We start from the raw sequence: 263593 nt of genomic DNA, 5'->3' as shown, positions 1-263593 counted from the left end.
ATTCTTGTCCGCAAAACGGACAAGAATAGGACATGTTATATTTTTTTTTGCAGGGCTACGGAACGGAGCAACGGATGCGGACAACACAGGGAGTGCTGTCCGCATCTTTTGTGGCCCCATTGAAGTGAATGGGTCCGCATCCGAGCCGCCAAAACTGCGGCTCAGATGCGGACCAAAACAACGGTCGTGTGCATGAGGCCTAATTCTTATTTTCCTGCGGGTTGAGATGGGAGCAGGCGGTGCAGAGCAGCGGGGACCCAGGCAGCATCAGGGTGAATATGGGTTCTTTAATGTTTTTAAACCACTGCCACCAGTTTTTCATGCTGGAATACCCCTTTAAGCTCATATACATTAGATAGCTGTCAGCCGAACACTCAGCCTACAGCATCTGACCCACGCCTACTTATACACATGCATGCTTGGCTGAGTGTGCATGTGTCCTGAAAGATGAGAGGAGAAAACCACTGCAAGACACCCCTATGAGCATCCAATGTGTATGGCCAGCTTTAGTTATATCTGTTTCTGGGAAAGTCATGTGACCGCCAACATCCAACATGGCCGTTATTACATGGGTGGCCACACGCTCCCATAGATTGCCAAGTTACGCAATCATCCATTCTCCCATATCCCCTCCAGGAAAGCTGGGTGACCACAATGGTGAGGTTTGCATTCAGCCATTTCTGAGTTGTGTCTGGGAAAGCTGATACATTGTTACTGCTCGTATCGCTGCAAATGTATCAGATCTGCCTTGGATACTGCTGAATATAACTGGTGCACTGCGCGAGCCTCCGCCTGCGCAGAAATAAGGTGCCGCAGTACAGGAGCCGGAATTTACAGCTGTCTTTAGTCTTCCATTGCGCTAATTCTCATTCAGACAGAAAATCAATAGAAACAGATTTCAGAAATTAATGGATGGCAGAAGGAAAATAGAAAGCTTGACGTCACATCGGTGCCATAACCGGGGGAGGACTACAAGCCTCAGCATGTTAAAGAGAACTCGAAACATCGTCTTGTGCTTTAAAGGGGTTTTGTGGGATTTACATATTGATGATCTATCCTCAGGGGAGGCCATCAATATGAGATTGGCGGGGGCCGATCAGCTGTACAAAGAGGCTGCGGCGCGCTGCGAACACTTAGGTCATGTGACATCACGTTCATCGGTCACATGGCCTAGGCGCAACTCAGTCCCATTGAAGTGAATGGGGCTGAACTGCAATACCAAGCACAGCCACTGTACGCTTTGTACAGCTCCTGGGAGTCGGGCCCCCACCAAGAGAACCCCTTTAAGCCACCTGAAAAGGCATCTATCAGCAGATGACACCGGCTGACCTGTTCCATGTGCGCTTGGAAGCTGAAGGCATCTGTGTTGGTCCCGTGTTCCTATGTGCCCGCATTGCTGGGAAAAATTATGCTTTAATATATGCAAATGAGCTTCTAGGAGCAACGGGGGCGTTACCATTACACCTACAGGCTATGCCCTCTCTGCAACTTCCGCCCCCTCTGCACTTTGATTGACAGGACCAGCAGTGAAAACGTCATCACACCTGATCCTTTCAAAGTGCAGAGGGCGCGGCAGTTGCAGAGAGAGCAGAGCCTCTAGGTGTAATGGTAACGCCCCCGTTGCTCCTGGAGGCTCATTTGCATATATTAAAACATAATTTTCCTCAGCAATGCGGGCACATAGGAACATGGGACCGACTTGGATGCCTTCAGCTGCCATGGGCACATGGAACAAGTCAGCCGGTGTCATAGGTGCAAAACTGCTGACAGATGCCCTTTATAGGCTGGAGGGCCCTTTACCAAAATTAAAAAGGGACCATCGTTCATTAACCCCTCGTCCCCTGTGAGCCCCATCAGCTCCCTGCCCCCCACACTTGAGCAGGTGCAGAGGTAGCAGTCGCACCCTGGTGTCTCTGTTCTATCTCTTTGCTATTCCCGATGGAGGCCCAAAGGACACTGCGTCAGGTGCCTATGGATCCGTCTGATGTGTGCACCCGGCCCATACACCAAACGGATGCTGGCTGCAAATAAAGGGCGCGTTCTTTTGGAAATGACCTGCAATCTACACAACCTTGTGTGATTATACGTTGCGACTTGTACCACGTGCTGCACAATTAACCCCTCGTTTCCCCTTGCTTACTTGAAGTGATGCTGCTCCCGGGCGCTGCGGACCTTGGAGGAGAACCTCTCGGCCAGTTTCTCCAAGCTGCGGGAATATTCCAGTTCTATCTCTGCTTTCCTGCGGAAAAAACTCTTGCAGGTCCTGGAGAAGGGCCAAGCGGGACTCGGACTGTTGCTCCAGGCACTTAAACTGTTCCACCAGCTGGCTGCGGATCTCTGCAGAGAAGGAGACATGGAGAGGGGACGGTGAAACGCGCTAGCCTCAGGGCAGGTCATTAATCTCCTGGCTGGCAGGAGAGGACGCCTCGAGAAAGAGGTCAAGTAATTGCAGTGCTCGGGAGGCTTCACGTGTCCTGCAGAACAATGACCGTCAGTGTCATCCCGTGTTCTTCCAGGACAATTATAAAGGTGAACACAGAGGAAGGAGGGAAAAGGCGCCGTCACATGGGAGCCCAGACTGCTGACTGTTTCCATATACAACACGACTACTGCCAAGCTGTATTGGAAAGGTGCCATACTGGGACTTATAGTGCCACAAGGTCAGCCATGTAGAGAGGCCTTGGAGCGGACAGGAAGTGTGCTGCGCACTGGAAAATATCTTCCCCACAATGAAAACATTGTATATCTTCAGTCCCTAAACCTTCCATATATATATATATATATCAGCGTCATGAGCCTATATGAACTTTGGAGTCCTTTAATTCTCCTCTCTCGCCTCAGTCTATCCTGTATACGTACGGTGACGAGTTAACGGTGATCTCCGGAATCATCTACGTATCGGCCATAGTTACAGTCATCGTGTTCATCTTTAGGAACGGCTGCGCTAAACATCTGGTTCTGGCCTTGGGTTCTTGTCAGGAACCTGGACAGCTGCCCTAGAATTTCCTCAGGGCCGACCCCACCTAGTCCATACTATGTCCTCATAGCTGGAGCTAATGACCCCCCAATAACCTCCCGAAGATTTCCGCACTGCGTTCTCCAAGCTGCGACATCAACCTGTTCTTGTGGAGAGTCTGCTCCGGATAAGAGGGTCGATGCGCCTTCTGATTCTCAATCACTAGTAAAAAATACACTATAGATAGAAGACTACAACCCCCAACATCAACAGACCAATGAACATGACCATAATACAACTCTATTATACCCTAATCATAGAACACTACAACCCCCAAAATGACCCTATGTATAGAGTATAATAAAAGTGTTATGGTAGTGTTCAGTGGTAGGGTCATGTTGGGGGTTGTAGTGTTCAATGTATAGGGTATAATAGAGTTGTATTATGGTTATGTTCAGCGATAGAACACTACAACCCCCAAAATGACCCTATCGCTAAACATGACCATAATACAACTCTATTATACCCTATACATAGAACACTACAGCCCCCAACATGACCCTACCAATGAATATAACCATAATATATCTTAGGTAGGGTGCTGGCTCTCCTTGAAGGGACCGGTCCTGTATGGGGACAATGCTCCATGGAAAAACTATGTGCTGAAGGTTGCTGATCCCTGCGATAGTGAGATCTCTCTCTTCCCTTGCATACTATATACTGTGACACAGTGAGAGTTTTCGTCTGGGAAAACAGGTATTTTCCTCCCAGAATGTGCTGCTGGGCTGATTTACAGCCAGGTGAGGTCAAATACCGGATCGGATTTTGAATGCTGGTCTGGGTTTTGGTAGCACCTGGCTGTCCTTAAATAGGCAGCTGGGCTTAGAAGCCAGGTCTCTGTTTTGGGATCTGGGAGTCTTGATGAAGGTTTGCTACCCGTTTGGTGTAAAAACAGGTCGGTGCTGCTATCAGCAAGGACTTTTTGAGACAGAATTGCCGCATGGTGTGAATTACCACCAACACCGCAAGGTGACTTTTTGTTTGAACATGGCTGCTTGTTTTATCACTTGCCTAAAGTGTGAATAGAACACTGAACTGTTTGATCCAAAGAACTTGTTGTTGCCTCTATTCTGCGTCCGCTAATCCTATCTACCAGAATGAGCCCCCACAATTGGTGGAGGATGCGGGTAGGTGCAGGGAGGCTGGCGTGAAGGCCGAAATATTTTAGTTTTTCCGGACACGGTTGTATGTCTTACATCAAACCAGCGAGATTACAACCCGTGTCTCTCGACAAAATGGAAGCGATTGTGAAAGCCCTCGTGGAGGCTAACCTGCAACAGCGAGAGGCTAATAAGCAGCTGCTGTTACATGTGATGGCTTTACAAGCAACAGGAGCATCCCAGAGCGTCCACGATGCCCGAAAAGCAGTCTATGTGGCGATCCCTAAGATGACCCCCTGGGATGACATCAGGACCTATCTGGCAGTGTTCGAGACGGTGGCCGTGAGGGATAGACTAGACCGAGATCAGTGGGCTGAGGTCGTCGCTCCGTTTCTGGAATCCGGACCCCAGCAGGCGTTTTTCGACTTACCAGATGATCAAGCGGCCGATTACACGACAGTAAAGGGTGAGATTCTGGCAAGACTGGGAGTGAATGTGTTAGTCCGGGCCCAGCGGGTGCATCAGTGGGAGTTTAACCCGTCTGAACCCGCGAGACCTCAGTATTATGATCTGTTACACCGGTTGCAAAAATGGCTGCAGCCTGACTTGCTGAGTTCCACTGCTATGCTGGACCGTCTGTCGGCTGATGTATTCTGGAGGGCTTTGCCGTACCCTCTCCAGCACTGGATCGGCCAGGTGTCTCCTGGTAATGCCCTTGAGATGGTCGACCTGATGGAGTGCTATGAGGCTACCAGGACTCTACAGGGGGGTTTATTTGGGAGGGGGGCCGTCAAACCCTGGAAATCTCCACCCCACACCCGGCGACTGGTGCCAGCAAAACACGCCCGGGATATACCCCCTACAGACCTAGCTCTGATATTCTGCTGGCGGTGTCAGGAGCCTGGCCACATAAGGGCTGAGTGTCCCCATCGAGGCGAACCCATGGATACTAACTATGGCTACCGCCACTCCTTGCATGCCAGGAAGCTGTGTGCAACAGGTACCCCCGAGACTATAGACAACACCCACCTGTGCCAGGTGGAAGTGGGAGACACTCTGGCGGTAGCTCTGCTGGACTCAGGGAGTCTGGTGTCCCTGGTAAAAGCTTCCCTGGTGCAGCCCGCCGAGTATACTGGCCGAAAAGTCGGGGTCGTGTGCATCCATGGAGACTTAAAGGACTATCCCACCGCCCTGGTGTCTCTGTCCACGGTGGCCGGCGGGTGGACCTATAAGGTGGCCGTCGCCACAAATTTACATTATGAACTCATAATAGGGAGAGACTTCCCGGGCTTCCCGGCACTGTGGCCTGCTATGAGAGTGACTGATACCCATGAGACAAGTAACTCTAGCAGAGTGGCCCGTCTCAGGGGGGAGACCAGAACCCTGGTAACCTGAGACCGAAGGGCCAGTGGTAGGGGTGACCGCCACTTCGATGGAAGAGGGGGAGACAACCCACTAAGTGTGATGGTGGGAGACATGGAGGACTTGCCGCCGGGTCCTGAATTGGCAGACCTCAATGTCTCAGGAGATCATTTTGGTACCGCCCAACGTCGGGACCCAACCCTATCCCGCACCCGGGAAAATGTGTCAATAGTAGATGGTGAACCACAACTACCTGGGGCAGAGTCATTGTCTCCCTATTTTGTGGTTCATCAGGATATGTTGTATCGGGTAAACCAACAACAGGGTGAGCCTATTGTACAGTTGGGGGTCCCCAACGCTTATCGCAAGCTTGTGTTAGATCTAGCCCACCAACATGTTCTCGGAGGTCACCTGGGGCTGCAGAAAACTCAGATCGTATTCTACAGCGGTTTTACTGGCCCAGCATATTCAGAGAGGTGGAAGAGTTTTGTAAGTCTTGCCCGACCTGCCAGGCAACTATCCCCCAGCCACATTTCCGTAGTCCACTAGTACCTCTCCCGATTAGCGAATAGACCGAATAGATATGGACCTCATAGGCCCAGTACCGAAGTCCGCCAGAGGTCCGCCACTAAGTACCCGGAGGCAGTGCCACTGCGACATACCTCGGCCAAACTCATAGCCAAGGAGTTAATGGAGATATTTTCCCGAGTAGGACTACGTAAAGAGGTTCTGACCGACCAAGGGAGCCCTTTTATGTCCAAGGTGATGAGGGAACTCTGTAAGTTGCTGCACATAAAAGAACTACGGACGTCCGTTTACCATCCGCAAACGGACGGTCTGGTAGAACGGTTTAACCAAATATTAAAAAATATGTTGAAAAAAGGTAGTGTCTAAAGATGGGAAGGACTGGGACCTCCTTCTGCCCTATCTCATGTTCGTAGTACGAGAGGTGCCCCAGGCCTCTACTGGGTTCTCGCCCTTCGAACTTCTATATGGCAGACACCCTCGCGGTCTCTTAGACGTGGCCAAAGAGGCGTGGGAACAACAACCCACTCCGCATAAAAGTGTCATTGAGTACGTCACCCAGATGCAAGATCGGATAGAGACAGTGTTGCCTCTTGTTAGGGAGCATATGGAGGCCGCTCAGCGAGCCCAGAGTCGGGTCTATAATCGGCAGGCTCTGGTCCGGATCTTTTACCCAGGCGATCGGGTTTTGGTTCTGTTGCCGACCGTGGACAGTAAGTTCTTGGCTAGGTGGCAGGGGCCCTACGAGGTACTTGAAAAAATTTGAGATGTAAACTACAAGGTACACCAGCCGGGGAGGCGAAAGCCGGAGCAGGTTTACCATGTGAATTTACTCAAACCGTGGAAAGATAGGGAAACCTGTACAGAAGAGGTACCAGCCCCTCTGTCTGATGCAAGAGAAGCGTCTGCCACAGTAAAGATTGCTGACAGCCTCTTCTCTAAACATGCTCTGGACGCACTTCCATAATCCAGCATGACATTGTCACTGAGCCTCAGGCAAAAGTCCGATTAAAGGCTCGGTGACAAGCTATATCGGAGTCAAAAAGTGAGTGGGCCAGTCCTATAGTATTTATACCCAAGCCGGACAGGATGTTGCGGTTTTGTAACGACTTTCGAAAACTTAACGAGGTTTCCAAATTCCATGCGTATCCCATGCCCCGGGTGGATGAGCTCATCGAGAGGTTAGGACAAGCCCGGTATTTTTCTGTTTTGGACCTCAGGAAAGGGTACTGGCAGGAACTGGCAGCCAAAGAGAAAACTGCCTTCATCACGCCTGAGGGGCTGTACCAGTATAAGGTCTTACCCTTTGGTCTGCATGGCGCCCCCACCACTTTTCAGCGACTAATGGACATTGTGCTGCGTCCACATCGTCTGTACGCCTCGGCTTACCTGGACGATATTGTCATCCACAGTACCGACTGGGAAAGTCACCTGCCCAAAGTGCAGGCCGTAGTGGACTCCCTTCAGAAGGCGGGACTAACCGGTAACCCAAAGAAATGTGCGATAGGGTTAGAGGAGACCAAGTACCTGGGGTACGTCATTGGGCGCGGAGTCATCAAACCCCAAGTGAACAAAATAGAGGTGATACGGAATTGGCCCCGACCTGTCACCACTAGGCAAATAAAGTCATTCCTGGGAATGGTGGGCTATTACATGAGGTTTGTCCCCCACTTTGCTACTCTAGCTGCGCCATTGACAGGGCTCTTGAAGCTGGGATGATCGGGCGGAAGAGGCTTTCTCCACTTTGAAGTCGGCCCCATGCGGGTCCCTGGTTTTGGTGACGCCCGACTTCAAGAGGGAGTTTGTGGTACAGACGGATGTCTCCGAAGTAGGCCTCGGTGATGTACTGTCTCAGGAAGTCAACGAGGAGGAGCATCCCATTGTCTTCCTCAGCCGTAAGCTCATCCCAGCCAAGACCCAGTATAGTATAGTGGAGAGAGAGAGTGCCTGGCCATTAAGTGGGCACTCGAGTCTCTCCGCTATTATTATTGGGGAGAATGTTCCGCCTGGTGACCGACCGCTCCCCTCTCAAGTGGATGAGCCAGGCCAAGGAGAGGAATGTCTGGGTCACCCGATGGTTTCTCTCCATACAAAACTTTACGTTTTCGGTGGAACACAAGGCAGACCGGTTACAGGAAAACACTATCTGGGGTGTGTTCACCCCCTCAGGGTTAAACAAAGGGGGGGGGGGGGGGGGGTTATGTGACGCAGTGAGAGGCTTGGTCTGAGAAAACAGGTATTTTCCTCCCAGCATGTGCTGCTGGGCTGATTTACAGCCAGGTGAGGTCAAATACCGAACCAGGTTTTGGCAGCACCTGGCTGTCCTTAAATAGGCAGCTGGGCTTAGAAGCCAGGTCTCTGTGTTGGGATCTGGGAGCCTTGTGTCTGGATGAAGGCTTGCTAACTGTTTGGCGTAAAAACAGGTCGGTGCAGCTATCAGCAAGGACTCTTTGAGGCAGAATTGCCGCATGGTGGGAATTACCACCAAAACCGCAAGGTGACTTTGTTTGAATATGACTGCTTGTTTTATCACTTGCCTAAAGTGTGAATAAAACACTGAACTGTTTGATCCAAAGAACTTGTTGTTGCTTCTATACTGCGTCCGCTAATCCTGTCTACCAGAGCGAGTCCCCACAATACATAGAACACTACAACCCCCAACATGACCCAACCACTGAACATGACCATTATACAATTCTATTATATTCTAAATATAGAACACTACAACCCCCAACATGACCATAATAGAGGATCTTTTAAAGAGCACCTAAGGGGTTAACTTGTGTGGTGCTGCAGCAGTTCCAGGTTCCTATATAATTGCCGTTTTCTCCGCACACATGCGGCTCGGCCTTTAGAGACGGGAGCATCAGGAGGACACGATGAAAGCCGCGCTGCGTGGTGTGTACGGCGCCGCTCTGTGCTGCAGACTGATCCACTGGGGATTCCCTTGGCTTTGTGTCCCAACAGAAAAACCTGACACCTCGCTCTCTGTGCCTGACACCCCGTGCTCAGTGCCTGACAACCCTTTCTCTGTGCCTGACCTCCCGCGCTCAGAGCCTGACACCCCGCGCTCAGAGCCTGACACCCCGCGCTCAGAGCCTGACACCCCATACTCGGTCCCTGACACCCGCCTCTCTGTGCCCGACACCCCGCGCTCAGTGCCTGACAACTCTTTCTCTGTGCCTGACCTCCCACGCTCAGTGCCTGACACCCTGCGCTCAGTGCCCGACAACCCTTTCTCTGTGGCTGACCTCCCACGCTCAGAGCCCGACACCCCGCCGCTCTGTGCCCGACACCCCGCCGCTCTGTGCCCGACACCCCGCCGCTCTGTGCCCGACACCCCGCCGCTCTGTGCCCGACACCCCGCCGCTCTGTGCCCGACACCCCGCCGCTCTGTGCCCGACACCCCGCCGCTCTGTGCCTGTGCCTTTAAAGCCTTTGTTTCCATCTCTTATTTTAGTTCCAAGCAATTTTGTAATCTGTAATTAGCAGCTCTGTGGGGAGCGCTGGGAAGGAGAAGCGGCGGCAGAGCAAAAATGGATGTTAGGGGGAGGCAGAGGAGGTTATCATCACAGAGGAGGCGCCGGTGAGATCACTGCTTGCTTTCATCATAACCACACACAGGAATTAGAAGCTCTGATGAGAAGAGCCCCACTGGGAGCAACCACCCCCTACCGGTCCCTGGGCCGGGACAAGGGTCAGGCAGACGTGGCGGCGACCACAGGTGCAAAAAATGATATTTCTTTCTAATGAATTTAATCTCCTAACTGAAGGTTCGTTACAATGTATCCAGCCTACACAATTCCCTATACGGAAAAAAGCATAGACTCCAGACTTCTACATATTACCTGCTCTGATACATTATACAAACTATCAGGACAGGAGAGGTTTGTGCAGCATTCAGCTCACAGAGCATTATCTAGAATAAATACAATTGTAACAAACCCTCTGCTGTGAGAAGTCTTAAGTCTGTACAGGTTTTCAGCCATTGGGTGTAAAGAAAAATGCACTCATTTGTTCACAGCAAGCAGAGATCTTCAAAATGGAAAGCTGCAAAACCTTTATCACTTCTAAACCCACGGAGTCCCACCATAGTGGAAGTAGACTGGGTGGGGGTCAAGGGTCACGACCGATGCGGGCGACTTCACTGTCAGAACCCCACCGTGCAAGTCCATATAAAATGCTGAGTAATTTCCCCTTACTAATCGTGTACTGATCATAGACTCCAATCACCTCCAGAGCTGCTTTCGAAATTCTGCAGATTGCCCAGATGACAGTTTATCCACACAAACCTGTCTCACTGTGTAACTATGATCTGAGATCCCACAGTGCAGGAAACAGAACTAAGAGAATGCAGCTCTGAATGTGACTAGAGTATAAATCCTACAGGCCACATCCTGCCGCACACACCGCAGGCTGCCTCCTTTCATTACATTCGTGCACTAGGCCTCAGAACAACCAATCCAACAATCTTTTTGTATTAGAAGGCCTGGATTCAGGGGTCCCCCGGGGCCCCTGTAACAACTCTGAGCTCCCAAAGCACAAAAGCAAAAAAAGGGTTGTCATGGGGAAGAAGCTTTTCTAGCAGCAGGTTGCAAATTAAACCACTGACGATGCGACAAAGGAAAGTATGTAACAATAAAATGCAACATATTAGAAAAACCAGCTATGCGGCTGTTCTACAGATATATTAGGGGGCGTTCCCCTCAAGCTGCTTCGCACACTGTGGAGCGCCGGGATTGTATGGAGCGGGCTCAGGAGCGGTGTTATCTACTGCTGACATCCACCTGCAACAGCTGCTTAACCTCCTTAGATGTGACGGTCAATAGCAACCGCGGCATCTAAACAGAGGGCACTCCCTTTATCACCTGTTAGGCCCCCCGCTATGCAGTCACAGGGTGCCGAGCAGACCTCATGGCAGCCAGGGCCCAATTACTGCCACCAGTGCTCCCACAGGCACAATACACTGCAAAACTGAAGAGGTGCAGTGTGTTATACAAACAAGTAAAAAAAAACTAAAACTGTTTAATTAGAAGAAAAATGTAATATAAAAAAAAAAACACTAATTATATATCACATTATTTATTGCACTGTAAAAAAAAAAAAAAAAAAACAATCTTCTAGCCTCCCCAAAAACGTAATAAGAGGTTAAAAAGTCAGGTGTACCTCAAAATGGTATCATGAGTCCACATGACATTTTCCATACCATACCCCTTCCATACCACCAAAAAAAAATGTTCAATACATAATTGGACCATTTAACTAATCCTGCAAAAAAAAATCTTAGGGCTCTTTCACACGATGCCGTGCGGGTAATCTGCGGCGTGAAATAGAGCCAAGCGCCGTTCCGGACAGCAGAGACCCGGAGCAGTAACATGATTGATAACGCTCTCTGCCTCTCTGTGATCTTTTTTTTGTCTCATTCACTATTGAAATTGCGCCCGTTTTGGAGGTTTTTGTGCCTCGTTCACCTACTTGATTTTTAGACTTAGGGCACATGCAAACGTATTTTCTTTCCACTTCCGTTCAGTTTTTTTTTGCGGACCATATGCAGAACATTCACTTCAATGGGGCTGTAAAAAAAATACAGAAGTTACTCCATGTGCATTCCATTTCCGTTTGTCCGCATGGCCGTTCCGCAAAAAAGTAGTGCATGTCCTATTATTGTCCGCAAATCAAGGTGTGAGGCCCTATTCAACACATCCGTATGTCATCCATATTTTGCGGATCCATACTGTAGAAATGCTACGCCCGGCCCATATTGCTAATGTGTTTGGTGATTAATAAGTTACTCTTTCTGTATACGATCTGCAAAAAACTGATCAAATACGGAAACCATACGGATATGTTTTGTGCAATAACGGAACGGAAGAGGACATAAATCAGAGAAAAAAAAACCTCAGATACGGAACAAAGGATCAGTGAAAAACGGACCGCAAAACAACAACGGTCGTGTGCATGAGCCCTTACGCTGAATTTGCACGTCCGTGGAACACGGTCCGTGAGATACCAGACTGGCATCTTCCTGATGGCGTCATTGGTTAATATGATTCCGAGTGTACTGATGTACAGCGGCGGCGGCACAAAGCACACAGCGTCCTAGTAACCAACGACGCCGTGCGTTTCTGTGCTCAGCAGGATGCCAGTCCAGTATCTCACGGACCATGTTCCACGGACGTGTAAATTCAGCCTTCAGGCCTCTTGAACACGACCGTATGGCTTTTTCAGCATTTCAATAAATCTGTATTTTGCGGATCAGTAAAAACTGATCCGCAAAAAATACAGATGACGTTCATGTGCATTACTTTTTTGCGGAACGGAACAGCTGGCCCCTGATAGAACAGTACTATCCTTGTCCGTTAGGTCTCGTGTGCTGCCTGTTGCCATATTGTGGACCGCATTTGCGGATCCGCAATACTCGGGCTCCGTTCCGTGGCTATTCCGCATCACAGATGCAGACCCATTCACTTCAATGGATCTGCAAATCCGGAGATGCGGAACGGAAGCACGGAACGGAACACTACAGAAGCACTACGGAGTGCTTTCTGGGGTTCCGTTCCGTGCCTCCGCACCGCAAAAAGATAGAACATGCTCTATCTTTTTGCGGAACGGAGGGATCGCAGACCCATTCAAGTGAATAGGTCCACGATCCCCATGCGGCTGTCCCACAGTCGGTGCCCGTGCATTGCGGACCGCAATTAGCGGTCCACAGCACAGGCAAGGGCTTCACACGGTCGTGTGAACGAGCCCTTATGCGGACAATAATAAGACATCTTTGAACGGAACAACGGAAATATGGAAACGAGAGGCATACGGAGTACCTTCCGTTTTTTTTTGCGGATCCATTGATATGAATGGTTCCACATACAGTCCGTATATGGAACGCAAAAAAGGGAACGTAAACGGGAAGAAAAAATGTTCGTGTGCAAGAGACCTTAGGGCTCATGCACACAAACTTATTTTCTTTCCGTGTCCGCACCGTTTTTTTTCGAAGACCATATACGGAACCATTTATTTCAATAGGTCCGCAAAAAAAATAAATGGAAGGTACTCCGTATGCATTACGTTTCCGTATGTCCGTTCTGCAAAAAAATATAACATGTCCTATTATTGTCCGCATTATGGACAAGGATAGTACTGTTCTATTAGGGGCCGGATGTTCCGTTCCAAAATACATACGGTCGCGTGAACAAGCCCTTATGCCTCATTCACACGTCAGTGTTCGGTCAGTGATTTTTAAGCCAAAACCAGATGCGGCTCCAAACAAAGAACAGGTGCAGATCTTTCCCTAATACCTTATGGGCTCATGGATCGTGGACCCATTCAATGAATGGGTCTGCGATCCCCATGCGCCTGCCCCACGGACGGTGCCCTTGCATTGCGGTCCACAGCACGGGCATAAGCTTCACACTTTCGTGTCTGTGGAGAATCAGATCCTGGTTTTGTCTCACAATCACTGATGGAAATCACTGACTGAACACTGACGTGTGAACGAGGCATAATTCAGACGTTTTCTAATGTTTGCGCCTATTTTCCGACCGATTTAGTCATAAAAACAGTAATTTCTACTCCTCTCCAAGACTGGCGTACTTTTCTGCCTCTATTGTAGGTGGTGTGTTGCGACATATTTTGGCTCAAAAACACGGAGACGTTCGCCTAATGTCCGCTCACTTGCGCCACATTTTCATGCGGATACTAATTAGACCAGTCCTAGTGAATATGAACCTGTCATACTTATAAAGAACCACTAGAGGTCAGACTAACGCCTAACGCAGAGTCTATGAAGTGCTTGATAAATATTCGGCAAAGGAAGGAAATGCACCTGACTAAGGGGCTCATGCACACGACAGTCTGTGTTTTGCGGTCCGTAAATTGCGGATCCCCAAAACATGGATACCGGCTGTGTTCATGCCGCATTTTGCGTAACGGAATGGCCGGACCCTAATAGAACAGTCCTATCCTTGTCCGTAATGCGGACGATAATGTGATAATGTGACATGGCCATGCGGACATGCGGACATGGAATGCACACTGAGTCATTTCAGTTTTTTGTGTTCCCATTGAATTAAAATGGTTCCGCATATGAACGGACGTGGACAAAAAATAAGTTTGTGTGTGTGAGCCCCAATTGAAAGACTAAAAACAAGCGAACTTGATGAATGTGCCCCGCTGTCTAGTAGGGTGGAAAATCGGGTGCGCTGTTCCCAAAAAATAAGACTTTTATTCTTTATGCAAATGTGGGATTCAGTGCACCGAGGGGCGGGGCCTAGCACCTAAGTGCACCTATGCACCTCACTGCAATGAAGCCCTCATTTGGGAATGGCGCAACCGATTTTCACCAGGCAGGTGTCATAATCAGCAGGCTCAACCCTACCAAGCCATATGTCTGGTTTGATAGGGTCGATCCTGTTCACCGGTGCTGTTTAAGGGGTTAAATAGTGAAGCGCTGCGTGCTCCATGATATGACGCCCCGCGCTGATCTTCCTCATGTTCCACTGCATTATCTTCCAGTCTTTAGAAAAGAGGAAATTGGATCCCCGACCGCCTGGGTGCGGAGTCACCGGAACATTCCTTGTCCTTTCCCGGTGAAACATAAGAGCACAGAATATTCCACGTGAAAGCCGATACAAAGCGACAAATCCTCCTCCGTAAATAACCCTGCGCTCCATTAACCATTTAGCGGTAACAGGAATCAATAGCCCCCCCCAGCGGGAGGGATCGATCGGCAGGATTTACTGACCCAGCAGAACGCTCCAGGTAATGGCCGCTTTGCTGAGCTTGGACTATCGAGTGATCGGAGCACTACATGGTCAAAGCGTTCCAGCCTAATTGACCCCACTAAGTGTAGGCGGGGGAGGGGGGGCACTTTACAATAATCCCGCTGTCCGTTACCACATACTGGAAAATCAAGATAGTCTCAGAATATCCTCCAACCACTTCCCCCGCACAGTTATATTTGTGTAATACTCTCTCTCACCAGTAGAGGTTACTGTTCACACCAGGGGGATAGTGTCCAGTGGCTGCAACAGCGACACCTTCAGGTGAGAACCAGTTACCGCCGTTCCGTAAACTATTGACGGTCCCTATTACTGACAACTTCATCACCAAATCCTCATCACTCGTGGCAGTGGTATTTGTTACACACTATATAGCGGTATTAATTGGACATGGCACTGTTATACTGGCAGTATTAATATAATATTGTGCTGGACGTATATACAATATGTTAGTGTTATGTGTTCACTCTATATGGCTATTATGTCAGCACTGTGTGGCATTATTATGTGGAGACCATATGGCAATAATTCTGACAATGGTACCAATTACACACTATATGGCAGAATTATATGGACTATACGGCACAACAGTATTTACACACTCAAAGTTGTATGTTGACTGTATGGCAATATTATGTAGGCACTGCGTGATTACATTGTATAGCAGTATATTGTGTTCACACTATGGTAATATTATAGAGACACTATATGGCATATTATATGGAGACTACATAGCAATGTACGGTAATTCAGCACTGTGCAGTAATATTATACATGTACTAAACGGTATTATTATGTGCTCACTGTATAGTAATAGGTAGGCACTGTATGGTAGTATTATAAGATGACCATGTGGCAATGTGATTTGGTACACTGCAGTGGTATTATATACATACTGTATAGGACTATAATATGTTCACAGTATGGTCATATTATGTTAGTACTGTATGGCAGTAGAATATGTAGACTATATGGCAATGTTATTTGGTACAGTACACTGGTATTATATATTGTATAGCACTATTACATAGGGGAATAACATGTAGGCACAGTATGGTAGTAGTATATATGGAGACTATATGGTAATGTTGTTTGGTGCTGTACAGTGGTATCATATTGTATGGCATTATTATAGAAGTACTCTATGGCTCTATACAGTTAGTACTATATGGTGTAGTCATGCTCTAGCAGTATTTTATGGGTAGTATTATTTGCAGTCTCGCTCAGCACAGGCCCTGACATTTTCTTCCTCTCTGTTTATAGACAGACACCTTCTCGGCCTATTTTCAGGTTGCACAATCGTCCGCTCCCCTCCTTGCGCTGCCCCCTCCGAACCTCAGGACACATGACTCGTCACCGGCTCCGGCCAAGATGCAGAATCTTCCAGGCAGAGTCAGATATTGTTCTGCAGTCATTTGTGATCCGGCTGGAGCCATTCCCAGAGTTACCATGGGTGACGGGGGGAAAGAGCTGCATATCCAAGCCAGGCCTGTCCAGATATCGGCCGCAGCATCCCACCACCCAAATACATCAGCCGCAGGACCCGCAGCATCCCACCACCCAAATACATCAGCCGCAGGACCCGCAGCATCCCACCACCCAAATACAACGGCCGCAGGACCCGCAGCATCCCACCACCCAAATACATCAGCCGCAGGACCCGCAGCATCCCACCACCCAAATACATCAGCCGCAGGACCCGCAGCATCCCACCACCCAAATACAACGGCCGCAGGACCCGCAGCATCACACCACCAAAATACATCAGCCGCAGGACCCGCAGCATCCCACCACCCAAATACAACGGCCGCAGGACCCGCAGCATCCCACCACCCAAATACATCAGCCGCAGGACCCGCAGCATCCCACCACCCAAATACATCAGCCGCAGGACCCGCAGCATCCCACCACCCAAATACATCAGCCGCAGGACCCGCAGCATCCCACCACCCAAATACATCAGCCGCAGGACCTGCAGCATCCCACCACCCAAATACATCAGCCGCAGGACCCGCAGCATCCCACCACCCAAATACAACGGCCGCAGGACCCGCAGCATCCCACCACCCAAATACATCAGCCGCAGGACCCGCAGCATCCCACCACCCAAATACATCAGCCGCAGGACCCGCAGCATCCCACCACCCAAATACAACGGCCGCAGGACCCGCAGCATCACACCACCAAAATACATCAGCCGCAGGACCCGCAGCATCCCACCACCCAAATACAACGGCCGCAGGACCCGCAGCATCCCACCACCCAAATACATCAGCCGCAGGACCCGCAGCATCCCACCACCCAAATACATCAGCCGCAGGACCCGCAGCATCCCACCACCCAAATACAACGGCCGCAGGACCCGCAGCATCCCACCACCCAAATACAACGGCCGCAGGACCTGCAGCATCCCACCACTTAAATACAACAGCCGCAGCATCCCACCACCCAAATACAACGGCCGCAGGATCCACAGCATCCCACCACCAAAATAACCAAAATACAACAGTCGCAGGACCCGCAGCATCCCACCACCCTAATGCAACGGCCGCAGGATCTGCAGCATCCCACCACCCAAATACAACGGCCGCAGGACCCACAGCATCCCACCACCCAAATACAACGGCCGCAGGACCCGCAGCATCCCACCACCCAAATACAACAGCCGCAGGATCCGCAGCATCCCACCACCCAAATACAACGGCCGCGGGATCCGCAGCATCCCACCACCCAAATACAACGGCCGCAGGATCCGCAGCATCCCACCACCCAAATACAACGGCCGCAGGATCCGCAGCATCCCACCACCCAAATACAACGGCCGCAGGACCCGCAGCATCCCACCACCCAAATACAACGGCCGCAGCATCCCACCACCCAAATACAACGGCCGCAGGATCCGCAGCATCCCACCACCCAAATACAACGGCCGCAGGATCCGCAGCATCCCACCACCCAAATACAACGGTCGCAGGATCCGCAACATCCCACCACCCAAATACAACGGCCGCAGGAACCGCAGCATCCCACCACCCAAATACAACGGCCGCAGGAACCGCAGCATCCCGCCACCCAGATACATCAGCCGCAGGATCCCGCCACCCAGATACATCAGCCGCAGGATCCCGCCACCCAGATACATCAGCCGCAGGATCCCGCCACCCAGATACATCAGCCGCAGGACTCGCAGCATCCCACCACCCAGATACATCAGCCGCAGGACCCGCAGCATCCCACCACCCAGATACCTCAGCCGCAGGACCCGCAGCATCCCACCACCCAGATACCTCAGCCGCAGGACCCGCAGCATCCCACCACCCAGATACATCAACCGCAGGACCCGCAGCATCCCGCCACCCAGATACCTCAGCCGCAGGACCCGCAGCATCCCACCACCCAGATACATCAACCGCAGGACCCGCAGCATCCCGCCACCCAGATACCTCAGCCGCAGGACCCGCAGCATCCCGCCACCCAGATACTGTCACAGGTTAAGAGTAAGGGAAAACACCAAATACACACCACAACGAATAGACAACAATCTAGGCCTCAAAAGCTAAGGAAGAGGGATGGTGACCTCCTAGTAATCCTTAGGCCTTTCCCTAACTCCTGCCAGTATGAGCAGATCCTGATGGTGGAAATGCTCATACACCGGATACCTAAAGCCCTGCTAAAACTGACGAGCCCGAGGATAGGTAGCAGGAGACGAGACAGCTGGTTCCTTCCAGAATGATGGAACCTGCGTCTCCCTGAGGCCCAGAAACAACACACTCCAGATAATAAGGAACAGCGAAGGCAACAAGTACTTAGCTGGGAGATGTTTGGAGAAGCAGGAGATCCAAGACAAACCAGCGCTAGCAACTCCAAGCAGAAACTATCAACCGCATGTCAGCAGTGTGAGGCGGACATAAATAGAGCCTCATCACTGATAACGAGCGGCACCTGAGGAGAGGTGACATCCTGCCAAACCACAACATACATAGAGGAGAACAGAGAGACCTGTCAGATAGCCTCACGTGCAGCAAGTCTATCCGATATTCTCACCTCTGTCACAGGTGGGATCGTCACAGTACCCCCCCCCTCCTTCTACGGGTGGCCCCTGGACACCCCGGACCGACCTTATCAGGATGCGCCCTGTCAAAGGCCCTCACAAGGCGACTGGCATTCACGTTGGTCGCAGGAACCCAGATTCTTTCCTATGGACCGTAACCCTTCCAGTGCACGAGGTACTGAAGAGATTCACAAAGAATACGTGAGTTCACTATCCTGGCAATCTGAAACTCAAGATTACCATCCACCATGACAGGAGGTGGTGGCAGGGAGGACGGCTCAGCAGGTTCGACATATCTCTTTAGCATTGACTTGTGAAACACATTATGAATCTTCAAAGCCTGCGGAAGCTCAGGATAAAAAGCAACCGGATTAATAATGGCAGAGATCTTGTATGGCCCAATAAACCTTGGCCCCAACTTCCAAGAAGGTACCTTCAACTTAATGTTTCTTGTGGACAGCCACACAGAATCACCCACTCTCACGTCCGGACCACTCACACGTCTGAACCACTCACACGTGTCTTGTCAGCCATACTTTTTGGCCATTTTATTTAAATTTTTGAATCTTCCACCAAATAGATGACAACGAAGAGGAGAATCGTTCCTCTTCAGGTATACCAGACGTCTCAGTACCAGAAAATGTGCCAAACTGCGGATGGAACCCATATGCACGAAAAAACGGTGACTTATCAGTGGACTCCTGCCTACAGTTATTTATGGCAAACTCGGCCAACGACAAAGCTGAAGACCGCTCCTCCTTATTCTCTGAGACAAAACATCTCAAATAAGTCAAAACAAACACTTGTGCCAGAGTTTTAGCATTAGGTAGACCTGATAATGCTATAAAGTGCGCCATCTTGCTGAAGCGGTCAACAAACACCAGAATCACAGTTTTACCTGAGGAATTCAGCAAATCTGTGATAAAGTCCGTGGACAAATAAGTCCAGGGTCGGGAAGGGATAGACAACGGAAATAGAGATCCTGAAGGCCGAGTATGAGGCACCTTAGCACGCGCACAAGTCTTACACGCTGCCACATAGCCCTCAACACATATACGCAACCCTAGCCACCAGAATCTTCAAGAAATGAGATCCACAGTGGATCTGCTCCCAGGGTGTCCCGTAAGAACAGTATTGTGATGTTCCTTAAACACCTTGTGTCGTAGTTCCGAAGGGACAAACTTCCCTGGAGGACAGGAATCGGGTGCCTCTCGCTGGGCCTCCAACACCTCTGCCTCAGGTTCAGGATAAAGGGCGGAAACCACCCCTTTAGCCAATATCGGAGCAGGATCCTCCCAAAAAAATTCGGCCCAAGAGTTTTTTAGAGAAAAAAAGCACAAGGGCACCATTTGCTAGAAGAACAACCCTGCGACAAGACTGCTCCAACCCCCACCTCGGATGCGTCAACTTCCACAATGAATGGTTGCGACACATCAGGTTGCACCAGAATAGAAGCAGAAGCAAAACATTCCTTTATAGCTGAAAAAGCATGTAATGCCTCATCAGACCAGACTGAGAAATCCGCGCCTTTCTTAGTCATATCAGTTAATGGTTTAACAGTCGAGTAAGTCAAGATAAATTTACGGTAGTAGTTGGTGAACCCCAAAAATCACATGAGTGCCTTCAGATCTTCGGGTCGATCCCAGTCCAACACAGCACGGACTTTTTCTGGATCCATATGAAAACCCGAAGGTCAGAGTAGGTACCCCAGGAATTGCACTTCAGGGACCGCAAATACACACTTCTCCATTTTGGCATACAATTTATTCTCTCTTAGGATCGGTAAAACCTGTCTCACATGATCCTCATGCGTCTCCATATCAGGGGAATAAATTAAAATATCATCCAGATAAACCACCACAAACCTGCCCACCAGATGATGAAAGATGTCATTGATGAAATGTTGAAAAACCGCAGGAGCATTGGACAAACCAAAAGGCATGACCAGATTCTCAAAAAGACCCTCAAGTATTAAAGGCCGTTTTCCATTCGTCCCCCTTCCTTGACACCTTGGCGCCGACAATCTGATTAAATAAATCTAGGATCAAAGGAAGGGGATCACGGATAGTGATGCGATTAAGCTCACAGAAGTCCAAACATGGCCTAAGAGTTCCGTCCTTTTTTTTTTTTTTTTTAACAAAGAAGAACCCCACCGCCATTGGTGATTTGGATGGTCTAATATGACCTTTAGCCAAACTGTCGGTGATCTACTCTCGCATGGCTACTCTTTCGGGTTCAGAAACATTATACAACCGAGACTTTGGCAATCTAGCTCCGGGAATAAGGTTGACGGGGCAATCATACTCCCGATGAGGAGGCAACTCCTGGTCTCCACCCTTAGAGAAAACATCAGAAAAATCAGAAAAGGAAAGAAGGTAACATTTTAGTAGTGACACCATAAAGCGACATGCTGAGACAGTTGTCAAGGCAGAAATCACTCCAATCGAGAATCTGCCTCTCTTGCCAATCGATGGTAGGGTTATGTTTGGTTAACCATGGTAAACCTAACACCAGAGGAGCAGGCAAACCCTCCAGCACAAAACAGGAAATGGATTCAATATGAGACTCTCCCACCTTTAGGCGAATGTCCTGCACCATTTGAGACAGACACTTTTGAGAGAGAGGGGCAGAATCAATCGCAAACACAAATATTTTTGTCTAATGTGCTTGTTGTCAATCCATGCATATGGACAAACTGGCCATGAGCTAAGTTAGCCCCTGCCCCACTGTCAATAAATACTTCCATTTCCACAGTTTTGGAATCTAGCGCCACCTTGGCAAGCAGGAGAAATCGGGTACTACCGTTAAATGACAAAAGTACATTCTCAGATTCCCCACCCACACTAAGAGTGAGAAGAGGACTAAACACATTAGGACTTTTTTTTTTCCCTTTTCACCTTGATGTTTAACATAAGGACAACTGTTAACTAAATGTCCTCCTCCAGAAAAAGCAAAGTCTTTTCTTAACCCTAAAGTTTTTATCACCTGGTTCAGGTGTGACCTGACCCAATTGCATTGGCTCATCACCAGACACGAGCTCTAGTGTCTCTTTACCCAGAGTGTCAGAAGAGACCGCTTCCCTGTATGATAATACGTCCCGAGCGAGAGGAACTTTAGATCTCTCCCTCAGACGTCTATCAATACGCACCACCAGAGACATAGCCGCCTCCAATGACTCTGGATTTGCGTGAAATGCCAAGGGGTCCTTCAGGTTCTCAGACAGTCCTTGACTAAACTGACTACGGAGAGATGGGTCATTCCACTCCGTATCAGTTGCCCACCAACTAAATTCAGAGCAATAGGACACAACTTAGATTCGAACAGGGAAACCCAATCTGGGTCATCGTAGATAAGTCCCAGAGCTCTGAAAAATTCATCTACGGGCCGGAGGGATTGTGAACCAGTCGGCAAAGAGAAAGCCCAAGACTGAGCATCACCTTTCAGCAACAAAATAATAATCCCCACTCTCTGACTCTCCCTGAGGCCTAGAAACAACACACACCAGATAATATAAAACAGCGAAGGCAACAAGTACTTAGCTGGGAGATGTTTGGAGAAACTATCAACCGCGTGTCAGCAGTGTGAGGCGGACATAAATAGATCCTCATCACTGATAACGAGCGGCACCTGAGGAGAGGAGAGATCCTGACAAACCACAACATAGAGGAAACCAGAGAGACCTGTCAGATAGCCTCACGTGCAGCAAGTCTATCCGATCATCTCACCTCTGTCACAGGAGGGACCGTGACAGATACATCAGCCGCAGGACCCGCAGTATCCCACCATCCAAATACATCAGCCGCAGGACCCGCAGCATCCCACCACCCAGATACATCAGCCACAGGACCCGCAGCATCCCACCACCCAGATACATCAGCCACAGGACCCGCAGCATCCCACCACCCAAATACATCAGCCGCAGGACCTGCAGCATCCCACCACCCAAATACATCAGCCGCAGGACCTGCAGCATCCCACCACCCAGATACATCAACCGCAGGACCCGCAGCATCCCACCACCCAAATACAACAGCCGCAGGACCCGCAGCATCCCACCACCCAAATACAACAGCCGCAAGACCCGCAGCATCCCACCACCCAGATACATCAGCCTCAGGACCCGCAGCATCCCACCACCCAGATAAATCAACCGCAGGACCCGCAGCATCCCACCACCCAAATACATCAGCCGCAGGACCCGCAGCATCCCACCACCCAGATACATCAGCCGCAGGACCCGCAGCATCCCACCACCCAGATACATCACCCGCAGGACCCGCAGCATCCCACCACCCAGATACAACGGCCGCAGGAGCCGCAGCATCCCACCACCCAGATACATCAGCCGCAGGACCCGCAGCATCCCACCACCCAGATACATCAGCCACAGGACCCGCAGCATCCCACCACCCAGATACATCAACCGCAGGACCCGCAGCATCCCACCACCCAAATACATCAGCCGCAGGACCCGCAGCATCCCACCGCCCAGATAGAATCTATATGTACTAACTGCACCGAGACCTGCAGCAAAACCTTGACCCCCCAACTGATCACTGACCAAGCCGTGTGCGGCCATATGTAGGATTTACCTATTATACCCATAGTGGTTTATAGTGAGAGGGTTCTCTGGCTCACACGAATCCCTGCCATGATTTGAACACCTGGCAATGGCGGCCATGTTGGTTGTCACCCAGTTACTACAGTTGTCACTACAGCCATGACTAAATGAAACAACAGCTCAGAGAAGGCAAACTGGATCATGTAGGCTACTCTGCCCCCTTAGAGGCAGTCAGGTATATGTCCACTTTAGGGGTAAGGGTACTTTCACACTTGCGGCAGAGGATTCGGGCAGGAAGTTCTGTCGCCGGCAATTCAGACGCAAACTGATGGCATTTGTCAGACGGATCCGAATGTGTCTGACAAATGCATTGAAATACCGGATCCGTCTCTCCGGTGTCATCCGGAAGAACGGATCCGGTATTATTATTTTTTTACATTTTTAAAGGTCTGCGCATGCGCAGGCGGGAAAGCCGGATCCGTTTTGCCGGAACACTTAATGCCAGATCTGGCACTAATACACTTCAATGTAAATTAATGTCGAATCCGGCATTCTGGCAAGTGATCAGTATTTTTGGCTCCGAATTTTTGGCTGTATTTTCTCCATCCAAAAAATGTAAGAGGGACTGAACTGATGCATCCTGAACGGATCGCTCTCCATTCAGAATGCATTAGGATAAAACTGATCAGTTCTTTTCCGGTAGTGAGCCCCTAGGACGGAACTCAGTGCCGGAAAACAAAAACGCTAGTGTGAAAGTAGCCTAAACAGGCCCGGCCGGCTGCCATGCTGCTCCTTATTACATACGTAGAGGAGTCAGACGCCTGGAGAATTGGGAAACAGGATCCTCAGCTGTTCATGGCGTTCAGTGCAGCCAAAGAGGAGACTGCGGTGGGAGGGAAGCAGAGACGAGACAGAGACGGGAGGCAGAGGTCCTTTATCCAGGCAGTTGGTACTGGTGGAGCAGGGCTGAGTTTGTCAGATGGAGCAATGCTGATGATGTCAGATATACTGCAGTGTCAGTTCTGATCTGAGATTGTCGCGTGGGGCAGAAATCACTCAGCCAGATGTCACGAAATTGGGTTTGTAAGATGCAGCAGAGCTAAGTTTATTAGGAGCAATAAAACTTGGTTCAGCTGATGTAACAATGAAGAGTTGGTTGGATGTAAGAGATGGGTTTGTCCGTTGTAGCAGGACTGTGTTTGTCAGCTAAAGTACAGATTCGTCAAGTATAGCAGAGCTGAGTTCACCAGATGCTGCAGTTGAAGCAACAGGGACCTGAACGTCACAAGGAATACTAATCTGCTGTTTTGTCAGATGCAGCAGAGATGGGTTTGTGAAATATAGCAGAGCTAAGTTTATAAGTTTCTCCAGTGTAGAAATGCGGAGATTGTCATTTGGAACAAAGCTGTATTGGTAAGATATAGTACAGCTGAGTTTGTAGTGGCACTGGGATGTCGAGGGTTAAACGACATCTCAGCTCTGCTCATCCGTCACATCCCTGATATCATCAGCAGCGAGATCGAGTTTATACATATAACATTACCTTGGACTCCGGTTGCTGATTTTTGTCTTCTCATTGCTGATATCACAGGAACAAACTGATCCTACACGAGCCCAAATGCATCCTGACAGTGTGCGCGACAGGAACCGGCTCCGAACATCAACCTCAGCAACAAATGCTGGCTGACAACCACTCAGAGCCACCACGGGGTTGTCAGGAGAGTAGAAACGGAGCTCTCTATTCTACTGCTCTGTCTGTCAGTCTTCACTTAAGTCCTGGCATTCTATTCTATTCACGAACCATGGAGTTCAGGATGGTCAGTGCTATGGACTCGTGGGTTTGGGTGTGTACGTTGCTGCTACCTCCAAATTTTGGAGATGTAATTATATTTTTCTACAGGAAACAACAAAACAAAATTTCTGCTAAATTATATGGTTGGGATGGTCATGTGACCCAATGCACGCAACTCCATCGTATTCAGGGATACAATGTTACTGTATGTATTTATATAAATCTTCATACAGGGTGTCAAATTATCAGAAACCATCAACTACAAATCTACTCATACATGCATCCATAGGGTCAGGTAATATTCCTGCTAGTGCACCTGCATGCCGGGCTTTCTGGATCACAGGGTCTTGGATTAATGGAATTTCACTATATTTACCGCACAGGTCTGACGTGGCCCCAAAAGGCTTATCTGGCCCTAAAATCATTTACTCAGAGATTCATTTTTGTATTTCATATCAGGCATCATCTATGATGTGTAACAAACCTTGTGTTTCAAGTCTTAATAATTTCAAGATGTATCTGGGTCTGAAAACGAATACTTCTCACAGCTGAGGGTTTGTTACTATTGTATCCACTGGGAGATAAACACAGCAGGATCTCTCATGTCCTGACAGGTAAAGGGGGTTCACATCTGCAGCAAGCAGAGCGATTGCTACAGCTGTATCAAATCTAGACTAGACATTTATCTGCACTGAAACATTGTAGCAAACCCCAAACTGATATTCTCTTGATACTGAGCATGGAGTTTGTATGTTCTCCCCATGTCGGCGTGGGTTTTCTCCGGGTTCTCCGCTTTCCTCTCACATCCCAAAGACAGACTGATAGGGAACTTAGATTGTGAGCTCCTGGGGACAGCGTGATGCTGATGCCTGTACTGCGCTGTGGAATGTGTCAGCGCTATGTAAGTGAGTGAAATACAAGGACGAGGAACAGGTAGATGATGGGGGGAGGGGGTGACCCAACACACAGCTGTAGCGGATTACTCCAGACACACAACATGTCAGCCGGGAATGGCGCCAGGTCTCAGGCAGCCGCGAGGATTTTCATATTGTTGGAGAACGAGCCAAGACGTTCACGATTCTTCTTCTCTGGACTGGACCCAAACTAATAACAAAGCCCAGATAGCAAATCCTGTGACCAGAGGAGCGCCAAGTGCACGGTGACAGGACCGCCGCTCAAGGAAACACGTCACACACTGCGCTCGGCTCCAGGTCTTACCTCCATTGCTTCTGAGGCTCATTCCGGCGCCCATAAGGAGACTGCATTTTAGTGTCCATATTAAGCTGCAAAATCAGGAACTCCCACGGCTCAAATGACCCATACCTCACACCCCATACAGCCTTATGGTGAGCTAAATTTCGGCAAATGAACAGCCGGGGTGTAGCCCTCGTGGCACATGCACCTCCGGTGTGTAACCCTTGTGGCACATGCACCGTGGGGGTGTAGCACATAAACTGCGGTGGTGTGGCCCTTGTGGCACATGAACCGCGGGGGTGTAGCACACAAACCGCGGGGGTGTAGCCCTCGTGGCACACAAACCGCGGGGGTGTAGCCCTCGTGGCACACAAACCGCGGGGGTGTAGCCCTCGTGGCACACAAACCGCGGGGGTGTAGCCCTCGTGGCACACAAACCGCGGGGGTGTAGCCCTCGTGGCACACAAACCGCGGGGGTGTAGCCCTCGTGGCACACAAACCGCGGGGGTGTAGCCCTCCAGGCACACAAACCGCGGGGGTGTAGCCCTCGTGGCACACAAACCGCGGGGGTGTAGCCCTCGTGGCACACCAACCGCTTGGGTGTAGCCCTCGTGGCACACCAACCGCGGGGGGTGTAGCCCTCGTGGCACACCAACCGCGGGGGTGTAGGCCTCGTGGCACACCAACCGCGGGGGGTGTAGGCCTCGTGGCACACCAACCGCGGGGGTGAAAGCCCTTGTGGCACACCAACTGCGGGGGTGAAAGCCCTTGTGGCACACCAACTGCGGGGGTGAAAGCCCTTGTGGCACATGAACCATGGGGGGGTCCTGATGTTGCATCTATAATGCAGATAATAAAATGCAACCGCCTTCTGGTCGCCTGGATGAGGCCTTAGTAATTCCCACCATGTCCACACACTGCTATATACTGAGTCACCTGTGTGACCACTAAAGATTGAAGTTGTCACAGCCCCGCCCATGTTTCAGCATCACTATATAGCGATATACTGTTATATGGATGACTGTCAGTCTTTACTACCACTCTTGTATTATAATCATGAACTAGGAGGCTCTGGATGAACACACAAACCTGCATCAGTCATTAGAGTCTGTTCATAAATAGTTAACAGTAATTAATTTGACAGAAAACAAAAATAACTAGCGGCGACACAGCAGATAAGAGATAAAAATAGGGAACAGTAAAAAATGTAAATGAGGACAAAACCCCCATCATCCCTGGACTCACAAAGGACAATGTGACTGCACAGGTAGAGGCTGGGTGTATTCAGTCCTACAGGAGACGGCACCATATCAGGGTCCCGCGGCAGAGCCCAGAGCGCTGGCGTATTCCACTGCGTTCATTAACATGCACTAATTATTCATGGGGATAATTAGCCGGTTCGGCTTTACAGTCATGTGACGACTTTCCATAAGTAATTATAGATATAAAAGAAGATAAAACATCAAAGTAATAAGACGCATTCAAGGTCCTCCTAATTCACCCGAGATCAAACCCCCCCCCTCATAACTCACAGGGGGGGGGGGTTCATCTAAATCACTGGAGACTGCAACTCCCAGCATCCCCCACAGTCTTTGGCATGCTGGAAGCTGTAGCTTCCTAGCTCCTGGACTGCCAACTTCTGACAGTCCGCTGTGTTCAGGATAGACCGCCAAAGACCCACTGTACCTGATAGATCTCGTTTATAGAAGTATGAGGGCGGGATCAGACCACACAGGGCATGTTTGTAGTCTGTAACCAAGGAAACATAACTCTGCAAAGGAGCTGTGTACACAAAACGGTGCAAAAATTGTTTCTTTTTTTGAAAACAGGTGTACAAAGTTACTTCATTTTGCATTGGCGCAATAAATGGTTTTCAAACATGGAGACAGCCTTTAAAGGGTTTCTACCACTTAGGTGTCACATATTTGGCTGTCAGACACTAGCGATCCGCTAGTGTCTGCTCTGCCCAACCATCCTAATATAATTGCTTTTGGGGCGGTGGTTTGGCTAAAAAAACTACTTTTATTAATATGCTAATGAGCCTCTAGGTGCTATGGGGGCGTCATTAGCACCTAGAGGCTCCGTCTACCTTCAGAAACTGCCGCCGCCGAGCGCGTCCCTCCAGCCCGCCCATCTCCTCCTGAATGCGATCCTCGTATGTATTCTGCGCATGCGCAGTAAATGTCTGACAGCTTCCCTGCTCAGACATCTCCACTGCGCCTGTTCCTCGGAGCACTATGGCGTCATCGCGCAGGCGCAGTGGAGATGTCTGAGCAAGGAAGCGGTCAGACATTCACTGCGCATGCGCAGAATACATACGAGGATCGCATTCAGGAGGAGATGTGCGGGCTGGAGGGACGCGCTCGGCGGCGGCAGTTTCTGAAGGTAGACGGAGCCTCTAGGTGCTAATGACGCCCCCATAGCACCTAGAGGCTCATTAGCATATTAATAAAAGTAGTTTTTTTAGCCAAACCACCGCCCCAAAAGCAATTATATTAGGATGGTTGGCCAGAGCAGACACTAGCGGATCGCTAGTGTCTGACAGCCAAATATGTGACACCTAAGTGGTAGAAACCCTGCCTTTAAGGGTTGGAAAACAGGCGGAGCTTACGCATCAGACACGGAGGCAGAGACGCTAAGGCCAACCCTCGCTTACCTAAGCCTCCAGTCTTTTCAGGTCCTGCATAAGGTTTTCCTGCAGTCCGAGGTAAAAAACAAAAACAAACATAATGTAACACACTGTGATGTTACCATACAGTCAGCTCTGCAAGGTGTTCTGCAGAATATTACAAGAGCTGGGAGTTCCTCCCTTTAAAGGGCATCTGTCAGCAGTTTTGTACCTATGACACCGGCTGACCTGTTCCATGTGCGCTAGGCAGCTGAAGGCATCAGTGTTGGTCCCATGTTCACATGTGCCCGCATTCCTGAGAAAATGTATGTTTTATTTTATGTAAATGAGACTAGGAGCAACGAGGGCGTTAACATTGCACCTACAGGCTCTGCTCTTTCTGCAACTGCCGCGCCCTCTGTACTTTGATTGACAGGACCAGACATGATGACATTTAGACTGCCTGCCCTTTCAAAGTGCAGAGGGCGCAGAAGTTGCAGAGAGAGCAGAGCCTCTAGGTGTAATGGTAACACCCCCGTTGCTCCTAGAGACTCATTTGCATATAATAAAACATAATTTTTCTCAGCAACGCGGACACATAGGAACATGGGACCAACACAGATGCCTTCAGCTGCCAAGTGCACATGTAACAGGTCCGCCAGTGTCATAGGGACAAAACTGCTGACAGATGCCCTTTAATACCTTCTCGATTATAAAACCCTGATCCAACTACCCGGCCGCTCATTAGGATAAACCCACATAAATGTATAGGACTTATAGGCTTCCTACACTGAGCTCACATCCGTAAGGTTCCCTGCTTGTTCAGTGTCTCCACTGGCGTGCAGAGTCGGAGCCAAGCAGGCCTCTGACAACCTCACAATCATTTTCATGAATAAGAAGTGGTTGTCAACTTTTTATTCAGTCTGACCAAAATGTCGCAGGATAAAGAACGTGAACGATTTTGGGGGCAATTTATAATTGTATCTTAGGCCAGTGTTCGTTGTAAAAAAGTTGTTAGTCTGTGATATACAGTATGACCCCCAGTGACTTCAGCCCGAAGCTGTAACAGGTCACATGACTGTCCACGTGCTCCTCCTTAAAGGACTCGTCCTTATTTAGGTACTTTCACACAACTGACACAATCGACATCTAAAGGTGGATTTACACCGGCAGATTCTCGGGAACGAATGGTCCTGCAAACGCTCGTTCCCAGAAATCTGACCGTGTAAGAGGTGCCGCCGATCACCGGATAGACGAGCGAAGCGCTCATTCATCAGGTGATCCTGTCGCTCGTGCAGGCCCCGCCGACCATGGCTTCTAGGCAGCAGATCGTGTCGTCTAAACAGCGACCAGAAACTATTTCTGTATGAGGACGAGCGATCGCAATAGAACATGTTCTACTCTGTCCGGGTTCACCGACCGACAGCACCATACAGATGAAGCAAACCGTATTTAACATCCGTTTCTCCAAAGGGTATCGGTGAAAAAACTGCCACTAAAAACTGACAGTCGTGTGAATGTGGCCTCGGCCATCTACAAAGAATCACTAATACAGCTCAAACATCCTCAATATCAGGAGAAGCTCATTATAGAGATCACATGACCAAACATCGACCACAGCGTGTACTAAAGAGGAGAACGAGAAAATCCAAACATCGCTTCATTAGTTGTTTACAAGAACTGATAACGAACCTCCGAGCACAAAGTGACAAAGACACAAAACCAAGGCCGAGCGGGGAGCACTCTCCTTATTCATATTCTTACCCACAGAAGGCAGTATTATAGTAGTTATATTCTTGTACATAGGGAGCAGTATTATAGTAGTTATATTCTTGTACATAGGAGCAGTATTATAGTAGTTATATTCTTGTACATAGGAGGCAGTATTATAGTAGTTATATCCTTGTACATAGTAGCAGTATTATAGTAGTTATATTCTTGTAGATTGGAGCAGTATTATAGTAATTATATTCTTGTACATAGGAGGCAGTATTATAGTAGTTATATTCTTGTACATAGGAGGCAGTATTATAGTAGTTATATTCTTGTACAGAGGAGCAGTATTATAGTAGTTATATTCTTGTACAGAGGAGCAGTATTATAGTAGTTATATTCTTGTACATAGGAGCAGTATTATAGTAGTTATATTCCTGTACATAGGAGCAGTATTATAGTAGTTATATTCTTGTACAGAGGAGCAGTATTATAGTAGTTATATTCTTGTACAGAGGAGCAGTATTATAGTAGTTATATTCTTGTACATAGGAGCAGTATTATAGTAGTTAGATTCTTGTACATAAGAGCAGTATTATAGTAGTTATATTCTTGTACAGAGGAGCAGTATTATAGTAGTTATATTCTTCTACATAGGAGGCAGTATTATAGTAGTTATATTCCTGTACATAGGAGCAGTATTATATTAGTTATATTCTTGTATATAGGAGGCAGTATTATAGCAGTTATATTCTTGTACATAGGAGCAGTATTATAGTAGTTATATTCCTGTACATAGGAGCAGTATTATAGTAGTTATATTCTTGTACATAGGGGCAGTATTATAGTAGTTATATTCTTGTACATAGGAGCAGTATTATAGTAGTTATATTCTTGTACATAGGAGCAGTATTATAGTAGTTATATTCCTGTACATAGGAGCAGTATTATAGTAGTTATATTCTTGTACACAGGAGCGGTATTATAGTAGTTATATTCCTGTACATAGGAGCAGTATTATAGTAGTTATATTCTTGTACATAGGAGCAGTATTATAGTAGTTATATTCTTGTATATAGGAGCAGTATTATAGTAGTTATATTCTTGTACATAGGAGCAGTATTATAGTAGTTATATTCCTGTACATAGGAGCAGTATTATAGTAGTTATATTCTTGTACATAGGAGCAGTATTATAGTAGTTATATTCCTGTACATAGGAGGCAGTATTATAGTAGATATATTCTTGCACCTAGGAGGCAGTATTATAGTAGTTATATTCTTGTACATAGGAGCAGTATTATAGTAGTTATATTCTTATACATAGGAGCAGTATTATAGTAGTTATATTCTTGTATATAATGTAGAGATATTCTCAGAGCAGAATAGATAAACAGATATAAAATATACCACCTTATTGTTCCCGTTGACTGGAGTCATTCTGTAGAGATGAGTGCTCGGCTCGGTGTTGGGGGTCCGGCTCTGTGTGTGATCTGTGTCTCTCGATATATCATGCCTGTGTCACACTGCGGAGAGCTCAGCTGTTCTTATCCAGCTGTAAATCTCACGGCTCAGTGCCGGGACGTTCATCCATCTCCCTGAGCTTCCACTTCCCACATAAACACAATCCCCTAATGTTCTGGGTTCATTACTTTGATATTACTAATGGTCAATGGCCTCATTGCTCGGCGGAATCTATTAAGCCCCCCGTCTCACTCCAGTCATCTGCACCTGCGATAGAAGGAGAAGAGATGTACAGAGCAGCCTTCCATGAGGGGAGACGGAAAATATGGAAGGATCTCTGGTCATGAGGGTTTTTGGGCCCGAAATGTGGAGTAAAAACAGAAAGAAACTGAATCTAAAGCTGAAGTGCTTGTCCCGGCGTCCATTCTGTACCATAAAAATCAATGGAATCTGCTCCCTTATGACCGCCGACATATAGATATTGCCCATAGCAACCAATCAGATCTCAGCTTTTATTTCCTAGCTGCAACCTGATTGGTCAATTTTACCGTTAGCGCAAACTAGTGTCAAAATGGGTGTCGTTTATGTCTATTTTTGCATAAAAAGGCGTTGTTAGACTATTTTGGGGGACTTTCTGGGCGGAGCGGGGGGTCTCGCTTAAAATTTCCTGGAATTTAGGAGGCAAGTAAGATTTGCTGGTACTGGGAGTAATAGCGCGTGGCTGTGACTTATTTATTAAGATCATGCCATTGCTTTTTTCGTACAGCGCTCACTCAAAATAGGAGCACTTCCCCTTTAAATGGAAAATAAAATGAAGGATAACACGTGCTTCTACTTTAAAACCACCATCTCTGTACATTCTGGACAATCCTGTCCCCCTCCCGGTCCGCTTAGCTCTGCCGTCATCAGGCCCGAAGCCTGGAGTGCTCATGGCGGCCATGACGGGGCGAAGCGAACAGACCTTGCAGAGATGCATGGCTTACCCTGCCTCCATGCCAGGCGTTTGCACACAGCCAGATGGGAACTCGCTAATGAGATAAATCAGTTTTGTCAGCCTCTAATTGGTTTTCCTCTATCAGGCTCTGAGCTTATAAACAGTGAGCGAGGCAGGGAAAGGGTCAACAGCGAGAGACGACCACGATGGCGGGAGACAATCCTATAGTCTACACAGATAATGGGCCTTCAGTTACCGCTGCAGCCGGCATGGTAACCCGACCCGTAATCAGCGAGCCTCACTAAAGGCCTCCTCGAGACAAATCTCACAAGCAGCACCCGTGGACCTCCCCGAGACAAGACTCACAAACAGCACCCGTGGACCTCCCCGAGACAAGACTCACAAGCAGCACCCGTGGATCTCCCCGAGACAAGACTCACAAACAGCACCCATGGACCTCTCCGAGACAAGACTCACAAACAGCACCCGTGGACCTCCCCGAGACAAGACTCACAAACAGCACCCGTGGACCTCCCCGAGACAAGACTCACAAACAGCACCCGTGGACCTCCCCGAGACAAGACTCACAAACAGCACCCGTGGACCTACTCAGACAAGACTCACAAGCAGCACCCGTGGACCTACTCAGACAAGACTCACAAGCAGCACCCGTGGACCTACTCAGACAAGACTGACAAGCAGCACCCGTGGACCTCCCCGAGACAAGACTCACAAACAGCACCCATGGACCTCTCCGAGACAAGACTCACAAACAGCACCCGTGGACCTCCCCGAGACAAGACTCACAAACAGCACCTGTGGACCTCCCCGAGACAAGACTCACAAACAGCACCCGTGAACCTCCCCGAGACAAGACTCACAAACAGCACCCGTGGACCTCCCCGAGACAAGACTCACAAACAGCACCCGTGGACCTACTCAGACAAGACTCACAAGCAGCACCCGTGGACCTACTCAGACAAGACTCACAAGCAGCACCCGTGGACCTACTCAGACAAGACTGACAAGCAGTACCCCTGGAGCTACTCAGACAAGACTGACAAGCAGTACCCCTGGAGCTACTCAGACAAGACTCACAAGCAGTACCCCTGGAGCTACTCAGACAAGACTCACAAGCAGTACCCCTGGACCACCCTGAGACAAGACTCACAAGCAGCACTCGTGGACCTCCCTGAGACAAGACTCACAAGCAGCACCCCTGGACCACCCTGAGACAAGACTCACAAGCAGCACTCGTGGACCTCCCCGAGACAAGACTCACAAGCAGACCCGTGGACCTCCCCGAGACAAGACTCACAAGCAGACCCGTGGACCTCCCCGAGACAAGACTCACAAGCAGACCCTAGGACCTCCCCGAGACAAGACTCACAAGCAGACCCTAGGACCTCCCCGAGACAAGACTCACAAGCAGACCCTAGGACCTCCCCGAGACAAGACTCACAAGCAGACCCTAGGACCTCCCTGAGACAAGACTCACAAGCAGCACCCGTGAAACTCCCCGAGACAAGACTCACAAGCAGCACCCGTGGTCCTCCCCGAGACAAGACTTGCAAGCAGCACCCGTGAAACTCCACGAGACAAGACTCACCAGCAGCACCCATGGAAGCACTCCACCAAAAAAACTGCTCTTGGATTACTGCCATCTATTGACATGCTTCACTAAAGGCCACCCAAGAGTGTTACTCCTACTCTATGCAGGCTGCACCAAATGCCACTCCCATCATGAGTAGCTGAGGGCCACCCTTTAGAAAGGCCACTCGTGGACATGCTTCAATGAAAGCCACGCCTTGATATGACTTGCCAAAAGACCACCCATAGACATGCTTCACTAAAGGCCATCCATGGGGGTGACTCGTCAAATACTACCCCTGTATACTCATTACCAAAGGACACCCCTTAAAATTTCTAGTCCTGTAAAGGGCTAAAAATGGTAATCCATGGACATATCTCACTAAAGACCTCCTCGAGACAAGACTCACAAGCAGCGCCCGTGGACGCACTCTACCAAATAACTGCGCCTGGGTTACTAAATGCCATCCATTGACATGCTTTACTAAAGGCCACCCAAGAGTGTGTCTCCTACTCTACTCAAGGTGCACCAAATGCCACCCCCATCATTAGTAGCTTAAGACCACTCATGGACATGCGTCAATGAAAGCCACACCTTGATGTGACTTGCTAAAAGACCACACATAGACATGCTTCACTAAAGGTCACCCATGGGTGACTCGTCAAATACTACCCCTGGACATTCTTTATGGACAGGTCTCACTAAAAGCCACCTCTGAAATGCTTCACCAAAGACCACCCCTTTCATGGCTAGCTTAGGGCCTCCTAATAGGCCACCACTGGATACGCCTCACAGAAAGCCATACCTTGAAGTGACTAAAGGCCACCCCTAGACATGTTGCACTAAAGGTCACTCCTAGATGTGTGTAGTCACAGCCTTGGACCTGCTTGATCAAAGATGCCTGGAGAGATCTCCATAAAGCATGCTCTAAGGCCTCATGCACATGACCGTATCCGTCGTTTTGCATCCTCATTCTTTGCGGACAAGTATTGGACCTGTTCTATATTTTCGCTGTACGGACATACGGATGCGGAAAGCACGCGGACGATAGACTACTTGGCAAAATGCAGACCATGGACCCGTTTTCTTTTTTAACGGATCTGCAATTTGCGGACCACAGAACGGATACACATAAGTCACAAAAAGCAAGCTCTGGACATGCCTCACTAAAGCCCGCCCTTGACACTAATGCGACCAAGTGTCGACGGTGGACTCTCTGAAGACTATCCCTCGAAATGCTTCACTAAAGGCCGCTTCAAGGTGTCGCATGCAACAAGCCACCCGGCAATGCTTCACTAAATGTCACCCCCAGACTTCAGTACTTTTTTTAAGCGTCACATCCGTCAAGGTCAGGTTCGTTGCTGGAAATGAAACGGAAACCTCTGGGAAAATTCCCAGGAATCCAGAACATTCCCGATTTCAATCATCACGTTATATTAGGGAATTGTTAGTTGTGGAATTCTACAATCCCACCCATGTCACGGCGTCCTACATGCCAGAAGCCGCTGGGCATGAAGGAGTTAACAGGCCGCTATTTCAGTATTTGACAGAGCCGCTGACCCCGGTTGGCGCTGGCAGAGATGGAGGGTACGGTGCGCAGAATGATAAACAGGACCGAGATCTCCTGTCTGCTTCTATATTCTTCACCTCGTTCATCCCTGATGTGTGCGACGGCCCCGAACGGTCAGAGCGGCCATTTATAGAAGATGTGTGACAATGACATTCAGTTACACAGAACCAGGCAGATCAGCAGCATTCATCAACCTGCAGTGAGGCACCGCAAGCCCCGCGCCTCACTAATCTTGTTACTCACCTCCTTTAATTATCAGCGCCATAGAGTGACAGTATAGCACCTACCGTAAATAATGCTGCTATACAGTGCTGTCAACATACACTGCAAATATACCGTAATGAATATAGACCACCATACAGTGCTTATATAATACCGCCAGACCATGACCAGCTTTATAATGATATACAAGGTCTAAATAACACTGCCATACAGTGCTGCCACCATACACTGCAAATATACCGTAGTGAATGTAGACCACCATACAGTGCTTATATAATACCGCCAGACAGTGACCAGCTCCATATGTGCAGTGATGTAATAATGCTATACAAGGTCTAAATAACGCTGCAATACAATTAGTACTAGTACTGGCCAGAAGCCTCGAGTACCAGGCTGGCTATGGCGCCCCCTACAGCAGGGCTGCATGCTTGGATGTATGATGCTGCTATTATATGTGAATATATATTTGCTGCAATGGTTGTCACTACGTAGAATACCTGCGCTACTGAAATGCGAACCAGGTGACGAGGCAGGAATTACCACACAGGATGGAATTGCCCTTTAAGCCTTCGCACAGATCGCCTCCTGGCCTGCAGACCACTGCCACATACACCATCTTTCAGCATTGGAAACCATTCAAATCCTCGGATCGGATAGCCCTGAACCGCGCAGATTCTCCGCCCGGGGGGGTTAAAGACTGGGTCACAGCATCGGGTCCAGAAATACCAAAATACAGATCAGACTGTGCAGACAGCGCTGATATTTAAGGAACAGAAGCAGCAAAGAATAAGACTTCATGAATATTTCATCTTCCAGTGCGGAGAAGAGGGGCCGCTCTGTACGGGGCCCGCAGCCATCTGCCTGCCGCTCACTGATATATTTAGACTAGACATCTCAGCACGTCTCGCAGTGACTGTCTGATCCTCGCTCCTCAGTGTGCACGGCCCAGGAACGTGGTGATCCCACCGTCTACTCCCCCGCCACTGCTACGTAGGATATAGCTCACCTGCAGAGGGTCGTGAGCACAGGGCCAGCATGGCGGCACGTAAAGTCACTACTGCCATGGACATCAGTACCAGGCTAGCATAGCAGCTGCTATGGGGCCCGTAACTAAGGGGGCCCAGAAACTAAGGGGGCCCAATACCTAACGGGGCCTAGTAACTAAGGGGGCCCAATACCTAACGGGGCCTAGTAACTATGAGGGCCCAGGAACTAAGGGGGCCCCTTTTATTCCTCTGCTGTGACATCACTGTGTTTATTATCCTGTACTGTGACATCACTGTGTTTATTACCCCTGTACTGTGACATCACTGTGTTTATTATCTCTGTACTGTGACATCACTGTGTTTATTATCCCTGTACTGTGACATCACTGTGTGTATTATCCCTGTACTGTGACATCACTGTGTGTATTATCCCTGTACTGTGACATCACTGTGTGTATTATCCCTGTACTGTGACATCACTGTGTGTATTATCCCTGTACTGTGACATCGCTGTGTGTATTATCTCTGTACTGTGACATCGCTGTGTGTATTATCCCTGTACTGTGACATCACTGTGTGTATTATCCCTGTACTGTGACATCACTGTGTTTATTATCCCTGTACTGTGACATCACTGTGTTTATTATCCCTGTACTGTGACATCACTGTGTGTATTATCCCTGTACTGTGACATCACTGTGTGTATTATCCCTGTACTGTGACATCACTGTGTGTATTATCCTGTACTGTGACATCACTGTGTGTATTATCCCTGTACTGTGACATCAGCTGTGTGTATTATCTCTGTACTGTGACATCGCTGTGTGTATTATCTCTGTACTGTGACATCACTGTGTGTATTATCCCTGTACTGTGACATCACTGTGTGTATTATCTCTGTACTGTGACATCACTGTGTGTATTATCCCTGTACTGTGACATCACTGTGTGTATTATCTCTGTACTGTGACATCACTGTGTTTATTATCCCTGTACTGTGACATCACTGTGATTATTATCCCTGTACTGTGACATCATTGTGTGTATTATCCCTGTACTGTGACATCACCGTGTTTATTATCCCTGTACTGTGACATCACCGTGTGTATTATCTCTGTACTGTGACATCGCTGTGTTTATTATCCCTGTACTGTGACATCACCGTGTTTATTAACTCTGTACTGTGACATCACTGTGTTTATTATCCCTGTACTGTGACATCACTATGTATATTATCTCTGTACTGTGACATCACTGTGTTTATTATCCCTGTACTGTGACATCGCTGTGTTTATTATCCCTGTACTGTGACATCGCTGTGTGTATTATCCCTGTACTGTGACATCGCTGTGTGTATTATCCCTGTACTGTGACATCGCTGTGTGTATTATCCTGTACTGTGACATCACTGTGTTTATTATCCCTGTACTGTGACATCACTGTGTGTATTATCTCTGTACTGTGACATCACTGTGTGTATTATCCCTGTACTGTGACATCACTGTGTGTATTATCCCTGTACTGTGACATCACTGTGTGTATTATCTCTGTACTGTGACATCACTGTGTGTATTATCCCTGTACTGTGACATCACTGTGTTTATTATCTCTGTACTGTGACATCACTGTGTGTATTATCTCTGTACTGTGACATCACTGTGTGTATTATCCTGTACTGTGACATCACTGTGTGTATTATCCCTGTACTGTGACTCACTGTGTGTATTATCCCTGTACTGTGACATCACTGTGTGTATTATCCTGTACTGTGACATCACTGTGTGTATTATCCCTGTACTGTGACATCACTGTGTGTATTATCCTGTACTGTGACATCACTGTGTATATTATCTCTGTACTGTGACATCACTGTGTGTATTATCCTGTACTGTGACATCACTGTGTGTATTATCCTGTACTGTGACATCACTGTGTATATTATCCTGTACTGTGACATCACTGTGTGTATTAGCTCTGTACTGTGACATCACTGTGTGTATTATCCTGTTCTGTGACATCACTGTGTGTATTATCCCTGTACTGTGACATCACTGTGTGTATTATCCTGTACTGTGACATCACTGTGTGTATTATCCTGTACTGTAAAGCTTCTTTATGCTCTTTGCACAGTCATCACCTCTCATTGTCACCATTACTGTGAGTCTAGGCAGAAGAATGTGATATAACCACAATAAGGGCCAGAAGAGTGTAATATGTGAGGTTTCTTGCAAGCTGAGCTCTCTGAAAAGGAATGAATTAAATGTTCGGAATGACGAGGACACCGCCCTGAAGGGCTTGATGGATGTTTCCTAATGAGATGAGATGTTTCAGCATATTCCTTCTAAAATACAGAAGTAAGAAGACCAGAGGCCAGTATAATGTAGAGTGCCCAGACTTAAAGGGGAAGTCCATGTTATAATTATCCTTAATATGATACAAGGTGTAACCAGGGCCCTCTGCTCTATGCAGACGGCGCTCCATACAGCACTCTATGCAGACGGCGCTCCATACAGCACTCTATGCAGACGGCGCTCCATACAGCACTCTATGCAGACGGCGCTCCATACAGCACTCTATGCAGACGGCGCTCCATACAGCACTCTATGCAGACGGCGCTCCATACAGCACTCTATGCAGACGGCGCTCCATACAGCACTCTATGCAGACGGCGCTCCATACAGCACTCTATGCAGACGGCGCTCCATACAGCACTCTATGCAGACGGCGCTCCATACAGCACTCTATGCAGACGGCGCTCCATACAGCACTCTATAGATTGATCCATACAGCACTCTATTCAGCTTATTAGGCAGCAGTCTATACAGTATGTTATGTTCAGCACTCTAGACAGTGCTCAAATTGACCTACAGTGGAAACCCGCTCTTCTGGCGAATAGAAACAAAGCTGCAGTGTAAAGCACAGGAAGGACAGAGCAGCAGTGTAATCCTCAGTTTAATGCCTCATGCACACGACCGCGTTGTGTTTTGCGGTCCGCAAATTGCGGATCTGCAAAACATGGATGGTGTCCGTGTGCGTTCCGCAATTTGCGGAACAGCACGGACAGCCTTTACATATAACTGCCTATTCTTGTCCGCAAAGCGCGGACAAGAATAGGACATGTTATAGTTTTTTTGCGGGGCCACGGAACGAAGCAACGGATGCGGACAGCATTGAAGTGAATGGGTCTGCATCCGAGCCGCCAAAACGGCGGCTCGGATGCGGACCAAAACAACGGTCGTGTGCATGAGGCCTAACCCAGAGACTGCATACATATTCAGATGGTGCCAGGAACCATGCGGCCTGTACCTGTGTAAGAAATAGCCCCCTTTCCCAGTCAGATATACAGAAGGTTTACAGCGCAGTACGGTGTAAAGTTCTATCCGTTATTACTCTTAGGACACCAGATGTCATGTGGATCCTGCTGATTAAAATAACACCTCTCTTGTGAAATGAAGGTCTCATTGCACCAAGGCGCGTGGCCAGCCCTGGAAAGTTGAGAAGCCGAGGTGCACCCCTGGTGCACTGAAGCCCATAACTGCATAAAGAATAAAAGTTTACCAGGAACACTCCAAATTATTTTCACAAGACAGGTATCCTTGTACCCAGCAGGATCAACCTTATCATGTATGTTGTAATAGGGATGATCCTGCTGACATGTGCTCTTTAAAGATAGAACAGCTATTTCTCCTCTCTCCTTTATACGATACACCCAGGGGTGCACCATCATCTCAGTTTGGCATACTCCAATGCAGCAAAATGAGACTTGCCCCTCTGGACTATGGGATAGCTGCCCCGCCGGACTATGGGATAGCTGCCCCGCCGAACTATGGGATAGCTGCCCCGCCGAACTATGGGATAGCTGCCCCGCCGAACTATGGGATAGCTGCCCCGCCGAACTATGGGATAGCTGCCCCGCCGAACTATGGGATAGCTGCCCCGCCGAACTATGGGATAGCTGCCCCGCCGAACTATGGGATAGCTGCCCCGCCGGACTATGGGATAGCTGCCCCGCCGGACTATGGGATAGCTGCCCCTCCGGCCTATGGGATAGCTGCCCCGCCGGACTATGGGATAGCGATAGTGAGTGACAACACTGTGGGAGTTGTAATCTCAGCCATATTGGTTGTCACCCTACTAGGCTAGTTTTCACATCTCCGGAAACCACATCGTGCAGCGGTTTCTGTCCACCCGATTCTATTATAGTTAATGGGGTCGGCAGGCGTTCCATTTGCATCCAGCAGTGCCGGATCCGGAGAATTCCAGCAGGCTGTTCTCTGCCGGAGCATCCAGCCAGGATTGCTGCCGGAGATGTGAAACTAGCCGTAGAAATGGCTAAATAGGTTTTAACAACTTGACCAAAGTTGACGACTCAAGGACTTATATTTACCTCAAAGGAGACACCCTTATTATCGTAGATACCGCCCGTATACGGGGGGGGGGGGGGGGGGGGGGCACTGTGTTCTGGGTCCATTATCCTCCCCCAGCCTAATCATCTGACAGAATAAACTGTATTCAGCTCCTCTGCTTGAGCCCGATATTAGAAATGGCAGAGCTCCAGCCCACGCTATCTAATCTCCATCCACCAGAATCCTGCGCGGTCGCTCATTCTCCTCACCGAAATCTTGAAGGGGAAGGATTTACATATTAAGTGTCAATGTTCAAAGTGTCGCGTCACCGATTCCGATCTGTAGTGCGTTGTGTAGCTGAACCTGAAAACTAGCAAAGACTCGCAGTTACATCCAACCTCGTGACTGCTGCACTACAGACGCTCCATTTTCCCCTCCAGTCCCACCATATTTACAGACCCCAGACCAGACAGCCCCATCTGTACAGACTCCACACCTTATATCTATACAGACCCCAGACCAGAACTTCTCATCTATACAGACTCCGAACCTTATATCTATACAGACCCCAGACCAGGCTCCTCATCTATACAGACCCCAGACCAGGCTCCTCCTCTATACAGACCCCAGACCAGGCTCCCCATCTATACAGACCCCAGACCAGGCTCCCCATCTATATAGACCCCAGACCAGGCTCCCCATCTATACAGACCCCAGACCAGGCTCCCCATCTATACAGACCCCAGACCAGGCTCCCCATCTATACAGACCCCAGACCAGGCTCCCCATCTATACAGACCCCAGACCAGGCTCCCCATCTATACAGACCCCAGACCAGGCTCCCCATCTATACAGACCCCAGACCAGGCTCCTCATCTATACAGACCCCAGACCAGGCTCCTCATCTATACAGACCCCAGACCAGGCTCCTCATCTATACAGACCCCAGACCAGGCTCCCCTTCTATACAGACCCAAGACCAGACAGCCCCATCTATACAGACTCCGAACCTTATATCTATACAGACCCCAGACCAAACTTCTCATCTATACAGACTCCAGACCTTATATCTATACAGACCCCAGACCAGGCTCCTCATCTATACAGACCCCAGACCAGGCTCCCCATCTATACAGACCCCAGACCAGGCTCCCCATCTATACAGACCCCAGACCAGGCTCCTCATCTATACAGACCCCAGACCAGGCTCCTCATCTATACAGACCCCAGACCAGGCTCCCCTTCTATACAGACCCCAGACCAGGCTCCCATTCTATACAGACCCCAGACCAGGCTCCTCATCTATACAGACCCAAGACCAGACTCCTCATCTATACAGACCAGACCAGGCTCCTCATCTATACAGACCCAAGACCAGGCTCCTCATCTATACAGACCCAAGACCAGGCTCCTCATCTATACAGACCCAAGACCAGGCTCCTCATCTATACAGACCCCAGACCAGGCTCCTCATCTATACAGACCCCAGACCAGGCTCCTCATCTATACAGACCCCAGACCAGGCTCCTCATCTATACAGACCCCAGACCAGGCTCCCCTTCTATACAGACTCCAGACCAGGCTCCTCATCTATACAGACCCCAGACCAGACAGCCCTATCTATACAGACCCCAGACCAGACAGCCCTATCTATACAGACTCCAAACCTTATATCTATACAGACCCCAGACCAGGCTCCTCATCTATACAGACCCCAGACCAGGCTCCCCTTCTATACAGACCCCAGACCAGGCTCCTCTTCTATACAGACCCCAGACCAGGCTCCTCTTCTATACAGACCCCAGACCAGGCTCCCCTTCTATACAGACCCCAGACCAGGCTCCTCTTCTATACAGACCCCAGACCAGGCTCCCCTTCTATACAGACCCCAGACCAGGCTCCCCTTCTATACAGACCCCAGACCAGGCTCCTCATCTATACAGACTCCAAACCTTATATCTATACAGACCCCAGACCAGGCTCATCTATACAGACCCAAGACCAGACTCCTCATCTATACAGACCCCAGACCTTATAACTAAACAGCCCTTAGACCAGTCCCTCCGTCTATACAAAGCCTAAACTAGAAATGCCTTTTCAGACTCCAAACCAGACCCCTATCTATACAGACATCAGATCGGACCCCCATTTAGGGCTCATGCACACGAACGTATGTGTTCCGTTCCGTGCATTGGGGCCTCAATTTGTGGTCCCCAATGCACGGAGAACGTCCCTGAGGCCTCTGGGATGGATCCAGACAAATTCAACTAGAATGGGTCCGCATCCCTCCGTTCCGCAAAAAGATAGAACATGTCCTATCTTTTTGTGGAATGGAACCCCACAGAAGTACTCCGTAGTGCTTCCGTTCTGCATCTCTGGATTTGCGGACCTATTTAAGTGAATGGGTCAAGCATCCGTGATGCGGAATGCACACGGAACGGTGTCCGTTTATTGCGAATCTGCATATGCGGTTCACAATACGGAAACGAAACCCATACGTTCGTGTGCATGAGCCCTTAGGCATCTTGCACATAAAACATTTTTTACGTTTTGTTTTTTGCGTTCCGTATTTCAATGGATCCGCAAAAAAAATAGAAGGTATTCCTATGCCTTCCGTTTCTGTATTTCCGTTCCGTTCAAACATAGAACATGTCCTATTATTGTCCGCATAATGGACAAGGATAGCACTGTTCTATTAGGGGCCAGATGTTCCGTTCTGCAAAAAACGGAATGCACACAGATGTCCTCCGTATTTTTGGTGGATCCATTTTTTGCGGACCGCAAAATACTGAAAAAGACATACGGTCGTGTGCAAGAGGCCTTATACAGACCCCAGACCAAACTCACACATCCATACAAACCCCTGACCTAGACAGACCCCTGACCAGACCCCCATCTATACAAACATCAGACCGGACCTCCCTTTATACAGACCCCATACCAAAACCACACATCCATACAGACCCCCCATCTATACAGACATCAGACCAGACCCCACATCTATACAGAAGCCAAATTAGACCCCCATTTATACAGACACCATACTAGACCACCCCAGTGATACAGACCCCAGACCAGACTCTCACCTTTACAGACAGATCCCTGACTAGACGCCCATCTATACAGACATCAGACCAGACCCCCCATTATACAGACAAGAGTCCCCATCTATACAAACCCCATACTTGACCTCGCCATTTATAAAGACCCCAGACCAAACCTTCATCTACACCCCCCCCCCCCCCACGGCCTCCTCAGTCATACATACCCCAGACCAGACCCTCTTTTATACAGATGAACCCAATGAGGCTGATGATGCAGTATCGCACTGGTAAAGCTTTAGGGGGCTGTGAAAGTGGTGACAGCGATGTGGCCCAGTAATGTGGCCCCGTCTGTGGTGGCCCTGTGAGGCCGGAGGATTGACCACGTGTGAGGACATTCATATTTAGATTTCCTAAAGAGTAAGGTTATGTTCACACAGCGCAGTCAGAAGTTTATTGCCACAATTACCACAAAATAATGGCAAAATCCTGTTTTTGGTGTGAAATCCTGACAAAACGGCATTTTGCTGCAGCTTCATGTTAATCACAGCAATAACCTGACTGCGCCATGTGAACAGACTGCAGCCGGCGGGTGACAACTCAAAATACCCAATGGCCGTGCAAAGTAAGATTATTCTGCGTGCTAATATACGTCATGGTTCAATTCCTCACCATTTTCAAGATCTCTGCTTGCTGCCAGTGAGAACATTCTTGTTAACATTCAGACCAGGGATGAGCGAATTGATTTGTTCGTCCCTGTCACTCGACCAATGAGTCTCTGCCCATGCGGTACTGACAATCTTGCGCATGCGCCATTAGTGCAGGTTGCAGCGCATGCACAAAGCCTCTGACTTCACCTATGAATCAGCGACTGTGCAAGCGCCACTTAAATTAATCTAGGGACATATGCAAATTTGTTGATGCGGATTCGTAGCCATGCGCCGCTACCTGCACTAACTGCGCAGGCGCAAGGCGTGCGGTCCTGTCATAAGGAGTGTCTAGACCTGTGGGGACACTCCCTCACAGATGCAAAGTTCATTCAGATGAACGTATCGATTCGTACAAATCAATTCAATCATCTCTAATCTGGGAGCTAACAGATCTCACTTCTCACAGCTGAGGGTTTGTTACAGTTGTATCCAGCCTAGACAATCCTCTGTGATCTAAAGCCTGGACCCCAGACCGATACATTTTATTATCTGCGCTGATACATTGTATCAAACTATCAGGACTGGAGAGATTTGCGTTGCTGATGTGTGTGGCTCACAGAGGATTGTCCAGACCGGATACAATTGTATCAAACCAGGTTTCTATAGAGATAAACAATGGATGTTTCAATTTGCTGACAGCAAGTGGAGATCTTGCAAATGTTGAGGAATTAAAAGTCAAATAACATTTCATTTTACATCAATTCATCTTCATTTACATAAACCCAGAAAACCTCATTAGTGTCCGGGTCCGGCAGATGGACAAGTACCACTCTCCGCCATTGTCTGCGGCTCGGGAGGGGGGAGGGGAGATCTATAGGTGCTCAGTATTCAGCTGAGACGGAATTTCTAATCTCCTATGTAAATGCCGACATAAAGTTCAGCTCCCGGCTGTGAACTCGCTTCATAACTTGGGGGGTTGGCGGGGGAGGGGAGAAATCTAATTGGAAAGTCCAAGCAGGTAATAAAGTCCCTCAAAAAGCTGTGGAGGGTGCAGCGCCGGTCACTGGGAGTCCGGCAGTCAATATAATCTAATGCATGGCGTTGCCAAGCCAACCAAAGAAACTTTGTGTCACCATAGCAACCCCGTCATGAAGGATCGGGAGCTAAAGGTCCATGTAAAGTCTTTATAATCTGCCATGTCTGAGCTCCCCTGGTGGGTGACAACCACCGAAGACCACATTACAATGTTCCATGTTATGTGTCAGTCTTCACTGCAGTTCCGGCGTTATCTTCACAAACCAGGAAGCTCAGGATGAACACAGTTGTAGGTTTTATTGAAGTAAAATGTCGCTCCGGCTGCAATCTCTAGAACAGATCCGGAATCGCGATGTGAATTTTTAAATTTCATGACGTCTTGAAGGAAGTAATGGCGGGCAGTAGTTATACTACCCCATCATTACCACAACCCCCATCCTCCACCATCAGGAAATGGATCTAATGAGTAGAAAAGGTCGAGAGACGAGCGCACCACAACATGATCTGCAAACTGGAATCCACTCACTGCGGACCAATATCCAGCTTTCCCTGGCTCCCAAATTTCCAATATGCCCTCCCAGGAACGGGCGATCCCAACTTCAAGCTGAGCTGCACTGTAAAGCATGGGGGGAAGGAGAATACGTTCCGTATATAGAACAATTTATTTCAATAGATCCGCAAAAAAAAGGAAGGTACTCCGTATGCCTTCCGTTTCTGCATTTCCATTCCGTTCAAAGATAGAACATTTCCTAGGCCTCTTGCGCGCGAATGTGTGCGCCCCGTGGCCGTGCTGCGGCCCGCAAATTGTGGGCTGCAATGCACAAACACCCACTGTGGGGCAGCCACAGCGGATCGTGGACCCATTCGCTTTAATGGTTCCGCAATCCGGCCGTTCCGCATAAAGATAGGACATGTTCTATCTTTTTGCGGAACGGAAGTACGGGACGAAACCCCACGGAAGCACTCCGTGCTTCACTTCCGCATCTCCAGATTTGCGGACCCATTGAAGTGAATGGGTCCAAATCCGTGATGCAGAATGCACACGGAACCGTGCTCGTGTATTGCGGGTCCGCAATACAGCTATGGAGAGCGCACGGTCGTGTGCAATAAGCCTTATTGTCCGCATAACGGACAAGGATAGTACTGTTCTATCAGGGGCCAGCTGTTCCGTTCGGCAAAAAACAGAATGCACACAGACGGCATATGTATATTTTGCGGATCCGTTTATTCCAGACCGCACAATACTGAAAAAGTCATACGGTCTTGTGCAAGAGGCCTTAATCTTGGTTGAACTTATGCTTATAGAAAGCAGCCAATCTGAACAAGCAGTGTTGCAGTGAAAAGCATGGAAGCACAGAGCAGCATGAGTCGCTGATGAGCAAAAGGTGGATTCCAGACTACCGCAGGCTCCGCTAGACAATGCGGCTACGATACGCTGCAGCCAGCCTTGGTGTCGAGGTAATTACATCAGTTCTCAGATCAAATATCTATCTGATAATCCGACACAAAACTGATAATTCAGAATCTCCCAAAAAAAAAAAAAAGACTAAGACTTAAGAGCTCATGCACACGACCGTTAGATGTTTTGCGGTCCGCAAATTGCAGATCTGCAAAACACGGATACAGGCTGGATTCATTCCGCATTCCACGAAATGGAATGGCCGGCCCCTAACAGAACAGTCCTATCCATCCATCTCCGGAATGTGGACAATAATAGGACTTTTTTTTTTGCGGAACACGGAACGGAGTCATTTCCGTTTTTTGCAGCCTCTTTAAAGTGAATGGTTCCGCAAAAAAAACTGAACCGACAAAAACTACGTTTGTGTGCATGAACCCTAACCATTACCAGATCCTGAGGACGTGATGTCACTATGCGCCAGCACTACACCCCGCCATTTATACATACATCTGATAATCCAGCAGCGGTCCGGACCACTGAAGCCGGATTACAGACGTGTCAGCAGCGAGGCACTGACTGGATACACCCGATAAACCTGCAGCTGCCCACCCCCCCCCCCCGGCAGACTCCAGCAACTAAAAGCGGGATTATTTGTCCCCCGGGTGCCAGTCCTAGAGATATACAAATGAATCAGTCCGCATCCGAGCGGCCTGCAGATTGTCTGCGCGCTGCACTAATGCGTCTGCCCGAGCGTCATTAGTATTGATTACACCGCTAAATGGCTGCACCCACCGCGGACCAGCGACCCCTTCACTTTAAATGTTCATCTTCCTCCTGTAAAACAGGGGTCAGCAACCTCCGGCACTCCAGATGTTGTGAAACCACAACTCCCAGCGTGCTCTATGCACTTATGTAGGTGTTGCCGAACAAATGTGCATGCTGGGAGTTGTAGTTTCACAACAGCTGAAGTGTCGGTGGTTGCAGAACCCTGATCCTGATATAGAACATGGGGGGGGGGATATTAAAGGGGTTTTCTACCAATGGGTTTGGTGGTCTGGGGGATGCCCTGTGTCGGAGAAGAGACCCCCTGACACGCCCTATACAGGTGAATGGGACGTCATGGACGCCTCTGGATCAGCATTTTGTGGGTGCCCCCATCCTACAGAATCATGCAGTTTAGGCCTCATGCACATGACCGTATGTGTTTTTCGGTCCGCAAATTGCAATTTTTTGCGGATCCGTTTTTTTTTGGGGATCCATTGTAATAATGCCTACCCTTGTCCGCAAACTAGAAAAAAATAGGACGTACATTTTATTTGTGGAGCAACGGAACGGACATACTGATGCGGACAGCACACGGTGGGCTGTCCGCGTTTTTTGCCGACCCATTGAAATGAATGGGTCCGCATCCTATCCGCAAAAAAAAACGGAACGGACATGGAAACAAAATATGGTTGTGCGCATGAGGCCTTATGATGCAGTTTTTTTAGTCAAAGCCAGAAGTGGAATTCTTTCCCTTATATTTCCCATTCCTGAAACTACAACTCCCAGAATGCTCTATTTACATCTGTGGGAATATCAAGAAAAGCCAAGCAAGTGTGCATGCTGGGAGTTGTAGTTTAACAACAGCTGGAATGCAAAGTTTGCTGACCCAATCACAACTTTTTACATGGGAGGTCACAAGCTGCCCCCTCCTGGGACCCCCAGGGATCTGATGTCTGAGGAAACCGAGCAGCAAGTGTTAAATTTCCCTGCAGCGCCACCGCGGGTGAAATGAAGTACTGCAAAGTGCTCATTCATATCACAGGACAGGACAGGTCCTCCAGAGGGGGAGACGCTCTTTGTAGCAGCTCTCTACTCCGGCTGAGACAGGGGACCCATCTCTAATAACTCAGGACACCCAAAAAGTTTATATGGAAGTGGGTTTTCTGAAATGGACAACCCCTTTAAAAGGTGAGAAATGCCAAGACTTTGCTCAACGCCAGATGAATGAAGCAACGCGTTTCGAGTCTGTTAAAGGGGTTTTCTGGGGTTTTGATACTGATGACCTATCCTCAGGATTAGGGATGAGCGAATTGACTTCGAATGAAACATCCAAAGTCGATTCGCATAAAACTTTGTTTCAATACTGTACAGTTATTACTTCGCGAAGTCTCGAAAAATAACTTCAGAAATTTATTTATAAACAGAAATGTTTTTTTCAGTATAAATCAATTTCTGAAGTTATTATGCGAGACTTCGCGAAGTAATAACTTCGGCTCATCGGAGCCAATACATTTTAATACTGTACAGAGCGCTCGCTCCGTACAGTACTGAAACAAAGTTTTATGCGAATCGACTTCAGATGTTTCATCCGAAGTCGATTCGCTCATCTCTTGTCATCAGTATCTGATCGGTGGGGGTCCGACACCTGGGACTCGCAGTAGCACCGCGGCCTTCTCTAGGCCAGTGACGTCACCTAGGTACAGCACAGTCCCATGGAAGTGAATGGGGCTGAGCTGTGATACCAAGCACAGCCGCTATACAATGTACGGCGCTGTGCTTGGCGAGCTACCTGAAGGCCGCGGCGATCACTGGAGAGCCGGTGCCTTCTCAAACCGCTGATCAGAGGGGGTCCCTGGTGTCAGACCCCCACCGATCAGAAGATAGGTCATCAGTATCAATATCTAGGAAAACCCCTTTAAGCTCCCCCAACAGATGCCAGTAGGAGCACAACTGTCATGGTCGCCTCCAATTTCCACTGACTTCTATGGAGCACGGCTGTCATGTTTGCACGCGATTTCTATTGACTTCTGTAAAGCTCGACCGCTGCACCACAGCTGTGGCCCTGCAAGAGTTAACACCTGTCCAGTGTCGGACTGGAGTTCCTTGGACCCACCAGAGGAAATTCTTCTTGAGGTCCAACCCCCACATCATCAATAAAGTTTAATAAGTTTTGCACTCTCCGATCCTCACTCCTTCTCTCCTCTTATCGCCTCTTCCCACAATCTCCTCCAGGATTTCTCCTGTGCATCCCCCGGACTCTGGAACTCGCTGCCCCAACATATCAAACTCTCACCGACAGTGGAATCCTTCAAAAGAAACCTGAAAACCCCCCTCTTCAGACAAGCCTACAACCAGTGACCCTGCTGCCTCTATACCGCCACGACCAGCTTCACCCGCACCTACTGTGTCCTTCTCCCCATACCATGTAGATTGTAAGCCTCGCGGGCAGGGCCCTCTCTCCTTCTGCACCAGTCTGTCACCCGTCTTGTTCATGATTAGTGCAATTGTCTGTATTGTGTATGTGCACCGCTTATCATATGTACACCGCTTATCATATGTACACCGCTTATCATATGTACAGCGCTATGGAATGAATGGCGCTTTAATAATAAATAATAATAATAATAAATAAATACACCCTAGAGAAAAGTAAATGGCACCAAACGTAGCCAAGTGTTTGGATCTTTGGGGCCCACTACGGTACAAGAGCCGGGGCCCACTGGTACTCTGATGGGCCACTCCGACCCGGCCTGTCTACCTTAAGATGATCCAATACTGCCAAGTCGTCTTAGACTAAGAGATCCAAACACCCAGCACAACAATCCGCCACCGATCTGATGAAACGGCGCGTCCTCTGCGTCCAGTCAGAACGGACATGACATGTTTACCAGATGCCGCCACCGACCTCCAGAACCGTGGCAGTGTGGACTGACACCAGGTTACATTGTACAACCCTGCAGATCACATGACCTAGCACTGCAGGCAGGGAAACAAACAGCAGAGATACATGGAGATGCAGGAGACCTCGGCCGGCGGCGATGAGAGCTTCTCTCCGTATTGTCCGCGGCCACAGACTGGAATAACACGCGCAGGGCATGGGTGTGGCCCCCAAATATTGTGTTACTTCCAGTGCACTGAAGCCTGCACACACTGCACATGCATGGAGACAAGGTTACCAGATACACACAGAAGACATACATTGTATCAGGCAATGCAGGGTGGGGATGGGCACTGGGGGGCACTGCCCAGCTCTGTAACCTGACCTACTCTATATGGGCAGGCAGCATGTGACGGTAATCAAGGTGGGCAGGGGAGGGGGCTGCTGGGGGGGTGCAGGGAAAGTTTGTGGTCTGGAGCTGAGCCAAGTGGAGAGCTGGGGGGTTGAGCAGCCCCCAAACCTCAGACCTGCAGCCAGGGCCCGGACAATGACCATGTGAAGGGGAGACAATGCAGGCTACTGCAGCCTCTCATGGAGCTGATCCTCCTAGGTCGCTGCACAGCTGCATTGCAGCGCCAGTCTCACCCAGCACAAGTGCACTGGCACAGGGATGCCCACACTGCAGGGGGCCCCTGATGACGCCCCCGGGGAGCAGGCACTTACCTTTCACCTGGTTCTCATAGTCAGCGATGATCTCCTTGTCCTTCTTGAACCTGGACATGATGCTGCCCGGCTGGGTGCCCGGAGAATCAGTGCAGTGGATCCCCGGGAGATCACCTGCAGAGCCGCCTGGCGCACATCGCTCTGCACGGGGGCTGCGCACCGATTGTTTTCCTTTTCTCCTTCTTTCTTTTCTCGCTGCTGCAGGGTTGAATTGAGGCTGCACGTCACCGGCTCCTCCCAGCTCCTCCGACGAGATGTGCTGCTGCTGGACACCCTCAGCCAGTGCACTCACTGCAGGACTTACTGCTCCCTCCCTCATGTCACTGCATGCTACTCATCTGATGCATCACTGATTGTAGCCTTCTGCATCCTCATCTCCAGTCACTGCATGTAGCCTTCTGCATCCTCATCTCCAGTCACTGCATGTAGCCTTCTGCATCATGATCTCCAGTCACTGCATGTAGCCTTCTGCATCCTCATCTCCAGGCACTGCATGTAGCCTTCTGCATCCTGATCTCCAGTCACTGCATGTAGCCATCTGCATCCTCATCTCCAGTCACTGCATGTAGCCTTCTGCATCCTCATCTCCAGTCACTGCATGTAGCCTTCTGCATCCTCATCTCCAGTCTCTGCCTGTAGCCTTCTGCATCCTCATCTCCAGTCACTGCATGTAGACTTCTGCATCCTCATCTCCAGTCACTGCATGTAGCCTTCTGCATCCTCATCTCCAGTCACTGCATGTAGCCTTCTGCATCCTCATCTCCAGTCACTGCATGTAGCCTTCTGCATCCTCATCTCCAGTCACTGCATATAGCCTTCTGCATCCTCATCTCCAGGCACTGCATGTAGCCTTCTGCATCCTCATCTCCAGTCACTGCATGTAGCCTTCTGCACCCTGATCTCCAGGCACTGCATGTAGCCTTCTGCACCCTGATCTCCAGTCACGGCAATCTCCAGTCACTGCATGTAGCCTTCTGCATCCTCATCTCCAGTCACTGCATGTAGCCTTCTGCATCATGATCTCCAGTCACTGCATGTAGCCTTCTGCATCCTGATCTCCAGTCACTGCATGTAGCCTTCTGCATCCTGATCTCCAGTCACTGCATGTAGCCTTCTGCATCCTCATCTCCAGTCACTGCATGTAGCCTTCTGCATCCTCATCTCCAGTCACTGCATGTAGCCTTCTGCATCCTCATCTCCAGTCACTGCATGTAGCCTTCTGCATCCTCATCTCCAGTCACTGCATGTAACCTTCTGCATCCTGATCTCCAGTCACTGCATGTAGCCTTCTGCATCCTCATCTCCAGTCACTGCATGTAGCCTTCTGCATCCTCATCTCCAGTCACTGCATGTAGCCTTCTGCATCCTCATCTCCAGGCACTGCATGTAGCCTTCTGCATCCTCATCTCCAGTCACTGCATGTAGCCTTCTGCATCCTCATCTCCAGTCACTGCATGTAGCCTTCTGCATCCTCATCTCCAGTCACTGCATGTAGCCTTCTGCATCCTCATCTCCAGTCACTGCATGTAGCCTTCTGCATCCTCATCTCCAGTCACTGCATGTAGCCTTCTGCATCCTCATCTCCAGTCACTGCATGTAGCCTTCTGCATCCTCATCTCCAGTCACTGCATGTAGCCTTCTGCATCCTCATCTCCAGTCACTGCATGTAGCCTTCTGCATCCTCATCTCCAGTCACTGCATGTAGCCTTCTGCATCCTCATCTCCAGTCACTGTATGTAGCCTATCTCCACTCACTGCATGGACTTACGGCTCCATCCCTTATGTCACTGCATGCTACGTATCTAATGCATCACTGCATGTAGCCTTCTGCATCATCTTTATGCACTGCATGGACTTACTGCTCCCTCCCCTATGTCACTGCATGCAACTCATCTACTGCATCACTGCATGTAGCCTTCTGCATCCTCATCTCCAAACACTGCATGTAGTAGCCGCGTCACCTTCATCTGTAATCAAGGCCTCTTCACTCATCACCAATCACTGCATGCTTCTCATCTACTGCATAAATCCATGTCTAGTCGCTGCATACAGTTAATGCAGCACCCTCTTTATGCACTCATACCTGGTCACTGCATTCTTATATGTAGTCTGTGCTGTCACACTTCCCCTCACTGCATATAAGCCCTGCATGTTTCTCATGCATTGCATCATCTGGTCACTGCTTGAAGACCCTGCATCGCTGCATATCCTTTCTGTATCATCCCTGATCACTGCATCTTTTCTGTGATGACTTCTCCCCTCACCCCCTGTCACTTCATACTTATCATCCACTGCATCCTGATTTTTAGCCACTGCATGTAGTTTATTGCATCCACATTACCCCATGTTTTTCATCCACTGCATTGTCATCTCCTGTCACTGCATCCTTACAGGCAGGTCATGGAGCTCCAAAGATATACACATACATGTGGTGCATGCACGAAAGTCAATAGAAAAAATTGAATATATGTATATATATATATATATATATATATATATATATATACATACTATTTTGCTGTATCCTTCCCATTCATTACACTGCTGTCCTCAGTGGCTGCATTCTCCTCCCGAGACGCCTCTAGTCACTGCATTCATATCTTCATGCACTGCTCTCCTGTCTATAATCAGCTCCTCTCTCATGTGCAGCAATGTTGTTACTGGCAGAACCCACAAAAACAGCCAACTGTGAAGCACGCTGCCATACGTACTAGTATGAATCAGGCCCAAATTGGCAATCTGACCAGTCTCGCATTGACAGCAACCAGAGATCTTGAAAACAGCTAAACAGTGATTAATAAATTGTACTTTTGTTTCCTATTTAAATAGGGCAATAAGCCTGTGCTGATTCATTTATATATGGTTATAAAGCTATGGGCTCTATATTCCTGATACATAGCTCCAAAACCCCTTCCTTTCATACAGCCATTACCTAGTATTTTGTTTTCTGCCAATACCCTCCACTATGGGGGGGTCTTTAAATACTATGAGAACTGTATAAACAGTGTGCAGGGAATGCCCCCTAATGGTGGCTGTATAATCTGTATGTAGTGAGCTCCCCCTAGTGGTGGCTGTATAATCTGTATGTAGTGAGCTCCCTCTAGTGGTGGCTGTATGATCTGCATGTAGTGAGTTCCCTCTAGTGGTGGCTGTATAATCTGTATGTAGTGAGCTCCCTCTAGTGGTGGCTGTATAATCTGTATGTAGTGAGCTCCCTCTAGTGGTGGCTGTATAATCTGTATATAGTGAGCTCCCTCTAGTGGTGGCTGTATAATCTGTATATAGTGAGCTCCCTCTAGGGGTGGCTGTATAATATATATGTAGTGAGCTCCCTCTAGTGGTGGCTGTATAATCTGTATGTAGTGAGCTTTCTCTAGTGGTGGCTGTATAATCTGTATGTAGTGAGCTCCCCCTAGTGGTGGCTGTATAATCTGTATGTAGTGAGCTTCCCCTAGTGGTTGCTGTATAATCTGTATGTAGTGAGCTCCTTCTAGTGGTGGCTATATTATCTACATGTAGTGAGCTCCCTCTAGTGGTGGCTGTATAATCTGTATGTAGGGAGCTCCCTCTAGTGGTGGTTGTATAATCTATATGTAGTGAGCTCCCTCTAGTGGTGGCTGTATAATCTATATGCAGTGAGCTCCCTGTAGTGGTGGCTGTATAATCTGTATGTAGTGAGCTCCCTCTAGTGGTGGCTGTATAATCTGTATGTAGTGAGCTCCCTCTAGTGGTGGCTGTATAATCTGTATGTAGTGAGCTCCCTCTAGTGGTGGCTGTATAATCTGTATGTAGTGAGCTCCCTCTAGTGGTGGCTGTATAATCTGTATGTAGTGAGCTCCCTCTAGTGGTGGCTGTATAATCTGTATGTAGTGAGCTCCCTCTAGTGGTGGCTGTATAATCTGTATGTAGTGAGCTCCCTCTAGTGGTGGCTGTATAATCTGTATGTAGTGAGCTCCCTCTAGTGGTGGCTGTATAATCTATATGTAGGGAGCTCCCTCTAGTGGTGGCTGTATAATCTATATGCAGTGAGCTCCCTCTAGTGGTGGCTGTATAATCTGTATGCAGTGAGCTCCCTCTAGTGGTGGCTGTATAATCTGTATGTAGTGAGCTCCCTCTAGTGGTGGCTGTATAATCTGTATGTAGTGAGCTCCCTCTAGTGGTGGCTGTATAATCTGTATGTAGTGAGCTCCCTCTAGTGGTGGCTGTATAATCTATATGTAGGGAGCTCCCTCTAGTGGTGGCTGTATAATCTATATGCAGTGAGCTCCCTGTAGTGGTGGCTGTATAATCTGTATGTAGTGAGCTCCCTCTAGTGGTGGCTGTATAATCTGTATGTAGTGAGCTCCCTCTAGTGGTGGCTGTATAATCTGTATGTAGTGAGCTCCCTCTAGTGGTGGCTGTATAATCTATATGTAGTGAGCTCCCTCTAGTGGTGGCTGCAGGCAGACAGATTTTTATCATTTAACTCTGTTTTGAAAGTGTAACTTCTAAACAGAAATTATTTTGAAATTAAACGTTTTCCGGGATGTTTACTATTGATGACCTATCCTGAGGATAGATCACCAATATTAAAATCCCCAAAAATTCCTTTAATCAGATGTTCACTGCATTAATTAAAAAGGCATGGACGGTCAAAAAGAATGTTAAATCCCGCCCTCCTGGAGGGGAACGGATCAGTAAATTACAGTACAATATAGTTACATGTTGTCATGTGGCGTGAATATTGCGCAGTTCTGTGTGCACCCTGGTGCCGTGTTTAAAGGGCTACACGGCGCTGGTCCGCTGTTTGGACAGAAGGCTGCGCGTCATCTGTGTGACCCAAGCTGTTTATTTTGGGAGCTCAGCGAGTGCGGGATTTCACTGGCATACACTGAGCCTAAAGCGGAATTTACAGCAGAGCCAGTGAATAAGTTGAGATCCTCCAAAGGCTGCAGATGTTTCCTGGGGTTTCGGAATTTAGGACTGGCCTGGAGATGGATTCAAGTGAAGCAATGTAATTGGCTCCATACTGAGAGAAGCTCTAGAAAACAAGGGGTTAATAAGGACAACTGTGTCACTGGCGACGTGAGGTGATTCTATGGGATCAGTTCTAACAATAGGCACCTGTATACCTAATGAGCCAGTGTATCCAAGTCCATAGTCTGCGATACTGTCTGCTGAGCCAGTGTATCTAAGTCCATAGTCTGCGATACTGTCTGCTGAGCCAGTGTATCTAAGTCCATAGTCTGCGATACTGTCTGCTGAGCCAGTGTATCTAAGTCCATAGTCTGCGATACTGTCTGCTGAGCCAGTGTATCTAAGTCCATAGTCTGCGATACTGTCTGCTAAGCCAGTGTATCTAAGTCCATAGTCCGTGATACTGTCTGCTGAGCCAGTATATCTAAGTCCATAGTCTGCGATACTGTCTGCTAAGCCAGTGTATCTAAGTCCATAGTCTGTGATACTGTCTGCTGAGCCAGTGTATCTAAGTCCATAGTCAGTGATACTGTCTGCTGAGCCAGTGTATCTAAGTCCATAGTCTGTGATACTGTCTGCTGAGCCAGTGTATCTAAGTCCATAGTTTGTGATACTGTCTGCTGAGCCAGTGTATCTAAGTCCATAGTCTTTGATACTGCCTGCTGAGCCAGTGTATCTAAGTCCATAGTTCGTGATACTGTCTGCTGAGCCAGTGTATCTAAGTCCATAGTCTGTGATACTGTCTGCTGAGCCAGTGTATCTAAGTCCATAGTCTGTGATAGGCCTCCTGCACACGAACGTTTTTTTACACGGTCCGCAAAAACGGGGTCCGTGGGTCCGTGATCCGTGACCGTTTTTTCGTCCGTGGGTCTTCCTTGATTTTTGGAGGATCCACGGACATGAAAAAAAAGTCGTTTTGGTGTCCGCCTGGCCGTGCGGAGCCAAACGGATCCGTCCTGAATTACAATGCAAGTCAATGGGGACGGATCCGTTTGACGTTGACACAATATGGTGCCATTTCAAACGGATCCGTCCCCATTGACTTTCAATGTAAAGTCTGGAGTTCTTTTATACCATCGGATTGGAGTTTTCTCCAATCCGATGGTATATTTGAACTTGAAGCGTCCCCATCACCATGGGAACGCCTCTATGTTAGAATATACTGTCGGATATGAGCTACTTCGTGAACCTCAGATCCGACAGTATATTCTAACACAGAGGCGTTCCCATGGTGATGGGGACGCTTCAGGTTAGAATACACAACAAACTTTGTACAAGACTGCCCCCTGCTGCCTGGCAGCACCCGATCTCTTACAGGGGGATATGATAGCACAATTAACCCCTTCAGGTGCGGCACCTAAAGGGGTTAATTGTACTATCATATTCCCCTGTAAGAGATCAGGGCTGCCAGGCAGCAGGGGGCAGCCCCCCCCCCTCCCCAGTTTGAATATCGTTGGTGGCACAGTGTGCGCCCACCATCGCCCCCCCCTCCCTCCCTCTATTGTAATAAATCGTTGGTGGCACAGTGTGCCCCCACCATCGCCCCCCCCCTCCCTCTATAGCAGTAACATTGGTGGCAGTGTGCGGTCTCCCATTCCCCCCCCCCCATCATTGGTGGCAGCGGAGTTCCGATCGGAGTCCCAGTTTAATCGCTGGGGCTCCGATCGGTAACCATGGCAACCAGGACGCTACTGCAGCCCTGGTTGCCCTGGTTACTTAGCAATAGTACAACAGTAGAAGATTCATACTTACTTGCTTGCTGCTGCGATGTCTGTGACCGGCCGGGAGCTCCTCCTACTGGTAAGTGACAGGTCTGTGCGGCGCATTGCTAAAGAACTGTCACTTACCAGTAGGAGGAGCTCCCGGCCGTTCACAGACATCGCAGCAGCAAGCAGGTAAGTATGAATCTTATACTGTTGTACTATTGCTAAGTAACCATGGCAACCAGGGCTGCAGTAGCTTCCTGGTTGCCATGGTTACCGATCGGAGCCCCAGCGATTAAACTGGGACTCCGATCGGAACTCCGCTGCCACCAATGATGGGGGGGGGGGGAATGGGAGACCGCACACTGCCACCAATGTTACTGCTATAGAGGGAGGGGGGGCGATGGTGGTTGGCACACTGTGCCACCAACGATTTAATACAATAGAGGGAGGGAGGGGGGGCGATGGTGGGGGCACACTGTGCCACCAACGATTTAATACAATAGAGGGAGGGAGGGGGGGCGATGGTGGGCGCACACTGTGCCACCAACGATATTCAAACTGGGGAGGGGGGGGGGGGGTCTGCCCCCTGCTGCCTGGCAGCCCTGATCTCTTACAGGGGAATATGATAGTACAATTAACCCCTTTAGGTGCCGCACCTGAAGGGGTTAATTGTGCTATCATATCCCCCTGTAAGAGATCGGGTGCTGCCAGGCAGCAGGGGGCAGTCTTGTACAAAGTTTGCAGTGTATTCTAACTAGAAGCGTCCCCATCACCATGGGAACGCTTCTGTGTTAGAATATACTGTCGGAAATGAGTTTTCACGAAGTGAAAACTTAGATCAGAAAAAGCTTTTATGCAGACGGATCTTCGGATCCGTCTGTATGAAAGCAACCTACGGCCACGGATCACGGACACGGATGCCAATCTTGTGTGCATCCGTGTTCTTTCACGGACCCATTGACTTGAATGGGTCCGTGAACCGTTGTCCGTCAAAAAAATAGGACAGGTCCTATTTTTTTGACGGACAGGATACACGGATCACGGCCTCGGCTGCAAAACGGTGCATTTTCCGATTTTTCCACGGACCCATTGAAAGTCAATGGGTCCGCGAAAAAAAACGGAAAACGGCACAACGGCCACGGGTGCACACAACGGTCGTGTGCAGGAGGCCATACTGTGTGTAAAATGCTGTTTGTGATTCACTGTATCAAATTCTGTCATGTGTGATACTGTCTTCTGAGCGGTGTATCTAAGCCTGTCATGTGTGATATAATCTTCTGAGCTATGTATCTAATCATTTCATATGTAATGCTGCCTGTTGTATCTAATCCTACCATGTGTGATACAGTCTCTGAGAACAATGCAGGACTACATCCCCCATTATGTACTGTTACACATCTTCATTGTGGTAGTTGTGCTATAAATGACTCTTTCCCGGGGGGGCACAGCGTCGGTGGATGAGTCGTGATTGAGTTTTGTTGTCTCCTTGTTTCGATGCGTTTGAAGCAGAATTACGCAGCGTGCGGTGAAAAGGAAATGCTGGGAAACCAAGACAAAGTGCTCATTCTGCTCATGTGCGGAGCCCCTTCCCGCCGCTGCTCAGCCAGGCCCGCAATAATAAGTCATTGAAGCAACAGACGAGGAGCTGGGGATGAATGCTAATGTCAGGAGGAGAGGAGCGCTGCTCCGGAGCGGTCACCTACTGGGCGACTCTACAGAGGGATGCGAGGACCGAGCTATAGGGGCCTATAGCACAGCAGAACGGCCTGAGTCCGGGGGTTATAAGGGGCTCCTAGCTTAGGCTATTTTCACATCTGCGCTTTGGACCAAAACGGTTCCGTCTGATGTAACACGCCAGGAGTCAGGATGCATCCGTTCCATTAGGATGAGGTTGTGTTAAATCGAAATGGAAACAGTCACTAAAAACAATGTATTCAATGGGAGACTGATCCGTTTTTTTAGGATCCGAAAAAAAACGGATCTGGCACCACTCACTGACATTGGATCCAGTTTGTTCTATTTCGATGACCGGACACAAAACCACAGCTTGCAGCGGTCACAGAACGGACTGCATCCTGACCGGATCATACCTTATTCACAATACATGGGCCCTAAACAGAACCATTTGGGCCCAGTTTTGTGATCCTCTGCTGGATCCCAAAGCCGGAATGCCAAAACGCGGATGTAAAAGTAGCCTTAGACCTCATGCACACGACCGCATGTGTTTTGCGGTCCACAAATTGCTGATCAGCCCCAAAAAAACGGATGACGTCCGTATGGCATCCGTTTTTTTGTTTTTTTTTGCGGATCCGTTATTTTTGCAGATCTATTGTAATAATGCACAAAAAAGAACGGACAAGGAAACAAAATACGGTCATGTGCATGAGGCCTTAAAGGGATATTCCCATGTTATATCTCTAGGTTATGTCATCACTTTACGATTGGTGGGCGTCTGACCTCTGTGACCCACAGATCCTGGGAGTGACGGGGCTGCACTACTGATTTTGCGTTGCGCCCCTTCTAAGGTTTCCCTGCACAGGGACGCCCCGACCACCGCTCTGTGCACCTGACCCCACTCACTTGAAGGGGGATATGTTACAGCTCATTGCACAGCAGGGTGGTCGGGACGCATCGCTAACTCAGCACTGCAGCCCCTTTTATTCTCAGAGTCTGTAGGGGCTCAAGACCCCCCATCAATTATAACGTGGTGACATCTAAGATGGGAATAGCTCTTTAATCACTGCATAATGGAAAGGTCTGCAGTCTTCTATTATACTTCACTCCTCTTCCCTACCAGTTTCAATATCTCTGTTTGCCATCAGTGAATGGGAACATGATCATTTACAGTATATCCAGCTGCTGAAACCTGCTTACTTCTCGCAGCTGAGGGTTTGTTACAGTTGCATCCAGTCTACTCATTCCTCTGTGATCTAAACATGTTGGACTCTAGATCGATACAATGTATCAGCGCAGTTAAAATGTATCACAGAGGATTGACCAGACTGGATACAAAGGGCCTGTACTCTAGATCGACACGTCGGATCAAACTATCAGGACCCGGGCAGGATTTGTGTTGCTGACATATTTAGCTCGCAGAGGATTGTCTAGACTGGCTCCAGCTGTACCAAACCCGCAGCTGTGAAAAGTAATAGGTCTGTACAGGTTTTCAGTCTCTGGATGTACACAAGGGAATGATCTAGGCTGAATACAATTATAGCTATAACCAGGTTTCAGCCTTTTGGGGAGGGGGAGAAACAATGAATGCTTCAACATGCTGCCAGCAAGCAGAGATTGGAGGGATGGAGGGATTGAAACACAACATCTATTAGAAACTTGCAGAACTTTTCACTGCACAGTGATTAATCCTCGGATGCTTGGTCTCTATGGGGGACGGGGTGACTTATGATTAAAACGTTGTGCGTTATTTTTGCGGTAACCGAGTCACTTCTCGGCAGAATTTTGCTATTTCCTCAGTCGTCGCCTCCTCCAGGCTTTGTACAAGTCATTCTCCATGCCCAGACCCCAGCTGTGTGCCCGTTACGTAATCTGTTGGAGGGTCAGCGACCCCGATATGGGGCCTGGAGCCAACTCACCCTTTTATCTGGCGGCCCCTGTCACCGCTTCTCTCCGCTCTGAGCCATAAAGGGGGAGAATTCCATCTTCTGTTATAGCATGTGCTAGAAGATTGGTGGCTAAGGTGCTGACAACCAATATGGCCACCTCTGCAGCTCAATAACAGGTTGTCACCCAGCTTTCCTAGAGACTTGAATGGCAGCTCTGATGTGATGACTGCCCTGCTCCTGTATCACTGCATAGACTATCTCTTAGGCCTCATGCACACGGCCGTGGCTGTATTGCGGCCTGCAATATGCGGGCACCGGCCGTGTGCTTCCCGCATTACGGATGCGGACCCATTCACTTTAATGGGTTCACAATCCAGAGCTGCGGTGCGGAACGGAGGCACGGAACCCCACGGAAGCACTACGGAGTGATTCCGCAGCGTTTCTGTCCGCGCCTCTGCACCGCAAAAAAATAGAATATGTTCTATATTTTTGCAGTGTGGACGGATGACGGCCCCATTCAAGTTGAATGGGTCTCGATCCGTCCCGGCCGCTGCATGGACGTTGCAAATTGCGGTCCCCAGTGCACGGAACGGCCGCACAACGGCCATGTGCATAAGGCCTTACTGTATCTGCTCAGCGCCAGGAAAGCTGGATGACAGCCCCCATGTGACCTGTAATGGCAGCGTATGTGGTCACTATCCAGCTTTCCCAGGAACAGATAACATTTTTGTTACAACTGATCAGTAGAGGACGACCTGAGGACTTGGCAGGCACCTGCGCCATGTCCAGTGCCCAGGGTTTGCCCCCCGCCACTGCTTCTCTTGGCCGCCCCCGCCTCACGCTCTCCCCTCATTGATATGCCTCCGGGGCATGACAGGGGGCCTGGGAAGTTGTGGCATTGAGCACATAGTGTCCCTATTGTCTGGCAGCAGCAGTCATTCAGAGCGGCTTCTACACTCCCCCCATTATAACGGAGCATTCAGATGAATTGGGGTCCCACAGGGTGGAGGGGGATAAGCCTTTGCTGCATAGGGATTCATTCAAGTGTTAGAATCCGCTTTACTTCAAGCAGCTGAGATGCCCAGAAGTAACAGGGACTGTGGCGGAGTTTTGCAGGGAAGCTGCGTACACGGCCCCTTAGAAATTAAACAAAGCTCCCTGTGGAACCTTGGTCGCTTTAGATGTGAATGGAGAAGATTTTTTGTAACCGTAGGTTGTAAAATGTGGCGTAAACTAAAAAAAAGTCAGAACAAAGAGCAGATGAGGGATGGAAATGGTTAATAAGCAGCTTGTGCTGTGAGTGGAGAAGTAATTCAGGGCCTGGGGTCTTTTACAAGCAATATGCGGCCGTCTAGGAATTATCCTTAAAATAAAAGGGAAGTCTGGGTGGGGCAGGCTCGCCATGAAGGAGAAGACCGGAAACTATATACATGGTGTCAGTGCACCCCGAAACTGCCGGACCCCAGTGTAAAATAAGTAGCAGGGCCCCCTTACCCTCAGCCATTGACAATACTGGGGTCTGTGACTGGTGGGCTGTAGGCCTCGCGGTTATCAGGGTCTGGGTATGACTGCTACCTCTGCATCCCCTATAGCTACGCCACCCGTCTATGGGAGAAACTGGGTTAATAAGGACCAAATATCAAAGATTTACACAAATTTGGGAAGAGCAGTGAAGGCCCCTTTAGATCCAGCCTAGGTCCCTTACCTTCTGTTCCCCCCCCCCCCCCCCACATTTCTAGAGCAGGCCCCCTATCTCCAGCGCAGACCCCCTATCTCCAGCATACACCACTTACCTCCAGTGCAGACCGCTTACCTGCAGCACACAATACTTACCTCCAGCATAGGCCTCCTACCTCTAGAGCAGGCCCCTTACCTCCAGTACACACCACTTACTGCCAGCGCAGGCCCCTTACCTCCAGCATAGGCTCCCTACCTCTAGCGCAGACCCCTTACCTCCAGCGCAGGCCCCCTACCTCCAGTACAGACCACTTTCCTCCAACGCAGGCCCCTTACCACCAGCGCAGGCCCCTTACCGCCAGCGCAGGCCCCTTACCGCCAGCGCAGGCCCCTTACCGCCAGCGCAGGCCCCTTACCTCCAGCGCAGGCCACTTACTGCCAGCGCAGGCCCCTTACCTCCAGCGCAGGCCCCTTACCTCCAGCGCAGGCCACATTTGTACAGTCTGTACCTGAGCAGATTGTTCCTGTCAGCAGGGGAAACATCTGCTCCGTTTCACAGGCTGCAGAGGTTTATGGCTGCAGGTCTGGACAGCAGGTCACTGCAGGCTGTATACAGTGCACAGCTGCCGGCCCGGGGAGAGATTTGTGCTGCTCACTGAAGATTGTCTATACTGGATCCAACTGTAACAACCCCTCAGCTGGGAGATCATATGTATATAATGTTTTAATTCACTGACAGCAAGTAGAGCATTTATATGTTACTACACAGCCCCATCCATTGTGCAGTGGTTGGAGTCGGTTACTGCAGTGCTGCTCCCATAGAAGTGAGTGGTAACCAGCTCCGTCCTCTACATAATGGGGCGTCCTCCGACAGGGATGTACGAAAGCACGCGACCCCAGAGACTGATATCCCAGTTTCACCCCATATAACGGTCAGTATGGGGGGGGGGATTCACTGCGGGGTCATCACTGGTTCCGGCATTCCTTCCATACTGTGTCCCTCCAGTGTTTCATGACATCTGGAATAATGGCGGCATTGTGACCGGCGCTTATTACCACATTCCAGTCTAGTGGGAGAGCGAAGCGTCGCCACGCAGAGAGGGTCTCCCCTCCTACACAGATGGCCGCCCGTCATATGAGGCCCTATGATTACAGAGAATGACACGGCTTCTGCGTCAGTCAGGTATTGTGACGCCCCCTACTATTGTGATGCCCCCACTAAGTAGGCCTAAAGCGCAACTTCCCATGAAAAAATTTGCCTCATGACCCACAGCAACCAATCAGAGATCAGCTTTCATTTTCTAAATTGTATTGGAAGCCGAACTGTAAACAAGGCAGAGTCTCTGGGGCAACTGTCACAAAGAGGGAGGAGGGGGATAAACACCAGAAGGAAAATGCCCAGGAACTAGGCCTCAAGGCTAAGGAAAGGGAACAGGTGACCACCTGGGAGACCCTGAACCTAGCCCTGACTCCTGTCAGTATGAATAGACCCTGAAGGTGGGGATATTCATACACTGGAAACCTAGGCCCTAGTAGCCCTAAAAATCCCTAAGAGTAGTGACCGGGTCTAAGACTACTGGTTCCTTTCCAGGTCAACGAACCGGCGTCTCCCTGAGGCCTAGTAAACAACAAGAAAATACAAAGCAAAGGGGGGGGGGGGGCAACGAGGCAGAGTCCTGGGGGGGGGCAACAAGGCAGAGTCCTGGGGGGGGGCAACGAGGCAGAGTCCTGGGGGGGGCAACGAGGCAGAGTCCTGGGGGGGGGCAACGAGGCAGAGTCCTGGGGGGGGGCAACGAGGCAGAGTCCTGGGGGGGGGCAACAAGGCAGAGTCCTGGGGGGGGGCAACAAGGCAGAGTCCTGGGGGGGGGCAACGAGGCAGAGTCCTGGGGGGGCAACGAGGCAGAGTCCTGGGGGGGGCAACGAGGCAGAGTCCTGGGGGGGGGGCAACGAGGCAGAGTCCTGGGGGGGGGGGGGGCAACGAGGCAGAGTCCTGGGGGGGGGGCAACGAGGCAGAGTCCTGGGGGGGGGCAACGAGGCAGAGTCCTGGGGGGGGGCAACGAGGCAGAGTCCTGGGGGGGGGCGCAACGAGGCAGAGTCCTGGGGGGGGGGCAACGAGGCAGAGTCCTGGGGGGGGGGGGCAACGAGGCAGAGTCCTGGGGGGGGGGGGCAACGAGGCAGAGTCCTGGGGGGGGGGGGGCAACAAGGCAGAGTCCTGGGGGGGGGGGCAACGAGGCAGAGTCTCCAGGACAGACATCTCTGTAGTCGCTCATGTCCGGGGTCTTCTTATGGGGCCTACGAATATGTGCCCACAGCAAAATAAACATGAGGAGACCCCGGAAGTGCTGCTGATTTCCAGCGTCTTTGATTCCTGCTCCTCCTAGTCGGCAGTGTTCAGGTTCAGGATTATAGCGGCGGCTGACTGACAACCAGCGCGACAGGCGCTGTGGCTATAACCGGGGTCGCAGGGTTGTCACTCAAGGCTGCGTAATGTTTATTTTGCGCACTTTACGACTCTGTCTCCTCCACAATTTTGGCACATTCCACCCAATACGTCTCCCCAATTAATAGTCACATTTTGGGGTTTTGTGGGAAGTGCCCTTTAAATGTGTATGTGATTGCCTCACCCATAGCAACCGCCCAGGGGATACAACATGGCAGCCGGGGTCACTGGTTGCCACGGGCGACGCATCCCTCCGTCTGCTGTGACGGGTTTTTCCGTCTCTTGCCCTCCAGCTGACAATCAATCTGCGTCCTGGAAATATCGACAGATGAGGAGCGCGTGGCTATAGGATTAGATACACGGCTCAGCAGACAGTATCACACAGGATAGGATTAGATACACAGCTCAGCAGACAGTATCACACAGGACAGGATTAGATACACGGCTCAGCAGACTGTATCACACAGGACAGGATTAGATACACGGCTCAGCAGACTGTATCACACAGGATAGGATTAGATACACGGCTCAGCAGACTGTATCACACAGGATAGGATTAGATACACGGCTCAGCAGACAGTATCACACAGGATAGGATTAGATACAAAGCTCAGCAGACAGTATCACACAGGATAGGATTAGATACACAGTCAGCAGACAGTATCACACATGGTAAGATTAGATACACAGCTCAGCAGACAGTATCACACAGGATAGGGTTAGATACACAGCTCAGCAGACAGTATCACACAGGATAGGATTAGATACACAGCTCAGCAGACAGTATCACACAGGATAGGATTAGATACAAAGCTCAGCAGACAGTATCACACAGGATAGGATTAGATACACAGCTCAGCAGACAGTATCACACATGATAGGATTAGATACACAGTCAGCAGACAGTATCACACATGGTAAGATTAGATACACAGCTCAGCAGACAGTATCACACAGGACAGGATTAGATACACACATGAGCAGGTTCCAGGACTGAGGAGTGAGGACAGGCTTCTCCTCCCCTCCGGATATATACAGGCAGGAGCGCAGCGCCACCTGGTGCTCTCCCTTTAGAAGTGCACAGCGAGAATATCCAGTAGAATAGCAAACAGCGCCACCTCGCGTCCCAGTGTCTCCTACATCGACTGTAACCGTCTCCCCCAGTCCTCGGACAGATCGCCGAATCATCGATGTGTGTCATGTCTGCACCCTAGTGCGCACGCTGAGGGATCCGAGGAGTCCGCGTTCGGTAATTATCCGGGTGTTACCGCCATGATAGCACTCTGTGGGTGACGTAAGAGCGGCACAGGTCACCCGGATACCAGAGGCAGTATATGGGGAGTAGCTGTGACCCGACGGCTGTGTGAATGGCGGATGATGCTGCAGTTTTTATTTACAATTAGTCTTATTCGTTTTTGTTAATGACTTTAATTATTACTAGAAATCTATTTGCATCTCCGTGTCAGGCCCATAGCAACCAATCACAGCGCAGCTCTCATTTCTCAAACTTCTGTGGGAATATGAAAGCTGCACTGTGATTGGCTGCTCTAATGGGCACGGTTGATTTCAATAGGTGAAGCCCAGTCATGTGACTTGAGATGTGCTTCAACTAGTGTGGGCTGGGGCCCCTCTGTCAGTGTCCTCGGTACATGTTTTGCGCTGACTACCCCGTACCCAAACTGTACCCCCCCAATTAGCGTCATTCAAAACAGGAAAGATTTGAAGATGGCGGCCGGAGGTGATGCCTGATGAGACGGCTTTAATCCTGTGATTTGTGTCTTCCTCCTCAGAGTGCGCCGTGTACGCTGCCGCCATGTCCGACGTTGAGGTTGTGGCGGACATCTTGACGGAGGTGATGCTGGATGACCCCTCCCCCAGCGATGCAGCGGCCTCCGAAACTTCCCCGGTGACCGTCGGTGCCACAGTGCCCACGGGCTTTGAATTCACAGCGGCTGCAGAGGTAGAAGAGAAGCTGGGGCGCCCCTGTAAAATCAGCAAAGACCGCGGCAAAATCTACTTTGAGATCAGCATGGACTCGCTGGCTCAGGTACTGCGCCGGGAGACGTTCGCCTCCAAGACTCGATTGTTAAAGGGGTATTCCGGAAATAAGTTATACCCTATGCACTGGGTGGGGGATAACAGCTAGATGAGTGGGAGTCTGACCACTGGGAGCGTCCCTGTTCACGAGGGTCTCGAGTACCCGGTTTGAATGGAAAGGTGGTCGAGCATGTGCAGAACCACATCAGTCACTGTCTGTCTATAGGACTGACAGAGGTAGCCGAGTGCTGTACTCTCCTGTCCCCGGCAGTCCTATACATAGTGATTGGAGCGGTGGTCGAGCATGTGCAGTGCCGCTCCAGTCAGTTACAGGTAGCCGAGTGCTGTACTCTCCTGTCCTGGCAGTCCTTTCCATAATGAATGGAGCAGTGGTCGAGCATGTGCAGTGCTGCTCCATTCAGTGATAGGTAGCCGAGTGCTGTACTCTCCTGTCCCCCACAGCCCTATGCATAGTGAATGGAGCAGTGGTGGAGCATGTGCAGAGGCGCCCCAGTCACTGACTGGTAGCCAAGCATTGTACACTGCTGTCCTCGGCAGCCCTATACATAGTGAATGGAGCAGTGGTCGAGCATGTGCAGTGCCGCTCCAGTCAGTGACAGGTAGCCGAGTGCTGTACTCTCCTGTCCCCCACAGCCCTATACATAGTGAATGGAGCAGTGGTGGAGCATGTGCAGAGGCGCCCCAGTCACTGACTGGTAGCCAAGCATTGTACACTGCTGTCCTCGGCAGCCCTATACATAGTGAATGGAGCAGTGGTCGAGCATGTGCAGTGCCGCTCCAGTCATTGACAGGTAGCCGAGTGCTGTACTCTCCTGTCCCCCACAGCCCTATACATAGTGAATGGAGCAGTGGTGGAGCATGTGCAGAGGCGCCCCAGTCACTGACTGGTAGCCAAGCATTGTACACTGCTGTCCTCGGCAGCCCTATACATAGTGAATGGAGCAGTGGTCGAACATGTGCAGTGCCGCCCCAGTCATTGACAGGTAGCCAAGCGTTGTACACTGCTGTCCCCCACAGCCCTATACATAGTGAATGGAGCCGTTGTGGAGCATGTGCAGAGGCGCCCCAGTCACTGACAGGTAGCCAAGCGTTGTACACTGCTGTCCCCGGCAGTCCTATACATAGTAAATGGGGAGGTGGTGGAGCATGTGCAGAGGCGCTCCAGTCACTGACAGGTAGCCGAGCTCTGTACTCTCCTGTCCCGGCAGTCCTATACATAGTGAATGGGGAGGTGGTGGAGCATGTGCAGAGGCGCCCCAGTCACTGACAGGTAGCCAAGCGTTGTACACTGCTGTCCCCGGCAGTCCTCTGTATGCTCAAATGCCACTACTTTGAACCAGGGGACATGGGACCCCCATTGTCATAATCAGCAGTTGGACGCCCACTGAACTAGCTGCTGAATCCATTGGATAGGGGTTGATTTATTTTTGGAATACCTCTTTAATATGAAGCTGCTCTGTTTCTGTCTTAGGTTCATCGTCTGAGGTCGGTCGACAATCTTTTTGTAGTCGTCCAAGAATTTACAGATTTCCCTTTCAAGGAGGCGAAGGTGAGTTCCTCGGGAATAGCTGGAGTCCTGCGTACTGTGTACAGGCAGCGGACACGTAGTTAAAGGGGATCTCTATTATCGAGGCTCCTCTCTTCTGTCTTGTGTCCCTACTGAGCAGTTCCCATCATAATCTTCTCGTTTTTGCTAATGGTTTAGTTGCTTGTACTTTATAATTGCTGTAATTGGATGAACAAGCAGAGCTGCAGTGTAAAACAATGGACATGGGACAAAGAAGCGGCCTAAGCCTCGGATGGTGGATTTCAGAGGAAGTCAGTAGGCAGTAAAGCTAAGCTGGGATCACACTAGTCATAGCTGTACACCCATGAAGCAGAAGTGAAGTGTAAAGTATGAGGGAGAAACCACAGCTGCTTGAGACTACAGTAGACAGAGCAGCTAAGTAGAGTCACTGATAACAACTGTGCTCTAATGGAGTAGAGCTGAAGTGTAAAGTATGAGGGAGAGACCGATCTGTAGCACAAACACCTAATGAGACAGGAGTTGAGAACTATGAAGCAGAGCTGAAAAGCAGCTGTTATAGAATACAAATAGTAGGTAAGTGCGAAACCTAGGTAGTCCAACTGGGCACCAGTGGTAAAGGGGTTTACAGGGTTGGAAAAACGAAATTGCAAATCGGTCCCATTCACGTCATTGGAGCTGAGTTGCAATACCAGACAAGGACAGGTGTGGTGCTGTTTTTGGAAGAAAGCAGCCATGTTTTATAATTGCGGACAACCCCTTTTATATCCCCACTCACCTCTAGGAAGCCGCACTTCAGGATTTCCAGGATCTGGCTGCAAAACTGTCCTGGGAAAAAGCTCTGAAGACGTGGGAGCTGAACAACAACTTGAAGAAGAAAAAGAAGAGAAAGAAAACCGGAGGCTGCTGCAAAGAGAAGAAGCAGGCGGCAGCATCGGAGCTGCCAGCAGGAGACGGCGCAGAGGAGGCGCCACCTGCAGGACAGGAGGAGCGTGAGACGGAGGATAGTCAGGCGGAGGACAGCTCTGCGGTGTCGGCTCAGTGCGCCAATGACTCCCAAGAAAACAAATCAGGCGACAGCACTGAGAGTAACGACGCCTTCCCCGATGTCAGTAATGTCCTGAAATTCCGTGTCACCTGTAACCGGGCCGGAGACAAACACAGCTTCACGTCGAACGAAGCCGCCAGGGACTTTGGTGGAGCGGTGCAGGAACACTTCCAGTGGAAGGCGGACATGACCAACTTTGATGTGGAGGTGAGTTGTGCCCCCCAGCCCCATCCTGGGTACTGTATGGAAGCGTTATGGCCACTATATGTACCTATATACCGCCTCCCGATGTGTCCCCAGGTTCTTCTGAACATCAGTTTTAATGAAATGTTGGTGGGAATCGCACTGACCGAGGAAAGTCTGCACCGCAGGAACATCACCCACTTTGGGCCCACGACTCTTCGCTCCACTCTGGCTTACGGGATGCTCAGGTGACCCCGGTTTTATCACCAATGAGACCTGCTAGTTGCCGGATTATCCGAATTTGTCATTGAAATCTGCACAACCTCAACGCCTTTTACTTCTTTTCTCTTTAGACTCTGTGACCTGGAGCCGTCGGATGTCGTCATCGATCCAATGTCCGGAACTGGGGCCATCCCGATAGAGGTAAACTGGGAACATGACATGGTCACCCAGTCCTATGTTTTCATAGCTAGCATAGTTATTACATATTTCTTTCCTGTCAGTGAATGGAAATGCATATTGTTTGCATCTGTCCTGATTTTGGTCTGTACACCCAGCTCATGGGTTTGGTACAATGCACCGTATCCGTGAGTCAACTACAGCAGCAACAGCTCCGGTCCCTCACCCCATAGGTTAAGATAAGTTGTAGCTTCTGATTTAAAAAAAAATATAATCTATTCACTGACAGCAGGTAGAGATGTTGTAGTGTTGAGAAAACGTCTTTTTGAAGTTCGGCGTACAAGGTTCGGGTTATCTAAGAATTCCGTTATGGATTCTGTTACCACGGACCATAAGTTATGGACCGTGGTAACGGAGTTCTTAGATAACCCGAACCTTGTACGCCGAACTTGAAAACAGACGTTCGCTCATCTCTAGTGAGGGGTTGAAACAAGGTCTACTGGTAAGTTTCAGAACTTTTCATTAGTAATTAAAGGGGTTGGCCCATCTCACAATTTAATTGCATGTCGCTAGGATATGCTACTGATGTCGGATAGATGGAGACCAGTGGTGGGCACTTGCCTTTTATCGGCACTGCCATAGAGGTGGCTGCGCTTTCCATTCATTTCTATGGGAGTTCTGGAAATAGCTGAGCCCATCTCTCGGCTCTTTTTAGAACTCCCATAGAAGTGAATAGAGAGCACTCCACATCTGTGCCGTGCGCTGTCCTTCACTTTGGGGGCCCTGTTCTAGAGAGGTGTGCATCCCAGAGGCCGGACCCTCACCTATCTGACATTGGTGGCATATCCTAGCAATGTGCCACCAACTTTTGAGATGGGCGAGATGCAGAACAGCACCAATCAGCGCTGTCCATTGTATAGTGGTGGTAACTGCTGCGCTGCCCCCATTGAAGGGAATGGTAACCAGCTATGTTCACCCCACAATGGATGGAGTTGTGCAATTCCAGCACCAGAGATGCCGCAGTAGAGCTGATCGGCGGGATGTCTGACCTCTGCCAATCTGATTATTGCCTAGCCTTCGGCAACCCCTTTAAGGCGAAGCCCCACTCTACACATCACACAAAATATTAGGAAATTGCCCTTCAGGCAGTTATCCTATATGCGTCTATTAACAGATCGAGGGAAGTCATACTATGTGAATAGCACCTTAGTGTGGGGACGCAGCAAGGTAGGGAGTGGTGGACGGATGTGGGTGGAGTTTATTAGATACGGAGGGGCTTATTGTTTTTTTCTCACAAGTGATCTGATTCTCTTTTCCTGCAGGGTGTCAGTGAATGGCCCGGTTGCTTCTTTATTGCTGGAGACAATAACCCGAATGCAGTGAACAGAACCGCCGGCAACATCGGCTCCCTACTGAGGAAGCAGCAGAGCGTGGACAGGTGACAGGGGAGGGGGGACAACTGCAGATAATCAGGAGCCATCGGGTGACAACCAACCTGGCCTCCATGACTGCTCCCTGTTTTTCCAGGCTCCTGAACAGCAATTCTTCTTGATCATGGAGCGATAAATCCCCTGTATCACAGTATAACTGCCCAGATTAGCCATTCAGGATGTCGGGAGATTTCAGTGACAACTCTTCCAGGAACTAGGATAATGGTCATAGTAGTTGTCACCCAGCTTTCCCAGCAACAGATATAATTATTAAGTTGATCTCTCCTTTGCTTTATGTCTGCACAGCGCCCCCCAGGGGCTTCCAATAGATACCATTCACTGGGACATTTCTCGTCTGCCTCTGAGGAGCGGGAGCGTGGACGTTATAATCACAGACATGCCGTTTGGGAAGAGGTGAGAGGCAAGAGGCGCGTGTAACCTCAAGAAAGAACCGCCATCTGCGTTTAGCCTCAATATCAACTGTTTTCTGTCGTCCACACAGAATCGGATCAAAGAAGAAGAACTGGGACCTGTACCCGGCCTGTCTGCGAGAGATGAGCCGTGTGTGCCGGGCCGGAACTGGACGGGCCGTTCTACTCACTCATGATAGGAAATGCTTCATCAAGGTGCATAACTTTCCCCTGTCCCCTTTGTCTCTGTATACGGCCTCCCCTATCTTCTGTCTCTATATACGGCCTCCACTGTCCCCTCTTTTTCTATATACGGCCTCCCCTGTCCCCTCTTTTTCTATATATGGCCTCACCTGTCCCCTCTGTCTCTATATACGGCCTCACCTGTCCCCTCTGTCTCTATATGCGGCCTCCTCCCGTCCCCTCTGTCTCTATATGCGGCTTCCTCCCGTCCCCTCTGTCTCTATATGCGGCCTCCTCCCGTCCCCTCTGTCTCTATATGCGGCCTCCTCCCGTCCCCTCTGTCTCTATATGCGGCCTCCTCCCGTCCCCTCTGTCTCTATATGCGGCTTCCTCCCGTCCCCTCTGTCTCTATATGCGGCCTCCTCCCGTCCCCTCTGTCTCTATATGCGGCCTCCTCCCGTCCCCTCTGTCTCTACATGCGGCCTCCTCCCGTCCCCTCTGTCTCTACATGCGGCCTCCTCCCGTCCCCTCTGTCTCTACATGCGGCCTCCTCCCGTCCCCTCTGTCTCTACATGCGGCCTCCTCCCGTCCCCTCTGTCTCTACATGCGGCCTCCTCCCGTCCCCTCTGTCTCTACATGCGGCCTCCTCCCGTCCCCTCTGTCTCTACATGCGGCCTCCTCCCGTCCCCTCTGTCTCTACATGCGGCCTCCTCCCGTCCCCTCCGTCTCTACATGCGGCCTCCTCCCGTCCCCTCCGTCTCTACATGCGGCCTCCTCCCGTCCCCTCCGTCTCTACATGCGGCCTCCTCCCGTCCCCTCCGTCTCTACATGCGGCCTCCTCCCGTCCCCTCCGTCTCTACATGCGGCCTCCTCCCGTCCCCTCCGTCTCTACATGCGGGGCTTCCCCTGTTGGGTCTATATGTATATATACTGTACATTATATTGTATAGTACTGTATAAATCATTGTCTGGGGAGATTGTTTTTAGAACTTTCCACATTTGTCCGTTTCAGGCCTTGGCTAAAGCCGGGCATCTATGGAGGAAGATGCACACGGTGTGGGTGAATATCGGGGGCCTGCACGCTGGCGTATACCTGCTGAAAAGAACCACTCTGGACTTCTCTGACTCCTCCAGTGAGAGACTGGAGGAGAATCAGCCCCTGAGCCCCAACTCGCCTGCCAAAGAAGAGTGAGGAGTGTGGCCTCCGCGGTGCCCCTCCAAGCAGATACCAAAATACCAACAAACCCCATCAGGGTGAATCATTACAAAAAAAAAAGAAATTTCCCACGAAACTGTTCCGTAAATACAAGTCCTTGAGTCGTTTCCTTCTGTCGGGTTGTTCTATATCCTTTTCAGCTTTTAAGCTGTGTTTCCCTTTATAGGAAAGCTGGGTGGCACTATGGCGGCAATCGGAGCTCCTGCGGCACTGGTTTATCCCCAAGTTTCCCAGATTCTTGAACGCCAGACATAAAAAAATGGGAAATGTCACTGGCTGTGCAGGTACAAGTCATAGATTCCACACTTCTATATCACAGCATAAGGCCCCATGCACACTGCCGTGTTTCATAGCCGTGTGCGGGCCGTGGAACCGCAGCCTGGATCCCTCCTGAGAGCAGGAGCGCACGGCGTCACTGGTTGCTATGACGCCGTGCGCTCCCTGCTGCCGGCACAGTACAGTAATACACTGGTATAGATCATACCAGTGTATTACTGTATTGCGGCGGCAGCAGGGAGCGCACGGCATCATAGCAACCAGTGACGCCGTGCGCTCCTGCTCTCAGGAGGGATCCAGGCTGCAGTTCCACGGCCCGCACACGGCTGTGAAACACGGCCGTGTGCATGAGGCCTAACACATATGACTGTCACCCAGCTTTCCCAGAAACAGATATAATTAGGAATATAGAGAATGTAGGATTTTGGAGGCTGCTCCGTTTCCGTTTACAGATATTAGACTTTTATTTTATAACGTTGGGTTTTGCAAAAATAATACTGGGCGCCCGAGTCCAGGAGCTTCCAGGGTTTGAGAACGGTTAAGGCATTGAGGGCCGGAGTCGGTATGTTTTCGTGTTCCTTTGTTCTCTAGTTTTAATAGTTCTGTGGTTTTCCTAAATAATCTGTTGGTTTTTGTTTCGCCTACAAACGGCAGAGGCAACCATATGTATGGGACAAACATTAAAGGGTCTCTCCGAGACTGGGAACCTTTTTTTCTCATATGGGCAGGCAGGGGTTAAAAAAAGATAAAGTAGCCACCTGCACCAAGCTCCTTTCTCCTCTGCTCCCGATCCCTGCTCGATCGGAATTGTGACGAGCCGTCTACGTGCACATCGCCACTGCTGGCAAATCAGTGGCCTCCGAGCAGTGGTCAGAGGCCGGGCCTGCACACCTCACCACTGAGGCCATTGATTGGCTCCGCTCGATCGGAAGTGGAGGTGTAGGAAGCTCGAACAGAGCACTCCTGCACATATTAAAAGGGGTTCTCCGCCTTGGAGAAACCCTTCAAAGGAGTATTTCACCTTTACCTATCTGGACGTGGAGTTGCCTTTTTAAAGGGGATTTCCCACAAACAATTCTTATTCACAGGATAGAGGATAAGTGATCGATGGGGCCACGAGAATGGGGGTCACGTAATACTCCATTTGTGTCCAGCGCTGCTCCATTAACCTCTGCTGCGCTCTGTTATCTCCGGCAGTCCCATAGAGTTGAATGGAGCAGCACAGCACATGTGCACCTGCTGCTCTATTCAAATGGGGAAACGCGAGACCCCGTTTTTGGTGATTGGTCGGGGTTCCTAGCTGTCAGCCCCCCAGTGTTCAGACACTTATCTTGTGTCCTGGTGATAAGTTTTGTTTATGGGAAACCCTTTTAAGTAATTTGGTTTATTTAGTAGGACTAGTGACATCACAGAGGTACCAGGTTTGATGATGTCACTACCAAACGGTGAGGACAGCGATATAGACGCTTGTCATTGTATCTGCACATCATCTGCAAGTATTTTCCTACTTGGATTAAAGTTCTTTATGTTACACCCGTGGCTTCTTTTTGGTCTTTGGGATAAAATACAAGTCCCTGGGGCGTCCTCTGGTCTCCTGTTCAGATAGCACATGCTGGGTATCAATCAGATCCACCATCATATTGGTTGACACTTTTGCTTAAAGGCTATGGACGCCTTTGCATTTTTTTTTTATGATTGCATTTTACTACTTTTGGGCTAAAAATCTTTATTTCAGTTGCTCTTCATTAAAAATGTTCAGCCATTTTTTAAAAAGAAGGGTTAAAAATCAGTCTGTTTGCAGAGCAGAACTTCTAAGTCCCGTCAGCTGACTGCTTATGTAAAGCCTTACCTCTGAGCTCCTGACCTCATAAACACTCATTTAAGCCATATTTTTATTAGCTTGATAAGAGTTTAGCCATAATCAGTGTTCACGAGGGCAGAAGATCAGAGATCAGGCTTCACTTGAGCAGTCAGCTAAGGGGACTGAGCAGCGATACTCTGCAAACAGACTGCTTTTTTAACTTTTAACCCCCTGTGTCTCAAAAATGGCTGGACATTTTTAATAAAGACCATTAGAAAAAATGATTTTTAGCCAAAAATAACTAAAATACAACCATAAAAAAACAATATTACCCCGAAGGTGTTCACAGCCTTTGAGTTATTAATCCTCTGTAATCTAACCAGGGACAGGAAGTTACAACCATTTTGGAGGGGACCGGTTACGGACATTTTGCTGTTATGGAGCGGTCATCTGGTCACCTGCTTCATACCAGTGTGTGCTCCATTGCTGATCCCATCCGAGCCTTTGTCTAATGCTGGGGATACATGGATATCAATCACAGGGCAGGGCACTCCTCCATCGAGCTAGTAATCTCCACATGAACCCTAGTAGCTGACGGTACAAACTATAGGGGTATTCAAAGACCCGGAATAGCACCTATGTGCAGACTGTCGCCCAGCCATTCCTTTCTGTCCTGCTTTTGTTACTGTCAGTCTTCACTGTAGTTCTGATATTCTATTCATGAATCAGGGAGCCCAGGATAGGAGAGCGCTGCTGCAGTGTACGTCAGAACCGATGCTGCTGCCCTCGGCGGCCCGTCGTCACCGGTAGAACCTGCTTCCAGCCGCCTACATCGTTCTATCGTTCAATAGATAAAAAACACATAATTAAAGGATGCGGAATCGTGCACAAATTAATGAAAATCTAGTTCCATCCCTGCAATTAATGTCAAATCTGAATTTTGTAACAAGATAATGAGGCTTGTTCTGCAGCAAAATAATACAAACATTAAAGAGGGCTATAATTAGAATTTACATAAGAATCTGTGTATTATACAGATTATAACGACCAGCAACAGACTGCGGAGCCAATAACTATGTAAGGGCTCTTTCACACTTGCGTTCTTGTCTTCCGGCATAGAGTTCCGTCGTCGGGGCTCTATGCCGGAAGAATCCTGATCAGGATTAATCTAATGCATTCTGAATGGAGAGAAATCCGTTCAGGATGCATCAGGATGTCTTCAGTTCCGGAACGTTTTTTGGCCGGAGAAAATACCGCAGCATGCTGCGCTTTTTGCTCCGGCCAAAAATCCTTAAGACTTGCCGCAAGGCCGGATCCGGAATGAATGCCCATTGAAAGGCATGGATCCGGCCTTAAGCTAAATGTCGTTTCGGCGCATTGCCGGATCCGACGTTTAGCTTTTTTAGAGTGGTTACCATGGCTGCCGGGACGCTAAAGTGTAGCGGGGAGCAGTATACTTACCGTCAGGGCGCCCCACGCGCATGGATGACGTGATCGCATGGCACGTCATCCATGCGCATTGGGCGCTCTGACGTCACTCTGGAGCACCCCGGGAGCCGCGCGGACTGTAAGTACGCCGCTCCCCCGCTCCTACTATGGCAACCAGGACTTTAATAGCGTCCTGGCTGCCATAGTAACACTGAAAGCATTTTGAAGACTGATCCGTCTTCAAATGCTTTCAGTACACTTGCGTTTTTCCGGATCCGGCGTGTAATTCCGGCAAGTGGAGTACACAACGGATCCGGACAACGCAAGTGTGAAAGAGGCCTTATCGAGCAGCGGTCTGTAATATTTTGCTGTGATGGAACTACAAGTCTCAGTGTGTCCGTGAAAGCTACAAACTGCGATATTAGGCAGCCACGTTTTACTTAGTATCGACTCGCTACATCCTTTATACGACTCCGGAGCTGCATTCACTATTCTGCTGGTGGAATCACTGTGTACTGTAGGAAGGCACAGGGGTCCGTCATTGACGGAAGGTACGTGTCACCGAGGTTCCTTTATTTTGTGTGTCAGCCGCAGTTAGTGCTCGCTGACACTGTTTCACTTAGTGTGGCTGTAAAGCCAATCTGGGCCGGTTCTTATTGGGAGCAGCCAAAGAGCAGGGTGGGTGGCTGTTCCCCACGTTCCAGGCCGGGTTTTGGGCTGGGGTTTAAAAGCCCAGCCAGCAGCTCAGCTGGGGGCGGAATGAACCTCCAGGTGATAGTGGAGCGCTGTGGTTTGGGAGCTGAGAGCTGCCATCTGGAAGCCAGGCGCCCTAAAGCCTGCTGTGAACCTCCAGGTGATAGTGGAGCGCTGTGGTTTGGGAGCTGAGGAGTTCTGCCATCTGGAAGCCAGGCGCCCTAAAGCCTGCTGTGAACCGCCAGGTGACGTGTTTCTTTGAGTTCTGTGGACTTTTGCTGTGTGAACTAACACCAGGGCCCGGCCAAGTATTGTGTTTCTTTTCTGCCTCTTTGTGTGAATAAACACTAAACTTTTTGCTTTACTACCGTGTTCTTGCCTCTGTACTGCGTCCGCTTACCCTGCCTACCAGAGCAAATCCCTACAATTTGTGGCTTGGAGCGGGCAAGCGCAGTGAGGCTGATCACCGAAATATTTTTGGTTGGCACACGGTTGTATGTCATTTATCAAACCGGTGTCACGTGACGAAATGGAGGCTGTTATAAAGGCCCTCGTTGAGGCTAACCTGCAGCAACGCGAGGCGAATAAGCAGCAGCAGGAGACCAACCAGTTGCTGCTACAACATGTAATGGCCTTGCAGACAGCAGGAGCAACCTCAATGCCCGGAAAGCAGTACGTGCAGCGATCCCTAAAATGACCCCCGCAGATGATTTCGAGACCTACATGGCGATGTATGAAAAAGTGGCCACAAGGGAAAAGCTGCCCCATGACCAGTGGGTTGAGGTCGTCGCTCATTTTCTGACATCAGAGTCCCAGCGGGTGTTTTTCTACTTGCCGGACAATCAAGCGGCCGACTACCCAAAGGTAAAGGGGGAGATTTTGGCAAGACTAGGGGTGAATGTGCTGGTCCGGGCCCAGCGGGTGCATCAGTGGGGGTTTAACCCGGCAGAGCCCGTGAGACCCCAGTATTATGACCTGTTTAACCTGTTGCAGCCTGACGTGCTGAGCCCCACTGCTATGTTGGACCGGTTGTCAGCAGACAGGTTCTGGAGGGCTCTGCCACCCCCTCTCTAGGTAATGCGCTGGACATGGTCGACCTGGTGGAGCGCTATGAGGCTACCCAGAACTTACAGGGGGGGTTCTGTTGGGAGGGGGGCAGTCAGATCCCGTAACTCTCCACCCCGGACCCAGCAACCGGTGCCCACCAAACCCGCTCGGATGTAACCCCTGTGGACCCCGCTCCAATAATCTGCTGGCAGTACGGGAGCCAGGCCATGTTCGAGCGGACTGTCCACGTCAGGGGGAACCCATGGACACAAACTATGGATTCCGTCAATCGTTATATACCAGGAAACTGTGTGTAGTGGGTGCTCCAGAGTCTCTGAACCACCTGTGTCAGGTTGAAGTGGGAGACACTCCAGCGGAGGCTATGTTGGACTCAGGAAGTCTGGTGACCCCGGTAAGGGCTTCCCTGGTACACTCCACTGAGTACATCAGCCGTAAGGTCAGAGTCACGTGTATCCATGGAGACCTAAAAGACTACCCTACTGCTATGGCGTCTCGATCCACGAGGTGGCTGTGGCAGCCAACCTACACTATGAACTTATGGTAAGGAGAGACTTCCCGGGTTTCGCGGCACTGTGGCCTGTTCCGAGAGTGACTGATACGCGTGAGACAGATGTAACTCTAGCAGAGTGGCCTGGCTCAGGGGGGAGACCAGAACCCTGGGAACCTGAGTCCGAAGGGCCAGCGGTAGGGGTGACCGCCACTTCGGTGGAAGAGGAGGAGACAACCCCGCTGAGTGTAATGGTGGGAGACATGGAGGACTTGCTGCCGGGGCCTGAGCTGGCAGACCTCAATGTCTCCGGGGATAATTTTTGTACCGAGCAACACCGGGATCCAACCTTATCCCGGGCCTGGGAAAATGAACCACAACAACCAGGGGCAGAGTCGGTGTTCCCCCTTTTTTGTGGTCCATCAGGATATCGGTTAAATCAGCTGCGAGGTGAATCCGTTGAACAGTTGGTGGTGCCCCAGGCTTATCGCAAACTCGTGTTAGAGTTAGCCCACCAGCATGTTCTCGGGGTCATCTGGGAATGCAGAAAACACAGGACTGGATACTACAACGGTTTTACTGGCCCAGTGTGTTTCAGGTAGACGAGTTCTGTAAGTCTTGCCCGACCTGCCAGGCAACTAGCCCCCAGCACCTTTTTCGCAGTCCCTTGGTACCCCTCCCGATCATTGAGGTACCGTTTGAGAGAATCGCTATGGACCTGGTAGGTCCTGTACAGAAGTCCGCTAGGGGACACCAACACATTCCCGTTGTCCTTGATTACACTACTCGGTACCCGGAGGCAGTGCCACTGCGACATACATCGGCGAAACATATAGCTAAAGAGCTAATGGAGATGTTATCCCAAGTGGGGCTACCTAAACAGGTCCTGACTGACCAGGGGACCCCTTTTATGTCCAAGGTCATGAGGGAACTCTGTAAGTTGCTGCGTATTAAACAGTTACGGACGTCCGTTTACCATCTGCAAACGCACGGACTGGTTGAAAGGTTTAACAAAACTCTAAAAACTATGTTAAAAAGGGTGGTGTCCAAAAATGGGAAGGATTGGGACCTTCTTCTGCCCTATCTCAAGTTCGCAGTGTGACAGGTGCCCCAGGCCTCTACTGGGTTCTCGCCCTTCGAACTGCTATATGGCAGACACCCTCGTGGCTTGTTGGACGTAGCCAAAGAGACGTGGGAACAACAACCCACTCCGCATAAAAGCGTCCTGGAATATGTTACCAAGATGCAACAGCGGATAGAGACCGTTTTGTCTCTTGTCAGCGAGCCCAGTCGGATCTATAATCAGCAGGCTCGGGTCCTGAACTTTAACCCGGGTGATCGGGTTTTGGTTCTGGTGCCGACAGTGGACAGTAAGTTCTTGGCTAGGTGGCAGGGGGCCTACGAGGTATGTGAAAAAATTGGAGAGGTAAATTACAAGGTACACCAGCCGGGGAGGCGAAAACCGGAGAAGGTTTACCATGTTAATTTGCTAAAACCTTGGAAGGATAGGGACACCTGTACAGAAGACAGTCCGCGGCCGGGCTTTCTAGGGGAAGAGATTCCAGCCCCTCTGTCTGAAGCAAGGGAAGCGGTTGCCACAATAAAAATTGCTGACAGCCTCTCCTCTAAACAGACTCAGGAGACCAGGGAGTTCGTTAGTCGGAACACAGATGTCTTCTCGGACCTCCCTGGACGCACTTCCGTAATCCAACATGACATTGTCACTGCGCCTCAGGCAAAAGTCTGGTTAAAGCCATACCGAGTACCCGAGGCTCGGGGACAAGCCATATCGGAGGAGGTGCAGCTTATGCTGCGGCTGGACGTCACTGAGGTGTCAAAAAGTGAGTGGGCCAGTCCTATAGTCTTAATTCCCAAGCCAGACGGGACGTTACGATTTTGTAATGATTTTCGGAAATTAAACGAAATATCAAAGTTCGATGCATATCCCATGCCTCGGGTGGATGAACTAATTGAGAAATTAGGAGAAGCCCGGTACTTTTCTGTTTTGGACCTCACCAAAGGGTACTGGCAGGTGTCCTTGACGGAGGCTGCCAAAGAGAAAACTGCCTTCATTACACCGGAGGGGCTGTACCAGTATAAGGTCTTACCCTTTGGTCTACATGGCCCCCCCGCCACTTTCCAACGTCTAATGGACATCGTGCTGCGTCCACATCGGCGGTACGCCTCGGCTTACCTGGACAATATTGTCATCTACAGTACCGAGTGGGAAAGTCACCTGCCCAAAGTGCAGGCCGTAGTGGACTCCCTTCAGAAGGTGGGACTAACCGCTAACCAAAAGAAGTGTGCGATAGGGTTAGAGGAGACTAAGTACCTGGGGTATGTGATTGGGCGCGGAGTCATCAAACCCCAAGTGAGCAAAATAGAGGCGATACGGAATTGGCCCCGACCTGTCACCTCTAGACAAGTAAAGTCGTTCCTGGGAATGGTGGGCTATTACATGAGGTTTGTCCCCACTTTGCCACTTTAGCGGCTCCATTGACAGGACTCTTAAAGGGACGGAAGTCCGTGATAGTCCGCTGGAATGACCAGGCGGAAGAGGCTTTCTCCGCTTTGAAGTCGGCCCTGTGCGGGTCCCCAGTTTTGATGACTCCCAACTTCAAGAGAGAATTTGTGGTACAGACGGATGTCTCCGAAGTAGGCCTCGGTGCTGTACTGTCTCAGGAAGTCAACGAGGAGGAGCATCCCATTGTCTTCCTAAGCCGTAAGCTCACCCCAGTGGAGACCCGGTACAGTATAGTGGAGAGAGAGTGCCTGGCCATCAAGTGGGCACTCGAGTCTCTCCGCTATTATTATTGGGGAGAAAACTCCACCTGGTGACCGACCACTCTCCTCTCAAGTGGATGATCCAGGCCAAGGAGAGGAGTGCCCGGGTCACCGGGTGGTTCTTATCGCTGTTCACAGTAAAACACAGAGCAGGCCGGTTACAGGGAAAGGCGAGTACACTGTCTGGCGTGTGTTCATCCCCTCAGGGTTGAACAAAGGGGAGAGGTATGTAGGAAGGCGCAAGGGTCTGTCATTGACGGAAGGTACGTGTCACCGAGGTTCCTGGCCTTGGTGAGATAGGAACCGGTTCTTTTGTGTGTCAGCCGCAGCTAGTGCTCGCTGACACTGTGTTACTTACTGTGGTTGTAAAGCCAATCCGGGCCGGTTCTTATTGGGAGCAGCCAAAGAGCAGGGTGGGTGGCTGTTCCCCAAGTTCCAGGCCGGGTTTTGGGTTGGGGTTTAAAAGCCCAGCCAGCAGCTCAGCTGGGGGCGGAATAAACCTCCAGGTGATAGTGGAGCGCTGTGGTTTGGGAGCGGAGGAGGTCGTCTGCCATACTACAAGGCTGAGAGCAGCCAGCTGGAAGCCAGGTGCCCTAAAGCCTGCTGTGGACCGCCAGGTGACATGTTTCTTTGACTTATGTGGACTTTTGCTGTGTGAATTAGCACCAGGACCCGGCCAAGTTTTGTGTTTTATTTTCCTGCCTTTTTTTGTGTGAATAAACACTGACTTTTGTTTATCAACCGTGGTTTTGCCTCTGTACTGCGTCCGCTTACCCTGCCTACCAGAGCAAATCCCTACAGTACATACATTACTTATCCTGAGTTACATCCTGTATTATACTCCAGAGCTGCACTCACTATTCTGCTGGTGCAGTCACTGTGTACATACATTACTTATCCTGTACTGACCCTGAGTTACATCCTGTATTATACTCCAGAGCTGCACTCACTATTCTGCTGGTGCAGTCACTGTGTACATACATTACTTATCCTGTACTGATCCTGACTTACATCCTGTATTATACTCCGGAGCTGCACTCACTATTCTGCTAGTGCAGTCACTGTGTACATACATTACTTATCCTGTACTGATCCTGAGTTGCATCCTGTATTATACCCCAGAGCTGCACTCCCTATTCTGCTGGTGCCGTCACTGTGTACATACATTACTTATCCTGTACTGATCCTGAGTTACATCCTGTATTATACTCCAGAGCTGCACTCACTATTCTGCTGGTGCCGTCACTGTGTACATACATTACTTATCCTGTACTGATCCTGAGTTACATCCTGTATTATACTCCAGAGCTGCACTCACTATTCTGCTGGTGCAGTCACTGTGTACATACATTACTTATCCTGTACTGATCCTTAGTTACATCCTGTATTATACTCCAGAGCTGCACTCACTATTCTGCTGGTGCAGTCACTGTGTACATACATTACTTATCCTGTACTGATCCTTAGTTACATCCTGTATTATACTCCAGAGCTGCACTCACTATTCTGCTGATGCAGATTTCGGCTCTAGAGATGTGAATGCAGCTCTGGATCAGTTAGATATGTAAGCCAAACCTGTGAATAAACTTTCAAAACGTCCCCGTTGTAGTGAATGGACTATGTTCCCGCTTGTACTGACCTCCTGGAAGGTACTGAAGCTTGAACAGACCGGAACCCTCACCGATCAGACATTGATGTTAACAATGGAAACCCCTTTAAGCAAGCCTCTGATCTGATAAGATATCCACAATGATGGGAGTGATTGTCCGCCCCCACAGTTATTGCTAATAATAGGTTTCTGTGATGGCACAATATCTCTTATAAAACGTCTCCGTCACTCAATCATTTTATATAAATTTGCAACATGAAATCTGTCGAGCTTCTCAGAAATTGCAAATTCCAGAGACATTACTAACGGCTATCTTCCTGGGAAATATGGGGAGCGGCTTTATAGGAACAGGTGTGATGTCCTCATTTACTGTAAGGCCATGTTCACACGGAGGTGGTGACTCATGGAAAAAAACACATGGAATTACACAATGTCACATGACACTGCAGGAGCGCGGCCATAGAAAAAAACTGAATTCGTAAATCAAATCACTACAAGGCCTGTGCAGACACTGAACAAGCAAGGGATGCTGATAGATTTCAGCTCTGAAGCCCGCAGAATAGTGAGTGCAGCTCTGGAGTATAATACAGGATGTAACTCAGGATCAGTACAGGATAAGTAATGTATGTACACAGTGACTGCACCAGCAGAATAGTGAGTGCAGCTCTGGAGTATAATATAGGATGTAACTCAGGATCAGTACAGGATAAATAATGTATGTACACAGTGACCACCAGCAGAATAGTGAGTGCAGCTCTGGAGTATAATACAGGATGTAACTCAGGATCAGTACAGGATAAGTAATGTATGTACACAGTGACTGCTCCAGCAGAATAGTGAGTGCAGCTCTAGAGTATAATACAGGATGTATCTCAGGATCAGTACAGGATAAGTAATGTATGTACACAGTGACTGCACCAGCAGAATAGTGAGTGCAGCTCTGGAGTATAATACAGGATGTAACTCAGGATCAGTACAGGATAAGTAATGTATGTACACAGTGACTGCACCAGCAGAATAGTGAGTGCAGCTCTGGAGTATAATACAGGATGTAACTCAGGATCAGTACAGGATAAGTAATGTATGTACACAGTGACTGCACCAGCAGAATAGTGAGTGCAGCTCTGGAGTATAATACAGGATGTAACTCAGGATCAGTAAAGTAATAGATTGCATGTCAGCTATCAGGTTAATATGTATAATCTGTAGGACTGTATTATATAACAATTGTCCCTCTCAGGGCTGTTCTCCCTCTAACGCTCACCCGCACTAAAACTACAACTCCCACAATGCCATTCTCCTCCCAGTGACGTCTCAGTTTGCGGACGTGACTCTCGAGTAAGACGTCGCTGTCGGTTGCTATGGTGACACGTTAAGGCCTACCTGACTGTATTGAAGCCTCGGAATGCCGGGAGAGTTTCCGTGGCCTGACGGCCTCCCCCGGCTGGAGTCCATTAAGAGCCGGGTGCTCGTTGCGGTTGTGTTCTGTAACCGGAGCTCCCGGACCGTGCAGCCCATCTGGGTGAACTTCCAGGGGGAGCCGCAGCCCTACCCGGCGCTTCCCCCGGGCACCGGCCGCAGGATGAACACCTATCTGGGTACAAGGGCGCTGTGTAGATAGACTGTGTAGTGCGGTCAGTGTGGAAGGGGAAAGCTGTGTAACATTTTATCCTGTGTGCTTCACTTTCTCATCCTTGTCCAGACCTCTGCTTGCTGTCAGTGAGTGGAAACAAAGTGCACTCATATAAGCCCTGTGTTACAGGTAGTTTCACTGACAGCAAGCAGAGTCTCCTCCCTTTTATTTATTTTTTGTAAGATACACGCTCTATAATGTTGCTTACAGTTTGATGCATTTCAGATCGGACCCCCCCCCTGCTCCCCAGCGCTCTGACTTCCTGTTTTTCCTCGGTCACAGGTCACATTTGGCTGTTTCGTGAAGTTGGCACAGACCTGGCGCTGACCGCCAACAAGAGCGAGATCTACACAGCAACCGCGAGCAGGAACGGACAGCCGGCCATTGTCAATATCTGTCTGCCAGGTAACAATACACACATCCTGTATCCTAGAGGTTCCCTGTCGGGCACAGTCACTCCGCGGGAGCGCGTCCTCCGATATTCCGTACAAGCTGTTTGTCTCGTTACAGACTAGTCTTCTAAATTATTTCGGACCCCTTAGTTAAAGGGGTTTTCCAAGTTTTTAATACTGATGACCTATCCTCTGAATAAGTCATCAGTATCTTATCGGTGGGGGTCCGACACCCGGGACCCCGGCGATCAGCTGTTTGAGAAGGCACCGGAGCTTGCAGTAGCGCCGCAGTCTTCTTGCATTGACGACGCGTTCGTTGGTCATGTGGCCTAGAGAGAGCTCAGCCCTATAGAAGGGAATGGGGCTGAGCGTGATACCAAGCACAGCCGCTATACTATGGAGCGCCAGTGCCTTCTCAAACAGCTGATCGGCGGGGGTCTCTGGTGTGGGACGCCCACCAATCAGATACTGATCGAGAGGATAGGTCAAAGGTACTAAAATCTCAGAAAACCCTTTTAAATCAGACACCAGACTGCTGAGGCCCCAAAGAAGACCTTTATTTTAGACCTCCAGACCCCAGACAGAGCACCAGAACAGATGCCTGCATTAATCATACCCTAAATGTATTTATATCCCAGAGCAGACCCCCCTACTTTTAGGCTATTTTCACACTAGCGTTTGGTGCGGATCTGTCATGGATCTGCACAGACTGATCCGTTCAGATAATACAACCGTCTGGATCCATTTGTATTATCTTTAACATAGCCAAGACGGATCCGTCTTGAACACCATTGAAGGTTAATGGAGGAAGGATCCGTTTTCTATTGTGTCATAGAAAACGGATCCGTCCCCATTGACTTACATTGTGTGTCAGAACGGATCCGTTTGGCTCAGTTTCGTCAGACAGACACCAAAATGCTGCAGGCCGCCTCCAGAGCGGAATGGAGACTGACCGGAGGCAAACTGATGCATTCTGAGCGGATCCTTATCCATTCAGAATACATTAGGGCAAAACTGATCCGTTTTAGACCGCGTGTGGGAGCCCTGAACGGATCTCACAAACGGAAAGCCAAAACGCCAGTGTGAAAGTAGCCTTAAATCAGACCCCAGATCAAATTCCTAAGTTATTTCAAACTCAATACCAGACCCTCGAGTGAAATCAGACCCCAGACAAGACACTTACAATAATCGGGCTCCAGATCAGACCCCTAAATTAGTTCAAATCCCAGAGGAGACCCCGAAAGAGTTTCCTAAGCTAAAAAATGTCCAAGATTTAATCACAACCCAGATCCTGGCCCTGCACCCACCCCCTGATGCCAGAACCGACCCACCCCTGTCCAGTCACATGGACGCCTGACTGCGCAGCCGTAGATTATAACTCTTGCGTTGTTGAATCGGCTCTACAAATAATAATCAAAAGTTTTAATTACGTTTCTTGCTTCCCTCCTGACTGCTGCAGTAATCTAAACATTGCGCTCGCTCTCAGGTTACCATAGTAACACAAACAGACCAACTCTGCATGGACCTCCTGTCAGGTGACCTCCCACTATAGTAGAGGCAGTGGTCACATGACATGAGGTCGTGCAGTGTTTGCTTGTTGATGTTACCATGGAAACCCCAGAGCCAGCACAAGGCTTACATAAAGCTGATCATCATATTGTGTCCCCCACTGAGCCCCAGTACTGAAATCTTGGGTTCTGCTTCTCTTACAGTCTACAGCTTGAAAGATTGCTGCCTTCAGGTGATCCGGAGCCTGGTGAAGCCAGAAGATTACAGGAAGCTGGATATTGTAGCCACCCTGTATGACGACCTAGACGACCGGCCAAATGTCCAGAAGGATCTGCGCCGCATGGCCATCCAGTTCTGGAACCAGACGAGGCCACAAGACCCCTAATCTGCTTGTAGATGAAGGGGTTCATGAAGTTGGATGAAGGTGACGAGGGCGACATTTCTTCTACATTCTTCCTTCTCTGCTCCGCTCCTGAGACCCAGAGTGTCGAGCAGACTCGTCAGGAGCAGGGCAGCGCCCGTAATGTACAGCAGCATGCGTCCGCAGCGCGTTCCTTGCGGGTATCCCAGTGAAAAATCCACAGCTTGATACAGTGCCAGCAAAGGTAGATGAGATTGTAACGAATCCGATCCACACGCTGCGGAAAGTGTCACGTGGAGCCGATTTGCCGGTCAGTAGATTTCACTCGCGTGGATTTTGCTGCTGATTTGCCCTGAATTCGGAGCCCAATCGCAGTAAAAGTATCTGTGCAGGAATCTCAAGTCATTTAACCCTTTCAATGTCACCATCAATGGCATTTTCAGGGATTGGCTGAAGGGGAACTCCCCTTTGAATGCGTCACTTATTATGTTATAATAAAAATGGAAAAAAAATAATAAGTAATAAAAAAACACAAACTTTTATTAACGTTATTAAATCTTAGCTCCTGAACATTAAATAATAGAGGTAGATCTCGTATCGTCAGGACCGTGACAACCTGTCCGGTAAATATATAGCGTCCTTCATGATCAGGTTATGGCTTAAAAAAGAAAACCTGCAGTGGATTTACCTTTTATTCAACATTCTTGCCAAAATAGAATTTGATATAAATGAAACGTGTGGCATCTACATAAAGTACGACTCGTCCTGCGAAGTACAAGGCTCTGGTCGCCAGACTGCAAAGAGGAAAAATCCCAAAATGTGTTTCTGGTCTTTGGGGGAGGGTCAGTTACTCAAACCCCGCAGACCATTTTCTACATGTTTATTCTACAGGCTAATATGGACTATTGCTCCCTGTTATTAGCAATTTCAGGCGGCCTGTAGTTTTCTACAGGGAAGCAGGGTCCCCAGCAGCACAGAGGATTTCAGGAGAGGAGTGCGCTGATCTTGTGGGAGGTCACAGGCTGAGAGTTACTTAGTGGATGGAGCAGGGTCCCCAGCAGCAGCACAGAGTATTTCAGGAGAGCAGTGTGCTGATCTTGTAGAGGTCACGGGATGATAGTTAGATAGAGGAAGGAGCTGGGTCCACAGCAGCACAGAATATTTCAGTAGAGAAGTGTGCTGATCTTGTGCAAGATAGTGACCTGTCAGGTTGGTGAGGACAGACCCGCATGTGAGGGTTGCATAATGGAATGAGCTGCACAGCCCCCTCAGGGTCTCACAGCAATAAAAGTGAAAGGTCGGTGTTCCATGCCCCCTCCTCGGGCTGTGCAGCACTTGTCAGCCGTTTCTGGCAGCGTCACACATTGTGTAGATTTCTCTGGTTGGGACCGCGAGGTTAAGTGGCGTCCTCCGATGACACGGCTCGCCCACTTCTGTGCATTCCTCTTGTATCGCCTGTGATATGTGGAGGGGTGTATACCCGTTCTATAGGGCACCTCCCTATTTTCTGTATATTATTTTCAATAAAATCGGTTCTGTATAAAACTGAAGATGGTTATTACCCGTTTTTTATTGTGTCCTGTTTAAAGGGACGGTTCTCTTTAAAGGGGTTCTCTCACTTCAGCGAATCATGGCATTTATCATGTAGAGAAAGTTAATACAAGGCACCTACTAATGTATTGTGACTCTCCATATTGCCTCCTTTGCTGGCTGCATTCATTTTTCCATCACATTATACACGGCTCATGTCCAGGGGTTACGACCACCATGCAATCCAGCAGCAGTGGTCGTGTTTGGACACTAGAGGAAAAAGCACTGGCCTCTCTGGAAACTAACAGTGTATAATGTGATTGAAAAATGAATCCAGCCAGCAAAGGAGGCAACTTGGAGAATCACAATACATTAGGAAGGGCCTTGTCTTTTGCAGTCTGCCGGATGTGAATTCACCCACAGACTTGTAGTCTGACATGTGGCAGATCCGCATGCAGATTTAGCCTCAGTTAACGGGGCCGTTCTGCGTGTGTCCATCCACCAGACAGCAAAATAATCCACCAGACTTGGGAATACCATGTGGATTTCCCGTGGACATCAATGGGACATGGTTTGTGTGCAGAATATGTAGAGGTGTCAAGCACAGTATCTTAAAGGGGTTGTCTCATCATGGACAATGGGGGCATAGCGCTAGGGTATGCTCCCATTGTCTTATAGGTACGGATCCTAACTCTGGGACCCGCACTTATATCGAGAATGGAGCCCCGCAAGGTGGTGGCTGGAGGACTCCGGTCCAGCCACCACTAAGCCGGCTCCCGATAGAAGTGAATGTGAGTGTACCGTGCATGCGTGGCCCCCGCTCCCATTCATTTTTATGGGGCCGACGGAAATAGCTATTTTCGTCGGCCCCATAGAAAATTAATGGAGGGCGGCTGCGCAGTGCGCCCTCCTTCATTTGCGGGGCTCCGTTCTCGATAAACCTATAAGGCAATGGGGGCATATCCTAGCTTTGCCCCCATTGTCCATGATGAGACAACCCCTTTAGTTTCATTAACATTTTCAAGATCTGTGTTTGCTGTGAGGGAATAGGAACACTGTTGTTTACATCCAAAGCCTGAAAACCTACCCAGACCTAGTCAAGCACGCAGCTGAGGGTTTATTACAACTGTATCCACCCTAGACAATGATTTGTGAGCTAAGCAGCAGAAGACCAGACATTTTTCCTGCGCTGATACATTGTAACAAGTTATTGGGACAGAAGAGAGATTTGTGCTGCTGTTGTGTTTGTCTAGACTGCATGCAGTTAAACCAAACCCTCAGTGCTGGGTTGTTAGCCACTAGATTTAAACAAGAATGCTTTCATCCACTGACAGCAAGTAGAGGTCTGGCATTAGGACATTCTGGTGTTGCCTTGCATACAGTGTCCTGGATGCAGCATCATAGGCGGTCATTACAGTCTCCTCTGAACACCCATCCGCCCTGTCCTCACCCCTTGGTAGGTGGCGTGGGACCCATCAACAGAACCGGGCAGTGCAAGGACTGGGAGGATACCCCATAGAGCAGGGGTCAGCAACCTTCAGCACTCCAGCTGCTGAATCTACAATTCCCAGCATGCTCCATTCATTTCTATGTGAGTTCTCAGAAGAGCAGAGCAAGTATGCATGCTGGGAGTTGTAGTTTAACAACAGTGCCGTAGAGAGTGCATGTTGGTCTGATAATGAAGGGTGCAGGGGGGGGACTGGTTAATTTAGGGATCTCCCTGGGTTCTGGATTAATTTTGGAGTTCGGCTTGATTGATTTACAATTTTGGGATCAGAAATAATTTGAATGTCTGACATCTGGGTCAGGATTCATTTTAGGCCTCTTTCACATGGGCGTCATGGATTTGGGCCGGATAAGATGCGGGTGCGTCGCAGGAAAACGCGCGAGTGCATAACATTGTAATGTGTTTTGCACATGCGTGAGAAAAATTGGCATGTTTGGTACACAAACCTGAACTGGTTTGGGTTAGGTGTTGTGTAGATTTTATTATTTTCCCTTATAACATGGTTATAAGGGAAAATAATAGCATTCTTAATACAGAATGCTTACTAAAATAGGGGCTGGAGGGGTTAAAAAATAATTAAAAATAATTGAACTCCCTTTAATCCACTTGTTCGCACAGCCCGGCTTCTCTTCTGTCTTCCTCTTTGCTGTGCAGAAGGAAAAGGACCTGTGGTGACATCACTGCGCTCATCACATGGTTCGTCACATGATCCATAACCATGGTGATGGACCGTGTGATGAGCGCAGTGACATCACCACAGGTCCTTTTCCTCCTGCACAGCAAAGAGGAAGACAGAAGAGAAGCCGGCTGCGCGAACAAGTGGATTAAAGTGAGTTAAATTTTATTTATTTTTTTAACCCCTTTAGCCCCAATGTACTATGCATTCTGTATTAAGAATGCTATTATTTTCCCTTATAACCATGTTATAAGGGAAAATAATAATGATCGGGTCCCCATCCCGATCATCTCCTAGCAACCGTGCGTGAAAATTGCACCGCATCCGCACTTGCTTGCGGATGCTTGCGATTTTCACGCAGCCCCATTCACTTCTATGGGGCCTGCGTTACGTGAAAAACACACAAAATAGAGCTTGCTGCGATTTTGACGCAACGCACAAGTGATCCGTGAAAATCACCGCTCATGTGCACAGCCCCATAGAAATTAATAGGTCTGGATTCAGTGCCTTAGGGTCTAACCTCTGGAGTCAGAAACAATTTTGGGGTCTGAACGCATTTTACCAGTTTTTTGGGGGCATACTAAAAGTGGAATGTCCATAGAGAATAATGGAAATGTAATATTTGAATTAGAGACAAAACCGATTGACATATCTACTAATTATTTAGCAGATTTACTCTCCAAGTTCAGTGGGGTTATTTAATGTTCAGATTAAGTGGAATTATCACCGTTTTCTGCAGAATGACGAGGGTGAATGACACAATGGAATGCCCATAGACTATAATGGGAAGTAAACTATGAGCTCATTTGCAGGTAAATCTGTGTTATATAGGACATTAACCTTTACCGCAAGTGTTCCCCGGGTAGCGTAGCACATTGTAAAATGAAAATTACCTTGGATTATAACCGTTTTCTATAGAATGCAAAGGTGAGTGACAGAATGGAATGCCCATAGACTATAATGGGAAGTAAAACGTGACTTGGTGCCTGAACCATTCAACAGATCAAATAAATCTTTAGCAGACATAATCTCCAAATTCAGTGGGATTATAAAATTGAGATTAAGTGGGATTATCATTGGTTTATATGAATTGACAAGGGGAATGACACAATGGCATGCCCATAGACTATAATGGGAGGGAAAATATGAGCTCATTTGCAGGTAAATCTGTGCTGTGAGTGCAATCATACATGTCTTACCTTTGTGTGTGGCTTATTTCTTGTAAAAATCGTACTTGTAATATGCAAATTTCTTCACTACCAACAAGTACACGCCCAACTTGCCGGTAGTGAAGAAATTTGCATATTATAAGTACGATTTTTACAAGAAATAAGCCACACACAAAGGTAAGACATGTATGATTGCAAATAGCTACTGTCGGCTAATGAAAATTGCACAATGGGGGGTGACAGAAGCCCTTTAACCTTTACCGTCAGTGTTCCCTGGGTAGAGTAGCACATTGTAAAATGAAAATTACCTTGGATTATAACTGTTTTCTATAGAATGACTGAACACAACGTCAAATCTACAGCATCAAATATGTGCAGGATACAGTACGTTTGAATACACCCTTAGGGTCGGGTCTCACTGAGCGCATACGCAGCGTATTTGAGGCTGCGGGAAATACACTGCGTTTGCGCTAGGAGCAGACAGACAGGGCTTTCCCTCCGCAGCCCTATGTGTGCGCAGTAAGGTTCGGAGGCGGGCCGAGCGCACTGACGTAACTGTGACGCGCAGGGCCACCTCCAAACCTCACTGCAGACACAGGGCTGCAGCGGAGAAAAGCCCTGTGTGCTCCTAGCGCATACACAGCATATTTTCTGCTGCCCGTCACATTTCTCGCAGCGTCAGATACGCTGCGTATGCGCTCAGTGTGTCCCTACCCTTAATTTGAAAAAAAAAAAAAGCCTCTGAAAAATTAATGAAGCAATGTTTGGTTGCTATGGGCAGCTGTTCCTCTGTACAGATTTTGATAAATCTCCCCCTATGTTTTTAGGTTTATCAATTTGCTGTAACATTGTTCTTGGTTTGTTCACCCTTTTCTCTGACAATGTACTTTGCTACTCCATTCACTCCCCGATGGCGCTGCCATTGTTTACCACGGCGTTCCTTTTTGTCTCGGAGTCTCATGTTTTTTCTGCTGGGACAGAAATTTTGATGTTTATTTGTATACTTTTTATTTTGACCACTTCCCATCCCTTCTTTGTTTTTGCCTCCCTCCTATTTTTGATTCCTGTTCTACTAAAAAAAAACTTTCAATAAAAGTTCTGTTGAATGAAAAAAAGAATTTAAGAAGGTTACTCAGGAATAAAAAAAACAGCTTATTTCTTCCAAAAACAGCACCACACCTCACCTGTCCTGTGGGCGGTATTCACTTGGCAGAGCTGCAGTACCACACACAACCTGAGGACAGGTGTGGTGCTGTTTTTGGAAGAAAACTGTAGTTTTTCTAATCCTGGATAACCCCTTTAAATAAGAAAAGTTTTAAATAAAATAAATATTTGCACATTTTCTATAAACTTGTCAGTTTTCATTCTCACTAATACCAACATGCTATAGGAGTTCAGTCTCCCCCCCCCCCCCCCCCCCCCTACATTTTACCATTTTCCGAGTAAAATTCTGCTCAGGAATTACGCTTGGAAATTTTGATGCAGCAGAGTCCCATTGCAATCCGTGGGATCCGCTGCACAGTGCACACTACAGAATTTCAGCGGTGAAGCTTTCCACATGTTCATTCTTTCAGCGGAATGCACTGCCAGCTATAGGGAACGGCAATGGCTGCGCTGCCCAAGCACCCACTAAATCAGTCGGGGCGGGACGCATTTGGAATTTCCGAACTGAATTTCTCTGCTTGGAAATTCCATAGTGTGCATGGACCCGAAGTTGCCCCCATGTATCCTCCACCCAAAAATCAGAGCCTATTCCTAGTCCTGGGCCTATAGTTGGTGAGGGGGAGGAAAGCTGTTGTGTCTGTAGTTCAAAAATTCAATTTCCATTATTCTCTAGGGTTATTCCACTTCCCATTATACGCTTTGAATCCCCTTTCATCTCCACTTTATTATTTGCCACTGAACTTGGAGATTATCTGATACTTTGCTTCCTATTCTAGTCTATGGGCATTCTGTTTGGCTTCATTATACTCTATGGGCATTCTGTTTGGCTTCATTATAGTCTATGGGCATTCTGTTTGGCTTCATTATAGTCTATGGGCATTCTGTTTGGCTTCATTATAGTCTATGGGCATTCTGTTTGGCTTCATTATAGTCTATGGGCATTCCATTCTGTCATTCCTTTTAGTATCCCCTGTTATTTTGCCTTTTTTCCCCTCTTTTGCCCAGAATTGGGGGCTCTTGGTTCCCTGACGCTATAAGCCCTGGTCTATGGGCAGGTTTCTCACCCGTCCTCTCCTACCTGCTCCCCTCGCTCTCCTCCCCGGCCCAGGCCGCTCTTCCTGCTCTACTGGTTGTGTAACATTCTAGACCTCCTACCTCACCTTCCCCCACACACCAGCTGCTAAAAGGAAGTTCTGGGCGTCACTAAGGGCTACAATATGTGACATCTACACCGGCAGGTGTCCAAAAACAGGAAGGAACTAGGGGGACGCCTGGCAGGTTGGGGGTGCAGCGCCGGCCTGACCCCTAAAGTGATGAACCTGCCATTACGTCAGGCAGGATTTCTGGACCAGTCTCAAAAATGAATCACTCGGATTTGCCGTGACGGAGTCTTCTGTAACCAGACGGATATTACAAAACCTTCCAGCTTTCGATTTTTAGATCACTTCAGATCATTCAGGACCCTGCAGATTCAGGTAAGTACTGGGATCCTGTGCACAGCAGAGTCCCCAGAGACAGACCTACCAGGAGATGTTAGCGGTGGGGTCAGACAGACCTACCAGGAGATGTTAGCTGTGGGGGTCAGACAGACCTACCAGGAGATGTTAGCGGGTGGGGTCAGACAGACCTACCAGGAGATGTTAGCGGGTGGGGGTCAGACAGACCTACCAGGAGATGTTAGCGGGTGGGGTAAGACAGACCTACCAGGAGATGTTAGCGGTGGGGGCCAGACAGACCTACCAGGAGATGTTAGCTGTGGGGTTCAGACAGACCTACCAGGAGATGTTAGCGGGTGGGGGTCAGACAGACCTACCAGGAGATGTTAGCGGGTGGGGTAAGACAGACCTACCAGGAGATGTTAGCGGTGGGGGCCAGACAGACCTACCAGGAGATGTTAGCTGTGGGGTTCAGACAGACCTACCAGGAGATGTTAGCTGTGGGGGTCAGACAGACCTACCAGGAGATGTAAGCGGTGGGGTCAGACAGACCTACCAGGAGATGTTAGCTGTGGGGGTCAGACAGACCTACCAGGAGTTGGTAGTGGTGGGGTCAGACAGACCTACCAGGAGATGTTAGCGGGTGGGGTAAGACAGACCTACCAGGAGATGTTAGCGGTGGGGGCCAGACAGACCTACCAGGAGTTGGTAGTGGTGGGGTCAGACAGACCTACCAGGAGATGTTAGCGGTGGGGGCCAGACACACCTACCAGGAGATGTTAGCGGTGGGGTTCAGACAGACCTACCAGGAGATGTTAGCGGGTGGGGGTCAGACAGACCTACCAGGAGATGTTAGCGGTGGGGTTCAGACAGACCTACCAGGAGATGTTAGCGGTGGGGTCAGACAGACCGACCAGGAGATGTAAGCGGTGGGGTCAGACAGACCTACCAGGAGATGTTAGCGGTGGGGTTCAGACAGACCTACCAGGAGATGTTAGCGGTGGGGTCAGACAGACCGACCAGGAGATGTAAGCGGTGGGGTCAGACAGACCTACCAGGAGATGTAAGCGGTGGGGTCAGACAGACCTACCAGGAGATGTTAGCTGTGGGGGTCAGACAGACCTACCAGGAGATGTTAGCGGTGGGGGCCAGACAGACCTACCAGATGTTAGCGGTGGGGGTCAGTAAGACCTACCAGGAGATGTTAGCGGTGGGGGTCATGAGGGACATGTTGTACCTTTTTTTGCGGAGCCGCAAGATGGAAATCCGCTGTCCGCATCTTTTGCAGCCCCATAGAAATTAATGGGAACGCATCCGATATCGAAAAAATTCTGACAAAAAAAGCGGTCCTTAAAGGGCTTCTGTCAGCCCACTAAACCGTTTTTTTTTTTTTGGTTAATAATAATCCCTGCACTGCGAGCTCCCTATACATAAGCTAAATATTCATTTTTGTTCAGTAGATTTTGTTAAAAAGCAATTTTTATAATATGTAAATTACTACTTGCTGGTAGCAGCCGCATCCTCCTCTCATAATGACGCCCCCTCCGCTGTGTGAGTGACAGGGCCAGGGAACGGGATCGTTCTCTGCTGGCAAAATATCGCGCCTGCGCCGTACCTGTCTTTAATCGGCGCAGGCGCACTGAGAGGCGGCCGCTCCATCCTTAATGCGCCTGCGCCGGGTGTAGATGTGACGTCATCGGCGCAGGCGCATTGAGGATGGAGCGGCCGACAGAGCGGCCGCCTCTCAGTGCGCCTGCGCCGATTAAAGACAGGTACGGCGCAGGCGCGATATTTTGCCAGCAGAGAACGATCCCGTTCCCTGGCCCTGTCACTCACACAGCGGAGGGGGCGTCATTATGAGAGGAGGATGCGGCTGCTACCAGCAAGTAGTAATTTACATATTATAAAAATTGCTTTTTAACAAAATCTACTGAACAAAAATGAATATTTAGCTTATGTATAGGGAGCTCGCAGTGCAGGGATTATTATTAACAAAAAAAAAAAATAACGGTTTAGTGGGCTGACAGAAGCCCTTTAATCTGAATGATTTTCATCCCGGTCGCTCATCCAAGGAGCTGCGACCAGTAGGTGACGTACTCGAAGCCGCCATTCTCTGTATGGATGCGGCTCTTGTATTGTGACAGCTATGGCCGCCAATTAGTAAAGTTATACGTGACTCATCAACCATTAACTCAGCTCATTATATTGTATCGGCTGGCTGATTGGGGCACAGGTTGAATGCACTATTTTCAAGACTTCTGATAGAGTCAGTGAATGGCAACATCTGGATCCTGAAATCCTGTCTTGACCACTTCCAAATGTCTCAGATACGCTAGAACTACAGCCACATCAGTTTGAGCTAGACATGATCGGGACCGTTTCTGACTTCTAGCTCACCCTTTTCAAGATCTCTTCTGGCTGTCAGTGAATGGGAACATTTTCCTATTATTATTATTTTTGAATCCTGGGTCTCATTATTCTTTCAGCTGAGAGTTTGCTTCATGCGAGAATCCTCTGTGAGCTCTCAACACACAGGCAGCACAATCTCTCTCCTGTCCTGACAGTTTGTTACAATGTGTCAGTGCGGGGCTCACAAGATTGTCTAGAAGGGATACAACTGTAACAAACCCTCAGCTGTAAGACACATGAGGTCTGTTTTTAGGCTTGGGATGTAACATGAATCTTCCTATTTACAGCAAGCAGAGATCTTGAAAATGGGGAGGATTTGAAATGATAAGTATATAAGAAAGTTTTGGAACTTTTCATTCTGCAATGACTAATTGTTATTTACATAAAACTGGAAAGTCCCCTTGAGCCAATAATGCAGAACCTGATGATAATGCGGGCCCCGACCTGCCGCTCCCCGGGCTTTGCATGACGCTTATTATGTTCCCTAAATTTCAGCTTTACAGATTTTAAAAAGTTCCATCTGGGACCCTGATGCAGAGAGAGGCGGACATGGCGCAGTCCCTGAGTCCATCCCCCTTCATTATTGACATCTCGCCCAGAGTCCTGGACGATCTCTGCCGCTGTCTGGACAGCCTGAGTGACTGGGAGTGGATGCGGCTCGGTAAGGATGTCTCCTGGAACAAATGAGGATAAAATAGTTCTTCTTAAAGGGATGATCAATATCTGAACACAATTAATGTACATCTGATATCTCTAGTTACATCCGAAGCTGCATTCAAATGTTTCATGATAACGGAATTATAACCTGCATTAACTAAATAACTGTCACCAAAGCTTCTACAGTACTCTCAGGGATCAGAAAACCAGCAGAATAGTGAGTGCAGCTCTGGAGTATAATACAGGATGTAACTCAGGATCAGTACAGGAGGATAAGTAATGTCATGTATGTACACAGTGACTGCACTAGCAGAATAGTGAGTGCAGCTCTGGAGTAAAATACAGGATGTAACTCAGGATCAGTACAGGATAAGTAATGTATGTACACAGTGACTGCACCAGCAGAATAGTGAGTGCAGCTCTGGAGTCTAATACAGGATGTAACTCAGGATCAGTACAGGATGAGTAATGTAATGTACACAGTGACTCCACCAGCAGAATAGTGAGTGCAGCTCTGGAGTATAATACAGGATGTAACTCAGGATCAGTACAGGATGAGTAATGTAATGTACACAGTGACTCCACCAGCAGAACAGTGAGTGCAGCTCTGGAGTATAATACAGGATGTAACTCAGGATCAGTACAGGATAAGTAATGTATGTACACAGTGACTCCACCAGCAGAATAGTGAGTGCAGCTCTGGAGTATAATACAGGATGTAACTCAGGATCAGTACAGGATGAGTAATGTAATGTATGAACACAGTGACTCCACCAGCAGAATAGTGAGTGCAGCTCTGGAGATAAGTCATGTAATTTTTTTACAGAGTGATTTATAGACAGACTTTATTCTCAAACGCGATTGGCCGCTTTTTCAGCTCCTATAATGCGTCAGTAATAGCATGTTTTTACCATTGTGTACGCTGCTGTTTCCAGCTGTGACTACATAGCCCAGTTTGGGTAAGGCCTGATGGAGCAGCTGGCCACATGTGATGACCAGGCCACGTCCACCCACAGCAGTCAATGGTTTTAGTGAAAAATAATGCAGCTATTGGTGCCTTTGGTGGGGGGAAGGATATCTGGATCTTCTGCTCCTACATTTCCTCTATTCTGAGGCCTGTAGAGATAGCAGAGCTGGGAGGTCGGGTGCGATCTCTATTACAGCAGGCTGACAGTGATCCTATATCCTGATGATGGGGCTAGAACTGGACTGTAGGCTGTGCACCAAACCAAATCTCACCAATACCTGCACATTAATGAAGTAAGACCCACAGGCTAAACACCCGTATACACAGAATATACCTCACAGCTGAAGGTTTGTTACAATTGTATCTAGTCTAGACAATCCTCAGCTAAGCAGCCTGTGCTCCAGACTGATACACTTTGTCTGTAGTGATGCAATGTAGCAAATTCACTCATTAGCAATGATCTGGCAGTATAATACTGCCGCCGAGTGAAATGCATTAGCCTGGTTTTATATAATAATGCTCAGTTATATATCATGCCACTGCATCTTAAGACTTCTGTTTGCTGACAGTGAATGGAAGCAAATACATCTGTACTGGTTTTTAGCCTCTGGATGTTAAAAAAATAAAATTAATAAAAAATCCCCATTCACTGGCAGCAAGCAGAGATCTTTAAAATGTGTCATTGTACTTACATTTTGAAAAAAATGTTTTCCCCGTGATCAGTGTCACATATCATGAACGACCAGACTACCATTCAGCGCTTTTACATGAGGCGGCGATCAGGGGATTACATCACCCGGGAGCTGCTCTGGAGCTGGGGACAGAAGCTGGCCACCGTCCAGGACCTGGAGGTCGTTCTGCAGATGCTGGAGCTCTACCGGGCATTAGAAATTCTCCACCAGAGTAAGTCGGAAACCCCTGAGATGTCTTCTGCTGTGAGATTGAAATGATATTCAGTACCATTCCAGAGGGCTGTCATCCAGTATTCTGTCTTCTACGGGGGATCTGTCAGCAGTTTTGTACCTATGACACCAACTGACCTGTTACATGTGCGCTTGGCAGCTGAAGGCATCTGGTCCTATGTTGATATGTGCCCGCATTGCTGAGAAAAATTATGTTTTAATATATACAAATGAGCCTGTAGGAGCAACGTGGGCGTTGCCATTGCACCAGAGGCTCTGCTCTCTTTGCAGTTTCTGCATCATCTGCACTTTGATTGACAGAACCAGGAGTGTTGACGTTTTCACTGCCTGGCTCTGTCAATAAAATTGCAGAGGGCATGGAAGTTGCGGAGAAAGCAGAGCCTCTAGGTGTAATGGTAACGCCCCCGTTGCTCCTAAAAGCTCATTTGCATACATTAAAACATCATTTTCCTCAGCAGTGCGGGCACATATGAACATGGGACCAGATGCCTTCAGCTGCCAAGCGCACATGTAACAGGTCAGCCAGTGTCATAGGGACAAAACTGCTGACAGATGCCCTTTAACTCTGTCCTGGTTCCCTTTTTATACTGCTGCTTAACTGCAGCTCTGGCATTCTATTCATAAAGCTATGTTCTAGATACTTCCTAATTATGTATTATATAGACCCCTGTGATCTGGTGAAATCCCCTGTGACTGAGGAAAGTCATGCAGCGCCACGAGTTTCTGAAGGAGCGAAAAGAAACGGCGGGAATTGCAACAGTATTACAGGTAATGTGAGATTGTGGGATACAGAGCGAGGCGAGAGACGTCAGTGGTGATCAGCGTCTCCTCCATCCTCATAGATTGTAAGCTCCTGCGAGCAGGGCCCTGACTCCTCCTGTTTCAGTTGCATATTAGCCAGTTATGTTTGTTTTATACATGAACCCTAAGCGCTGCGGAATATGGTGGCGCTATATAAATATTATTATTATTATTATTATTACAGAATTCAATTCACAGACACTTCCTTTACCACCACAACCCCCATCAGAACTGCTGAGCTCCCTATGGACCGACTCATATTCTGACCACGTATCCAGCACAGATCAGGTATGTGTGTCCTCCATGTCACCTAATAGGCTGCTATAACCTGGGCATCTCCTGTGTATAATTATATATGTACAGCTGGTATAAGTTATACATCTTCTTGTATATAGTGATATGGACCATGCTGGTATAACCTGGGCATCTCCTGTATATAATTATATATGTACAGCTGGTATAACCTGGGCATCTCCTGTATATAATTATATATGTACAGCTGGTATAACCTGGGCATCTCCTGTATATAATTATATATGTACAGCTGGTATAACCTGGGCATCTCCTGTATATAATTATATATGTACAGCTGGTATAACCTGGGTATCTCCTGTATATAATTATATATGTACAGCTGGTATAAGTTATACATCTTCCTGTATATAGTGATATGGAGCATGCTGGTATAACCTGGGCATCTCCTGTATATAATTATATATGTACAGCTGGTATAAGTTATACATCTTCCTGTATATAGTGATATGGAGCATGCTGGTATAACCTGGGCATCTCCTGTATATAATTATATATGTACAGCTGGTATAACCTGGGCATCTCCTGTGTATAATTATATATGTACAGCTGGTATAAGTTATACATCTTCTTGTATATAGTGATATGGAGCATGCTGGTATAACCTGGGCATCTCCTGTATATAATTATATATGTACAGCTGGTATAACCTGGGCATCTCCTGTATATAATTATATATGTACAGCTGGTATAACCTGGGCATCTCCTGTATATAATTATATATGTACAGCTGCTATAACCTGGGCATCTCCTGTATATGATTATATATGTACAGCTGGTATAAGTTATGCATCTTCTTGTATATAGTGATATGGAGCATGCTGGTATAACCTGGGTATCTCCTGTATATAATTATATATGTACAGCTGGTATAACCTGGGCATCTCCTGTATATAATTATATATGTACAGCTGGTATAACTTGGGCATCTCCTGTATATAATTATATATGTACAGCTGGTATAACCTGGGCATCTCCTGTATATAATTATATATGTACAGCTGGTATAACTTGGGCATCTCCTGTATATAATTATATATGTACAGCTGGTATAACCTGGGCATCTCCTGTATATAATTATATATATACAGCTGGTATAAGTTATACATCTACTGTATATAGTGATATGGAGCATGCTGGTATAACCTGGGCATCTCCTGTATATGATTATATATGTACAGCTGGCATAACCTGGGCATCTCCTGTATATAATTATATATGTACAGCTGGTATAACCTGGGCATCTCCTGTATATAATTATATATGTACAGCTGGTATAAGTGATACATCTTGTTGTATATAGTGATATGGAGCATGCTGGTATAACCTGGGTATCTCCTGTATATAATTATATATGTACAGCTGGTATAACCTGGGCATCTCCTGTATATAATTATATATGTACAGCTGGCATAACCTGGGTATCTCCTGTATATAATTCTATATGTACAGCTGGTATAACCCGGGTATCTCCTGTATATAATTCTATATGTACAGCTGGTATAAGTTATACATCTTCTTGTATATAGTGATATGGACCATGCTGGTATAACCTGGGCATCTCCTGTATATAATTATATATGTACAGCTGGTATAACCTGGGCATCTCCTGTATATAATTCTATATGTACAGCTGGTATAAGTGATACATCGCCCTGGTCTATGTTGCAGGTGTTTACTGTCCCTCAGCAGGAGATCAGTTTGTCCCTGTCCGCCATGTGCCAGCACTGGACGATGCAGCAGCTGGAGGACGCTACCGACAGATTCAGTATGAACAGGAACATACACAGCGGACGATTTGCTGATGTCTTTTTAGGACGGAAAGGAGACAATGTCTATGCAATAAAGAGGCTGAAGGAGGTGAATTATGATCCCCGGAGTTTCGTCTGCCTGGTGTCAGAGGGCCACATTCTCATCTCTCTGCTTTCTTTAGGGGCACACGGAGCAGTCGGATACGACAGATTCCTTTTATGAGAAAGAAGCACAGATAGGTTTTCGGTAAGAACCATCTTCTCAAATCCATTGTTCTATAATTAAAATGTAATCCTTGTATAATGGAAAGTTCTGCAACTTTCAAATAGACTTTATGCATCAATTTCTCACCATTTGTAAGATTTCTGCTTGCTGTCAGTGAACAGAAACATTCTTGTTGACACGCAGAAGCTAAAAATCTCAGAATCTCCTCTATTCTGGTTACAGTTGTTGTCAGTGCGGACAGTCATCTGGATGCCAGACTGATACATTGTAACAAACTATCAGGACAGGAGATATGTGTCCTACAGTTAGTCTGCCCTGGAGGCTGGTTTTAAAGTCAGTATAAATATAGCACCTACCAGTAGCCATTAGGCTCCAGGAGAAGTATATAGTGGGCTCAGCATGCATGTTGGTACTTGCATCACAATTCACAGTATTGGTTTGAGATAAATATGTTGTAGGAGCAATTTAACTGTATCACTGGTTTGTTATCCTACTAAAACTTAACTTTTATCAGATAATATATATAAAAAATATGTCCCACATTTATAGTAGTAGATGACTGCATATAGAAAAAATCTGACCAGGCATATATATCAGCAATAAGGTACTTGGCACTACGTATACGTATATACAATACAATACTACGCAGGAGTATAAGCAATCCAGTATTATGGATAACAGATGAAAATATGGTTAGACCACTTATTATGATCACCACTCACGGTTTGTTGTATAGAAGATGCGTGATCTTGGTATCCAGACGGCTGGGTGGTCCCATTGGGTCCGTAGTAGTCCCTTTGTCTGCTGAAAAAAGTGGGTCCAAATAATGCTTAGTTTGCTGAATCTCTTAGGTAATAGGTCAGGCAGGTAGGAGAATATCCCTGGTGAACAGTTTTTTTCTTTTCCTGCCTAAAAGCGGAGAGGTCTCTCGCCTATATGCCGGAGAATCACCCCCTAAGGAGCGACCCCACTTCTCGATGGCTGGCCCTATTATTCTCACCCTATTGTTGTCTCCTGATGCTGGCCTAGTCAGATATTTTTTCAGTAGTCGTTCCCGACGCGTTTCCTCTGACAGGCAATGCTGTCAGATTCATCAGGGGTTATAATATGATGTAAATACGGTGTAATAACCGTTAGCTCGATCGCTCTTGCATCCCTGGATCCGATGAAAGCTGTAATGGCACCGGACGGGGTTAAAAGCAGAGTGTGCCTGGCGTGCATGCTGTACCTGCGCTCCCTGGACTTTGTGTGGCTGTCGTGGCCCATAACAGGTAGGAACTAGTGTTAGGGACCACTCATGAAGGCGACCTTGACGTGGTGAGTGGCTTATTACGCTTTGGCCAAAATGTACACCAATGCCTTATTCAACATCCAGCATAAAGGCAGGGCAGAGTGCTGGTTTGCAGAGTGCGATTGCATTTTGTGTTTTTGCGTTTGTATCTGTATTTCGCCACAGCAATCTGCACCTGCTAGGGGTTGTGCGGGCTGAACCCCCCACATTTTTTTCTCAGGAAATATGTGTGCCTGTAATGTGTAGGGTGCAGACAGTCCGTGAGCGGTCTTACTTTGCCTTTCTTCCTTGCCTTGTACAGATGTCATCACCCCAATCTGCTGAAGCTGCTCGGCTTCTGTGTGGAGAGCGGACGCCATTACCTCGTCTACCGCTTCATGAAGGAGGGATCTCTGGATGTTGCTTTACAAGTGAGTCCTAAAGGGTTAAGAAGACCCTATAGAGGGCGTATGCCTCACCTTTCTATGGGTGTCACCTGCAGCACATGGCATACAGACACCGTACATACCGCACATCAACGGTTTACAGTCAGCGCATGATGAGGCAGATTCATGGCGTATATAGAAAACGATGACTTTATCTGTAGCGGGAGGTTATTCCATGAAGTCTGGGCGTCCTGCCCGTCTTCCTGTTAGTGTTCTATGGATTTACTGACTGATTAATAGACTTTCCGTTATATGGTCCTGGAATTTTCCACATCCGAGGACCTGGAAATATCTCAGCTAGAAAGTTTTCCATATAAATGAATGTATCTCCATTGTTCCAATTTATAGATTCTTGTGTTTGTCCACCTCTAATCACCAGTTACAGCTTATAGACACAAATAATCTATATGGAAGTAACACTGTATACATACAATACTCCAGAGCTGCACTCGCTATTCTACTGGTGGAGTCACTGTGTACATTACTTATCCTGTACTGATCCTGAGTTACATCCTGCATTATACTCCAGAGCTGCACTCACTATTCTGCTGGTGGAGTCACTGTACATACATTACTTATCCTGTACTGATCCTGAGTTACATCCTGTATTATACTCCAGAGCTGCACTCACTATTCTGCTGGTGCAGTCACTGTGTACATACATTACTTATCCTGTTCTGATCCTGAGTTACATCCTGTATTATACTCCAGAGCTGCACTCACTATTCTGCTGGTGCAGTCACTGTGTACATACATTACTTATTCTGTACTGATCCTGAGTTACATCCTGTATAAATACTCCAGAGCTGCACTCACTATTCTGCTGGTGCAGTCACTGTGTACATACATTACATTACTTATCCTTTCCTGATCCTGAGTTACATCCCGTATTATACTCCAGAGCTGTGCTCACTATTCTGCTGGTGCAGTCACTGTGTACATACATTACTCATCCTTTACTGATCCTGAGTTACATCCTGTATGTTACTCCAGAGCTGCACTCACTATTCTGCTGGTGCAGTCACTGTGTACATACATTACTTATCCTGTACTGATCCGGAGTTACATGCTGTATTATACTCCAGAGCTGCACTCACTATTCTGCTGGTGCAGTCACTGTGTACATACATTACTTATCCTGTACTGATCCTGAGTTACATCCTGTATTATACTCCAGAGCTGCACTCACTATTCTGCGGTGCAGTCACTGTGTACATACATTACTGATCCTGAGTTACATCCTGTATTATACTCCAGAGCTGCACTCACTATTCTGCTGGTGCAGTCACTGTGTACATACATTACTTATCCTGTACTGATCCGGAGTTACATGCTGTATTATACTCCAGAGCCGCACTCACTATTCTGCTGGTGCAGTCACTGCGTACATACGTTACTTATCTATATATTCACTTTGTGTATTTTTCAGGCTGCACCTTGTGTTCTGGGCTGGGAGCGGAGACTGTCTATCGCTGCGGGTCTGTTACAAGGTGTCGGTCACTTGCACGAGGCGGGGATTTTTCATGGTAACATTAAGAGGTGAGCTCGCTGTGTGGAAACGATGCGTCCGAGCTTCATGTAACCGTCGTCTCACTTCCCTCCATTGGACAGCAGCGCCGAGTTCACATCCTCCTCTGAAGCCGGAGCTTCGCAGATCATTACTTCTTTCATCCTAAGTGTCCAGTCTTAGTTCCTATTTTATGGTTCTTGCATTTTTAACTATTTGATTGCCAAAGCTTTGGGAATTTTTATAAAAATCTGCATCCGGTCGGGAATACATTATGGACATAGATGCAGGCTCCAGAGGTTGCACCTCCCTATCAGACGTCCTTGGGATATGCTATAAATGTCTATGATGGCAATAGCTATTTAAATAAATATTATTGGCCACCACTAGGGGAGCTCTCTGCATACAGATTAACACAGCTGCCATTGTCTGCAGTAAGATCCTTAGCTCCCCCTAGGGGTGATTGCATGCAGCTCATTTTTTTTTTCCATAAAAGCAGTTCTAGGAAATGACACAAATGCATCATAATCTCCGCTGGGAGTTGTAGTCTCACAGCATGTGAAGGGCCAGAGGCCGCTCATACAGGTCTTTGGATTCTTTATTAACCCCTTGCTGTGTTTACTTTTTAGTTCCAATGTCTTTTTGGACGAGCATTTCACTGTAAAGTTGGGCCACGCCGGGGCTCGATTCTGTCCTGATCGATCAGCAAATTACACTAACGTGAAAACGTACGAGCTGCAGAGATTCCAGCCTTACCTGCCGGACAGCTACCTGCGGAGCGGCCAGCTGACCGCCCAGACCGACATCTTCTCCTGCGGCGTAGTAAGTGAAAGTAATCTCGTCAAGTACTGCAGGGGCGGCTCCCGCCATGTCACAGCGGTGCTCAGCCTGGACTAAAGACTTCCAGCAGACCTTGTGTTCCAGCTTTTCATAAAATTTCAAGATCTCTGCTTGCTGTCAATGAATAGGAGCCTACACGCAAGATTTCCTATCCCATACAGATCTAATATTGATACATTGTAGCAGGAAGGAGACCTTTGCTCTGTTACGCTGTCTAGACTGGGTACAATTGTAACAAACTCTCAGCTGTGAGACGTTGGTTGTGTAACATACATCCGCAGCATTATTCTCTCACCTGCCCCAATACTGCCCTACGATGTCCCAGTAAAGGTGACACGGACCTCGCAGAGTATGTTCTATAGAACCAGACCATGCATTTGCTATGGGGCCCTTGAGAAGGGCAGGAGGGGCCCTTTTTAAGGTAGGACACAAGGTGTTAAGAACCTGTAGTGATAGGAAACATGGAAGGGAAAAACTCAAGTCACGAAAATGGGATGAGGGCGACAGGAAGGAGCGCTGCTGGTGTCAAGCAGCTGCCGTAAAGGGTCTTGTTTTTGGTTTTCTTTGCTCAGTGTTTTTCATTGTGATTAAAGGCTTTTTCCATATCATCATCATCATCATCATGATCCTTTATGATCTTTTAGGTTTTAGCAGAACTTCTGACAGGACTGAAGCCCGTTGACAAGGAGCGGGACCCCAGCTACCTGGTAAGAACCTCCAAAGCCGGTTCTGTGTTCACGGCGCTCTCCTCCTTGTGGATCCATTTAATAAGACGCTGTGTGTCCTCTCCAGAAAGATCTGATCCTGACTGAGGTGGAGCAGGTGAGATTAAAATCGGAGTCCGTCGGTGACAGAGCGGGGTCTGTGGATCTTCTGTGCGCAGGAGAAATCGGACAGAACTACGCGGATCCAAGACTGGAGAGACTGGGAAGACGTCCCGCCATACACTGGGCATCTGCCGTCTGCCTGTGCCTGACCAAGAAGAGGACGTCATTATCAGAGGTGACCTTACAAAAGTGTCCCGTACATGATCCTTCTGACAGGAGCTCGGCTAAGGCTACTTTCACACCTGCGTTAGGTGCGGATCCGTCTGGTATCTGCACAGATGGATCCGCACCTATAATGCAAACGCTTGTATCCGTTCAGAACGGATCCGTTTGCATTATTCTTTTAAAAAAAAGTCTAAGTCAAAACTGATCCGTCCTGACTTACATTGAAAGTCAATGGGGGACGGATCCGTTTTCAACTGCACCATATTGTGTCAGTGAAAACGGATCCGTTCCCATTGACTTACATTGTAAGTCAGGACGGATCCGTTTGGCTTCGCATCGCCAGGCGGACACTAAAACGCTGCAAGCAGGAGGCGGAACGGAGCCAAACTGATGCATTCTGAACGGATCCTTATCCATTCAGAATGCATTGGGGCTGAACTGATCCGTTTTGAACCGTTTGTGAGATCCCTGAAACGGATCTCACAAACGGAACTCAAAACGCCAGTGTGAAAGTAGCCTAAGCTGCTACCAGCTTGCTGACGGTTTCCAGTAACATTATCGTGTACAGTTTCATTGGGCCGAGAGCCTCTCGTTCACCTGTTGTTACAGGAGTCTGTGTTAACCCTTTTTTGTTCTTGACAACAGGTAATGACAATGATGGAGAAGGCTCAGGAGTCGTTCACAGCCTGCGCTCCGGAATCCCCGGAGGAGATGTCCAGTGTGAACGTCCCGGAGGAAAGCGATGAATCCTTGTCCATAGGCTACATCCAAGGAGATGCAGCAGAGCCGCCCAGCGGTACCGCCAGGGCTGCCTGGCCCAGGAGCGGAACGTCAGTACCAGAGCGCACATACTGCCCGGCGCAAGGTGAAGTCTCCAAAGGGAGTCCGTGTGAACTGGACGAGTCTGGAAGCTTCGACTTCTGTCCTGCAGACGGATGGTACGAGACCGAGCAAACATCATCTGCTGCAAGGCCGGGCAACTTACGTACCCCAGAAAAGAACTGCCCCCCAAAAGCGTCAAAATCACCAACAGGTAAATCTGTCTGTCTTCTATCAATTATCTATCTAATATCTATGTATTATCTATTATCTAATCTATCATCTATGTATCTGTCTCTCTGTTTAATCTATTATTATCTATATACAGTCCTGATCAGAAGTTTAGACCACTTGAAAAATGGCAAAATTCCTATTCATCATGGCCGGATCTTAACAAGGTTCCAAGTAGAGCTTCAACATGCAACAAGAAGAGATGGGAGGGAGACAAAACATTTTTGAGCATTCAATTTAATGAAAACAACGAATAAACTGAAACAGGCTGTTTTTCAGCTGATCAAAAGTTTAGGACCAGACCTCCAAAAAAAACGAAACCCCCCAAAACAGAAATCCAACTCCCAAACATGACCTCAGTGATGAGTAGCTCCGCCGTTCTTGTTTCGGCATGCTTGATGCAAGCGTTTCCATGAGGTGAGTGGGGACATTTCTCCAAGTGGTGAAGACGGCCGCACGAAGGCCATCTACTGTCTGGAACTGTTGTCCATTGTTGTAAACTTCCCTTGCCATCCATCCCCAAAGGTTCTCAATTGGACTTAGATCAGGGGAACACGCAGGATGGGCCAGAAGAGTGTTGTTATTCTCCTGGAAGAAGTCCCTTGTCCTGCGGGCATTGTGTACTGTAGCGTTGTCCTGTTACCCCACAGACGAGGGCCCTCAGTCATGAGGAATGCTCTCTGCAACATCTGGACATAGCCAGCGGCCGTTTGAAGCCCCTGCACTTCCTGAAGCTCCATTGTTCCACTGAAGGAAAAAGCCCCCCAGACCATTATGGCGCCCCCTCCACTGTGGCGCGTAGAAAACATCTCAGGTGGGATCTGCTTGTCATGCCAGTAACGCTGGAAACCATCAGGACCATCAAGGTTACATTTATTCTCATCAGAGAATAAAACTTTCTTCCACCTTTGAATGTCCCATGTTTCTCTCTTGCAAAGTCCCAACGAGCAGTTCTGTGGCGTTCAAGGAGACGGGGTCTTTGAAGACGTTTTTTGTTTTTGAAGCCCTTCAGTCTCAGATGCCGTCTGATGGTTATGGGGCTGCAGTCAGCACCAGTAAGGGCCTTCATTTGGGTCGAGGATCGTCCAGTGTCTTGACGGACAGCCAATTGGATCCTCCGGCTCAGTGCGGATGAAGTGTTTTGGGGTCTTTTACTTGACTTTTTTGTTCCATAACCCTCAGGATCATATAAGAAATGGACCACGGTATGGAAAGGGTTAAACAGCTGACATCGCAGCACAGATGTCAGCCGTTTATACCAGAGTGTCAGCAATGTTTTAAACTCATGACCTACCGGTATGTCATGGGTCCTTAAGGGGTCAAAGGCATGTGGTCCTAAACTATGGATCAGCTGAAAAACAGCCTGTTTCAGTTTATTCGTTGTTTTCATTAAATTGAAGGCTCAAAAAATGTTCTGTCTCCCTCCCATCTCTTCTTGAATGTTGAAGCTCCACTTGGAACCTTCTTAAGATCCGGCCGTGCTAAATAGGATTTTTGGCCATTTTTCAAGTGGTCTTAAACTTTTGATCAGGACTGTATTATCTATCTATCTAATATCTCATATCTATCAAAAATAAATATTAAGAAACTGATGCGTCTGTAAATTATAATTTTTCTTATTTTTTACACATTTATCAGAGAGTAACGAGACGTCGTGGGGAATTGAAATAAATGAAGCAAAACTGAAGCTGATGGAGGACCTTGAGCTGTACGCTGAGGAGAAGGTGGACAGCTCGGTTCTCTTTGACTCGGCCTGAGTATACGGTCGCCTGCGTACACCGGAGACGGACATTTTCAGGGTTCTATAATATTTCCGGTGATTCCTTCAGTGTTTGCAGGTTTCGGACGCACCACACACTACTACCTCTGCAGAGACTACCTCCACGTCAGCCATGTTCTGGGCATGAGCGCACATACAGGAGCGGTGCTGCCGGGTCACTGGATGAGCACTTGATTGTCCCTCACCCATCATTACAAGGAAAGGAGACGGCAGTGGCCCCCGGGGCAGACCCTCCTGATCCTTGTGTGCTTCTGCTGGGGTCACCGTAGAGAAGAGGGGCTCTATGCAGATTTAAAGAGGTTGCTTGAAATTAGAAAAACATGGCTACTTCCAGGAACAGCGCACTCTTGTCCCCGGGCTATGTCTGGTATTGCAGGTCAGCACCAATCATATAACTGGACGAGTGCGGTGCTTTTTCTCCAATAGAATGGCCATGGTTTAAAATTGAGGTTTGGGTCCAGCCCGATCTTGGACTCCTTCTCTGTGGGCCTCATCCCAGCACAGGAGGTGCAATTTCCCTCTTGGATTTTAGCTTTACAACCAGCAATGAACAGACTTGGCGTTTGGCACAGCATTACGGTTTTTATAAATATAATTGATATAAGGATGTATAGAAGGAGCGGTTTTATAAATTGTGTAAAATAAAAGTATTAGACATAAAAGAAAATTGTGCTTTTCATTCAACGTCCTAATAATAGGAGAGTGGTTAAAGGGGTTGTCCAGTCATCCAGCAGAGCAGACGACCATAACCATGGATAAAAGGAGGATTTTGCCCATTTTGGACCAATCTTCTTGATGACCGAGGGTAGATATCTTTCTGTCTGAAATCTGATCCGTCAGGCTGAAGTACATTAAAGGGAATGTGTCATTAGAAAAGATCTATTGTTTAAATCACGTTTTTATGTCTAACATTTTTAAATCATTTTAATAACTGCTCAGGCAAGATGGCCGCCCCCATAATCATGTTCAGTAAACAGAATAAAAAATCTACAATCAGAAAATAAAAAGAGGTTAGAAATAAAGAATATGGGTTACTATCTGGTTTTAACTAACAGAAAATCTTTTTGGTGACAGATCTTTAGTGTGGTCAGCTGCACAGCGTGATCCGGGCGATTGTTTTGTATTCCGTACATACAGTCCCACGAGATCGGCTAATCTCGTATATGTAGAGCTTTAGGATTTGTTTTGACTGCGTCGAGCCCTGTGCTTGGCGTATACACCAGGAATAGCCCCCAGTATAGACGTCACACGTATCCATATTGCTCCGTTCTCCTGGCCTCCAATGGGCTCCCTGATGTATACCTCCAGCGATGGGCTCAGCGTGCGTACAGCCGCACTCATCCACTCAATTCCACATATATGTGGGGAACGTGTGCAGGCTTAAAAGGGTTCCCTGGAGTAGAGATATTGATAACCTATCCCCCTTATCAGATTGGTGGGGGCCCGACACCCAGCACCCCCACCCATCCTGGTGTGATGGCCGTGCCTGCAGCTCACCTCCTATTCAAACCAATGGAGGCTGAACTTCAGTACGCCAGCACCAGAGACTGAACAGTGGACGGAGCCTTCTGCTTCCACTCCATACACTGGAGCCGGCCCCAAACAGTGGTCATTGAAGAGCTAATGAGCAATCCTCATCAATACCAGACTGCTGGGGGTCCGATACCACTAACCCTAAGGACTGGTTATCAATACCCGACCGCCGGGGTCCGACACCCGGTACCACCAATCCTCAGGAGAGGTCATTAGTGCCAAACTGCTGGGGGTTCAACACCCAATACCACCGCCAATCCTCAGGACTGGTCATTAATACCAGACTGCTGGGGGTCCGATACCACTAACCCTAAGGACTGGTTATCAATACCCGACCGCCGGGGTCCGACACCCGGTACCACCAATCCTCAGGAGAGGTCATTAGTGCCAAACTGCTGGGGGTTCAACACCCAATACCACCGCCAATCCTCAGGACTGGTCATTAATACCAGACTGCTGGGGGTCCGATACCACTAACCCTAAGGACTGGTTATCAATACCAGACTGCTGGGGGTCCAATACCACTAACTCTAAGGACTGGTTATCAATACCAGACTGCTGGGGGTCCGAAAGCCAGTACCACCGCCAATCCTCAGGACAGGTCATCAATACCAGACTGCTGGGGGTCCGATACCACTAACCCTAAGGACTGGTTATCAGTACCCGACCGCCGGGAGTCCGACAGCCAGTACCACCACCAATCTTCAGGACTGGTCATCAATACCCGACCGCTGGTACCACCACCAATCCTCAGGACGTGTCATCAATACCCGACCGCTGGGGGTCCGACAGCCAGTACCACCGCCAATCCTCAGGACAGGTCATCAATACCAGACTGCTGGGGGTCCGACAGCCAGTACCACCGCCAATCCTCAGGACAGGTCATCAATACCAGACTGCTGGGGGTCCTACAGCCAGTACCACCAATCCTCAGGACAGGTCATCAATACCAGACTGCTGGGGGTCCGACAGCCGGTACCACCACCAATCCTCAGGGCTGGTCATCAATACCAGACTGCTGGGGTCCGACAGCCGGTACCACCACCAATCCTCAGGGCTGGTCATCAATACCAGACTGCTGGGGTCCGACATCCAGTACCACCACCAATCCTCAGGGCTGGTCATATATCTGTGGCCCGGAATACCTCTTCAATGTCTCCACAGACCATGTGACCAGAACGGCGTCACTTTGATATACGTTTGGCTGGTTTACATCTGGATCTCTGGATTCTTTACTGATTGTCACCAGTGCAGCTCACCACAAAAAGATCAGAACTTGAAATAAATGTCCTCTCTTTAGACAACCCCTCTAAAATGATACAACTGTCTGCCTGTAGCCGCCACTAGGGGGCGCTCACTGCATACGGGTGACGTTCAGCAGCCTGCAGGGGCCAAGAAGATATCAATGACTTTATTTACTTGCACAATGACAGCCAGAATGAGATGTGGTTGCTATAGTTACGCTTGCTGCTGTCTATAGTGGTGTTGCCCATAGCAACCAATCAGATAATTGCTTTCAGTTTGCAACCTGAGAGCTGTTGTCTGATTGGATGCCCCATTAATGACAGGCAACCAATCAGATCCAAGAAGCGTGACAATGAAAGCAATGATCTGATTGGTTGCTACGGGTGACAGCAGTGACAGCCCGCGCTTTGTAGTTTCCGCTCTGTGCTATTAGGAAACCATCCAAGGCGTTGAATCTTACTTTCGTTTTCCTACCCACCGACACATCTCGTTATCAGCGTGCGCTTCTCAACCAATCATAACCGAGCGTCCCTAATCAGCCAATGGCAGAGTGGAAGGAAAAAAGGACACGTATTATGACCAATCAGCAAGCGGCAGAGGGGAGGGGTCGAGCTGCTATTCAGCCAATCGTATTCGTATCCAGGCGTGCTGCGGGTCAGTGCCAGTGGCGAACGGCAGGACCGAGGAGGACTGAGAGCGCGGGGCCGACGTGAGGGCGGTAAGTGCGCGGGAGGCTGCGGAGGGCGCGGGCTGTTACCCCGGGGGGTGCATAGTGTGTCAGGGGCCCCGGGTCAGACAACCCCCCTATATAACGGTTACAGCTCTATATTTACTGTGCACCTTCCAGAGTCTTCAGTATTTATTGGAGAATTGCATGAATAGCAATCCCCTCCAGCCAGAGGCTCCTGGGAGTCCACATCGCCCATGGCTTCCATGTAGTTGTCGGGGAGTCTGCCCCTAATGAGTGGACATTATGGAATTGCCAGTCATGCAATTGTCTAATGCATAATGATGGGGTTAAATACAAGTGCATTTGACTGGTGAGCGCCAAATGAACAGGTCACAGCTGGGGCTTGTGGTGCCACGTAACCTGCATCTGTATGGCGGTCAGGAACCAGCTCTGTGGCCGCTTACATGGGGCTGCTGCAGCGTACGACAGCTCTGCAATCTCCTGCAGACTGACAGACCCATGTAAACAACCAGGAGGCGATCGGATACCGATGACCTGGCCTAAGGAAGTACGGAGGAGACCTCTGGGGCGAAGGGGCAGCATGGACGCCCCCCTTGTTCAGCTGCTGGATGTGATCTTCGGATTGGTTTATATTGCGGTTCTTTTCGCTTGCAGACGTCATGGCGGACAGGAGTGCGAGTGCTTCACGGAAGCACAAATGGCTGAGTCCCCCCGAGATGTCTCCGAACAAATACCTGAGAAGCAGCGAGTCTCGGAGAGTCAGTCACAGCAGAGACCGCGATGCCGAAAGTCCCAGCCCCTCACAGGAGCGGCGGGTGACGTTCTACCCCCGGGAGAGTACGCCCAGGCGCAGGCTGGATGTCGGCGCCGGTGTCCGCTCCACCGTGAGAGCCAGGAGCAGACAGAAGGACGGACAGCAAACCCACAGCCCGGACCCCCCGGCAGAGACCCCAGGAGAGGCGCGAAGGAAAGAGGTACTGTAATAACACTCGGCGGCAGGTGAGCGGTGACGCGATCGTTCCAGAGCGCAGGTGGAGCGGCTTTTATATTCCAGCCTGGAGGAATGAGACCTGTAATTTAAAGGGGCATTCCGATTAGATTAAGTTATCACCTATCCGCAGGATAGTCTAGTGCAGCGCTCGCCTAGCTCCGGAAATCCCGTAGAAACAAATGGAGCGGCCAGCCGCATGTGCATTCAGCCGATCCACTAATTTCAGGGGGATACAGGGCCCCCTTCCTTCTCATTATTGGTGGGGGTTCTAGCAGTAGGACCACCACCAATCTAAGAGTTATCCTGTGGATAGGTGCTACCTTAATCGAACCAGAATGCCCCTTTAAGTGGTTGCTAAGGGCAACACCACTGATGAATTTGAAGATATACAAACCTGACCCCACCCCCACCATTGACCCTCCAGGGTTAGAAGCCCTCCATATGTGCACCTCCTTCGCCAATCTGTTTTTAGAGGAGGTCACATGACATTCAGGAAGAGCCCTGTCCGTAGGTCAGTCGTTTCTCACTTGCGCCCACCTACGACTTTGTTGCGCCATGTATCCGCATCCTAAGTATTTTCTGTCCAGCTAGATACAGGCGGAGTGCCTCTGCCCCGACAGATCTGCTCAGGACGCTCCGTAGATTACATTTTCTTTTCCAGCGTGATCATCAGGAGGAGAGGACTAACGACCCTGATGCAAGACCTAGCAAGGACGAGAAGAGACCCCCAAGAACCGCTGTGCCGTCGTCCCTCTTATTCAAGAGAGCTTTCAGTGACATCCTGGGGACGCCCTGCAGACCCCGGAGATCGCTGGACAGTGAGACAAGATGTTTCCAGGAAGGAAAGCAAGTGGAGAAAAGAAGTCACTCTGACCCAGAGGAGTCCCCCCTTACAAGCCGAACCCCGAAACCCACTGAGAGGAAAGACCGGAGGAGCGAGGGCGTCAAGAGAACCCCCAGCCCAAAACGAATTGTCGCAAGCGTGATTACCAAACGAGAGGCCGGCGTGCTGCCGGAGACCCCCCGACTTGTGTTTGTAGATTACGATTCCAGTGAAGACGTGGATACGGTAAGTCCTGAAATCCGGCAGCTCTGGGGTCTTTTCTAGGTCTGCAAGGCCGACTGCACAGGGGTCAACGATTGGGTCACCGGGGAACCTAGTAGGACCCGTCGCCTCTCCTGACAATATCTACTTGCATTCCCCATGTAATAGCAGTTATATAAATCTGTTATTCCGTACCTCTATTATTCCCACTAGAAGATGAGTAATTGCCATCTGGGTGTTACCTGACACTATCCAGTCAGTGCTGCCAGTGTCGGGCCCCTTTCACACGAGCGAGTGCCACGTATTGGACTCCAGCGTGAGTATACGGCAGCAGCCGTCCCGACTAGGGATGAGCGAATCGACTTCGATTGAAACATCTGAAGTCGATTTGCATAAAACTTTGTTAAATACTGTACGGAGTGAACGCTCCGTACAGTATTAGAATGTATTGGCTCAGATGAGCCGAAAGTCTCGCGAGACTTCGGGTAATAACTTCAAAAATTTTATTTCTACTGTTGGGGTTCCGTTCCAAGGTACCAACTTCCACAGGTGTCATTGTACTCAGCCCTACCCAGAAGTATGCCTGGTGTAATGGGGTTGATCCTGCTGACACTCTACGCAGTGAACACACAATGACGATTGTATCTCTGCCTTCTACAGACAGATCTTGCAGATAAGGAGCCTTCAGTCGGCAGTGATTTCTCTGACGTAGAAGACATGGGATCGCTGGCCAGGTTTTCTCAGGACGATGTGGTTTCGCCCTGCTGTTCTATTCCAGATGACGACGCAAAACCTTCCACTTACCAATATGAGAGCCCATTCAGCCATCGCGCTAAGCAGTCCCCGAGCAGTCCCATGTACAGACCACTGGCAGAGCACAACACCTGGCGTCAGGCAGTGCAGGACAGCAGCATCATGTCAGAACCCTCCCTGCTGGACAGCGACTGCGAGAGCCCCCGAGACAAGAGCCACAAGAGGACCGCTTTCAGCCCCCCGTGGTCATTCGGTAACAGAACCAAATCCACTAGACGGTCTTTAGAGATTGTTCCTTCTTCGAGCGCGGACTCCAAGTCCCAAGACGAGGGCTTCATAGACACGCACTGCCACCTGGACATGCTGTTCGCCAGACTGTCGCACCGCAGTTCCTTTGCAGATCTCAGGAGTCAGTATGCTTCCACCTTCCCCCAGGAGTTTCGCGGCTGCATTACTGATTACTGTGACCCCCGCACTCTGAAGAGGCTGCCGTGGCAGCAGGTGCTGGACGAGGACTTGGTCTGGGGGGCTTTCGGCTGTCACCCCCACTTTGCTCAGTATTACAATAACCAGCAGCATGAAGACATGATGATGGCGCTACGGCACCCCAAAGCCATCGCCTTCGGAGAGATGGGTCTGGATTATTCACATAAATGTTCCACTAGCATTCCCGACCAGATGACGGTGAGAAAAATAGCTTTTGTGCAGATTCTTATCGAGACTGTGCCGTAACCCGTATTGTCGGCCGCCTTATGGGAAGATCCTAAAATGGGGGAGAGCTGAGTGACATAAGGACACCATCGGCCCCCCTAGGAGTTGTCCTCCAGCCTTCCGGGTAATGCATGGATTATGGGTGACAGTAAACTCTGAGGACATCTCTGCTTGCTGTCATTCACTAGGAACTTTTAAATTTATTTTTTTCCAGAGAGTGAAATTTTCATCCTGGTGAGGCGATGGACACCGAGGTGCACGGCTCGTATTATCCATGACACAACCCCTGATATCTGTGTTGTACGTGCGCTTGTGTGTCCATGACACAGCCCCTGATAACTGTGCTGTACGTGCGCCTGTGTGTCCATGACACAGCCCCTGATAACTGCACTGTACCGAGCCGTGCGCCTGTGTGTCCATGACGCAGCCCCTGATAACTGTGCTGTACGTGCGCCTGTGTGTCCATGACGCAGCCCCTGATAACTGTGCTGTACGTGCGCCTGTGTGTCCATGACACAGCCCCTGATAACTGTGCTGTACGTGCGCCTGTGTGTCCATGACACAGCCCCTGATAACTGTGCTGTACGTGCGCCTGTGTGTCCATGACACAGCCCCTGATAACTGTGCTGTACGTGCACCTGTGTGTCCATGACACAGCCCCTGATAACTGCTGTACGTGCGCCTGTGTGTCCATGACACAGCCCCTGATAACTGCGCTGTACCGAGCCGTGCGCCTGTGTGTCCATGACACAGCCCCTGATAACTGCACTGTACCGAGCCGTGCGCCTGTGTGTCCATGACGCAGCCCCTGATAACTGCACTGTACCGAGCCGTGCGTCTGTGTGTCCATGACGCAGCCCCTGATAACTGCACTGTACCGAGCCGTGCGTCTGTGTGTCCATGACACAGCCCCTGATAACTGCACTGTACCGAGCCGTGCGCCTGTGTGTCCATGACACAGCCTCTGATAACTGTGCTGTACGTGCACCTGTGTGTCCATGACACAGCCCCTGATAACTGTGCTGTACGTGCACCTGTGTGTCCATGACACAGCCTCTGATAACTGTGCTGTACGTGCACCTGTGTGTCCATGACACAGCCCCTGATAACTGTGCTGTACGTGCACCTGTGTGTCCATGACACAGCCCCTGATAACTGCACTGTACCGAGCCGTGCGCCTGTGTGTCCATGACGCAGCCCCTGATAATTGTGCTGTACATGCGCCTGTGTGTCCATGACACAGCCCCTGATAATTGTGCTGTACATGCGCCTGTGTGTCCATGACGCAGCCCCTGATAATTGTGCTGTACATGCGCCTGTGTGTCCATGACGCAGCCCCTGATAATTGTGCTGTACATGCGCCTGTGTGTCCATGACACAGCCCCTGATAATTGTGCTGTACCGAGCCGTGCGCCTGTGTGTCCATGACGCAGCCCCTGATAATTGTGCTGTACATGCGCCTGTGTGTCCATGACACAGCCCCTGATAATTGTGCTGTACCGAGCCGTGCGCCTGTGTGTCCATGACGCAGCCCCTGATAATTGTGCTGTACATGCGCCTGTGTGTCCATGACACAGCCCCTGATAATTGTGCTGTACCGAGCCGTGCGCCTGTGTGTCCATGACGCAGCCCCTGATAGCTGCCCTGTACATAGCCAAGAACCTGTGTGTCCATGACACGACCAAGACCCTTGAAGGTAAACATTAAAGGTTTCTATTAAATGACAGCAAGCAGAGATCTTAACCAGGAGAAATTGATACAGTTCTATTTCAAATTGTAAGGCTTTCCACTATACAATGAAGAACCTTTATTTGCAGAATAGGAATACCCCTTTAACCACCTCCCGTCCGCCCGTTGACTATAAACGTTCGGGAGGTGGTTCTCTATCTCTGAATGGACGTTTCTGAACTTGTATTCAGTGTATTTTCCCTGTAATGGGCTACTATTTCCGCCCCAGTTACAGGGCGGAATACAGAATGCTTAGTACAATAGCGCTGGAGGGGTTAAAAAATAATAATTTAACTCACCTTAATCCACTTGATCGCGCAGCCGGCTGCGCGATCAAGTGGATTAAGGTGAGTTAAATTATTATTTTTTAACCCCTCCAGCGCTATTGTACTGTGCATTCGGTATTCAGAATGCTATTATTTTCGGTTATAAGGGAAAATAATACAATCTACCGAACACCGATCCCAAGCCCGAACTTCTGTGAAGAAGTTTGGGTACCAAACATGCTGATTTTTCTCACGTGCATGCAAAACGCATTACAATGTTTTGCACTCGCACTGAAAAATTGCGCATGTTCCCGCAACGCCCGTCTGAAAGAGGCCTAAGAATTGCTTCTAAAATTCTAAGCCTTCTAACGTCCTGAAAAGATAAAATGACATTTACAAAATGATGCCGACATAAAGTAGACATATGGGGAATGTTAAGTAATAGATATTTATCATTTTCTGTTTTAAAAGCAGAGAAATTTTGAAAATTGCACATTTTCTAACTTTTTGGTAATTCTCCCCCCCCCCCCCCATAAATAAAGGTGAAATATATTGACTGAGATTTATGACTGTCATGAAGTACAATGTGTCACGGGACAGCAATCTCAGAATGGCTGGATAAGTAAAAGCGTTCCAAAGTTATTACCACATAAAGGGACACAAAATTAGGCCTGGTCAGGAAGGGGGCAAGTGGCCTGGATGTGAAGTGGTTAATAAATTAGAATAGAGAACAACTGTATGACTTGTGGAGGATTTTAGGGGCAGACAGGTTGCTATGGGTTACAAAATTTAGTTTGCCATTTTCGGTGCATTTTTCTATCAGGTTTACTAGTGACATTGCTCTAATTTCCACATGGGAAGGTATTCGAGAAGCAACTGAAGCTGGTGGTGCCTTTAGGAAAGCCGCTGGTCATCCATTGCCGGGATGCAGACGAAGACTTGTTTAAAATCATGAAAAAATGGCTTCCCCGGGACTACAAGATCCACCGGTGAGCTACGTGGCCGCGTCCGATCTGACTGTGCACACAGCGCAGCTCCCCGGTAACCTCTCCTCTGCTGCAGGCACTGCTTTACCGGCAAGTACGAGGTCATCGAGCCCTTTCTGAAGGAGTTTCCAAACATGGCTGTGGGCTTTACCGCCGTCTTGACGTATCCTTCCGCTGTGGAAGCGCGCAATGCAGTGACCAAAATCCCCTTGGACAGGCTGATTGTGGAGACGGACGCCCCGTTTTTCCTTCCTAAACAGGTAACTGTAGAGAAGTGCAGGGAGCTGCAAAATAGTGATGAGCGAAGCGCGCTTTAGATCTTCGGATTAATACTGTACGGAGATCCATCTCTGTACAGTATTAGAATGTATGGGCTCCGATGAGCCGAAGTAAGTTATTCGCGAAGTCGCACGTGACTTTAAAAATCAACTACCGAAGTTATTCAACAAAGTGGAAAAAACTTTAAAACGTTAAACCGAACTCGGCTTCGGTTCCAACTAGTACCTCGTTTTCCCCTTTAAAAAAAATGACTACTGGAGTTATTCAACGAGGTCTTGCGCGACTTCGCGAATAACTAACCTTGGCTCAACGGAGCCCATACATTCTAATACTGTACAGTAGTATTCCGAAGTTTTGAACAAAGCGACTTCAGATGTAGCATCCGAAGCCCGGGTCTCCTATTGCTTCTGTGACTACGGGGAGTGAGGTCACTATGGGCGGCACATGATTACATCACATAGGTAAACAATATAAGGCTACTTTCACCCTCGCGTTTGGTGCGGATCCGTCATGGATCTGCACAAACGCTTCTGTTCAGATAATACAATCGTCTGCGTCCGTTCAGAACGGATCCGTTTGTATTATCTGTAACATAGCCAAAATGGATCCGTCTTGAACACCATTGAAAGTCAATGGAGGAGGGATCCGTTTTCTATTGTGCCAGTGAAAACGGATTCGTCCCCATTGACTTGCATTGTGTGTCAGGACGGATCCGTTTTCCTCCATCGTCAGGTGGACACCAAAACGCTGCTTACAGCGTTTTGGTGTCCGCCTTTAAAGCGGAATGGAGACTGATCGGAGGCAAACTGATGCATTCTGAGCGGATCCTTTAACATTCAGAATACATTAGGTCAAAAATTGATCCGTTTTGGACCGCTGAGCCCTGAACGGATCTCACAAACGAAAAGCCAAGACGCCAGTGTGAAAGTAGCTTAAAGGGAACCCGTCACCGGGATTTTGGGTATAGAGCTGAGGACATGGGTTTCTAGATGGCCGCTAGTAGATCCGCAGTACCCAGTCCCCATAGCTCTGTGTGCTTTTATTGTGTAAAAAAAACACAACGATTTGATACATATGCAAATTACGTGACTCATCTCATGTTAATTTGCATATGTATCAAATCGTGTTTGTTTTTTTTTTTTTTTTTTACACAATAAAAGCACACAGAGCTATGGGGATTGGGTATTGCGGATGTGCTAGCGGCCATCTAGAAACCCATGTCCTCAGCTCTATACACAAAATCCCGGTGACAGGTTCCCTTTTAAGTAGTGCAGCTATCGATTATTTTAGTAATCAATTTAATCGAGTACTCCTAATAAGAAAAAACTATTTAAATGCCACCAGCTTCTCCTCCCAGTGCCACCAGCTTCTCCTCCCAGTGCCATCAGCTCTCCCTCCAATGCCACCAGCTGCCCCCATTGCCATCAGTTCCTCCACTCCCCCTCCTAGCCATCAGTGCCCAGCCGCAGGGCTAGTGAACTAATATACTTACCTTTCCTGTAGTGGTGCTGCTGACACTCCAGAGATCTTCCATCCTCTTCTTCACGCGCTGCACTGGGACCTAATGTCACATAGTGCGCGCTTACGTGCATGATCACCTGATGCTATGTCCTGAAGATGTGTGTAGATCAGGATCCAGTGCGGCAGGCGGGTGACCGCGGAGCATGAGTAATAGGAAGCTCTTCACTCGCGCTCCGTGGTCACATGACACAAACGAATCCTTGATGCAAAAAATGTGCATCGAGGATTTTCCTGTGTTGAATTAATCAATTAAGGCCCCTTTCACACGAGCGAGTTTTCCGCGTGGGTGCAATGCATGACATCAACGCATAGCCCCCGCACTGAAGCCTGACCCATTCATTTCAATGGGTCTGTGTACATGCATTTTTTATTTTTTTTCTTTCACGCATCAGTTCTGCGTTGTGTGAAAAACGCAGCATGTTCTATATTCAGCGTTTTTCATGCAGCCCTGGCTCCATAGCATTGCTGCGGTTTTACCTCCGTCTAAAATTCCAGAACACATGCCGGCATTTTTTCCCATTGACATGTATTAATGCTGGATCCGGCCCCAAGTGTTCCGGCAAAACAGATCCAGCATTGCAGTCTGCACATTCTCAGACCGTAAAAAATGTGGGAAAATAAATAAAAGCCGGATCCGTTTTTTTCGGATGACACCGGATCCTGATCCGTCTGACAAATGCCATCAGTTGGTATACGTTTTGATGGATCCAGCAGGTAGTTCCGGCGATGGAACTGCCTGCCGGAATCCTCTGCTGCAAGTGTGAACGTACCCTAATCGTTTCAGCCCTCGGCGCAGTGATGGGGGAGAAGAAGCATCCATTAAAGGGGTTGTTACTTCTGGGACCTGATCTTATCCAAGAATGGGCTCTGTCATAAATGGAGGGCACGCTGCACAGCGTCCTCTCTGGGGGACTTCCGAAAACATCTCATCTAGTGTGCTTGAATGTTTTTATAGAGGTCCCATGGTGGTGAATGGAAGGCGGCTGCGCATGTGCGGCTTGCTATATCCATTCACTTCAGGGTCCTGTTCTTGAGATGGGTGCGGGTCCCATTTCCCACAGAAGGTACAGCAGGTATCTCCCCATTGAAATGGACGTGCACATTCAGATAACAGGTAATCATTTTGCACGGTCGACTGTGCAGGTGTTGTTTGTAGTCTGTTACCATGGAAACATCGGCATGTTTTGCACAGGTGATTTCACGCGACTGTAATACTTGTGTTTTTTTATTATTATTTTTTTTAGGTGCCTAAACGGATTTGTAAATTTGCACACCCCGGTCTGGCCTTACACACAGTTCACGAAATCGCCAGGCTCCGAAACGTACCTGTGAAAACCGTCATGTCGAAGTTACGGGAGAACACTTACCGCATCTACAGCGTATAAGACGCTTCCAGCTGCCGCCTTATTTTAATTAAACGTCTGACTTTTCTCTGGAAACCAGAGAGGGAAATCTCCCGTCGGTATCATTTCTGGTCTCTGTTCTTTTAAGTGTTGGTCTTGTCTGTTGACATGATGAGATGTTTTAATATTTTAGGTTTGGTTTTTTCGTTTTACATTCATGTTATTAAAGACCATTTCGCCATTTATAAACGTGTTAAGATGGATGAATATAATAACCAGATATCAGTGATCTTTCCTTTCACATGTTAGTAAAAGAGGGTGGGGCTGTGACAACCTGCTCTTTAGGCCTCATGCACACGACCGTTGTGTGCATCCGCATCCGTTCCGTCATTTTTCTCAGTTTAGCAGAGGTCCCATTCATTTCTATGGAGCTGTGAAAAAACACTGATAGTCCTCCGTTTTTTTTTCTCCGCGTCTGTGATTCCAGTCTGTCAAAAAAATATAACCTGTCCTATTCTTGTCAGTGGAAAACGGAGGACGGACCCATTCAAGTCAATGGGTCTGTAAAAAAAAAACGGATGCACAACTGGTATGTCATCCCTTTTCTACAAGACCTCGGTGCAAAAAAATTACACTTTTCATTAACCTTCCTTTTTTTCCCTGTCAGACAAAAAAAAAGGAAGACACAAGGAAACACAACTGAAGCAAAATCGGACACGGACCACTGAAGCCAAATCACTGACGGTGAAAAAACACTGTTGTGTGCATGAGGCCTTACAGGCACATTCCATTGCTGTGGTGTCCATTAGGCAGAAGACCGGGAGGAGGGGACGGTGCTGCTTGATTTTGCATGCTGTGAGAATGGAGGAGAGTGATGCAGCTGATTACTGGAGGAAGGGAGGAAGGGATGCAGGTGCAGCGGTTTATGATTCAGTGTCTGATGCTGGATGCAGGGCGCGCCGGCAGTTGGAGTTGTTTTTTTCTTTAGTTCTGCATGCTGGGGGGAGGGATGCAGCTTCATTCTATGTCGACATGCTGTGAGGAGGGGGATGCAGCTGCCCTTTCTTTTTTTATGTGGCACAGAGGACACGGATGCAGCTGTAGCTTCATTCAGTGCCTCAGCATGCATGCAGTGAGAGGGGAGGAAGGGGTTCCAGCTGCTTCTTCAGTGTGTCTCTGTCACGGCTGAGGATGGGGGAAACCCTCAGCCGTGCGATGCCACGTGATGTAAGTCGCTGCTCGGCCAGGACAACAGAATAAGGGAGCAGGTCACCTCCTATAGCATCCCTAATCTGACCCTGACTCCTAGCTGCATGAGCCGACCTTGATGGTAGGAGGACTCCTGCTCAGGAACCTCGGATCCCTACTCACCCTCCGCCAATCCCTGAACTAGGAGCTGGGTAGACCACCTGTTCCTCCTGGATGCGGAGAAACAGGAGTCTAAACTGGCTGAGCTGCAAGGGGATATAAACAGAAACAGACTATGGATATGGCAGGAGAGTGAAAGACTTCCACCCCTACCTGCCACAGACACCCTGACTGGATCCCTGGACAGAAGTGCTGAAGTCCACACACAGACATAAAAGGACACAGCACACACAGGAAGCCAGAACCATAGCTGCAATAATACAGACACCACATAACAACATTTTATGACCACAAGGGTGGCCCTCACTGGCAGATGGTATTAGGGACCAGGAGAGTGCCTCCAGCTTACTACAAGGCTAGAGTACCCCTCAGACATCAGGTCTCAACTGAGGCTTTATAGCCCATGTAGCCACACACTAGGAAGGAAGTTAACCCTTCCAACACCAGGGAAGGGAAGACATCAACTAAAAGGGGGAAGTGCACACAACTCAAACCCTGTGCACACCAAACAGGGAATGTGCACACATATAAAGGCAGGTTGCCAGGTGCAACCGCATGCACATTGCAGCAAGCTGCCCAGCACCAGCTCAGGCTGCAAAACAACCACAAGTGAGGCAACATACTAGCGGCCCTCGCCTGTGGCTGAACAGCAACACCAGACCGCAGGCAACAGCATGCGGACACAGGAGTCATGGCCGTGACAGTCTCATATTGAGTGCTATGAGAGAACAGGAGGGGATGCAGCTTCATTTTGTGTCTGATGTGTGAGAGGGGCTGCATCTGCTGCGTGACATAGTAAATGTAGCTGCAGCTTCTGCATGCTGTGAGAGGGTAGGAGGGAGGTGCAGCTGCAGCTTTTTTTCTCTTTCCAGTGTCTGGTACTCAATGTTCTGAAAGGGAAGGTAAAAGGTGCAGCTTCTTCTTGTGCCTGATCTTGCATACTGTGAGAGGGATGAAGGGAGACACCCGATAACCCGGAGCGCGTCACTTCTCTGATAGACCGCCCATACTCAGCAAGCATGGACAGAGAAAAGGGACATTTAAAGAAACCTCAGACCCACAAGTCTGCATTACACACCTTACAGCGGGGGGGGGGGGGGGGGGGGGGACGGACTGTCCTTTTATTTATAGTTTTCTATAGTTGGGACACGACGGACGAGCAAAAAGAAGCGCAAAGCGATTATTTGCTTGTAAACATTTATTTGAGACAGGTTCATGCAGTGACTGACAGGAGGAGGACTGCGGCTCAGCGTGCGGCAGGGGGACTGCGGCTCAGCGTGCGGCAGGGGGACTGCGGCTCAGCGTGCGGCAGGGGGACTGCGGCTCAGCGTGCGGCGGGGGGACTGCTAGGCTTTCTCCTCTTCTACATCTGGAGGGAGGAGACACAGGATATGTACGTTACATATTATACAATATATTATACATGATGTTACACATTATATTGTACTTTAAAGGGCCTATGACCCCGGCTGACCAGTTACATGTGCGCTCGGCAGCTGAAGGCGTCTGTGTTGGTCCCATGTTCCTATGTGCCCACATTGCTGAGAAAAAGGATGTTTTAATATATGCAAATGAGCCTCTAGGAGCAACGGGGGCGTTACCATTACACCTAGAGGCTCTGCTCTCTCTACAATGATCACAGCAGTGAAAAAGTCATCACACCTGGTCCTGTCAATCAAAGTGCACAGGACGTGGCAGTTGCAGAGAGAGTAGAGCCTCTAGGTGTAATGGTAACGCCCCCATTGCTCCTGGAGGCTAATTTGCATATATTAAAACATCATTTTTCTCAGAAATGCGGGCACATATGAACATGGGACCAACACAGATGCCTTCAGCTGCCAAGCGCACATGGAACAAGTCAGCCGGTGTCATAGGGACAAAACTGCTGACAGATGGGCTTTGATATTAAACATATTACATATCAGACATTCTGTGCAACTTCATACATTTTGTCTTCATTACTGGAATGATTATTATAAGGGCGATTCCCATATTAAGCCTCATTCACAAGTCCGTTATTGTGAGCCAAAACCAGGAGCGGAGCCTCCACCGAGATCAGGTGTAAGGGGGAGATCTGCTCCTGTTCTGTGTTTAGAGCCGCACCTGGTTGTGGCTCAAAATTACTGACCAAACACTGACGTGTGACTGAGGCTTTACAGCGCTTTGGTACAGTGATGAGCGAGTGAGCTTCGGATCCTAGATCTCTAGTCGCTTTGCTCAAAATTTCGTATTAATGCTGTACAGAGATCCGTCTCTGTATAGAATTAAAACGTACGGCCTCCGATGAGGCAAAGTCAGTTATTTGCAAAGTCTCACGAGACTTTGGTATTCGATTTTTTAAAGTGGAAAACTTTGAAACTTGGATCCAAACTCTGCTACGGTTCCGAGGTACCAGTTCGGATCCAAGATTTAAAGTGGTTTTCCAATTTAAAAATCAAATACCGAAGTTATTCACCGAAGTCTCACGTGACTTCGCCTCATCGGAGGTTGTACATTTTAATTCTGCACAGAGACGGAGGCTGTATCTCCGTACAGCATCAATCCGAAATTTTGAGCAAAGTGACTACGGATTTAGGATCCGAAGCTCACTTCACTCATCACTACTATGGTCTGTCGACCGGATGTGCAGTAACATTCTGCTCGGTGGGGCTCTGGCCTTTTGCCCCCCCCCCCAAGCCAGATAATGAGGGGACCTCGGTCACTCTGGCTTATTATTCCCCGCAGCGCAGAGCCATTCAAGTAAATGTGCAGCCGGTGGAATCCTGTGCCATCAACATCTAGGGAAAACTGCACGGTATGGCGGGGCCAGAGTGCCAAGTCGGGAACCTCCCAACTTTACCCATTATGTCCTAGATGACAACTCAGACCAGTACTGAAAGTTCCTTCCCCAGTGGTGTCCCATCTAATCACTGGACCATGTATTGAGTGCATTGCAGTGGATCCCCCACTTTTTGCAGCAGCAGCTTTCCTCTATCTAGTAGGGTGGCCCAAATCAGGGGCGAGCCCTTCTTCCTTTAAGGCCTCTTGCACACGTTCCGTTTTTGCGGGTTCCGTGTGCAGAACCATTCATTTAAACGGTTCCGCAAAAAAAACAAAAACGGAATGTACTCCATATGCATCCCAGTTCCGTGGCTCAATTCAAGTCAATAAATCCGCAAAAAAAACGGAATGCATACAGAATGCATCCGTATGTCTTCCGTATCCGTTCCGTTTTTGGGGAACCATCTATTCAAAATGGTATGCCCAGCCCAGTTTTTTTAATGTACTTACTGTTTATACATTATTGTATGCTTCCGTTTGCCATCCGCAAAAAAATGGATCACAAACGGAGAAACGGAACGGAAACACTGCTGAAACAAAAACTGGAACAACGGATCCGTGAATAACGGACCGCAAAAGACATATGGTCGTGTGCAAGAGGCCTAACCCCCAAGCACTCCAGCTGTAGTAATACTACAACTCCCAAGATGCACACTTGCTTGGCTGTTCTCAGAACTCCATAGAAATGAATAGAGCATGCTGGGGGTTGTAGTTTCACCACTGCTATAACCTCACCATACAGTCTAATGCTCTAATGAGGCACTGTCGGTGCAGGGTCCTGGTGAGTTGGGGGTTACGCTGAAGGCGGCTTATGCTCTAAGCTTTGGACCCTCAGCCCTGCATGTTTCAGCGTCACACGGGAACCAAACAGAATTGTCTGTACCTGGAGCTGAGCCGAGGGAGAACAGTCCGAGCAGGAGGCTTTCTATGGTGGCTTTCTGTCTCTGGAACTGGTCCTGGGTCAGCTTCAGGTTAATGTCCAGAGGGATGGTCACCTGCAAAGGAGAACGTGTTAATGCAAGATGCACAGGGGGCACCCACCAGGACGACCCCTCTTTATGCCCCTCTAGGTCACAGACACTTGGGACCCTCACACATTAGTCAGAGCAGTGGGAACCTGTCCCTGGAGGACTTGACCCTTATAGTGAATGATCCCCTTGTAATAATGCAGCCTCGGCTGCTGAAATCAGCTCATTACTGGGGGTGTTCAGGCAGCTGGACCCCACTAGTGCACTACATACATACCCCAATCTCTTCTGGGTCTTCTGATCGTTCATCCACAAGATCCCCCCAGGGGTCTCCGGCTTCCCTGCGGTTCATGTTGTTGTACGGCAGTTTTTTTGGTATTTTCTTACCCTAGAAATATCATGAAACTGGTTCAGCAAATTATTAAAATCATGCTTTCCTTACAATCTCCTAGCGGGTGTTCACATCTGCATTGGAGGCTCCGTTTGGAATCTCCATCGCAGATTTTGTCAAAATTAGTGAACAGAAAAGTGCAGCGGGCAGGACTTTTTGTTCTCCCAAATGGATCCCATCATAGTCAACAGGATCTGTTTGGCTACTTTCCTATCAGTTATCTGCCGAAACTGGCACGTAAATATTAGCGCTGATGTGAACATGTCCTAAGTTACATCATAGCTACTCCAGTCACATCCTGAGCTGTATTCACCAATGTGCTACCAACGAGCTCCCTTAATGCACTGTGCAGATAGCAGAACTGTGAATGCAGCTCTGGGTGTGATTGGAGTAGGACACATGATTGTAAACCTGTATTATGCATGTTTCAATTGCACTTTTTTTGTGTGCAGTGGTCCCCAACCTGTGCATCTCCAGCTGTTGCAAGCCTACAACACCCAACATAATCTGACAACTACAAAGCTAGGAGTTGTAGTTTGGTCACATTAGGACCTCATCAACAAATCAACGTTCCCTTACCGCATTTTTATGCATATCGGCCGGGCTTAAAAAGCTGGATCCTCCCTCCACATCCTCTGTCCACAGCAGGCAGTACAGGACAAGGCCAAAGAGAGCAACTCTGCCCAACATCATCTCGGATTCGGATTTCAAGCTGGAGATCTGCAAAATGGAAAAAAAAAAAAAAAGTTAAACTGAGCCTGAAACAAAAACTTGAAATTAGGCTTTATTCACATCTGCACTGGAGGCTCCACTGCAGATTCTGGTAAAAAACGTTATACGAAATAGCGCAGCGTGCAGCACTATTGTGGCCGGTAAGACGCTGGGCTGCCTGACAGATCACAATGGGGTCCACTGGGCGCCATCCTTCTGCAGAATGCAACTGATCTGGGGCCTCAGTTATTTAATTCTGTACAAGTGCAGATGTGAACGAAGCCTTACCCGCCTTGTGACTTACATGGAGTCTTACAGGAAAGTCTTCACACCCTCAGGTCCATGGCATATTTATAGGAGGCGCCAAAGGAATGTGGAATATCTCCCAAGGAACCAAATGCGATGGAAACCTACGTGAAGTCTGGTGCTGCTTCTACACAACGGTGGAATCATAAGAGGCGCCATTGTTCTGATCTGATAGGTGGAAGTGACTGTGACTGTGTACTGACCCCCGGGCGCCGTCCTCCATTGTTCACTGTTTGCGCTTGTGTTCTATAGAGCAGATACTACGAGAACAGGAAGAATTTACAAACACCACTGTGAAATTTTCTTTGCATGCGGACATTCCCTCTTGATTATAATGGATCGATCGTTTATCACCGCAGTCCGTGTCCGGGGTGATGTGTTTGCACAGTTGTCACTTCCACAGTAACAGCTGAAACCTTCAGGCATGGACCGATCTGATATCTACAGCAATCAGTAACAATCACTACGCTTTATTTGATTCATTTTGTACTAACATTGAGCTGCATTGTATAATCCAATCACACCCAGAGCAGCAAACACTATTCTGCTGGTTTTCTTGTTTTCTCTTAAGCCTCATACATTACTGTGTACATACATTATTTATCCAGTATTATACTCCAGAGCTGCACTCACTATTCTGCTGGTGCAGTCACTGTGTACATACATTACTTATCCTGTACTGATCCTGAGTTACATCCTGTATTATACTCCAGAGCTGCACTCACTATTCTGCTGGTGCAGTCACTGTGTACATACATTACTTATCCTGTACTGATCCTGAGTTACATCCTGTATTATACTCCAGAGCTGCACTCACTATTCTGCTGGTGCAGTCACTGTGTACATACATTACTTATCCTGTACGGATCCTGAGTTACATCCTGTATTATACTCCAGAGCTGCACTCACTATTCTGCTGGTGCAGTCACTGTGTACAGTCATGGCCAAAAGTTTTGAGAATTACATAAATATTGGAAAAGTTGCTGCTTAAGTTTTTATAATAGCAATTTGCATCTACTCCAGAATGTTATGAAGAGTGATCAGATGAATTGCATAGTCCTTCTTTGCCATGAAAATTAACTTAATCCCAAAAAAAATCTTTCCACTGCATTTCATTGCTGTCATTAAAGGACCTGCTGAGATCATTTCAGTAATCGTCTTGTTAACTCAGGTGAGAATGTTGACGAGCACAAGGCTGGAGATCATTATGTCAGGCTGATTGGGTTAAAATAGCAGACTTGACCTGTTAAAAGGATGGTGATGCTTGAAATCATTGTTCTTCCATTGTTAACCATGGTGACCTGCAAAGAAACGCGTGCAGCCATCATTGCGTTGCATAAAAATGGCTTCACAGGCAAGGATATTGTGGCTACAAGATTGCACCTCAATCAACAATTTATAGGATCATCAAGAACTTCAAGGAAAGAGGTTCAATTCTTGTTAAGAAGGCTTCAGGGCGTCCAGGGGCGTAGCTATAGGGGGTGCAGAGGTAGCAGTCGCTACCGGGCCCAGGAGCCTGAAGGGGCACAAAGACCCTTGTGCCACATAAGAAGAGACTGGTATTATGGAAAGTGCATGCTGGTCAAGTTACACCTCTGGCTGCAGGGAAGGGGTTAGGTCAAGAATTTGGCATTTATTCGCCGTTTCAACTTTAAAAATTTTGCCTCCCTGGTCACAAAGCACTGAGGGAAGGGGGGCCCAAGGTGAAATCTTGCACAAGGGTCCATGAGCCTTTAGCTACGCCCCTGAGGGCGTCCAAGAAAGTCCAGCAAGCGTCAGGATCGTCTCCTAAGCTGCGGGATCGCAGTGCCACCAGTGCAGCGCTTGCTCAGGAATGGCAGCAGGCAGGTGTGAGCGCATCTGCACGCACAGTGAGGCCAAGACTACTGGAAGATGGCCTGGTGTCAAGAAGGGCAGCAAAGAAGCCACTTCTCTAAAAAAAAAAACACCAGGGACAGATTGTTCTTCTGCAGAAAATATGGTGAATGGACTGCTGAGGACTGGGGCAAAGTCATAGTCTCCGATGAAGCCTCTTTCCGATTGTTTGGGGCATCAGGAAAAAGGCCTGTCCGGAGAAGAAAAGGTGAGCGCTACCATCAGTCCTGTGTCATGCCAACAGTAAAGCATCCTGAGACCATTCATGTGTGGGGTTGCTTCTCATCCAAGGGAGTGGGCTCACTCACAACTTTGCCCCAAAACACAGCCATGAATAAAGAATGGCACCAAAACACCCTCCAACAGCAACTTCTTCCAACAATCCAACAGCAGTTTGGTGAAGAACAATGCATTTTCCAGCAGGATGGAGCACCGTGCCATAAGGCAAAAGTGATAACTAAGTGGCTCGGGGACCAAAACGCTGACATTTTGGGTCCATGGCCTGGAAACTCCCCAGATCTTAATCCCATTGAGAACTTGTGGTCAATCCTCAAGAGGCGGGTGGACAAACAAAAACCCACTAATTCTGACAAACTCCAAGAAGTGATGATGAAAGAATGGGCTGCTATCAGTCAGGAATTGGCCCAGAAGCTGATTGAGAGCATGCGCAGTCGGATTGCAGAGGTCCTGAAAAAGAAGGGCCAACACTGCAAATACTGACTCTGCATAAATGTCAGGTAATTGTCGATAAAAGCCCTTGAAACGTATGAAGTGCGTGTAATTATATTTCACTACATCACAGAAACTACTGAAACTAAGATCTAACAGCAGTTTAGCAGCAAACTTTGTGAAAACTAATATTTGTGCCATTCTCAAAACTTTTGGCCACGACTGTACATACATTACTTATCCTGTACTGATCCTGAGTTACATCCTGTATTATACTCCAGAGCTGCACTCACTATTCTGCTGGTGCAGTCACTGTGTACATACATTACTTATCCTGTACTGATCCTCAGTTACATCCTGTATTATACCCCAGAGCTGCACTCACTATTCTGCTGGTGCAGTCACTGTGTACATACATTACATTACTTATCCTGTACTGATTCTGAGTTACATCCTGTATTATACTCCAGAGCTGCACTCACTATTCTGCTGGTGCAGTCACTGTGTACATACATTACTTATCCTGTACTGATCCCGAGTTACATCCTGTATTATACTCCAGAGCTGCACTCACTATTCTGCTGGTGCAGTCACTGTGTACATACATTACTTATCCTGTACTGATCCTCAGTTACATCCTGTATTATACCCCAGAGCTGCACTCACTATTCTGCTGGTGCAGTCACTGTGTACATACATTACATTACTTATCCTGTACTGATTCTGAGTTACATCCTGTATTATACTCCAGAGCTGCACTCACTATTCTGCTGGTGCAGTCACTGTGTACATACATTACTTATCCTGTACTGATCCAGAGTTACATCCTGTATTATACTCCAGAGCTGCACTCACTATTCTGCTGGTGCAGTCACTGTGTACATACATTACATTACTTATCCTGTACTGATTCTGAGTTACATCCTGTATTATACTCCAGAGCTGCACTCACTATTCTGCTGGTGCAGTCACTGTGTACATACATTACTTATCCTGTACTGATCCTGAGTTACATCCTGTATTATACTCCAGAGCTGCACTCACTATTCTGCTGGTACAGTCACTGTGTACATACATTACTTATCCTGTACTGATCCAGAGTTACATCCTGTATTATACTCCAGAGCTGCACTCACTATTCTGCTGGTGGAGTTACTATGTACATAGATTACTTATCCTGTACTGATCCTGAGTTACATCCTGTATTATACTCCAGAGCTGCACTCACTATTCTGCTGGTGCAGTCACTGTGTACATACATTACTTATCCTGTACTGATCCCGAGTTACATCCTGTATTATACTCCAGAGCTGCACTCACTATTCTGCTGGTGCAGTCACTGTGTACATACATTACTTATCCTGTACTGATCCAGAGTTACATCCTGTATTATACTCCAGAGCTGCACTCACTATTCTGCTGGTGGAGTTACTATGTACATACATTACTTATCCTGTACTGATCCAGAGTTACATCCTGTATTATACTCCAGAGCTGCACTCACTATTCTGCTGGTGGAGTCACTGTGTACATTACATTACTTATCCTGTACTGATCCTGAGTTACATCTTGTATTATACTCCAGAGCTGCACTCACTATTCTGCTGGTGCAGTCACTGTGTACATACATTACTTACCCTGTACTGATCCTGAGTTACATCTTGTATTATACTCCAGAGCTGCACTCACTATTCTGCTGGTGCAGTCACTGTGTACATACATTACTTACCCTGTACTGATCCTGAGTTACATCCTGTATTATACTCCAGAGCTGCACTCACTATTCTGCTGGTGCAGTCACTGTGTACATACATTACTTATCCTGTACTGATCCTGAGTTGCATCCTGTATTATACTCCAGAGCTGCACTCACTATTCTGCAAATCTCCTAATGTTCCCGGCTGGCTCAGTGCTTGTGATTTGCACTCTGAGATGTGTTGTCTTTACACCAGACACTGAACATGACCCCCCCCCCCCCCCACCCCTCTGTATTGTAGGGTCTTGGCTAAGCTGTTGGGGGAGATGTTTGCGTGCCCATAAACGTTGCTCTAGCAGCAACCGGACAGACAATATACAATCGGCGATGTACTCATTATTTTGACTGAATTGTGCACGAGTGCAGCACTGGAGTAAAGCACAATATGTAATTCTGCTCACCTTTCACATACACTAACTCTATATAGGATTTAACCCTTAACACTACATGTAGTCAAGCAGTGGTCACTTTTAAAGAAAGTCAGGCGTTGCGAAGCAACCCGGAGGCAGCGCGGCTTCAGAAATGATTAAGCTCCTTGTGAGTTTTAGCACAAAAAGTAATAACTGAATATTTTATTCCAAGGATTTAACAATTTACAAATAAAGAGCAAAATGGATAAAACTTTATAAAAGGAAACATTTCTGGGGAGGATGGGGGTCATGATCGCTGGGATACACCGAGGTCACAGCTCGTTCTGACCAAATATCGAGTGGGAAACAGAAGGGAAAACTGCGCAGCAATGAAGAAATGCCCCAAAAATCTGATCTCGAGGAGAGAGGGCGGAGTCTGCAGTTCCACTTGGCCATGAAGGAGTTAATAAGTATCACTGTCCTTCTGAGATTCGCCCTGACCGAGCAGGAGCTGGGAATTCATGGTCCGGGTGCAGGGAGGTCACTGCTCGTTCTGGTGTCCGTCTGTCACCGCAGACACGACCCCCTGTCCCTTGTTTACATCGCTGATCAGCGCCCACTGGCCGTCCACGGACTCCTTCCACAAGGTCACCTTAAGACAGGACGATAGAAGGGGTTAATATACAGAGCACCGGGACCATCATCCATGTGTGCACCCTTCCCCCATACCTTGTTGTCGCCCCCAGACACGGCCAGGATGTTGGCGGTGATGGACCAGCTCACGTGCCACACCACGTCATTAAATTTGTGCAGCAGTTTGGGGGTCCAGCTGTTACTGGTCGGGTCGTCACAGGTCCATATGTAAACTCTGCCGTCCTGCAAGAACATATCAGCAGCTCAGGACATGACACACACGTCTCTGCTACACCATGGACCGGGTCCCTCCAATGTTACCTGAGAACAACTGGCAATGGTGCTGGTGGGGAGACCGATAGACGGTGCCCAGGCCACATCCCGCACCCAGTCACTGTGCGCCTCCAGCTTCTGATCTTCTTTCCACTGACCGTCCTCCTCCCTGCAGAGACAAGCAGAAGCCACATGATGGCGGCGGTGCGATCAGCTCCCCAGTGGGCGGTAAGGGGCCGAATCTTCACCTGCTAACAGGGACCCCCATACTATGGGTGACCTCACAGAAACACGTGATAAGAAATGCCACGTGGTACGGTGCTCTTAGTATTCCCTGGCTCGTGACCGTGCACCCAGAGGTTGTCACTGACCTCCAGATTTTCACAAGGTTGTCGCATCCACCGGAGACGAATCTCTTGATGTAGTTTGGCCTCTGTCCAGATGGCTGATCCACTAAACTCCCCGGGACGACGGAAGGAGCCCAGCTGACCGCGTTACACCCAATCTAAAGAGGGGACACAGGTCAATATATGCTATGCTGCAGCAACCTTCACTAGTTGTGAAACTACAACTCCCAACATGCTCTCTTTACTTATATGGGAGCTCCAAGAACAGCTTAGCAAGCGTTTATGCTGGGAGATGTAGTTTCACAACAGCTGGACTGCTGAAGGTTGCCGGCCCGTGCTCTAGTGGTGATTATTTTTTTCAAACAGCTCCTCCTACTGGTTCCTCACGGGACTGCCTCAACAGTTTGTCCCATTTACTGGCGCTTACCGTGTGTGCGTTGCTGATCTTTTTGACATCCCAGGGACCGTCCCCCGTGTAGGTGAGGAGAGAAATGGCGCCATCGGAACTGCCACAGGCCAACATCAGGCCAAAGTCGTGAGGAGCCCAGCACACGGAATTCACTGCACCAGAAACAAGAGGGGAGGGTAAGCAAGAAGCCCAAACGGCGGTACTACTACCACCCCCAGACAGTAATCACCTGAGGAGTCGTGGCCGGTGTATTCATACGTCTTGTCCCAGGTCCCGTTTTCTTCTTTCCATATAATGACCTTCCTGTCATAGGAGCAGGAGGCCAGGATGTTGCCGAACATGGGATGAGCCCAGGCTACCTGCCAGACCGGCCCCTCGTGTCTGCAAGACAAAACCAAACCTTAGAAGGGCGCAGTGCTGGCTCCATGTCAGACTACGGTCATCAAGAGCCTCCAGGCCCGACTCACCCCCGCAGATCAGCAATCAGTATCTGGCCGCCATTCTTCACGTCGAAGATCTTAACGGATCTGTCAGAGGAGCAGGTGGCGAGACGCGTGCCGTAGTAATCCATCTGAGCATCGTGCTGGGAAGACAAGCAGAGAACATCCTTATAACGCACCTGGGAGCCACATTAAAGGGGGACACCAGAAATAACAAGGCAGCATTGTCAGATCAGCGGGTTCTGACCACCAATGACCTGTACTGGAGACCCCCGTACCCCTTCTCTGACCACCAATGATGGCCTGTACTGGAGACCCCCTTACACCTTCTCTGACCACCAATGATGGCCTGTACTGGAGACCCCCTTACACCTTCTCTGACCACCAATGATGGCCTGTACTGGAGACCCCCTTACCCCTTCTCTGACCACCAATGATGGCCTGTACTGGAGACCCCCTTACCCCTTCTCTGACCACCAATGATGGCCTGTACTGGAGACCCCTGTACCCCTTCTCTGACCACCAATGATGACCTGTACTGGAGACCCCTGTACCCCTTCTCTGACCACCAATGATGACCTGTACTGGAGACCCCCGTACCCCTTCTCTGACCACCAATGATGGCCTGTACTGGAGACCCCCTTACACCTTCTCTGACCACCAATGATTACCTGTACTGGAGACCCCCCTTACCCCTTCTCTGACCACCAATGATGGCCTGTACTGGAGACCCCCTTACCCCTTCTCTGACCACCAATGATGGCCTGTACTGGAGACCCCCTTACCCCTTCTCTGACCACCAATGATGGCCTGTACTGGAGACCCCCTTACCCCTTCTCTGACCACCAATGATGGCCTGTACTGGAGACCCCCTTACCCCTTCTCTGACCACCAATGATGGCCTGTACTGGAGACCCCCTTACCCCTTCTCTGACCACCAATGATGGCCTGTACTGGAGACCCCCGTACACCTTCTCTGACCACCAATGATGGCAACTACTGGAGAAGTTAGAACTGCAATTCCCTCATATCATTGAGCACCCACCATCAGGATCAACCCTATTAAACCAGGTATACATCCTAGTAGGGTTGATACTGCTGATTATAATGAAGTCTTGTGAAAATCAGTTGTGTAGATCCTGGGAAAAAAAATTACTTAATGATTTATGCAAATGAGGGCTTCATTGCACCAAGGGGCAGGGCCTATTCAGTTAGTGCACTGAAGTCCTCATTTGCATAGAGAATAAAAGTCTTTTCTCTTGCCACAACTGATTTTTACAAGACTGCCATCATTGTATACAGCAGAATCAACCCTACCAGGAAGTGTGCAGGGTTAGATAGCATTGATCCTGCCAACAGGGGCTCTTTAAAGGCTATGGAAACATTTGCTTCTTAAATGCAAAATTAAGCAACTTTCTAAACTGCCTTCTTTAAAACTTCCTACCATGTGGCTGCTGCAGAGTGTGTGTCAGTCCTTCTCCTAGCTGGCGGTGCTGCTGAATCTGACCGCACACTGCTCCGGGTCCTCTGCGCGCTCACGTTCTCGCAGTGTTATAGGCAGCATCACACCAGACGATTCTGCCGGCAATTGTCAGGAGGGAAGCATTTCTTCCTGGCAATCGCCTGCTCGCTAGCAGAGGAGACCACTGCTATTATACATGCAGCGATCTCCTCCACAGCCATCGTCTGGTTGTTTGCCGGCAGCAGATAGTGATTAGACAGCCGCCGTTTGCTCATTCATCAGGTAATTGGCGGCAATATTAGACTGCAAGATCATCGCTAACGAGCGTTACCATGAATGCTTGTTAGCGATCATCTCTGAGAAAATCTGCCAGTGTAATACAGGCTTTAGAGACAGCAGCAGGGAGGGGGAGGAAGTTGTACATGGCAGATAACACAGACTATAGATAGGGAGGAGAACACGCACAAGGCAGTCTGCAGGGGGCGAGTCACATAGGCTGTGTGCAAAGCAGAGCAACAACGGCAGACTCTGCAGGGGAGGCGGGGGGGTCACAGTGTCAGGACAAGTGGGCAGAGAGCTGGAGAAGGAGAAACCAGTCCAATAATGAAGCTGTGTGGAGTCACGAGAATTAGTGAAGGCAGCAGCATCCTGGACACACAGACCTCGTATCACTGGGAGAACGTCAGACATTGAGAGCAGGTTGTAAACTGAATACCAGGGGTCTGAGAATGAAGGAATGACGGCTGCAGCCTGAAACACGCAACCACTAGCGTGTGCGAGATCACTCCTTGGCGTGGCCTTCACATTACACGCTAGTGTTTGATCTGGCAGCCGATCGCTGCTCACGTTTCGTGTACACAGCGCCAAATCTCTGCAGGAAGGTAAATGTCAGATAAGAGGCCGGATCCTGCACTCACAATCATATCCTCGTGGGACGTGTCCACTGTGTTGATGACGGAAACCTGAAAGAGAAAGGGCACAGGTCAGAGCGCGGCAAGAGAAAGGGCACAGGTCAGAGCGCGGCAAGAGAAAGGGCACAGGTCAGAGCGCGGCAAGAGAAAGGGCACAGGTCAGAGCGCGGCAAGAGAAAGGGCACAGGTCAGAGCGCGGCAAGAGAAAGGGCACAGGTCAGAGCGCGGCAAGAGAAAGGGCACAGGTCAGAGCGCGGCAAGAGAAAGGGCACAGGTCAGAGCGCGGCAAGAGAAAGGGCACAGGTCAGAGCGCGGCAAGAGAAAGGGCACAGGTCAGAGCGCGGCAAGAGAAAGGGCACAGGTCAGAGCGCGGCAAGAGAAAGGGCACAGGTCAGAGCGCGGCAAGAGAAAGGGCACAGGTCAGAGCGCGGCAAGAGAAAGGGCACAGGTCAGAGCATGGGTACAGGCTCTATATACAACTGATATGGGAGACTTTGTCTCCCATACTTTTTACTGCAGCTCTACTCCATAGAAACTGCTTTGATCAGGGACTACAGCCTAGCTACATTGGGGAGTATGACAGTCATCTCCGGTCTAATCAAAACCTTACAGTATGGTTCATACCTTGCACCATGCTTTATACTGCAGCTCTGCTTATTTACTGAGCTTGGTTGCTGAACGGAGAGCGGATTTTTATTCTCGCAAAGATAAACACAGAAATATCAGGAATCGAGCAGGATTTGGCTAATTCCCATCCACTTGTATTGTAGTGTAAATTGCTGCAGTCCTATGTAACACCACAGATAACACAGGGATAACTCTGAGTACAGATAATGTAGTAGATGTCACCTGCAGTCCTATGTAACACCGCAGATAACAGGGATAACTCTCTGAGAACAGATAATGTAGTAGATGTCACCTGCAGTCCTATGTAACACCGCAGATAACAGGGATAACTCTCTGAGAACAGATAATGTAGATGTCACCTGCAGTCCTATGTAACACTACAGATAACACAGTGATACCTCTCTTAGTACAGATAATGTAGATGTCACCTGCAGTCCTATGTAACACACTGGTAACTCAGCTACATCTGTATGGACTATACATACGATCCATTCATTTGTTAGCCCCTGAGGGCTGTGGCCCTAACATTAGGTGCAGGGCCCTGTAGCTAACACCCCCTGACCCCCCCCCAGGGCCGGCAGGCGGGTGACCCCCGGGTAACAGGGCGGCTCCGCGGGCGCTCGGCTGCCGTACTGACCATGGTGTCCGCTCCCGGCCTGTGCGCTCTTCCTCGCAGACGTGGCAGCTCCCGGCTGCTCCTCCTGTAGACTCCAAGCAGTCTGTACTTCCGGGAGTGCAGAGCAGACTTCCGGTCCGGGAGGGTAATTTCTACCAGTCACCAGGGTTCCGCGTTAGATCTGTGCACATCTACAATGTCACCTGTCAGTGAATGGAACTTGTCTGCAGCACATATGTGAGTTAGGAGCTGAGGTCACACATTATCCCTTAAAACACTGAGCGATTTATCCAAAATGCCCCCCTGCCCCCCCTTGTGGCTGACATGTAACCCCCGCCTTAGAAAAAGAAGACCTGGAAGCTGGTTGGTTGCTATGGGCAACTGCACTGGTGATGGCGTAGTACTGGAATACAGGGCGCCATGGGTGGGACAGCGGCAGCCCCCGGGGTGTACCACTATATCAGCAGCAAAAGTACCGCAGAGTCTGTACCGCCAACAGCTACGAGGACCGCGGACAATCAGAAGGGACCGCGCGTGACTGGCGCTTCAGGGGTTAATCATAGATAGATACACACAGCAGACTGTATCACACAGGATAGGATTAGATACACGGCTCAGCAGACTGTATCACACAGGATAGGATTAGATACACGGCTCAGCAGACAGTATCACACAGGATAGGATTAGATACACAGCTCAGCAGACAGTATCACACAGGATAGGATTAGATACACAGCTCAGCGGACAGTATCACACAGGATAGGATTAGATACACACAGCAGACTGTATCACACAGGATAGGATTAGATACACAGCTCAGCGGACAGTATCACACAGGATAGGATTAGATACACACAGCAGACTGTATCACACAGGATAGGATTAGATACACAGCTTAGCAGACAGTATCACACAGGATAGGATTAGATACCCAGCTCAGCAGACAGTATCACACAGGATAGGATTAGATACACAGCTCAGCAGACGGTATCACACAGGATAGGATTAGATACACAGCTCAGCAGACAGTATCACACAGGATAGGATTAGATACACAGCTCAGCAGACAGTATCACACGGGATAGGATTAGATACACAGCTCAGCAGACAGTATCACACAGGATAGGATTAGATACACAGCTCAGCAGACAGTATCACACAGGATAGGATTAGATACACAGCTCAGCAGACAGTATCACACAGGATAGGATTAGATACACAGCTCAGCAGACAGTATCACACAGGATAGGATTAGATACACAGCTCAGCGGACAGTATCACACAGGATAGGATTAGATACACACAGCAGACTGTATCACACAGGATAGGATTAGATACCCAGCTCAGCAGACAGTATCACACAGGATAGGATTAGATACACAGCTCAGCAGACGGTATCACACAGGATAGGATTAGATACACAGCTCAGCAGACAGTATAACACAGGATAAGATTAGATACACAGCTCAGCAGACAGTATCACACGGGATAGGATTAGATACACAGCTCAGCAGACAGTATCACACAGGATAGGATTAGATACACAGCTCAGCAGACAGTATCACACAGGATAGGATTAGATACACAGCTCAGCAGACTGTATCACACAGGATAGGATTAGATACCCAGCTCAGCAGGCAGTATCACACAGGATAGGATTAGATACACGGCTCAGCAGACAGTATCACACAGGATAGGATTAGATACACAGCTCAGCAGAGAGTATCACACAGGATAGGATTAGATACACCGCTCAGCAGACAGTATCACACAGGATAGGATTAGATACACAGCTCAGCAGACAGTATCACACAGGATAGGATTAGATACACAGCTCAGCGGACTGTATCACACAGGATAGGATTAGATACACAGCTCAGCGGACAGTATCACACAGGATAGGATTAGATACACAGCTCAGCAGACAGTATCACACAGGATAGGATTAGATACACAGCTCAGCAGACAGTATCACACAGGATAGGATTAGATACCCAGCTCAGCAGACTGTATCACACAGGATAGGATTAGATACACAGCTCAGCGGACAGTATCACACAGGATAGGATTAGATACACAGCTCAGCAGACAGTATCACACAGGATAGGATTAGATACACGGGTCAGCAGGCAGTATCACACAGGATAGGATTAGATACACAGCTCAGCAGACTGTATCACACAGGACAGGATTAGATACACGGCTCAGCAGGCAGTATCACACAGGATAGGATTAGATACACGGCTCAGCAGGCAGTATCACACAGGATAGGATTAGATACACAGCTCAGCAGACAGTATCACACAGGATAGGATTAGATACACGGCTCAGCAGACAGTATCACACAGGATAGGATTAGATACACGGCTCAGCAGACAGTATCACACAGGATAGGATTAGATACACAGCTGAGCAGACAGTATCACACAGGATAGGATTAGATACACAGCTGAGCAGACAGTATCACACAGGATAGGATTAGATACACAGCTCAGCAGACAGTATCACACAGGATAGGATTAGATACACAGCTCAGCAGACAGTATCACACAGGATAGGATTAGATACATAGCTCAGCAGACAGTATCACATAGGATAGGATTAGATACACAGCTCAGCAGACAGTATCACACAGGATAGGATTAGATACACTGTTCACTAGACAGTATCACACAGGATAGGATTAGATACACAGCTCAGCAGACAGTATCACACAGGATAGGATTAGATACACAGCTCAGCAGACAGTATCACACATGATAGGATTAGATACACAGCTCAGCAGACTGTATCACACAGGATAGGATTAGATACACAGCTCAGCAGACGGTATCACACAGGATAGGATTAGATACACAGCTCAGCAGACGGTATCACACAGGATAGGATTAGATACACAGCTCAGCAGACAGTATCACACAGGATAGGATTAGATACCCAGCTCAGCAGACAGTATCACACAGGATAGGATTAGATACACAGCTCAGCAGACAGTATCACACAGGATAGGATTAGATACACAGCTCAGCAGACAGTATCACACAGGATAGGATTAGATACACAGCTCAGCAGACAGTATCACACAGGACAGGATTAGATACACAGCTCAGCAGACAGTATCGCACAGGATAGGATTAGATACACAGCTCAGCAGACAGTATCAGTCACACAATAGGATTAGATACACAGCTCAGCAGACAGCATCGCACAGGATAGGATTAGATACACAGCTCAGCAGACAGTATCACACAGGATAGGATTAGATACACAGCTCAGCAGACAGTATCACACAGGATAGGATTAGATACACAGCTCAGCAGACAGTATCACACAGGATAGGATTAGATACACAGCTCAGCAGACAGTATCGCACAGGATAGGATTAGATACACAGCTCAGCAGACAGTATCGCACAGGATAGGATTAGATACACAGCTCAGCAGACAGTATCGCACAGGATTGGATTAGATACACAGCTCAGCAGACAGTATCGCACAGGATAGGATTAGATACACAGCTCAGCAGACAGTATCGCACAAGATAGGATTAGATACACAGCTCAGCAGACAGTATCGCACAGGATAGGATTAGATACACAGCTCAGCAGACAGTATTGCACAGGATTGGATTAGATACACAGCTCAGCAGACAGTATCGCACAGGATAGGATTAGATACACAGCTCAGCAGACAGTATCGCACAGGATAGGATTAGATACACAGCTCAGCAGACAGTATCGCACAGGATAGGATTAGATACACAGCTCAGCAGGCAGTATCACACACACATGATAGGATTAGATACCCGGCTCAGCAGGCAGTATCACACACACATGATAGGATTAGATACACGGCTCAGCAGGCAGTATCACACACACATGATAGGATTAGATATAGCAGCTGAGCAGACTGTATCACACACACACATGATAGGATTAGATACACGGCTCAGCAGGCAGTATCACACACACATGATAGGATTAGATATAGCAGCTGAGCAGACTGTATCACACACACATGATAGGATTAGATACCCGGCTCAGCAGGCAGTATCACACACACATGATAGGATTAGATACCCGGCTCAGCAGGCAGTATCACACTTGGTAGGATTAGATGCACTGACGTAGACGCACATTGTCTCCAAAGACCATGTTTTCAATGAAATTCAGTAGCATTCCACGATGGGGGTTGTAGTGCTGTATCTGCCCTGTATTTCAGCCTGGCGGCCAGCAGGGGTCTTTCCTCGGACACCCGCTCACCGTCTATTAATAACCAGCGCAGTGTCAGGTTTTCCAGTGACTTCCAAACAGGGGACAGCAAACAAGATCCCCTCACCCGCCTCTCATGATCCTCTGGTCGCCATATTCTCTCTGTCTAGGGGTCAGCAGTTGCCCTCTCCTGTCCCCTCGGGTACCTCTCTGTAGATTGTCTGCAGCGTGGCTGTCACCATGAGCAGTGTCACCTATCACATCTCCAGCCTGCTGGAGAAGATGACATCCAGTGACAAGGACTTCAGGTGAGGAGGGGGCTCCTGCGAGGGGCCGGGGTGCTCGTGCTTCATTACATGTGTTCTGTCCTGTGCTCAGCGATCTGGAGATCATAGGGTTAATGGCCTAAAGCTTTCTAAGTCCTCCTATGTGACTATATTGCACGTCCCTTTTTATTGCAAGTAGATGGAATGTGTACTACATCCCCCATCATGCTGCTCATCACCAGGCCATGTCTGTAGATGCAGCCCCTAAAATGACCTCTATGATTAAAATCCAACCTACAATCAAAAGTCATTAAAAATGAGTATAGAACAAGTGAAGGATCTAAAACAGCCGCCTTATAATAGTGCGGGAGCGTTATACGAGGACCGGCTGGTGATGGTAACGTTCGCCCACATCTTTGTCCATGAGGGTGGCTCCAGTCACTCTGACATGGCTGATCACAGAGAGCAGTAGCTGTAATTCCCGCAGGCATGAAATGTACGGTATATCGGCTGGAGTTCTTGGATCCTCAGATCTGACACTTGCTCTTCTTCCTGTTGAAGGTTCATGGCCACAAATGATTTGATGGTTGAACTGCAGAAGGACTCCATCAAGTTAGACGAGGACAGCGAACGCAGGGTGGTGAAGATGCTCCTAAAGTTGCTGGAGGACAAAAACGGAGAGGTGCAGAACTTAGCAGTGAAGTGGTGAGAGAGGCGTGGGGACCTAGTGGCCTTCAATGTGCACTGTCCGTAAATTAATGACCATCTCAGGGCTTTCAGGAGTCCCCTTGTACAACAGTCCCATCTACCCATAGCTTACAATTGGCAATTCCCTGGTACACCAGCTGAGGTCCATTTATATCTACTTCTCTACCATGCACTCACAATTGATGTTTATCTCCATGTCTTCACCATACATTCACAGTTGATGTCTATCTCCATTTCACCACCATACATTCACAGTTGATGTCCATTTGTCTCTAGTTCTCCACCGTACATTCACAGTTGATGTCTATCTCCATTTCACCACCATACATCCACAGCTGAGGCCCAGCTATCTCCAATTCTCCACCATACATCCACAGTTGATGTCCATCTATCTCCAGTTCTCCACCATACATTCACAGTTGAAATCCATCTATATCCAGTTCTCCACCATACATTCAAAGGTGAGGACCCTCTATATCCAGTTCTCCACCATACATTCACAGGTGAGGACCCTCTATATTCAGTTCTCCACCTCATATTCACAGGTGAGGACCCTCTATATTCAGTTCTCCACCTCACATTCACAGGTGAGGACCCTCTATCTCCAGTTCCTCATCATACATTCACAGGGGAGGTTCATCTATTTCCAGTTCTCTCCCATACATTCACAGTTGATGTCCATCTATCTCCAGTTCTCCACCATATGTTCACTGGAGGTTCCTATAGCTCTGTGATGGCTAATCTCCCGCACTCCAGCTGTGGTAAAACTTCAACTCCCAAGATGCACACTTGCTTGGTTGTTCTTAGAACTCCATAGAAATGAATAGAGCATGCTGGGAGTCATAGTTTCACCACAATTAGAGTGCCGGAGGTTGGCCATCACTGCTCTAGCTCCAGTTTTTCTCCATACATTCACTGTTCAGTTCTATGATTTCAGCTCCATCTTTCAACAGTTCACCATTGTTTATGGTTGACTTCCCACACCATGGTTGAACACCCACCACAGAACTTGTCCATTGATCGCACAAGCAGAAGAGATTTTTCTTGACTCCATGTTTTCTCTGTTGTTGGATGTGAATGTTTTTTTGCCTTGGCTCACTTTTTCCAGCCTGGGGCCTCTGGTGGGAAAAGTAAAAGAGCATCAAGTGGAGACGATTGTGGACACTCTGTGTAGTAACATGCTATCAGAGAAGGAACAGCTGAGAGATATCTGCAGCATCGGGCTGAAGACGGTCATATCAGAGCTTCCTGCAGCAAGCTCAGGTAGATACCAGAGGACCATGGGCAAAGAATGAGGACATCAGAGGGGAGACATGCACTATGGGCAACGATAGCAACATATGAGATGAAATATATAATTTCCCTACGTCTGTTCACATACAATCTTAAGGGGGTATTCCCATCACATACAATGGGGGCATATCGCTCGGATATGCCCCCATTGTCTGATAGGTGCGGGTCCCACCTCTGGGACCCACACCTACAAGGAAAACGGAGCCGGGAGAGCTGTGGCTGGTGGACCCCAAGTTTCCCAGGGTCCATCCACCACCAAGCGCTGCTCCCATACAAGAGAATGGGAGCGCACCCCCGCAAGCGCGACCCCTGCTCTCATTCATTTCTTTGGGGCAGACGGAAATAGCCGAGCCGTTCTTGTTAAAGGTGCGGGTCCCAGACAATGGGAGAATATCTTTCATATCTGTTTGTTTTACTTATCTGGTACTCCACTCACATCTAGTAATGTCCAGCGTAAATAGTGAGTGCAGCTCTGGAGTATAATACAGTATGTAACTCAGGATCAGTGCAGGATAAGTAATGTATGTACACAGTGACTGCACCAGCAGAATAGTGAGTGCAGCTCCGGAGTATAATACAGGATGTAACTCAGGATTAGTACAGGATAAGTAATGTATGTACACAGTGACTGCACCAGCAGAATAGTGAGTGCAGCTCTGGAGTATAATACAGGATGTAACTCAGGATTAGTACAGGATAAGTAATGTATGTACACAGTGACTGCACCAGCAGAATAGTGAGTGCAGCTCTGGAGGATAATACAGGATGTAACTCAGGATCAGTACATGATAAGTAATGTATGTACACAGTGACTGCACCAGCAGAATAGTGAGTGCAGCTCTGGAGTATAATACAGGATGTAACTCAGGATCAGTACAGGATAAGTAATGTATGTACACAGTGACTGCACCAGCAGAATAGTAAGTGCAGCTCTGGAGAACAATACCGGATGTAACTCAGGATCAGTACATGATAAGTAATGTATGCACCAGCAGAATAGTGAGTCCAGCTCTGAAGTATAATACAGGATGTATCTCAGGATCAGTTATATCACATTTAGAAAGTTATTGAATTTCTTATATTCTTTCTATAGGATCCTCCTTAGCCGCCAATGTATGCAGAAAGATCACAGGACAACTGACCGCGGCTATAGGAAAGTGTGATGATGCAGCGGTGCAGTTAGAGGCTCTTGATATATTGTCGGACATGTTGGGAAGGTGAGATGATACTTTGTGTAGATTGATTATTGCCGATTTCTGTTGAGCGGCCGCCATCTCACCTCTTCGGTCTTCCCAGCAGATTAGGAGGGGCTCTCTTCTCTTTCCATGCCTCCATCCTCAGCTGTCTTCTGCCCCAGCTCACCAGCCCTCGCCTTGCTGTGAGGAAGAGAGCCGTCCTGGCACTGGGGCACCTGGTACAATCCTGCAATGGAAACCTGTTCACAGAACTTGTTGAACATCTAGTGGCGGAAATGAAAAAGAACGAATCCACATCCACCACGAGAACGTACATTCAGTGTGTGACCGCCGTAAGCCTGCAGGCAGGACACAGACTGGGTGAGGGAGGCACAAGGATGCCACGGCAGATTGTAAGAACATTATAATCTATTACCTGGTCATTCCCAAGCACATAGCACCAGCTAAAGAAAGCCTGTATAGGAGCTAGTTGTGCAGGGACCTCCTCCTTATCCTGTCTACTGTTTCTGCAGGACCACATCTGGAGAGAATTGTGCCCCTAGTGGTGGGGTTCTGTAAAGTGGAAGATGATGAGATGCAGGAGCAGTGTTTCCAGGCACTGGACTCCTTCATCAGACGCTGCCCCAAAGAGATCTCACCTTATGTCCCCACAGTCCTTGATTTGTGTCTGAAGTATATTGCTTATGACCCTAACTACAACTATGATAGTGAGGAGGAAGAGGAGATGATGGAGACAGAAAGCGAGGAAGAACCAGGTCAGTATTACCTACTAATAATGCCCCCTATAGATAAGTATGTAACTTCTATAATACTGCCTCCTATGTACAAGAATATAACTACTATAATACTGCTCCTATGTACAAGAATATAACTACTATAATACTGCTCCTATGTACAAGAATATAACTACTATAATACTGCTCCTATGTACAAGAATATGACTACTATAATACTGCTCCTATGTACAAGAATATAACTACTATAATACTGCTCCTATGTACAAGAATATAACTACTATAATACTGCTCCTATGTACAAGAATATAACTACAATAATACTGCTCCTATGTACAAGAATATAACTACTATAATACTGCCTCCTATGTACAAGAATATAACTACTATAATACTGCTCCTATGTACAAGAATATAACTACAATAATACTGCTCCTATGTACAAGAATATAACTACTATAATACTGCTTCTATGTACAATAATATAACTACTATAATATTGCTCCTATATACAAGAATATAACTACTATAATACTGCTCCTATGTACAAGAATATAACTGCTTTAATACTGCTCCTATGTACAAGAATATAACTACTATAATACTGCTCCTATGTACAAGAATATAACTACTATAATACTGCTTCTATGTACAATAATATAACTACTATAATACTGCTCCTATGTTCAAGAATATAACTACTATAATACTGCTCCTATGTACAAGAATATAACTACTATAATACTGCTCCTATGTACAAGAATATAACTCCTATAATACTGCCTCCTATGTACAAGAATATAACTGCTATAATACTGCTCCTATGTACAAGAATATAACTGCTATAATACTGCCCCCTATGTACAAGAATATAACTACTATAATACTGCCTCCTATGTACAGGAATATAACTACTATAATACTGCTCCTATGTACAGGAATATAACTACTATAATACTGCCTCCTATGTACAAGAATATAACTACTATAATACTGCTCCTATGTACAAGAATATAACTACTATAATACCGCTCCTATGTACAAGAATATAACTACTATAATACCGCTCCTATGTACAAGAATATAACTACTATAATACCGCTCCTATGTGCAAGAATATAACTGCTATAATACCGCTCCTATGTACAAGAATATAACTACTATAATGATCTTTTTATTTAAAAACAGGCAACAAAATATTACAATACACTTACTATAAAATCATAGAAAAGAATAAATATAAAGTGACATCACAATGCATTATACAATTGCTGACACATGGATGTTCCTCCAGTACATGTTATTGCGGTTATTTTTCAAGTCCTTCTTATATATCATCTTCAGACTTTCCTGGATATTATATAAGATTTTATCACAGGTCAGGAGCTCTCTGTTGATGACCAGGCAGCACCGCGCACACCACAGATGGTACATGGTCACCACATTCACTACATACAGGGAACTTCTGCTGTATTGTCTGAGATCTGGGGGGAAGTCTCCATACAAGAGCTGATTATACGGCTGTCCCACTAGATGTGGTAACTGAAGGGACCGTGACACGGCCTCCCATACCTGGACACTGAACGGACAGTCCAGCAGAAGATGCTCCATGGTCTCCAGTACCTGACGGCATTGCTCTCTAGGGCAGGATCTGTCTGGCACATTTCTACACTTTAGATTGTCCCTGACATACATTTTACCATGAAATGCCAGCCATGACACATCCTTCATGTGAGCGGGGACTCTGGGGTCCTCCAGGATTTTCACAGCCTGTTTTACATCCAGGTTCGGGGCGTTCCTCAGCTGGATATGGGCACTAAACTGAGATATCAGCAGGTTCTTATACATATCTTTCCTACTGAGCTGCTTTACCTCACCATATAAGATTTTCCATTTAATGATCTTGCTAATTGCTTGTACCGCGTACCAGGAAACGTTATTCTTAATGCGCCCCGAGATCCTCTTAATGGGGTCACCTACCGACCACACAGAGACAAAATGCTGTATCTGGTTCTTAAACAGACGACTCCACAGCTTCAACTCTAAACTCTTACAAAATGAGAAATTCCTCATCAGAAACATTAAGTTAAAGAAGAGCTCTGGGCAAGGCATGGACAGGCCACCCTCCTTCTGGGGGAGATAGACAATGTTCCTCCTGACTATATTCACCCTATTACCCCACAAGAAGTGGAAGAAGATATTGGTCAGTCTGGTAAGTAACTTATCGGGCACTGGGAACACCACACTGACATAGAGGAATAGCGGGAGCAGGAAGCTTTTCAGCAGGCGGATCTTCTCCTGATAGGTCAGCTTCCAGTGCCTCCAGCACTGCACCTTCTGCTCACACACCGCCAGCTTCTCCTCCCAGTTCACTTTCCCATCATCTACAGTTCCAAACTGAATCCCCAAAATCTTTATCTTGTCCTGCACTGTTCTAAGGGGCACTGAGAAGACCCCATGGTCACCCCCCAGCCACAACGCCTCGCTCTTATCCATATTCACAGCAGAATTCGACACTCGAGAGAAAGCTGCTATCTCCTGTTGTAGGGCCGCACAGTCCTCACTAGACGAGACCAGAACCGTCACATCGTCCGCATAAGCACAGAACTTTATGTCCACTCTTTTACTCTGTAGGTGACATTCTAACCCCAAGAGATTTCTATTATCCTGCAACTTTCTTAAAAAAGGATCCAGACTGAAGACGTACAATAATGGGCTTAGAGGGCAGCCCTGCCTTACACCAGACATGATCCTAAAGGGTTCTGCCAAGTGACCATTAATCAGAGGCTGGCTTACCGCCTCCATATAGAGAACCTGCAGCCATTGTACGAAGCGTGCAGGAAGGCCATACTCCAACAACACCTGGTACAGGTAGTCATGATGGACTCTGTCAAAGGCCTTGCTCTGGTCTAACCCAACCACATATGCTCCTCCACTGTGCTGCCTGATGTCTGTCACCGCTTCCCTCACCAGCAGCAATGAGTCCTCTATAGTCCGGCCTTTCACACCACACGTCTGGTTGGAGATGATCAGGTCATCTGCCACCGCACTCAGCCTGTGATACAAGATCTTGGCCAAGACTTTATAATCGGTGTTCAGTAAGGACAATGGACGCCAGTTTTTTAAGTCTTTTAGATTTCCTTTCTTTGCCAGGAGAACCAGAACAGATTTATACTGTGACTGCAGAAGTTTCCTGGCAGAGAGGCAATCATTATAGACCTGCGCCAGGTCTGGGGCTAATATATCTCTAAACTCCTTATAGAATTCACTGGTCAGACCGTCCAGGCCCGGGCTCTTCTTGGTTTTTAAGGAGTCAATGCTCCTCTTCACCTCCTCCTCAGTTATGGGCTCGGCCAAGCCATCTGCTTGTGCATGATCTAGTTTAGGGAGTTTGACGCCTTTCAGGTAAGTTCTGATGCTGTCACCACTTATCTGACGGCCTTTAAACAGATTTTTATAATAATCTCCAATAATCTTGTGGAGTTTAGTCTGATCTGACTGCTCCACCCCATGCTCATCTAACAGGCTGGTCATAAGCTTCTTACTAACCCTGTTCTTACAGGCAATATAGGGATCTGGGTTGTGAACCCCCCAATTATCAAACTGCCCCTCTGCTTTGAGAGACTTGAGGCGGTCATACTGCAGCTCCCGCATCTCCTGCTTTATCTGGCTGACGTATTTACCATCTATCTTCTCACCACTATTGATCTTACCATATAACCTGCTCAGCTGCAGCCTCAGTGCAGAATACCTCATATACTCCACATTACTATGCCTCCTCGCAGCACGTATCAGAAACTGCTTGATATCACCCTTCATACACTCCCACCACTCCGCTGTGTCATCACACATACACTGGGTGGTCCTCCGGTCATTATAGAAGGTGGTAAAGGCCTCTCTAAACCCTGGATCTTGCAGCACCGAGCCATTCACCTTCCAGTAGCCCCTACCACAGACCACGGCCCCGGCCAGATCCAACGTGACACTCACCATACAATGGTCAGAGAACTCTATGGGACTCGTCCTGTAGTCAGAGCTCCTCACTTCACGTTTTATATACACCCGGTCTATTCTACTGGCGTTACCGGCCTTATGGTAAGTGTAGGCTCTATTGGAGCCACGCAAACCATAGGGATCCACTAAATGAGCCTGCTGGACTATATTGTTAAGGAAGTTCTCATCATATTTCAATTGCTTATGACTACTGGAACGGTCCACATTACAGGAGACACTATTAAAATCCCCGCACATTATAAACACCCTGGATGTAAAACAATATGGCTTCATCTGCTGGAACAATTCCCTCCTCTCCTTTCTAGTCTGAGGAGCATAGACATTAATGGCTCTATAATACACAGTGTCCAGTATGAAGTCCAGCATCAGACAGCGGCCCGGACAGATCTCCAGCACTCTCTCCACCTCAACTTCCATCTTATTGAAGAGAATTGCCACACCATCATTTCTCTCCAGCCCAAAGGACCAGAACGATGCTCCATGTCTCCAGTCTCTCTTGGCTGCAAACACATGAGCATTGCTCTTCAAATAAGTCTCCTGTAAGAAGAAGATGTCAGATCTCTCCTGAGACAGACGTTGGTAGATCGCCTGCCGCCTGTTCTTGGTCTTCACACTGTTCACATTTATAGAGCTGATTCTCAGCCTCATCCAGGTCCCTTAGTTTTTCTTATTCTTTTTCCTCCTTCCACTGCTGTGACCTTTAGAACCCCATCTTTTGGTGGACACTGAAGGGCCAGGTTCATCTTCCAGAGGGTCACCATCAGGGTTATGTGAAGAAACATAGTCCATTTCAATCTTTTCTTCTGACTCTTCTTCCCCTATCGCCCCGTACTGCCCGGAGGTTATGGCCAGCACTGGCGGATCCGGGGTTTTCTTTGCTGTAGCGCTGTTCTTTCTTTTAACAGTCTGGAACCCCTCTTCATCCACAGAGGACCTCCTGAGCTTCCTGAGCCCTGCAGCTGGACCATCAGGCTTTGTGGACGTAGAGGGCAGTTCTTTAGGTGGTTTGGCAACTGGTTTACTGGTCACTTTACTCTGCAGATGAGAATTCTCTTCAGTGACTGGTACTTGTAGTGCTACAGATGGTACTTTAGTTTCCACAGCAGGATTTCTGGATATCAAAGCCTTTTCAATAGCTGGTATTTGTGGTTCAGCAGATGTTGTTACTTGTAATGGAGTAGTTTGGCTATCAGTCTCCAACTCTGCCGGTACTTGTAGTGCATCAGGAGGGTCACCACTCTCTACAGCAGGGTCACTAGTACTTTGCATTACTTCAGCAGGACGATTACCAGTTTCTGGGGCTGTATCTGCTCTTGCAGTGACATCCTCCTGACTTTCCTCCATGGCCTCTGAGAAGATCTCATCACTGCCTTTATTATGATCTGCATGCGGACAGTCCCGGAACGTATGACCAGATCCTAAACACAGGTTACAGATGACCGGACCTGTACAGTCGTCCTTTGAATGACCAAACTGTCCACAAAATGAGCACTTAATACGGGAGCAGTTGATGGCGAGGTGCCTGCCCCCACATCTGTGACACAGCCGCGGCTGACCGGGGTAGTAGCATATCCCTCTCTCTGAGCCCAGGTAGAAGGAGTGTGGCAGATGTCTGGTCACACCATTACTCTGCGCTAGTTGTATCATAACGGTGTATCCGCCATTCCAGATGTCTTCCTCATCATAGATTTTTACAGGATGACTCTTCAACAGACACTGTCTGCTCAGCCAGTGCTCCAGATCTGCCAGCGCCACCACCTCAGACTGGAACAAGATGGTGGCCTTCACTACCTGAGGCTTGGACAGCTGGATCACCTGTAGATGCTCCCAGATTGACTGTTCTTTTGTGTCATTGTATATATTCCAGAATAAGTCCAGATCATACTGAAGCTTAAAGCTGATGTCAAAGATCCTGCTGGAGGGGATATGGATCAGGGCGTATACCTCAGATGCCTTAAATTTCATGAAGTCCTTCAGAAGAACTTTCCCTATGTACAGTCTGGAGGGGAGGTTTTCTTCTGGACCCGTATACTTAATCCGTACAGCATTCCTCCTCTGAGGTGGAGGGTTAGCCGGCCTTGTAACATTGGAGAACAGTCTCCTGAATTGTGGACGGTCAGCAGGAGGATCAGTGCTGGGCCTCTCCTCTACAGGCTTACTGACTCCAGATTGTCCTGCAGATCCACCTGTGTCTGCTCCAGACTGCTGTGCAGCTGACATTGTGGACGGCTGAGGGTCCTGTATACTGACCTCCATGTCTGCTCCAATCTGTGCAGTTGTCTCCTCTGAGAGCCGATCGAGCGGGGTCTCAATAACAGCACTGAGCGGGGTCTCAATCACAGCACCTAGCGGGGTCTCAATCACAGCACTGAGCGGGGTCTCAATCACAGCACTGAGCGGGGGCTCAATCAAAGCACTGAGCGGGGGCTCAATCAAAGCACTGAGCGGGGTCTCAATAACAGCACTGAGCGGGGTCTCAATAACAGCACTGAGCGGGGTCTCAATAACAGCACTGAGCGGGGTCTCAATAACAGCACTGAGCGGGGTCTCAATAACAGCACTGAGCGGGGTCTCAATAACAGCACTGAGCGGGGTCTCAATCACAGCACTGAGCGGGGTCTCAATCACAGCACTGAGCGGGGTCTCAATCACAGCACTGAGCGGGGTCTCAATAACAGCACTGAGCGGGGTCTCAATCACAGCACTGAGCGGGGTCTCAATCACAGCACTGAGCGGGGTCTCAATCACAGCACTGAGCGGGGGCTCAATCAAAGCACTGAGCGGGGGCTCAATCACAGCACTGAGCGGGGGCTCAATCACAGCACTGAGCGGGGGCTCAAGCACAGCACTGAGCGGGGGCTCAATCACAGCACTGAGCGGGGGCTCAATCACAGCACTGAGCGGGGGCTCAATCACAGCACTGAGCGGGGGCTCAATCACAGCACTGAGCGGGGGCTCAATCACAGCACTGAGCGGGGTCTCAATCACAGCACTGAGCGGGGTCTCAATCGCAGCACTGAACGGGGTCTCAATCGCAGCACTGAGCGGGGTCTCAATCACAGCACTGAGCGGGGTCTCCTCCACAGCACTGAGCGGGGTCTCAATCACAGCACTGAGCGGGGTCTCAATCACAGCACTGAGCGGGGTCTCAATCACAGCACTGAGCGGGGTCTCAATCACAGCACTGAGCGGGGTCTCAATCACAGCACTGAGCGGGGTCTCAATCACAGCACTGAGCGGGGTCTCCTCCACAGTAGAGATGAGCGAACTTCTGTTTTAAGTTCGGCGTCTAAAGTTCGGGTTTGGATTAGCGGAGAATCCCGATCTGGAACCGGATATGGATTCCGACTTCCGTTGTGGTCCGTGGTAGCGGAATCAATAATCGGCCATTATTGATTCCGCTACCACGGACCACAACGGAAGTCGGAATCCATATCCGGTTCCAGATCGGGATTCTCCGCTAATCCAAACCCGAACTTTAGACGCCGAACTTAAAACAGAAGTTCGCTCATCTCTACTCCACAGCACTGAGCGGGGTCTCCTCCACAGCACTGAGCGGGGTCTCCTCCACAGCACTGAGCGGGGTATCCTCCACAGCACTGAGCGGGGTCTCCTCCACAGCACTGAGCGGGGTCTCCTCCACAGCACTGAGCGGGGTCTCCTCCACAGCACTGAGCGGGGTCTCCTCCACAGCACTGAGCGGGGTCTCCTCCACAGCACTGAGCGGGGTCTCCTCCACAGCACTGAGCGGGGTCTCAGTCACAATGTCCATACATGAAGCGCTCTCCTGCTCACACACAGGATTGCTGTTCTCATTCACTTCACCAGAGAAACAAGCTGAGTCCACTGCAATTAACTCCTTGTTGGATGGCTCACTTTGCTCCATAGTATTCCCAGCATTTTCAGAGACTGACTGCTCAGACCCCATACATAGTGACCCTGAAAGCAGTGACCCTCCAGGCGCTGCACCCACACATCTCTGAGCGCTTCCTTGCTTCACCATATTATGCACATCGCCGTAATCTTTACTTTTTATTTCTATGATTTCTTTTATCTTCACATTCTGGGCTCTGGCCTCCCTCTTTTTCTCCATTGCCCAGCTTTCCACTTTAGGTATTGTGTTTTTACCTGTATCTAATTTGTCTTTTAATATATCAAGTTCACGTGTGCAGTCATCCAGGCATTCATACTTCATCAGCTTTTTCTTGGGATCAGCCTCTATCTTTATCTCATCTCTTAGCTTAGAAATGCGCCTTTCCAGTTTAAATAAACTTTTCTTTGTCACAGTTGTACTTAATCCAGAAGCACTACAAGTTTCAGTTGACTCACCAGTCACCATTTCCAGATCATCGCTTCCACCATCTCCATGCTGCAGGCCGCACTCCAAGCTCTGGGCTTTCCCAGGATCATCAGCCCAGCTCCCCTCCCCTCCACCTGGGTCAGAAGCCATGCCCCCTCCCTGCAGGGAGCTCAGCACCACACGTCTATCCTCTCCTATGGACAAGAATAGAACTACTATAATACTGCTCCTATGTACAAGAATATAACTACTATAATACTGCCTCCTATGTATAAGAATATATCTGCTATAATACTGCTCCTATGTACAAGAATATAACTACTATAATACTGCTCCTATGTACAAGAATATAGCTACTATAATACTGCTCCTATGTACAAGAATATAACTGCTATAATACAGCTCCTATGTACAAGAATATAACTACTATAATACTGCCTCCTATGTACAAGAATATAACTACTATAATACTGCTCCTATGTACAAGAATATAACTACTATAATACTGCTCCTATGTACAAGAATATAACTACTATAATACTGCCTCCTATGTACAAGAATATAACTACTATAATACTGCTCCTATGTACAAGAATATAACTACTACAATACTGCTCCTATGTACAAGAATATAACTACTATAATACCGCTCCTATGTACAAGAATATAACTACTATAATACTGATCCTATGTACAAGAATATAACTACTATAATACCGCTCCTATGTACAAGAATATAACTACTACAATACTGCTCCTATGTACAAGAATATAACTACTATAATACCGCTCCTATGTACAAGAATATAACTACTATAATACCGCTTCTATGTACAAGAATATAACTGCTATAATACCGCTCCTATGTGCAAAAATATAACTGCTATAATACTGCTCCTATGTACAAGAATATAACTGCTATAATACCGCTCCTATGTACAAGAATATAACTACTATAATACCGCTCCTATGTACAAGAATATAACTACTATAATACTGCTCCTATGTACAAGAATATAACTACTATAATACTGCTCCTATGTACAAGAATATACCTACTATAATACTGCCTCCTATGTACAAGAATATAACTACTATAATACTGCTCCTATGTACAAGAATATAACTACTATAATACAGCTCCTATGTACAAGAATATAACTACTATAATACTGCTCCTATGTACAAGAATATAACTACTATAATACTGCCTCCTATGTACAAGAATATAACTGCTATAATACTGCTCCTCTGTACAAGAATATAACTACTATAATACTGCCTCCTATGTACAAGAATATAACTGCTATAATACTGCCTCCTATGTACAAGAATATAACTACTATAATACTGCTCCTATGTACAAGAATATAACTACTATAATACTGCCTCCTATGTACAAGAATATAACTACTATAATACTGCTCCTATGTACAAGAATATAACTACTATAATACTGCCCCTATGTACAAGAATATAACTACTATAATACTGCCTCCTATGTACAAGAATATAACTACTATAATACTGCCTCCTATGTACAAGAATATAACTACTATAATACTGCCTCCTATGTACAAGAATATAACTACTATAATACTGCTCCTATGTACAAGAATATAACTACTATAATACTGCCTCCTATGTACAAGAATATAACTACTATAATACTGCCCCTATGTACAAGAATATAACTACTATAATACTGCCTCCTATGTACAAGAATATAACTACTATAATACTGCCTCCTATGTACAAGAATATAACTACTATAATACTGCTCCTATGTACAAGAATATAACTACTATAATACTGCTCCTATGTACATGAATATAACTGCTATAATACTGCTCCTATGTACAAGAATATAACTACTATAATACTGCTCCTATGTACAAGAATATAACTACTATAATACTGCTCCTATGTACAAGAATATAACTACTATAATACTGCTCCTATGTACAAGAATATAACTACTATAATACTGCTCCTATGTACAAGGATATAACTACTATAATACTGCCCCTATGTACAGTAATGTGGAGCAAAAATGTGATGTGTGGAGTTGCTCGCTCTCGGTGATGACTTCTGTGGTTTCTTATGTAGAGAGTGAAGAAGAATACAGCGATGATGATGATATGAGCTGGAAGGTGAGACGCTCTGCAGCCAAGTGCCTGGAGACGCTGATCACTGCTAGGCCCGATCTCCTACCAGAGTTTTATAGATCTGTGGCTCCGGTCATCATTTCACGATTTAAAGAAAGGGAAGAGAACGTGAAGGCGGACATCTTCTCTGCGTTCAATGCTCTGCTCAGACAGACACGGTGCTCTCACAGCTGCAGACAGAACGTGGAGGTCACCGACAAAGGAGAAAGTCCTCTCAGTTCTCTGCAGAAACAGGTGACGAAAGATGGGGACACAAACCAAAGGGCTGTCTCCTAATTCCTGGTAGCCATTGACTGTGCACCATGCTGGTTGGTGACTCCATGCTGTCCTTCCTCCTTAGGTTCCTTTAGTTATGAAGTCCCTCCATAAACTCCTCAGAGATAAGAGCATCAAGTCTCGCCAGGGATGTTTCGCAGTTCTCACAGAGCTGACCAGTGCACTCCCCGGCTGTCTCTCCCAGCATATCCCGGCACTGGTTCCAGGTAGGAATCCATGCATGCAATAATAACAAACGATGGGTGAAGTAGTCTTCTTGTGTAACCAAGTGGCCATATTTTTGTCTCCTACGCATAGGTCTTGTCTTCTCCTTGACGGACAAAGGCAGTAGCTCTAATATGCGGCTGGATACGCTAATGTTCCTTCACGTCATCCTCAGCGGTCATCCCCCCGAATGCTTCCAGCCTCACCTTCCAGCCCTCTTACCTCCAGTGGTCGCCTGTATTTATGACCCCTTCTACAAGATCACCTCAGAGGCCCTGCTGGTGGCTCAACAATTGGTAAAAGTGATCCGACCGCTGGACCAGACCAAGGTATGCCAGCCTTCGCCCTACACAAAAGAGCTGTTCTGCACCACCTTGAAAAGACTGCAGGCAACAGATATTGACCAGGAGGTGAAGGAAAGGGCCTTGTCTTGCATGGGTCATCTCATAAGTCATCTTGGAGACCAGCTGGGGAACGATCTCTTGCCCACTCTCCAGCTCATCCTGGAACGTCTCCGCAATGAGATCACCAGACTCACAGCAGTGAAGGTTCTCACCCTCATTGCAGGATCTCCTCTCAAGATTGACTTGCGGTCACTACTGAAGGACGCTCTGCCCACTCTGGCCTCTTTTCTACGTAAGAACCAGAGAGCCCTCAGGCTAGGAACGGTATCTGCCCTGGAGGTGTTGGTGAGGAATTACAATGACTGTCTGAAGCCCACCATGTTGGAGCCTGTGCTGGGGGAGCTGCCGTCTCTTCTGGCTGAATCAGACATGTATTTGGCCCAAGTGTCGATAGATTTTCTTACCACTTTGGTGTCCGCACATCCGGCCTCCCTTCCCAAACTTAGTGCCCGTATCCTCCCCCAACTCTTTCAGCTGGTGCACTCTCCTCTACTCCAAGGAGGAGCTTTGGCCTCCATTCTTTCCTTCTTACGAGCGCTGGTCGTGAGCCACACACCTCACCTTGGGTATGCCGACCTTCTCAAGCAGCTTACGGGCCCTGTGCAATCCGCCGGACCCACACTTCACAAACAGGCCTTCCATTCCGTGGCTAAGTGCGTGGCCACTTTAGCCAGCGCCTGCCCCAAGGAATCCAACGCTTCCATTACCCAGTTCATACAAGATGCCAAAAATCCCCGCGTGGAAGACGCGGTGAAGGTGCTGGCCTTCTTGACACTGGCAGAAATTGGGCGAGAGAGGAGCCTTGGCAACCAGCAGAAGGAGCTGAAGAATGTCATCCTTGAAGCTCTGGCGTCTCCCAGTGAGGAGGTGAAGTCCGCCGCCTCCTACGCCCTTGGAAACGCCTGTGTGGGCAGCCCTGCCGATTTTCTGCCCTTTTTGCTGCATGAAATCGGGGGTCAGCTCAGAAGGCAGTATCTGCTGCTGCACTCTCTTAAAGAAGCCCTGACGTGTCTGCCCAGCGAGGAGCTGAGACCCTACCAGGAAGACGTGTGGAAACTGCTGCTGCAGCACTGCGAGGCCACGGAGGAAGGCACCAGGAACGTGGTAGCAGAATGCGTGGGGAAGCTGACCCTCGTAAACCCGGCACAGCTCCTGCCACGGCTGTGCAAGCAGCTCAGCTCAGGTGATACACTACCTGGTATCTAAATGGGTTGTCCAGTCCTATGTAAACAAATCTCAGTCATTATACAGCATTCTAACTGCTTGCCAGCAGTGAATGAAAACATTGTTATTTTGATCCAGACACACATATCCTATCGGAACCATGTCACATTGTCACAGGTGGACACCTCGGTTCAATGTATCAGGTCCGTGACCATGTTTTCTGGATGTTATAACAATGCCTCCAATCACTGACAACAAGCAGAGATTTTTTAAAATGGCGAGACCTTGAAAGTGTACGTAAACTCACCTAAATGTTATTATATCAAGATTTAAGGGGTATCCCCACACGATGTGCCATCAATACCTGACAGGCGCAGGTGCCATATTACTTCGAAAAACGGGCCCCATGTCTCGCTGCCATGAATGAGGAGGTGGCCCCGCGTCCACAGCTTTGTCCATTCACTTCTATGGGTCTTCCGAAAATAGTAAACTCGCTCGGCTGTTTTCAGAACTCCTGTAGAAGTGAATGGAGCGAGCCGCGAATGTGCAACTACCCCTCCCCTCCTTTCTGTCAGAGATTTTGTCTGCCTATAGCCACCATCAGAGGGCGCTCACGGCGTACAGATTTATACAGATCCCATTGAACGTAATAATAAAACCTGCTTCAATACCTGCTTTTCAGCACCCCCTAGTGGTGGGGTTTTGGGTCACATGATCTCAACATTCATAGAAGCCTTTGTTGATCTTTTCACCGTTTGTTCTCCTCGCCTCCATTTTCAGGTTCTGCATATACCCGCAGTACGGTGGTCACAGCCATCAAATTCACCATATCTGACCAGCCGGCTCCTATTGACCCCCTCCTGAAGAACTGTATTGGTAAGTGCAGGTGGCAAACACAAGACTGACACCTAGTGGTCACTGCCCTGCATTACAAGAACCGATGGAAATGGTGACTTTCCTTTATCATTCTCATGCAGGAGACTTCTTAAAACCCCTCCAGGACCCGGACCCCAATGTCCGTCGCGTCACTTTGGTCATGTTTAATTCAGCAGCTCATAATAAACCATCTCTGGTCCGGAAGCTTCTGAGCAGGGTCCTTCCACCTGTGTACGAGGAGACAAAAGTGCGGAAAGAACTGATCCGGGAGGTGAGGACATACACAGTAGCCCCTTGCAGATGAGCGTTTGTCACGCAGCGTGTCCGCAGCGCAGCTCCCATCCTGACCTCCCAGCACTGACGGGGTCACTTAGCATTATATTGATTTATGATGCTATGTAACCCTTACAGTTCTGGAATGTATTCGATAACACTGACATAATGCTGCCAGTGTTATCCAATACATAGCATCATAAATCAATATAATGCTATGTGACCCTATCAGTGCTGGGAGGTCAGGACGGGAGCTGCGGACTCACAGCGTGACAGACGCTCGTCTGCAAGGGATGATTCCTACTCATTTAGATTTGATGTGATCTTTGCTCATGTTTCCGTGTAAGGTGGAGATGGGCCCGTTCAAGCACACAGTGGACGATGGCCTGGACGTGCGGAAGGCGGCATTTGAGTGCATGTACACCTTGCTGGAGAACTGCCTGGACCAGCTGGACATCTACGAGTATCTGAACCATGTGGAGGACGGCCTGAAGGATCACTATGACATTAGGGTAACGTCTTCTGGTCCCCCTATGCTCTCGCTGTGGCCGCGCTCAGTCTGGATCAGAGATTCCGCCGATGCCGGACGTTAGAGCGGGAGCTCCGCTGTCAAGACTTCATTGCAAAGCTTATTCTACGTGCAGCGCTGTACAATAAGGCCCCTTAATATCCACCATAAAAAGGCGTTTTGGTGGTCATTAAAGGATCTGGGTACGGCCACAGGTAGCGAGTCTGCTGTGGAGATTCTGCATTGCTGCAGATTATTCAATCCACATTGCAACGTGTGAAATCTGCAGCAGAAACAACATAAATTGACATGCTGGCTGCAGACGGTGCGGACTACACGCGGTTATTACACAAATCTCATGTACGCGCCGCGCCGCGCCCCCCCCCCCCCCCCTCCCCCCTCCCTCCCTCCCTCCCTTGGGTCCAGAAATTGACCTGCTGTGTGTATTTAAAAATCAACAGTATGTCAATCGTTTGTGCGACTTTTAGGGATGAGCAAATCGACTTTGGATGTTTCATCATAAAACTTAGTTAGAATACCGTACGGAGCCCCGTACGGTATTAGAATGTATTGGCTCCAATGAGCTGAAGTTATTACTTAGCAAAGTTTTGCGAGACTTCAGTTGCGTATTATTTTGGTGCATTTTTTGCAGTGAATTGTGTATGTATATTTTTTAATCTGCACAATGTATCATTTTGTGTAAGATGTTCTTGTGGAGCACGCGGTCCGCCCCGGCATCCCCCATTGTACGCATTTTTTGCTGGGGATTGCCGCTGTCTGCGGACCACATGCGGAGGAATTGCTCCCCCGGTTATAGACACGCTACAGTGTCTGGGTTTGGAGCATTTTCACCCGTTTAGGCCACTTTTTTCAGTAAGTTTTGGACCAAGGTACCAAGTAATAACTTTGGCTCATAGGAGCCAATACATTCTAATACTGTACGGAGCGCTCACTCCGTGCAGTATTCTAACAAAGTTTTAAGCGAATTGACTTCGGATGTTTCGCTCATCCCTAGCTGCTTTTACTTTTCTGGTTTAAATTCCGGCAGACTGTTCCAGCAGAGAACAGCCAGAATTCGCCGGATCCAGTGGATGCGAACAGAATGTCCACCGGCTCCATTAAGTATAATTTGGTCCGGCAAAGATCCGTACGCATTCCAGCAGGCGAAGAACCGGCTGGACTCAAAGATGTGGAATCTCTTAGGCCCCTTTCACATGGGCGAATATTCTGCGCGGATGCGATGCGTGAGTTGAACGCATTGCACCCGCACTGAATCCCGACCCATTCATTTCTATGGGGCTGTGCACACGAGCGGTGATTTTCACGCATCACTTGTGCATTGCGTGAAAATTGCAGCATGCTCCTCTTTGTGCGTTTTTCATGTAACGCAGGCCGTATAGAAATGAATGGGGTTGCGTGAAAATCGCAAGCATCCGCAAGCAAGTGCAGATGCGGTGCGATTTTCACGCACGGTTGCTAGGAGACGATCGGGATGGAAACCCGATCATTATTATTTTCCCTTATAACATGGTTATAAGGGAAAAGAATAGCATTCTGAATACAGAAGGCATAGTACAATAGGGCTGGAGGGGTTAAAAAATAAATATATATATATATATTATTAAACTCACCTTAATCCACTTGCTCGCCCAGCCGGCATCTCCTCTGTCTTCTTTTTTGCTGTGTGCAGGAAAAGGACCTGTGGTGATGTCACTCCGGTCAACACATGGTCCGTTACATGATCTTTTACCATGGTGATGGATCATGTGATGACCGAAGTGACGTCACCACAGGTCCTTTTCCTGCACACAGCAAAGAAGATGACAGAAGAGATGCCGGCTGCGCGATCAAGTGGATTAAGGGGAGTTTAATTATTTTTTTTAACCCCTCCAGCGCTATTGTACTATGCATTCTGTATTCAGAATGCTATTATTTTCCCTTGTTCCCATGTTATAAGGGAAAATAATACAATCTACAGAACACCGATCCCAAGCCCGAACTTCTGTAAAGAAGTTCGGGTACCAAACATGCCGATTTTTCTCCCGCGCGTGCAAAACGCATTACAATGTTTTGCACTCGTGCAGAAAAATCGCGCATGTTCCTGCAACGCACCGCACCTTTTCCCGCAACGCCCGTGTGAAAGAGGCCTTACAGAAGATCACTTCCATGTAAATCTCATCCACTTTGCTGCTACTTCATGTAAGTGCTGCGGGTAATCTGAAGCGTTTACGCCTCCTGTGGCCATAATCTTAAAACTGTTTTCCAAGATTTAAAACAAAAAAATAAAAACCTTAAGGGTCCGGCCACACATGGCAGCAAATTGGATGAGAATTTTATCCACGCGCTGCAGAAATATTCCACAATATTGTCCATCAAGGATTGTAGATCTGCAGCCAGGCAATTTATGCTGCAGATTTCACCCTTTGCAGAGTGCGCAACCTGCAGGAATCCAGGTTCTTCTACTGCAGAATACTGACAGATCGGTGCACTTTTCCTGCTGCACTCGTACTATTTTAAACCTGATTGCAGCTGGGGCCCGATACATCCTCCTCCGCAGTCAGTCCTCTATCACAAGGCCATGGCACGGCCTGATGGATCACTCATCACAGTGCTGTGCCAGGCCTTTGACCTTTCAGAGCCGCATGTTTTTCAGATGCTGACCTTCATTATCCTCACCCGTCTGGCTACTCTGTGCCCCAGTGCAGTTATCCAGCGCCTGGACCAGCTCATCGAGCCCCTCCGGGCCACCTGCACCACTAAGGTTTGACCATCCGCTGACAAATGGAGCAATCACCCCCAGCATTGTCCACTGCTAAACCTTCATTCTCCTCCTCTTGTCTGCAGGTGAAAGCCGGCTCTGTGAAGCAAGAGTTCGAGAAGCAAGATGAGCTCAAGCGCTCGGCTATGAGAACCATCACAGCTCTGCTCAACATCCCCGAGGTGGAGAACAGCCGCAGCATGGTGGAGTTCCTGACACAGATCAGAGCCAACCCTGAGCTCTCGTCCCTGATGGAGACCATTCAGAAGGACTCAGTAATGGCCTGCAGCTCAGAGATCATGGACATCAGCTAAGAGACAGGCACCCGCTGCTAGAGACCGAACTAAAGAGGTAAACTAAAGTGCGGTGAACGGCGGCCAGGCCCGACTGCAGATAAAGCATGACCTCCGCCCAAGCACCATGAACGTAGGCGGCTGCTGTGTCGCATCTACACATAGGAAACCAATAAGTGTGTGAAATAAAAACTAAGCCAGAAAGGATTTTTCTGTGAGGAAAAAATAAATAAATCCTACAATAGATAAAAATCAGAACTTGTATGTGATTTGATTGCAGATTTCCAGTGGCCAAATATTAAACTGCAGTAAATAGGCATTTATGAAATCCCATTCACAACTTCAAGAAAAAGCCCCAACTAAACTGGACCCGTGTATTAAACCCAAGACAGTAGTGTGTGTGGTACCCCAATGCAGTTCTCCGGACAGTTCCAGAACTTTTTCCTAGAAGCCACGCAAAAAAATACAAAGTATGCAAAATAGATACCACGTCATGTCTGACGCAGGGCATGGGGTGCTGGTTCACGGCTAAGGGGTTCTCCTTCTGCTCTTTGGACCTCTGTGTTTGCCCCCCTGCGCCCTGCACTAGGCACATCACCATCTTTGCCGGGAGCTTTCCTTTAAAGCAGGGATGTCAAACTTGTGGCCCTGCAGCTGTTTGGGCATGATGGACGATGTCGTTTTGTAACAGCTGGAGGGCCACGAGTTTAATAACATCCCTGCTGTAAAGTAAACTATGGGCAACAAAATCCAAACTGGGTCCTTCACGACAGAGCTGAAAAAGTGACAATTACTCACCGGTTATCGGATTTTCTAGAGCCCACGACAGCACCACGAGAAAGAGAGCGACAGAGGATCTGCCCCCATAGACAAGAAACCTGCATTATAAAAGGCAGACACTCTCCTACCGATTCAGTGAGATATTTTTTTTTATGCTACACCCGCGTGAGACTAAGAGAACCAGAAATAACCCAGGAAGGAGGGCAATTAAGGGTGCTGTCATGGGCTCTGGAAAATCCAATTCCCGGTGAGTAATAATTTTTCCCCTTCACCCACAACAGCACCACAAGTGATTTACCAGAGGAAAAACTTTAGGGTGGGAGAGCCGAAAGAAGCACCCCAAAGGAAAAAACAGAAGACCGATAGTGCTTAAACAAGGTTGAAGAAGAAGATCAGGTAGCGGCCCTGCAAATATCCTCTATGGAAACCAAGGATCTTTCTGCCCAGGAGGTAGCAACTGCCCTGGTAGAAGGTGCTTTTAGACCCACCAGAGGAGATAAACCAGATGAAGAATAGGCCAAAGAAATGGCAGAAACAATCCATCTAGCAACGGAACCTTTGGTGGCAGCTTTTACCCTAGTCACTCCTTGGAAGAGGACAGAGTGAAGAAGATTTTCGCCAGCTTTTATTGCGAGACAGATAAATAACCAAGGGTCTTCTTACATCCAAGCAATGAAGTGACCTTTCTTCTTCTGACCTCGGTTTCTTAAAAAGGGTAGGAAGGACAATTTCCTGGGACCTATGGAAACCACTTTTGGAAGAAAAGCTGGATCAGGACGAATTAACACCTTCTCTTCCAAAATAATGGTGTATGGAGGGTTTATGGATATGGCTTGGACTTCACTAACCCTTCGAGCTGAAGTTACTGCTACTAGAAGACAATTTCAAGGTAAAACATTTATTGAAGCCGACATCCAACGGTTCAAATGGTGGCTGTGTCAAGGCCTTTAACACTAGGTTCAAGTCCCATGGAGAAGTTATCGGGCTGAATCTTGAAACCCACGGGCATCCTGCAATATCCTGATCGAACAAGGCAGAAAGAACCGAGACCTGAACTTTTAAAAGGTACTACCTGCAAAACCTAGTTCTAATTCCTTTTGAAGAAATTCTAAAACTAGGCGAATGGGAGCAGAGGAGAAAATGCCTCTAAACTGGATACCTAAAAACTCCCAAAATTTTTGCCAAAGCCTAGCATAAATGGCCACCGTCACCTTTTTCCTACTCTTAAGAAGAGTAGAGCTCAAGGCGTCAGAAAACCCCTTCCTACCTAGTAAGTACCTTTCAAGTTCCAGGCAGTCAGGTGGAGATTTGTCTTTATGCCGGGGTGAAATACTGGACCCTGGTTTAATAGGTTCCGGATCTCTGTAAGTACCCAAGGGTCCGAGACCGACATGATCCGAAGCCACGTGAACCATGATCTCCTCTGCCAAAACGGGGCTATGAGGATAACCCTTGCACAATGTTCCCTGATCTTTCTTAGAACTCTTGGAATCAATTGGAGCGGAGGAGGAAAGGCATAGGCTAGGGGGAAATTCCATTTCTGAAGAAAGGCATCTATCTCACAAGGGGATCCCGATGGGTCTAGGGCAGGGATGGCCAACCTGAGGCTCTCCAGCTCTTACAAATCTACAACTCCCAGGCATGCCCACACTGCCTACAGCTTTCAGCCTACAGCAGGACATGATGGGAGTTGTAGTTTTACAACAGCTGGAGAGCCGCAGGTTGGCCATCCCTGGTCTAGGGAAAAGAAACTCTGAACCTTCCAGTTCTTGAAAGTGGCAAAAAGGTATATTACTGGAGAACCCCAGAGAACAGTTTTCTCGAAAATGGACTGGTTCAGGCTCCATTCGCTCTAAGATAGAAAATGACTGTAGACTATTAAACTACAAATTGATAACCAAACATAGCCACAGAACTAGTTCACCCTGCATGCATAGCCACCAAGACAGACTGCCACAAAGACATGGCGGCACCGCTGGTCACAGACACGCACTCAGAGCCAAGCACAGTCATCCAGACACTGCTGCATGAGAGGTTAACCATTTAGACATGGCAACAGAAGATACCAGCCATGTAGACACAACCGCCAGAAGCCGTCCCCCATACAGACACGGCCGCAGAAGCCGTTAGCCATGCAGAAGCAGACAGCAAGAACAGTCATCCCAGCAAGCATAAACACAGAAGCAATCAGCTGCATAGGTACATGAGGCCATCCAGGCAAATACAAAAATGCAGCCAGCCAGGCGTAGACTCAAATAAGGCAGTCAGCCAGTGTGAGGAATATGGATCATTTTTTAATGGCAGCAATGCTATTCATCTGATTCACCTTTGTCAGTGTACCTGCAAAATAAGTTCTCACTCCAACCATCTGCTTGTCAGATAGCAGAGGTAGTGAACTCCACAGGGGTTCTGGCTTCAAGGAGGCCACATGCATATGAATTCACACCTCAACCAGCCAGTAGGGAGGCCAGCTAATCCTACAGGAAAACCTTTCTGTAGGGGGGTCTCAGCCCTTGCCCAGATCTATCATTTCCCCCCAGATCATGGAACCGGCGGTTCATAGGGAATTATGAATCGCCCCTCCATCCCAGACATAAGTCAAATATATTTATGATCCTAGGGCAAAGACGAACATGCCCATGGTCATAGGTTGGAGGTCGGGCGCTAGGGAGAGGAGATATATCTCCCCACAGAAACTAAATAACGGTACCATGCTTGGACTCTACAGTGAGTGCAGAATTATTAGGCAAGTTGTATTTTTGAGGATTAATTTTATTATTGAACAACCACAATGTTCTCAATGAACCCAAAAAACTCATTAATATCAAAGCTGAATATTTTTGGAAGTAGTTTTTAGTTTGTTTTTGGTTTTAGCTATTTTAGGGGGATATCTGTGTGTGCAGGTGACTATTACTGTGCATAATTAGGCAACTTAACAAAAAACAAATATATACCCATTTCAATTATTTATTTTTACCAGTGAAACCAATATAACATCTCAACATTCACAAATATACATTTCTGACATTCAAAAACAAAACAAAAACAAATCAGTGACCAATATAGCCACCTTTCTTTGCAAGGACACTCAAAAGCCTGCCATCCATGGATTCTGTCAGTGTTTTGTTCTGTTCACCATCAACATTGCGTGCAGCAGCAACCACAGCCTCCCAGACACTGTTCAGAGAGGTGGACTGTTTTCCCTCCTTGTAAATCTCACATTTGATGATGGACCACAGGTTCTCAATGGGGTTCAGATCAGGTGAACAAGGAGGCCATGTCATTAGATTTTCTTCTTTTATACCCTTTCTTGCCAGCCACGTTGTGGAGTACTTGGACGCGTGTGATGGAGCATTGTCCTGCATGAAAATCATGTTTTTCTTGAAGAATGCAGACTTCTTCCTGTACCACTGCTTGAAGAAGGTGTCTTCCAGAAACTGGCAGTAGGACTGGGAGTTGAGCTTGACTCCATCCTCAACCCGAAAAGGCCCCACAAGCTCATCTTTGATGATACCAGCCCAAACCAGTACTCCACCTCCACCTTGCTGGCGTCTGAGTCGGACTGGAGCTCTCTGCCCTTTACCAATCCAGCCACGGGCCCATCCATCTGGCCCATCAAGACTCACTCTCATTTCATCAGTCCATAAAACCTTAGAAAAATCAGTCTTGAGATATTTCTTGGCCCAGTCTTGACGTTTCAGCTTGTGTGTCTTGTTCAGTGGTGGTCGTCTTTCAGCCTTTCTTACCTTGGCCATGTCTCTGAGTATTGCACACCTTGTGCTTTTGGGCACTCCAGTGATGTTGCAGCTCTGAAATATGGCCAAACTGGTGGCAAGTGGCATCTTGGCAGCTGCACGCTTGACTTTTCTCAGTTCATGGGCAGTTATTTTGCGCCTTGGTTTTTCCACACGCTTCTTGCGACCCTGTTGACTATTTTGAATGAAACGCTTGATTGTTCGATGATCACGCTTCAGAAGCTTTGTAATTTTAAGAGTGCTGCATCCCTCTGCAAGATATCTCACTATTTCTGACTTTTCTGAGCCTGTCAAGTCCTTCTTTTGACCCATTTTGCCAAAGGAAAGGAAGTTGCCTAATAATTATGCACACCTGATATAGGGTGTTGATGTCATTAGACCACACCCCTTCTCATTACAGAGATGCACATCACCTAATATGCTTAATTGGTAGTAGGCTTTCGAGCCTATACAGCTTGGAGTAAGACAACAGCATAAAGAGGATGATGTGGTCAAAATACTCATTTGCCTAATAATTCTGCACTCCCTGTACTTGTAGCCGGAACCCAGGCGGGTCTGTTGGTCCCAGAACCATCTGCCTGTGACCTTCTGGTCTGGAGCTATGAACCCTAAAGGGAATAGGGGACCCTTCCCAGAGGCCGGCTACAGTTTAAAAGGCTTATGCCAGCAAGCAGTCGTGCCTTTCTCTGAAGGAGGGTCACATCGTGCCATGTGTTTAGGGGGACCTGCAACCTGCTGACATCACTGCCCTCCATGTGACTACAGCAAAGAACTCATAACCAAAAGGACTCATCCATCTGGTAAACTGACTTTTGCTCTGTGTAACCCTGTTTGCACCCTATCACCTGTATTTGTAATCTCAGACCACTGTATATATTCTGTGTGTATAGTGTTATATCTAGTGCGCCCTTAAAGCGATTAAATATATAATTTAATCTTGTGCTGTCTTGTATCTCGATCACGAATCCCCACGTCCGTGTTTCGGCCTAATTTAAGCTTCCGCTGGTTATTTTCTCACCCTATATAATCCCGTTACCGGACCGGGCTTATATCAAACGAGAAGCTGGTGGCAGTGGAAAGACCCTCAGCTTGTTGCCCCTCAGTGCCCGTGTGGACAGGAGGAGTCTGTGAAAACTGTACCAAGACTGACCTTACCCGCTCCTCCGGGAGGGCGTAACGTCACACCTTGGTAACCAGTGACCATACTGTATCTCATGAGCTTGATGTAGTTGACGTCGGACGTCAGTCGGGGCACGGTATTAGTCACAGCCATCCAAACAGGTACAGGCTCAAAGGCATTTAGCCAACCAGGCATAGACTCTACAGGCATTAGGCGACCGGGCATAAATGCTACAGGTGTTCAGCCGACCAGTCATAGACGCTGTAGGCACAAGCCAACCAAGTATAGATTATACGGGCGTTCATCCCACCAGGCAAAAGATGCAACAGACGTTCAGCCAAAAAAGATGCAACAGATGTTCAACAAAGCAGTATAATGCAAGACATTCAACCCAGCAGGCATATATGCAAAGACGTTGAACCATACAGGCATCAGTAATCAGAAAAAAAAAAACACTTAAAGGGAGTCTTTCACCTAATCTGAGCGTTTTAGACCGCTCAGATCAGGTTATAGACTCTTTAACCCTCATTACGATCATACCTTTGTCTTATGTGTCCCTCGCCCAGATAATGAAAATAACACTTTTTAAACTTATGCAAATTACCTTCTGAAGGTGCCCAGGGGCGGCGTTACTGGGCGATGTGCCCAGAAAAACACACCTTCAGCCGGCGGACGTCACGAGCGGCACCAGAGGACGGCGGGCTGGGAACTGGCCCGCACCTGCGCACTGCTCTGCCCATTATGGGCAGAGGAACATCCTTTCATATTGCGCATGCGCCAGTTCCCAGCCCGCCGTCCTCTGGTGCCGCTCGTGACGTCCGCTGGCTGGAGGTGTGTTTTTCTGGGCACCTTCAGAAGGTAATTTGCATAAGTTTAAAAAGTGTTATTTTCATTATCTGGGCGAGGGACACATAAGACAAAGGTATGATCGTAATGAGGGTTAAAGAGTCTATAAACTGATCTGAGCGGTCTAAAACGCTCAGATTAGGTGAAAGACTCCCTTTAACAGAGGCATCCAGTCCCCCCAAAGATGGCCACCCAGGCCCTAAAGCCATGAGGCAGACAACCAGCCAACCAGGTCCCGAGGCAGCAACCGGGTTTGAAGCGTTCAGCCAGATTCATACCAACCACATAACACAAATATTCGCTGTATAACTTAAGTACAATCCATCATGAGTACCTTATTTCACAGCCCTGGGGGCTGCATGATCTAGGCTCCTTCTTCCTCGTCTGAGCCGCATGCCGGAGGATGCCACAGAATACATGTTCCCTCCATGGATCCGGGCTGCATGCGGTGGAACACAATACCCCCCTGGGGCTGCTTTCTCTTACCTATGGATCCGGGCTCCAAACATCACGTGGCCTTACTCCCCTGGTGGAGCCCCCACACCTGCCGGAAGAACCAGACAGAGGGCCCGGACCCCTACCGGCTCCTAGGGTCCTGCCAGCCCAACCTATGGGCAATAGACCCCAGCAGGTATTACCACATAGCCCTCCATAACATCTCTGGGACTTACGGACTAGTGGTACCTGAAAAGAAAACTGCAGGTCTCCAGCTCCAAGAACAGGAAACCACTGAGGTTGGAGAGGCGCCACCTTTTTATGCTGCAGGTTTCCTGTCCCTGGGGGCCGATGCTCTCTCTCTGTGGTGCTGTCGTGGGGGAAGGGAAAAAGGATTTCCCACTGGAGAACCCTCGAGTGAAGTTATGCCCATCTTACCGCCAGAATACATGAAAAAGTATCTTTTTCTCTTCTATGAGCCGCCATTATTATTGTGAATACCCTTGGAGCCATGGAAAGGCCGAACGGGAGGGCCTGGAACTGAAGATGTTGTAGCTGCCCCTCTATTTTTACCGAACTTTTGAGGTCTCTGGAAGACTGGGACGAGATAGCATGCATCCCCGAGATACAGTACTGCCATGAAACAGTGAGGAAGGTTTATTACTGATCTTCTAGTTGCCATTTTGATTTTATTTGTAGGAACCGGTTTAACTAAGTTTATCATCGTTCTGAAAGACCCACCCGTTTTTTTTTTTTTTGTTTTTTTTACTTACTAGAAATAGGGACAGTAAAACCCCTCGCCGCCTTCTCTTTTTGGAACAGGAACTAAAACTGATTTTTTGATTAATCTTAGGGCTCTTTCACACCTGCGTTCTTGTCTTCCGGCATAGAGTTCCGTCGTCGGGGCTCTATGCCGGAAGAATCCTGATCAGGATTATCCTAATGTATTCTGAATGGAGAGAAATCCGTTCAGGATGCATCACGATGTCTTCAGTTCCGGACCGGAACGTTTTTTGGCCGGAGAAAATACTGCAGCATGCTGCGCTTTTTGCTCCGGCCAAAAATCCTGAACACTTGCCGCAAGGCCGGATCCGGAATGAATGCCCATTAAAAGGCATTGATCCAGATCCGGCCTTAAGCTAAACGTCGTTTCGGAGCATTGCCGGATCCGACGTTTAGCTTTTTCTGCATGGTTACTATGGCTGCCGGGACGCTAAAGTCCTGGCAGCCATGGTAAAGTGTAGCGGGGAGCAGTATAGTTACCGTCCGTGCGGCTCCCGGGGCGCTCCACGCGCATGGATCACGTGATCGCATGGCACGTCATCCATGCACATGAGGCGCTCTGACGTCACTCTGGAGCGCCCCGGGAGCCGCGCGGACTGTAAGTATACCGCTCCCCGCTCTTACTATGGCAACCAGGACTTTAATAGCGTCCTGGCTGCCATAGTAACACTGAACGCATTTTGAAGACGGATCCGTCTTCAAATGCTTTCAGTACACTTGCGTTTTTCCGGATCCAGCGTGTAATTCCGGCAAGTGGAGTACACACCGGATCCGGACAACGCAAGTGTGAAAGAGGCCTTAGTACTTCTTCCTTGGCTGATTTTCCTTGAGCCGAAGTCTGAGCTTTTGTCACTAGGAATCTTACCGGAGGGGTCATACGAAATTCTAGTTTTGGTCCAGTGAGAAGTGTCTAGAATCCACGAGTTGCAAGAAATCTGAGACCAGGTGGGGAAAAAATAAATTGTTTTAATCTGCCTCCTACCTGAGCTCTGGCATCATTGCTGATCTTGTTTCTTTTTGTCTGCAAAGGGCTGTTTGAAAAAATAATTTCTTCCCTTTCTTTGGGTTCTAAATCTATCCTCCCTTGATTTTTTGGTCTCTTCCTGTTATTCCTAAAGGGACGGCTAAATCTATTCCCCGAAGAGAAGGAACCCTGACATTTTATTTTTATCCGCAGCTTTGTCTAGTAGGTCATCTAGAGCCAGCCCAAAAAGGTTTCCCCCTCCACATGGACAGAGCACTCTACGGGCAGAATTTGATAAAGCGGCAGATCTAGCCGCCAATCTTACTGCATCAGCCGAAGCATCGGCCAAGAAATCTGCCGCTTTTCTCAGTGGCCAAGGAGGCTAGCATTTCTTCTCTGGGACATTTTTTATTGATTTTCTAGCTCAGAGAGCCATGAGTGAATGGGCCGTACATGTGGAAGCGATACTTGGTCTGAAGGAGGTTGACGCCTCCCAAGCTCCTTTTAAAAATGCTTCTGCTTTTTTATCCAAAGGGTCCCTAAGTACCCCCCATGTCATCAAAGGGAAGGGCCGTTTTCCTAGAGACTGTAGCTATAGCTACATATATTCTAGGTGCTTTATACCCAGTAGCAGTCTTCTTTAAAGGGATATTAGTTACTTTTTTAGAAATATAAACTTTTCCGTTAGTTTTTTTTTCACTCCCCCTTAATTAAGGCCGATACATTTTTATGTACTGGAAACGCCCTATGGTGTCTGGATTCTTTTATCTCTTCTATGCCCATCATAGATCTTACGGCTTTTAAAAGTCTATCCGTATCTTCTATTAGAAAACATGGTTTGCCACTTATCTCGCCTTCCTCAGAAGATAGGGATACATTTTCAGAATGCCAATATAAGGTGATGTATTTTATCTTCAGAATCAGATGAAAAACTCCTGAATCCAAATCGCCTCAATTTTGGATCTCTTGTACCGGCCGCTCTTTTTGAAGATGGAGGGGAATTGACTTCTGATCTGACCAACGTCTGAAGACACTTCTAAAATGACGGCGATTCCTCAGCCACTGTTCCATCAATGCAACTCTGACATCCTCTTCTCCCACTCAGGCGGTAAAACTGATTTACAAAGAAAACACTATTCTTTTTAGAAACCATCTTCCTAGGCTTTACCTGAAATCACATTTAGGTATAAGGGTATCAGAAGAGCAGGACTCAATATGCCCCAGAACACTCACCCCTCAGAGGTACCAGGGCTGGGGGGGGGACTTCAGACTCCTGTGTGCTTCCCACCAGACCAGAAACTCAGATTAGGACGCTGTCCACCTGCTTACAGAGTGCCCTTCTCATAGGCGCTCTGATGGCATCACCGCGTCCTCCACATGCTTTCCCCAGCCTTTCCTCCTCCCCCTGTGGCAAGGAAGTTCATGCCTCTAGCACATCAGCGATGCCGCCAGGCACACCACACTCTAGCACCCAAGACGTTCCCCTCCAGAGGCTTGCTGTGCACCAAATGATGCCGCTTCTTACCCCAGGGGACTGCAGGTATGCCCAAGGGAAAAAAAAGCAATGCTCCAGCCTAGAAACTGGGGCCAGCATAGGAGCACCACCAGGGGAAGGATCTTGAAATAAAATTGCAGGCGTCCCCAGAGACAGGAAACTACACTGAATCGGGAGGAGTGTCCCGCTCTTATTCTGCAGGTTTCCTGTCTATGGGGCGATCATCTCTCATGGTGCTGTCATGGGTGAATGGAAAACTGCGGTGATTCACGAAATAATGAGCAGGGCACAGAGAGAAGAGTCATCAGTGCAGCTGCTTGACCGACTAGTCTTTCTATATGCCAACAGACCTCTCAGGTCAGGCAAAGGAACCTGCAGATGCCTTTCTTCACGCACACTGCTCGTTTCTCTGAATCACCGCAACTCACAGTAAAATACAGCCCCATGTCTTCAGGAACACTGATGCACAAAGCACAGCACCTTGTACCATTACTATTGACACCCCCATGCGCTTCAGAACCCAGACACAGACTGAAGAGCAAAAATTTCTTTTTCATGTTTATTTAGCACAAATAACCACAGAGATAATTATTCATTCTCTTCGCTGCGCAGTCTGGCGTTGGGGTTTGTGACCTTGATGGCGAGCTGTGCCGCTCTCTCCACAATGGTCTTTCGGTTCTTTGAGGAGACATTGTGGGCGATTTCTGCACAGAAGGACCTAGGAGAAAAAAAATGAAAAAGTTTGTGAGACCAGACCAATCATGGAGAAATCTAATCTCCCAGCAGCAGGCCAGCCCTGGATTCCTGACGCTATGGCTGTAACCCGAGGATTCACACAAAAGCAGTGAGCGTGTAATGCACTGATTCATCAAATCACAGCTAGTATTTCCACGATGATATACTGATGACCCATCCAGAGAATAGGTAATTAGGAAAAAAATAAAAAACTCAGAAAGGTATTTGCAAAATTGAACTTTCTGCAGGAAATGTTGACTCTTCCTCCCCCCCCCCCCCCCCCTCCACCAGTCCTGCTTTTTCATGGAAAGATGATGCACAGGACACCCATGCAGATGCTGCAGCCAGTCACCGACTTAAGCGGTGATGCCGGCAGGTAAGGCACAAGTGGCTGCAGCAGTTATGTGGACATATGGAATGTCACCACCGAAGCAGTGCGTGGGATTTTTAACCCATATAACAGGAGTATTTTACCCCCAAAATAACAGGCAGCTAGATTCACTTACTCTCAGACAACTCTTTCATTCAGAAAATACAAGCTGAGGTTTGGGTTGAATGGGTCCGACAGGGAAATTCATGCTTCCCTTAGTTGCTGTTCTTTGGCTACCATGGAAAGCCTCAACCTGCTCCTTGACCGTACCTAGCAGACCATGCAGCCTGCATGCAAACCCTACACAAACATCTGGGCTGAACACAGCAGCCAGTGCACTAACCCCGGGTGCAACGCAAGATATCTCGTATTACACAGGGTATAGGACAGACACCAATGGAAAGGCAAAGCTAGTATTCCCACCACTAATCCGCAAACCCAAAAAGGGAATTCCCTGTGCTTCAATTACTCATCAGATTCCAAAGATAGTGTAAACATAAGTGTTTCTGTTCACCGACAGCAAGCACAACTAAAAGTTTAACTCCAGAAACGTGCACAAAAACATGTTATTTTAACTTTTCCCTATTGATTTCTATGGGGAACACATCTCTGCTGCTGGATTGTGGATTACAGCCATAAAGAGGTATTCCAGTTATATAAAGTAACTATTTGGTAGGGGTCTTATCACTGGGACCCCCACTGACCATAAGTATAGGCATACCACGGCACTCTCCCCAAAATGAATGTGGCACCCAGACAGGCACACGCAGCCCCTTCATTCGTTTCTATGTAGTACAGCGCTCCACCATCTCTTGAACTGCCATAGAAACGAATGGAGCGGCCCAAAACAGCTGCTCCATTTATTTCTCGCAGTTCCATGGGGTACAGGTCCTCGCGATCAGAGGGGGTCCCAGCTGTAGGACCCCTACAGATCTAATAATTATCCCCTCTCCTGTGGAATACCCCTTTAACCCATCCCACCCCAGGCACTTACTTGTTGCTCATCATCAGAACCTCTAGCTCCTTGACATTGTGGACCAGGAATTTGCGGAACCCGGTGGGCAGCATGTGTTTGGTCTTCTTGTTGCTACCATAACCAATGTTTGGCATCAGGATCTGCCCCTTGAATTTCCTGCGGGCTCTGTTGTCAATACCTCTGGGTTTACGCCAGTTACGCTGCAGAAAATAAAAGTTGCCATGTGAGTCATCGCCGCCTCCGACGCCCCCACACACGTGGATTAAACATGGAGGACTCTGTACTGACCTTAATCTTTACATAACGGTCTGACTGGTGGCGGATGAACTTCTTTGTCCGCTTCTTGACGATCTTGGGCTTTTTGAGGGGCCGGAGAGCCACCATGATATCTAAAGACAACACCTAATTGGTTAATATTTTACTGGCGTTTTAAAACTATAAAGCAGCATAATCAAATGCATGTCGCAGATCAACTTCCATCAACTGATATGCGAGACCAGCCACGGAATGGGTAATTCACTGCTGTGCTCTCCCTCCAAGACTGCACGCTGCAAGAGCACAGAGGGCCCCACAGACTCAAGTATGGAGGGTGGAAGGGTCTTACTGTCCCCGCAGGAGACCTCCCATCACTTACGGTACAGCACATGCTGAGTGGGGGTCTGCCTGCTGCAAACCCTGCTGATCACAGAACCTCCTGAGAAAAGCATCCCCAAGGCCTAAACAATACAGCAGCAAACCACACCGTACTGGCAGAAAAATAACTAATGCAAGTGTGAACAGAGACCAGGAGCTCAAGTCTCACTACAAAACCTCATGCACTCACTGTGTAATGAAGAAACATATGCTCTGTTCACACCAGCATGACGGAGCCATAGCAGAATGCATTAAAGAGGTTGTGCAGCAGTTACGTACTGATCACTTATCCTCAGGATAGGTCATCAATATCTGATCGGCGGCCATGCTTCTTCCTCTTCAGGATTACACTGCAAGTCTTGTTTGTTGAGAAGCAGGGTAATTACAACTACTCGTCCCGTTTAAGAGCATGGGATCAGTAGTTGTAATCAGCTTGCAACCCCTCTTTAAACAGCTGATCAGCGGGGATCAGACCCCCACAATCAAATATTGATGATCCATCCTGAGGACAGGTCATCAATATGCAGCTGCTGCACAGACTCCTTCAAAGTCAATGCCCATGTCGTGACGAACCCAGCACTGGCGCAGATTCTGGTTTTCTGTTCCTATGACGGATGTGAACAGAGCCTTAGGCTCCATTCACACATCCCCAAGTGTGGTCCACATGCGTTCCGCAATTGTGCGGACCCATTGGATGCAGAGAGCACACTATGTGCTCTCCGCATTTCCGGAGCGCGGCCACAAACTTTCAGTCCGCAGCTCCGCAAGAAAACAGAGCATGACCTATTCTTGTCCGCAGAATAGGACTTTTCTATTTAGCGACGACCATGTGCGGCCCGGTGTATTGGCTGGATCCGCGATAAACGTGACCATTAAAGCCCATGGGTCTGTGAAAAGCCACGGATAGCATCCTTGTTCTGTCAGTGATATACATGAACCATTGGTAGGAGGAGATGCTCTAGAAATCAAATTTCAGCCTAGCCATTTTTGTTGAAAATGGACGACTGAGGAAAAAAAAACTTCTGGACAGACCGTCCAGTGTAGAGGGATCTACTGCCCAGAAGCAATGGATCTCTGGGAGGATGAGGGGAAACGACTGCCGCATGAAACATGGATGGCACCCGTGGTTTTTACGGACCCATAGACTAACAGGCGTGATGGATCCGTGAACACGGACAGAACAGAGCGCGCTTCTGTGCGAATACACAAAAATGAAGGGAGACGTGCGCTTAACCGCAGCTCTCACCACCGCTGACCGGTAGGCAGATAGAGAATGAACAGTTCGCTCCCGATAGACGCCCACTATTAGGCTGCCCCAGATGTGGGACCCCAACCATCTTATATTGACCACCTATCCAGAGGACTGCTCAAATATCTGAATGCTGGACAACCCCTTTAAGGCCCTCACATCATCTCCTTTACGGTATTCGATCACGCACAGTGTGTGTAATCCCGGATTTTCCCAGCAGGCTCCTACAGAAGAGATTATATGGGAGAGGACCCCCTGATCGACCCCCATAAAGCCTATGCATCTACCATAAACACAGCCGCACTACAGGGGCGTGTAGGTGTGAACACGGTCATACACTGGTGACCAGTATAGCCGCCTCATACCTCACTGGTGCCTGGATTTGAGCCACATGCCTCTCCTTGCACAACTTTTCCAAAACAGTCAGGGCTCTGCTACATCCCGAGCGCAGTGCAGACCCTGAGGAGGAGCCAATCATACAGCAGCTCCAGGCCTGTGACATGGAGGGACACGGTGGTCCCCGGGGATAACCCAAGTCTGGACGCCATGCTGGGACTTCTAGTCCTACACGCAGCCCTTCATATATCAGGCCTATCCCCCCGCACCCTCTTACGGTGTTGTCAGCAGTAATAGGGCTCAGCTCCGTCACCACACGACAGCCCGCACCACATACACACAAGCCGCCATATTCCTCACAGGCCCGGCAGACTTCACACCTCATCTCCCGGCCATACACCCGGCCCCAGTACAAACTAACCCAGCAGATAACCCCCGCCACACCACCGGCTAAAGATGATGCATCTACCGGTAGAAAACGGCGATAGAATCTGCCTGGATGACAATGGATTCACTCACCGGTTGGGAGCGTCCGCCTTCTCTGCAGACAGCCCGAGGAAGAGAGAGAGCAAGAGGCGCTGGGCGAGGTAAAGAAGAGCCCGGGACTTCCGGGAGGAACAGCGACACCCGGGGATCGGCACCCGGCGGTACTGCAGCCCTGGAAACCAACAGGTGTCTTGCATACTGGTGGAAATGAGCTGAAAGTTTTTACTTAACTTTTTTTTTTTTTTACTTATGTTCCTAAAAGGCTAGGTCTACAGGACGACATTTGTCGAGATGGATTTTTCTGCCACTGTCACGTCGCAGTGTGACACCATAGACTACCATTATAAAAATTGTTGCACGACTTATTGTCGTCGTGTAGACCTAGCCTAAAAGTAATTTCATAAAGAGTATAAATTATAAAAACACACCTGTTCTTTTGGAGGTAACCAAAAATGGCGCAGATGTGTTCATATAAGGTTAAATCTACATACATGGATTTCTGCAACTGAAAACCAGTTTCATTCATTTGACTGGAATTGTTTGCGCATTTCCCAGTCAGATGGGATAGTCTTGGAAGTCCCTGTAACACATATGCGGCATGTGAACAGAGCCTTAGAGAGAAGTGACGTACGCAGCGTTCCCTCCATGTCACCAACCCACCGGCAGCTCCTCCTATCTCAACCTACCGAATCTCTGTGTGATATGTGGTGAGGGGAATATTGGGGGTTGTAGTCAATCCTGTATCAAATATAACAAACCAGATTTGTATATTTTTTTTAAAATCCACTTTATTACAAAGTACATGTTACACGGAGGTCTCAGCGTTCGGACGCGTCGGTTAATTTGGGCAGATAGATACAAAGCTTCTCCAGCAGCTGCCCCGGCCAAAACGCGTCATCGTCAGCCGTATAGAAGCAGTGAGGGAATCGGTGTCGCAGGTTCCTGAAAGTAAAAAGATTATTTGTTATCCACACAATAATCCAATATCACCTGTCGCCTAAAATACTCTGTGCTGCTGTGAGTCCTCCTGTTTCTTCAATAGCTCTCAGTCTGTGACTTCCCACAAGGTTAGCACACGCCTCTCCTGAAATCCTCTGTGCTGCTGGGAGGACCCTACTTCTTCCACTATATAACTCTCAGCCTGTGACCTCCCGCAAGATCAGCCCAGTCCTCTCCTGAAATCTTCTGTGCTGCTGTGGACCCTGCTCTTTCCACTATGTAACTCTCAGCCTGTGACCACTACAAGATCAGCACACCCCTTTCCTGAAATTCTCTGTGCTGCTGGGAGGATCCTTCTCCTTCCACTATGTAACTCTCAGCCTGTGACCTCCCGCAAGATCAGCCCAGTCCTCTCCTGAAATCCTCGGTGCTGCTGGGACCCTGCTTTTTCCACTATGTAACTCTTAAGCCTCTTGCACACAAACGTTTGTTTTTTTCTGTTTACGTTCCGTTTTTTGCGTTCCGTATACGGAACTATTCATTTCAATGGGTCTGCAAAAAAACCCAGAATGTACTCCGTATGCATTCCATTTACGTATTTCCGTTGTTCCGTTCAAAGATAGAACATGTCCTATTATGGTCCTCATAACGGACAAGGATAGTACTGTTCTATCAGGGGCCATCTGTTCCGTTCCGCAAAAAAACGGAATGCACACGGACATCATCCGTATTTTTTGCGGATCGCAAAATACTGTAAAAGCCATACAGTCGTGTGCAATAGGCCTTAGCCTGTGACCTCCCGCAAGATCAGCCCAGTCCTCTCCTGAAATCCTTGGTGCTGCTGTGGACCCTGCTCTTTCCACTATGTAAGGCCAAATGCACACGGCCGTGAGTGGTCCGTGGAACCACGGGCTGGATTCCTGCTGAGAGCAGGAGCGCACGGCGTCATTGGTTGCTATGAGGCCGTGCGCTTCCTGCTGCCGCTGCAATACAATAATACACTGGTATGATCTATACCAGTGTATCACTGTACTGCGGCAGCAGCAGGAAGCGCATGGCGTTATAGAAACCAATGACGCCGTGCGCTCCTGCTCTCAGCAGGAATCCAGCCCATGGTTCCACGGACCGCTCACGGCCGTGAAACACGGCCGTGTGCATTCAGCCTAACTCTCAACCTGTGACCTCCACAGGATTAGCACACTCCTCTCCTGAAATCCTCTGTGCTGCTGGGGACCCTGCTCCTTCCACTATGTAACTCTCAGTCTGTGATCTCCCACAAGATCAGCACACTCCTCTCCTGAAAGCCTCTGTGCTGCTGAAGATAACTTTTTTTCCTCTCTCAGCCACACAACCGATTTTGCTTTTTCACCTTACCTGCTCATTTCCTCAAATTGCTCAAATGTTGTCCAGCACTCGACTGTCTCCCTCCGATCGTTCTTCTTGCCTCTGACCTTTCTCTTCACCCTCTTGACATATTTCTCGGGGGGATAGGGGCCGCTGCTGCCATAAAGAGAGATGTGTTACAAACAATTAAATGTCAATTCCACATTTCGATACACAATATCAATCTCCTTTCTGGCCAAGGCTTATAGCTCTGTTCATCCAGAGCCCCTTGTTCATGAACATAAGGCCAGAATTTCAGTGAAGACTGACACACAGAAAGAGCAGTTGGATAGAGGAAGCATAGGTTTAAAATGGAAAGAGACAAAGGGATTGTAGGCAAACTAGGACTGCTCCCCGGGGGTACCATCAACAGAAGGGAGCTCATTTTCACTTCTGTTATGGGTCCCCCTCTGTATACGCCTCTGGGGGAACACCCAGATACAATTTCCCTGCCTATTGCACATTTGGCGTCTTACTAAGTTTCTGAAGAATTCTTCCACTTCTTCACGGTTCTTGTCACCTCCGGAGAAGATGTCACTCCATTATTCACCCCGTCATCCTTGGACCTGAGCGCTGTCCCGGGCTGGCGGAGCTGCAGATGTTCTTCTGACTCACAGACCAGCTTGTCCCCGGGATACAATAAAGCTGTTCAGAGATAAAATGGGAGATTCTCAGACTGAGACCCGTCGTACGGCGGGGGAGGGCGCCTTCATGAAAACGGGGTGTCACCTCGTTCCAGCAGCGTCTCAGTCAGGGGCACCCCATAGGTTTGGCACAGTTTTAAGATCTTGTGGTATTGCTGCAGGCCCTGTCTTCTGAACTGCTCCACCAGCTCCGCTACCTCCTCTCCCAGCGTAGAGGGCAGGGCATGGGCATCTACCGCGGCATTACCGGTGCGCACCAGGCGGCACTGCTCCAGCCATTCTAACAGACGGGTGTTACTCTAAGGACAGGAGAAAACTGATTAATAATTCATCTTCTGATTTATCTGCTTGCAGAAGCCACGTGACAACTGATCGGACCACAATGATTGCTCCCACAAGGGTTGTCGCCCAACTTTCCCAGAGCCCTGATTGACAGATCTGCAGAGTTATGCTGCTTTCCTCTGCCCCATGTACAGTCGTGGCCAAGAGTTTAGAGAATTACATAAATATTGGAAATTGGAAAAGTTGCTGCTTAAGTTCTTATAATAGCAATTTGCATATTCTCCAGAATGTTATGAAGAGGGATCAGATGAATTGCATCGTCCTTCTTTGCCATGAAAATTAACTCAATCCCAAAAAACCTTTCCACTGCATTTCATTGCTGTCATTAAAGGACCTGCTGAGATCATTTCAGTAATCGTCTTGTTAACTCAGGTGAGAATGTTGACGAGCACAAGGCTGGAGATCATTATGTCAGGCTGATTGGGTTAAAATGGCAGACTTGACCTGTTAAAAGGAGGGAGATGCTTGAAATCATTGTTCTTCCATTGTTAACCATGGTGACCTGCAAAGAAACGCGTGCAGCCATCATTGCGTTGCATAAAAATGGCTTCACAGGCAAGGATATTGTGGCTACTAAGATTGCACCTCAATCAACAATTTATAGGATCATCAAGAACTTCAAGGAAAGAGGTTCAATTCTTGTTAAGAAGGTTTCAGGGCGTCCAAGAAAGTCCAGCAAGCGCCAGGATCGTCTCCTAAAGAGGATTCAGCTGCGGGATCGGAGTGCCACCAGTGCAGCGCTTGCTCAGGAATGGCAGCAGGCAGGTGTTAGCGCATCTGCACGCACAGTGAGGCGAAGACTTTTGGAAGATGGCCTGGTGTCAAGAAGGGCAGCAAAGAAGCCACTTCTCTCCAAAAAAACATCAGGGACAGACTGATCTTCTGCAGAATATATGGTGAATGGACTGAGGACTGGGGCAAAGTCATATTCTCCGATGAAGCCTCTTTCCGATTGTTTGGGGCATCAGGAAAAAGGCTTGTCCGGAGAAGAAAAGGTGAGCGCTACCATCAGTCCTGTGTCATGCCAACAGTAAAGCATCCTGAGACCATTCATGTGTGGGGTTGCTTCTCATCCAAGGGAGTGGGCTCGCTCACAATTGTGCCCCAAAACACAGCCATGAATAAAGAATGGCACCAAAACACCCTCCAGCAGCAACTTCTTCCAACAATCCAACAACAGTTTGGTGAAGAACAATGCATTTTCCAGCACGATGGAGCACCGCGCCATAAGGCAAAAGTGATAACTAAGTGGCTCGGGGACCAAAACGCTGACATTTTGGGTCCATGACCTGGAAACTCCCCAGATCTTAATCCCATTGAGAACTTGTGGTCAATCCTCAAGAGGCGGGTGGACAAACAAAAACCCACTAATTCTGACAAACTCCAAGAAGTGATTAGGAAAGAATGGGTTGTATCAGTCAGGAATTGGCCCAGAAGTTGATTGAGAGCATGCGCAGTCGGATTGCAGAGGTCCTGAAAACGAAGGGCCAACACTGCAAATACTGACTCTGCATAAATGTCATGTAATTGTCGATAAAAGCCTCTGAAACGTATGAAGTGCGAGTAATTCTATTTCACTACATCACAGAAACAACTGAAACTAAGATCTAAAAGCAGTTTAGCAGCAAACTTTGTGAAAACTAATATTTGTGTCATTCTCAAAACTTTTGGCCACGACTGTAGTTGAGCAATTAGCTTTACTTCCCATTCAAGAGCCTAGAAAAGATGAGTGACAGCGCCTGTGGGAGCTGTACTGACGAGGATGCTGGGACTTGTAGTTCATACTCTTTTTTGCCCTCACCTGTGCTCTTCGCCTTCTTTCCCTGTAATTCTTTCCAATCTCCTCCATGTCCTCGTAGCTGAGGGGTCTCATCTCGTCCAGACTGACGGGGGGCACCTGTAAGAACCGCGATTTGCTGCTGTCACTCTGTACGCTGTTGACTTGACGAGATCTCCATTTGGAATCCATCAAGCTATCGAGAGTTTCAGAAGGAGACGGCTCAGGATGGACATCACCGGGCGGCAGGAAGCATCTTACAGCAGCTGCAGAGACACAGAACATGTTAGAAATGGCTCTGCTCAGTGCAGACACGTTCTGATATCTCATAGATTATAACTCTGATACCGAACCTGAGTCGACTGACACGCCATTCTTCCGCTCATCTCTTGTCTTCTTCCACCATAAATGTCGTCCCACTGAAAGCTCTTTGTAGTTAATGTGATTTGGATTTTTGCTGCCAAGTGAGACGACCAAATCATCAAACTGCATGTCACTGATAGGTATCTTAGCCTGGAAGAAAAGTATAGGCAAGAAATATAATAGTGCCCGATATGTACGAGACTATAACTATTATAATACTGTCTCCTATGTGTAAGAATATAACTACTATAATACTGCCTTCTATGTACAAGACTATAACTACTATAATACTGCTCCTATGTACAAGGATATAACTACTATAATACTGCTCCTATGTACAAGAATATAACTACTATAATACTGCTCCTATGTACAAGAATATAACTACTATAATACTGCTCCTATGTATAAGAATATAACTACTATAATACTGCTCCTATGTATAAGAATATAACTACTATAATACTGCTCCTATGTACAAGAATATAACTACTATAATACTGCTCCTATGTACAAGAATATAACTACTATAATACTGCTCCTATGTACAAGAATATAACTACTATAATACTGCCTCCTATGTACAAGAATATAACTACTATAATACTGCCTTCTATGTACAAGACTATAACTACTATAATACTGCCTCCTATGTACAAGAATATAACTACTATAATACTGCCTCCTATGTATAAGAATATAACTACTATAATACTGCTCCTATGTATAAGAATATAACTACTATAATACTGCTCCTATGTACAAGAATATAACTACTATAATACTGCTCCTATGTACAAGAATATAACTACTATAATACTGCTCCTATGTACTGGAATATAACTACTATAATACTGCCTCCTATGTACAAGAATATAACTACTATAATACTGCCTCCTATGTATAAGAATATAACTACTATAATACTGCTCCTATGTATAAGAATATAACTACTATAATACTGCTCCTATGTACAAGAATATAACTACTATAATACTGCCTCCTATGTACAAGAATATAACTACTATAATACTGCTGCTATGTACAAGAATATAACTACTATAATACTGCTCCTATGTACAAGAATATAACTACTATAATACTGCTGCTATGTACAAGAATATAACTACTATAATACTGCTCCTATGTACAAGGATATAACTACTATAATACTGCTCCTATGTACAAGAATATAACTACTATAATACTGCCTCCTATGTACAAGAATATAACTACTATAATACTGCTCCTATGTACAAGAATATAACTACTATAATACTGCCTCCTATGTACAAGAATATAACTACTATAATACTGCTGCTATGTACAAGAATATAACTACTATAATACTGCTCCTATGTACAAGAATATAACTACTATAATACTGATCCTATGTACAAGAATATAACTACTATAATACTGCCTCCTATGTACAAGAATATAACTACTATAATACTGCTCCTATGTACAAGAATATAACTACTATAATACTACTCCTATGGACAAGTATATAACTGCTATAACACTGTATATGTGTGCTGTACATGGACATATGACGTCACCTCTTTCCTCACAGACTTCAGGTCCTGGCTGGAGATTTCCTTCTTCTTGCTTTTGTCTGTCTGGTTATAAAGGTCTACGAGGCGCAGTCGTCGCTGGTTCAGGTAGTAGTCCAGTATGGCAAGGGCTTCAGGACTGGGTTGCTGGATGATGGGGGTGATCACTCGGCGCTGTGCGCTCTTTGACACGCTGCGTTCTTCATCCTAGAAGTTACAGAAGCAGTCATGAGTGTAGGTTGGTGCTCCTATAATCAGAACTGTAGGTGTAAGAGGCTTTGGAGTATGAACTACGCCCCCCAGTATCCTGAGTTGTAGTTTTGCAACGTCACAGGTTGCAAAATGTAAGCTTTTTCCCTGGAGGGCCCCAGCTCAGTAACGCCGTATGTGCTGTACCCACCATGTCTTGAGTGTTTCCTAGGGACATCGGGCCCCCGGCCTGTGTCCCCTCCGCCATCTTGTCCCGTACGCGTCTCTCTAGATCCGTCAGCTCCGGTTTTCCTTGCAGCCATCTTTCCACATCCCCCATGTTGTCCAGTTGGTTCCTGAACTTCTTCCTCTCCGATATCCAATCTGCGATGCTTCTCCCGGCGTGACTCGGCTCTTCTGTCCGTCTCGTCCGATCGGCTTGTGACTTGAAGACGTTCCTGGAGGCGGCAGACGTCTCTCCGCTCAGTTCCTCTGCCCCCGACTCTAGTTTTTCCATGGGGGGAGCAATGATCTGGCGCGTCCTGGACTTTGGGGGACCGAATGTCCTGCAGGCCACCTTAAAGAACCAGGTCTGGGACAGGTCCCGCTCCTTCCACCTCGTGGGCCCGTTGTCGGTTGTCAGGTCTTGGAAGGAAACTTCTCTGGCCATGGTTAAGTTCTATGTGGGACTTTTTAATAAACGGGGTCCTATGGGTGACGCATCCAAGACGTCTGATATGGGGGTCTGATAGCTGCAGCTCCTGGATCTGAGGTGGCCCCCAACATCTCAAGTCTAAAAAACACAATGCCAGTAGTCAGATCCCTGTTTTACCTGCACTGAAACATTGTAACAAACTATCAGGACAGAAGAGAGTCTAGTACTGCTGATGTGATTGTCCAGACTGGATACCATTGTAACAAACCTTCAGCTGTGAGCAGGGTATCAGCCTGTGACTGTAAACAATAATGTTCCCATTCACTGACAGCAAGCAGAGACCTTTATATGCCCCTTGCACTTAGTTATATGTGGGTGTAGAATATAAGATTGGGCGCAGACGCCCCCTCTGAAACCCTCTACACTGACATGGGGTGCTGCAGATGACGCCCCCTCCTGAAGTCCTCTGCACTGACATGTGGTGCAGATGACGCCCCCTCCTGAAGTCCCCTGCATTGACATGGGGTGCAGATGACGCCCCCTCTGAAGCCCTCTGCACTGACATGGGGTGCAGATGACGCCCCCTCTGAAGCCCTCAATATTGATATGGGGTGCAGACGCCCCCTCTGAAGCCCTCAGCACTGACATGTGGTGCAGACGACGCCCTCTCTGAAGCCCTCCACACTGACATGTGGTGCAGATGACGCCCTCTCTGAAGCCCTCCACACTGACATGTGGTGCAGATGACGCCCCCTCCTGAAGTCCTCTGCATTGACATGGGGTGCAGATGACGCCCCCTCTGAAGCCCTCTGCACTGACATGGGGTGCAGATGACGCCCCCTCTGAAGCCCTCAATATTGATATGGGGTGCAGACGCCCCCTCTGAAGCCCTCAGCACTGACATGTGGTGCAGATGACGCCCTCTCTGAAGCCCTCAGCACTGACATGTGGTGCAGATGACGCCCCCTCTGAAGCCCTCCACACTGACATGGGGTTCAGATGACGCCCCCTCTGAAGCCCTCCACACTGACATGTGGTGCAGATGACGCCCCTGCAGCCCCCCCCCCCCCCCCTGCTCACCTGTGCAGTCTAGGCCTCCATTCACTAAAGCAAATCCCTTCAGACTTGCTGTTTACCAGCACCATGGTAACAGCCACGCCCCCTCACCCTGATTGGACCAGGCCTAGACTTTGTTTACAGGAGGGAGCAGACCTTAGAGGTCCAACTGCAAGGCGTCTCCTCAGGGCAATGGAAACCCCACAATGCCGCCATTTTCATGAAGATCAAAACTGCCTGATGCCTTACACAGTGGCTCCAGCAGAGTGACCCCTGTACTAGAGACAAGGGGGTGTCAGAAGACTGTTTTGAACCTTAGTGAATAAGCAATTTTTTTTTGTTTCACCATCGCATTCCAAGAGCTATAACTTTTTTTTTTTTACAGGAAAAGTTTTAGTTTTTAATGGCGCCATTTAGGAGTACACATAACTTATTGATCAACTTTTATTAAATCATTCTGGGGGGTATGGGGAAAAACAGCAATACCGCCATTCAGTTTTTACACTGTAAACTTTGAGATGTTCACTTTGTGGCATAAATGACCATATAACTTTATTATCTGGGTCAGTACAATTACAGCAATACCAAACACATAATGGCGCAGATTTCCCAAAAGTGGTGCAAAGGAAAACTAGTTGCCCATAGCAACCAATCATATTCTAAAGGTGGAATCTGATTGGTTGTTATGGGAAACTAAGCCAAGTTTCCTTTATATCAGTTTTGATACATTTCTCCCATAATTTTTTAGGTTTTACTACACAATAAAAATCCTTTCCTTTTAAAAAAAAGTGAAGAACTTTTTTTCTTCCTACGATGCTGTGTGAGTGCTTCATTTTTGCAGGACGTCTTGTAGATTTCATTGGTACCATTTTGGGGTACATAGCACTTTGATTGCTTTTCATTCTCTTTTCTTTGCGGCAAAAAAGCAAAAAAAAAAAATTCAATTTTTTTTACAATGTTCACTGTGCGGAATAAAATGGTAATTCTATGGCACAGAGCATCATAGACGTGGCAATACAATATATTGGAGATTTTATTCTTGCATCTTTTTACATTGAAAAGTTTTTTTTGTTTACTTAGAATAGTTTTTTACAAAAACTTTATTTCACTTTCTTTTTTTTTACCACTTTGACATGTGATGCTCTGATCGCTTCTATAATACACTGTATTGCTTATGTAGTACAGTGTATTATACTATCAGGCAGACCCTTGCAGCTCTTAGGTCTCTTGCACATGAACGTGCCATGTTTTGCGGATGCTGCACGTGTACCTTCCGCAATTTGTAGAAAATAAACAGACGGCCCATTAATGAAATGCCTATTCTTGTCCACAATTCGGACAAGAATAGGACATGATCTACAATTTTTACGGAGCAACGGAGGTGGACAACACACGGAGTGCTGTCCGCATCTTTTGCGGCCCCATTGAAGTGAATGGGTCTGCACCCGAGCCGCAAAAAATGCAGCTCGGATGCGGAACCAAACCACGGTCGTGTGCAAGAGGCCTTATACTAAGTCGCCGTAAAATGGCACTAACAGGTTAATGCTTGGGCTACATGGTGACACGTGTCGCACGACAATAAGTCACGCGACAAAAAGAATAGAACTACACTGCGACATTTTTTGCACTGCAACATGACAGGCACACAGAAATCCAACTTGGATGGATTATTCTGCGATTGTCACAGTGCGACACCATTGACTATCATTACAAAAACTGTCACATGAGAAATGTCATTGTGTAGCCGTACCCTGAAGGTTATATATATGACAATCTGTATTCAGTATGGCAGGGGTTACACCCGGGATGGGCAAACTGCGGCCCTCCGGCTGTTGTAAAACTACAACTCCCAGTATGCCCTGCTGTAGGCTGATAGCTGTAGGCAGACCTGGCATATCCTGGGAGTTTCTTTTGAGACCACTCCCCTTTTTGTGTAAGACACACCCCTTGTCAGACTCAGAGCAGATAATTACTCCACACCTAAATGCCCAAAATATTGATGCAATTTACACCACTATCTGGGTGCGCTGACATTAGGAAATGTGGACCGCGGTCTTATGTGGAAAGATATCCTTCTCCTCTAGAAGCTTCATGTATCCCCGATGCCTCGAAAGTCAATGGCAGCTCTGCGCGCCATCCTTTTTATGTCTGTGCATGGCATCCAATGCCCACACCCCTGGTAACAAACAGGTTTATAAAAATAAATTTAAAAAAATACACAATAGACTCCCATGTAGAAAACATTTAATATACAAAATAGATTTTATTACCATTTTTTTATTTTTTTATCGGTGATAAAAGCTCTAAAAATTTAAAACTGCACAAAGAAATGAAAGATGACATAATAAATGATGTACCAAGGGAACATAAAAATATAATACAAGTGTACGACCATCAGCTTAATCCCAGCGACTCCTTGTTCTCCCACAGCCAGGCGTGATACTTATTCAGCTTATGATCCTCCGGATGCACCTGAAAAACCCCCACATAAAATCTTTAATGTGACCCCATAATGGTTTGTGGATTAACGCATGCCTACACTTTCAGGTGACTTTGTGTGTGTGTATACAGGAGGGCTAGCACTATATCTGACTATATTATGACTTATATTCTGCATTCTTCACCATTGTACCCTTCTGCAAGCTCCATCTCCAATTTTCAGTTGTCATTGGGCTGATGGGTGGGGATTAGCTGCTATCATGTCTCCCATAGACTGCACATAGAGAAAACAGGGGATTCTGCTCCATTCTACACCATATAAGGCTACTTTCTCATCTGCACTTTCCCCTTCCGCTATTGAGATCCGTTATAGGATCTCAATAGCGGGGGGAAAACGCTTTAGTTTTGTCCCTATTCATTGTCAATGGGGACAAAACTGGACTGAACAAAACGGAATGCACCAAAATGCATTCCGTTCCGTTTGGTTGCGTCCCCATCAAGGATACAATAACGCTGCAAGCAGCGTTTTTCTGTTCGTGATGTGGTGCGGAGCAAGACGGATCCGTCATGACACACAATGTAAGTCAATGGGGACGGATCTGTTTTCTTGGACACAATGAAAAACGGATCCGTCCCCCTTTGACTTTCAATGGAGTTCATGACGGATCCGTCTTGGCGATGTTAAAGATAATACAACTGGATCCGGTCATAACGGATGCAGCCAGTTGTATTATCATGACGGAAGCGTTTTTGCTGATCCATGACGGTTCCAGCAAAAACGCTGGTGTGAAAGTAGCCTAAGATATTATACAGAAATACTGAGCACTATTGATGTGAATAAAGCATTTGGGGGGGGAGATATAACACTTCTTATTGGCTGCTGCAGCCTCTGTGCCCGTGTCTCTCTCACTTCCCCTCTCCATAGACTTTTATGGACAACTGTAATCTGATCCCTCAGTCAGCTGACAGTCCGTTTTGGTCTCTCAAGACAGATTTACAAAGGAGGGGAAGAAGGAGGAAAAAAGTGGCTGATAAGTGGAAAAAGAGGCATTGTTATGTTATGTCTGATAAGCTATATTAAATAAAGTACGGTAAAATAAATATAGAATATAATATAGAATATTATATCCACCTGTTCTATTGAGCTACGGAAAGATTGTTGAATAGTTGGTGACCATTTTCTTTGATAAGATATATTACAAATTATTTTCCCCTCTGGGCCTTCAATAAATAGAATTGGGCGATGTTTACGAAGCATAATGCTTCATTTGCACCCAGCTTTGCACCGTGTTGTGCATTAATCGACAAGAGGTGTGGCCTAGCCGGAAAGGGGTGTGGTTTCACGGCAAAAATTGGCCAATGTGCAAATTTTGGTGCATAATTCTGCCTCATAGTAAGCCAGCTAATACGTGCAGACAAATGTGTCTAAAGATGTACCCAATGTATCCTTCATCAGCCGCTGTGATAAATCTAGCGCAGTTTTAGGCAGTTTAGTCTCAGTTTCCTTTGTCTATTAGGTTTCCTAAATCTGTGGCCTCAGCTGAAAGTTTGCTACAATTGTATCCATAAACAAATGGCCTGGACTCCCGACTGGTACACTGTAGCAAAGCTGCAGGGGAGGCGAGAGATCTGTGCTACTCATATAAAGGGTCCTAGAAAACGTACCTCTTTCCACTCGTTCACGCAGAAGATGCGATAAGAGTCATTCCCATATTTTCCAATTCCGTGAAGCTCGATAGGGTGCCGCCACTTCTTTGTCAGGTATTCATCTGCAGCAAACAGAAAATAGAAGCAGCCCCCTGAAATCTGCATCTTATAAACTACGGCATGGAAGACGCAACCGGCCCCCCGTTATGTCAGGACAGAGGAGTGACTGCGCGCAGGAATACCTGAGAACCTGACTATAGCCTTCGCTCGGAGTTCATAGAGTCCAAGCGGCTGCAGAAGCTCGGACATCTCCTTCCAGTCTGCGGCTCTGGCCACTTCTGGGCTCGGGTACTTCTCCAGGAAACTCCACAGGACAGGTATAGCCATTTTTCCTATGAAGGAAGCACAGACTTCTGGTGACAGGTAACATGACAGCTCTCACAGGAGGTCATCACCCAGATTCTGTACATTCAATCAGACTCCAGAGCAGTCCATATACATTCAGTCAGACTCCAGAGCAGTCCATATACATCCAATCAGACTCCAGAGCAGTCCATATACATTCAGTCAGACTCCAGACCAGTCCATATACGTTCAATCAGACTCCAGAGCAGTCCATATACGTTCAATCAGACTCCAGAGCAGTCCATATACATCCAATCAGACTCCAGACCAGTCCATATACGTTCAATCAGACTCCAGAGCAGTCCATATACGTTCAATCAGACTCCAGAGCAGTCCATATACGTTCAATCAGACTCCAGAGCAGTCCATATATATCCAATCAGACTCCAGAGCAGTCCATATACATCCAATCAGACTCCAGAGCAGTCCATATACATCCAATCAGACTCCAGAGCAGTCCATATACATCCAATCAGACTCCAGACCAGTCCATATACATCCAATCAGACTCCAGACCAGTCCATATACATCCAATCAGACTCCAGACCAGTCCATATACGTTCAATCAGACTCCAGTCCAGTCCTTATACATTCAGTCAGACTCCAGACCAGTCCCTATACATTCAGTCAGACTCCAGACCAGTCCATATACGTCCAATCAGACTCCAGACCAGTCCATATACGTCCAATCAGACTCCAGACCAGTCCTTATACATTCAGTCAGACTCTAGACCTGATCATGTAAATAAGATTAGACGCAAGACCAGATCATGTCAATTTAAAGGGGTCGTCTCACTCCAGCAAATGTAATTTATCATGTAGAGAAAGTTAATACAAGTCACTTACTAATGTATTGTGATTCTCCATATTACCTGCTTTGCTGGCTGGATCCATTTTTCACATTATACACTGCTCTTTTCCATGGTTACGACCACTCTGCAATCCATTATCGGTGGTTGTGCTTGCACACTATAGGGAAAACGTGGCAGCCTATTAGCACTGTTGCGATCCCGGCCACCAGAGAGATCGACACTTTTTCCTATAGTGAGCAAGCACGACCACCACTGATGGATTGCAGGGTGGTCGTAACCACGGAAATGAGCCGTGTATGATGATAATGTTTAATGATAAATGCCATTTACTGAAGTGAGAAAACCCCTTTAATGAGACCCCACGGCAGACCACATACATTCAATCAGACCCCACACCAGACAATGTAAATTCAATCAGTCCTCAGACCAGTCCCTTGAAATATCAGACCAGGAAAAAATGGAGAACCCAGACCCCAGTGTTGAGTCTTCTCTGTCGACTGCGCTGATACTGACCAGAGTCAGGGTGCCGTATACACTGCTGCACACAACATCCTGGGGCTGGGTAACATGAGGACACCGCGCGCTGGGAGGTCCCCGAGACCACGGTCCACGTAGCAGCGCGGGAGGCATGCTGCCACCTGCAGTACACGGGGACACTGATGACCCATGAAGATGCCGTGTTGGCTGATAGAGTAAGTCCTGACTCCCCATGACCCGTTTGGAACCAGGTCTGGTACAATGTGACAGGCTCTCACCTGACGTCTTGTTCAAGAAGATGGTGGCGATGAGAAGCTTCCATGGATCGTGAAAGAGCGTTTCTTGGACTAAATTAAAAGGAGAACGAGGAGGAGTCCACTTGGAGAAGGCTTTCCTACGAGGCGGCTCCATAGCTACAAGAGAAGAGCAGAAAACTCCATTTTCACACTCTCAAAAAAGATCCAAACTGGTGAAAATTTATCAACTATCAGAATAATGATAATAATCACGTGATCCACATAACTGCCTCGCTACGCGCACCTTCTATACAATGGGTCCTATACTTGTCTTACTTATCCTGTACTGCTCCAGAGCTGCACTCACTATTCTGCTGGTGCAGTCACTGTGTACATACATTACTTATCCTGTACTGATCCTGAGTGACATCCTGTATTATACTCCAGAGCTGCACTCACTATTCTGCTGGTGGAGTCACTGTGTACATACATTACTTATCCTGTACTGATCCTGAGTTACATCCTGTATTATGCTCCAGAGCTGCACTCACTATTCTGCTGGTGCAGTCACTGTGTACATACATTACTTATCCTGTACTGATCCTGAGTTACATCCTGTAATATACTCCAGAGCTGCACTCACTATTCTGCTGGTGCAGTCACTGTGTACATACATTACTTATCCTGTACTGATCCTGAGTTACATCCTGTATTATACTCCAGAGCTGCACTCACTATTCTGCTGGTGCAGTCACTGTGTACATATATTACTTATCCTGTACTGACCCTGAGTTACATCCTGTATTATACTCCAGAGCTGCACTCACTATTCTGCTGGTGCAGTCACTGTGTACATACATTACCTATCCTGTACTGATCCTGAGTTACATCCTGTATTATACTGCAGAGCTGCACTCGTTATTCTGCTGGTAGACCCACAGCTTCCTCAGGACTGGACAATCCCTCCTAATTTTCTCTTATTGGATGCATTAAGTCAAATATCATCACACACAAAATCTGAAAGAAAAACTTGGCTGCGGCACAAACCTTCACTTAGGGCCTTTTTGGAGAAATACGGGCTGGTCTTTCTCTTTTCCACCTGTGATCTTGGGATGGGATCTTGGTCACTGTTCTCCAGGTTGGAATCACTTGCTCCTTCCTCCTGCTCAGTGTCAGTAGGCTGCTGTAAAGTACAGGAGACGGTCTGGTCTTGTGTGTTCCCACTCCAGTCTATAGACTCCTCTGGCTTTTGAGTCTCGCTGGGCACTGATAATTGGGGGCCATTGATCACATCCGCTGCGTGTTCCGTGTTTCCTTTCCTTTTATTATACTTCCTTTGTGTTCGGAGCGCCTCCTGCTTCGATGCTGAACGCCTTCTTGGTCGTTTGGCTTTGTCGCTGTCCTTTAACCCTCTTTCCGATGCTCTTCTGAGACTTCTCACCCTTTTCCTGCCGCAATCTTTTCTCATGTTGACTTTCTTCTCCTTGTCGCCTACAGTAGATACATCGTCCTCTGCGTCCTGCACCCCCCCGCTGCTGTATAAAGCCTCAGTCCGATCTTCTCTTAGCGGAGATTTAACGCCGGCCGATCCATCTTCTGTCGATGCGGTTCCCTCGGCCGCCCCATTCTTTTCCTGCCTTGTTAACCTCTTCCGAGCAGAGAAATCAAAGTCTTCTAATTTCACCCTGAGCCGATTGGCAACAATGTATTTTATAAGAGCGCATTTAGATCTGAGCTTTGTTCCTTGGGGGCTGGGAAATAAATAAATTACCATAATTATTCAAATAAAATGGATTTTTTTTTCTTCTGGCATTCAATGGCGCCAATTCTGTATTCGACAAAAGTAGTCTTATGCCAGTGTATAAGAAAATCCATGGACTGTCTGGTCCAGAGCCCTGAGATGAACCCATTCAAGGTGCTGATGTCCACAATCTGGTGCTTAAACTACCCAAGGGCATGTTCACATGGTGGACATTTCATGCAGATATTGTCATGAAATCCGCCTCCCATTGTGTTTAATGGGTTCGTTCATAGGGGGGAAAATTTTATTTGCACTTGAATTTGAAATCTACAGTACAGCAGACATGTGAGGGGTAGGCTAACGGCAGTGTAATAGAGATGAATTCTGTGTCCATATGTCAGATGTGAGACCTGGCCCGACTGTGAGGTTTTACCATCTGAACATTTATGACACATTAAAGTTATACGCCATAAATGTCTGATATTCTGCTGGTGTAGTCACTGTGTACATACATTACTTATCCTGTACTGATCCTGAGTTACATCCTGTATTATACCCCAGAGCTGCACTCACTATTCTGCTGGTGCAGTCACTGTGTACATACATTACTTATCCTGTACTGATCCTGAGTTACATCCTGTATTATACTCCAGAGCTGCACTCACTATTCTGCTGGTGCAGTCACTGTGTACATACATTACTTATCCTGTACTGATCCTAAGTTACATCCTGTATTATACTCCAGAGCTGCACTCACTATTCTGCTGGTGCAGTCACTGTGTACATACATTACTTATCCTGTACTGATCCTGAGTTACATCCTGTATTATACTCCAGAGCTGCACTCACTATTCTGCTGGTGCAGTCACTGTGTACATACATTACTTATCCTGTACTGATCCTGAGTTACATCCTGTATTATACTCCAGAGCTGCACTCACTATTCTGCTGGTGCAGTCACTGTGTACATACATTACTTATCCTGTACTGATCCTGAGTTACATCCCGTATTATACTCCAGAGCTGCACTCACTATTCTGCTGGTGCAGTCACTGTGTACATACATTAATTATCCTGTACTGATCCTGAGTTACATCCTGTATTATACTCCAGAGCTGCACTCACTATTCTGCTGGTGCAGTCACTGTGTACATACATTACTTATCCTGTACTGATCCTCAGTTACATCCTGTACTATACTCCAGAGCTGCACTCACTATTCTGCTGGTGGAGTCACTGTGTACATACATTACTTATCCTGTACTGATCCTGAGTTACATCCTGTATTATACTCCAGAGCTGCACTCACTATTCTGCTGGTGCAGTCACTGTGTACATACATTAATTATCCTGTACTGATCCTGAGTTACATCCTGTATTATACTCCAGAGCTGCACTCACTATTCTGCTGGTGCAGTCACTGTGTACATACATTACTTATCCTGTACTGATCCTGAGTTACATCCTGTATTATACTCCAGAGCTGCACTCACTATTCTGCTGGTGCAATCACTGTGTACATACATTACTTATCCTGTACTGATCCTGAGTTACATCCTGTATTATACCCCAGAGCTGCACTCACTATTCTGCTGGTGCAGTCACTGTGTACATACATTACTTATCCTGTACTGATCCTGAGTTACATCCTGTATTATACCCCAGAGCTGCACTCACTATTCTGCTGGTGCAGTCACTGTGTACATACATTACTTATCCTGTACTGATCCTGAGTTACTGCTATGGTACTTCTGAATATTTTTTGAAGTCCCAAAGCAGTAAATGAAGAGCATGGCCACCCATCCATTCACTGCTATAGAGGTGCCAGAAAGCGCTGAGTCAGCACTTTTAGGAACTCATAGGCCCCTTTCACACAGGCGAGTTTTCCACGTGGGTGCAATGCGTCAGCTGAACGCATTGCACTCGCACTTAATCCGGACCCATTCATTTCAATAAGTCTGTGCACACGAGCAATGTTTTTCATGCATCACTTGTGCGTTGTGTGAAAATCGCAGCATGTTCTATATTCTGCATTTTTCACGCAACGCAGGCCCCATAGAAATGAATGGGGCTGCGTGAAAATCGCCTTGCATCCGCAAGCAAGTGCGGATGCAATGCGATTTTCACGGATTGTTGCCAGGAGATGATAATGGATGAGGTCCATTCACTTTATTATTTTCCCTTCTAACTTTAACTAAGTAAAATGTCCCTTGAGGGTTAAAAAAAAATAAAAAATTCTCACCTCATCCACTTGATCGCGCAGCCGGCATCGTCTTCTTTCTTCTTCCTGCAGGACCTGCAGAAGCGTGATGGTGAGCGCGATGACATCATCGAAGGTCCTTTTGCAGGTTCTGCAGGAAGAAGAAAAAAGACGATGGCGGCTGCGCGATCAAGTGGATGAGGTGAGAATTTTTTTTATTATTTTTTAACCCTCAAGGGACATTTTACTTAGCATTCTGTATTAAAGTTAGAAGGGAAAATAATAAAATCAACAGAACGCAGTCGCAGTCAAAACTGACTGAAATTGCGTGCCTACTCGCGCGGGTTTGCCGCAATGCACCCTAAAAGCATCCGGCCCTCATCCGCGACGCCCGTGTGAAAGAGGCCATAGTGTGTAATGGAGGGTAACGGCGCCTGCGCAGCGGCTCTCCCTTCACTTTGAGGGCCCCATTATTGAGAAAAGAGAGGTGGGACCTGACACTGATGGACTATCCTAGCAATATGCCCTGAGACAGGACAACCCCTTTAAGGTCCATGTGGCCCCCATGTGGCCCCCATGGGCCGGGGACCCCAGAGCTGGAGCGGGTCACACTAGTTGCACACTCGGTTCTTCTTCTACATGACGGACCTCACATACAACACGTCAGATTTTCCTGCGGTTTTCCCGGATCGTCTCTGCGTGACGACTTTTTTCCAGCCATCGGGAAGGTTTTCCAGGCCCTCGAAACCCGGATCTTCGGGGTGTAATTTATTCGCACCCGAACCATTCGGCGAATACGGAACCTCCGATTCTTTACGATCAGCGGCTCGTTCCCTGGAGGAAGGAAATATGAGAGCAGCAGCGGCAGGCAGATTAAAGGGGTGATCACCCCATGGGGTACAGGTCACACATACACACTGCAGCTCCATTCAAAGCGCATATTCAACATCTCTGTCGTCAGTCAATGAATGAAAACATCCTGGTCTGACCCAATACTTCTCCCAGCTGAGGGTTTGTTACAATTGTTTCCAGTCTAGACAATCCTCAGTGCATTTTACACTGCACTGATACATTGTAGCAAACTATCAGAAGCTGAGAGAGGCTTGATGTGCTGAGCTCACAAAGGATTGCCCAGACTGATACATTGTAACAGATCCTCAGCTGTCAGAAGTATTAGCCCTGTACAGCCTTTGGATATGCTGTAAATAAGGATGTTGATGTTCACTGACAGCAAGCAGAGATCTTGAAAATGTGGTGGAAATGGAGCACAGGCCAGTCTATTAGAAAGCTGCAGGAATTTACATCATACAATTATTAAGCTTTTATCACATCAAACTGGAAAACCCCTTAAAATCCCAGCCTCAGAATAAGAACGCTCCTGGCGAGCCCCTCCCCCGTCATTAAAACAACTTTATTAATATTTTTGTATTCATTTACATTTACTTCCAATTTACAAATTGTTTTCCTGTGTACAATATTCTAAATAGAGATGCAATCAATATAAACACCTATAACATGTGACAGATATGGCTGATGATTGCCGACTCCGAGCACATAGTCACCTGTCCTGGATGGGGGCCGCCATGTTTGTTTTCTGACCGATCATGTGACTTTACCGACCTCTTCTACTGCGCACGCTCACCACCTGACTGTCTCTTGCGCCTGCGCTGTGTGAGCTAGGACCCGGGGGCGGGGCGTGACATGAAAATCTTCTTCTATGTGTTGTGGTAACTCAGGAGTCCGGTGAAGACGGTAACGGAACCCTGAAGCCCAGAGAACCGGAGTCATGAGGGCCGTGCCCACCTGGGTGGATAAAGTCCATGACAGGGACAAGGTGGAGCAGTGGTAAGGAGCAGCAGCTGTAGGCGCATAGCAACCAGGAGCTTGGATTGTAAATGTGCATAGCAACCGGATGCTGAGGGTCTAAAGATGCATGGCAACCGGGTGCTGAGGGTCTAAAGATGCATGGCAACCGGGTGCTGAGGGTCTAAAGGTGCATAGCAAACGGGTGCTGAGGGTCTAAAGATGCATGGCAACCGGGTGCTGAGGGTCTAAAGATGCATAGCAACTGGGTGCTGAGGGTCTGAAGGTGCATAGCAACTGGGTGCTGAGGGTCTGAAGGTGCATAGCGACGGGGTGCTGAGGGTCTAAAGGTGCATAGCGACGGGGTGCTGAGGGTCTAAAGGTGCATGGCAACTTGGTGCTGAGGGTCTAAAGGTGCATAGCAACCGGTTGCTGAGGGTCTAAAGGTGCATAGTAACCGGTTGCTGAGGGTCTAAAGGTGCATAGCAACCGGTTGCTGAGGGTCTAAAGGTGCATAGCAACCGGTTGCTGAGGGTCTAAAGGTGCATAGCAACCGGGTGCTGAGGGTCTAAAGGTGCATAGCAACCGGGTGCTGAGGGTCTAAAGATGCATAGCAACCGGTTGCTGAGGGTCTAAAGATGCATAGCAACTGGTTGCTGAGGGTCTAAAGATGCATAGCAACTGGTTGCTGAGGGTCTAAAGATGCATAGCAACTGGTTGCTGAGGGTCTAAAGATGCATAGCAACTGGTTGCTGAGGGTCTAAAGGTGCATAGCAACTGGTTGCTGAGGGTCTAAAGATGCATATCAACTGGTTGCTGAGGGTCTAAAGGTGCATAGCAACTGGTTGCTGAGGGTCTAAAGGTGCATAGCAACTGGTTGCTGTGGGTCTGAAGGTGCATAGCAACTGGTTGCTGAGGGTCTAAAGGTGCATAGCAACTGGTTGCTGAGGGTCTGAAGGTGCATAGCAATTGAGTGCTGAGGGTCTGAAGGTGCATAGCAACTGGGTGCTGAGGGTCTGAAGGTGCATAGCAACTAGGTGCTGAGGGAGGGTCTAATGGTGCATAGTGACTGGATGCTGAGGGTCTAAAGGTACATGGCAACCTGGTGCTGAGGGATGGTCTGAAGGTGCATAGTAACCGGAAACTGGAGACTCAGAGGTTCATACTTCATAGCAACTGGGTGCTGAGGGTCCAGAGCTGCATAGGAACTGACTATTGTGCATAGCAACCAGGACCAGAGGATGTAGAAGTGCAAAGTAGTTAGAGAATCTGGATGAACAGGGACCACGTGGTTTGTGCAGGACCATAGCATAAACATAAATGTGTAGTTCAGTGAGATGTATCACACATCATTGGCTTAGATACATCATCTTACTATCCATGGAAATTTCTTGCAGTTTTCAACATCCCTGCTTTCAGCCATTGAATGAAAGCCAAAGGCTGAAAACCTATATAGACCTAATACTTCTCATAGCTGAGGATTTATTACAGTTGCCTTCAGTCCCTTTACATGGCAAAATTTGTCAGTGGAATTTTGATGATTCTGTGCCATAATGCCTCCGGTGGCGGTGTTGTGTCCACCTCCCATTGTTTTCAGTGGGAGGCAGCTCCAGGGCAGCTGCGCCAAGAAGGGGCACGTCTCCACTTGGCGACGCCATTAGAATTCGTGTGGCAGTGATTGATCACGGAGTACAGAAATGGCGTCAGATCTACATACATGTGTCATACATTTTAGTCCTGCATGCACGCAGATTAGTGAGCGCGCTCAGAACGAGATGATGAAAAGTTACTTTTTTCCCCTTCATTTTGCAGCATTTATGACCTCGCCTTTAAACCTGATGGGACTCAGCTGATTGTGGCCGCAGGGAACAAAGTGCTGGTGAGTCTTTCTCCGCCTCTCATAGATTTCTTAGGGTACTTTCACACTAGCGTTATTCTTTTCCGGTATTGAGTTCCGTCACAGTGGCTCAATACCGGAAAAGAACTGATCTGTTTTAGCCCCATGCATTCTGAATGGAGAGCGATCCGTTCAGGATGTCTTCAGTTCAGTCTTTTTGCCTTTTCAGGACGGAGTTAATACCGCAGCATGCTACGGTTCTATCTCCATCCAAAATTCCGGAACACTTGGGATGCCTGATCCGGCATTTTTTTCCCATTGAAATGCATTATGCCGGATCCGGCCCCGAGTGTTTCGGCAAAACGGATCCGATATTGCGGTCTGCGCATGCTCAGACTGCAAAAAATGAGAAAAACAAATAAATGACGGATCCGTTTTTCCAGATGACACCGGAGAGACGGATCTGGCATTTTAATGCATTTGTCATAGGCTAAATGCACACGAACTTTGTTTCCATGTCCGTTCTGTTTTTCTTTTTGCGGATAAGATGCGGACCCATTCATTTAAATGGGTCCGCAAAAAATGCAGACAACACACCGCGTGCTGTCCGCATCAGTATGTCCGTTCCATAGCCCTGCAAAAAAAATAGAACATGTCCTATTCTTGTCCATTTTAGGCATTGTTACAATGGATCTGCAAAAAAAAAAACGGATGGCATACAGGGATTTGTAATTTGTGGACCGCAAAACACATACGGTCATGCGCATGTAGCCATACTGATCAGGATCCTGATCCGTCTGACAAATGCCATCAGTTTGCATCCGTATTGCCGCATCCGGCAGGCAGTTTCTGCGACGGAACTGCCTGCCGGAATGCTCTGCTGCAAGTGTGAAAGTAGCCTTACTTGAGGGGTTTTTCTTCACTGTGTGAAAGTTTGTCCAAGTCCTTCCCCTCTCTTGTTACAGTGTTTTTTGTTTTTTTTCCCCGACTAGAGATTTAGTTGCTTGTGTGATTTATAATTATTCTGTCTTTAATGTCATGGAAATCTTCATGTACTGAGCTGAGCCATGCAAGAAGAGCTGCAGTATAAAGCACGGTGATGGGACAGAGCAGCATCCTGAGCCTCTGATAAGACAGAATCCCTTGAATACAATGTGCGCTCCTGCTCGTACTCACAGCGCTGCTGCGGCCCCGTTCATAAAGTGTCTACAGCCCGTACTCCGTACACTGCTGAGCTGTAAAAATAGAAAATTGATTAATAAAGTATATTAGAGAGAGTTTTATTAGGGAGAACATATTAAAAGTTTTTATAAATGTTTAGTTACTCGTTAAGGGGTTTGCCAATTACGTTTTTATATATGGGGCAGACTGTATTAAAAATGATCGATACGCTCACTGATCACCCCCCTCTCTGATGCTGCCCGGGTCCCCAATGTTCTCCGCTGCTTGGCCCTAGCTTGATATACGGTGACTGGCTGATCAGACATCTCCTGGCATTTCCTGTGCGAGGAGCCCGGAGCAGCGGACCCGGGCATTGTCAGGACAGCAGTGAGGATAGTTTATTTATTTATTTATTTATTTATTTTATTTAACGCTTTGTTCCCCATTTATAAATGACAATCTGGCTGGAAAAGCCCTTCAGGTTATCCCCAGACAGTGCTACTAACTTGGAGTCATTGATCATAGTTGTGCCCTAGTGGAGCAGTTCTACAATGTAAAGAATGGGGTTGCAGGTTGGTGTAGCAGAGCTGTATCTTGTAACAGTTTTGTTTTTTTTTTGCATTTTTTTCGTCATCAGGTCTATGACACATCAGACGGGACTTTGCTGCAGCCATTGAAGGGACACAAGGACACGGTGTACTGTGTGGCGTACGCTAAAGATGGTAAATTTGGCAGCCTTTTCTTGTAAATGGTGTCTCTACACGTTAATCCCAGACTCCAGGTGTTACAGCGCGCATGACCCAGTCAGACAGGTGTTACAGCGCGCATGACCCAGTCAGACAGGTGTTACAGCGCGCATGACCCAGTCAAACAGGTGTTACAGCGCGCATGACCTAGTAATGCACGGTGCGTCCTGTAAACTCTGATAAATGTATATTCATTCCAGGAAAGCGATTTGCTTCAGGATCTGCTGATAAAAGTGTCATCATATGGACGTCCAAACTGGAAGGAATATTGAAGTATACGTAAGTCCGTCTTCTTGGAAGCTACGCGTTCATATAGCTGTGGCCCCTATTAGCACATATAGGGGCAGATTTACCGATCCTCTAGATGTCAGAAGTGTAGACCGAAATCCTCCCCCGTTAATGGAAATTCTGAACGCCGTTAATGACAATTGTCTCTATGAGATGACTGTTGTAGAAATATTAATAGTTGTAATCCGCTCGCATCAAAGTTTGCGTAAGGAAAAAGGTAAATCTCTGTTCCCTCAGCCGCAGTCAGAGACAGACCCCGGTGTTACCATATTGATTGAATTCTTGCTGAGCACTCCCTTCCTCCCTGCTCAGTATGTCTTTTATTTACTAACAAAAGGTGTAAAAGGGGCTGCCCCAGACAAGGATACAGGAAGTGATGACATACAGGAAGACAAGACACCATCATTTAGAATAACCTAGCCAGCTAACAAACACATGTATCCTATAACCTCCCATTACCACTGGAGCTAATTTTATCCATCCTTGCTCAGTGATCAATGCCAGATAAAGTTACTATGATCCTCCTGCAGGTTTATTTACAGGACGTCGTCATTATCTCCAGCGGCTGATCAGGCGCAGTGGAGACAACAAACGCACGTTCCTTTCATATATTGTTTTCTTAACAAATGCATCCACGCCAAGCCAATAAATCCGCGTCTTGCGCGGGGGCCCTAGCCGGCGTCCATACATGAGCCAACAAAACACTGCTCTGCTGAACACATCAGTCTCCCCCGACCCACAGCCCAGTGCTTAGCACATGGACCATTCGCCGACAGAGACCTCTGCGCCCAGCAGCTGTGACAGGACATACACGGGAAGATATCCACTCCAGTGGTTTACCCTGACACTGAGAGACATGATGACAATACACAATATATTAAATACACATCCTAATAAAATTTCCACAACGTGATCAATGCCTCAGTCTCCGATAAACTAGTCAAGTTCAAGTTCAAGGTTAAGTGGCATAACTGGCTCCCCTCCCACTTCAGCAAAGTTTCATTATTCTTGTGATGTAATGTCGAGCATATAACTCCTTGTCACCTTTTTTATAATTTTTTTTTTTTTTTTTTTTGTTATTATTCAATTTTTTAGTTAAGTTTTACTGTGGCTACAAATGTCACGCAAGATGTGATTGATATTTGAAACAAGTATCACAATTCACATTCCTTGTATGTAATATTTTATTTTAGTATTGGAAACAATAAAATATATGTAAAAAACAACAAAACAAAAAAAAAAACCTAGACCGCTGTTCAGTCCTGCAGAGGGGCTCGGGCTAGAATATAAATTTGCTGCAGGGATGGACACTTCTAGTATTGGTTGGCTTATTCCTAGACAGAATTTTACGCCGGGATTGTGGCACAATTTTGGTGCAAAACATCAAACGTTAAGCCCCACCCCTTTTCAATTGAGCTAGAAAATTTGTAAAAACCCTAGTTGCACCACTTTTTAAACAGATTCTACGAGCAGACACATTTGTAAGGCCTCTTTCACATGTCCGTAAATCGTGGGCTTGTGCTGTTAATGTTCTCCACAGACAGCACACAGATCCATTGACTTTACTGCGTTTGTTCAGGCATGCAGTACCTTAGTCTGTCCAGACGCGCCCATTGAAATCTGTGGATTTGTGAAAACCGCTGACAACACGGATGGTATCTGCTCTGCCATTGGTTTTCAGTGACCATTGATACTAGATGCTCTGGAAATCCCTGAAATATGGAGGGCAAAAAATGGTTACAGGACCAACAATGGACCATTCACTGATTAATCATTTGCACGGGAGTGGGGAAGAAGCCTAAATCTGGGCTGTGGAGTTTATGGGGTGCGCCTGTGCCTGGGTCAATAATGAAGACCCCATAGCAGCTGCAGCCCCTGCTGATTGGTGGCGGCCCCCAAAGTTGAAACAACTATTGATTGGTTATATTAGGGAACCGCCCCCCATCATTCTAATTTTTAAGGAAATTTGGGTTAGGATACCAAACAATACTTTACTAGAAGTTGCGTAGAAGTGTTGTGTCTGTATTTCTGTGTCACCATTCTCATTTATCTGCTATCTTCAGGCACAATGATTCCATCCAGTGTGTGTCTTACAACCCGATGACCCACCAGCTGGCGTCCTGCTCCTCCAGTGATTTCGGTGAGTCCCGCTTCATTCACATCATTCTCCGTACAGTATTATTCCGATGTTTTGAACGAAGCAACTTTGGATTAAGCATCCAAAGCTCGCTTCGCTCAACTCTATTGCTTACTCTCTGTAGTAGAGTCTGTATATGTAACATACATTAGAGAAGCTGCGCCTTTCAGGAGGGGGGCTGCAGCAGTAGGGTCTATTGGGAGCCATCTGTCAGAAGTGACCATCTGAACAGCGTAATGTAGAATTCCAGCAAGTGACATTAGCCGGTAAGTTCACAAATAAGATTATTTTTATTTTTTTACTAGGTCTTTGGTCTCCAGAGCAGAAGTCGGTTTCCAAACACAAAGTGAGCAGTAAGATCACCTGCTGCAGGTAAGAGCTGAGAGTACAGATCGATTATCACCAGGAGTTTTAGGCCTCATGCACATGGCCGTTGGACGGCCGTGGCCATATTGTGGCCCGCAAACGGTGGGTCGGCAATCCACGGCCGCTGGCCATGTGCACCCCACCTCACGGATACTGACCCATTCACTTTAATGGGTCCGCAATTCCAGGGATTCAGAACGGAACACAACGTTGTGTTTCTTTCCGTGGTTCCGCACCGCCCAAAAATATGACATGTCATATTTTTTAGCGGTGCGGACATACCACGGACCCATTCAAATTGAATGGGTCCGGCAAGCTGCACGGATGTTGCCCGTGCATTGGGGACCGCAGTTGCGGTCCCCAATGCACAGAACGGCCACACAACGGCTGTGTGCATATGGCCTAATGTGTAGCTGGTATCAGTTGTGTCATGTAAGGTGCATTTACAGTCTGCATTTGGATGTATACATCAGAAAGATTTCCCGACCTACACATATAAGTGAATGCACCCTAAAGGCTCGTTTTCATGACGGGTTTTTGCCATGGCATTACAGTTTAAAGGTGGCGGATGCATTCGTTCAATGGGTGTAATCCATGAGTGGACCCTCTCCCAGCAACAAAGGACATATCTTTTTTTGGTGCAGTCTGGAAAATCTATTGGAGAAAATCATCTGGTTGACTGGCAGTGCAGACTCCCATTAAAAACAGGAGAAGACAGGACAGAAATCTGCAGTGTGAACCGGCCCATGACTTTACACTGACCAAAGCTCAGTCTGTCGTTATCCAAGACCGAACAAAAAATGTCATACTACGTGAAGCAACTACATAATCTGCACCAATGTTATAGCGTATCATTTGTTCATGGTGTTAGCCCAGTACCTGCATCTGAGATCGCTTTCCTAATTTGTTTACAACCTGCGCTTGTTTCCGCTTCTTCCGATATCCGGAAGCGCTGCCGTGTTATCAGCTCTCCTTGAAAACACGCCTCCTCTCCCGGCAAGCTCACCTCCCAAGTCGTCTCACTCGGAAGTGCACTATATCAGTGGGTAGCGTTGATGGGGAGGATCCACAAGGGGGCCGTAATAGGGGCGCTGATGACGTTATGTCTACATCAGTGCAGGGGAGCGGACGACATGTACAGAAAAGCAGGAAGCGCACCACGTGACCAAAGTAGTGATCAGACAAAAACAGCACATTTGGCAATATAAGTATACTCTAAGGTTACTAGTTGCACTATATTAAAAGAAATAAAACCAGGTTTTAGATCTTGGATAACTCCTTTAAGGGCTTGTTCACACGGCAGGTTTCTGCTTTGGTTTTGCAGTTTGAATTTGTTGAATACATTCGTTCAATTCTGGCTAATCCTTAAGCAGATGCCTGCAGAAAATGCAGCATAAAAGCACGTGCCTTTTTTGCTGTAGTTAAAAAAAGGTGGCTGCATGAATGGCAGCGCGGACTCCTATGGAGAACAAGGGAAAGTGGTACAAAAGTCTGCGTACAAATAGCACAGTGTGAATGAGCCCCTAACTTTACAGCTAATGATGCTCAATCTGTTCTAACACGTCCGACTCCTGATTTATTACTAGCTGGACAAATGACGGACAGTACCTCGCCCTGGGGATGTTCAATGGAGTCGTAAGCATCAGGAACAAGAATGGTGAGGAGAAAGTGAAAATTGAGCGACCTGGAGGATCTCTGTCACCAATCTGGTCCATCTGCTGGAATCCTTCAAAGTAAGTTCTACTGTTGGGACCTGGATAAAACGGATTGTGTATCCTTAGGCTGCTTTATATTCATAATGTTGGGTGAGGTTCCAGTACATCTCGATGATCCAAGCGTTTCCTCTTACTCCAGGGACGAGCACAATGACATCTTGGCTGTGGCGGACTGGGGACAGAAATTATCCTTTTACCAGCTAAGCGGAAAGCAGGTATTACCGCGACATCTGACTTGGTTCCTATCACATCGTTGAGTTGAACTTCAAGTGTATTTTATTATCGGATTTCCTCCACCACAAGCTAAAATATATTTCATGATTGAACAAGATTGCATTCTGTCTAAGGGCTTTTATAGATTGTTTTGAATGGATTTCGTGGAAGATCCTGTAATCCAGCAGCTATCTGCCCCATTGATTTAAGGAGTTTTCCTGTATTTTTTTTTTTCTTACAGAAGTTGTGTAAGTACATGATCTATTCTTATGTCTTGTAGGTTGGGAAGGACAGATCCCTGGGCTGTGATCCCTGCTGTGTCAGCTACTTCTCTAAAGGTGAATATATCATCCTGAGCGGCTCTGACAGACAGGTGTCTCTCTTCACAAAGGACGGGGTACGGCTGGGCACTATTGGGGAGCAGAACTCCTGGGTGTGGACGTGCAAAGTCAAACCTGATTCCAACTATGTGGTAAGACCGAGTAATGCAATATCTAAGTGAGAGTCTGAGCAGCACAGTGTAAAAGGTTTAATAAGCCCTATGTGTGCGTGATGTTCCAGGTCGTTGGGTGTCAGGATGGGACTCTTTCTTTCTACCAGCTGATTTTCAGCACAGTGCATGGACTCTACAAGGACAGATATGCCTTCAGGGACTGCATGACCGATGTTATAGTCCAGCATCTCATCACTGAGCAGAAAGGTAAAGGACAGTCCCGAGTATACATGTAGGTTAGCGGGTGTACATTTTATTCACCTGCCGTTTAGTTGCTGTTGGTAGCTTTTATAGAATCAAAGTTCCTAGTCATATGTAAGCCTGTGGTTTGTGTCCTTGTACAGTGAGGATTAAGTGCCGGGAGCTGGTGAAGAAGATTGCCATCTATAAGAACAGGCTGGCCATTCAGATGCCCGAGAAGATCTTGATTTATGAGCTCTATTCTGAAGATGCCGCTGACATGCACTACCGGGTCAAAGAAAAAATTATCAAAAAGTTTGAATGTAATTTGCTTGTGGTTTGCTCGCAGCATGTTATCCTATGCCAGGTGAGTGACATACTGAGTGCAGTGTTCCCCAAATTACTCCAGTCTCTGGGGCACAGTTATGTATAACTTAAAGGAGTTGATTTAAGCTTGTCACTTAACCACAGGATGGGTGGGAGGTGTCTTATCGGTGGAGGTCCCACCACTGGGACCCCCATAATTAATAGGACAGGGATGCTGAGTCCCCTTTGTGAATAGGGTGGCGGTCAAGCATGTGCAGTACCTCACCATTCATCTCTATGGGACTGATGGCAGTCGTAGAATGAGGCAGCACTCCAATTCAGTGACAATAGTGGACCTCTTTATTCACCCCACTTGCAACGTTTCAGCCCAACACAATGAGGCCTTTCTCAAGCCTTGGGGACTGATGAAGATCATCTCCTTGAAATTAATGGAGCAGCGGCATGCAAGCGAAACCACTGCTCCTCTCATACAGCGCAGACACCCATTCTCATGATCCTTGGGTTCCCAGCGGTCAGACCCCCTACTTTAAAAGGGTTTTCTGAGATTTTAATACTGATAAGCTATCCTCTGGATAGGTCATCAGTATCTTATGGCTGGGTGTCCGACACCCAGAACCCCCCCTGAAGGCACCGGTGTCTTAAACAGCTGATAGGTGGTGGTCCCGGGTGTCGGACCCCCACCGATCAGATACCGATGACCTATCCAGAGGATAGGTCATCAGTATTAAAACCTCGGAAAACCCCTTTAAATTATCCTGTGGATAGAAGTGAAGTTTAAATCTTGGCACATCTTTAACAGCTGTATATTATTGCATGCCTTCTAACTTATCACTTATACTACGGATACTTATCGCTATTGCTATAATCGGTTTATATTGGAGACTGAGTGTCACATATATCTTTCTGTCTGTGACACAGGAGAAGCGTTTGCAGTGCTTGTCCTTCAAAGGTGTGAAGGAGAGAGAGTGGATGATGGAGTCTTTAATTCGGTACATAAAGGTGATTGGAGGCCCTCCAGGAAGAGAAGGCTTGTTAGTGGGACTGAAAAATGGACAGGTAACATCGAGTGCCTAGACTGGGTCGGGGGACCTCCTTTCTGGACGTAGATGCAGGTCCCTCTTCTGAGACTTTGGCCAATCAGACATGTTGTAACCTGTGGATATTCCATATAGGGTTGTTGCGGGTATCGAAATTTCGATACCCAATCGATACTTTTGTCCCGGTATCGATACGATACCGGGATTTCCGTTTTTTCGATACTGGGCTGCGCTTCTGCGCAGTCTAGTATCTCTGAACATGAGCGCGCTGCTATCGGCGCGCTCATGTTCTCTCAGCAGCACGGGGAGAAGGAAGCTGTCCTCCCTCCCCCTGTGCTGCTGCCGCTGCCACCAATGAGAAGAGAGGGGGGGAGGAGGGGCGGGCGCACTGCGCCACCAATGAGGATAGAGGGGCGGAGGAGGGGCGGGCGCACTGCGCTACCAAATAGGACTATTCCCATTTCCCACAGAGCGGCGCCCAGCGATGCCCCAGCACTCACCATTAGTCCTGGGCGCCGCTCCGTTCGCCCGCAGTGCCCCATTACTGTCTCCTCTCCTGCTCCACATGCTGCTGATTACTATCGGAGCGATGGGAGGAGACATCAGCTTCACTAGTGGGCGTTCCTTCTCCCTGCGCTGCGATTGGACAGCGCTACAGCCAGGAAGAAGGAACGCCCACTAGTGAAGCTGATGTCTCCTCCCATCGCTCCGATAGTAATCAGCAACATGTGGAGCAGGAGACAGTAATGGAGCACTGCAGGCGAACGGAGCGGCGCCCAGGACTAATGGTGAGTGCTGAGACATCGCTGGGCGCCGCTCTGTGTGGCCTGATAGTGAAAGTCAGTCTAACACAATACAGGAGGCGGGTGCCGGCAGCAGAATCGCATTGCCGGCACCCTGCCGCTGACAGGGAGCTGCGATCAGAGGCAGTTAACCCCTCAGGTGCGGCACCTAAGGGGTTAACTGCTGATCTGCCAGTACCCGCCTCCTGTATAAAGGGGTAATTTATCATTGGTGGTGCAGTGTGCCCCTCAACCCCCCATCCCATTAAAATCATTGGTGGCACAGTGCGCCGGCCCCTCTCAACCCCCCAGTATTAAAATCATTGGTGGCAGTGGCCACAGGGACCTCTCCCCTCCCCCTCATTGGTGGTGCAGTGGCAGCTTCTGATCGGAGCCCCAGCTGTGTAAGCCTGGGGCTCCGATCAGTTACCATGGCAGCCAGGACGCTACAGAAGCCCTGGTTGCCATGGTAACATCCCTGGTGCTGTGTGCACAAGGCACAGAGCAGCAGGGACAGTGTGAAGTCCTATTCACCCTGAGCTGAATAGGACAAGGGATGAAAGATCTCAGGTTCTAGCCCCTAAGGCTACTTTCTCACTTGCGTTCAGAACGTATCCGTCTGAGACGGATCCGCTCATATAATGCAGACGGTGGATCCGTTCAGAACGGATCCGTCTGCATTATATTGTAAAAAAATTCTAACTGTGAAAGTAGCCTGAACGGATCCGTCCAGACTTTTACATTGAAAGTCAATGGGGGACGGATCCGTTTGAAGATTGAGCCATATTGTGTCATCTTCAAACGGATCTGTCCCCATTGACTTCCATTGTAAACATTGTAAGTCTGGACGGATCCGCTTGCCTCCGCACGGCCAGGCGGACACCCGAACGCTGCAAGGAGCGTTCAGGTGTCCGCCTGCTGAGCGGAGGCTGAACGCTGCCAGACTGATGCATTCTGAGCGGATCCGCATCCACTCAGAATGCATTAGGGCTGGACGGATGCGTTCGGGGCCGCTTGTGAGCCCCTTCAAACGGAGCTCACAAGCGGACACCCGAACGCTAGTGTGAAAGTAGCCTAAGGGGGGAAATAGTTATTAAATAAAAAGTGTAAAAAAAAAAGTAAAAAAAACCCCCACCAAAATATGAAGTATAAATGACCCCCTTTTCCCAATTTCACATATATAAAATATATAAATAATAAACATATTACATATCGCCACTTCAGAAAAGTCCAAACTATTAAAATATAAAAAAAAATCTAGGTGGTGAACGCCGGAACAGAAAAAAAATTAATAAAAACTGCGCGATTCGCCATTTTTAAACATGCGGAATGCACGTGGCTTTTTTGGTTTATTTTTTTTCGCGTGGTATCGAATGGTATTGAGTATCGCAATACTTTTTCATGGTATCGAAACCGAATCAAAAATTTGGTATCGCAACAACTCTAATTCCATAAATGTCTTTGATGAGAATACCTGTTTAAATATCACCTATCTCAGGGTAATGCAAACGTACACCAGGTTATTATCAAAACCATCCTATGGCCAAACTTTGCATTTCAAGCGGCTTTTGGGAGGTGTAAGGGTGAATTCATACGCAGCACATTTGTTGCATACATTTTTGTGAATGTCCCATTCTTATGAACTGGATTAGTATAAATCCATGTGCTTGTTGCAGAAAAAACTACATTGAGATGAATGGAATGGATTTTCAGTTGCAGAAATTTGTTCCATGAATCTGCTGCTATAGATTCACCCCTAACGCTACAACTTTACTCAGTCGCTCTTTAGAAAAAAAAAAACTTGCAACAGTCTTGTATTAAAATAGCCACTTGGTGGCGCTGTGAAACCATGCCATGTTCTTGTCATTGCATTACTCTACACTGTAAAATGCACTTGTCCTTCTTGCAGAGAATTTCACCCTTCATTACTATGTCCTGTATTGATCTTTGCTATTAGTCTTATTTCTCAGCACCACCACTTTATATTAAAGTCATTCCCATAGGTAGAAATTCTTAGAGACTGTCCGGTGCTGCAATGATCATTTTAATATTTTTCAGATTACTAACCTATAAATAAGTCTCCATGTATTTGATTTGTTTGAAAACCTTTTAGATGTAAAACTGCAGCCTCTTGTTAGTCTTTTCTATAATTCTGTCTCTGCCTTGTCATTAGATCCTGAAGATCTTTGTGGACAACCTATTTGCCATCACCTTACTGAAGCAATCAACATCCGTCCGCTGCTTGGACATGAGCGCCACCCGCAACAAGCTCGCCGTGGTGGATGAGAACAACACGTGTCTGGTGTATGATATCACAACCAAGGAGCTGCTGTTTCAGGTCAGAAATTTAGAGTGTCCTGGACTATATGGTGGATGTGGAATGTGCAAACTCATTATAGGGAACAGAATGCAGTAGAAATACATATTTAAAAGCAGAAGATCAAATGCAAATAGCTCACAATATCCAAAATGCATATGTGTAGAGTGGTCATAAATTTCTCTGTCCACCTAGGAGCCCAACGCAAACAGTGTAGCCTGGAACACCCAGTGCGAGGACATGTTGTGTTTTTCTGGAGGAGGATACCTCAACATTAAAGCCAATAACTTCCCTGTCCACCAGCAGAAGCTTCAGGGGTTTGTGGTGGGGTACAACGGCTCCAAAATCTTCTGTCTACACGTCTACTCCATGTCTTCTGTTGACGTCCCACAGGTGAGGCTGATAACTCGCGGGTGGTTTATAGTCTCAGGTGTGTATGTGTTAGCGCCTTTTGCTTCATTTATGGGGATTAAGATTGTCTTTGCTCAAGTTCTTTCAGTGGAAGCGATTATTGTGAGTATTCTGGAAAATGCAGCCTAAGGGCTCGTTCACACCACCGTATGGCTTTTTCAGGGTTTTGCAGGCCGTTTTTAACGGATCAGTTGTAGTGTTTCCGGTTCCGTTCCGTTTTTCCATATGGCATATACAGTATACAGTAATTACATATAAAAAAAATTGGGCTGGGCATAACATTTTCAATAGATGGTTCTGCAAAAACGGATACGGAAGACATACGGAGTACATTCCGTATGTGTTCAGTTTTTTTTGCGGACCCATTGACTTGAATGGAGCCACGGAACGTGATTTGTGGGCAATAATAGGACATGTTCTATTTTTGAACGGAAATACGGAAACTGAATGCATATGGAGTACATTCCGCTTTTTTGTGGAACCATTGAAATGAATTGTTTCATATACGGGACTCAAAAAACGGCATGTATATGGAACGCAAAAAACGTTCGTGTGAACGAGCCCTAAGGCTGAGTTCACATCAGCGTTCAGCCTTTCCGTTCTCCTGCTCCGTTATAGAAGCAGGAGAACGGAAAGGACGGATTCGGCACATAACTCCGCTCAGAAGATGATTTTGGAGCGGAGAAAAAGTCCTGCGCGCACAACTTTTGTCTCCGCTCCAAAATCATCTTCTGAGCGGAAACCTAACGGACCCTATTATAGTCTATGGGGGTCCGTAAGCTCCGTTCGGCTCAGTTATGTGCCGAATCCATCCTTACTGTTCTCCTGCTTCTATAACGGAGCAGGAGAACGGAAAGGCTGAACGGTGATGTGAACTCAGCCTAAGTTATACAATTTTATATTGGATGCCTCAATATAGAACAGTCAACTGCATTTTTTCATACAAAAGATGTTCTGATATATACCTGCCTGACGGAGGCCAAAAGCACGGCAGGTGAATGGAGCCCTCTGGATATGTTCGATGTATATCCCAGGAGCTTTACTAATACCCCAAACATGCACTGGAAACACAGTGTGAATGCCCCTGATAATTATATTCATTACATGACAACAAGAGACTTTTCAGCTGTTGCAAATCCACAACTTCCAGGACATGTTGGGAGCTGTAGTTTTGCAGCAGCTGGCTTGCAACAGATTGGAGACTACTGGATTCTATAGGTGATTTTAAGCACATGATCCGTAGTGAATTATTGGGCAGTATTCCTATTGGCTCAGCTATTTTATACCCTGGTCATGTCATACATTTTGACAAATTGCCTGCTTTTTGTTCAACCAAAATGTTATATGGCTTCACATAAAGGGACTGATGCACTTGCAACAGGTACAGCAATAGTCCATCCGCCATGGCTTAATGCCAGACTATCAAGTGGTCCAGACTATGGGGCGTCCAGAAACATTCTGGGATTAATAAGGAAGGGTCTTAGATACAAGTGCGCTGCTTTGGATTATTCCATGTTCTTCTAAATTGTCTTGTTTCATTCCTTGCAGTCTACTCCAATGTATCAGTACCTGGAGAGGAAGATGTTCCGTGAGGCCTATCAGATTGCCTGCCTAGGGGTCACCGATCTGGACTGGAGGGAGTTGGCCATGGAAGCTTTGGAAGGCCTTGATTTTGAGACTGCGAAGAAGGTGACAAGCTGTTTCCTGTTTGACCAGGATGCTTTGTTGCTTTGCCTGACCTTTATACGTTTGTTTGCACGTCCAGTAATTCACAGCATCATCCTGTCTGTGGCAAGGATGTAAAACTGCTGACACCAACACAAACTCTGCTAACAGAGAATGGTGGATCACAAACTACACAATCAGGATCACAAATAACAAACAAGGTGAAATCGACGACATTCTTGTTGTATATGGCATGAAAACCTCCTGCTGTATACGCCGACGTGCTCCTAGATTAATGGGTGTTCCCTTTGCCATACATTGACTGGTCTACGTCTGCAACCCGTAGCCTCAACTGTATTGAAAAGCAACTCCAGTTTCCAACACAACTGGATATGAACCCCAAAAAAACATCTACTGCATGATTGAGTTTTTTTTATTTTTTTTATGACGTATGCAACTATACATACACGTACAGTATACTTCTGATTTGTACGTTTGAACGTCAATCTTGAATGCAGTGTGAATTTAGCTTGGTTACATAGTTACACCATGTACTTTTAAAGTGTTTTTCTGGGATTTTGGTATTGATGGCCTGTTCTCAGGATAGGCCATCAATATCTGATTGGTGGTAGTCCAACTCCCGGAACCAACTCGGTGTCGTGCAAGAGGGCCTCATTCGTGAGATAAGAGCAGCTCCCAGAGGTGGGATGCACACCTATCGGACATGTATGACATATCTTGTGGATATGCTATAAATGTTCTCATGGTAATAGCCCTTTAAGGGAATGTCTAATTATTTTTTTTCCTTTACTATCAGGCATTTATACGCATAAGAGATCTTCGCTACCTGGAACTCATCAATAGTATTGAGGTATGTGCGCCACCGAGGTCGCAGGCTCAAATCTAATGAACACAACAACTGCATGTATATGTTTCCTGCATTCATATGATTTTTTTCATCTTGGTTTCTATATCAAGTAAAGCAAATAAAACACATTGGGGTTGATTTAGTCATTGATAAAATTGGTGCTTAAAGGTGTTGTCCCATCTTGGATATTGATGGGCCATGCCATAAATGTCCAATAGGTTCACACATATGCAATGCCCTTTCCATTCACTTCTATTGAACTGATAAAAAATAGCCGAGCCAGTGCACTCAGCTATTTTCGGAAGTCCCATAGTGGTGAATGCAGGGTGTCTGTGTGGTTTGCTATTTATTCCCTTCAGGGCCCCTTTTCAGACAGGAGTTGGTCCCAGAGGTAAGACCTGCACCTATTGGACATTTATGGTGTATCCTATTGATATGCCATAAATGTCCCAGATGGGAATACACCATTTAAAGGTGTTGTCTGCTTGAGGCTGTCGGTGTATATGACTGCACAGTGCTCGCTGGTAGAGCCCCCATTATTAACTACACTATAGATTTGTAAAGAGAGACTTTCCCTCTGGACAAACTAGAGGGTTATTGATTTCAATGCAGCTGTATCCCCCCCAAATCAGCTTATTGTCAGTGGACTTTTTCCATGGATGGAGTTGCCCAAACTGGACAACCACTCTTAGGGTCCATTCACACGTCCGCAAGTGTTTTGTGGTCCGCAAATTGCGGATCCGCAAAACATGGACACCGGCCATGTGCGGAACGGAGGTGCGGATGTGGAACGGAAGTGCGGATGCGGACAGCACACTGTGTACTGTCCACATCTTTTGCGCCCCCATTGAAAATGAATGGGCCCGGATTTGTTCTGTAACGTTCAGGAACGGATCTGGACCCATTTTGCAGACGTGTGAATGGACCCTAAGGAGGCTATAGATACTTTATTGCTCTCAGCTGAGGAATCTTTTGGCCGTCACCAATCCGCCAGTAACTTGCACCCCTAACACCGCTTATCTCCCAGAGAATTTATAGGATCAGGCAGGTTAGAACCAACCTGTCTGATACAAGGGCTGCCTAGACCTGTTAGAAATGACTTTCCTTACCAGCTTCGGATAGGGGCAGGATCTATATTTGGTGAATATATTTTTATATACAGTGCAGCAGAATATGTCAGTGCTATATGAACCCTGCCTGCCTGACGTGTAGGTCTCTGTAGCTGGGAGGGTCGCAGTTTTTTTCTGCACATTTTCTACCTTTCCTTCCTTTGCTTGTTTGTTTTCAGCTCAATGACCTCATTCAGAAGTTTGTTTCCTCCAACCTAAAAGTCTTCTATGGAGCGATATCCGCGCTGCACTGTATGCAATGCTGATAGGGCTGAGGCTGGACGCCAGCTGCCAGTGTAATAATCATTTGCTGGGATTATTTTTATGGCACCCTTAAAGTGAACCTATAAAAACATGCAACTGGAAAATAGGACAGACATTTCCTTCCTGAAATGTATCACAGGAACATATTCATGGAAGGCAATTTACCCTGAACACGAATGACTGGTCTTATGTTCAAGCACAAAGAGTTTCTCATTATTGGCAATTGTACTAGAATTACGGAGGTTTGCCCTCAATAATGTCTCATGGCCGAATGGTAGGGACAATACATGATGGGGGGATTCTACCCGAGTACAGGTGGGTTTAGTCTCATTACCTTTGGGACTTAAGCTGGCCATACACATTAGATCAGGAATCGGCAACCTCCCAGCATGCACATTTACTCACCTGTTCTTGTAACTGCTGTAGAAGTCAGAGGAGGATTCTGGGAGTTGTAGTTTCCGAATTCTGGAGTGCCGGAGGTTGCTGAGCACTGCATTAGATCTATGTAGGCTGACCCTGCCAATCTCAGCAGGTTTGGCACAACCATCTAATGTGTATGCAGGCATCCTGACGGTTGATGTTGTGAGGGATAAGTTAATATTTTACCTGTCTGATCCTTTTTCCTTGAGGAGATAAGCCGTTGCCAGAGGTGTCTGGCAGCAGCTTGATCCCCTCTACCCATTCACTACATATGCATGCGCATGTATGGGAGGATCGAAGAGATAGCTATTGGCCAAAGAGGTGTTATCTCGTGTGTGACCGGCTTAAAACTATCGGAATACCTAAACTCTGGGCTGCCAAAACCTATTTCAGTACTGTGCATGTCTCTGACCTCCAGCTCCTAATAGAAATCCGCTATCAGGGCATGCTGAGAGTTGTAGTTTCACAGCAGCTGGACGTTTGTACATTGCACACCACTGACCTGTTCTTCGATGAGGATGCCCAGAATAAATATACCAGCTGCAGAGATTCTGGGGTAGGTTTTCTATGGATTTGTCCTGGGTTGTACGGTACTTCTGCGGTATGTTAGGCCAAGGTCAGGGACCAGCACCAGGGGCTTTTGCTATTAAAGACCCTGCTGTGCATCCAATATAATGCACTGCAGATCCGCTGGCATGAGTAAGGGGCTAATAACTGCTGTAGACAAGTCTATTTAGGAAGTCACTAGATTTATATGCAGGACGGTCGCCTCTTATATTAAATCCAGTCTGGTTGCTGTCAGCGCCTAGCTCACCCAGCAGCTGAATCACAGAGCTCCTTTCACCCCGCTCCCCACCTTAGACCGCGTACAGTATGACACATATGGAATGAGTTTCAGTCCCCAAACGTTCCCTCACAGCCACCTGCTATATCCAGACGTTGGGCGTGTAATTGCTGCAGCCACGTTATTGCATTATTATTATTATTAATAATCCCTCGAAATCCTGCAGGTGATCAGCTAGCAGCAGGTCAGAACGCATAAATGGCAGAAATGGCATCTACTGTTGGTTTCTATAGCAAATATTCAATCCAGTATCCCCACAAGAGGTTAATCGTTGTATAATGCAACTTTCTAATATGCTGTTTGCTTCCTGACTATTTTTAAGATCTCTGCTTGCTGTCGATGAATGTGTGCATTCTTGTTTCCATTTAGAGATGGGAAACCTGTGTTGAAACTTCTCACAGGTAAGGTTCTCTTACAGTTCCATCTAGTTTATATAATGTTCTGGATGATGAGAAATCTCTCCTCTTCTGGACTGATAATTTGCTATAATGTATCATGTAAAATCTTCCAGCGCACAGGGGATTGTGTAGACTGGGTACAACTGAAGCAAACCCTCAGTGGTGAGAAGTATTGGCTCTGTATGGAATGTCAGGTGAAAATAAAAATCTATTCAATGATGGCAAGCAGAGATGCTAGAAAGTGGTGATGATAAACAAAAGCAAAGTGTATTAGGTGCAAAGTTTTCATTATTTGGTGCACACAGCACACTTCAGCGATTCTGTTAGAAAAGATAATACTTTACCCTCTGTTCTCTCTATTTATGTTTTTTTTTTTTTCTTTAGGAAAGGAAAAAGCGAGGAGATTCCAACGACGACTTATTTTTGGCAGATGTGCACGCCTATGAGGGCAAGTTCCATGAGGCCGCCAAACTGTACAAGAGAGGAGGACAGGAGAGCCGAGCCCTCAACATGTATACTGACCTGCGCATGTTTGACTACGCCAAGGTATTGTATTCAGATCGACCATTCCTCTGCACTTCTTAACTACAGAGTGCCATTAACCTGTTCAACCATGGAGAAAAGTGTAAAAATGTTGTCTGCCACCACTAGAGGGTGCTAGATCTGTATGCAGCCCATATTTAGGTAAGTGGAAGCCATATGCAGATATATACAAGGTCTCCCCCTACTGGTGGGAACAGACGGCATTATGGAAGGTATCCTAGGGCAAGGGTCCGCAACCTCCACCTGTTATGAAATTACTGCTTCCAACATGCACGGATGCTCAGCTGTTCACGAAACTCCCATAGAAGTGAGTGGAGTATGCTGAGAGTTGTAGTTTTAATAACAGCTGTTGTGCTGGAGGGTGCTGACCCCTACCCAAGGTAAAATTAAGTTGAATAAAGTTTAATTAAGATTTTTTTAGTCTTTTTGCAATAAATATTATAAAAAAAAACAACATATTTGGTATCGGCACAATCATAATGAATGAGTCTTAGAATTAATGATATTTCTACAGCACAGTAAAATGGGGAAAAGGTAAAAATCGGTGGCATTACTGCTGTTCTTTTTGCATTTTTCTTCATAAAAACTATTGAAAGCTAAACTATAAATTATACATATCCCCAAAATAGTACAACTAGTCCATTATACAGCAATCGCAAAATAATAAAAAGTTATTACTCATGGAAAGCAACAGTGCAAATGAAAACAATGCAGGATAGAGGATCATTGCCTGGTCCTTGAAGGTCCCTTGTTTCCCAGGTTGAATGGTCGCATATGCTCGCTGCCGCCTCATTCAACCCTATGGGACTGCCAGAGTTGGTGGAGGGCTGTACACATACATTGTTTTTTTGGGGGATCCCAAATGCACTACAGAGGGTCCAAGAACGAGCGAATGTCTCACCATGGCTGCCGATGGTGACCGCTTGTGTCCTGGGTTGGCCTGATGCTCTTCATTCATGGGAGAGTTTTTGAGCAGCGCTCAGCTCTTCGGACCTCCAGTTAGATGAGCAGCGTCATTACTTGGCACGTTTCCCATTGGGGTCTCAGAGAAGCTCAGACAGTGAAGTTCAGATGAGGTGTGCTAAAATATGAATGACCTTCACCGACATGTTATGGATATTCCATCAGGGACACGTTAAAAATGAATCAAGTAATATGGGGAGAATTCTCCGTACAGCCAGCGTTTTAATTAAATAAGTTAAAAATGGACTTTGTTAACCTTTTGAGGACCACATGTTGTAAATGTGCAACGTGGGTCTAGCAGAAGCAGCTGGGGTGTAATAGAGCAATTGGGATCCTGAGGAGAAGGGAGAAGCGATTTCAGGCTTCACTTTTGCAGCCTGCGTAGACCTGTTATAGTGAATAGAGGCAGTGGCAATGTAATTGTTGGGTGCCCGCTGGCATGGTGGAGCCTAGGAGAGCCTGATCAGCTCTTTCGAGGACTAATGACACCACAGGGGGCTTATTTCCCCTAGTGGATCATATTGATGCCACAGTGACAGTGTAAAAGGGAAAAATCTAAAGAAATGATAACAGATGAATTTATTTTATTGGCAGATGGAAGAAAAAAAAATGCAAAAAAAATTAAAAATCACCTGTGCCAACCCAAACCATTGCCATAGCTATCTAATTCACCCAAGACTATACATTGTAGGTTTTAAAAAGACCGTGGGGAACCCATTGTGGTGCTGCAATTTAGGCTAGTTTTACACTAGCGCTAGACGTCTCCGGCAGGTTGTTCCAGTAGGAAACATCTTAAGGGCTCATGCACACGACTGTTGTTGTTTTGCGGTCCGTTTTTCACGGATCAGTTGTTTCGTATCTGAGTCTCTGATTTAAGTCCTCTTCTGTTCCGATATTCCACAAAACCTATCCGTATGGTTTCTGTATGCGATCCGTTTTTTGCGGATCGGAAATAGTAACTTATTAATCACCAATCACATGAGCAGTATGGGCTGGGCATAGCATTTCTACAGTATGGATGACTTGAATGGGGCCTCGGACCGCGATTTGCGGACAATAATAGGACATGCACTACTTTACTGTGCAACGTAAATATGGAAAAGGAATGCACACGGAGTACCTTCCGTTGCTTTTGCAGACCCATTGAAGTGAATGGTTCCGCATATGGTCCGCATAAAAAAAAAAAGAAAAATAGGAAAGAAAATAAGTTTGTGTGCATGAGCCCTAATGGAGATGTCTGGATCCAGCATTGCTGGACCCTGCCTGATACCAGTCAGCCCCATTAACTATAATGGGGACCGGAAGAGATACGGCTGCCACCCAGCAAATATGCCAAGAATCCAGACATCTCCGACAGGCTGCTCCCTGACAGAACAGGCTGCTCCCTGACAGAACAGGCTGCTCCCTGACAGAACAGGCTGCTCCCTGACAGAAGTATTGCGCTAGTGTGAAAGTAGCCTTATGTGTCACAAACGTTAAACGTGCAGAATCGCTGCGTGTCTGGACACTTAGGACCAAAGCACTGGTAGTTAAGGGGTTAAAATGCTGACTGCAGAAGTATTACTTTTATGTATGCTTATTATTAACGTGCAGGAAGATGCAGTAAAACATTATATTGGACAGCTCTGCTTTCACTACACCATAGACGTGCAGCTCTGCAGTGCGACACCATGCCCCGACCTGATGTCTCTCTCTCTCTTTCAGGATTTCTTGGGATCTGGGGACCCAAAAGAGACTAAGACTCTAATCACGAAGCAGGCGGACTGGGCCCGGAATATCCGTGAACCAAAAGCGGCAGCGGAGATGTATCTGTCAGCTGGAGAGCACATGAAAGCCATAGAGCTGAGCGGGGACCACGGCTGGGTGGAGATGTATGTCTGCTTCCAGACCTCACCTTTCAGTGTCATTTACCTGCAAACGGAGAATATAATTTGGGATTGCTTATTTTGCAAATCTGCAGAGTCCAGTTTTTAAGGGCCCTTTACTTCGGACGACAGAGCAGCAGTCCCTTCCCGACAATCTGCTGCTCGCTGGTGGAGGAGACCACTTTATTTACATGCTGCAATCTCCGCCAGAGTATGGGGAGGAGCAATCGCTAATGCCTTCGCTTGTCCCAATACAGACTCGTTGTTTGCCGGCAGCAGATTGTGTTTACAACGCACAGTCTGCTGCCGGCAAACGGCGATTTTTGGATTACCCGATGAACGAGCTTTTTGCAAGATGTAACTCAGGATTAGCACAGGATAAGTAATGTATGTACACAGTGACTCCACCAGCAGAATAGTGAGTGCAGCTCTGGAGTATAATACAGGATGTAACTCAGGATCAGTACAGGATAAGTAATGTATGTACACAGTGACTCCACCAGCAGAATAGTGAGTGCAGCTCTGGAGTATAATACAGGATGTAACTCAGGATCAGTACAGGATAAGTAATGTATGTACACAGTGACTCCACCAGCAGAATAGTGAGTGCAGCTCTGGAGTATAATACAGGATGTAACTCAGGATCAGTAGTAGGATAAGTAATGTATGTACACAGTGACTGCAGCAGCAGAATAGTGAGTGCAGCTCTGGAGTATAATACAGGATGTAACTCAGGATCAGTAGTAGGATAAGTAATGTATGTACACAGTGACTGCACCAGCAGAATAGTGAGTGCAGCTCTGGAGTATAATACAGGATGTAACTCAGGATCAGTACAGGATAAGTAATGTATGTACACAGTGACTCCACCAGCAGAATAGTGAGTGCAGCTCTGGAGTATAATACAGGATGTAACTCAGGATCAGTACAGGATAAGTAATGTATGTACACAGTGACTGCACCAGCAGAATAGTGAGTGCAGCTCTGGAGTATAATACAGGATGTAACTCAGGATCAGTACAGGATAAGTAATGTATGTACACAGTGACTCCACCAGCAGAATAGTGAGTGCAGCTCTGGAGTATAATACAGGATGTAACTCAGGATCAGTACAGGATAAGTAATGTATGTACACAGTGACTCCACCAGCAGAATAGTGAGTGCAGCTCTGGAGTATAATACAGGATGTAACTCAGGATCAGTAGTAGGATAAGTAATGTATGTACACAGTGACTGCAGCAGCAGAATAGTGAGTGCAGCTCTGGAGTATAATACAGGATGTAACTCAGGATCAGTAGTAGGATAAGTAATGTATGTACACAGTGACTGCACCAGCAGAATAGTGAGTGCAGCTCTGGAGTATAATACAGGATGTAACTCAGGATCAGTACAGGATAAGTAATGTATGTACACAGTGACTCCACCAGCAGAATAGTGAGTGCAGCTCTGGAGTATAATACAGGATGTAACTCAGGATCAGTACAGGATAAGTAATGTATGTACACAGTGACTGCACCAGCAGAATAGTGAGTGCAGCTCTGGAGTATAATACAGGATGTAACTCAGGATCAGTACAGGATAAGTAATGTATGTACACAGTGACTCCACCAGCAGAATAGTGAGTGCAGCTCTGGAGTATAATACAGGATGTAACTCAGGATCAGTAGTAGGATAAGTAATGTATGTACACAGTGACTGCAGCAGCAGAATAGTGAGTGCAGCTCTGGAGTATAATACAGGATGTAACTCAGGATCAGTAGTAGGATAAGTAATGTATGTACACAGTGACTGCACCAGCAGAATAGTGAGTGCAGCTCTGGAGTATAATACAGGATATAACTCAGGATCAGTACAGGATAAGTAATGTATGTACACAGTGACTGCACCAGCAGAATAGTGAGTGCAGCTCTGGAGTATAATACAGGATGTAACTCAGGATCAGTACAGGATAAGTAATGTATGTACACAGTGACTGCACCAGCAGAATAGTGAGTGCAGCTCTGGAGTATAATACAGGATGTAACTCAGGATCAGTACAGGATAAGTAATTTGTATATTAGTCACTATAGTGTAGAGTACTGTTTTTCTGATGATTATGTACAGGTCTTCTGGAGGTATCTGTGCTTCTGTAAATGTCCATAATATCTAGTATCAGTGGCAGGTTACTAGTAATGGTCCTAAATGTTATTGGACTGCTGGGTTGGTTCAGGCTGATAGACCTCCAGGGAATGACCGCCTGAGCTCACGTCCTGTAATAATTGAGTGCGGCAGGATATGCTGGTGACAGGAACACCTGCTTACTGGGCACATGGGCAGGACATTACATTACCTAAGACTGAAAATGGCTTTCAGCTGGTTTTAATTTCCGGCCTTTCTACCTGCCTCGCCCCCTGCACACACCCTTCTTCCGATGTGTCCTCTGAGGGAATCTGTATAGAGAATAACAGGCAGCCATGGTCCAGCTGCTCATGACGTTTTGGGGATATGTTTAGCCTTTTGTCCGCTGCGTACCTGGAAAACAAGTTATAATAACGGGGAACAGGAAGGTTATTTGCAGCCATTCAGCACAACAACAAAGCCGCGGCTTCCTGTCCATCCTTGTCGCTCTGCTCATCTTTTCCAGTAGGAAATGTTTGCTTGTGTTTGAGGACCAGGCTTTGTGTTGTACCTCCAGCATCCTAACGGAGCAGAGGTCAGAAGCAGGCGTAGGACCGCAGGCGCCACATTGCTGCTTGCTTTGGGACCTTAGGGCAGAATTCACACCCAGTATAGACTTGTTGAAGATATTTTTTTTTGCTACTGAAAATTCTGAATGATGTTGTTTCTGCAGCGAGTGCATGGATTTCTACGAGTCCCTTTCAGATGAATGAGATCTGTGGCATGGTGCTGAGCTGCGTACATCCATATATTCCTCTTCTGACCCAGATAATCGCACTTTCTTCTGCTTTCCTCCTAAAACCCTCCCATGAGATTTATAGGTTAATTTGAGGGGCTATAAAATTTTATAGCGGCTAAAAAGCGAGCGTTTCTTGGTAGCAGAACAGCCGTGAGGGGGAATGGGGCTCCAAAACCAACATTTTTCATTAATGTTCTTAGCAAAGAGGTCAGGCCCCAGAGAGGAATCTTTCATTAGATTTTCTGTTTGCACGCTTCTATACTTTCTCGCTGAGATGATTATATTCTTTTCTTTTTTTTTTTTACCATCTTTTTATTGCGTTCAATGTCAAAAACACATATAAAATAGAAAATAACCCCCCCCTCCCCTTACAGCCAAAGAGTCTACGCCCACAAAATCGAATAACGGTATTATCCATACATTATGTAATTTTACATTTTCCCAGTTTTTTTTTTTATGTTTTGGGGAATTTTCTTGCAAAATAAAAGTCTCGAGTAAATCTGACGACTCTTCAAGATGCTGGATATCACATTGAAATGTTTCCTTTCCTAGGAAAGCTGGGTGACAAGGAGCATGTCCGCCATTCCTAGACTCCAGAATGGAGAGTATTTCCCACTCCCATAGAGCTGCATTAAGTTGGTGGATTTACTGGAATAGCGGCCATAATGGATCATCCAATTTTTCCACTGATGACTGCATAATGGGACACATTTACTAAGGGACGTGCGACTATTTTAGGTGTAATATTGTCCCCATTTTACCCAGCTGTGCAACAATATTTAGTCGCACGGCCGGTTTTATGCCATGTTCGCCAGTTGGGCTTGATGGGTCCGTGCTGGGGCTGGGACTCCAGCTCTGGCAAATTTACTAACATTTACGTCTGAAATGTTAGGGGAAAAATTAGGCAAGCCAGGGGACTGCCACAGGTGCGCTTTAAATTATGACGAGCTGCATGCCTTGTCATAAATTGGACGAATCTTACGGCAATGCAGGGGGAAACAAAGACCGGCTTTATATGCTTTTTAAATGTTTTCCAATATGTTTACAGGCTATATTTTTTTATTTTTGGGAAAATGCGCCAACTAAAAGCCACCTCTTATCTGCAGGTTGATCGATATAGCGAGGAAGCTGGACAAAGCCGAGAGAGAGCCGCTGTCACGGTGCGCTTACTATTTCAAAAAGCTGCAGCATCATGGCTATGCGGCCGAGACGTACATGAAGATTGGGGATCTGAAGGCGCTGGTCCTGCTGCATGTGGAGACGCAGCACTGGGAGGAGGTCAGTGCCCAATCCTGTGAAGGGTTTCAGTAACTTCCCAAAGGCTAGGGCTACACTGTGACTTTACTTGTGTGACATCAAAAATGTGCGCTATTGGTCTGTGAATTGCATGCGATTGAGGCTTTGCAACTCCCTATTAGCCACAAAAAAAACTAATTTCAGATGAGTCCTAGTCGCATGCATTGAACCTTGTGCTGGAAAACATGCATCCTGGAACCAAAAATCCAGCAGATTTTGATTTTTCCCAGTTGCACCATCATCATGGGTGGCAGTGAGACCAGATTTACAATCATTACTTGCAATGTCATAATGCAACCTTGCAATCTTGGTGTGGCTGTGTAGACCTAGCTCAAATGGCTATTGGGACAGTGGGGAGAGGCAACTTTGGAGGGTGCACCACTTCTCTTGCACTAGAGAAGTGGTGCATCTTGGACAGTAGCCGCTCCCCACTGGCTCATCTGTGAGGACATCCATGAAGGATCTGTGTTTGGTCCGTATGTCTGTTTTTTGCCCATCTGAATTTCACGGACCCTGCTCAGCTGAAAATCTATTTCCAGACTGTTTTTTTTTTAGCAACGATTCGTGAAACAAGGATGAAACCCAGATGGGGTCCTCGTTGTGTCCGTGTTTTTTCATGGACCCATAGTCTCTAATGTACATGAGGGATCCATGAACATGGACAGAAATAAAGCATTAATCCATGACTTGACCATGGACTGTGGAAATTCACAGATCTGTGAATATACACCTTAAAATTAACAGCGGTTACTGTCCATGCAGAATATGGACTGCACACGTCCGTGATTCACTGACGCGTGAATAAGGCCTAGCAGTGAATGTCCTGGTGACAGACTCCTTTTAAGATGAGAAGTTGAGAATGCTGTCTGTCCATGTCTGGCAGAATCAGGACGAGAGCCATGTGGCCATCCCGTCTGTTTCTGGCTTTAGGGCATCATGTTAATATTTTATCAAACCTTCCTGTCCTCTTTGCTGTGAACCATACACTGTCGCTGTCTATCTCCAGGCATTTGCTTTAGTAGAGAAATATCCAGAATATAAGGATGAGGTCTACGTTCCATACGCGCAGTGGCTGGCAGAAAATGACCGGTTTGAGGAAGCGCAGAAAGGTATGTTACCATGGAGATTCTGCGATCTATACTGGGAATGGCTGCTCCATGCAATGTGTATTAAACTCTCTCACCATCTATTTTCCTTTTAATAGCCTTCCACAAAGCTGGTCGCCAGGATGAAGCTGTCAGGGTACTGGAGCAGCTTACCCACAATGCCGTAGTGGAGAGCAGATTTAACGACGCATCGTATTATTACTGGATGCTGTCTATGCAGTGCCTCGATATTGCACAAGGTGGGAGGCGTCCGTAATAGTTTCCTACTATGCAAGTTGTGTATTAGACTTTGCTCCTCACATGGTGATGATTATAGGACTGATGCTGCAAGAAGGGTGGGGGGGTATTGTTTGCTCATGCATTGCTCGTCCATACAGGCTGCTCTATAGGTGGGACACATCTATTGCTCTATATGGATGTATTCCATGTATCTGGCAGTATGGAGAAACCGGTTTTAGCACTGGTATTATTGTACAAGTGACTCTGAATCCATTTTCTATTGGGAGTCACATGTTCGTAGCTATGCTACTTATTTTCTAGATTTGATGATGTGCCTTATATCCATCGCCCGATGGGAATCCACTCCCCCTTTGTGCAAGAACATCCCATTTAGGAGGCTAAATTAAGTAGCAGCACGCGCCATTCCACTTATGCACCATTGGATGACGTTACGTGCGTTGTGCATGCCTGGGCCCTCAAGTTACATTATGGGAGTTGTAGTTTTTAACACCCAAACATAGAAAGAAGGAAGTAGAACAAATGGTGCACAATAAAAAAAGGAATATGTGCCTAAGGCCTCATGCACACGGCTGCAAAAGATGCGGACAAGAATAGGCATTTATATTGAAGGCTGTCTGTGCCGTTCCGCAAATTGCAGAACGCGCACGGACACCATCCGTGTTTTGCAGATCCGCAATTTGCGGACCGCAAAACACACAACGGTCATGTGCATGAGGCCTTAACCGGATTGTCTGACTGGATTATTTTTACCATCACATTATACACTGCTTGTTTTCATGGTTACGAACCACCCTGCAACCCAGCAGCGGTGGTCGTTCTTGCACACTATAGGAAAAAGTGCCATCCTCTCTGGTGGCCTGGACCGTGGGAGCACACACAGGCACGCATGCGCAGCAGCTTCTGTTGCAACTGCCTCATATCTGCGCTGCAGCGGTGGTCGTAACCCCTGGAAATGAACAGTGTATAATGTGATGGAAAAATGAATCCAGCCGGCAAAGGAAGCAATATGGAGAATCACTATACATTGTGCCTTGTATTAACTTTCTCTACATGATAAATGCCATTTGCTGAAGTGACACAACCCCTTTAAGGTTGATAATCATATTCGTGGACTTGGGAAAATCGCCTTTAAACCTTCCATTTATTCAGTATAAAGGAACATGTCCGTCTATTAACTGAGATCAAAGAGATCATTTGTTGAATTTTAGTCTAAAATCTGTAGGTTTTACAGGAAGCTTCATGTGGTGTTAATGACTCGGTGTTTATTCCTTCCTGTAGATAATGAGGAGAAGCAGGATGCCATGCTGCACAAGTTTCACTATTTCCAGCATCTGGCCGAACTTTATCATGTCTACCACTCCATCCAGAGATACACCGTGAGTCACTGGTCAAGGCACAGCACACAGTAGGGGTGGCTGCTGTATAAGGCCTCACGACGGTTGTGTGTTTTGCGGTTCGCAAATTGCTGATCCGCGCAAGACACGGATGGCGTCTATGTGCGTTCCACAATTAGCTTTTTTATATAATTAATTGCATATATATATATTTCTTTTGCAGACCACGGAACAGAGCAACGGATGCGGACAGCACACGGGGTGCTGTCCGCATCTTTTGCAGCCCCGTTGAAGTGAATGGGTCCGCATCCAAGCAGCAAAAACTGCAGCTCAGATGCGGACCAAAACAACGGTCGTGTGCATGAGGCCTAAGGCTACTTAGACACTAGTGTTTTTGCTGGATCCGGCAGGGATCAGCAAAAACGCTTCTGTTACTGATAATACAACCGTCTGCATCCGTTATGAACGGATCCGGTTGTATTATCTTTAATAGCCAAGACGGATCCATCATGAACTCCACTGAAAGTCAGTGGAGGACGGATCCGTTTTCTATTGGGTCTGAGAAAACGGATCCGTCCGTATTGACTTGCATTGTGGGTCATGCCAGATCTGTTTTGCTCCGCATCCCATTACGGAAAGAAAACCGCAGCTTGCTGTGGTTTGCTTTCCGGTATGGGAACACAACCAAACGGAGCGCGTTTTGGAGCATTACGTTCTGTTCAGTTCCGTTTTGTCCCCATTGACAATGAATGGGGACAGAACGGAAGCATTTTTCTCTGGTATTGAGAATCTATGACCGCAAGTGTGAAAGTAGCCTAACTACAACTACCAACATCATCTGGGGAAAATCCTAATGTGTTCTTGTAGTTATACAGTTGTGGGGTTCATCAAAAGTGACCTGCTTTCTCCTAGAGCCCCACAGAGATCCCCGCAGGTGCTGCACTGCAGAGTAATGCTAATAGGATTTATTTCAAGGGAACCTGTCATGTTGTACCTGCAGGCAGCATGTTATAGAGCAGGAGGAGCTGAGAAGATTGATGTAGAATTTGTGTGAACTAGTGTTTTGTTAAAGGTGTTATCCCACAATTATTGTGGAAAAATCAGACATCATATTGAACTCGACAATCTCTTTCTAACAAAGCTAGCACAAGCCCTGTACCTCACATGGATCCAGAGATCTCACTATTCATTTCTGTTGATTTGCTTCATTTCTATCAAGCTGGCAGCTCAGGGGAGTGTTTCCTTTCTGCTGGCAGCTCAGGGGAGTGTGTCCTTTCTGCTGGCAGCTCAGGGGTGTGTGTCCTTTCTGCTGGCAGCTCAGGGGTGTGTGTCCTTTCTGCTGGCAGCTCAGGGGTGTGTGTCCTTTCTGCTGGCAGCTCAGGGGTGTGTGTCCTTTCTGCTGGCAGCTCAGGGGTGTGTGTCCTTTCTGCTGGCAGCTCTCTCCCTATCAGAGCTCCGGAGGCAGCTGATGGATGAGACTGAGCATGTGCAGCCATCTCAGTGAGTCAGGCTAAGAAATAAAAAAAATAAAAAAGCAGCAGGTGACGCCACAAAGACGCATTTTATTAAATAATTCAGCGGCTATTCTACATTTTTAATTACATGCAATTACAAAAGTGTACAGATCCAGGTGCTGGTTTGAAAACTGTAGATTATTTTTTGTGGGAAAATCCCTGCTTTTTCTATACTTAGGACCACTCATTGGACTCCTATCAGTGATTGCCATCCTTCCCATTATGAGTACACCTATAGAGACGGCTGTCAGTCACTGACTAGGACCGCCCTCTGGACTCCTATCTGTGATTGCCAGCCTTCCCATTATGAGTACACCTATAGAGACGGCTGTCAGTCACTGACTAGGACCGCACTCTGGACTCCTATCTGTGATTGCCAGCCTTCCCAATATGAGTACACCTATAGAGACGGCTGTCGGTCACTGACTAGGACCGCCCTCTGGACTCCTATCTGTGATTGCCAGCCTTTCCATTATGAGTACACATATAGAGACTGCTGTCAGTCACTGACTAGGACCGCCCTCTGGACTCCTATCAGTGATTGCCAGCCTTCCCATTATGAGTACACATATAGAGACTGCTGTCAGTCACTGACTGGGACCGCCCTCTGGACTCCTACCGGTGATTGCCAGCCTTCCCATTATGAGTACACCTATAGAGACGGCTGTCAGTCACTGACTAGGACCGCCCTCTGGACTCCTACCGGTGATTGCCAGCCTTCCCAATATGAGTACACCTATAGAGACTGCTGTCAGTCACTGACTAGGACCGCCCTCTGGACGCCTATCAGTGATTGCCAGCCTTTCCATTATGAGTACACCTATAGAGACGGCTGTCAGTCACTGACTAGGACCGCCCTCTGGACTCCTATCAGTGATTGCCAGCCTTTCCATTATGAGTACACCTATAGAGACGGCTGTCAGTCACTGACTAGGACCGCCCTCTGGACTCCTATCAGTGATTGCCAGCCTTTCCATTATGAGTACACCTATAGAGACGGCTGTCAGTCACTGACTAGGACCGCCCTCTGGACTCCTAAGCATAGAGTGAGCAGCATGCCGATTTATGTTGGCATTTTCTCTGCTGATTTCACCCCTTGTAATGCATAGTCAAATCTAAATGTAAATCCTGCAGATTTAGCGGGGATACAATGCACGTTCCACAGTTTACCTCCCATGTGTACTCTGGAGCGGTTTAGTTTTACTGACTTTTCATTCTTCTCTCATCATGTGTTTTATTTCAGGATGAACCGTTCAGTTCTCACTTACCAGAAACCTTGTTCAATATCGCCAGGTTCCTGCTGCACAGTCTGACCAAAGAAAGTCCTCTGGGCATATCCAAGGTGTATCCTTTATGGCAGATCAGTGCTATCTGTGTATCCCAGCTCTAAATTCTAGCAATCATCATCTCTGCCGTTCGCCTCCTTGACTCGAGGCACCAGGAACACTTTGTACACATTGGCCAAACAGAGCAAGGCCCTGGGCGCTTATAAACTTGCCCGGCATGTGTATGAGAGACTCCAAGGCCTCCGAATTCCCAGCAAATTCCAGGAGCCCATTGAGCTGGGAATTCTCACTATCCGTTCCAAGCCGTTCCATGACAGTGAGGTAAGAGCTGGAAATTGTGTAATACATTTTCACCTACAGGGTGCGCTGTCTGCAATGACCATGAGCGTGATTGCAGATCCACCGTAGACTGTTATTCAGTTCCATAAGCAGAAGTTTGCAGTTGTTCTATGAAACTGGCCCCTAATCAACTGGTATGGGAACCAACGTGTAACAGAAGTGCCAGGTCCTAGAATTGCCCCTCGTTGTGGCTTTTCTCCCTGTTAACGAGGACCTGTTAGTGAAATAACAGTTTGGAAGCATCTTTTCGGATAACTCCGCTTTGGGCTGTTCCTCTGTTTATTCCTTTTGGAAATATATATAAATAATTTCACAACTGGTTGTTACCAGTCCTGGGCTTGTCCCTGCACAGTCTGACACTGTCTGCTCTGGGCTGACTTTGCTAAACTGTGTAGGAACTCTTTAATTTGACAGGGGGAATGGTATCAACCAGTTGTTAGCGTATTCATACATTTCCAGGAGGAATACCAGAGAAACGGCACACGGCAGAGTCCTAAGGAAAGATGCTCCAGAATTATTGAAGGTATTTGCTAAAGCAGACATGTCAGGGGCGGTGACACAATAAGGTCACTTGCATGGTACCTGTATGGCGGCACACAAAGTCATGGACCTGTAGGCTGTCTGTCGACCATTGTGCATTGTCATTTTGAAAACAATCCATGAGAAAAAAAGTCTTTGCATCACTCTGTATAAAATTGGATGTACGGCATGGGCCCATAGAAGGCTGCGTTGCATGTGAAGGATACGTTATGTAATATGGCCACGTGGAGCCCTGCCTGAGATTGGTAACCCTAATGGGGTAGTGGGTGCCTTGACTGTGTATGGCTAAAAGGACAAATAAATCATTTGCCGCCATTTATTTCACAAGTGGAAGAAGTTTAAAGGGGTTGTCCAGGTTCAGAGCTGAACCCGGACATACCCTTATTTTCACCCCGGCAGCCCGACTGAGCCTGGCATCGGAGCATCTCATGCTCCGATGCGCTCCCGTGCCCTGCGCTAGATCGCGCAGGGCACAGGCTCTTGTGTTTACAATAACACACTGCCGGGCGGTAACTTCCGCCCAGCAGTGTGTTCGGTGACGTCACCGGCTCTGAGGGGCGGGCTTTAGCTCTGCCCTAGCCGTTTTACTGGCTAGGGCAGAGCCAAATCCCGCCCATCAGTGCTGGTGACTTCACCGGGGTTCCTGTCAGCCCCATAGAGAGCCCGGTACGTCACCGGAACTCAGAAAAATGCCTTTGCCCTGCGCGATTTAGCGCAGGGCAAAGGAGAGCATCGGAGCATGAACTGCTCCGATGCTCATGTCAGGGGGGCTGCCGGGGTGAAAATGGAGGTATGTCCAGGTTCAGCTCTGAACCTGGACAACCCCTTTAATAGAACCCTGGTCATTGGCTGATAATCTACTACCGCTCAGGTCTTGCAGTTGTTGGCAGAATTAAGTGTACTACTTGGCAGCCTGAGCTATAGAATGGGGGATATATGCTTCATCGCTCTGCGTTTTATTCCTGATCACGAAAAAGTGTGGGGTCAGTGTCCCCGGACAGTAAACCTCTGATGCCATTCAGGCTGCACGTACACTTCTTCCACATGCTTCACAAATGTACTATACCAGGCATGCTCAACCTGCGGCCCTCCAGCTGTTGTAAAACTACAACTCCCATAATTCCCGGACATCCTACAGCTATCAGCCTACAGAAGGGCATGGTGGGAGTTGTAGTTTTACAACAGCTGGGGGGCCGCAGGTTGAGCATCCCTGTATTATACTATGTAGCAGTAACGCCTGACCACAAGGGGGCACCATACTACCAGCTGCTCCTATTCTTCACATTGTCAGACGGGCTGGCGTGTTATCTCCTTCACTTACAGAGGTCCCTCCACATGGAACAGGATGGCAGACATGGAGTCAGGCTGTGACTATGGGTGCTGTGGATTTCTTTCTCTCTGGTGATGACAGCAGCTCTCTTGCATTTTGCTGAGCTGTATACCTTTGCTATAATATGTAAAATTGCAGCTACACTCTTATTGGGTTGTCCAGCCAGACATAGGTTTGCATTGGAGCTGCATACATAAATCGATTTGCTATTTTAGATGCAAAAATTGGTTGCAACATGCACAGACAATCTCATGTGCAGCAGTAACATCCTCCATGAGGCTCACAAAAAGTGAAAGGCTCCCTATCCCTTTAACTAAGGTCAGAGCGGGGACGTGAATCGTCTTTCACGGATCTGCACGCTTCCCGGCTTTATGATGTTAAAGGGCCTGTTTAATGCTAACGTAAACACTGTCATCTGTGCCGCACTTAGCAAAATAAACGGCTGGAGCTCACCTAGAATAAATCATTATGTAATTAGGCCATGGCAGGGAGGGGGTTAATTTTTGCAGAAGTGCACATCTGTTTCCAGTAAGCGTTCCCAGTTGCCAGAGAATTACACAGGAGATTTTTAAGGTCATAAAGAACCGCTGCGGTGCGGCCTGCGTCTCGTCTCGTAGTAACGCTACGTCCAAGGTCCCGACTGCGGTTTCTGATTTATATGGAGATTTGTGCGCTTTCATATGTGGCTCTATAATATCAGGCTGCAGAGAACAAGCCCCGGAGCAGCCTGACACGACAGGCACGATGAGAGTTGTTGTTTCCCTATAGGAGCATCCATCATTTGCTGATTTAACTGATTGAATTGATTCCACGGGAACTACTTACCCCATCATCCTGTGTAATATTGATCTTAATAGTGGACCTGGGTAAGACGCCCCAAGTGGCTCTGTTTCTACATTTGGATGTAATGAATGATTTGCAGCAAATGTTGAACCATTGTTATGACCCTCCAGAGCCGTTCATCTCACCCTTGGCATGTCTGGTCAGTGACGCCGGTCAGCAGGAGTAGTAGTCTCCTGACTCTAGAGGGGGAGATGAACGGCCATCCTTCCTCACTGCTAAGCCCAGACATTGAAATTGACAACTATGGGTTTATCTGCATCCGTCTATGGAACGCATCGGTGCAGTCTTCCTGCAAAAGAGGCCAAAAAAGGAGCAGCACTGTTTGCCCCTGAACGATGAGCTCACGTGTGTATCATGGCTATTGGGATAAACATGTCAGACCAGTCTGGCAGCAGACAACACACGGCAGTAAGTAATTACAGTGGAAAGTGCCTCCGGATCATTGGAGACACTTCCGGGCCAGGTGTTATGACAGCTGATGATCTGTAATACGAGGGGGGGTTCAATGAATTTTCTGAAAACATTTTACTTATTACTTTTCAATGTAATCCCCCTTGACTTCAACACACTTCGCCTCCATTGATCAGATGCCCTCAGAATAGGAGACATCTTGCTGTTGAAGGAAACTTCTTACCGCCCCTCTGACTGCATTATCATCAGGGAATCGTTCTCCACGCAGACATTTCTTCAGGTTCCGAAAGAGAAAGTAATGACTGGGAGCCAGGACTGGCCTGTAGGGTGGTTAATGACTGGGCGCCAGGCCTGGACTGTGGGGCGGACGGTTAATGACTGGGTGCCAGGCCTGGACTGTGGGGCGGACGGTTAATGACTGGGTGCCAGGCCTGGACTGTGGGGCGGACGGTTAATGACTGGGAGACAGGCCTGGACTGTGGGGCGGACGGTTAATGACTGGGAGACAGGCCTGGACTGTGGGGCGGACGGTTAATGACTGGGAGACAGGCCTGGACTGTGGGGCGGACGGTTAATGACTGGGAGACAGGCCTGGACTGTGGGGCGGACGGTTAATGTCTGGGAGACAGGCCTGGACTGTGGGGCGGACGGTTAATGACTGGGAGACAGGCCTGGACTGTGGGGCGGACGGTTAATGACTGGGAGACAGGCCTGGACTGTGGGGCGGACGGTTAATATCTGGGAGACAGGCCTGGACTGTGGGGCGGACGGTTAATGTCTGGGAGACAGGCCTGGACTGTGGGGCGGACGGTTAATGACTGGGAGACAGGCCTGGACTGTGGGGCGGACGGTTAATGACTGGGAGACAGGCCTGGACTGTGGGGCGGACGGTTAATGACTGGGAGACAGGCCTGGACTGTGGGGCGGACGGTTAATGACTGGGAGACAGGCCTGGACTGTGGGGCGGACGGTTAATGACTGGGAGACAGGCCTGGACTGTGGGGCGGACGGTTAATGACTGGGAGACAGGCCTGGACTGTGGGGCGGACGGTTAATGACTGGGAGACAGGCCTGGACTGTGGGGCGGACGGTTAATGACTGGGAGACAGGCCTGGACTGTGGGGCGGACGGTTAATGACTGGGAGACAGGCCTGGACTGTGGGGCGGACGGTTAATGACTGGGAGACAGGCCTGGACTGTGGGGCGGACGGTTAATGACTGGGAGACAGGCCTGGACTGTGGGGCGGACGGTTAATGTCTGGGAGACAGGCCTGGACTGTGGGGCGGACGGTTAATGACTGGGAGACAGGCCTGGACTGTGGGGCGGACGGTTAATGACTGGGAGACAGGCCTGGACTGTGGGGCGGACGGTTAATGACTGGGAGACAGGCCTGGACTGTGAGGCGGACGGTTAAGCTTCACGAAGCCGCAGTCCCTTGTGATTTGCGAGACTTGTGAGCTGGCACATTGTCGTGAAGCAGCAACACCTGCCGACAACTTCCCACGCGTTTCTCTTTGATTGCATCATGTAATGCCTTCATGGTTGAAGCAGAGGTGTCTCCAGTAATTGTTGTTCTGTGTGGCATGAATTCTAGTAAAACGCCTTCTGTATCCCGAAAAACTGCTGCCATGATCTTTCCAGCTGACGGCTGCACACAGCATTTCTTTGGAGTTGGTTACCCTTGTGCTACCATTGCATGGAATCTCGTTTGGTCTCAGGATCATGGTGGTGGCCCATGTTTCATCACCCGTAATAATTTAAGAATAGAAGTCTCCTGCATTTTCTCTAAGCGTGTCTAAATTCTCTTGGCTAAATTGCTGGTGACAAGTTTTTTGCTCAGGCGTCAACATTTGTGGCACCCACCAGAAACTGACCTTTGACATCATCAAAACATCATGATTATACTGGAAACTGTGCCTAATTCATGAGTAATAACACTGACTTCGACCCAACCAGGGGCGGGATTGGCCATAGACTCTATAGGGAAATCTCTCGATGGGCTGATGCCCAGGGGACCACTCAAGACCTTTTGATGGCCGTAGGCCAGGTACATAATGATCTGGTGCTCAACGGCCGCAGGTGCCCTTCTGAACTCAACTGTATTACCGTCCTCATGACGGTGATACAGTTGGGGACTGTGGCTGGGGCGGCAGTATTTTGTACTGCCCTGTGGTATTTGGTTCTGCTGGGGCAGTATTCTGTGCTGCACTACAGTATTGCAGGCCCAGCCTACTTCAGTTGTCCCAGTCTACATGTTTGGCCTGTCTTCTGTTAATTTGGACCCACCTACAACATGGAGCCACTTTTTTTTTTTTTTTTTTTTTTTTTTTTTTTTTCCAGGGCCACTTTAACTTCCCAATCCTCCTCTGGACCCCGACGATCTTCCAAAATCATGGCCTCCACTTTTACACACATTGCTGGGCTCTCCCTCATTTCTCATGTCTTCTTCCTGCAGGAGCTCGTCCCCATGTGTTACCGATGCTCAACCAACAATCCTTTCCTGAACAACCTGGGGAACGTCTGCATCAACTGCAGGCAGAGGTTTATCTTCTCTGCATCCTCCTATGGTGAGTTTTCCTGAGCTGGTCTGGAAAAGGCGACGGTATAGTATATATCACTATAGGCACTGCATGGCAGAAATGGTGGAGAATAAATATATATAAATACAGTGAGTAACAGAAGTATTTGAACACCCTGCGATTTTGCAAGTTCTCTCACTTAGAAATCATGGAGGGGTCTGAAATTCACATTGTAGGTGCATTCCCACTCAGAGAGATAGAATAAAATAAAATAAAAAATCAGGAAATCATCACATTGTATGATTTTTTTAAGAATTTTATTTGTCTTGCACTGCTGAACATAAGTATTTGGACACCTGAGAAACAGCAAAAATTCTGGCTCTCAAAGACCTGTTTCTGCGCCTTTAAAAAGTCCACCTCTACTCCGCACATTAATCTAACTTAGTAGCTCCTGTCTGAGCTCTTTAAAGACCCCTGTCCACCCCACAGTCAGTCAGACGCCAACTACTACCATGGGCAAGACCAAAGAGCTGTCAAAAGACACCAGAGACAAAATTGTGGACCTCCACAAGGCTGGAAAGGGCTACGGGGCAATTGCCAAGCAGCTTGGTGAAAATAGATCAACTGTTGGAGCAATTGTTAGAAAATAGAAGAGGCTAAAGACGACTCTGTCTCCCTCGGACTGGGGCTCCATGCAGGATCTCACCTCGTGGGGTATCACTGATGATAAGAAAGGTGAGGAATCAGCCCAGAACTACAAGGGAGGAGCTGGTCAATGACATGATTAGAGCGGGGACCACAGCTTCAGAGGTCACTGTCGGTAGAACACTACGCCGTCATGGTTTAAAATCCTGCATTGCACGGAAGGTTCCCCTGCTCAAGTCACCACATGTCCAGGCCGTCTGAAGTTTGCCAATGACCATCTGGATGATCCAGAGGAGGCCGGGGAGAAAGTCATGTGGTCAGATGAGACCAAAGTAGGACTTTTTGGTCTAAACTTCACTCGTCGTGTTTGGAGGAAAAAGAAGGATGAGTTGCATCCCAAGAACACCATCCCTACTGTGAAGCAAGGGGGGGGGGGGGGGTAACATCATGCTTTTGGGGTGCATTTCTGCGAAGGGGACAGGACGACTGCACTGTATTAAGGAGAGGAGGAATGGGGCCATTTATTGTGAGATTTTGAGCAACAACCTCCCCCCCCTCAGTCAGAGCACTGAAGATGGGTCGTGGGGGGGGGGGGGGGGGGGTCTTCCAACATGACAACGACCCAAAGCACACAGCCAGGATAAGGAGCGGCTCCGTAAGAAGCATATAAAGGTTCTGGAGTGGCCTAGTCGGTCTCCAGACCTAAATTCAATAGAACATCTTTGAAGGGAGCTGAAACTCTGTGTTGCTCAGCGACAACCCTGAAACCTGACAGATTTAGAGGAGATCTGTGTGGAGGAGTCGGCCGAAATCCCTGCAGCCGTGTGTGCAAACCTGGCCAAGAACTACAGGAAACGTCTGACCTCTGTAACTGCAAACAAAGGCGTCTGGATCAAATATTAACACTGATTTCCTCAGGTGTTCAAACACTTATGTTCAGCAGCGCAAGACAAAGAAATTCTTTAAAAATCATACAATGTGATGTTTCCTGAATTTCTATTTTATTCTGTCTCTCAGAGTGGGAATGCACCTACAAGGTGAAGTTCAGACCCCTCCATGATTTCTAAGTGGGAGAACTTGCAAAATCGCAGGGAGTTCAAATACTTCTGCTCCTCCCTGTATATATCTGCAGGCAATGGGAGAGACAGTGTAATATCACTGCAGAGACTGGGAGAGACAGTATAATATCAGTGCAGAGACTGGGGAGAGACAGTATACTATCACTGCAGAGACTGGGGAGAGACAGTGTAATATCAGTGCAGAGACTGGGAGAGACTGTGTAATATCACTGCAGAGACTGGGAGAGACAGTATAATATCACTGCAGAGACCGGGGAGAGACAGTATAATATCACTGCAGAGACTGGGAGAGACAGTATAATATCACTGCAGAGACTGGGAGAGACAGTATAATATCACTGCAGAGACTGGGAGAGACAGTATAATATCAGTGCAGAGACTGGGGAGAGACAGTATAATATCACTGCAGAGACTGGGAGAGACAGTGTAATATCACTGCAGAGACTGGGAGAGACTGTGTAATATCACTGCAGAGACTGGGAGAGACAATATACTATCACTGCAGAGACTGGGGAGAGACAGTGTAATATCAGTGCAGAGACTGGGAGAGACTGTGTAATATCACTGCAGAGACTGGGAGAGACAGTATACTATCACTGCAGAGACCGGGGAGAGACAGTATAATATCACTGCAGAGACTGGGGAGAGACGGTGTAATATCACTGCAGAGACCGGGGAGAGACAGTATAATATCACTGCAGAGACTGGGAGAGACAGTATAATATCACTGCAGAGACTGGGAGAGACAGTATAATATCACTGCAGAGACTGGGAGAGACAGTATAATATCACTGCAGAGACTGGGGAGAGACAGTGTAATATCACTGCAGAGACTGGGAGAGACAGTATAATATCACTGCAGAGACTGGGAGAGACAGTGTAATATCACTGCAGAGACTGGGAGAGACAGTGTAATATCACTGCAGAGACTGGGAGAGACAGTATAATATCACTGCAGAGACTGGGAGAGACAGTATAATATCACTGCAGAGACTGGGGAGAGACAGTGTAATATCACTGCAGAGACTGGGAGAGACAGTATAATATCACTGCAGAGACTGGGAGAGACAGTATAATATCACTGCAGAGACTGGGAGAGACAGTGTAATATCACTGCAGAGACTGGGAGAGACAGTGTAATATCACTGCAGAGACTGGGAGAGACAGTATAATATCACTGCAGAGACTGGGAGAGACAGTATAATATCACTGCAGAGACTGGGGAGAGACAGTGTAATATCACTGCAGAGACTGGGAGAGACAGTATAATATCACTGCAGAGACTGGGGAGAGACAGTATAATATCAGTGCAGAGACTGGGAGAGACAGTATAATATCAGTGCAGAGACTGGGGAGAGACAGTATAATATCACTGCAGAGACTGGGAGAGACTGTGTAATATCACTGCAGAGACTGGGGAGAGACGGTGTAATATCACTGCAGAGACTGGGGAGAGACTGTGTAATATCACTGCAGAGACTGGGGAGAGACTGTGTAATATCACTGCAGAGACTGGGGAGAGACAGTATAATATCAGTGCAGAGACTGGGGAGAGACGGTATACTATCACTGCAGAGACTGGGGAGAGACAGTGTAATATCACTGCAGAGACTGGGAGAGACAATATACTATCACTGCAGAGACTGGGAGAGACAGTGTAATATCACTGCAGAGACTGGGAGAGACAATATACTATCGCTACAGAGACTGGGGAGAGACGGTATAATATCAGTGCAGAGACTGGGGAGAGACGGTATACTATCACTGCAGAGACTGGGGAGAGACAGTGTAATATCACTGCAGAGACTGGGAGAGACAATATACTATCACTGCAGAGACTGGGAGAGACAGTGTAATATCACTGCAGAGACTGGGAGAGACAATATACTATCACTACAGAGACTGGGGAGAGACGGTATAATATCAGTGCAGAGACTGGGGAGAGACAGTATAATATCACTGCAGAGACTGGGAGAGACAGTATAATATCAGTGCAGAGACTGGGGAGAGACGGTATACTATCACTGCAGAGACTGGGGAGAGACAGTGTAATATCACTGCAGAGACTGGGAGAGACAGTATAATATCAGTGCAGAGACTGGGAGAGACAGTATAATATCACTGCAGAGACTGGGAGAGACAGTATACTATCACTGCAGAGACTGGGAGAGACAGTGTAATATCACTGCAGAGACTGGGAGAGACAGTATAATATCACTGCAGAGACTGGGAGAGACAGTATAATATCAGTGCAGAGACTGGGGAGAGACAGTGTAATATCACTGCAGAGACTGGGGAGAGACAGTGTAATATCACTGCAGAGACTGGGGAGAGACAGTGTAATATCACTGCAGAGACTGGGGAGAGACGGTATACTATCACTGCAGAGACTGGGGAGAGACAGTGTAATATCACTGCAGAGACTGGGGAGAGACGGTATACTATCACTGCAGAGACTGGGGAGAGACGGTGTAATATCACTGCAGAGACTGGGAGAGACAGTGTAATATCACTGCAGAGACTGGGGAGAGACAGTGTAATATCACTGCAGAGACTGGGGAGAGACAGTGTAATATCACTGCAGAGACTGGGGAGAGACAGTGTAATATCACTGCAGAGACTGGGAGAGACAGTGTAATATCACTGCAGAGACTGGGAGAGACAGTGTAATATCAGTGCAGAGACTGGGAGAGACAGTGTAATATCAGTGCAGAGACTGGGAGAGACAGTGTAATATCACTGCAGAGACTGGGAGAGACAGTGTAATATCACTGCAGAGACTGGGAGAGACAGTGTAATATCACTGCAGAGACTGGGAGAGACAGTGTAATATCACTGCAGAGACTGGGAGAGACAGTGTAATATCACTGCAGAGACTGGGGAAAGACGGTATAATATCACTGCAGAGACTGGGGAGAGACAGTGTAATATCACTGCAGAGACTGGGAGAGACAGTGTAATATCACTGCAGAGACTGGGAGAGACAGTGTAATATCACTGCAGAGACTGGGAGAGACAGTGTAATATCACTGCAGAGACTGGGAGAGACAGTGTAATATCACTGCAGAGACTGGGGAAAGACGGTGTAATATCACTGCAGAGACTGGGGAGAGACAGTGTAATATCACTGCAGAGACTGGGAGAGACAGTGTAATATCACTGCAGAGACTGGGAGAGACAGTGTAATATCACTGCAGAGACTGGGAGAGACAGTGTAATATCAGTGCAGAGACTGGGAGAGACAGTGTAATATCACTGCAGAGACTGGGAGAGACAGTGTAATATCACTGCAGAGACTGGGAGAGACAGTGTAATATCACTGCAGAGACTGGGAGAGACAGTGTAATATCAGTGCAGAGACTGGGGGAGACAGTGTAATATCACTGCAGAGACTGGGAGAGACAGTGTAATATCACTGCAGAGACTGGGAGAGACAGTGTAATATCACTGCAGAGACTGGGAGAGACAGTATAATATCAGTGCAGAGACTGGGGAGAGACAGTGTAATATCAGTGCAGAGACTGGGGAAAGACGGTATAATATCACTGCAGAGACTGGGGAGAGACAGTGTAATATCACTGCAGAGACTGGGAGAGACAGTGTAATATCACTGCAGAGACTGGGAAGCTTGTAATATACATCAGTGCAGATGGTGAGGTAGTGTTATATGTATCATTGCAGACACTGGGAGAGACAGTATATTTATATATATACTCTATATGGAGAGAAGTATGGAACCAGACGTTCTGATCATTGAAGTCGGCAGGTGTTTCATACAGTCCAGACTCCCTCTGCCAAACATTGTGCTGTAGCGAAAGCTTCATGACAGGAGTTCCATGGCTGCTGCATGCAAGCCTTCCATTACCAAACTCCATGCCAAGTGTTGGATGCAGAAGTGTAAAGCTGCCGCCACTGGACTCTGGAGCAGTGTCCATGTCTTCTGTGCAGTGACCAATCGCACTTCTCTATCTGATGGACGAGTCTGTGAATGTCAGGAGAACGTTACCTGCCTGACTGCATTGTTCCAGCTGTAAAGTTTGGTAAGGGAGCGGTACGAGCGGATGCACACGAAGGTGGTCGGTCCGATCTTCCAGGCTGACCGTGCTCCCCTGACATGAACTGACTGTATCATAGAGTTTGTGTGAAACAGCCCTAATGCTATAGGGTTGTTTTTTCAGGGGTCGGCCTCCCCTTCGTTCCAGTAAAGGGAATCTTAATGCCAATGTGAACAATTTTATGGTGGCAACTTTGTGGAAACAATTTCTGGAAGGCACTTTTCTGTTCCAGCATGACTGCGCCCCAGTGCACAAGGCAAGCTTCATATAGGCAAGGATGGGGGGAGTCTGGTGTGCAAGAATCTCAACCCCCCAACGCCAGGTCCTCTCCTCCAACATCAGGGTCTGACCTTAAAAATCCTCTTCTGAATGAATGGGCAAGAATCCCCCAAATCGTGTAGAAAGACTTCCCAGGAGAGGACCAGCTCCGTATTAATGAATATGGATGTAGAAGAGGAGGGGGTCTGAAAAGCTCCTGGAGCGGTCCTATACTTTTCTCCAGACATAATCCGTACAGACGCTGGGAGGGAGAGACCGCAAACCGATGTGTATGTAATACCCGTATATATCTGCACAGAGCCCGGGGGCAGGGTACACCCAGCACTGGATATGTACATGTAATGTGGGTGGTAGTAGTCACTGCTGTAGTCCGTTCTGCTGGTTTCTATATCACTTTCTCATTCATTAATGCTACAGCCCAGTAAGGAAACCTCACGTGTTCTTGTTCATTCTCCCCCACTGATATCCGGCTATAGGCGCGTGTCTGTGCCCCCACAGGACATGTATACAAATCCTCAGCATAAACCATATCTATGTTATGGGGGAGACAGTCTTGCACGCAGAGGATCCGCGGCCTTCATAGACATCTTGTAATCGTTAGATTTGTATGAAGCCCCGTGGAATGTACACGGCTCCAGATTTATTATTCTTCTGTATGTGTCATCCCTTGTGTATATAGCTCCAGGATATGTGTTGCACCGGTAGAGCTTACAATCTAATTTCCCTCTCCCTGATAAACACACAATATAAACACAGTATAATATTCATGAGAAACCAATTAACACGGGAAGAGCAAACATTTTGCAAATGTAAGTCTTTCATGAATCCCGTCATAGACACATGGGTCTCGGGGATGATGGAGCTCAGTCTGTGCTGGTGGTCCCTTACCACCCACCGTAGCTGCCTTTAGCATGTGCTAGGGGGAGCTTACTACAGAAGCTGTATAGATCTGTATTTAGGGAGCGCCCCCTAGCGGCAGCTGCAGACAGATACTGGCAACGTAGACTTTCCAAGCCGCAAAGTGTTTCGGGCTGGCTGGACTGGAGTGATAAGTTTGGGGGATGCCCTGGTTTTCACCCTTAACCCCCTGTCAGGAGGTGTTGACTTTGTTGCAGGGAGATCCCCAGGTCACTATCACCATGACAGTCAAGGACTGGTGGCACTTGTGCAGTAGTACAGTGGTCAGGAACGGAACCAAGAGTGGTCGCAAGGAGAGAGGTCAGGATGCAAAAAGCCAGAAGACAAGTCAGGGTCAGAACCAGAACTAGAACAACATGCAGCAGGCAATCGAAGGGACAAGGAACGAAAGGCATAGCACCAAAGACAGCAACACACAGGGACCTCAGACACCGGGCAAGGCATGGCGATCCCCCTTTAAACCGGCACCAGGCCTGATGTGATTTCTGGGCACCAGTTCCTTGTGCATTCAGAGCAGTAGAGCTGAACCAGCAGGGCCACAGTGCAGAACGCAACCAAGAGCGGAGAAGGCGTCTAGTTTTCCAGCAGCTGAAGTCAATGGAACTGGGTAACATTTATAATGCCATTTCATGGTTGTGTGAAGGGATGCAGAGGGTTTGGAGCTGTGTATCAGGAGAAGTCACAGGTGCATACACACATGGGCCATGGCACTCTGATGGGGTTTAGGTGCCCCGATAATCTTCTGTCAGGCTGTTTCTGGCATAGTTGGTCCCTATTAACTATAATGGGATCTGGCTGAGGTCCGGCACTTTCCATCATAAATCCTGGGTTTCGTGCAGCGTTTTTTGTCCTGCCGACAGCCAGCATTTATGCCAGAACAGGCCGCCAGATCTCCTAACGCCAGTGTGAACCTATACCAAAAATCCAATCTATTCCCTGTGTCTCGTCTCGGCAAAGAAAGGAATGTGACACATTGAAACGTCCACGCAGCATTAATTACAGGACAGGGTTAATCCTCCTCTAATCTGCACAAGGTTTAGCTGTCAGTTAAGTGATACGTCTGTCATTTACAGCTATATATAGGCAGACCGTCCTCTGTGCGAGCGACCCCCACGGAGCACCCCTAAATATAGTCTCATTGTGCTCCCTCCGGCCCAGCATTAACCCCTGCAGTGCCACGTGTTCTTCCTTCTAGATGACAGGCGCCAACTAGAATGATGCAGTTATTTGTTCCCCGGCACGTGCATTTACACCTATACAGCCCGCGTGCCGCTATCCTCGTCTGCCGGGATGCACGTCCCGAGTTAATGACGGCACTGTACCGGACAGAAAGGGAGCAGCTGTCCTCAGAATCTTTCAGTAGTGCAGCCTCAGACTTTAGGCTTCACCCCGAAACCAGAAAATGTTTCATAGGATGGCAGCCGGGCCAGGCTCGTCCAGCAGGTGTATGGGGGAGTGCAGGCCGCTCTCCTCCTCGGCAGTGCGCTCATCCCTCGTCATCACACTCAGCAGCACGTTTTGTAGGATTACCTGTCACCTTGGAAGCTGATTTGAGGTTTAGGCGCTAAGTCTGACGTCCTTAAGGTCCCTCTGTCCGGTTTCCCCCCGTTTTCTGCAGTAATGATGGCGACGTTTCTGTCTTCAGCTTCTTTTTGTTTTCTCTCCGGTTGCAGAAGTGCTGCCTCTGGTGGAATTTTACCTGGAAGAAGGGATCTCAGATGACGAGGCCACGTCCCTCATTGACCTGGAAGCCCCAAGAAGTCAACCCAGTAAAGACAGGTGGCAGGAGATGTCCTCGGCGGGTATCCTTACTGCGGCCATGTAGTTATACAGTCCGTACGGCTGTGGGCCATACGACCACTACAGGAGCGCCAAATACAACATGTTCGATGTGAACTACCTCCCTAGTGGCACCAAAACCACACAGCAGCACAAAATTCCACCGCAACAGTATCACAGTGCAGCGCAAAGTGCATCCCAGCAGTGCCAGGCATATCCCCCTATAGATGTCAGCCATACTGCCCCTATCAGTGCCAGCCTTGATACCCCTGCAGATGCCAACCACTCCTATAGCACATTGGAGGCGCTGCTCACCGTGTATTCAGCGGCTGGCGCCCTGCACTGGTTATTCAGCTGTTGATGCCCGGCACATACGGGACCCGCTAAACCGGGTACTGTCCTCCATGGTACAGTTACTGGTGCCCCTCTGTATGCAGCCCCCTGGCCGTGTGCATATGCTTACAATGTATTACAGCTCCTCACACTCCCTGTTATTACCTTGATCCACAATTAAAGAGGCGCAGACCCTGCGGCTGGACGAGGACGAACCGATCCTGGACGACGACCCCTTCACAGCAAAACTAAGTTTCGAGGTGAGCTCGTCATAGAGTGGACATAAAGCAGTGGTCACTCAGCTTTCCTAAAGCCCGAAACTCTGCTTAATTATGCAGCAGCACAGGAGCCACGGCGGCCCCCAGATTTGCAGATCGCCTGATTTACATATACAGGGGGTGTGTCTTAACTCCACTAGCTCCACCCACAGAAATAAGATGGTACCATGTGACCCCTTCTGTAAATAGAAGTTCTTCTATTTCTCTACAATTATTGCAGCAAGGCGGCTCAGAGTTCATCCCTGTGATAGTGAACCGCGCCGTGCTGAGGTCCATGAGCCGGCGGGACATCATGGTGAAGCGTTGGCCGAGGCCCTTGAAATGGCAGTATTACCGCTCCCTGCTCCCCGATGTCTCCATCACCATGTGCCAGTCCTGTTTCCAGGTATGTGTCCTCACTACATCTTTGTCAGACCACTCATCCTGTCATCCCGAGCCACCGCTAGGGGGGAGAGCTCACTACATACAGATTATACAGCCACCACTAGAGGGGAGAGCTCACTACATACAGATCATACAGCCACCACTAGAGGGAGCTCACTACATACAGATTATACAGCCACCACTAGAGGGAGCTCACTACATACAGATTATACAGCCACCACTAGAGGGAGCTCACTACATACAGATTATACAGCCACCACTAGAGGGAGGTCACTGCATACACATTATACAGCCACCACTAGGGGAAGCTCACTACATACAGATTATACAGCCACCACTAGGGGAAGCTCACTACATACAGATTATACAGTCACCACTAGAGGGAGCTCCCTACATACAGATTATACAGCCACCACTAGAGGGAGGTCACTACATACAGATTATACAGTCACCACTAGAGGGAGCTCACTACATACAGATTATACAGCCACCACTAGAGGGAGCTCACTACATACAGATTATACAGCCACCACTAGAGGGAGGTCACTACATACAGATTATACAGTCACCACTAGAGGGAGCTCACTACATACAGATTATACAGCCACCACTAGAGGGAGCTCACTACATACAGATTATACAGCCACCACTAGGGGGAGCTCACTACATACAGATTATACAGCCACCACTAGAGGGAGCTCACTACATACAGATTATACAGCCACCACTAGAGGGAGCTCATTACATACAGATTATACAGTCACCACTAGAGGGAGCTCACTACATACAGATTATACAGCCACCACTAGGGGGAGCTCACTACATACAGATTATACAGCCACCACTAGGGGGAGCTCACTACATACAGATTATACAGCCACCACTAGGGGGAGCTCACTACATACAGATTATACAGCCACCGCTAGAGGGGAAAGCTCACTACATACAGATTATACAGCCACCGCTAGAGGGGAAAGCTCACTACATACAGATTATACAGCCACCACTAGAGGGAGGTCACTACATACAGATTATACAGTCACCACTAGAGGGAGCTCACTACATACAGATTATACAGCCACCACTAGAGGGAGCTCATTACATACAGATTATACAGTCACCACTAGAGGGAGCTCACTACATACAGATTATACAGCCACCACTAGGGGGAGCTCACTACATACAGATTATACAGCCACCACTAGGGGGAGCTCACTACATACAGATTATACAGCCACCACTAGGGGGAGCTCACTACATACAGATTATACAGCCACCGCTAGAGGGGAAAGCTCACTACATACAGATTATACAGCCACCGCTAGAGGGGAAAGCTCACTACATACAGATTATACAGCCACCACTAGAGGGAGGTCACTGCATACACATTATACAGCCACCACTAGGGGAAGCTCACTACATACAGATTATACAGCCACCACTAGAGGAAGCTCACTACATACAGATTATACAGCCACCACTAGAGGGAGGTCACTACATACAGATTATACAGTCACCACTAGAGGGAGCTCACTACATACAGATTATACAGCCACCACTAGAGGGAGCTCACTACATACAGATTATACAGCCACCACTAGGGGGAGCTCACTACATACAGATTATACAGCCACCACTAGAGGGAGCTCACTACATACAGATTATACAGTCACCGCTAGGGGAGAGAGCTCACTACATACAGATTATACAGCCACCACTAGAGGGAGCTCACTACATACAGATTATACAGTCACCACTAGAGGGAGCTCACTACATACAGAATTTACAGCCACCACTAGAGGGAGCTCACTACATACAGATTATACAGCCACCACTAGAGGGAGCTCACTACATACAGATTATACAGCCACCACTAGAGGAAGCTCACTACATACAGATTACACAGCCACCACTAAAGGGAGCTCACTACATACAGATTATACAGCCACCCCTAGAGGGAGCTCACTATATACAGATTATACAGCCACCACTAGGGGGAGCTCCCTACATACAGATTATACAGCCACCACTAGAGGGAGCTCACTACATACAGATTATACAGCCACCACTAGAGGGAGCTCTCTACATACAGATTATACAGCATCCTTTACGCTCAGTTATAAGTGCATCTTCAGTGAGCTCCCCCTCGAGGTGGCTGGAGGCAGTGGAATTTCATCATATGTCTATGCAGGGGGTGTTGGAGCTCTGGATCAGAAATACAAAGTGTGAATCGGTGCAGATTTACCTCAGACCTTTATGTTTGTAGCATTGCTGAGAATGCAGATCCTGGCAGTTTCTCTTTCCAGCACGTCCGGTCTGACATGTTGGTTAATGCTTGTATTCACACTCAGTCCCAGGGACATGAAATCACCTGCCCCCCACAAGTCATGTCACCTCAAGTCCTCCTCACCTCCCGCACCCCTCATTATTAGATGATATTCAGGGTCCTATGTAGGTGATGTAGCAGAGCTCAGTGTGTTGACCTGCTTGTTGTCTGCACTGGAGGTTTATCTGTATAAAGCGTGATGGGCTAAAGACAAACTCGGCTCTGCTGTCCCCATATACTTTACATTGTGACACTTCTTGTATTCTAGATGTTCCACACAGAAGACTATGAACTTCTCGTCCTTCAGCACAACTGTTGCCCATACTGCCGGAAACCCATCGAAGAGACCACCCAGTGATGAGGGCAAGAGCGCCCCCCGGCCCCTACCAGCCAGCGCCGTACAGCAGAGCTGAATATGTTTATTAATATTCTATATAAATTATTAAATCATTTCTACAAGCTTATCGTCCTCGTATTTTCAGCGAGGTTTGGAAAACAGATACACAGGCTAGGATTGGGTACAGCGTCTCAGCAGACAGTATCACACAGGATAGGATTAGATACAGCAGACAGTATCACACATGATAGGATGAGATACAGCAGACAGTATCACACATGATAGGATGAGATACACAGCTCAGCAGACAGTATCACACATGATAGGATTAGATACACAGCTCAGCAGACAGTATCACACATGATAGGATTAGATACACAGCTCAGCAGACAGTATCACACAGGATAGGATTAGATACAGATCTCAGCAAACAGTATCACACAGGATAGGATGAGATACAACAGCTCAGCAGACAGTATCACACATGATAGGATTAGATACAGCAGACAGTATCACACATGATAGGATGAGATACAGCAGACAGTATCACACATGATAGGATGAGATACACAGCTCAGCAGACAGTATCACACATGATAGGATGAGATACACAGCTCAGCAGACAGTATCACACATGATAGGATGAGATACACAGCTCAGCAGACAGTATCACGCATGATAGGATTAGATACACAGCTCAGCAGACAGTATCACACATGATAGGATTAGATACACAGCTCAGCAGACAGTATCACACAGGATAGGATTAGATACAACAGCTCAGCAGACAGTATCACACATGATAGGATTAGATACACAGCTCAGCAGACAGTATCACACAGGATAGGATTAGATACAGATCTCAGCAAACAGTATCACACAGGATAGGATGAGATACAGCAGACAGTATCACACATGATAGGATTAGATACACAGCTCAGCAGACAGTATCACACAGGATAGAATTAGATACACAGCTCAGCAGACAGTATCACACAGGATAGGATGAGATACAGCAGACAGTATCACACAGGATAGGATTAGATACACAGCTCAGCAGACAGTATCACACAGGATAGGATTAGATACACAGCTCAGCAGACTGTATCACACAGGATAGGATTAGATACAGAACTCAGCAGACAGTATCAAACATGATAGGATTAGATACACGGCTCAGCAGACAGTATCACACAGGATAGGATTAGATACACAGCTCAGCAGACAGTATCACACAGGAGAGGATTAGATACAGATCTCAGCAGACAGTATCACACAGGATAGGATTAGATACAGCAGACAGTATCACACAGGATGGGTTTAAATCAGAGGTGGGCAAACTGTTTGACTCGTGGGCCACAATGGGTTCATATATTAGACCCGGGGGCCAGACCAAGAGTAGATGGGTGGGGTGTTTGTGTGAATTAATATAAATTTAAATCAAATAAAAAAATAAAAAAAAAGTTTAATTCAAGGTAGAAAAGCATAAAAAGAGTTATTGTACAAAACTTTTATGCAATGTATTTCTTTCATAACACAGTATGTATAACTCACCTTCAATTTTAGTGGGAACAGTGTTGTTGGTCTCCCTTTTTTGCTAAGGCATCAAAGTCTGGAGTTAGCTTTGTTGTTGCAATTCGCAGAATAGATACTGTGCCAGTATATAGGGCCCCCATAGTGCCTCCCATAATGTGCCAGTATATAGGGCCCCCATAGTGCCTCCCATAATGTGCCAGTATATAGGGCCCCCATAGTGCCTCCCATAATGTGCCAGTATATAGGGCCCCCATAGTGCCTCCCATAATGTGCCAGTATATAGGGCCCCCATAGTGCCTCCCATAATGTGCCAGTATATAGGGCCCCCATAGTGCCTCCCATACTGTGCCAGTATATAGGGCCCCCATAGTGCCTCCCATAATGTGCCAGTATATAGGGCCCCCATAGTGCCTCCCATACTGTGCCAGTATATAGGGCCCCCATAGTGCCTCCCATACTGTGCCAGTATATAGGGCCCCCATAGTTCCTCCCATAATGTGCCAGTATATAGGGCCCCCATAGTGCCTCCCATACTGTGCCAGTATATAGGGCCCCCATAGTGCCTCCCATACTGTGCCAGTATATAGGGCCCCCATAGTGCCTCCCATACTGTGCCAGTATATAGGGCCCCCATAGTGCCTCCCATACTGTGCCAGTATATAGGGCCCCCATAGTGCCTCCCATAATGTGCCAGTATATAGGGCCCCCATAGTGCTTCCCCTCTTATCCATAGTGCCCCCCCATGTTGTGCCAGTATATAGGACCCCCATAGTGCTTCCCCTCTTCTCCACAGTGGCCCCCATAGTGATTCTCCATAGTGCCCCCCCCATGTTGTGCCAGTATATAGGGCCCCCATAGTGCTTCCCCTCTTCTCCATAGTGGCCCCCATAGTGATTCTCCATAGTGCCCCCCATATTGTGGCAGTATATAGGGCCCCCATAGTGCTTCCCCTCTTCTCCATAGTGGCCCCCATAGTGATTCTCCATAGTGCCCCCCCATATTGTGGCAGTATATAGGGCCCCCATAGTGCTTCCCCTCTTCTCCACAGTGGCCCCCATAGTGATTCTCCATAGTGCCCCCCCATATTGTGCCAGTATATAGGGCCCCCATAGTGCTTCCCCTCTTCTCCATAGTGGCCCCCATAGTGATTCTCCATAGTGCCCCCCATATTGTGGCAGTATATAGGGCCCCCATAGTGCTTCCCCTCTTCTCCATAGTGGCCCCCATAGTGATTCTCCATAGTGCCCCCCCATATTGTGGCAGTATATAGGGCCCCCTTCTTGCCACAGTATACTATAAATAATAAAAACAATAAACACATATACTTACCTTATGCTGCTGTCAGCGATGCAATGCAGCCTCTTCCGGCCTGTGTCCCGCTCAGGCGGCGCAATTTTGCGCCACCTGCACCAGTCTCTGATAGGCTACAGGAACTAGTTCCTGTAGCCTATCAGAGGAACGGGCAAGGTAGACGCCTCTCCGCTGCTGCGCCGCACCCATTCATCTGTATCGCTGTATGCAGCATTTGTTTTGCAGCGTTACCGAAGCTACACAGAGTGACAAACGGTATCGGAACAAATCATTTCTACTGGTGTGATTTACCAGTTGCCCCCCAAAAAAAGTGATTGAGGCAGGGGTGTTATATACCAATAATACCCTTTCTATATAGTGCATTTAGGTAGTGCAGCATTTGTTTGCGGTAATGCAGCTACACAGAGAGATTAATATGGAGATGAGCGCTTCCACAATGGAAGCTTTCCTCTCCGCTCCTGCTGCCTCCGGACAGCTCTGCGGGCCGGATAGAAAGGTCCGCCGGGCCGTAGTTTGCCCATAACTGGTTTAGATACAACAGCTCAGCAGACAATATTACACGTGGTAGGCTTAGATACAGCAGTTTAGCAGACAATATTACACGTGGTAGGCTTAGATACAGTTCAAAGGTTGGTCATGACGTTAGTCCGGAGTCGCGTGCAGTTTTTGGAGCCAATGCCAGGAGTTCTCAGCCTTGCTTTGGTGAAATTTCACAAAGAATCAGCGCACAGAATATTTCAGAATCCACGCGGCGCGGCAGGTCGAGTGTGCACGAGGTTTGTCTAATCTCCTTCACTTTGTTGGTGCTGTATTAGGGCTCATGCACACAAACGTATTTTTTGTCTGTGTCTGTTTTTTTTGTTTTTGCGGCCCATATGCCGAACCATTTACTTCAATGATGGAATCCACACAGAAATGACTCCGTAAGTCCATTCCACCCCAAAAAAATAGAACTTGGCTGTTTTTTTACAATTTTACAATGGATAAGCAAAAAAAATGGATGTAACGCGGACTTCACACGGCTGTCATCTGTTTATTTTTTTGGTGGACCACGGTCGTGTGCATGAGCCCTTACGCCGCAGTTTTTTACCGCACGAGAATCCACATAGAAAACCCGCAACATGCGCAGGTAGCTGAACGGATGCAGGTGATATCTGATTAAGAGCCGTAGTGTTGGAAACACGTCAGCCGGACCGGAGGAGGGGACGCCCGCCGTATGTATTGTTCCGTCTGCATGTGAAAAATAAAGACGTTGCAACGACAGGATTACTTTCTTCTTGGATTTCTATGCATGCCGCAGTTCGCCTTGGCTCGCACCGCGCACGGAGGACATGAGGTGAGCTGGACTTATTAGGATGTCCGTTTATCATCCATGAAAACCGCCCTCAGGTTCGCTGCATACGGAGCAGATCTATGTGCACAAATGACACATAAATCGGCACTATTTATCACATTTTTGGTGCAGATTTGTCTAATCTCATACACTTTGCTGGTACTGTGTGAATTCGCTTTTAGACCCCTTTCATACTCTGCTTTGAATTTGAGCATTTTTCACAGTATTTTTTTATTAAATAAATGTGTTTTTCGGATCCTATAGAGAAATCTATATGAAAAAGACCGCGAATCATTGTATGTAGTGCAATTCTTATCTTTCAGACATCAAAGGGTACAAAAAAATAAAACTGGGGCAGAAAAAAAGTGGCGTCTTTCTTAAAATTGCTGTGTGTGAATTCACCCTACGGCTTCATTCCGACGGCCGTACTTGGTGTCCGTGTGCTCAGCGGGTCCGCAGCAGTAGTGGCGCTATATACTACTCTGCTCCGTGTCTCACCGACCTGGAGACCATTGTCCCCGGTGGTCGGCCGGTCTGTGACCTACATGGACATACGGCCCTCGCTGCAGCCACAACACACGGACAATCATGAATACTCCCATCTGAATCCCATCTAAAGTAATCATCTCTCGGGTTGTAGTTCTGGGACATCGCTGCCTCCAGAGCGTGAGCTCCTGAACGAGGACGTGGAGCTATTTATCTGCCTGGGTCCTCAAGATGATTGACAGGGTTAATGACTAAAGTGCTCGGTGGACAGTAATTAAAGGGGCTTTGTTGATGCTGCAGCCTCTTCTCCTGGGATTGTAGTTAACACCTTCCTTCCTGCAGCAGCGCCGATGCCGTGTGCACTGCGATCCAATGAAACTTATAGAGTCCAGATTAACCCATTAACAGCCAAATGTGGATCCATTTTAACAGTGTAATCACCTTTAGAGAAAGTACAAATGCATAATTAGCAGAATACACATCATGTCTTGCAGCTCAGGTGGCCATAAATCTGTGTTCTGCTGACATATTTAAAGGGCAGTGATGGGAATAGGAATCTGACACATACGATAGGTTCTATACAGTGAGTGCAGCTCTGGAGTATAATACAGGATGTAACTTAGGATCAGTGCAGGATAAGTAATGTATGTACACAGTGACTGCACCAGCAGAATAGTGAGTGCAGCTCTGGAGTATAATACAGGATGTAACTTAGGATCAGTACAGGATAAGTAATGTATGTACACAGTGACTCCACCAGCAGAATAGTGAGTGCAGCTCTGGAGTATAATACAGGATGTAACTCAGGATCAGTACAGGATAAGTAATGTATGTACACAGTGACTGCACCAGCAGAATAGTGAGTGCAGCTCTGGAGTATAATACAGGATGAACTCAGGATTAGTGATGAGCGAACCTCTGTTTTAAGTTCGGCGTCTAAAGTTCGGCTTCCGGTTAGCGGAGAATCCCGATCTGGATCCGGATATGGATTCCGACTTCCGTTGTGGTCCGTGGTAGCGGAATCAATAATCGGCCATTATTGATTCCGCTACCACGGACCACAACGGAAGTTGGAATCCATATCCGGATCCAGATCGGGATTCTCCGCTAACCGGAAGCCGAACTTTAGACGCCGAACTTAAAACAGAGGTTCGCTCATCTCTACTCAGGATCAGTACAGGATAAGGCCTCCTGCACACGACCGTTTTTTCCCCCCGTTTACTGGCCGTTTTTAGCATTCCGTATACGGAACCATTCATTTCAATGGTTCCGCAAAAAAAAACGGAATGTACTCCGTATGCCTTCCGTTCCGTTTAAAGATAGAACATGTCCTATTATTGCCCGCAAATCATGTTCCGTGGCTCTATTCAAGTCAATGGGTCCGCAAAAAAACGGAACACATACAGAAATGCATCCGTATGTCTTCCGTTTCCATTCCGTTTTTTGCGGAACCATCTATTGAAAATGTTATGCCCAGCCCAATTTTATCTATGTAATTACTGTATATGCCATACGGAAAAACGGAACAGAAACTGAAACACAGCGGAAACAAAAAACGGATCCGTGAAAAACGGACCGCAAAACACTGAAAAAGCCATACGGTCGTGTGCAGGAGGCCTAAGTAATATATGTACACAGTGACTCCAGCAGAATAGTGAGTGCAGCTCTGGAGTATAATACAGGATGTAACTCAGGATCAGTACAGGATAAGTAATGTATGTACACAGTGACTGCACCAGCAGAATAGTGAGTGCAGCTCTGGGGTATAATACAGGATGTAACTCAGGATCAGTACAGGATAAGTAATGTATGTACACAGTGACTGCACCAGCAGAATAGTGAGTGCAGCTCTGGGGTATAATACAGTATGTAACTCAGGATCAGTACAGGATAAGTAATGTATGTACACAGTGACTGCACCAGCAGAATAGTGAGTGCAGCTCTGGAGTATAATACAGGATGTAACTCAGGATCAGTACAGGATAAGTAATGTATGTACACAGTGACTGCACCAGCAGAATAGCGAGTGCAGCTCTGGAGTATAATACAGGATGTAACTCAGGATCAGTACAGGATAAGTAATGTATGTACACAGCGACTGCACCAGCAGAATAGTGAGTGCAGCTCTGGAGTATAATACAGGATGTAACTCAGGATCAGTACAGGATAAGTAATGTAATGTACACAGTAACTCCGCCAGCAGAATAGTGAGTGCAGCTCTGGAGTATAATACAGGATGTAACTCAGGGTCAGTACAGGATAAGTAATGTATGTACACAGTGACTCCACCAGCAGAATAGCGAGCGCAGCTCTGGAGTATAATACAGGATGTAACTCAGGATCAGTACAGGATAAGTAATGTATGTACACAGTGACTGCACCAGCAGAATAGTGAGTGCAGCTCTGGAGTATAATGCAGGATGTAACTCAGGATCAGTACAGGATAAGTAATGTATGTACACAGTGACTGCACCAGCAGAATAATGAATGCAGCTCTGGAGTATAATGCAGGATGTAACTCAGGATCAGTACAGGATAAGTAATGTATGTACACAGTGACTGCACCAGCAGAATAGTGAATGCAGCTCTGGAGTATAAAGACACATAAAAAATAAATTTGTGTGCATGAGCCCTAAGTTATGTATGTACCAGCAGAATAGTGAGTGCAGCTCTGGAGTATACAGAATGTACGTCTGAATCAGCATAGGATAAGTAATGTATACTCTTACGGGGCATATTTCACATATTTTGCTATTGATTATCCGGAATATACTGGGGCTGTAATGTGGCGTATCCTCCATTGATGCCCCCGTCTCAGTGTGTGACCTGGATTTCTTCTGTCACTTTCCTCTCCTGTGTTTAACAGTCAGACAGGTGTAAACTTAATACGTTTATGAGAAGCCAATTAACACTTTGATACCTTAGCTTGGATTACATCTGATTAAAAGAGACCTAAATCCTTCGGTGCTGACACCGGCGATGGCGGCTTACTCCAGGTCCCACGTTATAAAGAGCCGGGGTACTGCGCTCACTCTGTAGAGCGGCTTTCGCAGGAGCACAAGCTTTTTCGGGGTGTCCCTGAGAGAAACACAGTAGTGGTTTCTTTCTAGTTTGGGGGGAGGACTTTAGAGAACCGCCAATATGAACGGAACAGAAGGCCCAAACTTTTACATACCCATGTCCAACAAGACTGGGGTGGTGCGAAGCCCATTTGAATACCCTCAGTATTACCTGGCAGAGCCATGGCAATATTCCATTTTGTGCGCGTACATGTTCCTGCTCATTCTACTTGGGTTCCCAATCAACTTCATGACCTTGTACGTCACCATCCAGCACAAGAAGCTCCGGACACCCTTAAACTATATCCTGCTGAATTTGGCCTTTGCCAACCACTTCATGGTCCTGTGTGGATTCACGGTGACAATGTACTCCTCCATGAACGGATACTTCATCCTCGGAGCCACCGGTTGCTATGTTGAAGGCTTCTTCGCTACCCTTGGTGGTGAGTTCTTATTCTGGATGCACCAGGTTGGGCGATGGTTCCTGGGTCTCTTGGTCTAGGAGACCAAAGCTCATGTACGTGGATGGAGGGGGTGTGTGAATAATTTCAACAATTAGGTCAAGTCTTGGTAATCTATGGGGTGGTAGACGCCAGCTTCCATGGTAGAGGTCTCCAGTCCTCCTGGGATGGCTTCCGTAGGCTGTAGGAGGTTCCCGAGCATATTCCTCACTGTCTGTTCTTGTCTCCGACAGGTGAAATCGCCCTTTGGTCCCTGGTGGTCTTGGCCATTGAACGATACGTGGTGGTCTGTAAGCCCATGAGCAACTTCCGATTTAGTGAGAACCATGCCGTCATGGGCGTAGTGTTCACCTGGGTCATGGCTTTGTCCTGTGCTGCTCCTCCACTCTTTGGATGGTCCAGGTATGTTTAGAGCCATTTATGATCACATAGCACTACAACTCCCATCATGTAATACTAGTGAATTTTCATCCAAAATATTTACTGGAAAAAAGCAGCCTTGTTTTTCAGATCATGAGTGATACTGTCTCCTGAGCTGTGTATC

At 47.6% G+C, this 263593-nt stretch overlaps 12 protein-coding genes across 15 annotated transcripts in view; 7 read left to right on the top strand and 5 right to left on the bottom strand.

Annotated features, from left to right (window-relative positions):
- The first annotated feature begins 67785 nt into the window (after positions 1-67785).
- Positions 67786-75114, top strand: THUMPD3 (THUMP domain containing 3). Its single transcript, XM_044301365.1, has 10 exons — positions 67786-67893; positions 68435-68691; positions 70174-70251; positions 71012-71482; positions 71576-71706; positions 71812-71881; positions 73180-73295; positions 73594-73701; positions 73790-73913; positions 74893-75114. The coding sequence occupies exons 2-10, from the start codon at positions 68458-68460 to the stop codon at positions 75070-75072; spliced, it is 1512 nt and encodes a 503-aa protein (XP_044157300.1). The 5' UTR covers positions 67786-67893; positions 68435-68457; the 3' UTR covers positions 75073-75114.
- Positions 75115-86592: 11478 nt separating this feature from the next.
- Positions 86593-90831, top strand: VHL (von Hippel-Lindau tumor suppressor). The gene is made up of 3 exons (XM_044301337.1): positions 86593-86840; positions 87158-87280; positions 88980-90831. The coding sequence occupies exons 1-3, from the start codon at positions 86648-86650 to the stop codon at positions 89159-89161; spliced, it is 498 nt and encodes a 165-aa protein (XP_044157272.1). The 5' UTR covers positions 86593-86647; the 3' UTR covers positions 89162-90831.
- A 5524-nt stretch (positions 90832-96355) lies between these two features.
- IRAK2 (interleukin 1 receptor associated kinase 2) lies at positions 96356-113207 on the top strand. Its single transcript, XM_044300770.1, has 14 exons — positions 96356-96658; positions 99524-99689; positions 101376-101555; positions 102239-102343; positions 102561-102664; positions 104360-104548; positions 104622-104686; positions 106258-106366; positions 107811-107920; positions 108518-108710; positions 109373-109435; positions 109521-109730; positions 110366-110753; positions 112409-113207. Exons 2-14 carry the CDS (start codon positions 99560-99562, stop codon positions 112525-112527), a joined length of 1965 nt encoding a protein of 654 aa, XP_044156705.1. The 5' UTR covers positions 96356-96658; positions 99524-99559; the 3' UTR covers positions 112528-113207.
- Positions 113208-115955: 2748 nt separating this feature from the next.
- TATDN2 (TatD DNase domain containing 2) lies at positions 115956-125885 on the top strand. The gene is made up of 7 exons (XM_044300864.1): positions 115956-116046; positions 116674-116993; positions 117672-118079; positions 118716-119492; positions 122375-122502; positions 122576-122759; positions 125544-125885. The coding sequence occupies exons 2-7, from the start codon at positions 116679-116681 to the stop codon at positions 125682-125684; spliced, it is 1953 nt and encodes a 650-aa protein (XP_044156799.1). The 5' UTR covers positions 115956-116046; positions 116674-116678; the 3' UTR covers positions 125685-125885.
- Positions 125886-128203: 2318 nt separating this feature from the next.
- Positions 128204-132331, bottom strand: LOC122944083 (ghrelin-like). The gene is made up of 5 exons (XM_044302302.1): positions 132205-132331; positions 131769-131909; positions 131076-131186; positions 130714-130825; positions 128204-128379 (listed from the first exon to the last, which is right to left on the bottom strand). The coding sequence occupies exons 2-5, from the start codon at positions 131880-131882 to the stop codon at positions 128357-128359; spliced, it is 360 nt and encodes a 119-aa protein (XP_044158237.1). The 5' UTR covers positions 131883-131909; positions 132205-132331; the 3' UTR covers positions 128204-128356.
- A 4713-nt stretch (positions 132332-137044) lies between these two features.
- On the bottom strand, positions 137045-142708 carry SEC13 (SEC13 homolog, nuclear pore and COPII coat complex component). The gene is made up of 9 exons (XM_044300602.1): positions 142596-142708; positions 141338-141382; positions 138986-139101; positions 138748-138899; positions 138537-138670; positions 138134-138267; positions 137811-137931; positions 137586-137732; positions 137045-137508 (listed from the first exon to the last, which is right to left on the bottom strand). Exons 1-9 carry the CDS (start codon positions 142596-142598, stop codon positions 137398-137400), a joined length of 963 nt encoding a protein of 320 aa, XP_044156537.1. The 5' UTR covers positions 142599-142708; the 3' UTR covers positions 137045-137397.
- Positions 142709-146858: 4150 nt separating this feature from the next.
- LOC122943129 (cullin-associated NEDD8-dissociated protein 1-like) lies at positions 146859-168471 on the top strand. Of its 2 annotated transcripts, XM_044300599.1 has the most exons (14): positions 146859-147092; positions 147612-147755; positions 148867-149021; positions 150145-150268; positions 150351-150607; positions 150760-151002; positions 161405-161697; positions 161804-161945; positions 162037-163530; positions 164292-164387; positions 164489-164658; positions 165008-165172; positions 167822-167929; positions 168013-168471. In XM_044300599.1, the coding sequence occupies exons 1-14, from the start codon at positions 147025-147027 to the stop codon at positions 168238-168240; spliced, it is 3687 nt and encodes a 1228-aa protein (XP_044156534.1). In that variant the 5' UTR covers positions 146859-147024; the 3' UTR covers positions 168241-168471. The 2 variants fall into 2 exon arrangements, with proteins under 2 accessions (XP_044156534.1, XP_044156536.1); XM_044300601.1 differs by lacking the exon at positions 146859-147092 and having other exon boundaries at positions 147610-147732.
- A 10471-nt stretch (positions 168472-178942) lies between these two features.
- LOC122943400 (60S ribosomal protein L32) lies at positions 178943-183278 on the bottom strand. The gene is made up of 4 exons (XM_044301105.1): positions 183216-183278; positions 180767-180867; positions 180497-180678; positions 178943-179115 (listed from the first exon to the last, which is right to left on the bottom strand). Exons 2-4 carry the CDS (start codon positions 180860-180862, stop codon positions 178986-178988), a joined length of 408 nt encoding a protein of 135 aa, XP_044157040.1. The 5' UTR covers positions 180863-180867; positions 183216-183278; the 3' UTR covers positions 178943-178985.
- A 714-nt stretch (positions 183279-183992) lies between these two features.
- Positions 183993-192166, bottom strand: EFCAB12 (EF-hand calcium binding domain 12). The gene is made up of 9 exons (XM_044302227.1): positions 192111-192166; positions 190587-191168; positions 190193-190393; positions 188621-188780; positions 188292-188533; positions 186234-186447; positions 185981-186149; positions 185496-185621; positions 183993-184124 (listed from the first exon to the last, which is right to left on the bottom strand). Exons 2-9 carry the CDS (start codon positions 191043-191045, stop codon positions 184001-184003), a joined length of 1695 nt encoding a protein of 564 aa, XP_044158162.1. The 5' UTR covers positions 191046-191168; positions 192111-192166; the 3' UTR covers positions 183993-184000.
- Positions 192167-194329: 2163 nt separating this feature from the next.
- MBD4 (methyl-CpG binding domain 4, DNA glycosylase) lies at positions 194330-203670 on the bottom strand. 3 transcript variants are annotated; one of them, XM_044301328.1, is made up of 7 exons: positions 203606-203670; positions 202692-202877; positions 199150-199853; positions 198145-198279; positions 196415-196564; positions 196191-196294; positions 194330-194558 (listed from the first exon to the last, which is right to left on the bottom strand). In XM_044301328.1, the coding sequence occupies exons 1-7, from the start codon at positions 203647-203649 to the stop codon at positions 194481-194483; spliced, it is 1401 nt and encodes a 466-aa protein (XP_044157263.1). In that variant the 5' UTR covers positions 203650-203670; the 3' UTR covers positions 194330-194480. The 3 variants fall into 3 exon arrangements, with proteins under 3 accessions (XP_044157263.1, XP_044157262.1, XP_044157264.1); XM_044301327.1 differs by lacking the exon at positions 203606-203670 and having other exon boundaries at positions 202692-203597; XM_044301329.1 differs by lacking the exons at positions 196191-196294; positions 203606-203670 and having other exon boundaries at positions 194412-194558; positions 202692-203597.
- Positions 203671-203719: 49 nt separating this feature from the next.
- IFT122 (intraflagellar transport 122) lies at positions 203720-254986 on the top strand. Its single transcript, XM_044301326.1, has 29 exons — positions 203720-203888; positions 205659-205725; positions 207482-207566; positions 207791-207869; positions 209942-210018; positions 210321-210387; positions 211968-212114; positions 212236-212311; positions 212590-212781; positions 212871-213009; positions 213147-213349; positions 214228-214365; positions 217302-217466; positions 217641-217838; positions 219405-219545; positions 220339-220392; positions 223809-223970; positions 226635-226801; positions 230798-230969; positions 231994-232096; positions 232192-232332; positions 233612-233709; positions 236425-236525; positions 236623-236788; positions 242387-242498; positions 251100-251228; positions 251722-251798; positions 252037-252201; positions 254795-254986. Exons 1-29 carry the CDS (start codon positions 203830-203832, stop codon positions 254882-254884), a joined length of 3570 nt encoding a protein of 1189 aa, XP_044157261.1. The 5' UTR covers positions 203720-203829; the 3' UTR covers positions 254885-254986.
- Positions 254987-262659: 7673 nt separating this feature from the next.
- The window catches only part of RHO (rhodopsin), a 7423-nt gene continuing 6489 nt past the window's right edge, over positions 262660-263593 (top strand). Inside the window, exons 1-2 of the mRNA XM_044301513.1 lie at positions 262660-263031; positions 263283-263451. Of these exons, the coding sequence (XP_044157448.1) occupies positions 262671-263031; positions 263283-263451 (530 nt within the window). The 5' untranslated portion in view covers positions 262660-262670. The remainder of the gene's footprint in view (positions 263032-263282; positions 263452-263593) is intronic.

Source organism: Bufo gargarizans, chromosome 7 (assembly GCF_014858855.1).
Source record: "Bufo gargarizans isolate SCDJY-AF-19 chromosome 7, ASM1485885v1, whole genome shotgun sequence".
In the NCBI taxonomy this organism is placed as follows: Eukaryota; Metazoa; Chordata; class Amphibia; order Anura; family Bufonidae; genus Bufo; species Bufo gargarizans.
This window is presented reverse-complemented; position numbering and strand designations above follow the sequence as displayed.

Bases quoted from the DNA above. Each gene is read 5' to 3' on its own strand.
- THUMPD3 (XM_044301365.1), top strand. From the start codon at position 68,458: ATGTCCGACGTTGAGGTTGTGGCGGACATCTTGACGGAGGTGATGCTG. The intron at 70,252-71,011 runs GTGAGTTCCTCG...ACTCACCTCTAG, and splicing joins TCCCTTTCAAGGAGGCGAAG to GAAGCCGCACTTCAGGATTT. The intron at 71,483-71,575 runs GTGAGTTGTGCC...ATGTGTCCCCAG, and splicing joins TGACCAACTTTGATGTGGAG to GTTCTTCTGAACATCAGTTT.
- VHL (XM_044301337.1), top strand. From the start codon at position 86,648: ATGCCGGGAGAGTTTCCGTGGCCTGACGGCCTCCCCCGGCTGGAGTCC. The intron at 86,841-87,157 runs GTACAAGGGCGC...CCTCGGTCACAG, and splicing joins CAGGATGAACACCTATCTGG to GTCACATTTGGCTGTTTCGT. The intron at 87,281-88,979 runs GTAACAATACAC...CTTCTCTTACAG, and splicing joins TGTCAATATCTGTCTGCCAG to TCTACAGCTTGAAAGATTGC.
- IRAK2 (XM_044300770.1), top strand. From the start codon at position 99,560: ATGCAGAGAGAGGCGGACATGGCGCAGTCCCTGAGTCCATCCCCCTTC. The intron at 99,690-101,375 runs GTAAGGATGTCT...CCCCGTGATCAG, and splicing joins CTGGGAGTGGATGCGGCTCG to TGTCACATATCATGAACGAC. The intron at 109,436-109,520 runs GTAAGAACCTCC...TGTCCTCTCCAG, and splicing joins AGCGGGACCCCAGCTACCTG to AAAGATCTGATCCTGACTGA.
- TATDN2 (XM_044300864.1), top strand. From the start codon at position 116,679: ATGGCGGACAGGAGTGCGAGTGCTTCACGGAAGCACAAATGGCTGAGT. The intron at 119,493-122,374 runs GTGAGAAAAATA...CCACATGGGAAG, and splicing joins GCATTCCCGACCAGATGACG to GTATTCGAGAAGCAACTGAA. The intron at 122,503-122,575 runs GTGAGCTACGTG...CCTCTGCTGCAG, and splicing joins CGGGACTACAAGATCCACCG to GCACTGCTTTACCGGCAAGT.
- LOC122944083 (XM_044302302.1), bottom strand. From the start codon at position 131,882: ATGATGTTGGGCAGAGTTGCTCTCTTTGGCCTTGTCCTGTACTGCCTG. The intron at 130,826-131,075 runs GTATGTATGTAG...TCTCCTTTGCAG, and splicing joins AAGACCCAGAAGAGATTGGG to GTGACCATCCCTCTGGACAT. The intron at 128,380-130,713 runs GTACAGACAATT...TCCTCCCTCCAG, and splicing joins CTCCCTCGGCTCAGCTCCAG to ATGTAGAAGAGGAGAAAGCC.
- SEC13 (XM_044300602.1), bottom strand. The intron at 139,102-141,337 runs GTGAGTGCAGGA...TTGTCTTCCCAG, and splicing joins CGTCCCACGAGGATATGATT to CACGATGCTCAGATGGATTA. The intron at 137,932-138,133 runs GTCAGTGACAAC...TTGTCTCTGCAG, and splicing joins AACCTTGTGAAAATCTGGAG to GGAGGAGGACGGTCAGTGGA.
- LOC122943129 (XM_044300599.1), top strand. From the start codon at position 147,025: ATGAGCAGTGTCACCTATCACATCTCCAGCCTGCTGGAGAAGATGACA. The intron at 149,022-150,144 runs GTAGATACCAGA...TTCTTTCTATAG, and splicing joins GCTTCCTGCAGCAAGCTCAG to GATCCTCCTTAGCCGCCAAT. The intron at 163,531-164,291 runs GTGATACACTAC...CTCCATTTTCAG, and splicing joins GTGCAAGCAGCTCAGCTCAG to GTTCTGCATATACCCGCAGT.
- LOC122943400 (XM_044301105.1), bottom strand. From the start codon at position 180,862: ATGGTGGCTCTCCGGCCCCTCAAAAAGCCCAAGATCGTCAAGAAGCGG. The intron at 180,679-180,766 runs GTCAGTACAGAG...TATTTTCTGCAG, and splicing joins ACCGTTATGTAAAGATTAAG to CGTAACTGGCGTAAACCCAG. The intron at 179,116-180,496 runs GTAAGTGCCTGG...TTTTTCTCCTAG, and splicing joins GTTCTGATGATGAGCAACAA to GTCCTTCTGTGCAGAAATCG.
- EFCAB12 (XM_044302227.1), bottom strand. From the start codon at position 191,045: ATGGCCAGAGAAGTTTCCTTCCAAGACCTGACAACCGACAACGGGCCC. The intron at 188,534-188,620 runs GTTCGGTATCAG...GTGTCTCTGCAG, and splicing joins TGGCGTGTCAGTCGACTCAG to CTGCTGTAAGATGCTTCCTG. The intron at 186,448-188,291 runs GTGAGGGCAAAA...TCCTGTCCTTAG, and splicing joins AAAGAAGGCGAAGAGCACAG to AGTAACACCCGTCTGTTAGA.
- MBD4 (XM_044301327.1), bottom strand. From the start codon at position 202,972: ATGGAGCTGCAGTGTGTATGTGTGACCTGTACCCCATGGGGTGATCAC. The intron at 196,565-198,144 runs GTGAGAGCCTGT...CTTCCTTCATAG, and splicing joins CTTCTTGAACAAGACGTCAG to GAAAAATGGCTATACCTGTC. The intron at 196,295-196,414 runs GTATTCCTGCGC...TGTTTGCTGCAG, and splicing joins GGCTATAGTCAGGTTCTCAG to ATGAATACCTGACAAAGAAG.
- IFT122 (XM_044301326.1), top strand. From the start codon at position 203,830: ATGAGGGCCGTGCCCACCTGGGTGGATAAAGTCCATGACAGGGACAAG. The intron at 207,567-207,790 runs GTAAATTTGGCA...TATTCATTCCAG, and splicing joins TGTGGCGTACGCTAAAGATG to GAAAGCGATTTGCTTCAGGA. The intron at 210,019-210,320 runs GTGAGTCCCGCT...TTTTTTTACTAG, and splicing joins CTGCTCCTCCAGTGATTTCG to GTCTTTGGTCTCCAGAGCAG.